The following is a 288,358-nucleotide window of genomic DNA, read 5'->3' on the forward strand; positions in this document are numbered from 1 at the left end:
AGAGCAAACAACAAAAGTATCAAACTATATGACCATTCTTCACATCTTGAGAAAGAAGAATCTTCATCAAAACATCAACTTGAAGAAAAGACCATTGAGCTCAAAGGCTCTTATCAAAAGGAGGAAATTATTTTATCTTAATAGACAAATCTTTGTCTCTCATAGAACCTTCTTACGTCACAAGCATCTATACCTTCAAGGGAAATCAAACGAATTTGATCCAGAGTCATTAAATCACAAAGCTTTTACTCAATATAGAGCTTTGAGTTATCATCAAAATAAGGGAGGCAAGATCAATCCTACCTTCTTTCCAGATATTTGTATCACATATAACTCGGCTAGGGAAGAACCAACAACCCCTTAACAAGAAGAGGAAGAGTTCATTCCTTTTGTAACACAAAGTTTCTATTAAAGTTAAACATCTCATCCATTATAACATTCATATCTCATCAAATCCATTCCAACTCTTGAAACATCAAAAGGTTTTTGTCCTAAGTTCTATTTCAAAATATTGCTTGAATCAAATGCAAACACATCACTTTTTAGAATGTCTCTACATCTAGGATAAACTAATCCTAAGAGATATTTCTACGCAGGTTAAAACTAGTCTACGAGTGCATCCTCTCATTACTAGGTAGTTGAGTCTATAACACATCTCAGATCTCTCTAAACCTTATCACATCAAAATTTGTCAATCAAACACAACAAGCAATTCAGGAAAGGACTTTGGCAACATTTACCTTTAGTGCTAGGGATATGTATGCAAAACACTTCACCAAACGTCAATCTTTCATTGCATCACCAACTCATCATCATTTTCATCAAACTTCAACAAAAACTTGTAAACAAAATGGCTCATACCAGGTCCAGGTCTAGACAACAAGAAATTGAAGAGGAAGAGGAGGAAAATCTTAATAAATTCCAAGAAGCCCTTGGAGGAAACACAAATGATGAAAATCCAAGTACTCCTACTCCTGTAGCAATAGAAAGGGAACAACACAACTCTCTCTTTAATAGACTTTTTGACGAAATACTTAGGAGCAATGCGGATGCTCACTTTTTAAGACTTGCTCAAGAGGGGGCTAAACTACCCTCTGACTTTGACGTTGCACAACTAAGACAAGCATCAGAACACCAAAGTCGTAATGAGGATGAAAGAGGTTGAGATCACATTAGATATAACCTTCATCAAGGTAATCCCCCACCTCCTCCTCCAAATGAAATAGACATGTTGCGGCAACAAGTCAAAAATCTCGCCCAACAACTTTATAGTGGTGTAAAAACTAGTCAATTTTCACTCAATGTCATTTGTCCCTGTCCCTTTGATAGGAATCTTCATATGCCACCTTTTCCGTGAGGGTTTGAAACACCCAAGTTTGAAAAATATAGAGGAAAAGGAGATCCTCATGATCATGTTAGAGAATTCCATTCAACTTGCCTCGAAGTGGCATACGAGGATACTTACCTAATGCAACTTTTTCCCCAAAGCTTGGGAGGAACAACCACATCATGGTTTTCCCAATTACCAGGTGACATTAGGACATTTTAAGAACTCATCCAGAAATTCTTGGCACATTACTCACACAACATTGAATGTGATATCACAATGGCTGATCTATGTAACACTAAACAAAAACCAGGTGAGCTATTTTCAGTCTTTCTTCAACGATGGCGTCAAATGTCTAGTTGATGTTCTCTTCAGTTACCTAAACAAGAACTAGTGGAAATATTTATTTCCAACTTAAATGACGAAATGGAATTTCACCTTGACATAAAAGACACAGACTCTTTCAACGACATGATCACAAAAGGCTTAAAATGTGAGCGAGCTCTCATAAAAAAAGGGCTTATCGAAATATATAATGAACCAAAAGATGGTCCACACCCACGCTTAAATAGTGATAAGCCTAACTTCTGGAACAAAAACAAAAACATCGTCAACGACGGGGTTGTGGATGCAAGAACTATCAAAAGTGCACAACCTGTGGTATGATTTGCAGGACAGAACCTCCCACCCAAGAATAACACAGTTGCTCCTCCAAATCAAGGATGCAACACATCTCAAGAGGAACCCAGACAATGTTAACAAAATTTTAAACCAAAACGAACATACACTCCCTTAGGGGAACCCATTGAAACAGTGTTACGTTAGTTGGTTTCTCAAAATCTGGTTACCTTACCCAAAACATCAAATTATGAACCTCAAGTCAAACCTTCATGGTGGAGGGATACTGAGTATTGTGACTTCCATCAAGGGAAAGGACATAAGACAAGCAATTTTCACAGATTGAAAGATCTTATTCAGGATCTTATTGACCGAGGTGAAATCAAAATCGAAGGACATGACCCAAAGACAACAAACAATGATCATCTCATGTTTAAAAATCCACTTCCATCACATGATCAAAGGGGTCCTTCCATTTCAGGGAGAAACACAGATACCACTGATTATACGCAAGCCGCATATAATTACACTACGAATCACCTATATGATGCCAATGAACAAATTGCAACTATTACCATAAAAAATCCCAGTTCCAACTGCAATGTTGTTACACGTCGCGACAAGATTACCATAAAAGAAGCTCCACAAGGCACCCCATCTATCCCAAAGTAGTATAACCTTGTGGAACAGTTAGACAAAACGCCTGCACTGATATCTATCTTAGAGCTATTACGCCTATCCCCATCCCATAAAACAATTTTGGATCAAGCTCTCCAAGAGGCTTCAATCCCTGCAAACCTAAATACAGATCAGTTCCAAGCCATGGTTGGAAATCTAAGGTCATCACCTTGTCTCACTTTTTCTGAAAGTGACAACTCATCCTTCCAGCAACCTCACAATGCCTCACTCCACATTGAAGGGTTTATCAACCAACATAGGATCAAGCGAGTCTTGATCGACAATGGAGCAGGCCTAAATATCTGTACACTATAATTGGTCATAGCATTGGGATATGCGATTGAATCAGGGGATCCCTGCAAGAAGATCACAATCAAAGCCTATGATGATGCATAGCGTTCATCCAAAGGAGCTATGGTGCTACCAATCCGAGTGGGCCCTTTGGTGAAACACATCATCTGTCAAGTTCTAGACCTTCCTCTGCCATACAATTTATTATTAGGAAGACCTTGGATACACGCCATGCAAGTCGTTCCTTCCACCTACCATCAATGTATCAAGTTCCCGCATAATGGTGTAGAAATTACAATCCTGGGTGATGCAAACCCCTTTGCATATTGTCATAATATAAGTCATCAACCAGAGATTACCATTCCCAACAATAGAGAATCCATCTCATCCACTTCATATGTAAGTCCAGCCTCTCTTTCCAGTTCAAACACCACTATACCCAAGCAAGAGAAGCTCAAGATGAAAATAGCAGAGGAAGGTCCTAGGGAATACAATTTGAGCCAACTCTTTTGTGTTGGACAAATGCCTACTTCTCCTAGAACTCATGGTAAACCTCAATGGTTACTTCAACAACCACTGATCAATCCAGCATGTACTTTGACGTTGTTCATCCTTGGAAAGAGTCAAGAAGAAGATACCAGAGATGAAGACTTAGCAGAATAGATCTATAAAGATCCTATCACCACATAAATCCCACAAGCTAAGCTTCCCACAGATCAGTATGGCAAAGGTCTTCTCATTATGCAAAGAATGGGTTATGATGGTCAGAGTGCTCTAGGACCTTGCAAGCAAGGACGACATGAACCAATGCAACCAGAATTAAAACCCAAAGATAACACTGGCCTAGGCTTTCAAAAGGAGATTCTTCTTAAGCTTAGATTCAAAGGAAAACCCAACAAACCACTATATCAACCTATTACAAAGAGGTCACCTTTGATTATAAAAGCAACATCAAGCACCATAGCAACTGCCCCATTGAGGCTAAAAATCCCTGCAAAACCATTTGCAACACGAATCATCCCACCAATCAAACTAGCAACCCCATCAACAACAACAATAACATCAATAGCACCATTAGCAGCAACAATTGTATCAACACCCACAACAGTATCTACGACACTACCGATACTCCTCGTACTGGATTCATTGATCCCCATAATCCAACCTGCAGCACCGATCATTTCATCTACAAAGGTACATCAACCGATCACACCTGCAATGTTTAACTCAACGGATATCCCAGTATGGTACAGTAATTGGTTACTGGAAAGTGACTCAAAAACTGACTCACATGAGTGGGAATTTGATTCCATACCGCTTAATACTTCAGATGAGGAAGACACATCACCACCTCCACCTTGCAAAGACATCCCTGTTTACGAAGAAGCATAGATAAAGACCTCTTGGGTTCCTAAAATGGAAACATCTTCCACAGACCCTACGTCACATCCTACGTCTGATTCTGATAGGGAGAGTACCATCAACAACCTTCACAACATCTTAACCCTCACTAACACCTCTAACGAACTTAACCTAATCGATGAGATAATGCCCATTATCCATCCTAAACTCATCGAATGGAACCAACCTAATCCCCCCTGCCTTGACCATTTCCAAAACGATGAGGCAATCATTGACTTTTTGGAACTACGAGATAACATACCAAGCGGGGATCACAAAGATGGATTCGCCATTGAACTTAATAGCGCAACATACTTTGGGGCAGATGCCAAACCTTTCAGCTGCAAAAATATAACAATAAAACATGGATCTTCTAGTGAAAACCACACCGTGGCGCTGTTTGATCCCACAAAAGTAAAAAGAAAGAGCATATCAAATGGTGAAAACCTCTCTGAGGCACCGGATGATGAAAGGTTTGACATTCTCCCTTCTAGTACACAACAGGAACGATCGACAATTCTCATTGAAGAGACAAAAGAATACAATGTGGGGAATCCTGAAACACCTCACCACATACATCTAGCATCTCTTTTAACTCCAGAGGAACAACCTAAGTTTGTAGAGTTCTTCCAGAAGTGTTAGATCAACTTTGCATGGTCCGATGTAGACATGCCTGGTCATGATCCTAATTTAGTCATGCATCACCTCACCATAGCAGAAGGAGCCAAACCTGTCAAGCAGAAACTTCGCAAGATGCATCCCTAGATTGTAGTTCTAGTCAAAGCAGAACTTAAGAAACTCCTAGATGTTGGTTTTATTAGACCAATTGATTATATAGATTGGATATCCAATATTGTGCCCATCGGAAAACCAAATGGGGGCATTCGTATTTGTACTGACTTCAGAGATCTGAACAAAGCATGTCCTAAAGATGACTTCCCCCTACCAAACATCGACATAATAGTGGACCTAACAGCAGGAAATGCCATGCTTTCACTCATGGATGGCTTTTCAGGATACAATCAGATAAAGATCACACCAGAGGAACAACATAAGATGGCCTTCACATGTCCATGGGGAACATACTATTGGAATGTAATGCCTTTTGGTCTAAAGAATGTAGGAGCAACCTATCAAAGAGCAATGACCACTATCTTTCATGACATGATGCATACCATAATGGAAGATTATGTTGATGACTTACTGGAAAAATACTAACAAGAGAAGGTCATTTGGAAATATTAGAGAAAATCTTTAACAAACTTGAACAATATCATGTTTGACTCAACCCAAAGAAATGTATCTTTGGAGTAACCTCAGGGAAGCTTCTATGATACATTGTCTCAAGCAAAGGCATTGAGGTTGACCCCACAAAGGTCAAAGCAATCATGGACATGCCACCTCCCGAGAATATTAGTCAGCTAAGGACATTGCAAGGACGACTTCAATCCATCCGAAGATTCATTGTACAACTGGCAGATAAGTGTCACCCATTTACACACCTATTACACAAGAACATCCGCTTTCAATGGGATGCTAGATGTCAGCAAGCATTCCAGATGCTAAAAGACTATCTCATGAATACACCATTGCTGATTCCACCAGATCCAAGTAGGCCTTTATTACTCTATATATCAGCAACAAGTACAACATTGGGTGTACTATTGGCACAACACAATGCAGAAGGGAAAGAGTGTGCTGTTTACTACATCTCTTGCACACTGGTTGGCTATGAACTCAATTACACACATATTGAGTGTGCTTGCCTAGCAGTAATCTTGGCAGCCACTAAACTGAGGCACTATCTGTTAACACATAAAGTACAACTAATTGCCAAGATTGATCCACTCAAATACTTACTCAATAAAGAAGCGCCGACAGACCGCTTGGCCAAATGGGTGATGATTCTAATTAAATTTGACATCGAGTATGTGGATCGTAAGGCTATCAAAGGCCAACTTATTGTAGATCAGTTGGCCGATGCTCCCCTCATAGGTGATCATCCCCTCATTTCCAATTTTCCAGATGAAGAGATATTCATGATCACATCAGCACAACCATGGAAACTATACTTTGATGGTTCATACACTAGGCATGGCTTGGGGGCAGGCATTCTATTTATCACACCTCAAGGTGACAACATCTTGAAGTCTTACAGGCTCACATTTCCATGTACAAACAACATAGCTGAATATGAGGCCTTGATCATAGGACTCAGGTTAGCCATACAATGGAAGTTACAAGAACTATAAGTATATGGCGACTCCCAACTGGTCATTCGACAAGCAACAGATGAATATCAGACCAAGGATGACAAACTCATGCCGTAAAAAAAAATGGTGGACAAATTAAAAACATCATTCACTACTATCACCTTTGAGAAGATACCCAGAGATCAGAATTGAGTAGTTGACGCTATGGCGACCATTGCATCTCTCCTAGATCTTCCATAGAATTCAACACGCTACGAGTTCTTGGTCGAACAGCTTTGGATTCCCATTTATGATATCCCCGAATCTGAGATGATATGTCACCTTATCGGTTCTGAATCCCCATGGTATGGTGAGTTCTATACCTACCTCCATGATCACACACTTCCTCCTAACCAATTGAATAACCAACGTAAAACCTTCATTCGCCAAACTGCTCGATATACCATCATTGCTGAAACCCTATACCAACGTAGTCTTGATGGTACTCTCCTTCGATGTCTAGAACATGATGAGATAACAAAGGCCTTGGAAGAGGTACATGAAGGAATTTGTGGAACTCATGCAAGCGGTCCGTCACTAGCCAAGAAACTCCTACACACTGGATACTATTGGCCATCCATGGAAAAATACTCCTACTACTTTGTGAGAAAGTGCAAGAAATGCCAAGTTCATGGAGACCTGATACATGCACCAGCACAATAATTGCAACCAATCACAACACCATGGCCTTTTTGTTAATGGGGCCTTGACCTTGTGGGTAAAATCCATCCATCTTCATCCAACAGTCACAAATTCATTATTACCGCCACCGAATACTTCACAAAGTGGATTGAAGCTGTTCCACTTACCCAAGTCACCGGCAAGCAGATCGCCTCATTCATCCTTAATTACATCATTTGCTGGTATGGTGTACCCATGTCCATCATCACAGATAACAATCTTCCATTCAAAAATCAGGATGTTCGTGAGCTTTGTGAGAAATTTCACATCCAACACCGCTTTTCCACTCCCTATTACCCACAAGGAAATGGTCAGGACGAAGCATCAAATAAAAACATATTAAGAATTCTTAAGAAGATAGTCAATGATGCCAACCATGATTGGCATGTTCAATTGAATCCAACACTATGGGTGTATCGAACGAGCATTTGAACCCCTACAGGCTCAACTCCCTACTCACTAGTCTATGGTGCAGAAGCTATCTTACCTATTGAGGTCGAGATACCATCTCTATGGGTTTCCTTGCACAATCTCATAGATGATAAGGCATACAGAGTATCCCGTCTCCAAGATTTAGAGCTACTTGATGAGAAGTGACAAGCTGCATACAATCACCTCAAAGCCTATCAACAGTGCATGAGCAAGAGCTATAATCATCGAGTTAGACCTCACACATTCGAGGTAGGCGATCTTGTTCTTCAAGAAAATCCTTGTAACCAACCCAACCAAGAACATCAGGGAAAGTTTGAATCAAATTAGCTGGGTCCATATGTTATTACTGCTATATTTGGGTCTGGGGCATACCAGTTGGCTACTTCCGAAGGAGAACTGCTAGCAGATCCAATCAACAACATGCACCTCAAACGGTTTTATACATAAGCTGCACAGAGCATTAGGCTCCCATACATATCGACAACAACATAAAAAACATTCAGATAAATGTCCTGAAGAAAATACAAAAACATCAAAATAGTAAAGAAAAATGATGCATCCAAATGGTGAACAACCACTCCGGTGGCACCTTGGGTAAGTGCGATGGTGAAAACCTGGCAAACAGGGGCCACTCATAAAGGCTATAGCTCCATTTTCTTTCAGACTTGTTGCGATCACATTCACTACATTCACTCATCCATCCATCCATCCAAACCATGACTTGTTATTAATATGCAATCAAGGATAGTACTGCATGCATCTCGCATCCTGCTTTTTCAAAGTCATGCCTAAACTGGGGGCAATACCCTGAACCTATTTGATGGAAGTGGATTATGCATTACTTGTAATTCATTGGTTCTTCATTCAAAACTATCTCACAAAATCCAAAAACATTCAAAACAATCATCACAAAATCCAAAAACACTCAAAATCCCAAAACATTATAAAACATCAAACAATCAATCAAAAACATGGCAACGCCTTGTACATACGTTTTTCAAAGCAGATAACAAGCAAACATTGTGAAATACTCCAAACGATGATCACTTATCCGATCAACCAAACAATCAACATCAACGCACCCAGTGTCTTAAACAAGGATGCATCCTTCCCTACCAAAAAAAAAGACAAAAATGACATTTTCTTTGACAAGAAAAATTTGTTTAAAGCTATCAAGTACTCGGTTGATTTGTAGGTTATTCATTCAGGTTCCTACAACATTGTTTGTGTATCTTCTGCGAGTTATTCCGATGAAGTACTGGGGCATGTACTAATGGTGTCTACATGGGAAGTTCACTAAGCTATGTGATCTTATGCGAAATACAATCATGGATCACTACGACTCGCTGACTACATCGTATACCTCGACCATATGAGCATGAACCATTATCGAGGATCCATATTCTTTATTCTTTATATATGCTGCTTGCTTGCAGGTACCATGCTCCATCTTTGGTTCCTACTACCTCATCCAAAATGGTTTATCTCTGATTACGATATGCACTTGTCTCAGGATATGATCGGCAAAAGATTAAGGAGGACGCTCCAAGTAATGCAGGAAAGGATATAATCCTTGTCTGTTTTGCAAGCAATACTCAGGTCAACTTGATCCATTATATCAAGTTGCTTGTATTAACTTGCTATATCAAAATTCATGTAAGAACTACTCAGGTCATCTTGAATCATTATGTCAAGTTGCTTATATTTTTCTTACAACATTTTAAAGCTCAATGATGAAAATAAATCACTATGGATTGTCATTCCATCTCATCTGTTTATATTGCATTCCGTTGCATATCGTTCATCCATTTACTCATTCATTATTCATATGCATAGTTTTGTGTGCAAGTGTGAACAAAGTTAATATGAGCAGTTATGTAAAAATTGAGTTGGTCTTGGATACAATCACGACATAGTACTCTGATACATCATCAATGCATCATACAAAATCTAAACAACCTTGAATTCATCTATCATGATCATATCATCATCATTACATCTAGTTGCATAAAATTACATATAGTTCATTATCATTTGTTGACATTAGTCTTATTATATCATTTCATCATCGCATAGTCATGACATTTCGATTCATTCATATGATACAAATGACCTTGATTGTATTAACCATTACTATGTATTCATTTAATATCATTTACAACTCATCATTTATTATCATTTAAACTTATTTACCATACATTTGTTTAGATTCCCATAGTTGCATACATTTATTTATCTATCCATTAGTTAAGTGAATTCATTTATCCATTTAGTATATTTTTATACTCATTCAATTCATTTCATTTAGGATTGATTACAAACATGCATTCATTCTACTTTTTAATTGCATTAAGGTGCGGTTATTCATGAATTGCATTATCATTTCACTTCATTATATTTTCCAACATTTAGAATCATCAAACAAAATCATTTTCCTCAACATTGATTCATACATTATCCATATGCATTCATTTAGAAATCATCATTTAAACATTTGTACTTTACATTTGTTTATCCATATTACATTCATCTAACAAACATATAGATGCATTTACATATATAAATCATTCATTCAACACATTACATTAGCATCATTGCATTGTCTCATCAAAACATATAAACCAAAGTACCATCAGAATCATCATTGCATTATGCACATATAAATCATCATCGCATTTCCATACATAAATCATTCATGCATATCAACCTGCATCCACATATTAGCATCACATTATAAAATATGCATATAGACATCATGTAAAAATAAATCATCATAAAAACATGCATATATGAATCATCTCATAAACACATACATATAGCAAGTACAACTATCCATCTGAGCATAAAATCATAAAATTATCATCCTGCAGAAGAATCCATACATGCCATCAAAATGCATATCAACATAAAATATGGGATCTCCTCATATATCATATCATATTGCCAAAAATATACAGATGAAGATTGGATTAAGGCAATGGAAGAGGAGCTGGACTAGATAGAAAAGAATGCAACAGGGTCTTTGGTACCCAGACCGGAACACAAGAATGTCATAGGTACCAAATGGGTCTTCAGGAATAAGCTGAATGAAGAAGGCACAGTTGTAAGGAACAAGGCAAGACTTGTATGCAAGGGATATGCTCAGGAAGAGGGAGAAGACTATGGAGAAACCTTTGCCCCAGTGGCTAGACTGAAAGGTGTTCGAATGCTACTTGCATTTGCAACATTTAAGGGATTCAAGGTATACCAGATGGATGTGAAGTCTGCATTCTTGAATGGAACCTTAGAAGAGGAAGTGTATATTGAGCAACCAGATGGGTTTACCTTATCAGAAGATAGTAACATGGTGTGTAGATTACACAAGGCCCTGTATGGATTGAAACAAGCACCAAGGGCATGGTATGAACGGTTACACTCTCATCTTGTGAAGATAGGATTTCAGAGAACAAGTGAGGACAACAACATCTACCTGAAATCTGAAGGTGATCAGAATTTGATCTGTGAAGTGTTTGTAGATGACATAATCTTCGGAGGAGATGATGAAATGAGTCATACATTTGCAAATGAAATGAAGAAAGAGTTTGAGATGTCTCTCATTGGAGAGATAAAGTTCTTCATTGGTCTACAAATTTAGTGGATGAAAGAAGGAATCTTCATTACCCAGTCCAAGTATATCAAAGAGGTATTGAAGACCTTTGGCATGGAGGAGAGAAAACCGGTTGGAACGCTGATGGTGACCGGCTACAAACTGACTAAGGAGGATGACTCAGCGTTGGTGAATGAGGAGTATCGGTCAATGATCGGTAAGATGCACTATGTGGTGCACAACAGACTAGATATTGCTCATGCAGTGGGCATAGTAGCCCATTTTCAGAAGAGTCCAAGAGAATCCCACTTGGTAGCGGTAAAGAGGATTCTTAGATACCTGAAAGGGACAGTTGATTATGGATTGTGGTATCCATATAATGGCGACTTTGATCTCAAAGTGTTTACCAATGCAGATTGGGCAGGTAATGTGGATGACCGGAAGAGCACAACCGGTGGAGCGTTCTTCCTTGGTGGAAGACTAGTCTCTTGGACAAGCAAGAAGCAGAGCTGTATTTCCCAGTCTACAGCGGAAGCAGAATATGTGGCAACATTTATGAACTGCACTCAGGCAATCTGGATGAAGCATGTACTAAATGGCTTCAAAGTGCCTATATCTGAACTGGTGAGTATTTTTTGTGATAATACTAGTGCAATCAATATTTCCAAAAATCCAGTATTGCATGCTAAGACAAAGCACATTGAACTCAAGTATCATTTCTTGAGAGAAAAGGTTTAGAATAAAGAGGTTGTATTAGAACATGTTTCCAGTAAGGAGCAACTAGCAGACATATTCACTAAGCCCTTACCGAAGACTACATTTACCTATTTGAGAGGTGAATTAGGGGTTCTGCCCATTCATGAAGTAAACTAAAGTTTTGTGCTCCACATCAGTCAGGTACTACAGTGTCAAATCTTTCAGGATTGATGTGTTGAAGGATGCTACTCCATAGGGGGAGCAACATAGTGGAGAATGGAAGCTTGTGCCTCCACTTTGGCATTGTTGTCAAAGGGGGAGAAGATATCTGATGTATGGGGGAGAAGATATCTGATGATGTATGATATGGGAAAAGATATATGTTATAGTTGCACTGGTCTATGTTGTTTATAGTTGCAATGCTACACTGAGTATTGCCATCAATGCCAAAGGGGGAGATTGTTAGCATATGATGAAGCGGTGACAATGTATGTTGTCATTGATGTCAATAAAATGCTCAAGCAGGTACATCGGTATGCACCGATATGAAGATTGGAAGCGGTTTTGGTCAACCGGGATGGAGTGAACCGGTGTTGGGCTTCACTAAGTGTGACTACTGGTTGGTAGTCTCTGTTCAGTTCTAGGGTTTCCGGTTTGGCCTATGCATTGCAACCGATGACATTCTGTGATGAGTTAGTTAAGAGATAAGGATCAGGATGCCACGTTAGTTGTGTGCACGTGAAGGATTTCCTTGAGGATTTTGCGCATGGAGATCGAATGCATTGAATACCTACCTCAGGAATGCACGATTTTCTGAGCGATGTATGAAGAGCGCATGATGGGTTACCGTTTTCCAGATGCAGTGAAGATCAGATGATGTAGAGTGACTTGAGTTCTGTTTAGATCATTTCATTCTATGTAAATGTGTTTGGATGGTCAGATTTGGACTGCTTGAAATTATAAACCTAAAATACTTAGGGTTTAGGGTTTATGTTACCGACCTAATTTTTGCCTATAAGGTCGATGAGTTTTGATATTGTAAGTGTTGACAAATGTTGTGTTTGTGTTTGCATGTTGAGATACTTGCCAAACCAGAGTGTGGAACCTGCAGAGTGTGATTGCAGAGGAGAGGAGCTGAAAAGGATCTGCCTTAGCAAGTAGTGTTGTTATCAGATCAAAGCTTTACCTGTTGACTTCTAACCATTTCAACAAAAGGAAAATCCCTTGACCGGGTAGTTTTAACAGGCTTGTTGTAAATCCTCTAACCAGGTGACTCAAGTTCATTGAGTTCTTTAAATCCTCTAGCGAGGTAACCTTTAATAGGGTTTCAACCTTTAATAGGGTTTATAGCCATCCCTTAACTGGGTGATCTTTAACAGGATTGGTTCCTAACAGAACCTTATTGTAAAGTCTTTAACCGGACTAGGCTCCTAATAGAGCGAGTTTCAAAAGAGTTCAAAAACAAGTTTGTGGGTATTCATCCCCACCGTGGTTTTTCCCATTTGGGTTTCCACATGAAAAATTTGTGTCATGAGTTGTGCATTTTTCATGTGATGATTGAGCAGTCTTTGTTTAGGTGAATATGCATGCAAAGCTAATGGTTATGGTATTACTGATACAACACATGCATGAGTATATTGGTGAAGTAGTTATCAAGTGTTGAATGTTATTTGAAGTATTCAGTTTTATTGGTTTAGTTGTCTGAAGTCTTATTGTGTTTAACCGATATTGCCATGGTTAAGTTCAGTGATGAAGACAACCGGTTAACATTGTTTTAACTTGATAAGTTGTTGAGAAGTTTTTGTATGTACTGATTCACCCCCCTCCTAGTACCGATTAGGGTATTTGTTGTTCATCATTATTCATCACAAATATCTATGCAACTATGTTGTCATTTAAGGAAAAGTTCCAATTAGCATTACATATGAAGGTAAAAGTTAAAATAAACATAGAAAATAGGCTTAGTCACACAAACCAAACGTAAATACTAAAAAAATAGAGATTGTTGGCACTTGGATGAGGGAGAAGGTCAAGGATAGGGTTAATGAGCCCAAAGCATCATGCTACATGAATGCAAACTAAGATGAGATCAATGTGCATATAGGGTACACAATTATGATCTTTATAGTTACTTATGATAGATTATGTGATGTAAGAGCTTGATTATGGAGGTTACATTGGAACCTTGACCATTATTACATGTCAAAAAGAACCTTTGAGTTGAGGAACACCACAAATTGGGACACCTAAGTTGGATTTGATTATGATATGTTATGATAAGTTATAATAATTATGTGAAATATTCAAAGTATAGTTTGGAATTCAACTTGGGATGGGATGTTGGAATGGGGCTTGGGCACCATAACTCTTGCTCATGGTTTTCTATTTATAAGGTGTTTAATTGGAATTTTCATTTTATTGAAGAGATGTCCTTATGCTATCAGATTACTCTAGAATTTAATGCCAATGACACTCCTACAAGGGCATGTAGTTATATGTAATTATATTGTTATTATAATACAATTGATTTGTTGCTTTGGAGTGCAGGGTTCTCCTTGCAAAATGGTTTTCCACATGTATACCTATATGTTATAATTGTATTAGTTTTATGACTTGCATATCTATAGACTACCAATGCATGTTTTTGATTAAAAGGTGGAGAGGCTTTACAAGAATTCTAAACCCAATTAAACCAAAATGTCAACCAAAGAAACAATTAACCATTAGCAAAACATCAACTAGTAAACCATAGTTCAAGTAAAACAAAAGAGAAAACAAACAAAGAAAACCATAGACATAGGAACCAACTACAACTTCCTCAAGGATTTTGTTGGTTCCCAAATCAACATATTGTCAAACCCTAAAAATATGCCAAGTTTGACAAAGGATTTGGCCAACGAACGAATTTGAACAAAGATGGTTACAATTCCATACTCTTTAGGCTTTGCCTAACCTTGGTGGGTAAACCAGCTTCACCATTAATGACTATTCTTCAAAATTATGTGGTGACTTTATACAAATAAAATCTCATGCAAATTGAGGGTTTCTTCTAATCACAACTTTAATACAACTGCCCTTTGTTGTCTATTTTATATTGGCATGAGGGTGAAAAATACAATTCAAGTTAACTAAATTAAATCCTACATCAAAAAATGAAAAATATATATTCGAATTATTGATGAATTCGAATGTTTTGGGAGCCAAACTGATTGGTGCCTTCTCCATAGGGCAGCAAAGTCAAATGATTAGATTGATATGTGTTCCTTTAATGGTTATACCTCTAATAATTAGGCACTTTGTTATTCATTCTTTGCATAAACATGCAAGCAACTCAACCACAAGATCCTTCGTTTTAATCCAATTTAATTTCTTCAAACTACTGTAATTTATCTAATAGAATTTAATCTCTACTTGGGAGAACCCATCAAATAAATCACACATAAGACATGAAAACTTCGACAAATTAAATGTAAGAAAGAAAATTGGAGATGGTGAAATGATCTATTTTTCATTAATTTCTTCAACCAACCCCCCCCCCCCCCCGGAAAAAAAATAAATACTGGTGAATCCCTACGACGGTCTTGGTTTCCTTTCTTATAGGTCAAGGAAGGAAGCTCAAGAATGTTTATAAAAGTCAGTTACATTTCAAGAAACCCTTTGAGCTACCCATTCAGACATATAGAGCAACATAATAACTTTGTATTACATTAACTACTTTTGCTTATCTTTAATTACATCGACCACAACATTACAAAGATACAATTGTCAAAGGAGAATAAACATGAAAATAAAAGACTAACATCACTAAGGATCTAGAATCCTTTTGAGGTAGGAATGAAACACATCTAGCTCCCGTTAATAACCAAGAAGTGCCCGTGATCATGGATCTGGCAAGGTCCCTTCTTCTGATGATTGAAATGTGTCTTTAACTTCCACTCTGAAATTGTTAGTGCTCGTATCTAAACAATACAAACTGAAAGAACTTGAAACCAAAATTTGGGATAAAAAGCAAAAACTTAACTACTCTGCAACACATTATGAAAAAACAAGGCTTAATCCTCAGAGGGAGTCAAATACTTTTGTTCCCATTGAAACACTGTATATTGGCCACTTATATTCTTGAGTTTGTGACATATTTGCCAAATGATCTTTTCCACTTTTTGTCCAATATTCCTCTAACCTCTGTGATGAATTAGGAGTAGTCTGCATCTAATGCAATCATCCAATCTAGGATAAAATTGAAATTTTGAACACTTATTTCTTGATCTTTCTGAAAAATGAGGGATTAGATTAGGGACTTTTTGAATGAATTCCTCCTCCCAATTGTCAAAATCCTTGAGCTGAGCATCTTCTCCAAGTATCTCTGGAATAGACCCGTGCTTGAATGTATGGAAAGGTTCAATTTTTGCTCTCATCTTATGTTGTTCCTCCCCTGACATTTATTGGATTTCATCAACAACCATATTCACCGTCTTCTCTATGGGCTTTAAAGCTGTTGGGGCATCAACACTTCTTTGTAGAACCTTATATAGGGTGACCAATGTATGTGGAATAGGTCGCCACTTCTTGAACAATGGATCTAGGATTAGGATGGGGTCATTTGCCTTCAACTGCTTCAATGCTTGTAACAAGGAATCATTGTGTGCATCTTCCATTTTGTCTATGACCAATTTCACCCTATGATCCAAAATCTTTTCAAATATAGCAAAGAATTGATTTCTAACCCCTTCTTTAATATCCTCATTGAGCTTTTTTAACTTTTCAAATTCCTTCTCCCAGCCCTATTACAATGTATTAATTTGTTCCACAGAAATTGTATCGACACCAGGCTCTTGAGCTGTGGGGACTAATAGATTACAATCTTTTTGCCTCGAGACGACACTGCTGCTCCTAATTGTTGTTTTAATTTTACATTTTCTATAAATAGCCGATTTATCTCTGCATTCATAACAATTTGGGCTCTCTCATATTCCACCAATTTAAGCTCCATATTCTTGACAACGACTTCAGTGAACATGGTCAAATGCATTGTCATGGTGGTTGCTTCCAATGCCGAAGTGTCCTTGAGTGTTTTGACCATAGCTATTCCTCTAATCTCTTGGACAACATCCAACAACTTCAGCTTTTCTATATTTTTGAGCTCTAACCACAAGGCCAAAATTTCAATTTTAGAATTGTAGCTTGTGCCACGCATCCCTTATCTTGAATCAAACTCTGAAATCAACATGGGGTCCTCTTGGTTTCTCACTTGGTCAAACAAAAATACTTTTTGTATTTCCATACCTAGAATAATCAACATATCACTCTTCAACACCATCCTTCTGGCTCAATCTTGAGTTCTTTGAAAGTTTGGGTAACTATCTCGTCATGTTGAGATTCATCTACCCCCATTTTGTTCATTTGCACTCTCTCCTCGAATTCTTTCATCTTCATTTTTATCCAAAAGTCTTTAAACTCAGGTATTGTTATAAACTCATAATCCCGTCACCTGAATCAAACAACACATCGAACATGGATTGTTGCAATGGCCTCTTCTTTTCTTTAAGGGTTGAAAACTCCCCTTTTGTTTTGCAGGTTCAATTGTTTAAGACTGTAAAAATTCTTCTTTCTCTACCAGTTTCAACCCAAACCCTCTTTACAGATCTAGTTGAATTCAACAATTGATAGTGCAAATAAACTCTATCAAACACAAGAGCAAGTCACTTTTATCAAAGAGTTTGGCCTAGTTCTGAATCTCTCCTTCAAACTGCACGGAGCTCCAATTTTAACCTTCTTCGAATGCAAGGTGACTAAAATGGGATCGAAATTCAAGTTTATTTACTCCTGCAACCTATCACTTCGCCATTAATATCTACTCGTGCCAAGGTGGTTTGGCTTTCTTGAGTTTAAACCTTCACTGTGGATTTCACCAAAAGGAACAGTCAAGATTTAATAACCCATGCAATTACTGAACCTACTCATGTTTCGAGGTTACCGCTAACCTGCAACATGCCCATAGACCAACTCTCCCAATCTAGTGAGCCAGTGGTAAACACACCTCCTTATCCCACCATTCCGCAATGATCTCTTTTGCTAGCTTCTTCCTCCTCATGGGATAGCGAGATCCCTTTGAACAACCATTCATCTCTTACCGCTACCTCGCAACAATATTTCATAGTGCCTTGTAACCGTTACGGGTCTGCAGGTTTACCACCTCCCCACAAAGTCATATATGACTTAAGATCTAGACCATGCGAGGTTGCGGTAAAGACTGTTTAGTAGAATTAAAACCCACTTATGACTCCTGCAGGACTATGCGAATTAACAATAAGGCATTATTTGGATGGGAATAGGGATTGAGAGCACCATAACAAAAGGATTTTTGACCCTAGAAAACAAATGACAAGACTAATCATGGCTATGCATTGACCAAATTGTGGTTTTAGGGTTTTTGAAACAGGTGATGCTAGACCAAATTGTGCAAATGTTGCAGGTCCTAACAGATTCTACAACCTCCATTAGGCTATTGCATGTGCCATTTTGTCATTGGAAATTTGTTAGATCTAAGATTTTTTTGCATTTTATCTCTTAGATTAGCATAGGAAGCATTTTCACATCTTTGCAATCTTTCTAATTCATTCTCATATATGTTTTATGACTCATTTGACATTTTTTTTGAGCCTTTACCTAGTAGTAGAGTTATTTACAACCATATCTAAGCCTTCTCCAACCCCTTAAACCTACCCCAAATGTTTTAAAAGTACTTATGATGAAAAATTTGATGATCGAAAATCTCACCTCTAGGTCAATCCTAGAAACTTCAAATTTCAAATGAAGCTCTAAAACTAAACCTAGAACCATCCTAGAACATTTTGCTAATAGATACTTATGCCCAAATGGTTTTCAAAAATAACCATATTAGATCATTTAAAACTTAATCAATGGATTTACCCTTCACTCATTGTGTTGTTGTATTAAGCTTTCTTCTCTTTGCAATTGCTACTAGGTCTCAAGGTCACCATACTAAAGAAATATATGGAAGAGTTCCTTGTTGCACACTCCTCCATTATTGAATTCTTCATATCATTAGTACATTCTTCCTTATTCCTCAGTTTGTCCATTTGTCACTATCCCGAACCCCATGCAATAGCCTTCTAAGTTTCCCCTTTCCTTTCAAATTCATCTCTCCCAAAAGTACGAATACAAACTTCTCAAGTTCCTTCCCAAATCAATCCTTTGTTTAGCATAATACAACAATATGTCCATCTCATTAACACACACCACAACAACTAGATGTCTCCAAGATTTTCATTCCTTAAGACCCAAATTTGCATCTTTAACCACGCTAGGGCATCACATGATCCAAACTTTCCTAAGGCTTTTATGGGTTGAAGGCACTAATAGAAGTAGTCTCCAAACTACTTAACCCATGTTTTGTTTCTCTATAGCTTCAAATTTGAATACCTTAAAATGAAATATACTTTTAAAAGAGTTATTAGTGGATTTGAGATCAAAGTACAAAGAAAATTCATTCACAAAAGTTGCTAAGCTCTCTAATAGACACATGCACTATAGTTTGAGAAGTAAAAATGTGTTTTGACACTAGCAATTTACAATAGTGGCAACATCAACACCCCTACAAAAGTGATTGTGACCAATAGAAACATGTGTCCAACAAAAATGCGCAAAACAAACGAGAAAAATAATAATCTTGTTGCCAAATCTATAAATAATTTCGACCAGATCATTCAAAGATGTACATTCTCATTTACTAATTTTCTATTCCCATCTCTAACATTTATTATGCTGAAAGCCCATTAACTCACATATTAATGCAAAAATGTCCATCAATAAAAACTATAAGCATTTAATTTGATATGTTTGTGACACTTAAATGCATGAAAAGCAAAAAGATATTTTATTATTAGTTTTATATAAGTTAATATTCATCATCTTTCTAAACATATATTTTTAAAAATTAAATAAAATCTTTATTCAATTTATTTTTTAGTCTTATGTACTCAACTAAATAATTTTTAATTATTTAATGCTTATTATATCTTCATTTCCACCTCTCAATTACCATCATATTTTTACTTTTACAAAGAATTTACTAAAAATAAAAAAATATATTAAAACAAAATAATATAATCATTTCTTAATAATAATTTAATATTAATTACCATATAATAACTTTTTAAAAGAGAATAATGAATAAATATGATATTTTGACATATTTTACTTATATTTTATATAAGGTTGATTGAAAATCTCAAACATCTGAAATATATCAATAGGTAGCTCAAATGTTTAAATTAGACTATGGAATAAAATATTTAGACGTGAGTTAAAGTTTAATACACAAAACTAACAACCTATTGTGCATGGATATGTGGCGGTGCCTATGTAGCCGACGGAATAGCTGATACATTTCATATTTCAACACTTTTTATAAAGAACAAATGATCTTGTCTGTGGACTGGATAGCCATTTGCACTACCTCCCGGAATCAGCAAACAATCGAACCAAGACACTCGCTTATACCGGGCCCGTCCATCTTTAACGTCTAAACTTTAGATAAACCAGATGGATGGTCACGATTAATGAGTCACCAACCCAAGTTGCACTCACCAGAACACGTTTCTTAAGAAAGAATTCAGACTTTGCAACCTCTTTTGTGTGCACATTCAAACTTAAGGCATATGAACTCCAGACCTCTTTAAAAAAACATTCAGAATTTTAGAATTGGTGATGGAAGAGCCAACCAATAACATGCCCAATTCCTTCGATCGCATATTCACTCCATCACTTGAGACCTTCCTTCAGCCCAAAGACTGCATGTACAATTTCCCACACAGACAATTCCTTCCTTTTCCACCTCACATACACAAGCCATCTTTGAGTAAATAAGACCCAATCACAAACCTAAAATTCTCAAAGGGTTTATATAATTTAGGGAATATTGAGTTAAATGACAAATTTTTCAATGGGTTATTTGAATCTTTGGGTAAATAAAATTGATTCAATTACAAATCTAAATTTCTTAAAGGGCTCATATGGTAAATTGTACGAATTTTTCGATGGGTTATTTGAGGTACCAATACTTTGGTAAGTATGATAAGATGCGGAAGGCATGATGAGAGCCTTTCTTTGTCAGATAAACTTTTTTGGCTCAAACAAATAATTTCAGACATGAAAAGGATAATTTTGAACTAGTGGCCATGTTTTTAATAATTCCAGTTGAATGCCCTTACCTTCCACGTAAGATGAATACGAAGATTTGTGTTGATTACATCTTTATGTTATTTTAAATATGAAATTATATTCCATTGAACATTCTATTTTAAATGCTAGCTAAATTCCTCTTTAAGCCAGCGATTTTTAACCTTAAATGGTTGTTAAAGACTAAAGTAATGCTGGAAATTATAGAAAATGGATTATTATTTTTTCCTGCCTCTTATAACCATATTCTCAGTAGAATGTATGATGTGTTCCGAAAATATTATGAAGATTATATAAAAAGTCCTTATTTGGCACCATTCTCCTTTAAGATACCATTTTCATCCCTCTCTGCCAAAGCTTTCCTGACTGCATTGGCAAGGTCTGTTACATGCTCATCTTTGCACCCTGCAAACACAAATTTGAAAATGAACAAAGAATGGTATAGAGATATCATGAATTTCTTTAGCATACAAAACAAAAGGAAAAACTAACCCATCTCAATTAGCACCGTCTCGAGCTTGAAAAGATACTCCATATTGGGTCCTGAAGGACCTCTAGCTTCAATAATTTGACTATAAAACCAAAGACTAGTTAGTTTTCATTCATAAGAAGTTGCAATTGTGTAAATGCATGGGATGAGAAGACGCACGTACTGAGCAATTGTTTCTAAAGGTGCAGGGCCCAAGTAATTTATATTCACATCCTTGTTAGTTGATGCAATATATCTGATAAGAATCAAGATACATCCATTTTAGTGGCCTCGCCTCTTTTTCTGACATGGGAATACAAATCTATCCGCATGACTGAACTTTCTAACTTCCAATTAAACTGTCATTCTGCAAATAAAAGAATAATCTCATCACTAAGAACTTGATATATAAGGGAACTTACACAAGGACGTTTTTTAAAGTTGGTTCTGTCGCGTCGTCATCCTACACAATAAAATTCGGCTAATGATCATGGAATGAACGTAAATGAAGGTGGTTACCACCAAGATTACTATTTAACAACCAATCACATGGCAATTGGCATCAAGTAAATTTCTCTGGACAATAATTATTCTTGGCAATCTATTATTTCTGAGGCAACATTAATTTTTGAAGTGTTAGAAGGTTACAAAAATTTTAACATGTCTATTAGCTACCATCAATTACCCATCTTATACTAGAGGCAATTAAAGGAGGTTGATTTATTCTATCAAGGAAGAATTGAAAGGATGCTAATGAAATAGATAATATATTTTTATAATAAAGTTAATAAAAATAAATAAATATATAATATAATATAATTAAAATTTAATTAAGTTTAGTGAATGGTCAAAAGACATGAAATGAAGAGTTGTGACTCCCTCAAACATAAGATCTAAGAGGGAGAAGAGTTCATTTGAAAGGTGATATGGAGGAAGGAAGAAAGAATGGAGCATGTGAATCAAGGAAAAGGAATTGGAAGAAATAAGGGAGAAATTAAGAAAGGTTGTACTCTTTCAAAGGACGTAATTGTGAAAGGTTATGACTTGCACTCAAATCATCACTCACCAATACATCAAATCAGCACTCAATCAATCATCACTCATCACTCTATGAATTCAACAATCACTCCCTCATCCATCAATCAACAATTAGGAACAAAGGAATCAAGCAAACAAATGAACAATCAATTCAATTAGTCCAATATCAATCAATCAAACGTCCATCATGCGAACATCTATCATTCAAAGATCAACTATTCAAGCATCAACCATTCTATCATCAAATCATTCAAACATAGATTCATTCAGTATCATTTAGGCATCCACTCATCAATCCTTCAAGAAATGATGATAAAGAGAAATCAAACAATCATCAGTACTCTAGAAAACTCCTTGAGCAATCAGTTTTGAATTTAAGGAAGTGAGTTGCAAATAGGAAGGATGACCAGCCTTCCTAGTTCACGAGAGGTGAAGGAAGACTGACCTTCATCCTCTTATCAAGTACGCCACCCCAAGTTGGAATGGACGGCCATTCCATGCTCGTGGGCCAGGAGGTGGAAAGGAAGACCAGCCTTCCATGCTCGTGGGCCGGGAGGTGGAAAGGAAGACCAGCCTTCCATGCTCTTGGGCCTCACCAAGAAGGACGACTAGCCTCTAAGGTGGACTGAGGGATGGAAGGGCGGCCCACCTTCGATGCTCTCGCAATAGAAGGACAACCAGCCTTGAGATTATTGTTTGCAAGCATTTCTAATGAATTCCTAATATGGTTGACTATAAGGAATATGCTATGATGGACTAATCCTAATATTATTGACGCTATGATTTATTGATCTGAAAGAAGATAGTTTGAAGGAGAGTTATTGTAGAAAATTAAAATAAGTTCTATCTTCTGAATTATTCTTAGAATTTTAAGTTCAATATCATAATGAAATGTCTTCAATTTTGATAAAATTATATTTATAAATATATTGCAATTCTCATCTTATCTTGGAATTGTTGTTTTAGTGCAAAAAATCAAGAATATCCTAAGAAGGGGCATTACAATTGATATCAGAATATTGATTTTACCAGCCCGTGGTATAAAGATAAAATAACAGATGTCAACTAACTTTACTTTACTTGCTTAAGGTTCAACTTGTTACTTCCTGCATATGAGATAAGATATTAGCAAGTTGAAACTAATTGCTATTGCTGCCAGCATTCATACGGGCAACAAAGCCAAGAAATCATAACCACAAAACATTACTGAAGTATACCATAAGGCGGCACGCATTTACATAAGATGGCAGGGAGGAGTTTGCTAGGCAATCCTACAAAGAAGCTAGATTCTATATGCATAGATCGAAAAACAGTACACGTTGCAAGTCAATCACAAGAACATATAGTGTTGCAAGAAATTGTATAACCTCTATGTTGATAAACCCCTCAAAAGTCCACATTTATAAATATGACGAGTTTGAAGCGTTGGGATTTGGGATGAGTGACTTGTCATTCCCTCAAGTTCATTAATGAACTTGGGATTAGCCACAAGACTCACACATTTGTGAGCCACCTTGTAAGAGGTATTGAAAAAAGTGTACAAGTACACCCCACACCTCCCAAGGTCTCACACATGTGAGAGCACTTGTGAGTGAAAGTGTTGGTTTTGAATTCTTATATACCTCGTGAAGAATTAGGATTTGTGCATTGCCCACTTCTCCTTTTGGAGAATGCTTATTTGTGTAAGAGAGAGGAGAAAGTTTGGAAAGAAGAAAGGGATCTTGAATATGGAGATGGAGAGAAAAATATGGAGCTTGTAAAGACATAAATTTCTTTTCCTTTTCTATGATTAATTTTTGGTAGAGTTGATTGTCTTATGTATTCATGTTACAAAATAGATCAGTTAGAAAGATAGAATGGTGTATATGCAAAATGAGTAGGATGTGTTAGATGAATAAGTCACTACCATTGAACTCAGTGGTGGCACAATGTTTCCTTTCTCGGGGATTTACTAGAGCCCATGAGGCTTCATGATGCCAATATAGTAAGGTGGGGAGAAAGCCCTTGTTAATTCTTTTTCATTGGTTATATCTAATGATGAGTACGTGATGTTTTGATTATGATAATTTAAGAGCAAGCTATGTAAGTTTCTATACTTGATGTTAAAAAGCTTAGCAAGCTATGCAAATTTTTATGCTTGTGTTAAAAGCAAGCTTACATTCCTTGGCATAATTCATTTAATTCATCTAGCTAGAGATTACTTAGACTTGCTCGCCTTGAAGGACTTTTGTTATAAATCAAAAAAATAAAAGGGAATTTTGGTCATACCTCGATAATAGGAGGATTTGTTTCTTCTTAAAGAGAAAAAACAATATAGAAATGAACACCTTTGTTTTATATTAGATAGGGAAAGTTAAGCATAAGTTCTTTATATTGACCCATTATTCATTGCATTCTTAATTCTATCTCTATAAAGGCATCATCATCGGCTACTTAGGTTCTTTGTGGTAGACGAACTTCTAACATTGAAGGTTAGTTGAAGAAATTTTTACCACCTCATATTTAAGTGCATGTATATATATATTTAAACGACCTTATGTTGACACAGATTCCTTCTTCATTTGCTTTGAGCAGAGAAGACTATTCTTCTAAGTGCATGTATATATATTTAAATGACCTTATGTTGACACAGGTCCCTTCTTCAATTGCTTTGAGAAGAGAAGACTATTCTTCTAGAGTATACGAATCAATCTACAATAAAGGAATGAATAACCCTTGATATATGCTCATGAGTATGACATTTAGATCATCATAGCTATTGCAGTACATAATATAACAAATAAACTATTAGAAGAAATAAATAAAATGATAGGAATAAATAAGAATAGGAGGCAACGATTCTATGTTTAAAATATCTAGAATATGTTCTCTGAAATAAAGATGCCTGCAAGAATTTACAGACAAGACAAGTTAAAACAACTATACCTTCTAACAAAAACATATGTATTGGAGACCATAAATCTAGGTACCTGCTGTGGTAATAAGACCGTCATAGCTATTTCCCCAAAATAAGTGTTTATATACACGTTTGGAAAGAGGAAGGGAATTTAAACAAACAATATTATTTAAAGAAATATAGACGATGGCAAAGGGCCACCGTTATCAAGGGGTTCTTCACTACACGGGAAGGGAAGAATGATATTGTAAGGATTTTTCAGCTAGTGCTAGGGCTGGTAAAATAATGACCTAGGCACTTAATGTCTAATTTATTATGATTTGATGTACTTGAGACTCAAATCTTCATCTTCCTAGCTATACACACCAGATTTCATAGGCATCTTTCCCAGCACCAGGTGTAGGAAAATCTCCCCTCATACCTGATTTCATTTACAAAACAATAAATGATACTTATCTAATTATAATACTCTGCATCTTGAAATAATTGAAATGAACCGATGTTGTTGTGGCAGCCAAGATTTCTTGGCACCCGCAACCCTTCTTATTGGTAATTATTCTCTACCTGATTCCCATGTACATCGTACCTTAGCCCTACTCCTACTTCGCACTACCTTGGATCAGCCTCGCCTCCATGCCTTGCGTTAGGGTCAAACTAGTTTGGGTCACCATCAACTAGGCATATCAGCCTTAAAAATCTTTAGTCAAGCGCTCTACATGGCTAATGATAGTACCTTTCCATTAATCAGTTCCACATAGTTGTTCATAACTGCCATTGCCTTCTCCTTGGTCCACATAGCTAAGTCAACATAGAAGAAGCAAAGTAAAGTCGTATTTGTAAGATATTGAAATGAGCAATAAAACTTGCCCTCACGTTATGTCCTTCTGAATATTCACGTCAAAACACTTACTCCACCTTGTTGCACTTTTGTCCTTCATCTTAACATTATTAAAGTCAGACGCTGACCCATACTAATTGCGGCCCTTGAAGTCTCCCTGGTCTAGGATAAAATACAATTTGCAACAACTGCAAGGTAATGCTTTAGGGGTAAACCTACATCATCTGCGTGCAGTATGCCTATAGAGGTTATATTTTGCCTGTGTAAGCTTATATACTTTTATATATTAACGATTAGCTCATGGTATAATTTATTCAGCAAGGAGCATATTGAGAAGTTGGGGTCACTCATCATCAGCTTGCATGGGAAAAGAATTGATTTGCAAAAGTTGGTTTGATTGGGCAGGCCGTCCCATAGACTATGTTTATCCTCGTGGATATTAAAATTGTCTTCTTCGTTCTTGAATCCCGTCTATTTATTCTTTCATGTTGGTGAAAAATTACATCCCTATGGTCTTTAATACTAGATAAATTAATTAATAGCTAGCTAGACATCAATTTGACCCCGGACAGGTCACGGGTTTTGTGTACAATTCTTGTTGTAGACAGTGCAGTTATTTCCCTTCGTACCTCAATCAGTGCATTAATGTTTAAGATCATTGGCACCCACATGAATTCCTTTCACGTTAAGGATTTAAAAAAATTGATGCTGATATCCAAATAACATAAACCAATTTCCTTACAGCCATGATTTCAAGCAAATAGATGCTGATTTGTATGAATGTTCAGAAGAGTGGCTACCAACTGCGTTAATTGTTATACCATATTGAACAGAGAACCAATTGAATTGCCGCCACTAGTTAGTTTCTAGACTGAAAGAAAGACTGCTCAACATAAAATAATGAAATAAACTGAAAACGTGTTTTTCTTTATTGGTGCTGATTGCGGATATGCCCGAGTGCTCCTGCACCATGATGTTGGTAGTGATACCAAAGAAATATGGAATTAAGAATAGCTATCCATGTATGAATTAAATAAACATGCTTTGGCGAAAGACATACAATCCTTTCAATCACAAAACCTGAGAAAGGTTGATCCCTTTCATGACACTTAGAAACCACAAAATCCGCAACAAGTCCACAAGATACAAAACAAATTGAACTCAACTTCAAAGCCCTTGAGCCCTAAGATTCAAAAGGAGTTTAGCGATACCTAGCACACACGCGATAAACTAAATCAAGGCTTCCAAGCCAATCACTCAAGCATCAAATTCAACTCAATGCAACAACACTCTAGAACCATGCAATTAAACAATCACAACGTTATCTACTCAACATGTGACAAGGCTTAATATTAATCTGCAACATCATCATTAGGTGTAACTGAATCACTCACAATTGTTAAACTTTGACATACACACAATAAGAATTTGCAAGAAGTGCAATGCAATCAATATGCAGCATCATTTGATCTACGACATCCCCCTTGAGAGAGGAAAGAGTAACAAATACTTTATGGAGCCCACCTAAATCGGAAGTCCCAAAACAAATATTTGAATGAGGTAATAATCATCATTGCAATAACTTGGTAATATCATTTAGATTTTCATCATCACAACTCTACAATTCAGATTGCCATACCATGGTAACATGGCTAATCTAACATAATATAGAATCTATCATTAATATAAATCATTTATCAGAGTACCCATTGTCAATCCAACTTATTCACTCAACACAATCCCCACTACAGATAAGGCAAGGATGTAACTTATGCCTTGGGAAATAGCCATGATACAATATTTTTCATCTTCTTGTTATAGTATATCCTTAGAAGGAACCTTGAATAATCATCCCACAAAACTCACACTAGTGCACATAAGTTCATACAAAATAAGGAAATTAGTTTATTAGATTCCTACCACCTATCCATGAAGAGATTCTATTGCAGAATAAAGATCTTTTATTGGAGAAGAGGAATTTATTTTACCAAGAAGATAGATCTTCATAAAAAGCAAAGTTAGAAGTTGCAAAGTCCAAAGCCATTTCATATTAGGAATTATCTTCAACACTCTTTCCATGATCATTGCTTGAGGACGAAGAATCTTGGGCAGGGCGGATTGTAATGTCCCCTTTTTGAAATAGGATTTAATAATAAATGATAATAATAAAAATAAATAAAAATTTAATATAATATAACATAATATAAATACAATTTAATTAAGTTTAGTGAATTGTCAAAAGGCATGAAATGAAGAGTTGTGACTCCCTCAAACATGAGATATAAAAGGGAGAAGAGTTCATCTGAGAGGGGATTTGGAGGAAGGAAGAAATAATGGAGCATGTGAATCAAGGAGGGATTAATAGAAAGGGATGGGAAGAAAATAAGAAAGTGACTATTTTCAAAGGGAAGAAATTATGAGAGGTTGTACTCTTTCAAAGGAGGTAATTGTGAAAAATTGTGATTCTTGCAAAGGGCAGATATGATGAAGAGGTGTGACTTCTCTTTCACATTGGAAGATATAAAGGGAACAATGTTTCATTTGAGGAAGGGATGCAAGAGAGATCATTTTGGAAAATAATGTATTATTCTCAAAAGGCATCAATGAAGGGTGGTGACTCAAGTCTTATGAAAGGTGGTGACCCTTTCACCAATGAAGTATAAAGGAGAAATCATTCCAAGCATTCAAGGATCACTTATTAATCATCACTCACCAATACATCAAATCAACACTCTCTCAGTCATCACTCATCACTCTATGAATTCAACAATCATTCAATCACCCATCAATCATCAATTGGGAATAAAAGAATCAAGCAAACAAATCAACAATCAACTCTTCCATCAATTCAATCAATCTAATATCAATCATTCAAACATCCATCATGCGAGCATCCATCATTCAAGCATCAACCATTCTTTCATCAAATCATTCAAATATCAATCGCTAAAGCATCAATCATTTAAGCATCCACTCATCAATCTTCCAAAAGATGATGACAAAGAGAAATCAAGCAATCGGCAATACTCTAGAAAAATCTTTGAGCAATCTGTTTTGAATTTAAGGAAATGTCTTGCCAATAGTGAGGACGACCAGCCTTTTGTGTTCACGAGAGGTGAAGGACAACCAACCTTCTCAGTTCATGAGATGAAGGAAGACCGTTTTTCATCCTCTTATCAAGTACGCCACCCCAAGTTGGAACGGATGGCCAGCCTTCCATGCTTGTGGGCCTGAAGGTGGAAAGGAAGACCAGCCTTCCATGCTCTTGGGCTTGACAAGGAGGATGACCGGCCTCCAAGATGGACTGGGGGATGGAATGGCAGCTCACTTTCCATGCTCTCACAATACAAGGATGACCAGATTTGAGATTGTTGTTCACAAGCATTTCCAATGAATTCCTAATATGGTTGACTATAAAGAATATGCAATGATGTATTGATCCTAATATTAATGATGCTATGATTTATTGATCTTCAACAAGATAGTTTGAAGGAGAGTGATAGGACCTAAAATTATGTCTTGCGAAATTTTGGTCGTTTTGGTTTTATTTTGCCCTCTGTCAAGTTTTCAGGGTTTAGGGCTTTAGGGGTTGTGACTCTTTTGATTAAGTATTGGTATAAGGGAAAATCTTCGGGCCTTTTTATATTCTGTCGTTACCTTTTTTCTCACTTAAGGCCGAGGGTTGTATTCTGTTGGCAGGGCCATTTTATTCCCTAAGTATTAAATCGTGTTAGACCGCTCTATGATATGATTTTCCTAAACTGCATAAATTTTTTTCCTATAGTTGGTCTCCTTTTAATATTTGTGCCCACGCCTATATTTTCCTAAGTCCGAAATTCCTAAATATTTCGGCCGGTCGTTAAAGACAGGACAGATTTGACGGTTTGCGTTTCCCTGTGGTCAAAAGTGCAAGGATGATAAAGACCGCGACATCACGAGATGATGCCACGTATGTTTGGCGGAAAAGGTTGAGCCGACAGTTTGACTTTTCAAAATGCTTGATGTTACCAGTTCCCAACGGTTAAAACCCGAGCAACTAAAAATGAATATTTCTGCACATGCTTATATCAAGCGGTAATGTTTTAATTGCGGTCTAAGAAGTGATCGAGAATTAGCGGCCTTTGTCAAGTGACCGGTTCAGTTAAGAGGTAAACAGAGAACAGATCTGACGGTTTCCGTGGTCCCGCGATCAAAAGATGCGAGGAAATTATGGACCGTGACATCACGAGATCATGCCACGTGTCCAAGGCGAGCCAGGAAAAGCCGATGGTGGGGTCACTAAAAGTGGTGAAGCAAGGCGATGAGTTGGATGTGTCATGTCATGCCAAGGGTGGACCTGCTTGCCACATTGGATAGTAACTGTCAGATTGAATGGTTTGATCAGTAAGATTTGCCAACTTGGAGGATGATCGACGATCAGGTTTTAAACCTTTTCAAATGCAAGTTAGGAGCCGTTGTTTCGCTCACGCGAGTAGTAATGGCGGATGAGACATTTGCGTTCTTTTCCAGGTAGTAATTAAAGACTCTTAAAAAGCTGTTCTTCATTAGTAAAAGATTTCATAAGCAATCCAGAAGATTTTCCTACTGCTGAAGAAGGTTGAAACGACTCTTTGCAACACAGAATTGCCATCTCTCTGGTGAAAATTGAAACAGTAAGTTTATCTGAGCCCTTTCATCTGTTCTTGAAACGAATTGATGTTATATATTGTGCATGAAGTTGTAAGAAAAGAATTCAATTTGTTCTAGGGTTAGGAGCTAGACAAAGAAGAGTGATATTTGTTTGAATTACTGTTGTAATTTAAAATCTCGTATTAGCCCTAGTCTTTTCTTCCTCAATTTGAAGTTATAGTGTAAAGTCCTAGTTACAAAAGATGGCTCCCTCACGAAAACATTCAAGACAAATGGATTATATGAAAAGAAATCTATATGATGATTTCTTGGATCAATTGAAGCCCTCAACAAATGATAGACAGCAGGGGCAGAGATTTGTGAGTGGAAAAACCCTAGGGGAAGGGTTAACCGATAAAGCATTCCGCTTGGCGGATGCTAATATATTGACGACTAGGCTAGAAATGTTCAAACTATGGTATGGACAAAGGAACTTGCATTCCCCATTATCCAGTCCTTGGCAGTATGATTTGGGTAAGTTGGTAGTGCTGGGTGTTTTCATGGACGTTGACCTACTAAAAGTTGTTGCAAACAGATATGACCCTATCTCAAGGGTTATTAGGGGAAATGAAGGAGAAATTTTATTGACTATCAGAAGGGAAGAGTTCCAGGAGGTTTTTGACCTGTATGAACCATCTCCGAGCTTGGTGCAAATAGATTTGAATGAGCCAAAGGCAGAGTACTACAAGATGAGGGAATTCATTAGAAACAATTTCCTTCCAATGCATTTGGCCAGAGCAGGCAATACAACATACCATATCGGCCCTAGCTCGGAGGAGCCATTCCCAATTGGCGCTTTTGCTCCCTACTTTCAGGATACTTTCTTCTCTTTGTGTCAGATATTGGATTTTAATCCAATTACAGTGATGCCGCTTGATTTTATGTACATGACTATGCAAATACAACATCCATATTATACAGTGGTCTTCGACTTTGCCCCTTAACTTGAAGAAAAGATTCATGAGGGGTTACTGGATATCAAGAATGAAGTAGATGATGCTAAATTCTTTTGGTATTCCTTACTCATGTATATGTTCCTATTCAGGAATGCAGATTACTTTGAGGGTACCATGAACCTCAAAAGGACAATTGATAACCAGGAGATTCCAGTGCAGCTCTGGAGCATAGATATGTCTTGGGATAGGCGGGAGGCCATCTTTATCAGATTTGATAATAGTTTTGCTTCTAGGTTGAGGCAAAAGTTAACAGTAAATCCGCCAAGGATTCCTAAAGAATTGCATGATTTTGTAAGACCTAAAGAAAGGTTACCACTTGTCAGGATTGAGCATAATTGGGGGGATTTTATCTCTTACTCTGTAAGTACTGTTATCAGAATCTACGGTTTCTCCGGACAACCACATGTATTACCTTTAAACGTTCCTCTAAGAATGGGTTTTGCTGAGGTAATGTGGCAAACAGGATGCATTCAAGATCAAGGATTTAAAAGGAACAATTTTCCCAGATTACACTATCATCCCTTATTTTGTAATTCTGAAGGGAGGATATGAGCATTTTGATAAAAATTTTGCTCCATATCATTTGGGGGTGAGTATAGCTAGACACAGTGATCCTGAGGGGTTCTACAATACTTGTAAAACAAGAATAAAAGGAAGTCTGTTACCCCATGAGCATAATTTTCCTGAGGATATAATCAGAAATGAATTTGATTCCATGACTCAGGAATGGAGGAAAGAAAAGTGGATAATCTTCAGAAAATTATGGGCTGCTATCCAAAAGATGGATCCAAAATATGACCCATTAAAGGATTTTTCCCCATTCTGTGCCAAGGTCGATTTTGTTATGAACAATTTCGATGAGTTAAAGATGATTTTAAAGGAGAAGATAGCCAAACTTGAAGAAGTTCATAGCCGACAACAATCAAGCTCACAACCTCTTTTGTCTTAGAGAGCAAGTGGCATGGTTGGAAGGAGGCCTATTCATGAATCTTCTCACAAGAGAGCAAGAGAAGAAACGAGTGATGAAGAGGATACTAGCAATGACAGTGGAAGGTTAATAAGGAGAAAGGGTAAGAAGATGATGAGTGCAGAGCCTTCCCCTAAAATACAAACCAACCCTCTTCAAGGAATCGGGATTATTGATCTTGAAGACTCGGATAGAAGTCCTTCGCCATCACATGTATCCTTTTCACCTGTAAGACAGAATGAAGAACAAATGGAGGAAGATATGTTCATAGCAACAAGTGCAGAAATGTAGTTTGGTGTTCCTCCTTTGCCTCCTAATTTGGAGTTGGATCTCACTCCTTTGGATATCCAGGGTAAAGCTTTTAAAGATGCAAGAAAGGAGGCATGTGATAAGTTCCTTGAGGATGATTCTTTTTTGAGAAGTCCAGCCTTTCTGCAACTAGTATGGAAGATGAAGATTGAGGAGTACAAAGGAAGAATTGTTGAGAAGAAAGCCCAAAGGCTAGACAAATCATATCAAGAGAACCAAGAAGAAGTAGAGAATGAGATGAGGGAAGAATTTAAGGAAATCACTGCTGATGAAGGCAAGAAGATTATAAGTCAAGCTGGAGTCTTGATCTTACCAGAATGGAACATAGCAAATGCAGTGGCATTTGATACAATCAGGAAGTCAAAGGGTCAACTTTTCAATTAAGAAGAAGAAGAAAGGTTAGCATTAAAAAGATCAGATTTTGTGGATGATTATGCAACCTTGGCAATATGGGCACTAGAGGAAGGACCTAGAAAGCCTAACATTAGTGATTTAAATCCCAATTTGAGGGGAAGCTTAATTATAAAAAGAGCATCTGACACATCAAGTGTAGAGGCTACGAAGTTAAATGTTGATGTTGCTATATTGGCACATGAGAGTGCAAAAAGAGAAGCTTTAGAAAAGGCGAAGCTGACAAGAAAGTTTGACAAGATTTTCAATGATTACAATGCATCTTAGAAAATGTGTGTGGAGTTGCAAACGAGAGTGCAACTCCTTGAGCAGGGACAAATAAAGGTTTCCTATCCTGCACTTACAGGGCCATCCGAGCCATCAACATCTAGGTCATCACCTATGGTCCAGGGAGGAGAAGCAGTTCAACTTGATACAAGTGTTGGTATCCCTAGTATGTCATTAGTCCCCTCTGATGATGATGATGATGAGCCTGAAGCTACAAGATCAACTAAACCAAATTAGTCTCAGCTTTTAGAAAAGATTGTTGAATTAGAGAATAAGCTGAAAGAATCAGAAAATCAATCAACCGAGAAACAAAAGGATATAGTTAGCTCAATGCTAACTCATTTGAATGAGAAAGTTGATAACAGGTTAAATAGTGTCCATGCCTTGTATTCTTTTCTTTTCAATGCTATTCAAAAATTTAATGATGATAAAGAAGTGGCAATTCCTCTGTTTACAAAATCGTTGCAAGGAGGAAATGAGCTCAGAATGATGTCCATGGCCTCTAAATATCATGCCGAGAGACCACATGCACTCCAACCAACATATTTTTTGGTAAAATCAATGCAGGAAGCCCAAATTTTGCCAGAGAATATAGAAAGAAAGGTAAGGGAATTGATGAAAAGTTTCAGTGAATTGGAACAAACTCTTTTGCCAAATATTGAAGATAAAGAAGGAGCAGTAAATCCTTTACAATTTTGGAAGGAAGACGCAGAAAGAGTCATCAGTACCCAGGTAGAAATGATATGTGAAGGGCTAAATATGGATATGTTGGAGGATAGCAAGGATAAAATAATTGCTACAGGATTATTTTTTGAAACTTTTGAAAGAGAGGCAAACCAAGTAGCCGTTAAATATATCCCTTACAGGAGAAAAGCTGATGAAGTCATGAGTTTTAATTGGCCATCTGATGAAGACTATAGTGCGTGGAGTAGTATGTATTTGAATGATGAATAAAGGTTGTAAAAGGTTTGCATAACTGTTTTTGTTTTCTAGTGGCAGATATTTTTTGCACTTGTATAACATAAATGATGGTAATTTTCATCATGAGTTTTAAAGAAGGCGACTGCATACTTTGATCCTGCATGAGCGAAATCAAGGATGAATGTTTGTGTAACAGAATGCAGTTGTATGTAATCATTCTAAGATGACAGGTGTCTCCTCTAGCCTGAAGCTTGTTTGCTCCCTTGTTTTTTATAAAAGGGAATTCAGGGGTATGAGACGGGGTTCGGATTTTTGGTCCCTTGAGTGTTCTGAATTTGTGTTTCCAAATAGCAAAGTCTAGGTGAAACAAAAGGTTGTAAAAGGTTATTTTACAGAGCAAAATAGAAAGAGTCTTGTGTCTGTAATTTTGCAGGTTCTTGAAGAAGTTATGTATGAATTGTATTCTTACAGAGACAGGCGAATTATTCAATAGATATATAATTCAAACCCATTTCTCTCCAGTGTATTGTTCTATCATGTTTTGAATGCATATTATCAAGGATTTTATCATTCATTGCACTGTTGTGGTGTATGGATTTTTTGTTCATGCTTTGGTCTAAGGGGCTAATTAAATGCTTGAATAAAATTGTAGAGTGGTAGGGATATTTGCAGGGATTTTGATAAGTAGTTCTGGGTTGGGATTGCAAATATGATGTATTGCAAGGCAATATTATCTTAGGTTATATGTCGTTAGATAAATTCTATCGGAAATGCAGTTTAATGCAGTATGAATTCATGTATCCAATGGAATAAGGCACTAATCATAGCTAAGTGAATGCCTTGGTATTGATTTTCTGTTCGGAATCACCACTGGTTTGCTATAACTTGTTGAATATCAGAATATTTTCATTTTACATGAATGTTGTCATGTGTTTTAATCATCTCATGCTCCAAACGGGTTGAAGATCATTGAGGAATTTGCCATTCCTGAGCATTCTCCCTTTCTGTTAAGTCTTTATATGAGATTATTTGCTTTGTTTCATGTATAATTTCTGAGTGTGGCGTAGAGATCACAAATTGGCATGGGGATCACCCTCCCTGGTTTTGCAGAACCTAAAGTGCAGAAGGATCTCGTATCCTTGTTATTGTTGGTCCAAGTCTGAAGAATATTAACAGTTGGAAGTGGCTTTCCATAGATATTTTAGAAGAAAACAACTTGGTCTCTGTCTTGTGTCAGTGTAAACCCGTTTTTGGGCACCAACAGAGAGTTCATGCATAAAATCAAGATAAGTTCTATCTTCTAATTTTTTTTTAGAATTTTAAGTTGAATATTATAATGAAATGTCTTCAATCTTGATAAAATTATATTTATAAATATATTGTGATTCTCATCTTAAGTTGCAATTGTTGTTCTAGGGAAAAAATCAGGAATATCCCAAGAAGGGACATTACATAGATAAGCAGTTTATGAATTAACACTTTTATATTGTTTAATTAGTCTTACAAAATTTTCACTCATTTTGATGTTAGACTTTTTATTATAGATTTCGATAAAAAATAGCTTGTTATTTTGTCTAATCTTATCTTTTTAAATAGAACAGTGAGATTGTCCACTTTCAAGTTGTCTTTATACTCAATATGCACATCATTATAGATTGCACACTATAATGTCCCTTATTGATGGCTTGTCATACAACTATATTAATGATATTTACAATCTAGTTAATGATGTAAAATTGGCTTCAAACAAGACTTAATTTGTAGGAATATGACATTCTTAATCAACAATCGATAGTATTACTTGAATTTCTAATCATAATATTCCAAGAGAAATGAACTGTGTAACTCCAATGTGCCCATATAACCAATGCAAATGCAGAATTATACTATTATTGCCTTGTTTACTCCCTTTAGAGTTGATACAAAGTGTACTCTTGTCTTCTAAGTGATAAGATCACAATATCTGAAGGCTATGCCTCAATGTGTCATTGTCTCCGATTTATTTCTTTATGTTCATGCAGTAAGTGTGGGCATTGTTCCTGTTTGTTTAGTCCCTCTTTGCATGCGTCAGTGAACTTATAGAATGGTGGATTTACCACCTTCACTAGCTGCCTGAGCACTCTACTATGAGTTAATAAAAAGTAATCAAATCCTCTTGAAACTTCACAAATTTCCCTTATATAAACATTGATGGGGTGCGAGCTAAAGAGTTGTGTCTTCATCATCATATCATTTGCAAATAATTAACCTGTAATTGACATCTGGCAACATCCTCTTCACTTGACCTGATTTGCAACAAAATAATTATTTTCTTCTTTCCCTCCTCTTTTAGCCTTCCATCTGACCTGCACTTTTTACTTTACTTGCACCAATAGGCTTTTGTCTTTATTCCCCTTTATCATGATCTTGCACTTCCATGAAGTCATTTTCTACTTAGTGAAAAATGTAACATTGCAAAATTTTGCCAATATTCCGATGCTAATGTGGGAGTACATAATCTTTTACCTGGGAGAAAAATCATTAACCTGCTGTAAAATAAATCCTCTTCTGTGTGAAAATATATTCACCCAATTACTCTTCACCTCCCATTCCACTTAACATCTTTTTGTAAAAGTACTTCACCCCTGGTGAAAATATTTTTCTTGCAACTGCACCTTTACTTTTGGCCTAAAAGCCATGTGAAAATATTTTCACTCCTTGATAAAACAATTAATTTGTAACGACTTTTCCCCTTTTGCTTGTAATTAAAATAATTTTCGTTTCCTTCTTATGTGCCCCATTCTCATGAAATCAATTATTTATACTGCATCTTACCCCTTTCACATTATTTGTTTTCATCAATTTACTCAAGCCTTTTCTGTGAAAATAATTTAATTGATGAAAAGTAAATTGTATTGCTGCATTCCTCCCTCTTTATTGACGAGAACAATACTTCCTTGGTAAACCACCACCACCACTTAATTAAAATTCCCACATGCTTGCACATCATTCTTATATTTTAAAATTCTCTATCATTAACACATCTCCCTGCAATATTGAATTTTCCTCATTTTGCCTATAAAATTATTTTTCCCATTTTTCGCTCACTGTACTATGACATTTCACAATTTGTGCATTATTCCACCTTCCCTTTACTCATGTGCATTATATTACTTCATTAACCAATCTGGAATAAAGGAAATCCTCTAGGTAAAGAAATTGCATTTACATTTTCCTTTTGGTATATGCATTTAAATTTTTCATCCATAGAATATTGTGCAATATTTATACTTTGTCTTTTCACATTTTATTATGAGCTATTTGCCTCTGTAATCATCAATTTGCAGCAAGCACTCTTGAAGAATTTATATTCCAAGGAACATGAATAGTATTGCTGCAAATTATTTGTGCCTTTTAGAATATCATTCTTCACTTTTGGCATTAAATTCCTTTATTCTGCAAGCTACGATAGCATTGATCTTTGCAATTACAACAAAATGATTCTCTGCAATAAACAACAACTATAATGATATTCTTGCAATTAATCAAACCCCAATACTATGAAATGGAAGCATTTGAAATACAAAAACATCCTTTCCTTGACCATGCTAACATTATTCTGTACTTTAAGATTGAAAATGATAACATTCTGATTGTTGAAGTCTTTGTTGATGACATAATTTTTGGTGGTGATGATTGTTGGTGTTGGAAATAAGCCAAACCCGGACCGACGATGGACTGGTCCAAGAGGGGCCAGTAGCTCAGTGGTAGACCACTCTAGCAACGTATGGAAGGTCCTAGGTTCGAGTCCTAGTTGGTCCATGTCTCAAAATGGTATCAGAGCCAGGTCCATGCTAGGAGCCCCAAGTACACGAGAGGTGTGGCTTAAGGGGGGGTGTTGGTGTTGGAAATAAGCCACACCCGGACCGACGATGGACTGGTCCAAGAGGGGCCAGTAGCTTAGTGGTAGAGCACTCCAGCAGTGTATGGAAGGTCCTAGGTTCGAGTCCTAGTTGGTCCATGTCTCAACAATGATGATATGAGTATGAAGTTTGCCGGTGATATGCAGAAAGAATTTGAGATGTCTATGATTGGTGAGATGAAGTTTTTTTTAGGTTTGCAGATTGCACAGACAGGAAAAAGGTATCTTTATATCTCAAACTAAGTATGTGAAGGAACTGTTGAAGAAGTTTGGACTAGATGATTTCGAACCGGTTGGAACTCCTATGGTGACTGGTTGTAAATTGTCTAAAAATGATGAATCTCCAAAAGCTAATCAGAGTTTGTACAGATCTATGGTTGGTGGACTGTTATATCTTACTCAGACTAGGCCTGACATTATGCATGTTGTGTGTATGGCTGCTAGATATCAAGCCGATCCGAAGGAGAGTCATGTCACTGTTGTTAAGAGGATATTCAAATATCTAAAGAGAACTGTGGATTATGGTTTATGGTATCCAAAGAATGATGATTTCATGTTGTGTGCATACACTGATGTAGATTGGGCTGGTGATATTGATGACTAGAAGAGTACTACCAGTGGAGCATTCTTTTTAGATAAGAAATTGGTTGAGAAGCATGGTCAAGGAAAGGATGTTTTTGTATTTCAAATGCTTCCATTTCATAGTATTGGGGTTTGATTAATTGCAAGAATATCATTATAGTTGTTGTTTATTGCAGAGAGTAATTTTTCCTTGGAGAACAAGCTCTAACCTTGAGAGGAATGCCAAGCAACTGATTTCTTCGTGCTTGGACCAAATTCCCGGGATGCAGCTATGCATTCAAATTTTCTTGGATTTGAGCAATATCCACGAGGAGACTATCTTGATAGCAAGAAATATGGAACGGATGCCCATCCATTGAGAAATCTCTTTTTTTTTCCAATTTTTAATTTATTTATTTTTTTCTAAATTTTCAGCTTTTCACTTTTTTTTTGGATTTTTTAACATAAAAGAGATCTAACATGTCTCTGATTTGGCATTTCAAAGTTGATACTGGTTCTATCTAGCTGAATTTCTCCACTTGTGATAATAAACAACCCAATGTTCAGCCCTCCTAGCACCAATTTTGTTGGTGTGCATTTTATTACCCACTGAACACAGAATAAAATATCCAAAGACACTCTATCCTTGAACAAAATCACCACATATGCTAAGATTGCGAGAAGATCATATGGCGATTCCAAGGTTTCTTTTGTCAGGTCTTGACGTGTGGATAAGCTCAATGGGCGTTGTGATATGCTGGTAGCACACAAAGGGACTTACGCTTGGCTCGTTCAATTCACAATGAAGGTATAGACAATGAAGCTCTACCGTTTGGGTCTTGGATCGTGGACTTCAAGAAGACTGAAAAGAAGATAAGGGTTTAGAAGTTATAATCTCTTCCTAAGAATTCAAGAGACGGTATTGACTAGGTGAAACCAATAACCACGCTTTGCTTTGCCACAGTGGAGAAAAATACACAAAGTGGGTGCAATCTTCAAGGGGTGTGCTTATGACTTTCACATCATGAATAACTACCATCAAATCGACCAATATTTATCCAGACAGAAGTCGAGCATCCACAAAGTAAGCTTAGTCTAACTTTACACAATGAACAAAAATCATTCGTTCATCAAAAGTATGAGCGGAAGATTCACCATAAATCAAAACTTATTAGATCTTGCATTCATCTAACATACATTAAATAAAATCTAAACTATGATGAGGGATAAGAACCATGCAAACTCCAAAATAAGGGAAGTAATCACCATCAATTTGAACAATGCATTACTTATTACTTTGGCATTCGTAAGCAACAATTTGCTTATCTCAACATGTTTTGCAACATGCTCCCATGTTTTACAAATGAGGGGTGAGCTCAATTTATAGGCTCTTCAATTACAATTCAATGGCCTAGATTGATTTGTCACAACTAACTACCTCTCGACCAATGAGAAAATTACATTTGTGGACACTTGCCCTTCTGATAGATATAAACCAATAAAAAAATAAAAAGTTGTTGCATTGTAGAGTGTGCCTTCTAGAAGCTTCTGTGGATAAGTCAAGTTCATTGAACTTGGACATGCTGACTTGGAACAATTTGATTGGTTGGAAGATGACGAGGAGCCACCTCAACGTGTTGGCTGTCTTCCTTGGTCACATTGTTCTTCTTCCATGTACTTGCCTTAGAATATCTTTCCTTGCCGAATACTCTGTCCTTTGCGCTTGCTTCTTCCTAGCTTCGATCTTGGATTCCTTTCGAGATTTTGATCTCTTCTTCTCACTTGCATTTGAATCTTTGAGGTCTGGAATTCTCCCCTTGGAGCAAATGTTTGGACTTGAAGTTATTAAAATTTTCTTTCCTAATTGCTGGATTGATGTTATTCTTCTGAATTCTCCAATTTGTGTCAAGAAATTGTCTAAGCATGGAAATTTGTTTGGAATACTCTTCTTGTCACCATCTGATTCTGATTGGGATCTTGTCTTTACTTCTTCAAGAGATGAAATCCTTCAAGAAGTTGCCTTAATTGCTTCAATAGGTTTGGGATTGCAGATGAAATCCCCCAAGAAGTCCAAATTTTTTTTTTATATTTTCACCAAGTCTGAGGCTTTTCTTTCTTGATGCGTTGAAATTTCATTTGTGTTTTCTTTGACGATCCCGCCTTTGCTGTCATCTACAATCTGCAAAAATCAAAACATTATGTTAGAATCAATACTTTGAGTGTAAATCCAAAGTTTTGATTGTATTTATGAGTTCTGATTTTGGTCCTTTTTACTCCAATTCCTCAACATTTAAGTTTTCAGCAGGCTACAAGCACTTAGGAATTTGGGAAACTTTTAGGAAAACTTAAAACACTCAATCTGATTTGAAGGTTTGGGACTGAAATTTGTCTTTGATTAATCTGAGAATGAATAACTTAGTCCCAAAATTTGTGAAATAAATGTTAGAATCAGACTTGAATATTGGAAAATGATGGGAAAATTTGACCAAGTTGTGAAAATCAGACTCATTTTCCTTGAAAACTCCATCCAAAACTTGAAAAAAGCAGATTGAAAACTCCACAAATATGCCTAAATATCCCTGTCACCTTCAGAATTTAGACAAAAACGAGGTGGAAAGAATGCTGCTTGGGTCTGAAAATATTCACTTTGTCTCTGTTGGAGTCTGTTTTATCATCTACCAAACATTAGAATAGGATACCCGAAGGTATTCTATCCTCTCCTGAAAAATCACTACTGATTCCAAGGTCTATATATGCGAACAAGTGACTTTAGTGAAATAGCTTCTTGGGTAGTGTATGCTGAAAATCTCAAGGGGGACTTACGTTAACAAATGTCTATTGAACTGCTAGACTTAGACGGATTTAGCAATTTTAGGCTCTTTTTTTAGATTTTCGAGGATTTAGACTTTCAAAAAAAGGGAAAAAGGGATAGGGTTTGAGAAAGCTAATCTAATCCAACGAACTTTGGAGACGGTATCAATTGGGTGCTCTCGGGAAACCAAACTTTGCTTCGCCACACTAGGGACAACTACACAAAGCCGGTGCAATCTTCAATGGATTGTGCTTATGATTAAGATGTTGGGATGCACAGAGGATGGGCTCAGACTAACTTTGCACGATGAAATGGAAATCATCCATTCACCAAAAGTATGAGCGTAGATACACCATCAATTAACACTTATCAAATCCTTCATTCAAATTAACAGCAATGAAAGCAAATCTAGATTAATTTTAACTAAGTGTTGAGGAAATTGAAACCATGCTAATCATTCAAACAATAGGGTTTACAAAGCCTTACAAGAAAGCGCACATGCAATATATTATTCGAAAATGACCTTCACGCAACAATATGTCAAAAACCTCACACTCTCCAAATGAGAGGAAGTAACCTTATATAGTTTTTCGAAAATCAATGAACGACCGAGATCAAACAGTGATCAGGGGCCCAGATTGAAAGCTACAAACCCTAATTAGGGTTCCCCAAAACTAACTACCCTTGACCAATGAGAAAATTACATTTGGGACACTTGTCCTTCTTGCTAAATATGAACCATTAATGAAAATAGAAGGTTGTTGCATTGTGAAGTGTGCCCTTCTAGAAGCTTCTGGATAAGTCAGGTTCATTGAACCTGGACATGTTGACTTGGAGCAATCTGATTGGTCAAAAGATGACGAGGCCCCACCGCAGGGTAAGTCACTCCTAATCTTGTTGAGGCGGTGTAGGAGTTGGCTCTTGCTCTCTTCTTATCTCAGCGTCAATACGTGCGGCAATTTCTAGCTTCTCGTCAAGGATAAAACACATGTGATGCCAATCGGGAGCGTTTCTTTTCACTTCCTACGCCAAGCTGTACAATTCTGTGATAACGTGTTCTTGTTCGTCACTGAAATCCAAGTCTGGCTAAAGCATTGGATGAGGTTCTATGCCTGGTTCAGGAGGAATAATTGGCAAGCCCATGAAGAAAATTGTTGAATTTCTTAGAATAATTTTCTTGTTGACGACTCTATGCTTGCTTCTTGTGGCTCCAATTTATGCTGCGCGAGAGGAGGGTTAAAAAGTTGTGGGTGATTTCTCGCAAATATGAAATGATAAGATCAAGTTGTTCAGACATTCGCTGTGATCATGCCCTCCTTCTTGATACCCTGACATTTGGAGAAGAATTTCTCCATGCCTTTATCATAATTGAGGAAATTGGAATTTTCTTTGTGAAACATTTCTCATACTTAACCAAATTTTGGCTATCTCCATGCTCGGATGAACTTGTCCTCAATCCTCCGTTTGCCTTGAAACTCCAGCTGCGATCTCTATGATGAAGGCGGACTTTGGAAACACCTCAACCAAGGCGGAGTTTTAGTCTATCACCAAGGATGGTGGACTTTTGTGCTCCCTCTTCAAGCATGGCGGAGTCTGGAAGCATGTCTGTATGGCGGACTTTGGAGACCACTCTACAATTTCATGGAGGGCGGACTTTGAAGGCATCTCAACCAAGGGGGAGTTTGGAGGCACCACCAAGGCGGACTTTGGAAGGTTTCCTTGAGGGTGGAGTTTGAAACTATCACCAAGGGGCGGACTTTTGGCTACCTTCTCAAGGCATGGTGGAGTTCTATACTCCCTCCAAATGGCGGAGTTTGAAGAGACAACCTCTAAGGCGGAGTTTAGAATGACCTCAACACATGGCGAAGTTTGGAAGGTGTTCTCCATGGGCGGACTTTGAAGCCCCTTCCTTAAGCATGGCAGAGTTTTAAGACTTCAACTTCAAATGGCGGAGTTTTGGAAGGACACCAAGGAGGGCGGAGTTTGTGCTCCCTCTTCATGGCCTCATCACCAAGGCGGACTTTAAAGGTATCTCCAAGGGCGGACTTTAAACACATCTCCAACATGGCGGACTTTTGAAGGCATCTCATCATAGGGCGGAGTTTGAAGCCTTCAACTTCAAATATGGTGGACTTTTGAAGGTGCCCTCCATCGCTAGCATCTTGGGCGGACTTTTCATCACTTGCCATAACACTCAACATCATCCATTAGTCAGACTTAGAAAAATTTCAGAAAATTTCAAAATTTCATAATTTTACCAATTTTAACCAGATTGACTTGAAATATGAAATCCACACTTAGGCAAACCATTTGAAGCATCATGACCCCTAAAATGTAGGAAACTGGCTTTTTAGGTCAAAACATGGAAATTTTGGATCACGGTCGAAGTAGGTCAGTGGTATCAATGCAAACCCTAGGTCCCCACTCCGAAAAAGCAAAAAGCAGGCATCCCTAAAAAATAGGGAAAACTTTCTAAAAATAGACATACCGGAGATTGGGCTAAAAATGCCAAAAACGAAACTTCCTAAAAAATAGGAAAAGCAAAAAAGCAAACTTTCTAAAAATGGAAAGTTGTCCAAATTTGTCCAAATCAATTGCGATCTTCATCCTTTGGCCTTTCTAGGCACTTTGACAGTGTCCTGACTCTAGAATCACTTGGCTTGCAAAAACTGACTTTCAATCTCTAGGACTTGAACCGTTCAAAACTGGGCAAAGGCTTGGCAAAACTGAAGCGGAAGGCCACGGGACACTAACAAAACCTTAGAAAGCAAGAAAAGAGAGGGTCCCCATTTGCAATGGGGCGATGTGTGAAAAAGGTCACAATAGTCTCTCTGTAAATGCCTTTGAAAATTTGACTTACTCTTCTCTTCAAGTGTTTTGCTCTGCCAAATACGAAATGTTTAAATGAGAGAGTGAATGTTTGATTCATTATAAGTAAAAACTCCTCAAGGAGTTCGAACTTTGCATTTAGAAACCCAATCCATCTTTCCAAATTCGAATTTGGTTTGTTTCTATTTTTCTCTCATTCATTGAACTTAGACATGTCTTGAATGATCTTGTTTTCATGTAGAATTCGGTCTTCAAGGTAAGTTTCTAGTTTTATTTCCAGTTGAGATTATGAATCGAATTCTCTTTTTTTTTTTCCAAAATCGAACTCAATCTTTCTAAAATCAGCTTAATGGAATCTTTTGCTTCCTCAAATTGGACTTCTCAAAAAATCTTTCCCAATGCGAATTTTGAAACTCTCCTTCCTTGTCCAAAATCGGACTTTACACAATCTTTTCCTCAGCATGGCGGACTTCATGAAAAACCCTCCTATCTTGGGCGGACTTTGGAGATTTTCTTCTTCATTCCAATCGAACTTTACAAAGATTGTTCCTTTCTAAGGTGGAGTTGAGGAATTACTTTCCTTTGCTGGGCGAACTTTGCTTAAAGCCTTCCTCATGGCGGACTTTGTGAAATGCTTTCCTTGCTGCCAGCGGACTTCATAATCTTCTTTCCTTGTCACATCGGACGTAGCAAAATTGTTTCCTATTTGTGGCGGACTTGGTGGATTTCTTTCCTCATGCCAATCGGAGTTTGACAAAAACATTCCTCATCAAGATCGGACTTGGCCAAAATATTTCCTTGCCAATTTAATCTCTCTAAGGCTAGGCGGAGTTTAGGAAAAGCATTCCTTGTTTGCAGATCGGACTTGATAACTTTCTTTCCTCATTTGAATTGGAGTTAACAAAAACCCTTTCCTCATCATGGCAGACTTTACAAAAGACATTCCTCCTTCAAATCAGACTTTGTGAAAACTTTTTCGCATTGTCATCAATCTTCACCAAAATTTAGCCTCATGATTTTGAATTTGAAAATCGTTTTCTTCATCATGCTTGCATATCCTTTCAACTGTCCACAAATTTAGGAGATTGATGCCCTTTGAATCAAATTTGAATTTTGGATGAGAATTTCTCATTATTTTCACCTCGGAGACACAAAACTTCATGATCCTGAGCGAGCCAACCAAACCCTAGATTCCACTTTCCAAAAATAGAAAAAGCAAAAATCCCTAAAAAATTGGAAAAACTTTCTAAAAATAGCCATTCCGGGATCGGTCCCAAAGTGCCAAAAACAAAACATCCTAAAAAATAGAAAAAAATAGATAAAGCAAACTTTCTAAAAATAGAAAGTTGTCCAATTTGACTCAAATCAATTGCATTCTTCGTCCCTCGGGCCTTCTAAGCACTTTGACGATGTCCAAACACTATTTTGACAATTGACTACCCTAATAGACTTTGATGACCACCTAAAAACTCTAACTCCTCATTGTAGAAAAGATTGGTGATTACCAGTTGTGACACCAAGGCAAAACCCTGAAAAGCAAAAATAGGGGGGGTCCCCATTCGCAATGGGGTGATGTGTGAAAAGGTCACAACACGACAGTTTTCAAGAGGAAATAAAAATGCCATGGCGAAGGATTACGTGCATATTAATTCTTTGGGAGATATTCATAGTGATGGTCTTCAAAGTTTTTTATTTTTATTTGAAACATATCGTGGGGCTGTGAAAATGTTTTGATATTTTTTGGCTCTATTTTAAAAAGTTTTTTTAAAGAACAAGAGGACTTTGAAGGGAGGAACGATTTTGAAGATATAATTATTGGGAGCAGCTTGAAGAGTGGCACAACTTTGCTGACTGGACTCTCACATATATAAATAATTATTGGGAGCAACATACATTTTTATTATTATGTATGAGGCCAGACATTAGGTGAATGAAGGAGTCGGCAATCAAATTTCAAAATAGTGGAGTTGGCAAATGATTGCTTCAGAAGAAGAAGTTATGAATGAAAGCAGTTTAAAAATACGTATTTTATAAAAAATGCATTTTTTGGGAATGAAAGTACTTTTTCTTTTAAACAGCATTGAAAGTTCTTTTATGTGAGTGGAGCGAACTCACCTATGTGTGTTGTTGCCTTGCTGGTGTATAAGGTAGCACCGTAGCATAGATGTTTTGGAGTTTTCTGAAATTGATACAAAAAGGATATGCGTGTTGGAGTGTGTGTAGTTCGATCTGAGCAGTATTTGCTTATCATTTTTTGTGAAAAACGGAGTCTGTTGTATGACTGGATGGAAGTAATCTTAAAGAAGAAATTTTTGAGTGCTAGAAAGATGAAAAGATTCGAAGGTCTATGTTGTTGCTATGGTTGAGATGTTGTTTTTGTGGAGTCTGTGTGAATCATATCAGTGGCTTATGTTTGTCCTTTAAGGAGGTTGTTCACTGCTTATTCTGGAATTCAAAATAAGTGCTTCAGTAGTAAGAAGTTGGTGTCATATCAATTCAAAATTGGTGCTCTTACAGAGGTCAGTGCTTTTGCTGTGAAGAGTTGGTGCTCTTGGAAAATGAATGCTATCAGTGAGTTGTAACTCACTTATGTAAGCTGGGTTGTAGCTCATTATTGTGAAGTGAATAGATTTTTTTTGATGCCATGGATTTTTACTCGAAAGGGTTTTTCACGAGAAACACTTGTGTTATCTTCTTGTTGGTTGTTCTTTGAATTTGTTTCGACTACATATTGATTTAAAGTTTTAAATTTCTTCAAATACTGATTCACCCCCTCCCCCCCTCTTAGTATTTATTGTGTGCTTCTCAATTGGCATCAGAGCAAGTGCCTTCTGTTAAAGCTTAAAAGCTTGAGGGTTGATCTTGTTTGTGCACTAAGATGAATGCTCTGGAAGGTCTTGCAACGAATAGAGCTCCTCTGTTTGATGGCTTTAACTACACTTTTTGGTGTGTCAGAATGCGAGAATACTTGATGTCTCTTGGATTTAATGTCTAGAACAGCGTGGTGTCAGGCTATACAACTCCTCAAAATCCTCCATCCACTACTAATGAAAAGAGAGCTTTTGAAAGCAACGCTAAGGCTATGAATGTTAGACTATGTGGATTGTTTGAATTTGAATTTGTTAAAGTCATGCACTGTGATACTGCTCAAGCCATGTGGGATAAACTCAAGAATGCCTATGAAGGAGATAACAAGTTAAAGAAAGCCAAGCTTCAAACTCACAAGATGTAGTTTGAAAGTCTGAAAATGAAAGAAGATGAAAATGTTGCAACCTATTTTCTAAGGGTAGATGAAGTAGTGAATTCTCTTAAGGGTCTTGGTGAGAAGGTTGAAGATAGTTTGATTATTCAAAAAATCTTAAGGTCTTTACCTTTAAGATTTGATGCAAAGATTTCAGTCATAGAGGAGATGGTTGACCTTGATAAATTGTCCATTGACAAGCTCCATGGCATATGAGATGAGGACAAACACAGCGTCTTCAAAAAGGGAGACTGCTTTCAAAGCTTCAAAGAAAGGAAAACAAAAGGAGCAAGCTTCAAGTGACAGTTCGGATGATGATTCAGACTCAGAAGAAGCTTTGTTTATGAAAAGGTTGAAGAAGGAATTCAACAAACAAAAGAAGAAGATGCATCTTAAATGTTTTAACTGTGGAAAGGCTAGACATTTTGTAGCCAAATGTCCATATGAGAATAATGAAGATAGCAGTAATGAATAGAAGCCTAAGTTTTAAAAAGAAAAGTACAAAGGAAAAGATAAGAAGACATGGAAATCCAAAAAGAGTTTATATTCAAAAGAGAAAGCGATTCATCTGAAGCAACTGAAGAAGAATCTCAGAGTAATGAGATTTTGTTTATAGCTCTAGAAGAAACTCACATTGAAAATCAAGAAGATGAAGATGTTTTTGATGAAGAATATGGAGAAGTGGAACTTGAACAAGAATTGTTAAGTGCTTTTAGTGAGATTAAAAGTCTTAAGAAGAAGAATCAAAATTTGAAGTTGTTGCTCAAAGAAGAAGGTGAAGAAAAAACCAAGAAATCACAAGCTCTTGATAATGCTAAGAAGCTCATAGATGACTTGAAAATCCAGATTGAAGAAGCTAAGAAGGTTCAAGAAGATCTAAAAAATTAGATTAAGTTGAAGGAAGAAAACTATGATAGATTGGAAGCTGAAATTATCTCTCTTAGGAAGTTAGGCAAATCATCAACACTGCTGAACCAAGAAAAGATAAATCAGAAAAGTTCACTATCATTGGATGATCTACTTGCTTCTCAAAAACAGTCTTTAGATAAAGGTGGAGTTGGCCTTTGCAATATTCCCCTTAATTTATTCCGATTTTTTTCCACAATTACATTCAACACAACACTTGTTATGGTTAGGAAATGAAAACCAAATGTTTCTGAAAGTAACCCTTCACTTTCTGATCATCGAGAGACTAATCTGGGAGGGTGAGAGCAAATAGTGTCGAGGGGATCGTTAGATGCCAATAACTGAAAATGATTACAATCTTCGGGCGGCAAGCCAGCCCCTTCCGCTTATACAGTGGGATAATGAAAACAATGCAATCTCTTGGCGGTAAACCAGCCAAGGACAAGCTAAAGAACTGAAGAATGCAATCACTCAACCGCTTGTTTAGCAGGAGGACTAGAAATGAAATTACAATCAACTCTACCGCTTATGCAACAGGAGGATAGTATTACAATATTCAAAAATAGGCAGCAAAGCCAACCTCTTCCACTTATGCAGCGGGACTAAGAGCAATAATCCAATTAGATAGTTGTTAGTACTACCAACCAACTTTACAATGCACAATATGGATTACAATTTAAGGGAAATCACTATTCCAAAGATAGGCGGCAAGGCCAGCCTCTTCCACTTATGCAGTAGGACAAGAAAGAACAATAGAAATTGTTGTTAGTACTACTACCAACATTACAATATGAATCATAGCATATAAGAGTGATGAATCAAGTGCAATAACATGACCAACAACTACAAATGAAACCAAGTCCTTTTTCTTCACACCAATGGACTCCCACACCCCAAAACCAACTCCAAACACCAAAAACTCTAATTCTGATATATTCCCAGCACGCTGAAAACACACAAACCACCAACACCAATTCCCATTAAAACACTCACAACTCACCCAATTCTTAACCAAATAACACGAAACTGAAAGCAAATGATCACTAGGTGGTAGGCGATAATTCCTGGGACAACAAAACATGGCAAAACGACCCCAATAATTATGCACGCATTCCAAAGCACTCAGCCACATGGTACGACTAGCTAAGGTACGATTTTGCAAAAATAAAATCCAAAACACCATTTTAAGCTCTATAAACTTGCAAAATGAATCGCCTAAACCATAAAGAAAGATAGATGAAAGACCCAGAACGAGGAGAATGACACACTGAGACCTGCTACCCAAAAACCACTTCAGCACACTCCGCGACTGGCAACAAGAACACACTACAACACTCCCAAAAATCAGAAATCTAATATATAAATCTGCAACATTATCTTCAATCCACTCCTCTGAATGAAGAGCAGTCTCTGGCTCGACTAGCTGTTGTATTGCAAGCAAGAAATCAAGCTATGGCTAGGAGGTAAGCGTTCCCCGAAGCTTTCACTCTACATTTCAACAACATTTCATTATAAAAATTCTTCGATATCAAAACAAGAGGCCAACACTCTTATTTATAACTTTTTGGAGCCCCAAATTCAAATTCAACTCCCTCCAAATTGCTATGAAATGAAATGAAATGGCATTACACTTGGGCGTCCAAACCAAAATGCACATTCACTTCACATTATTTTGAAATTACATTTCATTTCTCCTTTCTCCAAATCGACCTTCTCATAGGGGCAAATATACTTTATAAAAATGACAATAAAATCATAATGTGGCATCCAAGGTAGATAAGTGAAATATATTATAAAATTAACTTATTTCTCCATAAGGTGTCCATCTTGCCTTATTAATATTTCACTTTATGAAGTATTTTTCCTCAACAACAAATTGCCCAATATATTATTAAGGAAATGACTTAGATATCAATATAACTTAAGAAGCAATCCCTTTCAAATAAATCGTCCAACCTTTGCCTTAAGTTATAATTTAATTTAAAACACCATTTTCATCAAATACTGAACCTACCAAAACAAGCTCCAAGGATATGGGGAAACAAGTTGAGAGAATTGCCCTACCAGAAATAGTCACTGAACTGAGCTGAAGAACCCTTGCCAAGAATAGCACCAAAAAATGCTTGGAAGACCAACTGCTCAAACTGACCTATCGGAAATAGCCATCTGAATAGGCCTGCTGACATCCTGCTAAAAATAGAACTGCTAAAAATAGTACTTACTAAAAATAGCATATTGCTAAAAATAGTAAGTGTTTCCAAAGTGATTTTAACCACATTTTGAATAGCCGTTGCACTTACTAAATATAGTAAGTCCGGGAAAAGGCACCCAATGCAGATGCATGTTGAACCATCTTGAAGCTCTCTGAAAATCCAGAAGGAATCGAGAATCCAAATTGTCAAACTCCCACATACACCCCTTGAAAACACCAAAGAATCCTCCTAGAAAATAGGAAACCCTAATTTCTGCTCCCGACTAGCCTAATGGCCTCCAAAATAGGCTAACGGATAACTGAACTAAACACTGCGGAGAAGGGGACATTACAGACTTGAAGAAGGTCAAAGCTCTAAGTCTTCAAAAGAAGAACAACAGACTCTTAATGGTGATAGCTCAATGTTTTCTTCAACAAAAATCAGAAATAATAGTTTCAAGCAGCCTTCCAGTACTAGACAATCACTCTTAACCAGGTTTAATCATTCTTTCTTTAATGGTTACTGTTATGCTTGTAATTACTTTGGACACAAAGCAGTAAATTGTAGAATGTTTTTTAGAAATGATTTCAGATTTATGAATCAAAACTCCTTTGCCCTTTTGAGGAGCTATAATTTTGTTTGTTACAAATGTAATAATATTGGACATAGTGCAACGTTTTGTCAAAATGGCAGGGCAGATTTCTCAAAGAAAGATGTTAAGAAAAATGCTAACGAAATCAGAGTGTGGAAGGAAGAAAGAAAAAGAGGTTGAAACAAAGTCTCTGATTGTGCAAACAACTCTTCTTGCACAAAATGAGAGAGATATTTGGTTCTTGGATAGTGGCTGCTCCAGACACATGACAGGAGCTGAGAGTAAGTTCTTGACTCTCAAGAAATCCAATGGTGGCAAGATAAGGTTTGTGGAAATTCGTCTACAAGGGTAGCTCGAAAAGGTACTCTTATGTTGAATGATGGAAAAACTATAGTTGAGAATGTGTTGTTTGTAGAAGACTTAAAACACAATTTGCCCAGTGTTATTTAGTTGTGTGATTAGGGACATAGCTTAACTTTCAGTTTTGATTGTTGCAAAATTAGTAAAGATGGTGTTCATATTGTTGATGCAAGTAGGGCAGTGAACAATTTATATATTCTTGATGATATTAGAATGAAACTTGTTGTTTGAGTCCACTTGATGAATCTTGGTTGTGGCACAAAAGATTTGAACGTATAAATTTTGATAATCTTATTCAAATCAGCAAGAAGGGAGTTGTTAGAGATTTGCCTAAACTCACTAAACCATCTGACACTATGTGCAAGGATTGTCAATTGGGCAAAGAAACTCTTAGGAGTTTCAAATCAAAGGAGTACTCAAGCACGATGCCTTTAGAGCTAATACACACTGATTGGTGTGGTTCTACAAGAACAACAAGTATGCAAAGTGCGAGATACTTTATGCTTTTAATTGATGACTACTCATGTATGACTTAGGTGGCTTTTTTGAAGGAAAAATCAGAAGCATTAGAGAAGTTCAAAGCTTTTAAAACTTTGGTTGAAAATGAGAAAGATCTGAAAATTAAGTGTCTACGATCAAACAATGGAGGTGAGTTTACCTTAAATGATTTTGTGAGCTTTTGTGAAGTGTGGTATCAAAAGACAATATTCAGCTGCTAGGACCACCTCAACAAAATGGGGTGGTTGAAAGGAAGAACAAATCAGTTCAAGAGATGGCAAGAAGTATGATGAATGAATCGAAGGTAAGTGATTATTTTTGGAAGGAGGCAGTCCATACAGCTGTCTACATTCAGAATAGAGGTTTGATTAGAGCTAAGCACAACAAGTCACCATATGAATTGTGGAATGGTAAGACAACATCAATTAAGCATTTTAAAATCTTTGGCAGCCCTTGTTATATTAAGAGAGATGAGGATAACTTAGGCAAATTTGATCCTAGAGTTGGTGTGTAATGTCCCCTTTTCTTTGAGTGATAATTAATTAATTAAATGTCAAATAGTCCCAAGTCCTATGGGATTATTTAAATTTAATTAATTAGCAACTGGACATACTTTATTTTATAAAGTAACTTTATAATAATGTCAATGACAAATTATAAAGTAAAGTCACTTTTTGGGGAAAAGTAAATTGAAAGAAAAGTAAAATAAAGTATTACTTTCCAAAAGGAAAAGTACTATAAAAGGAGGAAAAAGTGCAATGAGGATTCATTCTTGAGTTGTCATTTTCAAAGAAACCTTTCCTTGAGAGCTAGAGAGCTTTAGCTATTTGGACGGAAATCAGCCCACTTGGTGAATTCATCTCAGAATTCATAGTTGTGCTTCATTATTCAATTTGGAGATATCTGTGGAGTTTTAGAGTTATATCTTTGCAGATTGAAATGTTACTGGAAAGGTTTTGAGCATCATTCTATTTCTTTCTGGTATGTACAAACCTATTGATAGGTCTGATGTGTAATGACAGATTTCTGAGTTGTATTTGTGCATGTTTGGCCTATGTATTTGGATGTAATTGCATGTTCAAAATTTCTGATTTGTAGCAATAGACTGAATAATCCTGAAATTTGTTCCATATACATGTTTGCATTTTTTATGCCATGTATGGTTGTATGAGTTCTTGATTGAAGATATTATCACAAGGGATCATTATTGGTATATGTGTTTGTTGTCCACATTTGCTGCAACCAAAAGTATAAATCAAAATTCTATGGTATGGAACAAAAAACCAAAATGCAGAGAATTACGGCAGAATTCAAGAAATTATTTTCAGAATTATAGTGCATATCCTGTTTGAGATATTACAGTGGTATCAGAGCTGGTGATCTTGCCAACCTGTTGGAGTTTCAGCGTTGCATGCCAATTTGGTGAATACCTAGATTAGTGCATGTCAATTTGGTGAACTTGCATGTCAGTTTGGAAACTACCCAAATCTTGCATGTCAATTTAGTGAACTTGCATGTCAGTTTGGAAACTACCCAAATCTTGCATGTCAATTTAGTGAACTTGCATGTTAATTTTGGCGACTACCCAGATCTTGCATGTCACTTTGGCAACTGCCTAGATAGTTGCATGTTGATTTTGATTGTTGCATGCTGCTTCTAATCAGTTGCATATCATAATTTATGGTTGCAAGTTGCTTTTAATCAGCTGCATGTCAAAGATTATGGTTGCATGTTGCTTCTAGTCAGTTGCATGTCAGTTTGAAATCAGTTGTTTCAGCCACATAAAACAAGTTTATAAAAGGTCACAACAATGGGTAGAATTATAGATGGAAGATTGCCACCTACTTTCCTTCTGAAATCAACGTCACATACAGTAGGTGTAAAAAAAGTTACAACAATGGATAAAGGCGGTACAAGTTCATCAAGGAAGGATAGAAGGGATAGTATAAGTCCACAAAGAAATGATCAACATATGGATGACCTTATGAATGGTATGAATGACTTCTTTCAAGAATTTCAAAAATATCAATCAAATATGTTATTATTGTTTGCGAAATTGCTTTTGGAGGAAGAAGCTAAGAAGATGGATAAGAGGCATAACAACGATGAACACATTGAAGTCACTAAAGATGAGCATATAGATCATTCCAATGCTGAGAATTCACTCGAAGAAGAGGCACATGAAACTTGTGAAAGTTATCGTAATGCTGCTGAAAGGGAGGAAGCAAATTCTGATTTAGTTATGCATAAAAGCAGCTTTACATTAATTTTCCAAGAACCGTTGCTTGAACATGCATTTACAAATGTGGATGTTGTGACTAATAAGGATGACAAACTAGTAGCCATGGGTACAAATTCAGATTTAAGCAATGTTGAAAGAGACATTGTTCATACATATGAAGGTTTTGTGGATCAAAAACTTCGAACACAACATGATTTGAATGATCAATCTATGGTTGAGGAAGAATATGTGGAAGAGTGTGTGGAAAAGAACATTATTTCAGATTGGAAAGACCTAACCCATCACGAAGAACTCAAGGAATCCACCTATGTTTCAGTGGTGCAGGAGCACCACCTATGAAGGAATGAACCAAAGACAAGATGATTTTCTGTTAGTCTAAAATGAATGTAATAAGACCCTATGGGTCCTTTTTGTCATTCAGTGTCTTAGGAGTGTGACAAGTTTTGTCCATGTATGGGTCAAATTGTCACATAGGGTCTTGTAGAGCAAATTGAGTCAATAAGGGTCACAATGGTCTAAATTGAGGGATCAAGTGGCCAAAGGTCTATTTGAGTCATTTTTTATGTTTTAGAATAGAATGTAATCATCTTGAGGGACAATGATAGTCAGGAGTCTAAGTTGGTTGAACAATGCAAAAAATGTCATATTGTCAATTTGTTGTAATGACAATTTTGCACTTTTGTGAGTTGTGATTCTCCAACGGTCAGTTCATTTGAAAAATGGGTGGAGGTGGTTGTGGTCGTTTGGGAGACACCTTTAAAGGCCCCAAACACCGAAGGATGTAAGGTTGTTGATTTAGAAGGAAATTGAAGCATCAAAACGGTTGGAAAACTAATAAAACTGTCTAATTTCTGTTGATTTCATATTGAAGGTGGATTGGCAAGAATGCTCATCACATAGATCCTGAAACTAGATTGTTTTACCTTTATTTTGCATTTGGTGTGAAGTCTTGAAGTGATCGCTGCCCCATTCTACAAGTAAATCCCTACCGGGTAGCCTAAAACCCTCAAACCCCTAGGGTTTGACTGTAATAATGTGTTTTGGCCTATCAATCCTTAATTGAACACTCTGCCATTATAGGAGATGATAGGCCACTGTATCATATGTCATTTTCAAAAGCCATTAAGAGGATACAATAGGGCAAAGAGGATGAAGAACTAACCCTAGGACTGGCATCTCTATGTGACAGGCCGGTTTTATGAGTGTAGTGCGTGAGAATTGAGTGGTAGAGCACTGGAAAGGGGTTTGAATGTGGTAGAAGAGTATTTTGGAGGTTGACATAACATTTCATGGTCAGTGGTAGTCATCAATTAGGAGAACCAAACAAGTTTGTGGAGAGTGTTTAGTCAAGTAGGCCTAATAACCCTATTAGGTTTGTTGGTGCAGTATAGGTTGGGATATCTGCAAGTTGGTCTAGAACCTGAAAGTGAGATATTGTTGAGAACTCCCAAAAGGGTGTCTAAAAATATAATTTGTTTGCCTAGATCCTCAGGATGCCAAAAGTTATCACCCGATTCCTTCAAATGGAGGCCTAATTGCAATTAGGTTTGTTTGTGGGCAAGTGAGTCAAAATTGATGATACAGAGAGTCTAGACCATGAAATCCTATTTCATTTGCATTACGATGTTGTGAGAACACCCCTCCAAGGGTTGTTGTATTTAATTGGTCAAGTGGGCCATTCAAACCCCTAAAGCCTAATAGTAGCCCACTCATGTATGCTAGGGTGTGTGTAGTCACACAAGACTAGTGAGTGTCTGTTGTTTGAGAAGGGGTATATTGGAGCCTTTGAGTCTCCCAAGGTGTTGTTAAGTGTCATTCAACCATTGTTTCACTTGGTGTTGTGTAGGACCCTTTGGTAGGAGGGTTTTGGTTAAATTTGTGAGCCTTAGAGGTTGATTGGTTCAAGGTTTTCCTTTCAATCTGTTTCCTCCTCATCATTCAACATCACACCATCATGAGTCTTGGGTGGGGCATAAGGCATGAAAAGAGGAATTTTGAGAAGAAGAGGTCAAGGAGGTAACTGATTTTGAGAAGCATGACTTTGAATGCAAATCAAGAAAACAATTCTCTAAGGCAGCCACACCTGTGGGGCAACTTTCACATGAAGATGCAAATTTCAGTCATCAGATAGGTGCTACAACTTTTGAATCAATCAACAATGAGGTACATAAGGAGCTCGTAGATCTAAGCTACTTGCAAGGTATGCAGCCTTTAGTAAGTTTGATATTCCTTGTTTTGTACACATCAAAGTTTTAATACTCGGACTCGCCACGGACTCGGCAAACCAAAAATTTGGACTCGGACTCGGACTCGTGAAAGACTCTGCAAAAAAAAAACCGTAGTTTTACAAAAAAAAAAAAGAAGAAATTAATGCATTTAGAGAACATAAGAGCCATAATTGAAACATTACACATGTCATATGATCTACAAACACGCAATATTTGAAATTTCATCATTCATACTCATAGTTTCAACTCTAAATGTATAATAGCAGCATAAGTTTATAAATGTTCACAAAATTACATATAATGATATCTCCAACTCCAAATGTGAAAAACAACAATGAACAAGCCAAAGAGAAGACTACATCTTCCTCTTTGTATTTCTCCTAATATAGCTCATTTTTTTAGGCCTTGAGCTAGAGTAGCAGTGGGTGTTGTGGTATCTAAATGGTGAGATGATTCTTCTTCAAAGTCAAAGTCCTCATCCTCGTCCTCATCTTCATCCTCCATTTCATCCAATCTTGCTCCTTCTGCATCTTTCGCTGCTCTATCTATTTCTGCAATTTCTTATTCGGTAAGGAGGACATTGTCACCATCATTTTGTTCATTCACGGTCCAATCACCATATGGATCAATTTCATCCAAGTCAATGGCCTCATGTGAAACACCCTCCCCACCTGTCTAACTTGAAGGCGAAGGTTGTACCGAACGAAGACTAGAGCATTGAGCCGTTTGTGTGTCAATCTATTTCTCTTCTTTGTGTGAATGCTCTCAAATACACTCCAGTTTCGTTCACACCTAGAAGAATTGCATGGTTGAGACAAAACACGAACGACTATCTTTTGAAGATTAGGTGTGCCAGCACCATAATTCTCCCACTATAAATCTACAAAAAACATTTAGAAATAATTGAATTGAGAAAAAAATGTAACAATCAAGTTTGTAGTTTTTTTCTTGCAGTATTGAACTAAGTTACTAAATTTTTTACCTGGTTGTTGTTTTCCTCTCCTATCAATTGCTAGTTGTGATGAGAAAAGTCTCCCCTTTGCACTCTTGTAGATCTTGAACAATGAACATTTCCAAATTCATAAATAGATAGTCTAAGTGTCAAACTCAAATTCAATAATGAACATTTCCGAATTCATAAATAAAGATAGAGCAATTGCAAATATCAAATCTCACCTCCAACTCATCAAGAACCTTGTCTCTCAACTCAGGATTAGGTGCCATGTTATCAATGCATGCAATAACACCTGCCATGACCTCCTCATCAGCCCTAAATGAATCAAAGAAGTAGAATTTCGGGTTCAAAAAGTAGGCGAAGGCATGTATCGGTCGGTGGAGTTGGTTTGTCCACCTACGATCAATGATGCGCCAAAGGATTTCACATTTTCTTGTATTTCCACGATAGTAATGTGAAATGGCCTCTTTGGCCCTATCCATGGCCTCATAAATGAAACCCCTTGGCATGCCCTCACCATCCACCATACGAAGAACCCTTACCAAAGGTTCTGTCACCTAAAAAAATGAAAACAAATTTTAAATTAGTACAAAATTAACCCCTAAAAAATAAAATCAGCAAATAGACAAGATTGTATAAAGTTTACTTTTGTGTTTGTTACTTACCATAGTCAACTCCTCTCCACTTTTGGTGAACCCTTCATCAAAAACAATGCTCACAATCTTCTCTGTTTCAGGTCTTTCGAAAAATGCAGACCCCAACCAAGCATCAGACACAAACATCTGCTTAAGATGAGGAATGGCACTAAGAATGCTTTGCAAAGTGATGAAGTGGCTAGCAAATCATGTCACTCCAGGTCGCACAAGGTCCTTGCCATTTGTGTGTTTTCTCATCAAAGCAAGCACCCAAGTATGGTTGTAGATGAATTTGGTGAAACTTTTTGAATCTTCAACCACCTTTTTCACCCATCCAATCTTCCCAATGTCCTTTAGCATCAAGTCCAAGCAATGTGCATCACAAGGACTCCATGTAATCATAGGATGCCTCTCCATAAGCATTCTACCTGCAGATACATATGCAGCTGCATTGTCCATGATAATTTGGACAACATTCTTGTTGTGACCTTTTTCACACATCGCCCCATTTGCAAATGGGGACCCTCTCTTTTCCTGCTTTCTAGGGTTTTTGTTAGTAGCTTGTGGCCTTCTACTTCAGTTTTGTCAAGCCTCGCTCAGTTTTGAACAGTTTGAGTCCTAAGGATTGAAAGTTAGTTTTTGCAAACCATGTGATTCCAAAGTATGAACACCACCAAAGTGCTTAGAAAGGCCAAAGGATGAAGATCGCAATTGATTTGGACAAATTTGGACAACTTTCTATTTTTTGAAAGTTTGCTTTTTTGCTTTTTCCTATTTTTCAGCAAGTTTCGTTTTTGGCATTTTTAGCCCGATCCCCGATATGGCTATTTTTAGAAAGTTTTTCCTATTTTTTTAGGGATATCTGCTTTTTGCTTTTTCGGGATGGGAATCTAGGGTTTGCACTAGCACCACTGACCTGCTTCGACCAGGACCCAAAATTTCCAATTTTTGACCTAAAAAAGCCAGTTCCCTACATTTTAGGGGTCATATTGCTTCAGAGGGTTTGCCTAAGTATGTATTTCAAATTTCAAGTTAATTTGGTTTAAATGTGAAAATTTGAAATTTTCCAAATTTTTTCTAAGTATGGCTAATGGATAGGGTTGAGGGTCATGACAGGTGTTCAGAAAGTCTGCCCAAGCAAAGGTCCGCTATGTTGGGGAGATGATCAAGATTCGCCATGATTGGAAGAAATCAAAAGTCCGCCATGATGAAGGGAAACCAAAAGTCCGCCATGTATCAGAGAAGCCAAGAAGAGGGAGCTTAAAACTCTGCCCTCCTTGATGTCCTTCCTAAACTCCGCTCAAGGAAATAGATGCAACGATGAAGACCTCCAAAAGTCCGCCATGTGGGAGCCTTCTTAAAACTCCGCCATGCCTTGTGGAGTGGGAAAAGTCCGCCATGTTGAACACTTAAAACTCCGCCCTATGGTTTAGGTAGGGCCCCCTTCAAAGTCCGCCATATAGAGAGATGCTTGAAGTTCGCCCAAGAAAAGAGGTCATAAAACTCCGCCCAAAATGGAGGGACCATCAAAGTCCGCCCCATGCCTTGAGGAGCTAATCCAAAACTCCACCCTTGGTGATAGACCAAAGTCCGCCCTCCATGATGCCTTAAAAAGTCCGCCTTGGTCGCCATAACTCCGCCCATGTTGAGTGTAGGAGGTGTTCAAAAGGTCCGCTCAACCATGACCAAGCTAGAGAGGTGTCCAAAGTCCGCCATATGTTGAGATCACTCCAAAGTCCGCCCTAGGAGATGCACCAAAAGTCCGCCCAAGGTGCTAAGCATGATGTTAAAGACCCTCTTAAAACTCCGCCCTATGCCTAGGAGATGCATCAAAAGTCAGCCCAAGTTTGATGGATAAGATGGTGGGGTCAAGAAAGTCCGCCCTCATGAGAAGTTGAAACCCAAGCAAAGTCCGCCCCCTTGGTGATAGATCAAAGTCCACCCTTGGAGATAGTTTCAAAAGTCCGCCATGTTTGATGAAGATAGCCATGTCATAGCACTAAACTCCGCCCTCAAAGGGGACCCTCCTAAAGTCCGCCTTTAAGAGGGAGTTGGAAAAAGTCCGCCTTGGTGGAGGTAACATTCAAGTCCGCCCTATGCCTTAGGAGGAAGGCCGCTCATGAAGAGAGCCATAAAAAGTCCACCCAAACATGAAGATGAGCCTCCAAATGTCCTCCCAAACATGAAAGTCAAACAAAGTCAATAAAATTTTGAGTGATGTCATCAACTCTTCCAAGAAAATCGAACTCTTAATCGAATTAGAAAGTTGAACAAAAAAAGAAATTTCAAAGATTATTAAATTAAAAAATCAAAATGGAAACTCAAAATTGAAATTGGAAAGAAGATATTTTGCAAAATCAAGAGGATTTTCGAACCGAGTTCTAAATTAGAAACTTTGGAAGACATTCTTTCATGAGCCTAGTTCGAATTAACCAACTGAAAACAAATTAGAAACTTGCATAATTGAAGGATTTTTGAACTAAAGAAGATGACAACACTTTCCCAAAATGCGAGTTAGATTTAGAAATATGAGTTGGAGGATTTTGCGTGTTTCTAATTGGGAATTCAACTTTATTTTACAAATACTTCATTTGTAACTTCATTTTTACACACCAAGAAGTTCGAAGTTCTTAAGGAGAGCATAGTAAAGGGTTGGCAGTTTGGAGTTCATCTGGAGGAAGTTTTGACATTGCTGGTAGTTGGACGAACTTCGTAACGAAGGATTCACAGATTTTTGAAGTGAAATCAGCTGGTATAAGAAAGAATAGCTAATCCTTCTAAGTGTTCTAAAGAGTTTTCCAGCCTTACTTCAATCTATTCGAAGGTGAAATTGAACTTATGATGCAGATTTGTGTATTTTCTGAGTATTTTCAGAGTTATGGAAAATGATTTTTAGTGGATTTATTCGAATTTCTAGTAGAGGAAAATCATTTTTTTGACTAAGTATAAGAAAGTTTTCGAAGTTATAACACTTGGTGTTGATTTATGATCACAATCATCCTTAGGATTGAAGAGTTGGCAAGTGAAAATCCAGTTTTTATGGCTAAGTATGAGAATAAAATGAAATTTTCAAACACTTCGCCACTCGCAGCCCCTATTTTCTTCAAATTCACGAATTAATTTATAACTTAAGCTTCATTGTTTACTTGCAGATTTTAGGCACTATGAAATTTCAAGTGGATAAAGACACTCCTCCTGAGTCAAGGATGACTTCGAAGTGGAAAAATGTTAGTAACACCAACCTCGGACACATCAATTTGAGGGAATTTAAGAAGCGGATGTTTGGTTTGGACAACCTTGTGCCTACCACAACCACACGAAAGATGATGAAGAGTGGCATCGTGCATGCTGCTGGTTTTCTCCCCACCATGCAATGCATTGAATTAGTAGTTGAATGTGCTAAGCATTACAACCCCACCAGTAAAGACATTGTTGCACCTGATGGAAGAGTGTTGGCGAACATTAGTGATGAGCCCATCAGAGAGGCCTTTAGGATCCCAAAATATCACAACACGGTGTATGTGACAAAGGACGAAGCTGATAGCATGTATCAAGACCACTTGGAGGAGTATGACGCCATCGTCAACCATTCCTGGCTGGACAAGCCAAGGAAAGGCGCCTCCAAACTTCAAAGGAAGAGCTTAGTGAGGGCATACTTCAAGGAAGACATTGGAGACATGATCGTTTTGCTGAACAGAATAATGGGAAATCCTCAAGGTGCTCCATTCGAACCCTGGATGTATTATTGCATTAATGAAATAATGAATGGAGTAAAGATGATCGACTGGGCCCGGATGATTAGCGACAACCTAGATAGCCAGCTGAGGAACGTAGAAGCGAATAGGACCTTCTTCATGATTTCGTACCTGTTTTATTCCTTGGCCAGAACTTACAGATACAGAGGTCTCACTTGCAGAGGAGAAGTAGGGAACAAAGAGAACTAGTTTCCAGTCTATGATTGCTATCCCTAGCTCCACATGGAGGAAAAGTTTCATTTTAAAAGAGTGAATGATACCTTCCTCATGCGCATCGCACGGACGTTTCAAGGTGGACTGCATCGGAGACTCTCTCAAGAGTCTATGGATTTCATCAGTCGATTCAGGTATTGGTATATCCAATACCCAAAATTCACTTACTTTAGAATTTAGGGATTCTCTAGGTCTCCCTACAAGCTTCCAGCTTACCCTACCCACCGAGTGGTGTTACTCGAGGTTGTGAGGCAATTGGAGGGGTATATGGCAATTCAAAGGGATAAACAGAAGAAGGCGGGAACTTCCTCTCTTACAATTGGTAATGGACTGGAAACATGTCGATCATCACAAGCTGTTGTGACTGTTGAGAAGGAGCTGGCCTAGTATCCCCTCTATCAGTACAAGGCAAGAAGGAATTTCGATCCATTCCACAGAATAAAGAAGGTTGAAGGAATGACATTTAAACACAGGGCTGATCTAGAAGATTATTGGGCTAACGCAGCTGATAGTTTCGAAATCAAAAGATTTTGGTCGAGAATTCCTTTGAGTATGGTAAGAGCAACAGAGGTATTCAGAGTTGCTAACCAAGTAGAGGATAGCCTTGAGCTTCAGTAGCCGGGCTTTGAAAAAATGAAGAATGAACCACTAGTTTTGATAGATTGGGCAGAGGGAGAGAAATCCGATTTAGCAGACCTCATGAGGACGGTGGTTGAGTATTCTAGGTGGTGGACATCTGAAAGGACAAGGCAATTAAAGTCTAAAGGTGTGGCCTTGACCTATGAATTGATGGGAATGGATGACTCTTTGTCCTCCAATCCTTCTACCTCTGCAGGTAATGCCCAGAATTCAGAAAGTGTTGGGTCTCGGAAGAGGATGGAGTTAATTGGAAGCTCCGTAAAGGTCACAAAAAAGAAGATTGTAGGGGAAAGAAGGGAGTCTAGCGAAGGCCAGTCCATCCTGAGTGCCGCTTCTATCGTACCTGATCAGAATGCAGTTGAGGAGCAGGAGATGGACATATGCATGGTTAATGATGAAGTAAGAGTGCCTTCTCCTTCGATTGAGGAAGTAATGAAGGAAGTTGTCCAAAGTCCGGACAGAGAGCAAATTGAAACGCCTAAAGTCTTCTTGGATGGTATAGCTACTGATCCAGGAAGGAGAGATGATCGGTTTGACCAGAATACCGTAGAGCAATCAACTATCCCTGATTGGCTAAGGGAAAGAATAAAGGCTAAGGTCCCCAAGGAGGCCTGTTCTGAAGAAATCACAACAGCATTTCTGGAGAAGGTAAATGAGCCAGCTATAGCTAAACCATCTAAGCCCGCCAGAAAGTTTTCTTTAATCCAAAGAGACAGTGCAGGATTCAGGATAGTCCAGATAACGGTGCCTAAAGAAGGAAAAACTAGGGACAACGTCGCCACAGATGATTACAAGAACACCACCATAGAGTTGGGTAAGCCCACCCAAGACCAAGAGGTTCAGTATTTCGATGACTCTTGTAACACTCTAAAGGCAAGTCTAGCTCAGGAGAAGGAGAAAAGAAATAAGGTTGAAGAAGAAAACCAGCAGTGGAGAAAGTATGTTCTCCATCTTACCAGGCCACTTAACCATGAGATCCCGGTTACACCTCCACAGCCTCTTCAACAGGAATCGATGAAGGATTATGAGGATATGAAGGGCACGTTCACACAGGCCAAGGAGTGGATTTCAGATGCTTCAGCACGTGCTGATATACTGGTAGAAAATTTAGTGTCAGCACATGAGTCGGCCTCTTCATTGGTCAGCCGTATCCAGGATCTAGCTACCAATTGGAAGGACGTGGAGGAAATTCAAGATGAAATACTTCCGCATCTGAAAGTTATCCGAGGCTTGTCGAAGAGAAGTGTAGGTGTCATACAGGCTAGAGATAGGTATGACTTCAACACCTAGTATTATGCCTTGGTCACCCGGATTGAAGTTTTGAAGAAATCCGAGACCAAGTGCTTCGAGACAAAGGACAGTGTCAAGGAGATCTTGAGCAAGGTGTTTCATGTAGTGTCTGATATCTGGAAGAAAGAGAGTATAAGGGAGAAGCATTTGCAGGCAGAGAACCTGAGAGCGAGGATTCAGTCAAGCTTCTTCAAGGATTCAGGGATGATTGACAAGGGCGATCTTTCAAAGATTGCAAACTTTCTCTTCATCGATGAAAACTTTCTTGCCCAAGCGATTGAGTGGGAAAGCACCCTCACCACATGTACCGATGATGTGGACATCATCGACTTCCAGATTAGCAGTTTGCCAAGTGTCCCTATGGAGGAGGTCAGGCTTATTGTGTCCAGGTACATCGAATATGCGAAAGAGGAAAGTGGATGCTCACCTCAGTGAGATTAGCAGCTGTGCCACATGTCACTTTCTTATTCATTCAAGCTGATAGTGTTTTGGGAAACCCTAATTAGGGCTTGTAGCTTTCAATCTAGGCCCTTGATCACTGTTTGATCTCAGCCATTCATTTATTTTTGAAAAACTATATAAGGCTACCTCCTCTCATTTGGAGAGGGTGAGGTTTTTGATGTATTGTTGCGTAAGGTCATTTCCAAATAATATATTACATGTGCGCTTTCTCTTAAGGCTTTGTAATCCCTATTGTTTGAATGATTTGCATGGTTTCAATTTCCTCAACACTTAGTTAAGATTAATTTAGATTTGCTTTCATTGTTGTTAATTTGAATGAAGGATTTGATAAGTGTTAATTGATGATGTATCTCCACTCATACTTTTGGTGAATGGATGATTTCTATTTCACCGTGCAAAGTTAGTCTGAGCCCATTCTCTGTGCATCCCAACATCTTAATCATAAGCACAATCCATTGAAGATTGCAACGGCTTTGTGTAGTTGTCCCTAGTGTGGCGAAGCAAAGTTTGGTTTCCCGAGAGCACCCAATTGATACCGTCTCCAGAGTTCGTAGGATTAGATTAGCTTTCCTAAACCCTATCCCCTTTTCCCTTTTTGAAAGTCTAAATCGCGAAAAATCTAAAAAAACAGAGAGCCTAAAATTGCTAAATCCGTCTAAGTCCAGCAGTTCAAAGACAGTTGTTAAACGTAAGTCCCCCTTGAGATTTTCAGCATACACTACCCAAGAAGCTATTTCACTAAAGTCGCTTGTTCGCGCATATAGACCTTGGAATCAGTAGTGATTTTTCAGGAGAGGATAGAATGCCTTCGGGTATCCTATTCTAATGTTTGGTAGATGATAAAATAGACACCAACAGTTCTCAACTCCAACTTCCTGAACCACCCCATCCAACAGATTACACAAAGTCTTTGCATTTTTTATTTCATTTGAGGCATCAATAGACTTTAGGAATACCATTGCACCATTTGAAGCCACCAAGAAGTTGAGAAGAGTCCTATTCCGTCCATTTGTCCATCTACCAGATAAAATGCTGCATCCTTTTCTCTTCTAATACCTTTTCTGATCATCAACCACAACTTGTGTATTTTTTACAGCTTTCTCTAGCAATGGCCCACTGAAGTCATGACCTGTTGGGGCCTTAAACCCCTTACCCGCAACTGTTAATGCATTAACAAAACCTTCCCAATATACATTGCTTGCTGCATTGAAAGATAGATTATTGTAAAACCAAAAGTTTGAAGCTGTTATCCGTGCTTGTTCATGCTTCTCTCTATTCCATCTTGTACCTTCAAGTGAAGGTTGTGCACCTAGAACATTGCGTGGTACAAAAAAATTAGGGTCTGATCTAACAGGAGTGCCACTAGCCTCACCCTCATTGTCACCAAAAGATGAAAGTGACTGACGACCACGAGTGTGACCAATGGGACCCGAAGTGGACAATGTGGGATTCATTGCAGCTGCCATGGCTTCTTTTGTTTTTTGTCTTTCTTCCTTTTGCATATCATTCTCAGCAAGAATGGCCTTCATCTCTCTAATAATCTCAGGAGTTGATTTGGGGCATGCCTCCACACCATATCCAGGTATTTGTGCAAGGTGGTATTTTAATCTATTGATTCCACCCGTCATCCATTTTGTACATTCGGTGCAAGTGACCTCCCCCTTTTGGCTTCCTAGAATCCCATATTTCCATGCTTTATCTCTTTGTCTTCCTGACCTTGGAGTTTGTTGTGCGTTGCACACACTCCCCGTCGTTGATAGGGTCCCCCTTGTTTCTTTTCCAATTTTCGTCTCACCCGGTGTAGGATTTTGATTTTTATCCGCCATTTTGAGATTCAACAGGTAGTAGTGAGGAAGTGGTCCTGCAGGAGATTGAGCCCGGTCGGTTCCTTAAGTCCTGAGGAGTTCGTAAGAGGTCAGGCATGATCCCGTCCGTGATGAGAGGATTGAATCATGAACTATGCAACCATTAAGTTTTGAGGCGCCTATTAATTTTTTTGCAAGGCCAAGCGGTGGATTTGCAGAGAGTCGCGCAATTTGAAATATCCAAAATCAGTCCAAGGGAGACTAATTTTTTGCATGAGTCTAAAATCGGCTAGGTGGGCAAGAATGTCAGTTGTCCACGGGTTTGCAAAATGACCTTTTAGGCCGAATTTGGGTTTAACATTAAAACTTTTCTAAAATGCCTTCAGGCCGAAACCCCAAAAATGATAAAAGGCGTCATTTTTAAGCGTTTGCATTTTGTCCTCCCAGCCCGAAAATGGGCAAGCAATTCAAAATTAAGCAAAATGTATAGAAGGGCGTTGATTTTTCAAAAACGTTGCAAAAGGTCCTTTTGGCCCGAAAATGGGAAAAGGCGTCTTTTTCATAAATTTTCAAAAGGGTCTTTTACCCCAAAAATCGCTAAAAAGGCGTTAGAGTTAAAACTTGAAAACATTTCAAAGGTGGTTTCACCCTGAAAATGATCAAGAAGAGAATCACGCAAGTAGAAAGGTGTTAAAAGTTAAACTTAAACACTTTTCAAAATCGCCTTCTAGCCCGAAAATGCCAGAAATAGTGAAAGGCGTTTTGATCATAAAACAAACTTTTCAAAAGGCCTCGCCAGGCCAAAAATCGCGAGTTAAGTGAAAATCGCGAAGTTTTCAAAAAGGTCATTCTACCCCGAAAATCGGCAAAAACTTGAATCACGAAACTTTAAAAAAGGCGTTTTACCAAGTTTGCAAATAGTCTCTCAAACCTGAAAATCGCCAAAAGGAGTTAAATCGCGAAACTTTAAAACATTTTTTCAAAAGGTCTCTAAACCTCGAAGTTGCGAAATAGGGGAAACGCGTTGATTCTTTTAAAAAACAAGTTTGCATTTAGTCTCTAAACCCCGAAAATCGCAGAGCATGGAAATCGCGAAAGTTTGCATTTCATCTTGTTTGGCCCGAAAATACCAAAGGAGTGGAAATCGTGAAGTGAGGGGAAGGAGGTATCTTTAAAGTTTTTGCGTTTTATGCTTCCAGCCCGAAAGGGCAAGTCAGTTGGAAAGGTGTTGATGTTTTAAGGAGAAAAACTTTCAAAAAACCTTGCATTCCAATATCGTGCAGTGCAAGAGAAAAGTTAAAATTTAAAACGCTTTTCACAAGGTCTCTTTACCCCGAAATTGGGAGAATCGTGCAATACATAAGGGCATCATTTCTTCAAGCTTGGCAAAAGGCCTCCCCAGCTCGACAACGCAAGTTAGGGGAAAATAGAAAGATGACATTTTACCTCAGCAACTTGCAAAAACCTTGCAGTCCAATATTGTGCAAAAACGGAAAGGTAGAAAGGTGCTACACTTTGCAAAACCGCCCAAGTCTCCGAAGTTCATTCTACGATTGGGCAATCCGCTAGGTAGGATTTGATTCCCTCCTTTAAATAGTTAATTTATGCAAAATTGGTCATGATTTTTGAAAGTATCAAGCATAGCACACAAAAGCAAAACCGGCTAGGAAAATTGATCGTTGAAATAAAATTCAAACTTAGAGAAATTTTCAATATTTTAAAAAACTGAACTTAGCCAAAACTCTTTTCCAAGTACGAAAAATTGGCAATCATTAAAACCTCCGAGCCCTGAGTTGGAAAATTGAACATTTGCTCGTATCGTCATAATTGGTCGGAAGTGGCACTTTTTGGAACCCGCTCCAAGTAGCAAATTTTAAGCAGAACCAACTTAATTTCCTATTTTAAATAGCATTTCATTTCCAATTAAGCTCTTTTTATTGAGGCGTCATGCTTTTTCAAATTCGATGTTCCCATTGATCATTGGTTTTATGCGCTAACATCATCCTCTATTATGGCTAACCTGTTCACTTCCTTTTAGTCGTCTTGTAATCTGTGTCTGGTTGTGCAGGATAGATGCCTAGATTGGTGGTTGAATCCTCATAGACTCCTGGTGCAACAGGACGTCTCGGGTTTCCAAGTCTGATATTCCCCGCAGAGGCGAAAAAATGAACTACCAATACCAAAGGGGAGGAGTTAGGGAGTCGAAGGTCCAAAGCATATGGGAGAACATAGGTGACACTGATTTGGGCCACATAGACATTCAGGATTTCAGGAACAGGGTATACTCTCCAAACGCCTATGGCAAGCCTAGGCGGATGATGGAGAGCGGTATTGCTCAGGCGGCAAGTTTCCCTCTGGCCGTGCAAAATTATGAACTAGTGGTCGAGGCTGCCAGACACTATCAGCCAGAAACCAGATTAGTGGTGCTAGAGGGGATGGTTCTAGCTGATTTCACACCTGAGGCCATTGGGGAGGCATTTGATATCCCATTTCCCAATAATCTTGTTGCTACAACTATTGATGAGGCGCAAGTCACTTATGACATGAATCCTACTAAATGCAAGACATTGATAAACGAAGAATGGTACAAAGAAAGAAGGCCCCCGAGCATTAGAATCAGTAAAAAAAAGCCCAGAAGTGATTTTTATAATGAGTATGGTGATATGGTCACCTTACTTAGCTAGGTTATGGGACTCCCTCAATCTAATTTTTTTGAGGAATGGATGTTCTACTTTACTAATCAGGTCTTTGCTGAGAAGTCCAAGTTCGACTGGGCTCAGATCATCAACGACAATATCCATACACAACTAGTCGAGCTTGAAGAAAAGAAGTACTTCACTATGACTTCCTACTTGATTTACATGTTTGCCCGACACCAGCTACTGATAGGGTTAATCAAGAAAGGTGAGATCGGGAATGGGCCGAATCAGGTAAAGGTGTATGAATGCTACCCTCAACTGCATTATTATGACATAGCTCAAAGAGAAAAGAATAACATTGCTTACACAATTGGTCAGTATGAGCATGTCAATGATGCCTTTATGATGCGCCTAGTCAGGTTGATGCAAGGAGGATTGCACATAAGGCTTTCAGAGCAGGCTACCATTTTGATACAGAAGTATGGTGCATGGTTTATCCAATTCCCTAGGTTCACTTACATCAGGATAGCAGGGTTTGAGGTAGCACCATTCTGACTTCCACACTATCCAACAAAGAAAATAGTCCTTATGGAAGTTGCAAAACAGGCACACCCAACAGACAGCCTACTCAGAGATAAGAAGCAGTCCGGACTCACCTTCCCCATGATCTTGGGTGCCCTCGATGTGCATTTCAAAAATTCGGTGCAAGCTGAGGAGTCGTTTGCTGAATTAGCGTCCTATGGCCTGCAAGAACATTTCCCTAGGGAGTGCTTCGATCATGATAAATTGGCAAAGAGGGCCTATGGCAGGTGCTACAGGGCGAAGGCATCAATTGAGGATTATTGGAGCAACTGTTCCGATGACTATGAGGTCCGACGGCGTGAGTATTCTAGGCTAAGTGTCCAGCAAATGCGGCTTTATGAGTACCTTCCTGTCCCAAATCAGGTGACTAATTATGGTAATTGCTTGCAAGTCCGAGAATTTGAGGTAGTTAAATACCTCTTGCCAGGCATTGATTGGACTCAAGATCCAATCACTGATTTTGAGGCGGTCATGGAAGCTCCAAGAAGGTATACCGATCATTGGTTATCCCAGCAAATCGAGAAACTGACCCATGAAGGGATTCAATTTACATAAAATCTGATGGGCAATCTCGATTCCCAGTCTTCGGAGGATGAAGGAACCTCTAGCGCATCAAAGGAAGAGGTTGAGAAACCCGGAAAGAAGAGGAAGAAGGCCAAAGCCAATGAAGGGGCTTGCACATCCAAAAGAACCAGAAGAGAAAAGATCCCTATCAGGAGGCCGGAAGTTAGTTCATCATCCAGAGACCACAGTTCGGAGGATGATGTGGTTGAACTTGACTACATACCTGCTCCGCCTTCACAAAGTGATGTTGATGCGTTTGAGGCAATTAATCCTCAGGCACAAGGTGAGCCACATGCAGAGGTAGGGGTCGTTGGCTCTAATAAACCTGGAAATCAAGTTGAGGAGGGGGAAATTGCACCTAATCAAGAGGTTGGTAAGCATGAGCTCACATAGGGAAGTCGGCATGAATTGCAATTGAATAATTGCAGCAAAGACGACACCACCGTTGAAGGAGAACAAAAGGAGGATGAGACCCAGGAGCCTGACAAAGCTGAAGAGCAACCATCACAAGAGGATACTCGAGAGTTGTTCAGCAAGGTAGGGGAGAACTCAGCTATGAGTAAGGGATTGGATACTGTATCCGTTCCTTCTATGACCAATCAATTGCAGATAGGCAGTGAGCTAGTTGAAGCCTCCAAGGGACAGAGTGGGAATTTGGCAATAACATCTGGACGGACCATCCCTCAGGACTGGCTAGTTGCTCGTGCACAGCGGAAAGCGGTCGTCAAGCCACCTATCAACCTGGAGGATATCTTCTTTCGCATAGGAGAGATAAAATCCAAAGGTAAGAAAAGGCCCAAGACCTACTCCAGAATCACTAAGGATGAGCAGAGGAACCACACCATTCATATCGCTACCCCGCCTGCAGATAAGCCAGCAGATTAGATTGCATTGGCCAATTTTAGTATTGCGACCATCCCAATAGGGCGAGCCACCAAAGAGCAGGAAAGGGAAGAGTTCAAGGATTCCGTGCAGAATATGCTCAGACAACTCGACAAAATGACCATTGAGAGAGACATGTACCGAGCTCGTGCTGAGCAAGCTGAGGGGTACATTTATCACCTGCTGAGGCCGCTGCAACATGCCACTGAATCCCATGATCCCCCATTGGCATTAACACAAAGGACCACAGCTGAATTTGACAGAGTGCGTGATACTACCAAGGCCGTCAGGGAATGGATTCAAGGCATTAAGGAAAAGGGAGAGCAAATCTTCAAAGATCTGCGAGAAATGGCTCTCCATAGGGAATCCACTCTCATCAAAATGTGTAAGCCGAGGAAAGAATGTTATAACGCTCATGAGGCGATTGCCAAGGCATTGCCCCTCATAAGCGCTCTATTTTGGACCTGCTCTCAAATCCCCACACTTGATATTATCCTAGATCCTTATAATGTCAATACCTTCAAGGAATGGTATTGGATTCTCAGCATGAAGAACGACATGAAGAATAATATCAACAAAATGCAAGATAAGTGTGATGACGCTTTGTCAAATGTGAAGGATCTTGGTGAAAAGATCCTCAGATAAATGGTTCCTGGTTGGAAAAGTAGTATGATAGACAATGAGGCGCAACCACAATGGGAGGACAGGCTTAAAACCAAGGTCACCTACTCCATGAAGAACTTGGATTTTGCTAGTGGGCTATAGGCAGATATATCGTGCTTTGAGAATCATAGATCATACTGGAGAGAAGAGCTGGAGAATGTAGATAGCCTCCTAGAGGGTATTCATTATAAAATATTTAATCCTCCTATGCCTCCAACAACCGAACTGTTCAAGTTGTGCCTAAGATTCCAGGACTACGTTTGGGTAGAGCGTGCAGCCGATCGGGATATCTGGGGAGAGTACTTGTGCGACGAGGTCGAATTTATTGAAAAGGAGTCCACAACAGGAAAGGAGAAAGTGCTTTCCTAAAATATAAGTTTCTTTTTAAATCTTAAAAAGCACTTTTCAGACATAAAGTTCATTCCTAACTACCAAAACAGTTGTAAATCTTGAGCTCCGTGCATGTGCACTTTTTGGAGCAGCTTTTTGGGTAGTTATTGATTACCTTTTTGGTAGTTATTGTTTTTCCTTTTGTTGTTGTTGATATTTTGCCTCCCATTTATGGGTATGAGCAGTTTTGATAGAGGATGAATCTGGCCCACTTGTTTAAGTTTAATCTTGGCCATTCATCCATTTTTGGGAACTCTATATAAAGGAGTTAGTTCCTCCTTTATTTCAGGCAGAAAACAAAGATTGTTGCAAAAACTCTGGCGAAATATATACAGAATTTAATGGATGTTAAAGTTGTGTCTGTTTTACTGTGAGGGCATGGTCCTCTTCTCCATTTATTTTATATTTTTGCAATTGTATTTACTTTCAGACAGTTATTTATGCATGTATTTGATGGAAAATCTTGGTTCATACCATTAGGAAATAGTTGATTATTGTTTCATCTACATGGTTAGCCTGAGCCCCTTTTGTGCTAAGTTTGGTTATTTGATTTGGATGAATGGGTGTAAGAGTCCATCATTTGTATTTAGTAACTTGAAAATTCAAAATCCTTAGACGATTGCACTATTTTTTACCTAGTTGTGCTAATTAGCTAACAAAGTAATTTCTAGTTATTTTAAGACTTTCATCTATGTGTTCAAATATGTCGTCTTAGTTATATTAGTTAGTTGTTCTTGTTCACTCTTTATCCTTATCCCTCCTTTTTTATTTTTTATTAAAGAAGCCCACCAGTCAAGCTGAAATAGCATTAGTTAGAAGCAAATCAGATGAGATAAGACTGTAAGATTTTAGGGAACCTATACGAAATCAATTCTGTCTAACCGTAAGTCCCCTTTGTGTTTCCAGCAAAACACATCAACTATTAAGCTATCCTGCAGTCAAAACCTGACAACCGAAACATTGAGGTCATCCCCATTGATCAAATTAAACACAACATTAGGGATTTCCTTATCTCAAGAGAGGATAGGATTCTTGGCATTTCTATTTTGCGTTGGCCGGATGAAGTCGTAGTTCCGCGACTTTAGACACGTCAACAGGGTTGCCCTTGGAGTTGAACTTGCCATTGCTGATTTAACATGAAAAAATAAAAAAATCAGCAGGGTTTTATGGAAGTCAACAAAAAAAATGACAATGAATCATTTGGGAAAAATAACAAGAAAAAATATGAGGAAATAACTTAGGAAAGGAAATAGAAATTTTTTTGGCAGCATATCCCCTTGTTTTCAAGATTTTTTGGATTTTCAAAACATGGAAATGATTCAAATGAAAAAACAAAAGAGAGAAAAAATCCTTACCTAGATCTCTTTTGCTGATTTTATCTTCTTCCCTCTCCTCCTTCAAACCCTACAAACCTACATAACCAATCAAAAATGCGAAATGCGTTGAAAAAATAAAAAAAACTGAGTTTTATTGGTTATATGGCGTGTCAACTGGGTTGCGCGAGTCCATATGAAAGACTCGCAAATCCGACCAAAAGACTCGCGCGAGTCCTTGCAAAAGACTCGCTAGTCTTTCATATGGACTCGCTAGGACTCCCCTTGCGAGTCCTTGGCGAGTCGACTCGTGGCTCCCATAGACTCGTGAGTCCACGAGTCTTAAAACCATGGTACACATGATTACATTGGAGAAATACTTGTTAAGATCATGTGAGGCATATTGTCTTAGAGAGCTAATTATAGAGACTAAGATATTGCCTAACAAGAAGATCCTACAATTTGATAATGTTTGGTTTGTGATGGATACTTCACCATGGAGTTCGTTGGAGGCAAAAAACATAAAAGCTAAGGAGGTGCATGCATGGATCAATTTTATGATAGCTAAGGCAGCTAGGAGAACATGTGACTTCTTCTTGAGGGGGTTGAATGGTAATGGATCCTTGTTTGTTGGTGATAGTGGAAGCACTCCCAAGATGATTCTAGGTCTAATTTTTCGTTCCAGCAATGTTGTTGCCTCTTGCACCAGCAATATTGAGAGGATATACATGTCTGATTTTGCACACATGATGGATACCTTTCAGATTTTCATGAGACCCATCAGTCCTAGAGTGATATTCTCTAATGGAGATTTGATGAGGGACATTTATCCCTTCCTTTGCAGCTTATATGATGATGTTCATTCACCCCACTCTTGGTATAAGGGTGAATGGAACAGCTGGTTTCTTTTGGACAGCAGTTTGTCACACAATGTTTTTCATGATTCACATGCTTTGTGGTGTCTAGAAAGAGTCTCTACAAAAAAAATTCAGTTTATATCAGAGTAGAGCAGTATAAACATGGTGGAGTAAGGCAAAACTTTGGTAAATTTTCTGATTACATGAAGAGGATCATTGTTCTTATGAGAATTAGGGTCTTCAAGATTTGCTTCACATCTATGTTGCAGCATTGTATACTTCATGTGAGACCATGCAAAGGTCCTAGGTTAATCTGGGATCCAGGTATTGGCTGGAAGATTTGAGCTTAATGCAGATCTGATACATGTGATTGCTTGAGGAGAAGCAATCTTGGGATGGGATGGGAGGACTGTAATGTCCCCTTTTCTTTGAGTGATCATTAATTAATTAAATGTCAAATAGTCCCAAGTCCTATGGGGTTATTTAAATTTAATTAATTAGCAACTGGACATACTATATTTTATAAAGTGACTTAATAATAATGTCAATGACAAATTATAAAGTAAAGTCACTTTTGAGGGGAAAAGTGAATTAAAAGAGAAATAAAATAAAGTATTACTTTCGAAAAGGAAAAGTATTATAAAAGGAGGAAAAACTAAAAAGTGCAATGAGGATTCATTCTTGAGTTGTCATTTTCAAAGCAACTTTTCCTTGAGAGCTAGAGAGCTTTAGCTATTTGGACGGAAACCCAAATCAACCTACTTGGTGAATTCATCTCAGAATTCATAGTTGTGCTTTATTATTCAATTTGGAGAGATTTGTGGAGTTTCACAGTTATATCTTTGCAGGTTGAAATGTTACTGGAAAGGTTTTGAGCATCATTCTATGTCTTTCTAGTATGTACAAACCTATTGATAGGTTTGATGTGTAGTGACAAATTTCTGAGTTGTATTTGGGCATGTTTGGCCTATGTATTTGGATGTAATTGCATGTTCAGAATTTCTAATTTGTAGCAACAAACTGAATAATCCTGAAATCAGATTTGTTCCATATATATGTTTGCATTTTTTATGCCATGTATGGTTGTATGAATTCTTGATTGAAGATATTATCACAAGGGATCATTATTGGCATATGTGTTAGTTGTCCACATTTGTTGTAACCAGAAATATAAACCAGAATTCTATGGTATGGAACAAAAAACTAAAATGCGGAGAATTACGACAAAATTCAGGAAATTATTTTCAGAATTATAGTGCATATCCTATTTGGGATATTTCATGGTGAGGGTATTTTTCTAGGATATTCTTCAAAAAGTAAAGCCTATAAATGTTTTAACAAGAGATTGCATAAGATAGTTGAGAGCACTTGGTGAAAATTCTTGAGATTGCTAACTCCTCTGAAAAATTGCAAAGTTGTGATGATGATTTACAGAATGGTGAGGCAGAAAATGCTGATCATTCAACTTCTTCTAGTGTCCAAGTTGGGACGGCAAGTAACAATGCTGGAAATAACCTTGAAAACAATTAAAATGGAGTTGGTACACATTTTGAGGGTGGAACAACAGGTAATCAGTTTGATACAGCAGAAACATCGGTTGGTCTTACACCTTCACATGATGGAAATAGATCTACAAGCAAAACTTCTCTTAAAAATTCATCAAGATTTGTTGACAAGAACCATCCTATCAATCAAATCTTGCAAGAGGACAAACCTAGAGCAACAAGGAGAAAAATAAACTATTATAAAGATGATGATATTTCTTTGTTGTCCACGATTGAACCTAAAACTTTTGAAGAGTCAACAAAAGACACATCTTGGGTAGCAGCTATGAAAGAGGAGTTAGAACAAATTCAAAAGAGTGAAAACTTGGGAACTTGTCCCAAGGCCTAAGGAAAAAAATGTGATTGGCACAAAGTGGGTCTTCAAGAATAAATTGAATGAGGATGGTCAAGTGGTGAGAAACAAGGCAAGGTTAGTATGTAAGGGATATGCCTAGGTTGAAGGTATAGATTTTGATGAAACCTTTGCACCTGTTGCTCATTTAGAGGCAATTAGAAGGTTCTTAGCCTTTTGCTTCCTTTAAAGGTTCTAAAGTCTTTCAAATGAATGTTAAATCTGCCTTCTTGATAGAAATTTGAATAAAGAAGTTTATGTAGAACAACCTGATGGATTTGTGTTATCAGCAAATCAAGATTATGTATGCCAGCTAAAGAAGATTCTTTATGGCCTCAAACAAAATGTGTCTACACTGGATTGATACCAATGATGAATAATAAAAAACTGGGCCGACCAGGTGACCTAAAAATAGGTGCTCTCTCCAAGAATCTTGGAGAACCCATCAAAAGCCAAAATTCACCTTAGAAAGTGTCATAGGAATCCTCTAGACCAACTGAGCTCATTGCCGACATCAAGCATCCCCTCTGACAAGGCTGATCATCACCGAGAAAGTCGGAGCTAACTATAATGTTGAAGTGACCGAAAATGGAGCTTATAAATTTAGCACAAAATATTTTGTTGTAGGTAGAAGGTGGAAGAAGAAATTGGAGATGTGTTTTGGATTTTTGAAGCCCATAGGAGAAGTTCAGAGTCATTGATCGGAGCTAGTGTTAGTATAGAGCTACCTAATTTTCACGTGAATGTTAAATTATGTTTCAAAGTTGATCATGTGTAATCTTGAAAATCTGTAGATCAGTTGGATATCTATTTTACGAGACAAGGTTCTATTCAAATTCTCCCATGAAATCAAATGTAATCTTGTGACATGTTATGTAATAAAAATAAGCGATTTTTCCCATGTCTAGTATCTCTATTTTAATGCTAAAATCAGCAAGGGTGAAGTGAATGTTTTGGTTTTGTTTCAGATCTCACACCAGTATCATAGGGTCTTGAAAATTGCCTTTGGAGCTGCTGTAAATTAGTAATATCAGTTTTTGAATACCCAATTATAACAGATCCAAATTTCAGCTTGACTGGTTTAAGTTTATGTAGCTAGTTTTCCGAAATTCCCAAGCTAAATATTGATCTTTTGATATTGTTTTTCATATCAATTGTATTCACATTTTAGACCCCATAATGAGTCCCTTGGAGAGGTGTAGCGATGTCTTGTTGCAAGGAAAAGGTCACCATTTAATTGGTTCCCTATACTTGACTGCATCAACTAGTGGGCAACTAGTTATTAAATTCAAGGTATTGCCAAAAAAAGCCTACCAAATCCTAGGGGATGTTACAACAAATAACATCAATGAGACTACAACTATGTTGAGCCAATGCTTTCAATCCTTGACACACTGATCTCTAGGATCCAACACAAACAAATTTTTAATAGGTTCATGCTCTATTTATTGCTGTAGCATTTCTGTTTTTATATTTAAGTATCAATTTCTAACTCAATGCCTAATATTTTTTTTGACACATTTCATAGACAAGTATTCACTTATTATAAACAGGCTCTTTTCAACATATAATGAGTTATTGTGCTAGTAATAGATTCTTAAACTCGGAAGTGGATATTGCCTTGTACATTACCTGTTAGTTTCAGTTAAACATACAAATACATTTTAGAAAAGATACCAAATGTCAACGTATAGTATAATTCTACTTAATAACACAAATATATTTACTTACAGAATAGAAATCAAGGTAGACCTTTTTGTCGTACTGCTTCTCTCTAACTTCTAGATACTGTTCATGAAAATTGAAAATGTCAATTATGAGTATTAGAACTTCACAAGCCCAAACTGCCTAGCCTAAAATTGTGTTTCACATATAAGCTAATACAATTTTTTGTCCAGAGAACCATCAATTACAACAAGATATCATTTCCACAAAGCATAACTTTCAGAAACACAAGATTTAGAATAAGAAAATTATATGTTTTAACTTTACAAATATGTTAATATTTTATGTATATTAAACATCTTTTCCTCTTCAATTTAAAAAAAAACAAAAAGGTAGTGGCCTACAAATTTATGCCAAGTGTGTGTAGTCTAATAGAATAGCCAATATAACAAAATTGATTCACATAGTTACACGACTTGTCTAGAATCACCTAGACTCGGTTAGTCTCAAGGTGCTTGCATATAAACAAGGTTAGCGAATTCATGACCCATGTGCTCAACAAATCTGTTCAAACCAACCAAGTCTGCCAAACTGGCCAAACCTCACAAGCCCTGATATTAACTTGATCATTAAGTCAGCACACAAATTAGAAAAATAAAGATAACAAATAAAAAAACTCAATCCTAACACTAATATGACCTCTTAATACTCTCAAAAGACATTCATTTCATTTGCAAGCACAAGAAAGAAAAGAAAAAGGGCATTGGAGCTAAAATCACAACCAATTGAAGCAAAAACCAGTGTGCAATTTGAGTAGCTAATTTCAATTGAATGCAACTTGAGTAGGTTTTTAGCAGCCCTCAATGCATCTGGAAGAGTTCATTGTTAATTTGGAGCAACCCACCATCAAGTTGGAGCTGATTTGAAGAGATGTTTTCTTGTTTTGAATCTTCATTTTTTTCAATTCACATGTCTTCTAAATTTGTTTAACTTTTTTAACTTTAGATTCATAAAACAAGAAATTAAAGAGGGAAATGAAGAGAACTCAGTTTTCCCTCTTTTCTTCTTGTTCCATAATGGATTTTTTCTTTTGATTTCTTTCTATGAACAAACCCTAACTGTTTTTTTAGAGCTAAAAACTATAATTGTTAATTAATTTTTCATTTATTTGTGATTGCAGCATACTTCAAATTTATAAATTGTTGTAATGCAGGACCCAATTTCAAAGGATCCTAATTGGACATCATCCCAAGGTCTAAGAAAGTCGAGCTGGTTTGCAAATTTTTCAAGATGAAAATTAGTGGGAGGAACATTGATAGACCGAAATATCATCTCGCACAAAACCATGCCAAGATGTTACTTTGTGTCTAGATGCATCTATTAACATTGTGTGTGAGGGACAAAGTCAATTAGAAACCTTTTATTGACAAAAAGAACCATAAAAAAACATTCACAAAGACTCCTGCTCTTCAATTCTTCAATTCCCTAGATCTTTGATTGCTAGTGGTAATGGCAATGGCAGTTCCAATGGTAGTGGAAAAGCTTTTGTTGAGCCTAGAGTTTGTGGATCCAAATTAGATTCATATATTGTACCACACACTATAGGGTCTCAACTGTCACTTGAGAAAATGGGTTGGAACAACAACCATGAGTCAACAAGGAGTGCAATTAGATAATTTTGGTTCTATTGTTTCATTCCATTTCATGCACCTAGGTAATTAATTATTAATTTGTTTCAAAATATACTTTTTAATTTCTTTGTCTCTTGAATTTTTAAGTTTATGGGCATTTAGAATTTAAATTCTAAATTTTAAAATACTTGTTTTGTTTGGTCTTCTTACTGACAAAACCTAGTAGATATTATTATTTTTGGGCACAATTTAAAGGTCTTAATGGTGAGGAGATAAAGGGCCTAATTTTGATTCAAAAGTTGGACAAAATGAATATCGAAATTGATATGCAACATCAGATATGGAGGAGGAAGGGTTGCACAATCATGATTGTGATTAAAATGATAGGAGGAACAAACATTGTTGAATTTATTTGTTTCCTCAAATGATGCATTTTTCCTAAAACATATTGAGTTAGTGATTAAGATTTCAAACTTCTACTTTAGTGATATAACATTAGCATTTCAGATTTTCTTGTCTCTTTCTCAACTATGCTTTAGGAAAAACAAAAAATATTGACTTACTGTGTGAGGGTTTAAAGAAAGTCTTAGCTAGCATGGGTGAGGATAATATTGTGCAAATAGATAATGCAACAAACCGTGTCGTTGTAAGTAGACTCTTGGATAGGAACCCATCCTTATTCTAGACTTCTTGTGTTGCTCATCACCTTGACCTTATATTCACAAAATCCCATAGATCGAAACATGTGTGAAGTGTGGTCAAAACATTTGCAAATATCTATAGAACCATGCTTGGGTCCTCAAGTTAGTGAGAAAATACACGGACAAGAGGAAGTTAGTTCATCTTGAAAAACTTTGCTTTACAATGAACTTTATTACATTGTAGTCCTTGTTTCAATCAAAGGCAATCTTAAGGAACATGTTTGTTAGTGAGAGATGATTTAAATCTTAATATGCTAAGAGACCAATGTAAGGTTGACATAGTCGATTGGGTTCACAATAAGAAAATATTTTGGATTATGACGAAAGAGATCGTAGTTATAAGTTCCTATTTCCATTTTGTGTTGTTTATTTTACTAATTTATCATCTATAATATTTTTTTTTGCTCAAGTTTTTATGTTTACTTCTTTGATCCATTTAACACTTTATCTTAATGTTTAATTTAATTGTAGTTCACAAACTTTTATTTATCCTCTTTCAAGTTGTTGAAGGGGAGAAGCCCACAATGGAACTTACATATGATTATAATAATAATGATATAACTTATTTAAGAGTTAAGTTAGCCACAAGACAACTACTCGTAACCCCATACACACTAAGATTAAGGAAGTAGCATTTCCCCCTCATTACAAATGGTATCAAAGCCTTAGTTGGCACCCAAGCCAACTTAGATAATTACTACTTATAGATAATTATAATAATGATTATATAACTTATTTAAGAGGTAAGGTAGTGTTGTGACGTATTCACACATCGCCCCATTGCAAATGGGGACCCCTACCTTTTTGCTTTCTAGGGTTAGTTTAGTTTGCTTTGTTGCCTGGTGTTGGCTATTAATCTTTGCATTGAAGGGTCGCCAGGGGGCTCATTAGGGTGGCAGGCTCTGTTTGAGTCAGGTGGATCTCCTCAAGAGGTCAGGTCAATTGAGTGATTAGGGGTAATTTAGATCATTCCTACGGTTTTTTTTGTGTACTATCTGGTCGCACTTCAAGTTGCTAAATCAAACCTTGGTTGAATGCATAATGTCCTCCTAGGTCCCATCCCTTACATCAAGGGCAGAGCGAATTCGCCTTGAGAAGTCTGGAATGTCATCTTGATCCTCAAATGTCCTGAAATTTGGCTAAGTCTGGAATGTCATCCTGATCCTGAAATTTGACTAAGTCTGGAAAATTGAAGAATCCTCCAAAAACAAGATTTTGCATTATAACTCCTGGAGGTTCGAAACCACTCTCAAACATCCTGATAGTATATATGGAATATAACTTAAAATATAAGAAAGAAAGAATTGTCACTTATACTTAAATGTTATATTCCATATATGAATCCTGATGGAGAGGCTAAAATGTCAAATTTCGCTCCCGACCCTTCCAAAGCGTCCAGAGCGAAATTTCACAAAGGACCTAAAGTTTCACCTAAGTCATTGGTTGGTTGGAGTGATTTGCAAGGATATGGAAGAAAATGCATCAAAAGGTTGAGTCTAAGGCGAAGTCAAGTCAATTTCAAGGTGAATTAAGCCTAGAATAGGAATTTTGCTCCTGACCCTTCCAAAGGGTCCAGAGCGAATTCCTCTATAAGACACTCTACATTGCCCAAAACTGTGAATTAATCCATGTCCCAGGCATTATTGAAGGCAAAACACTTGTTTTGAATGAAGAAATGTGGGGAATGAAGTCAAGATTTGAGCCCAAGGAGGAATTTTACTCCTGACCCTTCCAAAGGGTCCAGAGCGAAATTCCCATATCCTTTATTCTGCTCTTTGATATGACCAAATTTGTTGACTTCTAAGGCGTGATGGGAAGGCTTTGATGCATGTTTGCCTTTGAAAGGAGGTTTGAGGTGATGAAATGGTGAAAATCAACCTAGAATGAGAATTTCGCTCCTGACCCTTCCAAAGGGTCCAGAGCGAAATCCTTATTTTGACCCTCTATTTTGCCTTAAGCACTAGAAGGACCTTGTTTTGAGCTAATTTGGTTGTGGATTGCCTTGATTATGGTGAAAGGAGGTTGGATAAATCAAGTTTGAAGTGAATTGAGGAGAGAAGAGGTGTGAAATCAACCCAAAGTGTGAATTTCGCTCCTGACCCTTCCAAAGGGTCCAGAGCGAAATTCTCTATAAACACTATTTTCTTCCTTGTTTGGGACAACATCCTTGTTCCTTGGACATGGTGAGGGTAGATGGGCATGTTCTTTCCTTAGGAAGTGAATGAAAGCATTGAAAAGTGAGGATTTTGTCCAAGATTGTGAATTTCGCTCCTGACCCTTCCAAAGGGTCCAGAGCGAAATTCTCCATAAACCTCATTTTCTTCCTTGTTTAGACCAACATCTTAGTTCCTTGGGCATATTTGGAAGTGGATTGACATGTTTTTTCCTTAGGAAGTGATTAGAAGTGAAGGAGTGAAGGATTTTGTCCTAAATCATGAATTTCGCTCCTGACCCTTCCAAAGGGTCCAGAGCAAAATTCTTGAAAACACCTATTTTCTCTTTAGATGAGGTCCAAACCTTGGTTCCTATGGCATGGATGGAAGTGGAGTGATGTATTCTTGCTTTTTGAGGTAGATTGGAGTTGAAGAAATGAAGAATCAAGCCTAAATCTTGAATTTCGCTCCTGACCCTTCCAAAGGGTCCAGAGCGAAATTCTCAAAATCTCCTCTTTCTCTCAATTTTATGTTAAGACAAGTGTTAATCATGGTGAATTGAGCTTGAAGATGTCCCTAGGCATGCCTTTGAATACCTTGTGACCACCAAATGTGAAGGAATTGAGCTAAAACTTGAATTGAGCTCCTGACCCTTCCAAAGGGTCCAGAGCAAAATTCTCTAAAGGTCCTGTCCTTGGCCATAATTTGGAGCGAATTTCTCCTTTCGGGCCTTCTTAGGGGTCAAACAATGTAATGTCCCTACTAGTTAGAGATCATTAACCTGCAAAATAGATTGTTAGAACATAACAAACATATATATATATATATATATATATATATATATATATATATATATATATATATATATATATATATATATATATATATATATATATATATATATATATATATATAAGTAATCCAAATTGCAATCTAACTTCAATGCTCAATTAACATAATCATAATTCCTATCTAAAAAAAAAGGATACAATGCCATACGTAAGTATGTCCTTAGGTAACCCCTTGGTCCCAAGCCCTTCAGGAAATCGAAGATGAATTCGAATCCTGTCTTGGGTGTAACCTCTTACACCCAAGCCCTCCAAGGAAGACCCTTGCCTTTCCTTGCCTTGGGTGATGCCTTCATCATCCAAGTCCACAGAGGGGATTGGTCCGACCTTTGAGTCCTGTCTTGGGTATAACCTCTTACACCCAAGCCAGCCAAGGAAGACCCTTGCCTTTCCTTGTCTTGGATGATGCCTCCATCATCCAAGTCCTCAAAGGGGATTGACCCGATCCTTCTCTTCTTGGTTGAGTTTGAGTCAACCAAGCCATGTAATTGCATAACATTTTCAGTTCATAAACGATCCTTTATGTTAACATGAATTCTTAATGCATTCTTTAATTAATTTTTATATATATATCAACATGATTTTTCATCCTTCACATTTGCATTATGTTTCTTAAAATACCTTGTATTCATAATCCTTCTTGATATGCAACTTATGTATATAACATTTACAAGATTACATTTTATCCCTATTTTATGACTAGTGAATACTATACCTTACGATGTGTATAAATATTCACTAGACCACCATGAACATTTCCTATCAATGGACCTTACCCATTACCCATTGTTCATTAATTAATACTAACTAATATTAATGAGCCTTTACCCTTAATACTACCTATTAATATTAGTAATAATAAAAACCTTTCATATACTATACCTTTTATTTAATATAGGGCAGGATTCTTACCTTGCTGTCCGCTGACCTCCTTCCTTTTCCCTGCAGTCCGCTCTCCTACCTTCCCCTTTTTCCTTTCTCCTGCCCTCCTTCCTTCCCCTTTAAACCCCGTGAAGGGATGTGCCCCTCCATAGTCCCCTTTCGCATGAAGGGGTGCGAGGGTAACCGCAGCCCAGGCTGCATTTACCGTCGCATCCCTTTGTGCGGGGGTGATTGTGGGGGGGGGGGGACTTATTATATTTTAAATATTCGATGTTTTTTAATATACTAACTATTATATATTTAAATATTGTCATTGTAAATGTATTAAATATTAAATAATACTTTCTTAATATATTTTCTTTTTTATATTGACATTTAATAATATTTTTCTTTATTATTTTATATATTAAATACATTAATATTTTAATCATTTATTTATAATATTTAATGATTTATTTCTTCTTTAGGATATTAATCTTTTTTAAATAATTTGTATCAAGTGATATCATGGGGGTTATCACAGTCCCTCCGTCTCAATTTTGCTTGTCCTCAAGCATATTTAGGTCGGCCTCTTTTTATTTGTGGGGGTGCGGTAAGGAGTGGTGATGACAAATTTTGCTCCTTCTTCTAATTCAATGGAATGTCCAAATCCCCTTTTAGTGGGTAAACCCAGGGGAATGTCTTTGAAGATTTTTATTATTATTATTATTATTTTATTTTTTTTTGTCTCTCCTAAGGGTGGGTTGTATATCACTATGAATGATTTGACCTTCGGTCGGAGATTTATCCAAGACCATTCATTGGGCGACCCACTCTCCTTGATTATGCCTAAGAATTTCTTCCATTTTATTACACGATACTGTCTTTGGAGAGCCATCAAGAATTCCTTTTAATGTTAGCCTTCAAATCTGGCCCTTTTGTAGGGTCTGTCCTCATCCTGTATTTCTTCTGTGTTATTCAACTGTCCTCTTTTACATTCATGGCCTCTCACCCATGGGGCCTTGCATTTGAAGCATAACCCTTTCTCCATGAGCTCGCCTCTTTCTTTGCATTGGTGATTAAAGCTCCAACGTTTATTGCACAAGTGGCAAGGCTTTTCCCTGTGGTCCCTCTAGGGTCCCTCATTCCTATGTGGAGTTTTGGTTGAGGTATTCTTGGGGGCATTAAATTCGACCATCCTAGTTTTCTTAATGGCTTCTCCTAAGTTTTGTGGTTCTAGGGGTTTCACAAAATTCTTAATGGGGTCCTTCAGACCTTATAAGAACATGTAGGTAAGCCTTTTCTGGGATAGGTCAGGGACCATTACTGACAAGTTTTGGAATTGATCTATATAATCTTCAATGGTTCCTACTTGCTTAAGGTGTGTTAGCTCTTGGAAGTACCATTTTGAGTCTTTCTAGTCGAATCGGCTGATGAGCCTTTGGGTAAACTCATTGTAGGTGGAGACGTTTTTGTGTCCTAGGGTATTGAGACCGTTATGCTACCAATTATGGGCATTTCCGGTTAAACGTAGTATGGCAAATTTTATAGCATCTCCTTTGGTCATTGGACTGTATGAAAGGTAGGTGTCTAATTTTTGTACCCAAGCTTGGGCAACATCCTTCCCTGCCCCATCAAAACAGGGTAGGGACATTTTGTTGACTTTAGCTTTGAGGTCGTTACCCATAGGTTTCCTCCTCATATTCTTAGTAGTCTTGGATTCACAGAAGTCCGTGAAGGACACCACCCTCTGAACTTTTGGTTCCAATCTAGCATAAATTTGGGCGATTTCTTCCACCCCAAGTGTGACCGGTTCCTCCTCCTCCCTCACATGTTCTTCTCTAGGAAGAAATTCAGGAATTGTTTGCCTAGAACTCTAAGGAGATCGTTCGTTGTCAGCGTGATTAGAGTGTCTCTCTTCTAGGGTTTGACATATCTCTATTGTTGTTGTTGGTACTTTGGAGGATTAACTGGCTCATTCTTTCGAATTTCTCATCGGTTTGCTCCATGAAAGTCTGGAACTGTTTGGCTAATTGATCAGCCATTGCTTTTGCTCCTTTCCTCCTCTGATATGTGATCATAAACTAAGAACCTTTCCCACAGGATGGCAGGATTATGCTCTGATACCACTATAATGTCCCTACTAGTTATAGATCATTAACCTGCAAAACAGAATGTTAGAACATAACAAACATATATATATAAGTAATCCAAATTGCAATCTAACTTCAATGCTCAATTAACATAATCATAATTCCTATCTAAAAAAAAAGGATACAATGCCATACGTAAGTATGTCCTTAGGTGGCCGTGAGGTTCACCTTCTTGGAACCCCTTGGTCCCAAGCCCTCCAGGAAATCGAAGATGAATTCGAATCCTGTCTTGGGTGTAACCTCTTACACCCAAGCCCTCCAAGGAAGACCCTTGCCTTTCCTTGCCTTGGGTGATGCCTTCATCATCCAAGTCCACAGAGGGGATCGGTCCGACCTTTGAGTCCTGTCTTGGGTATAACCTCTTACACCCAAGCCAGCCAAGGAAGACCCTTGCCTTTCCTTGTCTTGGATGATGCCTCCATCATCCAAGTCCTCAAAGGGGATTGACCCGATCCTTCTCTTCTTGGTTGAGTTTGAGTCAACCAAGCCATGTAATTGCATAACATTTTCAATTCATAAACGATCCTTTATGTTAACATGAATTCTTAATGCATTCTTTAATTAATTTTTATATATATATCAACATGATTTTTCATTCTTCACATTTGCATTATGTTTCTTAAACTACCTTGTATTCATAATCCTTCTTGATATGCAACTTATGTATATAACATTTACAAGATTACATTTTATCCCTATTTTATGACTAGTGAATACTATACCTTACGATGTGTATAAATATTCACTAGACCACCATGAACATTTCCTATCAATGGACCTTACCCATTACCCATTGTTCATTAATTAATACTAACTAATATTAATGAGCCTTTACCCTTAATACTACCTATTAATATTAGTAATAATAAAAACCTTTCATATACTATACCTTTTATTTAATATAGGGCAGGATTCTTACCTTGCTGTCCGCTGACCTCCTTCCTTTTCCCTGCAGTCCGCTCTCCTACCTTCCCCTTTTTCCTTTCTCCCGCCCTCCTTCCTTCCCCTTTAAACCCCGTGAAGGGATGTGCCCCTCCACGGTCCCCTTCCGCATGAAGGGGTGCGAGGGTAACCGCAGCCCAGGCTGCGTTTACCGTCGCATCCCTTTGTGCGGGGGTGATCGTGGGGGGGGGTTAATATATGTTAATATTAATTTGTGCGGGTGGGGGGGAGGGGGGGGGGGAACTTATTATATTTTAAATATTCGATGTTTTTGAATATACTAACTATTATATATTTAAATATTGTCATTGTAAATGTATTAAATATTAAATAATACTTTCTTAATATATTTTCTTTTTTATATTGACATTTAATAATATATTTAATAATATTTTTCTTTATTATTTTATATATTAAATACATTAATATTTTAATCATTTATTTACAATATTTAATGATTTATTTCTTCTTTAGGATATTAATATTTTTTAAATAATTTGTATCAAGTGATATCATGGGGGTTATCACAAACAAATGTTGCTTTCATGAGAGGGGGATCAAAAGATGAGATTCCAGGTAAAAGAAAGTGAGAAGGATAGAACTAAGTGAGAGAAATCAAGCAAATCATAAATTTCACTCCTGACCCTTCCAAAGGGTCTAGAGCGAAATTCTCAAAATCACCTAATTCGCTCATGATGAAGGCTAAGATATGGATTCCTAGGCCTTGGTGGAGAGAAGGCTAGTATGTGCTTGTCTTGGGAGGCAATTTGGAGTAAGGAAATGATAGAATTTGAGCCTAAGGAAGAATTTCGCTCCTAACCCTTCCAAAGGGTTCAGAGCGAAATCCTTAAAACCTCTATTTTGCTCCCAATTTTGCATCAAACCTAGTGTTGATTGAGATTAAAAACATCCTTAGGCATGCATTTGATCAAGTTGTGGTCACAAAATGTGAATATTTTGTCCTAAAATGCAAATTTCACTCCTGACCCTTCCAAAGGGTCCAGAGCGAAATTCCTTATAGCAATTGTCCTTGGCCAAGGTCCAAAGCGAAATCCTCTTTTTTGGTCTTTTTTGGGGTCAAATAAATGATGTCTTCAGGAGAAAGCAATTCAAAGCTCAAGTGAAGTGCAAGGCTAAAGGAATGTGATTTGAGCCAAGAATGCAAATTTCGCTCCTGACCCTTCCAAAGGGTCCAGAGCGAAATTCCTAGGAGGTCTAATATTTTGCCTAGGTCTTTGAGCAAAACCTATTCCTTGGCAATTTTGGAAGCGAATGACTTGATCTTGGTAAGGTAATGTTGAAAATGAGGTCTGATTGAGCAACTCTGTCAAATTTCGCTCCTGACCCTTCCAAAGGGTCCTGAGCGAATTTTATTATAGGGCCTGTCCCTGGGGAGGATCCTAAAGCAAATTCCATTTTGATCCCTTTTTGTTAATGATTTAAGGTAAGAAATGCTATTTTGGGATAAATATATCATGTGTACTTAATCACCTTTTGGTTTGTTTTTGCAAATGGAAGAAAATCAGGCCGTGACAAGGACAACCTATTCCAAGCCCATCATCATCAAGGACATTCCAAAAGCATAAAGGAGGACTCAAGGTGTTTTGAAGCGTTGGAAGACTTCAAGTGTTCGAGGAGTTGCAAGCTAGCCTCAAGATCTCATTCTACCACACAAAGGAACCACTTAATGACAGAGAAGGAGGACCTTACAAGCTCTTCAAAGCAATATGAGCTACCAGAGGAGAAAGAAAACTTGAGCGTGAGGAGACCTCATCAAGTACATGGAAGTCAAAGAGGTACATCATTCTTCGCATCGACAGAGGAGGATCGACCAAGATACAAATGTCAAACAAGGTGGCATCCTAGTCACTTTTCCTCCAGTCGGATTGGTCCACCTCAGCATGTCTAGATTCAATGAACCTAATTTATCAGGGACGGCACAAACTTCGGTGTACCTACCCCTACTTCCTATTGGTCCTCACTCCTGGAATGTAATTTTCTCATTGGCTAAGGAAGTTTGTTATAACAAACCCTAATTAGGGTTTCTATCTTGTAATCCAAGCCATTGATTCTAAGCCAATCAGAGCCATCAATTTGCAAAGGGGTTCTCTATATAAATCCCTGGCTCTTCATTTGTAAAGGTTAATAGTCAGAGATTAGTTAATAATTAGGAATTAGCAAAAAGAGATAGAGATAGCATTTTAGAGTAGAGTAAAAAGAGAAGGCAAAGATTGTTGCCAAGACATTGCTGCAAAAGACATGTAAACTTCATTAAAGGAATGATGAATTCTATGTGTCAATTCTACAATTTGCATGGTCTCTATACTTCTCAAATTTAATTTCATGTTATTAGATGGATGGAAGAAATTTGTATGATCAATGGTGAGATCTGTATATCCATACTACTAGCGGTTTGTTGATTGCAAACTTACTCTGTGTAGTCAACTAGAATCATTCAACTTAAGCTTAACTTCAATTATCGCTTATTCATTGATATGCATCAACTCGATGGTGTCTATGCTTGTAGCGGTGATCTGAACATCATAAAGCTATCCTTAGAAGATCGCACTAGCCTTGTGGAGATGATCATAGCATGTCAAAGCAAGACTTAGTTAGAATTTCATCAAAGGTCATCCATTGCTCCTACATTCTTAGTGTTAGAATTAGATCCTTCTCCAACCCTTATCCTTTTTTCCTTTTTTTTAAAATCAAGGACCAGTAAAATCTCACATTCCAGTGATACCCAAAGTAAATCCGACGCTCAGGTCATCAAATGTAAGTCCCATTGTGATTCCAGCAAAATCACATCATACCGCAAGAGCTTATCCACACGTAGAGACCCTACATATCAGAACCTTGGAGTTGCTCTGATTGATCCTTCAGCGAGATCTTCAACAGTCGGGGAAACTTTGTTCAAGAGAGGATAAGATACCTTGGTATTTTATTCTATGTTTGCATGTGCATGAAAAACACATCAACAGGTAGCTGTAATGTCCCCAATTTTCAAGGTTCTCTCGTAGTGCAATTGGTGTTGGCTTTTGGGAGTTTTCTAATGCACCAATGAGTTCAGATGAATTAATGGAGATGAACGACACCTTCTGGAGTGCCACGGACTTTCTATTTTTAGCAATGGCCATTTTTAGCACTTACTATTTATGGTAAGTTTCAGTGCATCCCCGATTTAGCCTGTTTGGTGTTTGGACTCTAGTTTTAGTAGTTGCTATTTTTAGTAAGTGTCTATTTTTAGCAATGAGTCGACCTCTATTTTCCCAGCAGTTAAAAATGTCATTCTTGGACATTGGGTGAAGTTTAATTGTGTTAAAAGAAATATATTTTGATTTTTAGTTACTGAAGTCTATATATTGTCACTTTACGACTTAAGTGAACTGTACCCCTTGGCCTACTTGCACAACGTTGTTTTAAAAGGGGGCCCTTTTATGTCCTTATGTGAGGCTTATTTATGAAGAAATGTTTTATCCCACATGGATTGGTAAAGAGAGTGGGGCATCTTGAGAATGTTATAAAAGCAACTTAGTGGAGTTCATTTCTCATGCTTGGTTTATTATTTTCTCTTGGAAAATTTGGGAGCTTCTAGCTTTCAGTTTTGTGCACTAGGACGGAAACCCTTGGGTTCTTTTGGATTGGATGAAAACCCAATTCCATCTATAGGTGGATTTATTCCAGAATTCACATTGAGCTTATTGCAGGTATTTGGCATTGAGGAGGAGTTGGAAATATCATTTATTTGCAGGTCTACAGCTGCTAGGGTTTGGAGAACAAAAAAGGGAAAATTGTGGACAAATCTTATTATGAAAGAAGCATTTTTGAAGAATTATGAGGGAATAAATTTATGGTCATGAAGCTTCAGCTAATTACCCCCGTCATGGAGTTTGTTGGGAGGTAATGACTCTGTGTTGAACGCTACAGTGGTCGTGAACAGTCTTGTGGCTACAGTATTTGATTTTTAAATCTGAAACCATTCCCTTTCTGCTGTTTGGTTGTGGACAAGCTAATTTTGAAGTTTAAGGAGGCAACATGAAGGCTAATATTCAGCCCTTGCTAGGTGTGGTTTCATATATCTCCAATTTGAGTTATATAGTTGCTGATTCACAAAGCAAAGACTTCTGAATTTAAAAGGCTTCCAGTTTGCTGTTATGGTCTATGTGCAGATTTAAACAAGTATAAGAAGGTAAGAATTGAGTTTAGTTTCTCTTATTGCATTTATCAATTTTGTTGCGTATCATGTAATGATTGAAGAAAAGCATTTACAATTAAATTAGTACTGGAGATTCTGATCTTATTTATCAGCATTTGTGACATTGGAAACATTAAGTTCAACGCACTCCATAGCTGGTGGAAATTCAGCTGCTTGGAAAATGCCATTTCTCATCATCCGGCAAGCAATAGATGTTGGCAAAAGTCCATCTTTTGCATACATTTTCTTTTTGAAATCTTTGAAGTCCACGTGCCCGAGGTTGGTGTCTGTAACATTTTTCCATTTAGAATTAGTTTTTGACTCCGGCTGCAATGCTTTACTGGCGAACTTCATCTGAATTTTTCTTGAAGGTTCTCCTTTGGTGGACATCAATCTGCAATAAGTACGAAAAATTTGACATTACTTTTCAAGAAAATTTAATATTCTAACTTTGATTTTTGGACCTCTTGCTCGAAAATTTCACTTTCAGCCTGTCAAAAAGCTAAATTTTTGTGAAAAAATCACCTGAAAATGGAAGAATTTAGCCTAACACTTGGTAAATGTCGTGAGAATAAGTGATTAAGACAGGAGGAAAGAAATCAGTCAAATTTAGATTTTGAACCTTCGAAATTATACTTTTGACAAAAAATCTGCCTTCAATTCTGAAAATTTTGTCTTTAACTAAGAAAAATCACTTTATCTTCTAGAAATTATGTCCTTCAACTCAGAAATTTCACTTTATTCTTTTTAAATTATGTCCTTCAAATCAGAAATTTCACTTTATTCACTGTAAATTATGTCCTTCAACTCAGAAATTTCACTTTATTCACTGTCCTCCACTTAGAAATTTACTCTATCTTCAAAAATTCTCTTTCAAAAATCTATCTTTCGTAACCTTGAGAGAAAAAATCTTTCACGATCGAACTTGAAATAATGAATTGAAAATGACAAGTTAAACGTGATATAGTTGAAGATTTCGACCAATTTATTAACTTTTCATTTTACTTCAGATTTGTCGAACCCATAGATGAAAAACTCGGATTTTGCAATAACTCGGCAAGGCCAAAAAATTTTAAAAACTCGGGACTCGCCAAAACTCGGCAAAAAACTCGGCAAAACTCGGCAACTTTATCGAACATTTGAAAATACATTTTTTTTTTATATATAATTCAAAAACACACATTTACACCAAATTTGTATAACATATATGATTTCCATGATATATAAATCAAATTTTTTTGGTAATACATAGCAACAAATGCAAGTATCATAGCATAAACCAAAAACCAAGTGCAACATATGTATAAGAGTTCAATACATATCAACGTACCATAGTGACAGTCTCATAGAGTTATAGAGTCATAGACCACAAAACAAGAACCTCTGAAATTCTGATTACATATCAAGTTCAAAGTTTGGTATCAATGAAATTATGAAAATAAGAAATCATAAATTGCGTCTACGACTAAAGCTCAAAATAGATTGTGGCCGCTGGGTGGGCGGTGCTGAAGTAGTGGCAACATCCTCAACACTAACAGGTGCCTCTTCTGCATGATCAACCTCCTGCTCCTCCTCACGTGCTGCCACTTCCGCATCCCATTCCTCTCCTGCCCTCTCCAACTCACTCAGCTGCTCATTAGTAAGGAATGGATCCAAATCATTATCAACATCATCAGGAGAAGCAACCCATTCTGCTGCATATGGATCAATGTCATCCAAGTCAAGTGCTTCATGTGAATCTTGCCCTAGCACCTTCTTCTCATGTAATCGAATGTTGTACCGCACATAGACAAGATCATTCAAGCGTTGTTGAGTCAACCTATTGCGCTTTTTTGTGTGGATGTTCTCAAAAACACTCCAGTTGCGCTCACAACCAGAAGCACTACAAGGCTGTGATAATATGCGGATGGCAAGCTTTTGAAGATTAGGCGTTGTGGCACCATAATCTTCCCACCACAAATCTGCAAGGATACAAAATGTGATTTATAACTTGTAAAGATTTCAATAATCTTAAAGAGAGAAATAAATGGTAAAAATTAAACATATGTTTTTTTTTACCTGGTCGTAAGGTGGCTCTCCTACGTTTGCAATCAGGTGAAGAAAACAATTCCCCTAAGGCCTTCTTATAACTCTGCAACTCATCAAGTATCAGGTCTCGAAGGATCTCATCATCAACTAATCTCCGAATGCATGTGTCAAGGCCAATTCTAACCTCTGCATCTGCTTTGAAACTCGGAGAGTAAAAAAACTTGGGATTCAAGAAGTAGGCAGCAGCATGAATATGTTGGTGGAGTTGATGGTTCCACCTCCGATCAATTATGCGCCATATGGGTTCATACTTGGTCTTGTTTGACCCATACAAGTGTTGAATCGCCTCTTTGGCCTTATCCATGGCCTCATATAGATACCCCATGGAGTTATGATCCCCATCCACCATTCGTAGCACCCTCACCAACGGTTCCGACACCTAGATATAAAAAATCTAACAAAATCAGCAGATTGAAATATTAGAAAATTAAATAATAAATCATCAATTAAAGTTTCAAAACTTACATTGATGATCTCCTCCACCGTCTTGGCAAAATTAGTATCAAAAATGGCAATCACAACCTTCTCTGCTTCAGGCTTTGTAGCATAAGGACTCCCCAACCATCTTTCACTCACGAACATCCGCTTCAGGTTGGGCAATGTAGCAAGTATGCTCTGCAAGGTGAGGAAATTGGTAGCAAAGCATGTGACCCCCGACCGCACAAGATCCTTACCTTCAATGTGTTCTCTCATAAGATTCAGGACCCATGTGTGATTGTAGATGTATTTGGTGATATTCCTTCCATCTTCAACCACTTTCTTTACCCAACTTAGTTTCCCTATGTCCTCAAGGAGCAAGTCAAGACAATGGGCAGCACAAGGGCTCCAAAATAATGTCGGATGTCTAGCCATTAGAAGTTTGCCGGCTGCCACATATGCAGCTGCATTATCAGTCACAACTTGGATGACATTCTGCACTCCCACATCCATCACCACTTCATCCAACATGTTGCACAAGGTCTCCGCATTCTTCACTTCATTGGAGGCATCAATTGATTTTAAAAATACTAACTGTCCTCCTGAAGCAACTAGAAAGTTGATGAGTGTCCTGTTCCTACCATCTGTCCATCCATCAGAAAGAATGGTGCAGCCATTTTTTTCCCAAATAGTCCTTTGCTCTTCCACTAATGCATGAGTGTTTTGGACCTCATCCTGCAATAACGGTCCACTTACCTCGTAACGGCTTGGGGATTTGAACCCCTTACCTGCCACAGTCAACGCGGTGACCAATTGGTCCCAAGATGGACTAGAAATAGCATTGAACGGAACATCATTGTAGATAAAAAATCTAGCACACGCCACCTTGGCTTGTTGGTGAGCCTCTTTATTCCATGCAGTGCCAAGCAATCCAGGTTGTGCACCAGGAGTGTTACGTGGAATAAAGAAGTTTTCCATGTTGCTGTCCAAAGTTCCCTTTGCTCGTATCCGTGGCCCAAGGGAAGAACCAGATGTCCCCACATCTGTATGTGACCCCATGGAACTCAAATCTGCCCTTGGGGCTGCCATTGCCTCTGCTGTTCTCTTTTTTGTTGCCTTCCTTTGATCATATGCTTCAAGCGTTGCTATTGCATCTCTCGTAGCCTCTTCAGTACATTCCGTACAGCTTGTGGTATCTCGGCATTGAATTTTTGCAAGGTGATATTTGAACCTATTAATGCCACCTTTTACAATTTTTTTGCAATGGTTGCAAAAAACATCTCCTCGTTTTGGACCTGGTCTCCCATGTTTCCAACAAGGGTCTCTCTTTTTGCCACCAACTTTAACTGTAGAAGCTGAATCCATTTTCTTTCAAAAAGATGTGGAAAAGAACCTAGCAAAAGAGAGGCAACATTTAGAGATAAATAACATTGTTACCAAAAAAAATCACAAACATCCAAAAATTACAATGACTGTATAACTGTATTTTATTTACAGTCAAAATAGATGACTCTCTAAAATTAAAATTTTTAATTGGTTGTGTATTTTTTTAAGTTTTTAACTTCAAATTTAAATTTAAATGAAATACTTTAATACACATTGACATTACACAGTTGACAGTCATTTCAAATTTTCAAATGACTATGAGTATTTCACAATTGACTGTGTAATACACAGTCATTAATTACAATGTACATTAATGATTAATGTATTACACAGTCATCAGTCATTTGAAAATGACTATGTATTACACAGTCATTTCAAAATTTCAAATGACCGTGTATTACACAGTCATCAGTCATTTGAAATTTTGAAATGACTGTAATGACTGTGTATTACACAGTCATTTGAAAATGACTGTGTAATACACAGTCATTTCAAATGACTGATGACTGTGTAATACACAGTCATTTGAAAATGAATGTGTATTACACAGTCATTTGAAATGACTGTGACTGTGTAATGATGACTGTGTAATACACAGTCATTTGAAATGACTGTGACTGTGTAATGATGACTGTGTAATACACAGTCATTTGAAAATTTGAAATGACTGTGTATTACACAGTCATTTGAAAATTGAAATGACTGTGACTGTGTAATGATGACTGTGTAATACACAGTCATTTGAAAATTTGAAATGACTGTGTATTACACAGTCATTTGAAAATTGAAATGACTGTGATTGTGTAATGATGACTGTGTAATACACAGTCATTTGAAAATTTGAAATGACTGTGTATTACACAGTCACAGTCATTTCAATTTTCAAATGACTGTGTAATACACAGTCATTTTCAAATGACTGTGTATTACACAGTCATTTCAAATGACTGATGACTGTGTAATACACAGTCATTTGAAATGACTGTAAATTGTAATTACTAATTACTAATGATTGTGTATTACACAGTCATTTGAAATGACTGTGACTGTGTAATACACAGTCATTTGAAATGACTAAGACTGTGTAATACACAGTCATTTTCAAATGACTGTGTATTACACAGTCTTAGTCATTCGAAATAAAACAATACAAAAAGATACCTGGTCGTGCGTGCAAATGCAAACAATACAGTCATTTTGACTGTGTAATACACAGTCATTTCAAATGATTGTGTATTACACAGTCAAAATGACTGTGTATTCGAAATAAAACAATACAAAAAGATCCCTGGTCGTGCGTGCAAATGCAAACAATACAGTCATTTTGACTGTGTAATACACAGTCATTTCAAATGACTGTGTATTACACAGTCAAAATGACTGTGTATTCGAAATAAAACAATACAAAAAGATACCTGGTCGTGCGTGCAAATGCAAACAATACAGTCATTTTGACTGTGTAATACACAGTCATTTCAAATGATTGTGTATTACACAGTCAAAATGACTGTGTATTCGAAATGAAACAATACAAAAAGATACCTGGTCGTGCGTGCAAATGCAAACCCTATGCAAATCGCGTGGCGTTTTTTGCCTTCCGGAGTCGCGCGAGCCGCGAAATGGAATAAAGACTTCGGTTTTTTTTTTTGCCTGCGACTTAAGTCGCGTTTTTCTCGCATTTTGTGCCGCGTTTCGGGCGGGTTTTGGCCATTAACAGCGATTATTTGCCAAAAAAATCGCGGCGAGTATATAAAAAAATCGCCCCGAGTATTTCCGCGATTAACTCGCGCGGGATTATGGATCGCGATTACTCGCGAGTTTTTGAATTGCTCGCCGAGTTTTTCATCTATGGTCGAACCTAGTCATTTCCAAAATGGCAACTTAATCTTCATCCAAAATTTTGGGAGAAAGTTTCTATTTCTTGCCCATGGTGCCATCCTTAGCCAAAATATCCTCTCTTTGAATAAGTTGGCGAAGAACCTTTTAGATTCTTCTCTTGAATTCAAAAATTTTCGAAGTGTTGGGTTTTCAAAAATTTGCCTAAGTGTTGAACTTAGGATTATTTTAATAATCCTAAGTAATACTTAGGATTATTAAATTAATCCTAAGTATTTTTTAAAATAATCCTAAGTATTTTTGAAAATAATCCTGTGTTGGATTGATTTTTCAACCTCCAAACCTGGTCACCTTCCAATTATGGTGAGCTTATCCATGTGTTAAGATAAATTCTCATGTTTTTGGCAGACTTGGCACATCATTATGCCGATTTGATCTAGGCGAACCTCATAATTTTCAAGTCGTTTGCCATTTACTCAACTTCTTGCCAAGGATGGAGTTTACCTTTCTCAAGTCATTTGCCAACTTGGCATGGTAGAGTTCAAGATTGTTGGGCCACTTTCTTATTTAGCAAGGCGGACTTTGCATTATTCATACCATCGTATGGCGGACTTCACACCTTGTTGGACATTCATTTTCATCATGGGCGGACTTCATCTTTGCCTTGCATTTGACCTTTACTTTTTCTTGACGGACTTTACCCTCTTCATGGCTGACTTTAACATTGACATGCCATTGTGCAAAGTGGACTTCATGTTTGTTTTGCCACTCTCATATTTTGCAAGGTGGACTTCATGTCTCTTGTGCCACATTCTTGGGCGGACTTCGTCATCTTCGTGTCATACTAGCATTCGGCAGAGTTTAACTTTGTCTTGCCATTGTGCATGGCGGACTTCGTGACTTTCATGCCACTTTCATTTGTTCTTGGGTGGACTTTGTGGTTTGCTTGCCATTTTATGGCGGACTTGACACTTGCCTTGCAATGTTTGAGCGGACTTTGCACTTACCTTGCAATGTTTGGGCGGACTTTGCACCTACCTTGCAATGCTTGAGCGGACTTTGCACTCACCTTGCAATGTTTGAGCGGACTTTGCACCTTCCTTGCAATGTCCCTTGCATCTTTCATGCTTGATTGCCATGACACTTTGAATTTCTTCCATAACTATCTCCATTTGAACTTGTTTTTTTTGACATAGACACTTGATAGATTTTCTCGCTCAACCATGCACGCTCATCTGGAACATCTAGAACAATACCCTTATCTGGAGATATTACCTTGCTTTTTACACTTGGAGGCACAAAATTTTGATTTCGAAGATAGGAATGTTGTTGCCATGACCTGAGGGACCCAATCCTAGGTCAAGTTTCAAAAAGTTGGAAAAAGCAAAAAGCAAAAAGTAGGCCAAAAAAACTGCTTCCCGAATTGGTCCCAAAGTGCCAAAATAAAAAAATGCAGAAAAAGCAAAAAGCAAAATCCCACGAAAATAGGAAGGTGTCAGAATTGACCCTAAGCAATTGCCTTTTTTGTCCTTTGGGCATTCTAAGGGCTTTGATGGGGTCCAGACACTGTTTCAAGCATGACTTCCTAATTGACTTGGATGACCCCTGAAAAACTCAAACTCCAAAGTCTTGAAAATAAAGATTTATGAAATTGCAATGCTAAGACAAAAGCCCTAAAAGGTAAAAACATTGGGGGTCCCCATTTGCGATGGGGCGATGTGTGAAATAGGTCACAACACTTCCCTTGTGTGCGATACTCATTATATTCAGATTCCAATAGACTTTCGCATTTATTTCGCTGCTTGAAAGAAGAAACAAAACATGCGCTTCTTTCCTTTTACCATGCTAGGTCACCAAACATGGGAGTTTTTCTCGGCACTTTTAGGAGAAACAAAAAATGTAAATAACAAGCGTGAAATGAAAATGAGAAGAAATGCTGCCAGTACTACTGTTCAGCTTACAATATGATAGTAAATGCTTGCCAAGATCATAGGATTAAGACTATACAATGTTGTAACAATATAGAAGGCTCTCCTGGGCTTAACAAAAATGATAAGTCCAAGAAATTCTACTCAAGGATCAATCTTAATATTCTGATTTATGACAGACCTGCATGTGAAATGCTTAATCAGCAACACATGGAATCACTAAAATGCTCATTACTCTCTCAATACTAGTCCGAATGACCCAAAACCAAAAGCAATGGCTTCCTATGAAGGAGGCGACCCAACCAATACCAAGAAATCAGACATTAACCCAACAGATTATTTATCACGAACCCCAGGGCAATTCCCAGTAGTGACGCCAGGCAAGAATGGCGATTCTTCTCTATAAAATAAAACACTTCATATTAGAATCTGAAAATTTGCACAAAGGAGCGCCCAGCCAAAACAAGAGAAAATATGCAATACCCAGAATGAATATGTTTTTATTTTGAAATATATGAGTGAAACTACAAATCTGCCCTGCTAAACGCGACTCCCGAAAATGAAATGAAATGCAAATAACTGAACTTCAAGCACAACTCAAGCTACAATGCAATCCCCACTACAAACTCTCACAACTACACTAAATCACCACTAGTTGCTATCTTTCAAGCAAGAAGCAATGCCAAGGCTAGGAGGCATTCATTCCTCGAATCAACCCCAATACCATTCCGGTAGAGTAACATTACAATAGACATAAGATGCCAAATGAAGGGAAGAGGCCTCCATTTATAAGCTTAACAAGGGATCTCTAGAGGCTTCTCAAAAGTGCGCCCTAATTTCACATTTGAATTTTCCTCCAAGAGATGGCGCCACTTTTAAAAGCTTAATCAACCTTTATTTTAACTCACTTCTCTTCATAAAGTTAACACCCCTTTTCATAAGCAAGATTTTAGACCTTAGGAAATATTAAATCCCTTCCATGATGCGTCCACCCTTGAAGACCACCTTTTAAAACAACTTGAAGTGATGAAGCTAGGCCAAGGGGTCAACTTTAAAATATAACATTAAAACGTAACATTATTTAAATGAAATGAACTTATCTCTCCAAAAACATCCCAAGGCCAAAAGTGACAAAGCCAACTGAACCAACTGAAGAAGAGAACCAACTGTGTCGAAATAATCAGGACCATTGCCAAAAATAGAATTTACTAAAAATAGTAAATCCAAAAAGTGCTCGGAACGCAAAGCAGGACATACCACTGCGAAACCCTTTGAAAACCCAGAAAGAATCCGCGATCCAAGCTCTAATTCACGAGCAACAACAAACTCCAAAATTGGAAACCCTAATTTCACCCATTGAGTAGCCTACGGGTCTCCCAAATAGGCCATCGGTCAACTGAAACATTACGCCTGAGAAGGGGACATTACAGATGCCTTTCAGAAGCAGCAACTACACTTGGAATTCACCTTTGCTCTTTGTGCAGATGACTTAGAAGGATTGGAATTCAAGGTCAACCTATTGCCACTTGTCACAATGGAGGAAGTGCACCAAATTGTGTCCAAGTTCAATGAATATCAAAAGAAAGGGATACAATCCTAAAAAATAGCATCTTGCGACACTTGTCTCCTTTGTAATTGATCTTTGAGATTATTTTGGGAAACTCTATCTAGGGTTGGGTTGTTTAGATCTCAGTCGTTGATCTTAGATCGATCTCGGCCATTCATTTTCCTTTCAAAACTCTATATAGACCCCCATTCTCACATTTCATTGTGTTGTGGAGAGATTTATGAAATTGTTGCACTGAGCTATTTGAGTAATGAAATATTCATTATCATTATTGTTTTGAAATCTTTTTATTGCTAAATGGTTGCATGGCTACAAACTCCCTTCAACAATTAGATTAGATTTGCTTAAGTAATTTGTTTTCAAGTTATTAGATGAATGATAGATCAGATAGTATTGATTGGTGAAATCTTGCTCATAGTTTTGTTGGATGGACGATTTCCTTTCAATGTGCAACGTTAGTCTGAGCTGTTTTTAATATGGATGTTTAACTTCTACTTGGAATGATATTGTTCAATTGTTGGTATTCTTCCTAAGTATGAAAATCTTAAGCATAACCTTAGAAGATTGCACCCGCTTTGCGTAGTTGTCTGAGTGTGGCGAAATAGAGCGTCGTTACCGGTTTCATCCAGTCATTGTTGTCTCTTGAGTTCATAGGAATAGCTTAGAAGTAGTATAGAATCCCTAAACCTTCATCCTTTTATCTTTTTTGAAGTCCTAAACCAGAAAATCCAAAAACATAGAGCATAAGTTGTTAAATATGCCTAAGTTCAACCTGTGAATGATATTAGTTAACAAACGTAAGTCCCCCTTGAGATTCTCAGCAGACACTACCCAAGCAGCTATCCCACTAAAGTCGCTAGTTCACACATATAGACCTTGGAGTTGCCTTGTGGTTTTTCTCGCAATCTTAGCACAAGTAGTGATTTTGTTCAGGAGAGGATAAAGTATCCTTGTGGTATTTTATTCTAAGTGTTTGGTAGATGATAAAACGTTCGCCAACAGGACCATACACATAGACCTACAATCAGTAAGCCTCAAATGGTATGAACCTGCAATCACATCATATACCCTCACACTTCACCATTAAAATCATTGAACTCTAATTAACAAGATGAAGAGAAACCATACAAACAAATTAGGACAAACAACAAAACACCATGTTTCAATGTTCCATTCATTTGTTCTAACTACCATTACAACAATTTTGTCCAGCAGTCCTATATTACTTCTACTCCTAATCTCCTAGTTGTCTAACTCTAAAAATTCTAACTGCTATAACCCCTTACAATGAGAGAGGCATTGGCCTTTTATAGATTTTACATTTTGAATCAATGGCCAGGTCTGAATCCATCCAATGGCTCTAATCTGCATTCTAGAAGCCCTGACAACTTTAACCCATACCTAGTAATTCCCATAACTTCCCAACTAGCCCTTTTCAACCACTTTCAACTACCTCCACTACAAGACAAAATAGACAGCTTTGGGTAAATGGAGAAATAACTAACCTTTTGGCCCTTTTGTATTTCATTAAATTGAGCCAAAAGTAGTTATTTTACAATATAATAATTCCCTTTTACAATAAAGCATTTCTAGCTGTCAATCCTCTGAGTTCTCATACTTCCTATAGCATTCTATGTGTGCCACTACCCTCTAGGGACCTGAAATGGCATCATTTCGGCCCTTCTGCGTTGTGGTTGTATCTCCCTTCTGGTTGAATTGTTCCTCACCATCGCCGTGCCTTGCCTTTGGTCCTGTAGCATGTTCTTCGTCCGCAAATTTATGGACCCATCATCAGAGTCACTTTGCGAGTAGATCATTCACTCTCCTACAAACGATTCCTTTCCTTCTAGCTGCCTTGGTGATCAGTCATCCCTTATCATATCCGCGAGGATATCAATTTCCATTATCATAGTACATGTTAAGAATTTATCAAATCCTCCTCTAAAAATGAAAGATTGTTATAATCAACATTAATAATCTTCAAAATTACATAAACATTGATATTCAAAGATCCTAATCGATCAGAACAGATGGGTAATGCCAGAATCCTCGCGTGAAACCTTATCTAATACCTATAATTTTATGATAATTGGGTAGGAATTTTACTCCTCTTTTACTAAATTCCCAGTGCTGAGCTCCCTTTTTACCCAGTGATTTTCCCCTTGGTATAATTGGTGTGATTTCCCTTGGCCTCCTCCGCAACGATTCTACTTCTTAAAAAATGACCAAACCTTGAATGTGATAAAAGCTAGCTCTCTCTCTCTTCGGTGTTTTTGACGACATTAGTAAAGGGGGAGGACGCAACTTATACGAATTTTTCTTTGTAGCTTTTTAAACGTTAAGACTTAAAACCCACCTTTGTTATTCCTGACAGCTTTAGCAATGGGGAGGACAAACGATTTTACTATCAAAAAATTGAAGTTTGATCCAAAAGAAAAAAACTAAGCGCAAATTTATTTGGTGTTTTCACGAGGCTTCCCTTGTGTGTGATACTCAATATATCCTGGTTCCAATAGAGTTCCGCATTTATTTCGATGCTTGGAAGAAGAAACAAAACACACGCTTCTTTCCATTTACCAAGCCAAGTGACCAAACGTGGGAGTTTTTCTCGGCACTTTCAAGAGAAACATTTCATTATTTCTTTACAAAAGAAAGCCTAAGCTTGATTATTCTTTGTTTCGAATTTAGCATTTGACAATTGGGGGGGGAGGGGGTTTATCAGGTTTAGCAGGCGATGGCTAAGAACGATTCCTTCGAAATCATGCTTGAACTTCGTTTCCTTTTGTTTTGGTTTTCAAACACTCATCATTTCGGTGTTTACTTCCCTATCAAGAAAAAGACTTTCATTTAACTTCTAAAGCCTCACAACAACTATTGGTCCTTTCTTCGGTGTTTGAAAGAATTTCAGGAAAAACACTGAAATTGAGATTTATTCTGCCTCACACTTAGCCACCAAACAATTCGGTCAACAAAAACTCGACAGTTGGGACAAATGATTTCATCCTTGCTTGATCTGAGCCTAGCTCTCTCTCTCTTTCACGCAAGGGGTCCCTGTCTGAGACATGGAATGTGGAGCAGAGCATAAGAAGTCCCTATTCGCCAAATCTTCGAAGTACGAATTCATATTAACAAAGATTCTCTTTTGGGACATGTGATTGGTACAAATGGAGTCCAGTCCATGAAGAGAAGACTCAAGCAATTTTGGATTTGTCCCCTCCGAAGACACTTATGGAGTTTAGGGGATTCTACAGTCTGTGTAGCTATTACAAGCTATTTGTAAATGGGTTCTCCTAACTTGGTGCACTCTTAAAAATTTTACGAAGAAAGGAGCTTTCAAATGGTCAAATGAAATATAGAGCACCTTTGAAAAGCTTGAGGTGATTAGTACTTGTTTTTTTTCAACACTACTTGATTTCTCTCAACCAATTGTTTTGGAATGTGATGCTTTGGGTGAAGGAATCGGGCAATACTGATGTAGAATAGGCACCCCATTGCCTATGTGAGCAGGGAGCTCCATGATGATGTAAGGGTATATTCCATCTACAACAAAGAGTTGCTTTCCATCATGATTGGCAAAATTCAAACAATATTTGGTAGGTGGGAAATACACAGCTGGAATTGATTCTAGAAAATCAGTTTGTAAAAACTTAATTGCATTATTCTAAATAGTTACCTGTGGGCCCCATTAATGCAGTCAAAAAGGGGACACAGGTCGGTTACTCCTCAACTACTTGATTGACCAAATTGATGTCAAATAGTGGTCGATCGCTGAGAAGGTGGTCAGGAGGACAACTAAAAGTTAATGGGCATGGGTTAAAGCTGCCAAGTTCTAGAAGACAGATTGCAGCCTTTGGATGTAGTCAATCCTAGCCATTGATCTGAATTGTAAAATCTATAAAAGGCAAGTGCCTCTCTTTGTAAAGGGTTGGATTCTTAGTTGTTAGAATTTGTTAGGGTTTTAGGAGTTAGATTTTAGAATAATTAGATGCAATCTTCAGAAGGTTTTAGAATAATTAGATGCCGTCTGCAGATTAGGAGTAGAATACGACTGTTGGAAGAAATTGTTGTGATGGCAGTTGAAATCAATACATAAACATTGAAACATGGTGTTTATTATTTTATTTTTCTCCTGTTTGCATGGTTTCCCTTCAATTGGTTAGTTAGAGTTCAAGGATTCTGATAGTGAAATGTGGAGGGTATTTGATGTATTTCAGGTTCATATCATTGGGGACCTGCTGATTGTATTTCACTGTGCATGGTTAGTCTGAACCCAAAACTGTGCCTAGTTCAATTGTGAGTATTTGTCTCAGGTTGCGCCAGAATTGGGTGCCTAGATGAATCCCTATAATTTGAAAATCCATTTATCCTTTGGAGCTTGTACCGTTCTTGTCGAGTTGTGAGGGTGTCTCTGGTGAAACAAGAATTGGTTTATGGAAATCTGTCTACCCATTGCATTAACTGTTATTATCGCTGTCCTTAGGATCTCGAAACCCTATCTCTTTTGTTGTGTATTTTCGCAGTCTGAGATTCAAAGCATCGTCAGATGCAGGCCAACTTGTTGTAAACGTAAGCCCCCTTGTGTTACCAGCAAAATACATCATCGTTGAGTTGTTCCGCAGTCAAGACCTGACATTTGGAACCTTGAGGTTGTCCCCCTTGATCATCCAAAACAACATTAGGAACTTCCTTACGCAAGAGGGGATAAGATACTCGGCATTCTATTCTGAGTTGACCGGAAGGGGTTGAAATCCGACTTCAGCCACGTCAACAGGTACTTCCACTCACCTCTTCCTCAGATTCTCCTATTGATTCTTCCTCCTAACTTTTCTCTGTTTCAACTTGCTGGACTGAAATTTCTGATTCAAAACTATCACCTAAATATGCCTCCAATTGACAATTTTTCCCTTTCTCCAAACACTTATGACCTAGGGCCCATGGTTCCTTAGATGTAAAACAAAGATTTTTCTTTCTTAGCTCCTTTCTGAAGTCTTCTTCCACCGTCTTTGAAGAGTTTGGGTTGATTTGTTTCCTTGTTATCATGCTTTTTATGGTTATCCTGTTGGAAGATCTTGTTGTCACAAAAGTTTGCACCCTTACTGAGCTATCAACCCAGCAACCTTGTGAAACAATGGAAACAACCCCGAAGTGTGGGACCTTGTGCAAGAGGGTTGAATCTCCGAAGAAGGCCAGCTTCCTTCTCAATCCAAGTGTCGGTGTTGAACCGACTCAACACTCCAAATTCTACTTCTAAACCTATCCTAACAGCTTGCAGAAGGAAAAGGGAAGAAGGAAATGCTAAAAAAGAAAAGAGGTGATACATCAAGATAAGAGATGTCCCTCTCCCCACCCTGAAATGACACAAAGAACCAATCGAAATACCCTGGAGATGCTGTAGTACCCCTACCGTAATCGATCTCTAACCTTGGTTTAATCTTAATTAGTTAATCGTAATATGATGTTACAATCAGATGTTTGATTTAACGCATAGCTATTGATGTGGTTCTCACACTAGTTGTATGCAGGTTATTCAGTGTACCTATTTCGTGATGTTAGTATCGGACTAATGATTTCATTAGATTTTATAAATGTATGCATGTATGATCTTTTGTTGCAGGAGATTTCAGGTACGAAGTCGCACGAGTGCGAGGTTCGTCGTCACCTGGTTTTGCAGGTTTGAGTGTACCCTTGTTAATCCCTAGAGTCGGATTAGGTGGTCGTGAGACCCTAGTTGACCTTCGTCGTGCTCTAGTGAGCATCGCCAGTCGTCGTCGGTAATCCCTGTTGGTTTGGGTTTGCGAGTCGTCTGTTTGGTTGGCTTCCTCGGTTTGCGTGCCTGGTGTGTTTGGTTAATTGATGAATTAGTCCTTAGTAATTTCTTGATTAAATATATGCGTTTGTGCATTGAGGATTAATGGATTAAATTAATCTGGCTTTCGTTATGCGATTTTCGTTGTTAATGAATTGCCTGTTTTTAATTGGGAGTAGATTCGATTTAATGACTGTTTTGAATATTTAATGCATTTTATATATGCTGTTGAAAAGGAAGTTTTATATGTTATCGCCATAGAGTTAATTGTATTTCGTTAGATTGCTAATTTGAAAGGTTAAATTGATCTGATATGAGAAATCGAATTTTGAATTGTTAAAGCAATTTAAATTATTGTAATAGCTAGAAAAGTATTAATTTGAGTATTATTTTTAAATAAAAGTTTTTATTCCAAAAATGGAATTTTTGGGTCAACTCTTCCATATAACCCAAATTTGGGGAAATTGGAGAGAATGGACATTTTGGAAAGATTTTTGGTTGAAAAATAAGTTTGGACAAAATTGGGGGATTTTTGGAAGGATTTTGCTGGGAGCTTGCAGGTTGGGCCTCTCCTCTGATCTTGCCAGGATTGCTAAATCAGGTAGGCCTCTGGTTATTTCTTGGTTCCTTGCATACAGAAAATCATTTTGGTGATTATGAAATCTGGTTGAAGTTTTTAAAAAAAAGAAATTAGGGTTTAGATGAAAACTAAATTTGGGGGTGTTGCTGTTCTTCAATCTTGTTTTTGGGTGTTGAAAACCATTTTTGTTTGAAGCCCCTTTGCAATTGGGAAGGATGAATGCCATCAAGAAATGTCATACCAAATCATAGTTATTTTAAACCTAAATATATTTCATTGTAACCGGATCTTATTCATACCGAATTTTTAAACCAAATTTGAGATTGGGGTTTTTTTTTTGTTGTTCGTTTCATTACCGATCTGGGCGTGCTTTTTAATTAACGGAACCCTGCGGTTTGGGGTTGGAGGGCGGGGAGCGGAGCTCCACCCGCTCCTCCTCCCCTCCCCCGCTCGTTCCCCCCTTTTTCCTCCTCCCGCTCGCCAGTTACCAGTGGCCGCGGCTCACTGTGGTGGCCGCAAGGCGCTGCGGTGGCCGCGGGACCTGCGGGCACCACAGTGGCGCCGCCCGCACGGTCGCCCCAACCCTTCCGTAGGGAAAGGAAAGGAAGGAACCGCGTGGGAGAAGCCCACGTGGTTTGCTTGGAGTTTTTTTTTAAAATAGTTTGCATTTCATGTTTTTTTTTTATTATTATTTTTTTTTAAATGAAAAAAAATAAATAAATAAACAAATAAATGAGTTTGTTAAAATAGAAGTATTTTTTTTAAAAATAAGTTTTCAATTATTGATTAATGATTATTGTATATATGATTTATGGAAATTAATTTGTGTATATAATCTAATCGATATTTAATTCGAAATTTGTGCAAATGCATTAATTATTTAGTGAGATATATTTTATTAATAAAGAGTAATGATCATATGTTAACTAAGGATTAACTGGGTATTGTGCTCTATTAGTCGTTAATTGTGCATATTTTATTGATTGTGGAATAATAAATATACTCTTTAATTAACAGTTAAATTTGGTTTCTTCTATACGTGCGTAGGGAAGTAAGAATTGGATTTTGGAAATGATTATCTTCATTTGGATTCCCCTTTTATATTATATGTCTGTGGTCCGTATAGTGCATCTGGAATTGAAATTACGAAACTGTAGAAGTTGGTTTTAGACCAGTGTGTTAATGATGTTTTGTTGGAGATTAAATACCTTGTTTAATTGATTAATGATCGTTTGAATTTTAATAATACGAATTGGTTTAAAAACTCTTTACGGCTTTAAATTGCCTGTTCAATGCTTGAACCTTAGGAGTTAGAAAACCAGGAACGACTTATCCCTTGATAAGGTAGATAACTGTAAGATGTTTTAGATCTTGTAGAAAACTTGATCGTTGTTTAATGATTAAATCAAATTGAGGAAATATTGTCTTTTCTGATTATTGCATGGCGAGTTTAATTACTGTATTCGCTTTAATTTATGAAATGGCATGTTTTGCTTTGTTTAAAAGGACCCTGTCGTATGGATGATTTGGTGTTCCTGTTTTAGTCCTTGATTTTCGAGTTGACTGTTGTATTGTGATGTTGCCATAATTGGTCATATCCTCTTTGTGTGAGTCGAATAATGATTCGTGGTTAACCTTAGTTGTCAGGTCTCTAGTTAGAGTACCGTCAGTAAGTGATTACCCTTGAGTCGTGTTTGACCAGATGATTGTTCTCCTTCTTGAACTCCGTTCGTCTTACCATGTGTATTCCGTGGTTTGAGTTCGTCTGAGTTAGTCTAGTGTCGTATGGGAAAGTGGCTTTCGATTGGGGGCCGCGCCCAAAGTGGCTGCCGGGTAACCCGTCGAAAGTGAGTCTAATAAGTGATAACCTAAGTAGATTAGAAAATAATCTCTAAATAAGATAATGTGCCTCACACATGGGACGAATGCTATCATAGATTCGGCATGCTGTGAGAAGGCCTGAAATGGCAAACTACCTTCCTTGTCTTCACGAGAGGATGTGTGGGTCCACATGAGGCTTGGATGGGCCGGAAGTTCGGATTAGGTTGCCAGGGTTACCAGTGTATGGGCCGGGACCTATGAAGACTTGCCATGGTATCCATACCAGGTGGTGTGATGACACTTGTCCCTACGTTCGCTAGTGTGTTTCGTTTTGTCCTGTTTTGAGTACCTTTGTGAGTCGTCCTTCGTCGTTGCCCTCGTGAGTGTCGGTTTCATGTTAGACCCTTGGGTGGTGATGGTTCAGTTTTATGGATGCTCTCATGGACTCTCATGTTATTAGCTTGATTATGTTCAGCTGGATCCTGTTCCTTGTAAGGATCGTTTATGTATTTATTGACCGTTGTGGTCGTTGTATATTGCTTATGTATCGCCTTGATGGCTGGATTGTATAGTGTAACCTCTTGTACTCTTAACTTTATTATTTATCTGAGGGGGTCTTGCAGTTGAGCAGACCCGGAGATGTAGCCCTTAGGGGTGAACTCCGAGATCATTATGGTGTTATGTGGTGTATTCTCTTATGTCTCTTTACTCAGCTTTATCATGTATGTTTAATTTATGTTGTATGTTTAAGTGGATAATTGGAATTAATTCTAAATGCTTATATTCAATTCTATCTTGAATGACTTGTGGATCGAATGCGTAATTGGTTGAGATGCGAATTATCGTAATGCATGTGTGAAATCGTCCTTTAAATGCAATAAGTTGGAATATGGAATAATGTATCTTAGAGTAATGAATCTTACTCAGTTGTTGTTAAGAAATTTAGATGTGCTTGGAAAGATCTCTTATGCCATGATGAAATCCTAGTGTATTAGAAAAGGTAGATGTATGGTTTGTAATTTTAAAATGAAAAGATTGAATGAAGTTTATGAATGGATCTTAAATGATGAATCTTGCTTGTGATTTATATTTCCCTCTTTTGAAAGGAATTATCCTGAGTATGAATTATTTCGTTGTTAAGATAATTAGCTTATTGGATTAATCATGTGAGTAAGTGAATTGTGATATTTAAGTAATCTCGTTGGGAAACTCTTTAGGAGTTAGTTGAAGTCTTCCGCTATGTAATCTGAATCTTTGGTATCTTGTTGCATCTTATGTGTTGTAACTTTAAAAAAAAAATTATTGCACTCCATTCTTGTGTTATTTTGGCTTATTCCTTCGGGGTTTCCTGGCGGGGCATTACAGATGCACAAACTTCAATTGCATGAATGGCCCCAAACGCATGTATGGAGGTTAAATTTTGTTGAATGTCAAAGGGGAGAAGGTTTCCTACAAGTCACACTCAAAAACAAGTTAACACAACATATACATGAGAGAACGCTACAAAACATACCCTTATAACGAAGGTCAGGAAACATACACAACATGCATAAGTTGAAGAGAGGCAAGAATGGTGATTTCAATTCCTTCTCAGGCCAATGACCAAACTTACAATTGCAGAAATGCAAGAAAATATACAATCCTTCAAGAGAAGTGGAAGAGCATAAGGTAGCTCAAGCCAGCAAGGAGAGAACCCTTTACAATGAGGCTTAATAGCCTATATATAGAAAACTAATCACAGAGGAGAGACCAATGGTCAAGGAGAAGAAGCCTTGACCTTGGCGTGCACAAAGGAATGCCAATCAGAGAAGGCAGGGAGGTGCATAACCTAACATGGTGTGTATGCAAGCAACCTGGCCATACCTTGACAAAGCAATCCCAAGAAGAAAAGAACTTCTAGAAGGTGGATTGCCTAACATTCCAAAGTCAGAGCATGCAAACCTGACATGAAGGCCATCAAGTAACCATAAATAAGCATGGCCCTAGACTCCACTTGATGGAAACCCTACCAAAACATTAAATGCACCCCTGTAGCTCCATGAATGAAAGTAGACAAGTCGCAGGGGTTAGTGGAACATTAAGAGCCTTGAGTGTTGATCATATCATTTGGAAGTGTTGCAAGTCATCGAAAGTCGGGCATCGAGCACTGCTACAAGGGAAGAGGAGACGGGAACTCCGGAGTTCCAGGAATCTGGGTTCAAGAAGGGAAAGGCTTGGAAAATGGAAATTCTGGGATTCTGGGTTCAAGAAGGAAAAGGCTTGGAGCTGGGAATTCCGAGATTCTAGGTTCAAGAAGGAAAAGGCTTGAAGCTGGGAATTCCAGGATTTTGGGTTCAAGACAAAAAAGGCTTGGAACTGGGAATTCCAAGATTTTGGGATTAAGAAGGAAAAGGCTTGGAACTGGGAATTTCGAGATTCCAGGATTCCGGGTTCAAGAAGGAGAAGGCTTGGGAACTGGGAATTCTAGGATTCTGAGCTCTCAAGTTCAACAAGGAAAAGGCTTGGAATAGGGAATTTTGGGATTCTGGATTCAAGAAGGAAAAGGCTTGGAACTCGGAATTTCGGGATTCTGGGTTCAAGAAGGGAAGGAAAAGGCTTGGAACTAGGAATTCTGAGATTCTGAGTTCAAGAAGGAAAAGGCTTGGAACTCGGAATTTCGAGATTCCAGGATTAAGGAGGAAAAGGCTTGGGAACTCGCCTCCTGACAAGACAACACTAACATTTCATGATTCCATTGGTTCTGTCCTTGATCAACTAGGGCAGCGTTGGTCCATGGAATATATCTTTGATCAATTCTCACTGATGGACCAAGGATGTCAAAAAATGACAACATTTTGGCAACCTTTGAAGGATGCTTGCCTGCTAAGCATGAAATCCAGAAACCTGAAGCATCCATTGGGCACTAAGTCACTGGAAGGACCCAAAACATGTGTGTGCCAACACTTGGAGGGAAGCTGGAAACTAGAGCATGGAATGCAATAGGTGCAAAAGCACTTATGAAGGAAAAACAACTGTTGATCTAATATTTATTGTCATCAAGACCCTCCTTAGAAGCAAGGCTTGAGATAAATCCCATTCACTAGGATTGGGAGAACTTAATCGTCAAGCCTAGAGAGATGAAATGTGTTGGCCTCCTTGCAACTGGTGATGACATAGGGACCACTCCAGATAGCATCAAATTTGGAGTGTCGTCCAGTTTTGGCTTTCTCTGCATCCCACTTGAGAACTTCATCTCCCTCTTTGAAGACCCTATTAGTATCCTTTTTGTCAAAACTTCTTTTGACCTTCTCTTGATGAGCCTCAAGCGTATGCATAGCCTGACTTCTAAACTCTTTGAGCTCCATTAGCTCAACTAGCCTTACATCATGGCATCATTCTCTGTCAGTTCTAACTTATGTGCTAGTTCAAGAGAGGGTAACTCCAGGGAAGATGGGAGCCTCGTTTCCTTCCCATATACCAGCATGAAAGGGGAGTTACTAATCACCCGTTTGGGTCTGATCCTGTCAACCCAAAAGGCTATCCTCAACTTAGTATGCCAAGACCTCTGATTGTCTTCAATTGTCCTTTTGATTATCCTAATGAGGTTTTGTTGGAAGATTCAGCTAAGCCATTACCCTGAGGGTAATAATTGGATGATGTATTTAAGTATATACCATGCTTAACTACCGAAGAACTTATTTGGATTCCAACAAATGCCTTGGCATTATCTGATATGATGGTGGAGGGGACATCGAATCTTGTCACAATTCCTTTAAGGAATTCCAACACTAAGGCCTCAGTGGCATCCTTTAATGCAAGTGCCTCTATCCACCTAGTGAAGTAGTCTATTGCAGCCAAGATCAACTTGTGGCCAGCACTAGAAGGTGGATTTATCATGCCGGTGAAGTCTAAACCCCATTTTGCGAATGGCTGATCTGCTTGAATAGGGTGGAGAGGAAGGGAAGCTATCCTTTTCTTTCCAGAGAAGAAAGCACATTTCTTGCAATTCTTCACCCATCTATGTGAGTCACTGAATAAGGTTGGCCAATAATAACCAGCCCTCGTTATTTTGATAGCTATAGTCCTTGCAGAGAAGTGCCCCCCTGAAGATCCATCATGAAATTCTTCTAAACATTTGTTGACTTGATTTTCCTCAATACATCTTAACAAGACTCCATTAGAGTCTCTTCAGAAAAGGGTGCCATCCACTAAGACATAGGGGATGGACTGCAACTTGAAGTGTCTTCTTTTGGTCCTATCTAGACCTTAGGGATATCTATCTTCCATTGAGAAGGTGGTCATGTCACTCACCCAACTGATCTGAGTGTTGTTGCTAGTTGGTTGATCCTCTTATAACACAAGGGCGACCTCTGAAGGAGTCTCAAAAGATGAGACAAGCTGTTCACATAGGCACTTGCCTCTTACAAGCTTGGTGATCTTGATGATGTCATATTCCATGACCTTGTTTATCCACCCAGCCCTCTTCTCATTGATGTCCTTGTTTAGAAGTAAATCCTTGAAACTTGCATGTGGAACTAAGAGCCAGATCTTGCTGTTAAACAACATGTATCTAAACTTTTTCAATGCTCTTAGAACAGTGAGGACCTACTTTTGTACATAGTTATACCTAAGCTCATAATCCTATAATCCCTCACTAAAGAAAGCAATAGGTTGCTCCAAATTATCATTGTTCAGCTATGTTAGGACAGCTGAGATGCTGGATTCTCCTCCGAAGGTATAGAGGATAAAATCCTATTTCATAGTTAGGATTGACAAGAGTAGGGACCTGAGCAATTGCTTGCTTAATTTCTTCAAATCTAACCTTCCCTTCCTTGGTCCAACTGAAAGCCAACTTTTTCTTTAGCACGGAGGTGAGGGGTTTTACTATGGCAACAAGGTTGGGAATGAACCTCCTCACAAAGTTGATCCTACCAAGGAAACTCTATAATCCTTTCTTGTGACTAGGGAGTGGAAGGGAAAGAATAGACTCCACTCGCTACGGATCAATGGCTAAGCATTCTTTAGATACAATGTGTCCTAACAATCTTCCTTGATCAATAGCAAATACACATTGCTTGGGTTCAAGGACACTCCATATTCCCTACATTTCATGAGCACCTACTCAAGATGATCAAAATGATCAGCTTCATGCTTTGAATATACGGTTATATCATCAAGGTATATAAGCACAAACTTTGCTAATACACCCTTGTAAGCCATGTCCATTGCTCTTTGAAATGTGGAACCTGCATTGGTTAGCCCAAAAGACATCTTACAATAAGCATAGGTACCCCACTTAGTAGTAAATGCAGTCTTGTGCTGGTCTAACTCTTGGACTAAAATCTAAATGTAGCCTGAATACCCATCCAAGAATGAAAATCTTTCAAAGCCACTGACCTTTTGTAGAATTTGCTCCATACAGGGAAGAGGATAACGATCCTTAAGAAAGGCTAAAATTGAGGTCCCTAAAGTCTACACATAGTCTGATTTCCCCATTCTTCTTCCTTACAGGGACAAGATTAGCCTCCCAAGAGGAGTGTTTGATAGGGAAGATGATATTGGCTTCTATGAGTTTGGTTAACTCCTTCCTCATTAGTGACTCAATTTTGGGGTTTATTGGCCTTTCTTTTGTCTAACTAGTTTTGCATCTAGGTTTAGTTCTATAGTAGGTTGAGCTAAGCTAGGGTCAAAACCCTTCAAATCTTCATAGGTCTAAGCAACTATGTCATCATATCTTTGACAAAGCTTAAAAAAGGCTTCTTGTTCGGTTGAGGAACATACCTTTCCCAAATTTTGTGACCTACCCTCGGCAACAACAACTAGGTTATAATCACCCTTGTTTGCAGCCAGGTTCATCTTCTTCTTCAATTGATCACCCGAGTTGAAAATGCCTTCCAAGGTAACTAGACCTTTAGGCAACTTGTTGGAGTTGAGCTGCATGATCTGATCTCCATATTGGTCTTGCAGCATAGATTGATTTTTAGCAAAAAAATTATGCTTCATTTTGCAAGAAATTGACCATCTGCTGATCACTTTTGAAGACTTATCAATTTGCTTGATTGTCTAGGATGGCAAGTCTCATAACAAGCCTCATGTTTTGTTCCTTCTTGCTTACAACATGCGCTGGCATGTCAAACTAAGCACCAATTGTTGCAATCATATCAAAATGTTTATTTTGACTCCTAGGTACGCTCTAGATGTTGAAGGCCTCAAATTCTTCAATCAAATCCCAAACCTTGTGTTTGTATGATTTGAGTAGGTAGTTCTTTGTTATGTTTTAAGCTCTGCTATGATTAACAATCAACTCACTATCTCCAAATACTTGTAAAAATTTGATCTTTCTCTTTTGTGCAAGTTGGAGACCTTGAACTAGGGCTTCATACTAAGTCACATTGTTGGTGCAAACCAAAATGAATCCTAAAAGAGAAGAAATATTTCTCTTGCTCAAGAGAAACAAGCATCACACCAACACCCTCACCAATCTTGTTTCTTGAACCATCAATTAACATGCTTCATAACCCCTCTAGATCTTCATGTGTCTTGATGAGGTTAGGAATAGGAATATCCTCCTAATGAATACAATAGGTACCAAGCCAAGTCTCCTCAGTCTCAGTTAATCGGTCAAATTGAAAAGCATTGCGCCACTCATCTAGCAAGCAATCAGGAAGCAATCAGGAACCTCCCCTAGAAGAGTAGTACGCTCACGGACAATATACTCCTTCCCCTCTTCATGCAAGGTGCAATTCATGTTTATAAGGCTGGGGGTGTAGGGCTCAATGTGGTTTTGTGCAATGGGTTATGCCTTTATAGTAACCTTGGTACCATACCTTGTTCGAAATAGCATATGGAACCAATCAGAAGATGAGTATCCATCTATCTTGACAATGAAGTCTCTAGACAGACAGATGGCGAAGAAGGCAGGGAGGTCAATGACTGATATGTCTTGTACGGCAGTACAACCAGGGCATGCGTGCAAAGTTAACTTCATATTTTTAACAACCCCTACTATCTTAATAGAAGTGTCATCCAATTGGACAACACCCTTAGTCACAAGTTCATATTCTATACCAAGAAGGTCAGCTACCTTCTTAGGCATGACTGAGCTGCTAGCTCCTGAATCTATCATGCAATTGTTGACTAAGTAATCTCCTATGATTAAAGAGAGATAGAAGGGGGGAGGCTTACTGATCTTGCTTGAATCTTCTTCCTCCTTGGGTTGTACCAAACTGGTGGAGACTACCCTCCTGTTGACCGTTGCCTCATCACTTGATTGGTTGATGTCCTTCAATGCCTCCTCAAGCAAATCCTTTTGAGATGGAATGGAAAGGGCCTCCCACATAGTGACATTGAGATTGGCCTTCTTCATTTGGTTACCTATATTGAAAGGAACACTAGTTGATTTTGAAGGCCCCTTTGAAGATACAAGGTCTATCTTTGTTTTTGGGGTGACTTGGGCCTACTCTTGCCTCCTTCTCCCTTGAATGGTATTTTGACTTGTATCCTGGACAGCTACTTTGGGCGTTGGAGCTTGGGCTAATGTTGAAGGTGAGGCACCTTCTACTGCTTTCCTTTTTGACCTTGTGTATTGTAGAATAGTATCACCATTTGTCTGGTTTATACCACAAAATTCTACCTCTTGCCAATTGACGAAAGTAGAATCTCCTTGTATGTGAGCCTGATTGCCAACACTTGGCTGATTTGGATCATATTGCTGGCCAGAGGTGGTTGGCTCATTCTGCACTACTAGATTTTGGCACGCACCTTAGTTGTGTGGTTGATTGCATGGTTGACACCAATCTTGCTCGAGCGAGATTGTTTTGCATTGGAACTATTGCCTTTGAGTTATTTGCAGCTGTAGCATTCAAACTATGCAAGGGCCTGGCATTACTCCATTGGTTTTGCCCTTGACAAGGTGGCCTATTCTGCTGGTAATTCTGATTTTGTGCTTGATAAGGTCTGCAATGCTGAGCCCGTTGCCTCTTAAGTGTCACCAACTCATTGCCAAACTTTTGCAGTAGAGCCTTGACCTTGTGGAGCTCATTTGAGGATGAATTGGATGTGGATGGATGGTTTGTGGGCACCATAGGGATAGGAGCCAAGGTGGCTTGTTGAGTAGGAGCTTCTAGGAATAAAGGCCTTAGCGGCCTTGGTGCTATCTTCCTAGCCTATATCAAACAATTTTTTGCCTTTATGTCTATGTCATATGCATCTAGTAGAGAATTTTTGCCCATTGATTGTATCATGACAGCTACATCACTATTGAGAGATCTTAGATAATACAAGAAGGCATTATTGGGAGATGGCTTCACTAGAGTAGGGATTCTATCCCATATCTTTTGGAATCTGAAATTGAAGTCTCCCATGAATTCATGAGGTGCCCTCTTGATTGTAGTTAGTTGTTCAACTAGGGATAGGTGATCCCTTTTGTCATCAAAATGGTCACACAATTTTTTCCCTAATTCATCCCAATTATGAATGGAGTTAGGCGGTAACCCTCTATACCACTACAAAGCTTTTCCTTTCAAGGAACTGGCCAAGAGCCTAATAGAAACATCATCCTCGATGACATTGTGGACAGAGCAGATGTTTGCAATGTCCTAAATATGCTCTATGGGTGATTAGAAACAAATTTGAAATATTGAAAATAATATTTTCATTTTTTCTAGTTTTTCTATATGTTAGTATTTGGCGTTTTTGAAGGCCTTCGGGGCATTTTCAGCCCTTGAAACTTTGGTCTATCCCTTAGAATGTTGTCATATGCACATTCTTTCAGGACTTCGCCTTAAGCTCTTGGAGACCTTTCCAACGAGTTAAACGGCTCGTAATTTCGAGTCTAGAGTAGAAAGTTATGCCTAGTTAAAGTTAGGACAAAATTTCATATAGTTTTTTGAATTTTCGTAGTTTTAGATTTTATTATGTAAATAAACAGATGTGACTGTTGGGTTTCGATTCTCAAGGGGTTTTGGTGACCCTTGGAATCTCATGAACTGATATATGTTGGATTTTCGAATTGAATAGATTACTTTTTGGCTTGCTTCAATTTTGTGTTTACCTTGTTCATGTAAATAAATCCACAATACCGCAGGTTCTCACTCAGGTGTTGTCATCTGAATCCATAATTCGGATCAGTGGTATCAGAGAAAGTTCGCTCCTGTATGTCATACCACACATGATCAACATATCAAAGATTGGGGTTGGAAACAAGGAATCCTTCAGACTACCTTCCTTTGAGACGCACACGATAACAGATGGCTAAGTTGCAGACCGACGATGACATTAAAGCGTTGGTTGCAGATGCATTAACAAAACAACGTGAAGAAATGATGGAGTAGTTTAAGCAAATGCTGGAAAGTCGTGGGTCGCAAGCAAACCCACCATTCACAAGGTATACACCATTCGGTACAAGTGAATTTCGATATACCCACATTTCAAGGAAAGATTGATGCGGATGTTGTTGATGATTGGGTTTCAAAACTGGAAAGGTATTTCTTTGTCAACCAGTTCTCAGATGAAGAGAAAATAACTTTCGCTCTTCTCAAAGCTGAAAATCAAGTGAAAGATTCATGGGAAGCGAAGTTAGCATCCAAGGCAGCAGAAACTGGCAGTACTTTTATTTTTGATCAAAAACCCACATGGGGAGAATTCATGGAGTACATAAAGGAAGAATACTTTCTTGTAGATACATGTGAACAGAAATATATGCAGTGGCAATTGCTTCGACAGAAAAAGGACCAAATTGTTCAAGAATATACTAATATGTTTCATGCTTTAGCAGCAAAGCTTGGCATCAAAGATTATGAGAAGCATCGAGTTTTGAAATATCAGAGTGGACTTCATAGGTATATCCAAACCGAAATGGAATTCCTGAACATAGAGACTCTACCTAGTGCATATAAATTTGCTACAAAAATTGAGAAGAAATTCAAACAGAAAGGAAGGACGGATAACTTCGCAAACAACAGATGGAAGGGTAAAGGTGGCAAAACTACATGGAAACAAACCTCCAAGGAATCTTCTCCCAATTCACCAACGAAAAAGGCATGGGGTATGAAGAAGACACAAGAGAATGGTATGTGGTGTGAATTCCATAAGAGTCCCTCTCATAACACAAAAGATTGAAAAACCATAAAAAGTTTCATGATGGAGACGAATGAGGACAAGGCAGAACCTAAGGTGGCAGAATCTTGCAAAGAAGAAAGTCATGAACGGGTCACTAAGGCTGATCCATATGCAACGGTAGCTACTACAAAGATATTGCCCCGAGAGGATGAGGAGAGATTGTTCCACTCACAAATGTGGGTCGGAGGAAAAGCCCTGCACTTTATTGTTGATAGTGGAAGTCAAAAGAACCTAATATCAGCAGAGACTGTGAAGAGATTGAATCTGAAAACAACAGCACACCCGCAACCCTATTCAATGGGATGGGTAAGTCAAGGGAGAGATATCCAAGTGCACCAGCAGTGTCGCCTTTCATACTCTATAAAGCCTTTCAAAGATGAGGTAATCTGTGATGTGGTTCCTTTAGATGTTTGTGATGTTCTGTTGGGACAACCATATATGTACCAGCGCCATGGTGTTTATGAGTCCAGACCTCGCAGCGTGACAATCAGATTAGGTGAGCAAAAATACCGAATACCAGAGGTAAGCCCTGCATACTCTACCTCTTTGATTAGTGCTAAGCAATGTAGGAGGTTGGTTGCCAAAACGGGAACATTCATATTATTGATGATTCGTTCTGAAGAAGAGAGAAAGTCAATATATAATTCCCATGCCATCACAAACACCACAACCCTGCAAAAAAGATCAATGGATCAAATTTTGATAAAATATGAGAATTTGTTTAAGTTACCAACTGAGGTACCTACACACTACCAAGTGAGACACACTATTGATTTGATATCAGGAACTCCATTGCCTAATGAACCAGTCTACCGTAGATCAGTATTAGAAAATAATGAAATTAAGAGGCAAATACAAGAATTGATTGAGAAGGGACATATTCGTCCAAGTGCATCACCCTGTGACAGTCCCATTGTTCTGGCAAAGAAAAAGGATGGAACTTGGAGACTTTGTATTGACTATAGGGCCTGTTATCACTGTTCAAAATTGGATATTCTTGTTCCATAATTGGCTAGAAGTCTACAAAAAATGTGTCTAGTATGGCCTTGTTGCCTCTGATTGTCTTGGGTCAGAAGAGCGTTTAAGGTTTTTGAGTTTTAACCCTTCCTATGTTTGAAAAAAACCCTTATGTTCTATTTCTGCGTTACTTTTACCACTTAAAGAAGGGTTGGTTTATCATGAAAAGTGTCCCCCCATTATTTATTTCCCTAGGCGGTCCCTTAATATTTTCAAAATTTATGCCTTCGCCTATGTCTTGTTATAATATTTGTCGGGCTCCTTAATTATTGTGCTACTCATTGTTAATCCGACGGTTGTCGTTGATTCGCTAGCCCTAGATGCACGTGATGTAAGTTTTGCGAAACAGCGAAAGACTTGGCGGGTCCCAAAGGCGAGCGGCTTCTTTGGTTAGAGGATGATCAGTTTAGAAAAGATCAACGACTCGCGTTGATTCGCGGCCAGAAGATGCATGTGTTCTACCTTTCGCGAAGTAGCGAAAAGGTGGTGGGCCCGGGCAGGGTGGTCATAGCAAGGGTAACTGATGAGCAAGTTCCCGTGATCCCGCGATTGTCGTTGTTTCGCAAAGATAAGTAACCTAAGTTTTAAGCTCTGCGAAGTAGCGAAAAGGTGGTGGGCCCAAAGGACAGGCAGGTCATAAAGTTAAAGGCCAATTAAGTATGATTTGATCGGACGGTTGTCGTGGTTTCGCAGCCGCAAGTCAAACGGAGATTAGTGATCCTGAAATGGCGAAAGATAGGTGGCGGGTCCGATGGCACTCAGGTGGCGATCCGTGGTGGGCCTGACAGTTTCGATGAAAGTGCCTATTCGATGAGACCTATAGACCGCTCGTCGAAGAAGAAATTCCACCGAAAGACTGAGACCAGACTGCTGAGGTGGCGGACACATGGCAAGACAGAAGGTTTGTTCCGTGGAGTGTAATGGTGACCTGTCCAGTGCACGTGGCTCTGAAGGGTAATTGAGGGCCCGCCTTGGTTCAACCGGCAATCATGTGGGGAATAGTAAAGTAAAGCATGTGGCGGTTTCAAAATGGAACCCGATGGAATTTCTTGAGCAAATGGCCGACTGCCACGTGGCGTTTGTTAACCAGTGACGAGATAAAGCAAGTGATCTCCAAGATAAAGGGCCCACTTGAAAGGTCTAAAGCATGTTAAAAGGTGTTCATCTCGTGATTGATCTAACAGCTCGCGTTGTTTTGCAGCCCGAAGATGCCTGCGGTTTAACCTTTGCGAAGTGGCGAAAACCGTTAGCTGTCAAGGTGGTGCGCGGTTAGTTAATAAGACTGACGGTCGTTGTATGAGATAAAGACCAGGCAGGTAGATTATGATCTAATGGTCGGCGTTGCTTCACGAAAGAAAATTGCACAAGTTTTAAGGCCCGCGAAATAGTGAAAAGAAGGTAGGGCCCGTCACTAACACAAAAAGACCGGATGGAATAAAAGGAGTGCAAGTTCCCGTGATCCAACAGTTGTCGTTGTTTCGCGAAAGAAAAGTGCGGATGTTTTAAGCTTCGCGAAATAGCGAAACAACGAAACAGAGGAAATACTCAGAGAATTTATGGTCCGTTGGAGCCCGTTTTTGAATTTGATTTGTGAATTCAATTCTGAGGTGATGGAAGAAGCATGCGGGATTAATTTCTAAAATTCAAGGCCAACTTGCCGTATTAGAGTCCACATCAACTTGAATGTTGGCATCATTTCAACAAAGTCTGTTGCAGAGCAATTGGTGCAGAGCGGTTTTTCTTCAAGCGAATAACAAGTTTTTGTGCTTTCTCTTGCTAATTCTGGTCTGAATTCAGTGATTGCTGTGTGAATTGTTTCATTAGAGGTTTGTGCAAGTCTCAATTGATATAGTTGCATTATCAAGATGGCACCAAGAAGGGAGGTGACAGGAAAAGTGAATTATCGGGATAGGAACATTTGTGATGATTTTTTGGAACAGTTAACTATGTCAACCAATGCCGGGGCTAAAGCTAAAGAATTAGTACCAAAGAACCCTCGTCTGAGAATTGGGGATGGCTTATATGATAAAGGTAATTGGTTAAGGGATCCTCAAATAGGGCTGTCAGGTTTAGGATTGTTCAAAGTTGGTTTTGGTTAGAGACATTCCCTCACCCCTTTAAATAGCATATGGGAATTGGATGTGGGGAAGCTTATTGTTCCTAGTGTGTTCATGGATGTAGATTTGTTGACTCTGATTGCGCAAAATTATGACCCTATAGCTAGATCTATCAGGAATGTGAAGGGATCAGCCTTAGTTGAAATAAATGATGATGACTTCAGAAATGTATTTAAGCTCAATGAAGCTTCAAACCTGTTAGAACCTATTGATTTTGAGTCATTAGCCCAGGTCTATAATGCACAAAGGGATCACCTTAGGAGTGGCCCACTGAAAGAATTTTTTGTCAAGATAGGAGGGTTAACAGTTGTAGGCCCCAGTACAATGGAACCCTTCTCCTTGAATCTGTTTACTCTAAGAGCTAAGGGTATGTATTGGGCACTGTGTCAGATTTTTGGAGAAGATGCTGAGAAAAACATGCCAACCCATTACATGCTGATGATTGCACAAATTCTAAACCCCTCTCTGGTCATAACATTTGATTATGCGCCATACCTTACTGATGCAATTCATGCAAGGCTAGTAGGGATAAAAAATGGTAAGGTGGACAAACCGTTTGGATGGTATTCCCTTTTAATGCACATGTTTTTGTTCAAAAGTGCTGATTATTTTGCAAAGGAAATGGATTTGGTTAAGGTGAAAGATAAGGAAGAGATGCCTGTTCAACTTTGGAGCACTGTTTTATCCTGGGATAGAGAGGATGCTAGTTATTTGAAGTTTGATAGATGCTTTGCATCTAAGATTAGATTTCTTTTGTGCACAGAAAACCCTAGGATTCCTAAGGCTCTCTTGGAATTCCTCAGGCCTAAAGAGTTTGCTGAGGGTATTAAGATTGTTCACAATTGGGGAGATATGTATTTGTACCCTGTTTCTACCTTTTTCAAAGTGTATGGTTTCAGAGGTACTCCCTATCTATTGCCCCATCAAGTCCCATTGAAGATAGGGATTGCAGAAGTCTTGAGGCAAATTGGAGGTGTACAAGAGGCAAAGCTGACAAATCGGGGTAAAGGGACCATTTTCCCAACCATTACCATGGCCCATCATTTTGTGATCACTAAAGGTGGCTGGAAATATTTTGAAGAATTCTTTAAGCCATATAGGTTGTCAACTGCAGTTTCAAGATGTGCAAACCTTGAGGACTTTTTCAACGGCATGTTTAGAAAGAGGGCAGTGTGTAAAGGTAGGCTTCACCAATTTCAGTTCCCTGAAGATTTAATTAGAAATGAATTCAGTTTGGATGAGCAAGAACTGAGGAAAGAGAAGTGGGTTGCATATAAGAGGTCTCTTGATTTCATTCATCAATTTGATAGCAGTTATAACCCTCTCTCTAGTTTCAATCCCTTTGAGGAGAAAATCAAATTCTTGATTCTTTATTTTGAAGACCTCATGCAAACCTTGAAAGAAAAAAGGGAGGCTATAATGCAAAATGATCCTGACAAGATTAAATTGGTTTTAGCTAATCTTGCCTTTGCTAAGGCTATCCCACCTGGTGATTATGTGATGCATAGGAAATCAAAGTACAGTGTGATGATGCCCGTGACAGGTGAGCCTTCCACTTCAAGAGGGAAAAGAGCAATTGAGGATGTCATTGACATCCAAGACTCCCCTAAAAGGCAAAGGGTAGGAAAGGAAGTGCAAACCAATGAGCCTTTGTATTCTCCATCTCAGTCCCCTATCCACATAGGAGATGAGCAGGCGGTGGCCGAGCAGTTGCTACAGTTAGGGAGTCTTGGGGAGATTGCCTACACATGAGGAGACCCAAGAGGGGATGCCAGAAGAGCCACCTAGTGCTGAAATGAACTTGACTGATGGTGAGCTAAAGGGCAAAGAATTAGACCTTACTGTTAAGCAAACCAGTGAGGAGTTCCTGGCTGACAGTAATTTTGTTACAACAGGGGCTTTCATGCAATTTGTGTGGAAGCAAAATATGGAACAATTCAAAGCCAGATGTGAGCAAAGGAAGAGTGAACAGCCTCACAGAGACGTAACTCAGGTGGAAGAAGAAGTGAAGCAAGAAATGATTGAAGAGTTTAAGACTATTACTCCTGAGAAGGGAAGAGAGATGGTGGCCAAGGCTGGTGTTTTAATCCTCCCTGAATGGGATATAGCTGATGCTCTGGTTCTTGAAGCAGTGAGAAAGGAAACCAAACCCATGGAAGGAGTGGCCTTCAGCAAGGATAATGCTGCTCTAGTCATGTGGTCACTGAAGAAAGATGAGAAAAAAGGAGGAAAGGAGTATCAGATTCCAGTCTCTTAGGAGGCATGATTGTAAAAAGAGTCCAAGATACAGGAGTGGTGGAAGCTGCAAGCACAGTCTTGGAAACTGCAAAGTTCAATGTAGCAGTAGCAGAAAAAGAGGCAAAAGAGAAGGCTAATCTCCAATTAAAATTGGAAACCATCTTAAAGGTTTACAATGAGGCCAAAGAAGGAGTAGCCAACAGAGACAGTATTATTGCTAGACTTCAGAGTCAGTTGGCAGGTCAGCACCATCCAGGTGAATCCTCTACTCACATGATAGCCTCCTCTCCAGCAAGACCTCCACCTACCAGTCCCATTATAGAATATCCCCCTTCTCCTATGCCTTCTGGTTTCCAGTCAGCTAAAACTGTCCAACATGAGTTGGAAAGGTTGAAACAAGCTCAAACATTGTTTGCAAGCAAGTATGAAGAAAAGGTAAAAGCCACAATTTTGAAGTTTGCTGATTCGGTCAAGGCCTCTGCTGTACATATTTCTATGAAAAGGATCTTGAATATTCTGATTGAATTAAGAGAGGATGTAGCCACCTTAGAACTAACTCTTAATAAGTGGATGCCTAGAGTTAAGGAGTTAGAGCTCATGTGTTCATCCCATGCAGATGCAGAGGCAAATGACAATCTTAGGTCCACTAGTGAGTTTATAAAAGAAATGACTATATTCTCAGAGGAAAGGGCAGGTGTAAAAAGAAAAGCCCAACTATATAGAAAAGAGTATTCAGATCACAAATATGAATTGTTTCCAGGGGGTTTTGTTGGTCCCATTCAGTTGAAAGAGGAGAAGGCATGGCTAGAAGAGCTGGACCACAAATTGTCCCAAAGGGTTAATGAAATCATTAACACTGATGACACATCCTTATTTGTCCAAACAATTGAAGAGATTGAAAAGGTGAAATCACATTATGGTTTCATAGAAACAGAAATTGGGTAGTTAAGGGTCACTTGGAAAAGGCTAGAAAGGATGAAACAGAAGACTATTAGCTTTGCTTGGCCAAGTGATGACGTGTTCCAGGAGTGGAAGGACAAATATATCGGACAACAAGAAGATACTCCAGAGCAGATAGAAAAGGTTGCAGCAGAATAACAAACGGAAGAGGTCGCTGATATTGAAAAAGACTTGTAACTGTTTCTTGGAGAGTATCGCGGTTTGTAACAAACCTTTTTAGGAATGTCCGAAGCTTGTATGCATCCATAATGTTATAAATGGATACCAGGACTAGTGTGAAAAGGATCACAAGAATTTAGTAAGGAACCTCTAGCAAAATATATTTAGGACCTTTTCTGGTTTTAAAGAGATTGCTCTGAGTTATGTAATATTTTTCAGGAATGAATATGAATATACAGATCAAAGTTTTAGGCCTAAAATTCCTTTGTCTTCTGGTATGCATTCTTCAGTTTGCTGGTTTCATTTGGATAATCTAGGGTTGTTCGAATGAACATGGATTGTAAGGCAATCTTGTAGATGTTATTTCTAGCTTTTCTCTTCAGGAGAGGGATTAAATGTGCATGAAATACTTCTGTCAGCAAGTCTATTGTTTGTTGCTATGAATCTGATGAATTGTTTTAGTTGAATGGGAGAGGATCTATATATATGTTAGGCATGTATGGGATTCATAAAAGCCAAAATGATGAGATGTGTATGAGTGTTCCGTTTTGAGAATTATTGTTTGATTTAGGTGACTCTATAGCCCAGATAAGGCACTGGTATCATATTGTAGGATTTCTTTCTATCTTTTCTTGAAGATCAATACTGAAATGAATACAAGTTTTTCTTTTAGTGTTTCAGTTTCATTGAGGTGATGAAGTCCACAGGTGCACTGTTTTACTGTGGATCTCAATTTTAAAGTGTGAAAGTATTCACAGAAGGTATACCCACCTGAACTTTGGATAAGTTCAAAGTGTAGAAGGTCTCAAAACCTTGTTATATGTTACTCTTGAGTTCCATTTCCCTGATCTTTTCATATGCAGACAGAGTTGATTTATTTCTTACAGAAAGGATAGAAAGGAAATCAAAATTTGAGACTAACAGGGCCTTGAACAAAATTTCAGTCAAAAATAGGTATCCACTTCCCCGGATAGATGACCTCTTGGACTAGCTTAGAGGGGCCCGATTCTTCACAAAAATTGATTTCAAATCGGGATACCATCAAGTACCAATTGACTCAGCTGATGTGTGGAAGATAGCTTTCAAATCTAAAGAAGGATTGTTTGAATGGCTAGTGATGCCTTTCGGTCTAACAAATGCCCCAGCAACATTCATGAGAATGATGAACGATATACTCAGACCATTCACTGATTCCTTCGTGGTGGTATATCTGGATGACATACTCATCTTCAGCAAAACTTGGGAGGAACATTTACAACATGTGGAAAGAATTCTCTCAACTTCACAAGATCATGGGCTTTATGCAAACAAAGAAAAGTGCTCCTTTGGTATGCAAAGTATCAGATACTTAGGATATGTTATTGACAGTGAGGGTGTTCATGTTGGTCCAAAGAAGATACAAGTGATTAAGGACTGGCCATCTCCTAGAAATCTCACAGAGTTACGAAGTTTCCTCGGGTTGGCAAACTTTTATCGCATATTTGTGTTGGGGTTTTCCCATTTGTCTTGGCCTCTCAATCAGTCATTGCGGGGGGGAACACAAGCAAAGTTTAAATGGACAGGTGCTCAACAAGAAGCATTCAAGGAGTTAAAACGAAGGTTATGTTCTGCACCAGTTTTATCTCTTCCTAACCTGCAATAGTCATTTGAAATACAAACCGATGCATCAGAATATGCCCTAGGAGAAGTCCTCATGCAACATGGTCACCCAATTGCATATCATAGTCAGACTTTTTCTGATACAGTGAGTTGGTATGCCACTTACGACAAGGAACTGTATGCTATTGTTCAAGCCTGTAAGCAGCGGAAACATTATTTTTTGGGTAAGGAGACTGTCATCCACACAGACCACAAACCTCTTCAATTTTTGCAAACACAAGGGAAGTTGCAAAATGATCGACATCAACGATGGTGAGCCTATCTTCAACAATTTCATCTCAATATTCGCCACAAGAAGGGAAGCACTAACAAAGTAGCAGACTATTTGAGCAAGCCTCTGATTGCAACTATAAGTATGGTATTGGACTCATGTGGCCATCAAACTGAAGCCTGGGCTTGCTTGTATGAGAATGATGTTGAATTTGCAGATGTTTATAATCAATTTGTGAAGGGACATCAAGTGAATGACTTCTATTTGCAAGATGGAATGCTTTGTCACCTTGGCCAAATCTATGTGCCCAATGCAGAATGCAAAAAGTTGATATGGGAAGCTCACTATAGTAAGGTTGTTGGTCATTTTGGCATAGGTAAGACTACTGCTATACTTTAGAGGTATTTTTATTGGCCAAAGTTGAGAAATGATGTCATTTCATATATTCAAGATTGTACCGCATGTGCTATTGCTAAGCCTGCCAATCGTAAACTTGGACTATATTCACCTCTTCCCGTTCCTGAAAAAACCTTGGCATTCAGTTTCTATGGACTTTATGTCTGGTCTTCCTACCACCAAAAGAGGCCACGATTGTGTGTATGTTGTGGTAGATAGGTTCTTAAAACTGGTAGTAATAGTGGCTTGTAAAAAAACAATTTCTGCAGAGGACACTACAAAGCTTTTCTTTGCACACATTTGGGTTCATTTTGGTCTACCGAATACCATTATCTCAGATAGGGACAGCAGGTTTCTTAGTAAGTTCTGATCTACATTATGGGAAAAGATGGACACAAAATTAACAAAGTCTACTGCTTTCCATCCTCAAACAGATGGCCAAACAGAGGTAGTGAATCGGATGATCATTCACATCCTACGCATGTATCACTCAAAACATCCCCGCACATGGGATGAAAGTCTTCCATATGTTCAGCATAGCTACAACAAGGCAATTCACAGTTCGACTAGTCATAGCCCATTTGAGGTTTGTCTTGGTTATCAGCCACTTGCACCCATGGATGTTGTCATACCACTTATTCAACCCGATATGGTTCCACGTGTTGGTAAGGAGGAAGATAAGGCAGCCCAGTTCATTGATAGAATTCATCATCTGCAACAACAAGTTCATGAAATCTTGGAGCATACCAGTAAGAAATATAAGGAGAGACATGATGAGCATCGTACTCCTCATAATTTTCAAGTTGGGGACAAGGTGTGGTTGCATATCCAGAAGGAAAGATTGAAGGGTCCCAATAGGAAGCTTCGTCCTCTGCATTATGGGCCATACACAATCATCAAGCAAGTTTGTGATAATGCTTTTGAGCTTAATTTACCCCCATTTCTGGGTCTTCATCCAGTCTTCAATGTGGAACTCTTGAAGCCATATTTTCCTCCACTATTAGATGTTGCAGATGTGGCAGAAACAATTTCCGCTACATAATTGAATCCAGATGCAACGTCTCCATTCCAATGTGATCAGATTGTGGACACCATGGTGAAAACACTCAAACAGCAGCAGATCTATATGTAAAAAGTGGTTCGAGCAAGGCAGATTGCTCAACAAGGAAAGTGGTTTACCAGGGAGCAGCTTCAGCTACGTTTTCCTCATCTCATTCAGAGTGTTGATGCAATGGGGCCCATTGCTTTCAAGGGGGAAGTAATGATCAGAAACAAATTTGAAATATTGAAAATAATATTTTCATATTTTTTTCTAGTTTTTCTATATGTTAGTATTTGGCGTTTTTGAAGGCCTTCGGGGCATTTTCACCCCTTGAAACTTTGGCCTATCCCTTAGAACGTTGCCATAGGCACGTTTTTTCAGGACTTCGCCTTAATCTCTTGGAGACCTTTCCAACGAGTTAAACGGCTCATAATTTCGAGTCCGGAGTAGAAAGTTATGCCTAGTTAAAGTTAGGACAAAATTTCATATAGTTTTTTTAAATTTTCGTAGTTTTAGATTTTATTATGTAAATAAACAGATGTGACTGTTGGGTTTCGATTCTCAAGGGATTTTGGTGACCCTTGGAATCTCATGAACTGATATATGTTGGATTTTCGAATTGAATAGACTACTTTTTGGCTTGCTTCAATTCTGTGTTTACCTTGTTCAAGTAAACAAATCCACAATACCGCAGGTTCTCGCTCAAGTGTTGTCATCCGAATCCATAATTCGGATCAATGGGAGTAGTAGTTGTTTCACCAATGAAATAGGGCATACTCTTTAATGCAGCCACTAGTATATCATTTCTTTTGGCTAAAATGAGAGGACTTCCCCCATTGAAAGTAACAAAACCTAATTTCTAGCCATTTGAAACAATGGTCTATTAATATGGGTGGTGGGAGCCCTAGAATGTAATGGTCTTGTAAATGTAGGGGTAGGACGAGACCTAGGTGATGGATTGCTTACAACCTTAACACCCCTAACTAGTGACAATGAAGGTCTACCTCTCCGTCTTCTAGAACTTGAAAATGAGAGTTCTAAAAATTGGAAATTACCTCTAGAAGACGACCTTGTATGAGTTTTGGGCATGAATCAGCAACAAGTCATGAACAAGAGATTAGATCTGTGAGCAGAGTCGCCAAGTGCTTGAATAATGACTACCTCCAAAGGCTGAGATACTAAGAACAACACTGAATCCTTAGCATTTAAGTTGAAAGTCTATTCCACCGAGTGCCAGAAACAGTTGTCACAAAAGTTTTCACCCTTACTGAGCTATCAACCCAGCAACCTTGTGAAACATGGAAACAACCCCAAAGTGTGGGACTTGTGCAAGGGGGTTGAATCTCCGGAGAAGGCCGGCTTCCTTCTCAATCCAAGTGTCGGTGTTGAACCAACTCAACACTCCAAATTCTACTTTTAAACCTATCCTAACAACTTGCAGAAGGAAAAGGGAAGAAGGAAATGCTAAAATGAAAAGACGTCATGCACAAAGATAAGAGATGTCCCTCTCCCCACCCTGAAATGACACAAAGAACCAATCAAGATACCCTAGAGATGCACAGACTTCAATTGCATGAATGACCCGAAACGCATGTATGGAGGTTAAAATTTGATGAATGTCAAAGGGGGGGAGGTTTCCTAAAAGCCATACTCAAAAACAAGTTAACACAGCATATACATGAGAGAAAGCTACAAAACATACACTTATAATGAAGGCAAGGAAACATACACAACATGCATAAGTTGAAGAGGCAAGAATGGTGATTTCAATTCATTCTCAGGCCGATGGCCAAACTTACAATTACAAAAATACAAGAAAATATACAATCCTTCAAGAGAAGTGAACAACCATAAGGTAGCTCAAGCCAGAAAGGAGAGAACCCTATACAATGACGCTTAACAGCCTATATATAGCAAATTAGTCGCAGAGGAGACCAATGGTCAAGGAGAAGAAGCCTTGACCTTGGCGTGCACAAAGGAATGCCAATCAAGGAAGGCAGGGAGGTGCACGACCTGACATGGTGTCTATACAAGCAACCTAGCCATACCCTAACAAAGTAATCCCAAGAAGAAAAGTACTTCTAGAAGGTGGATTGCCTAACATTCCAAAGTTAGAGCATGCAGACCTAACATGAACTCTTTTTTTTTAATAAACTTTTTTAATCAAAATTTTTCAATAATTTTTTTTTTAAATGTTAAAAATCAAAAAACAAAAAAAATCTTTATTGTTTAAATAGAGTTTTTCAAATCAATAATTTAAAAAAAGTGTTTTTTTAACCTTATTTTTTAATACAGTGTTCTTTTTCAAAAATAAAAAATATAAATTTAATTTTTCTTTATTAATTTTTTAATAAAACTTTTTATGCTTTTAAATAATGTTTTTATTAAACTTTTAACTAAGTTTTTTTAAAAACATTTTTTTCATAAATAAGCAAAATTGGGAACACATTTTTCTTGTCTACCTACATACCTGTATTGCAACATCCTCCAACTGACAACCAGGGGGGCTAGTTGCTCCTACATTTTTCTGGCGACATACCAATCGGAGGCATCTTTATCTACAGTCTTCTACAAGGCATCTTTTTGGTGGCATGATCTTCATGTTTCCACATTTGCACCATGGTCATGTTGTATTCTCTTGCATGAGCTATGTTGTACACGCACTAATATAAAGTGCCATTCTTCTTTGTACCTTGTCATTGATAACATATTGGATACAGTCTTCCTTTATGTTGTGCGTATTGCACACCCATCCCTGTCTTGGATAGGGGCCCCCCAGTTTGTGTCTATCTGTCCCGATGGAAGAGAGAGGACGTTTGAAAGTCCAAGTCAAGTGTTGCTAAACCAAACTCGGCCTCTAGGACCAAATTGCAAACTCCAACCCCAAAAATCGCGGTTTACAGAAAATAAACTTGAGAGACTAAATCAAGCAATTCCTCTAGAAAGCCCGAATTTAGTGAAGGGCGATTGTCATGCATTTTGGCCAAGTAGCCCGAAAACTTCAAACTCACAAAACGGCCGAAAATGATAGGGGATTCACATTCGCACATTTTCCAGCAGTAGGCCGAAATTTGGAATTCGCAAAATGTTCCAAAATGCCGAAATTTGGAATTCGCAAAATGTTCCAAAATGCCGAAATTCCAAAAGTTCACAAATTGGTAAAGAGGCCCGAAATTTGGAGGCTTAAAACCAAGCAAAGTCTTCAAAACCGAAACCGTGAGTCATCTGCAAGTCTGAAGTTTGGAATGGGCGTGGGGAAAAAGAACAAGTCGGAAATCGCGCATAAAGCCCAGCAAGCAAAACTTCCTCACAGGCTGAAAATGCTTAAAGAGCCGAAAGTTAGTGAGGGAGGTGCCTGAGACTAAGTCACACATTATGGTTTCATACCCTAATAACACTCAAACTCTCAAAATCGGCCTGCATGCCGAAATGCGAAGTTCAAAAACTTGAAAACTGTCTTTAAGCCCGAAATGCAAGGATAAGTCTCAAAATCGGCCTTATAGCCCGAAATGCAAGATACAAGTCTCAAATTTGCCCTCATTTGGCCGAAAAACATCAAGGAATCCCCAAAACTCGCGAAATAGGTTTTCTGAGCTCAAATTCCCAAACTCACAAAGTCAACTAAGTACCCGAAACCTTAGTCACACGACCATATACTAAGCTCGCTAAGTTCGCCAAAAATGTCTTTCAAGCCGAAAATGCACGAAATACTCATTCAAACCGAAATCGCTAAGAAGGGCACCCAATATGAGTCAAATCGTGCATAAATCCTAATAAGCCGAAAACTCCTTAAGTCAACATCACGTCAAACCACCCATCTGGGCCGAAAAACTTGGGGAAGTTTGAAAATCACGAAGTCTTGCAAAAGGGGCTAAAAAGCCGAAAATGAAAAATAAGTGTTAGAGTCACGTAATATAATCTTGGAGGCCGAAATCATTCAAAACTCACAAATCGGCTAAGTTTCCCCGAAATGCAAGCAAAGGAATCGATAAAGAAAATCGCAAGGAAGAGGTCTCAAAGCCGAAAAACTTAGGAAAATGCAAAATCGCACAATTCCTCATTTCAGCCCAAAAAACACAAGTAAAACCAAAATCGTGCAGATGGTTAAAAGGGCCCGAAGTTTTGATGACTTAGGGATAAGGAAAATACAACCCAAAATTCACGAAATTGGTGGTAAGAGGCCGAAAACTTCTACAAGCTCAGATCGCGCCATTTTCTTCAAAAGGCCGAAAAAGTTAATAAGGACTAAATCTCACAAACTCGTGAACTGAGCCGAAAAATGAGAAAGGGGATTTAAACTCGTGAAGTCCCTCTCACAAGCCCGAAAATGATAAAGTGAAAGACTAGATGAAGAACAAATTCGCGCAATTTGATGTAAATAGCCAATTTTCCTCCAAAGCGTTAGGCAAAATGTGGAATAAAGGGGGTGTTTTAAAATTCGGTGATTTCACTAAAATTGCAAAAACAAAATCCCGAATTTCATCTAGGGGAACGTTTAAATGACCAAGTTCGACGTTTCATATTGCTTTGCAGGATAAAATAAAGTTCGCTTAACTCTCATTTTGGTTCAAAGGGCCGAACTTTGTCACGTAAGAGGCGAAAACATTTAAAAGATACATCTCACAAAGAGCTTCTCAAGCTCGAACTCCACCGAGACGAAGCCAGTCGTTAAACAAGATTTAATATGCCAAATTAATTTAATTAATTTTTCAAATTGATTGATTAAAGGTGAAATTGATTGTTCGCAGGAAAACGATGTCGAGGAAGAGCTAAAGTGTCAGCCTGAAACACAAACCGAAGAGGGACCGCTTGATCGGAACCAAGCATTGGGAAGCATGTTGCTGAACCACCTGGACAACGAATTGAAGTCCACTACCGAGACCAAAGACCGAAGAACATTCAGAATGTTACAAGTCTATGCAATACACAGCTGGATTTAATTCCAGAAATTCAATTTTGGAAACTGAAACTGTTTTATTGTAAAACTGCCTATGGGCCCCACTCAAGATATTTTGAAATAGAGGGGAAACAGGTCAGTTGTGGACAGTTATGTTAAACTACCGGATAGACCCAAATTGAAGCCAAATAGTGATAGGTAGTTGAAAAGGTGGTTGGGTAGATAACTGAAAATTGAGTGGGCATGGGTTAAAGCTGCCAACTTCTGGAAGGCAGATTGCAGCCCTTGGATGCAGTCAATCCTGGTCACCAGTTCGACATGTAAAATCTATAAAAGGCAGGATGCCTCTCATTGTAAAGTGTTATTTGTAGTTAGATTTTAGAGTTAGAATAGGTTAGATTTTAGGAATAGCATAGAGATGCTGCAGAAATTGTTGTAATGGCAGCTGAACCAAATATATGAACATTGAATATGGTGTTTATTGTCTTTGTTAACATTATGTTTGCATGGTTTCTTTCAGCTAGTTAATTTTAGAGTGCAGGGATTTTAATGGTGAAGTGTAGAGGGGTATTTGATGCATTTCTGGTTCATACCATTGGGGGTCTGTTGATTGTAGGTCACCATGCATGGTTAGTCTGAACCCAAACTGTGCTTAGTTCAACTACAGGTGTTCGTCTTAGGTTGCGCCAGAATTGGGTGCCTAAAACGAGTGTCTCCGGTCTGAAAATCCTTCATCCCTTGGAGCTGCATTGTTTTTGTCTAGTTGTGAGGGTATCTCTGGCAAAACAAGAGCTGGTTTATCGAAATCTGTCTACCCGCTGCATCAACTGTTATCATCCTTGTCCTTAGGCTTCCTAAACCCCCCTTCCCTTTTAATTTTATTTCACAGTCTGAGAATCGCAGTAGACCATCTTGTTGCAAACCGTAAATCCCCTTGTGTTTCCAGCAAAACACATCAACCGTTGAGCTATCCCGCAATCAAGAACTGACATTTGAAACCTTGAGGTCGTCCCCATTGATCAATTAAAAACAGCATTAGGGATTCCTTATACAAGAGAGGATAGGATACTCGGCGAGATCATTCTATTCTGCGTTGGTCGGATAGAGTTGCAGCGATGCGACTTTAGCCACATGGCCCATGGCTCCATTTGAGACTTAGATTGTACGAATCTGCCATTGACAAGCATCCAATTGATGCTCAAGCGTCTCCAAGCCTGATCTTCGTCATATTGCAATGAAAATTCATCATCATTTCTTCATCGACTATGGTACCTAGTTTTGGCACACTTTGACATTCTTTGTGCAACATTGGCTCTATTTCTTCCTAATGGGTAGCAATGTTGGTTGACATATTGGACCATCTTTGAAGGAGATTCTACATGAGGGGGGGCTTCATGGTCTTTCCTATTCTCTCTTATGGCGGGGACTTTTTCCTCACAAGAGGTTTTGTTCTTCTCATACATCATTGAGAACATTGTGTGTTTGTATCTCTCTTTTAGGGGGGAGTTTCTTCCCATTAGGTTTTTCTCTCTTTCTCCGTTTGTAAGAGATTGCATTGCATTTGTACATGGGTACCTATCATGGCCTAGTAGCTGAGACCCATCTTGCATTGTTAGCTTGAGTCTACATTCCCCTAAGTTGCACTTAAGGGGGGGTGTTGGTGTAATTTATGTCTCATGTAATTACACTTTATTTAAGTTGACTTAGGTTAATGCATGTCATAGTAATTTGCATATGAGACACTTAGGGAATTGCATAACTAGGGAATATGGTTGTAGGAGAAATTCCACCTTTGGTGGGTGATCCACCTTTAGTGGAATTATCTATTATTTCTCCTACCTACCCTTGCATCTCATTGAGCCACATGTAATGATTGTGTGCTCTCATTTCCCTATAGCCTTGTCTTTATAAGCAGGCTCATGTACATTGTATTTAGTTGGGTACTTTGCATCTTGATAAGAATACAGTTTGTTCTTGTCTATTTTGTTCTCTCTTGCTTTTGCGCTATTCATTGGCCTCTAGATCTAGAGTTGTGTTGATGTGTCTTTTGTACATGACCAAACACAGAATAAAATAGCTAAAGGTACCTTATCCTCTCTTGAATAAAGCTTCCTCGAATGCTAAAGATCTCGCAGAAGGATCAATCGGAGTAGCTCCAAGGTTCTGATTGTAGGTTCTCTACATGTGGATAAGCTCTTGTGGTATGATGTGATTTTGCTGGAATCACAAGGGGACTTACATTCGATGACCTGAGCGTCTGATTTGCTTTGGATATCACTCGAACGTGGGTCTTTACTGATCCTTGATTTTTTTAAAAGGGAAAAAGATAAGGGTTGGAGAAGGATCTAATTCTAACACTAAGAATGTAGGAGCGATGGATGACCTTTGATGAAACTTTAACTAAGTCTTGCTTTGACATGCTAGGATCATCTCCACAAGGTTAGTGCGATCTTCTAAGGATAGCTTTATGATGTTCAAATCACCACTACAAGCATAGACACCGTCAGGTTGATGCATATCAATCAAGAAGTGATAATTGAAGTTAAGCTTAAGCATGAATGATTCTAGTTGACTACGCAAGGCAAGTTTGCAATCAACAAACCGCTAGTAGTATGGATATACAAATTCACCATTGATCATACAAATTTCTTCCATTCATCTAATAACATGAAATTAAATTTGAGAAGTATAGAGACCATGCAAATTGTTGAATCAACACATAGAATTCACCATTTCTCCAATGAAGTTTACATGTCTTTTGCAACAATGTCTTGACAACAATCTTTGCCTTCTCTTTCTACTCTACCCTAAAAACTAATTGCTCTTGAACTACCACTACTGACTATTGACTATCTCTAACTATTCCCCGACTATTAACCCTTACAAATGAAGAGCCAGGGCTTTATATAAAGAGTCCTTTACAAATTGACGGCTCTGATTGACTTAGAATCAATGGCTAGGATTAAAGGATAGAAACCCTAATTAGGGTTTGTTACAACAAACTTCCTTAGCCAATGAGGAAATTACATTCCAGGAGTGAGGACCAATAGGAAGCAAGGGTAGGTACACCGGAGTTGTGTCGTCCCCGATGAGTCAGTTACATTGAATCTGGACATGCTGAGGTGGACCAATCTGACTGGAGGAGCAGTGACTGGGATGCCACCTTGCCTGACGTCTGTGTCTTGGTTGATCCTCCTTTGTCTTTGACGTGATGAATGATGTACCTCCTTGACTCCCATGTGCTTGATGAGGCTTCCTTACTGTCAAGTCTTCTTTCTCCGGCAGCATACCTCGCCCTAAAGTGTTGGTAACATCATTTTTCTCCGTCATCATGTGGTTTCTTCATGTGGTAGAATGAGGTCTTGAAGCTAGCTTGCAACTCCTCAAACACTTGAAGTCTTCCAATGCTTCAAAACACCTTGAGTCCTCCTTTATGCATCTGGAACGTCCTTGATGGTGATGGGCTTAGAATAGGTCGTCCTTGTCCTGGCCTGATTTTCTTCCACCTACAAAACAAAACAAAAGATGATTAAGTACACATGATATATTTATCTCACATAGCATTTTCTACCTTAAATCATCAACAAAAAGGCGTTAGAATGAAATTCGCTCAAGATCCTCCCCAGGGACAGGACCTATAGAGAATTTTCCTCTGGACCTAGGCCAAGGACAGGACCTATTTAGAATTTCGCTCTGGATCCTTTGGAAGGGTTAGGAGCGAAATCCATGTTTTAGCTCAAAATCTTCATTTTTGGTGGCCACAATCCATTCAAGGGCATGCCTAGGGGTATTTCCAAGCTCATTTCACCTTGATCAAGGTTTGTCTTGACACAAAAAATGGAAGAAAGAGGTATTTTGGGAATTTCGCTCTGGACCCTTTGGAAGGGTCAAGAGCGAAATTCTTGTTTTGAGCTCATTTCTTCAATTTTTCAACCCCAATCCACCTCAAAAGGCAAGGACACATCACTCCACTCCCATCCACGCCATAAAAACTAAGGATTTGACCTTCTCCAAGGAAAAATAGGTGTTCTTCAAGAATTTCGCTCTGGACCCTTTGGAAGGGTCAGGAGTGAAATTCTAGTTTTAGCTCAATTCCTTCACATTTGGTGATCACAAACAACTCAAAGCCATGCTTAAGGACATCTTCAATCTTGATCCACACTTGGCTTGACACAAAATTGAGAGAAGAAGGTAGATTTTGGGAATTTCGCTCTAGACCCTTTGGAAGGGTCAGGAGCGAAATTCTAGTTTTAGACTAAAATCCTTCACTTCTTCACATTCCATCACTTCAAAAGGCAAAGACATGTTAATCTACTTCCAAATACGCCCAAGGAACAAGGTTGGTAGTCTAAGCAAGGAAGCAAATGAGGCTTATGAAGAATTTCTCTTTGGACCCTTTGGAAGGGTCAGGAGCAAAATTCACAATCTTGGTTGATTTCACACCTCTTTCATCCAATCCATCTTAAAACTTGATCAAACTCACCCTCCTCTCACCACATTCAAGTGAATTTTCCACCTACTTAGTTCAAAACAAGGTCTTTCCAATGTCCTAGGCAAGATATAGGGTCAAATGAGAATTTCGCTCTAGACCCTTTGGAAGGGTCAGGAGCGAAATTCTCATTTGGAGCTAATTTCTCACTTATTTTCTCCTTTTCATGCCTTGGACATACTTTGTTAGGCCTCCTTCAATCATCATCAAGTGAATTTGCTCATCAAATTGGCATTTAGTTCAAGATTGTGAAAAAAATAGGGTCATACAAGAATTTCGCTCTGGACCTTTTAGAAGGGTCAAGAGCGAAATTCACTTTTAGGCTCAAATCTTGACTTCATCTCTCACATTTCTTCATCCAAACAAGTGAATTGCCTTCAATGATTCCTGGGAATGAGCTAGTTCCTAGTTTGGGTCAAGGTGGAAAGTCTTATAGAGGAACTCGCTTTGGACCCTCTGGAAGGGTCAGGAGCGAAATTGAAATTCGCTTTGGACCCTTTGGAAGGGTCAGAAGCGAAATTTGACATTTTAACCTCTCCATCAGGATTCATATATGGAATATAACATTTAAGTATAAGTGACATCTTATACTTTAAGTTATATTCCATTTATATTGTCAGGATGTTTGAGAGTGGTTTCGGACCTCCAAGAGTTATAATGCAAAATCTAGTTTTTGGAGGATTCTTCAATTTTCCAGACAGTCAAATTTCAGGATCAGGATGACATTCCAAACAGCCAAATTTCAGGACATTTGAGGATCAGGATGACATTCCAAACTTCTCAAGGCGATTTCGCTCTGCCCTTGATGCATTTCCTTCCCTATCTTTGCCAATTCTCTCAACCACTCACTGACTTAGGTCAAATTTTAGGTCCCTTATGAAATTTCGCTCTGGACCCTTTGGAAGGGTCAGGAGCGAAATTCAAGTTTTGCTCAAATTCCTTGACCTTTTCATCAAATCATCATGTCTACATTTGTCCAAGGCGTCTCCAAAGGACAGATGAGTCAACTATTCATCAATCAATGCTCAAGACTTCATCACTCACCAATTTGACCTAACTCAGACCTTCAAAGATGATATTCACTCACCAAGCTTCATTGACCTCCTCAAACTCAAACAAGATACAATTAGCAATAAGAGAAAAACTTTGTCCTAAGGAAGACTTTCAAAGATGATCCTAACCCGGAGCATCCACTGACTCACCTTGGCTCAAGCAGAGCCTGCCATCTAAGTGATCTCCCTGGCAACACTCAGCATGCAAAGGCTAATAGACAAAACCCTAAAAGACCTAGAATTTGCAATGGGGCGATGTGTGAATACGTCACAACAGGTTGCTATAGGCAAATTCTTACAGAAGACATGCAGTCAATGCTATTAACAAAAGACACAAAGGAAGCAAAATTGAGATTCTTTATATAGATAAGGTACCGTGAAAAAATCCCTTGATCCTATAATGGAAGCTTCATAGGCCATATAGCTTTTATGCCTAGGCTTGGACCTAAACATTCACTCTTATATCTAATATCAACAATGCTGGAAATCTCTAACACAGTCATTTGTATTTCATATTTCATTGCAGCTACAAAGGCTATTCATTTAATGAAGCTAAGAAAATATTATAGTAATGAATATGGAGCATTAATTTTGGTCTTATCTAGAGCGAAGAAAGGAGTTCTAATTGATAAGCTTTACAAACTCTCATGCACCAGGTTCTGCTGATAAAAAGTCAACAACCAGATTTCATTCAGCCTGGGTACGGGTGGTCTTTTTGGGCATGGTACAAAACAAAAACCTACTATAGAACTCTCTTCTAACAAAGTTAATAGAAGCCAGCACTAAGTACAGCCCATTAAGATGTATGGTTAAAGGGATACTGTTTTGCAGATATAATTGGACTAAGCAGCCAGGAACCTCATGCTTTTTCCTTAAATAAAGCATGTGGATGCTCATTATAACTAATACAAAAGAAGATAGATAGCAGTCAGATGGAACTGCAATATCTTCCAACATACAGACCGGTTGCATTCTCCCCAAAACACTTCATCCAAAAATGTACATAGAACTTAGTGGTTAGCTTAAAGTTATCTCCAATATGATCACAAAAAGAGGGCATATTAATACACATTAAAAACTATATCGCAGTTGCATATAGTATATGCTAATGCTTGGCATTGAAAGTCAGGTAGTCATTAATGTGTAATGAGATAGTAATCACATTTAATTGTTTCAAGATAGTTATGGGGAACTTACTGTGTCTCTTTTTGAAATGCTAATATGATTTCATTGTAGATTATTAAATATGCAGTATTTGAAGTTTTCTGTTTCTCAAAACCACCAATTCTCATAAAAAGGAAAGAGAAAATTACCACCTTCCCTGCAGCCCCTATGAAGAATAAGATCCAATCTGTGAGTAATATTTATGTAGCATGACATAAAACCAAATAAAGTGCACCCGTTTTGCTGCTGCTTGGAGAGATGTATGTACTTAATTCCATAACTATAGGACTATGCAATGCTGTTTCCTTGTTTTTCACTGAAAGATTACATTCTTTTGGTTTTCAAGAAACAAAATGCAGCAGACAAAAAAATGGCAAAGGAAATACAATCAAACGATTAAAAAACCAAAAAAGTATGAGGAGGAATATTCATCCATCAAAAATGTTTTAGAACCACTTACATTGAATCAATCATCACAAATTTGTCATTGTACTCCTGAATGTTTTGAAATGAGTACACACAAAAAGATAATCAATGCAACCTTATATTTCCCATTGACGTTATTATAGCAAGAATTTGAATGACCTAAATAGTAATTCTAACAATACAAGGGAAACTATTTGCTTTGTTTTCAAATTCCTATTTGTGGTCCCCATTGTAGTTAGTTCATAGCTTTTACTGTCCATGGAAGCTCAAGAAAAATGAGAAATATCATTTGATGTTCAATAACTATAATACAGTAAAACTTTCCTTCCAGGCTCATACAATCAATGGCTTCCAAGATGTGTGACATAGGATCGCCTTCGAGCTAAGTGTTGTTAGTTAAATAATATGTTGACATATAATAGAGAACGTGTATTTACACAAGACAGGTGCATACAAAACATTCTATATGGAGCAAGAAACAGGTCCAGCATCCTCCAATGGATGGAAAATACGCATAGCAGAAAAAGGAAAAAATTTCTCTTACAGAAAATGCAATCTGTTCAGCCTGATGTCCAGAAACCTTGTAAGCAACTCCCCACTAGAATAGAAAACAAAAACAAAAATTAGATAACTAAAATATAATAATGTATAATTTCATGTTAGAAAAAATGTAAATGAAATATTAACAAATTCAAAAAATACCATAATAATAAAGTAAAGGAAGAAAACTGTTCAGTTCAACATCAAACCCACATAGGTATAGAATTTTGATTTCCTTAAGTTTTCTGAAGCAGTGAACTCAATAGATTTAACCAGTTTAGGAAGTATAAAAAACATCCCCCCAAAGTGGTACTTTTATGATTTTGATCCTTGGAAAACAATACTTGTAAAGGGTTTTGTGCTCAATTTTATATGGAGAATGTTTTGGGAGAAAGAACTTAAGTTTTCAATACACCGATAAAATTTATTTGAATATTCAAGTTGGTCTATGTCACAAGAAACAACAAAAAATCATTTGTTAATCATTCCATGAAATCTAAGCAATATATATGCTGCACATATCTGATAAAACACATTCAAGGTGTTCTGATTCCCTTATGATAAGAATGCATGATACTTCTTAATTCATAAGAATGTTAAAAAAAAAAATTATTTTGTAATGTTGATCTTGTGTGTACTAATATATTATTATTAAGCTAGGTGTCGTAATTATAAATTCAATAGGAAGGAGCTTCAAGAAAAACTAGATTACAAGATGTTTTTATCAGCATTTCAGTCACACATTGTGGCCCACCGAAAATGAATGATTAGAATTACAATTGGAGTTCCAGTTAACTCTGTTACACATCAAAACATAATGGGCACTTCCAATATTATTACAAATAAATGCTATAAGGCAATCTCCTGGCAAAATATTTAATACTACAGCAAAATTTATTATATAATAGCAAACATAATATATTTCTAGAATACGGATCACTAATGTCCCTATGCTTATTAACATCAGCTTTCCAAGGACCTATTAGCTCAAAACATTCATGCCAATTTAAATTATTTGAATGCTTTCCAATTTCTGGTGTTCCCTTGATTTCCTTTCCAATAAAATAGTCTTCTTTCACCAGTACCTCTATATCTTCCATAGAAATCACATGTGTCATGTTTTGAGAATGTCTTGCTACTGCTGAACTTTCTACACAACCATAACTAATGTCTGCAGAGAGTTCCTTCACCCTTTTATAAATCATCCTCCTTATCACTCCTATGTATCGAAGCCCACACAAACATTCATTTGATCCAATGGGTCTATATGACTTTTAAATATTCCAGATGTGCATTTGAGCTAAAAATATGAGTTTAATGTTTCTTCTCAAAATTCTTGCCATCTCATTGGAAATTCCTTCACTGCAAGAGAAAAGCCCTATAAACACCATTAGCATCAACTGATCTGGCCATTAGAAAATCTCCTTCAATAAAATATTGCAAAAAGTGATATTTCCAAATAGGAATTTTGGACATTAAAAGAGTTCAAGGAAAACGAAGATCTAGTTAACATGAAGGTGGACAATAGAAATGCAACTACGGTGATGGATAAGGTATATTGCCTAGCAAAATGGAACACCACCCCACATATTTGAGGGAGCTAGGAATTCGGAATAAAATTCTCTTGTCAAGGTGATTAGAAAGCTCAGAAAAGCTATTATGAACTCATCCTTGAATGCAGACATGAAAGAAAAGCTTTTGCCAAGCAAAGAATTCTCTCCAAGGTTTAATGTGAGTCTAAAGATTCACGATGAGGGTGCTCCATTTAGACCAATTGTAGATTACCAAGTTCTCTCTGACCTATCATCTAGTAGTGTAGCAAGCATAAAAAAGTAAAACTGAAGCAGCTCTTTGGAAGAGAATTTTCATTTGCAAAAAAAAACATCAGTTTGCAGAATCTGTAATAGATAAGAGGATGGGAGACAATAATAGCTTGATTAGATTTGATGGGGCCTCTTTATTCAAAAGGATTACTAAATAAAGGCATTATTGATCATAATGGATACTATAGATGAGTACATAGAAAAGTTTACATTATCGTGCTTCTATGGACAAACAAAAGGAGTTGTCTTTGGTTAGCATTTATCACCAATGGTGAGCAACTTGTTTATGAAGAGATCTGAAGAACAATCTCTAAACACATTTCAGCTGAAGAAAAAATGGTGGGAGAGATATGTTGAAGATACGAAAGTGATATTGTAACATAGTAAATATAGCCTTGAGGAATTCCATGTTCACATCCATGACTTATTTGACAGCATTAAATTCACTAGGGAGTTTGAGAAAGATAGTCCACTGTCAACTTTATATGTCCCAATCACAAGAAAAGGGCTCACTACCTAGAGAAGAATTAAAAAAGCATTACACACACACACACCTCTCAAAAGTCAAGGATCATAAAAACAATTGATAAGGATTGCAAACATAGATCACATAGAAGATCTTCAATATTTGACAAAATTCTTCATGAAAAATGACTACACAAGGACATAATTAGCGAGGACTTGAAGACCTTTGAGATGAAAAAGCCTAACCAAAATTTCATTTGACTCTAATGGTGTCTCCAAGGATTTTCTTCCCTATGATGAACTTCCCTCAAGTTGGCAAGAATATTCATAAGACAAACCTCAAGCCAATTACTTTACCTCAGATGAAAATTGGAAACATGCTCAAGAAAAAGACCCATTAGATCCAAACCAATGTAACGAGTCTATTGGTAGTGCTCTAATTTGTCACTTTTGTGGCAAATGCAAAAATCCTCTCTTCAAATTCACAAGGGGAGCTCCATAATTTAATTTACTCTAAAATCAAAATAGACTAAAATAAGCCTACTATTACGAACAATATATCATTTTTTTTGGAGTTTTGCATAAAGATAAAATAAAAGCAAACTTGACCTGTCTATTTTGACCTCAAAGATTAAAGCACAAGACTTTGAATAACTTTTATATCACCAGTGAATTTTCAAAATTTATCGCAGCTAGAATGTAAACAATAAAACTATCCAAAGATTAAAGCAGAGATCCTTTGGAATCATATCAACAATTTGAAAGAAAACATGACATGGAATAGCAACAATATGAAGAACAAAGATAAAGTTATTCAATTTTTACTTAGACATTCAAAGCTGCTTCATAAGAAGGAACACAGTTACACAAATTTAACATAAATCTTCCTTATTGATTGACTTCTTTTAACAATTACAACATGCAGTTTTTTAAATTTGAATAGAAATATTGGAAATATAAGAAAGTTTCAGTTTCTCATTTTCTGCACATAAACACAAACAATTAGATCTAACTTCAAACTTGAATGACAATTTCTGTAGCATAAGTCTGGCATCAAGTTTCATTGCAATTTATATATAAATGACACACATATCTATAGCCTTTAGCTGCATCTTCTTTAAGTTTCAAAAATAATAAAATAAGTACTTTCAATACAATTATATCCTCATCATCTGAAAATAATATAATGCTACATTCTTTCCCTTCAGTTTCTCACCTTGAGTGTCCATCTGAATCAAGGGCTCTGATCCCTAAATTTTGTCTTTAGTTTACTTTAACTGATCATCATCACCTCTGAAAAATAATAAAATATTGATATGCTTCATCTTGGGTGTCACTTTGAATGGAGGCTCAAATTTATCACTTAAACCCCTTTATTTCACTTTATTTTCTTTGTAATCTTCACTTGACTGCAGGTAATAACTCGGGCACCACTTTTCCTTTGTTTCTATTTTCATTTTGGCAATAAAAACATACTATTTTGGTGTCCAGAAGAACTTAGGCACCCAATTTTTTTAAAACTTGATGTTAACTCTATAAAATATTCTACTATAATTCTCATTGGAGATTTTTTTCTGTGGACAACAGTTTTAAGTTACTTTGATTTTGCCACTCATCAAGGATTTTCCCCAATGGACATTAAATTGGTGAATTTGACCACTTAACACCAAATTGGCGCTCATCAAGGAATTCCTCAATGGACACCAAATCAGGAATTCCATGCCTTGAATACCAAAAACAAAGGTTGGTTCTCATCAAGATTTTTCCCTAATGGATGCCCAAATTGAAGATTTTAAAATGTGATGCCAAAAATGAACAAGGCATGGGCACTTGAAGTGCTTTTTAATAAGTTTTTGAATGATTTCGAACAAACTTTTTTATCTTTCATTATAATTGCTCCATTTACCCATACTTGAACATTGTGCCATATACCTCTAACTTCAACAAGTTTTCCATCATTTTACTACCTCTTGAAACCATTTTTACTCAATAATACTCAAATATTGATGACCTTCTGCCATTTCCATGTACCCCTTTTCACTAAAAAGCAATAAGAGCAACCTTTTTTAAATATCATAATGAACTCACTCAGATACCCAATGGAAACCCCCAGCTCAAATGAAATATTTTAATTTCAAACATTAGTCACTCTTTAACAAAACAAACTTATTAAATCACAAGGTATAATCGCCAAGGCAACCAAAAAACTCAATATGTCCAATATCTTACTCCAAACGACTCAATAATGAAGCAGAAACCAAGAATATCATCCACGATGCACCAACGAGATACATACAAAAGGACCAGTAAAGAATTTGATGATTAAATATTTTGCCCCAATACTCAACACCCAAATATTTCAATATTGGACTTTACACAATGTAATATTAATTTTTGGCATTGTTCCAATACGCAAATACACAACCCCATAAAATATATTTTATACTTTAAAAAATCAATTCCTCCGAAAAAATATTAGTTATCTACAAATTTGAGATTGAACTGCCAATTGTATCTCTAGCTTCCAAAGGTTTCCATAAAAATCCCTATTGTTGATGTGTTTCTTATGCACTATGCAACACAAAATAAATACTAAGTTTTCTATATCCGCTTTTGAAAACAGCCTTTGGTGTGACCATTTCACACATCGCCCCATCATAAATGGGGACCCCCTCTTTTGCATTTGGTCTTAGGTTTTGTTAGGTTAGTTTGTTCGGAGCGATCCTTTTTGAGTGATTGAGTTTGGAATTGATGCCACATCCAGCGATTTGAGGGTTAGCAATTCACATCCTTTGATAGGAATCATAGGAATCAAGTGTGAATCTCACTAAGACATGGTGATTGCTTGGATCCGATTTCCTTTGATTGCCTAGAAGAGCGACTTTGGGCATTTCCATCATTTCCTTTGATTGACTAGGACACCAAATTAAGATATTTCATTTCCTTTGAAGGTTTAGAGGTGTGATTTAACTATATTGGACAATTTCCTTGCTCAGGTACCTAAGGCATTTCCTTCCCTTGGCAATGGAAATCAGCGACCTAAGCCTTAGCAGACTTCCCTTGGCAATGGAAATCAGCAACTTTAGCTTCAACGTCCATCTTAGGCAATGACTGGAGCCGTCCTAGGCAATGACATTGTGCAAATTAAGGAATTTTTGTCTTAGGCAATGACAATCAGCGAGTTCAGGATTTAGGACCACCCTTGGTGTAGTACCCCTACTAGTTTGAACTCATTAGACTCATATTTTATTATTGGTTGTTTTTCAGTGGGTACATTACCATGACATATTATTCAGATTTTTATGACATTATGCTTTATTTGGAGATGAGATGTATAATTTATTTGCAGTATTTCAGTACTTGTGATTTATGGCATTTTATGTATTATTGCTATGTACTGACATTTTACTTTAATTATGCAATGTGGAATTATATGTTGTGTGTTTGCGAGTGTATTGGATGCAAGGGGACGATTTTCCTTCACTCATTTCGGTGAGACAGGGAACGTCGCGATTCTCCTTCATCGATGTGTATGCCGTGTTTTCTATATATATATATATATATATGCATGTGTGGTTCGGTGATGCAGGATATTGCAGGTACAAGTACCGGGTAGGTACGGGGTATCGTCTCCACCTGGCTTCACAGGTCTGAGCGTGCCTTATATTTTCCGATGGAAGTGGAGGAGATAGTAATTGACCCTATTTTACTTAGTTACACTCGTATGAGTGTCGTCAGTTAATCGTTTTGTCAGTTAGTTCGGTCTTCGTATTTTGTCATTTTATCTTTAATGGGTAATTGCTTGAGATTTGTTTAATTTGAGTGTTTTAGTGGAGTTAAATAATTAATTAACTAAGTTTATGAAATTATCTCATTATTGTATCGTTTATGCATTGAGATTATAGATTTAGTTAATTAAAGAAATTATTAAATTAAGCTGCATGGTATTAAAAATATATTTTTATTTTAAAAATAAATTAGATTAATTGTATTTATTATTTTCTAAAGTTATAATTAAATAAATGAATAAAAGGATTAATTAGAATTAAAATAATGTTTTAAATCTTTATTTAGAAAAAAAGAATTAATTGGAATTAAAGTATTGTTTTAATTCTTTATTTAGAAAATTAATTAAAATATTGTATTAATTCCTTATTTAGAAAATTAATTAATGTGCATGAGAAAAGTAATGAAGGAATAATGTTTTTTAAATATTGCATGTGATAAATTTAGAAAATAAAATAAAATAAATTACTATTATTCTAAATTTAGGTTTTTTGTGAAAAAGCTATTGAACCTAGAATTTTTGTTTAAATAGGGGTTAGGTCTTTATTTTAGAAACACAGACAGGAACACACAGGAACAGGGCAAGAATTTAGGTGAAGAAAGTTTATTGGAAGTTATTGAAGGGATTAGGGCTCTTCTATAGAATTCTTCCAGGAAAGCTTTACTAGGTTGGATGATTTCTTAGTTTTGTGTTTTATTAAAAATATTTCTATTTTTCTCTGTTTGATGTGTGTGTAAAATAATTGCCAAATTCAAAACCCTCTTCTGGTGAATTCGAGTTTTATTTGAAAATTCATCCCTGATGTGTATTTCTTGTTTGTGGAAAGAACGTAATTTTGTGAAAATTAGGAAAATTATTATAGAAAGTTTGCCGAGTTTTTATGGTGCATGGAAATTGCACAGTTTAGGAGAAAGGGTATTTACCTGAGAAATGGTTTTAATTACCTTAAGAAAATAAATTTAATCATACATTAAATTTATTTAGGTTAATTAAAATTTTTTTTAAAAATGAAGAAGGATTGAAATTTTGTTAAAATGGAATTATGGGAAAAATATTGTTTTTGTCATTATTGTTGTTAAAATTTTATTAAAATGAAATTATTAAAAAAAAAAATATTGATTAATTATTTTTCTGTTTAAAAATATATAAAAAAAATATATATATAAAATAATTATAAAAAAAAATATATAAATAAAAAAAAAAATGTATTACCTACGGTAGCATCCGCTATCGGCAGTAGTACACAGTGCTACCGGCGGTAGCAGCTACCTGCAGTAGTAGTGCTATCGGACGGTAGTACTAGCTACCGGCGGTAGCAGTGCTACCAGACAGTAGTACTAGCTACCAGCGGTAGCATGGGCTACCGTGACAGACCTTTTTGCAATGATTAAAGTGGTTTTTATAATTTTAATTAATTTTTAAACCTTGTCCACTGTTTTGGGTTTCGTACCCAGGGAATTAAATAAATTAGATATTATTATATGTATGTATATAAATAAATATATGTATATTCATATATGTGTTTATATATATATATATATATATATATATTTCTTTTGGTAGTTATTATAATATTTTAAATGTTATTTGAAATATTATTTAATTACAGTTTGGAATGTTAATTTAAATAAATATGTTGAAAATACTTTAGGAGAATTATTTGTATTTTTAAATCTTTTTGGACAAATGACAAAGTGAATGTTTTTGGTATTAAAAAGTTGTAAATTCTTGTTATCTGGAAATTTGTAAATTGCATATTATTTATGCTTTGGCTGTTTTTAAGGAAAGATTGTCTGTAATAGGATCTTGCGTATATTGTGTTCTCAGTCAAGTGTTATTTCATTGCAATTTTGGTTAAATTGTCATTGTGTCCTATGTTATTATTTCTCCTAGACCAGGTGTTGTTGTATAACCTATTTGATATGAGCCATTGTGTGTCTTTGTCCAAATGGTCATTCTTGGGTTGGTATTGTGTATCCATCACCTGTGTTTGTCAGGATTGTTTATGGTTGCCTGTTTCACCATAGAGTTCTCGTAGAGAGAAACATTTCTTGTTAGTGTCCTAAGAGAGAGAGTGGCTTTCGAGCGGGGGCCGTGCCCAAAGTGGATGACAGGATAACCCGTCGAAAGTTAGTTAAAAAGTGATAACTTAATAATTGATTAGGGGGTGGGTGGATTTAATATTAATTAAGATAAATGTGCCTAGTGCATAGATGAGTGCTTGTACAGGGCTCATGATGTTACGAGAAGGCCTGGAATGGCAAACTTACCACCTTGTCTTCACGAAAGGATTGGTAGGGTCCGCATGAGACTTAGTTGGAACCGGAGGCTCGGGAGAGGTTACCAGGAGAAACCCAAGTATGGGGGCCGAGACCTATGGAGGCTATACCATGGTAACCATCAAGCTATGCGATGACACTCTCTTCTTAGAGTCACTAGTGTTTTTGTGAGTTGTGTTACATGGATGGTTGCAGAGTCTTGTAGTCCTTTTGTACTTGTCTTACTTTGCTTGCTTGAGGGTTTCTACTATCTCCTAGCACGATGGGGTGGTTCCATTTCGGGATCACATGGTCGGGTGGTAGTGCCACTTCCCATCGGATGTTCTGGATTGTATCTTCAGGCGAGGAAAGGCTTCGCTGGTGTTTCTTGGTTCGTGGTTTATGTACCAGCTCTTGTTCGAGATCATTGTTCAGTTGAGACCTTGTGATCATTGTATCAGACCTTTATGTAACCTTGATATTGTATCTTTGTAACCAGTGGTATTATTGGAAGCCATGTAATTATGGATATTGTAATATTATTATGTCAGTGAAGTAAATGTTATTGTTTTGATCTTATATTTAAATGGTTTATGTAAATTGGATACATTGGAATACTTTTATTTCTTTATTATGAAATTTGGATGTATGTGTAGTTTTAAACTTAAGTATTCAATTTATCTAACTAAATGGATTAACTGTGGTGTTAATATAATCTATGAAATTAATCTTCATTGGTTACCCTTAGGAAAACTTATGATAGACTTCCGCTATGTTGATAAACGTACAATGATTATAGTTAGTACACTTAGTCTTTAACAAAAAAAAAAAAATTATTTCACCCTTTAGTTGCCTAGTTGTGTTGTTTTCCTTTAGGGTTCCTGGCGGGGCATTACACTTGGCAATGACAAGATACGTCCTAGGTAATGCTACCTCCAATGCTATCCCAAAGAGTGTGATTTGATGAATATGATTTGCAAAGGATATATTTTAATGTAGGGGCCACCGCGATTGGACCCCACCACAATGCATGATAGATGTTTTATTCAAATTTTGAATTAAGGTTTCAAGTCGGCTATGAATTAATTTGCAAAACATTTAATGATGGTTACAAAGTCGGCTTTGTGAAAGGGTACGATTCTCCTCCCAAGCAACTATAAAGTGTGTTTGATCATTTCATTTGATCAAACACAAAATCAATATTGCATTTATCAAGCTTCAGTAATTCCAATCAGATCTATTAGAAGGCGAAAATGAAATCATTGAAGGAGGCAAAGTTGATCATTATCTATAGTGAATTGAGCCTTTACACAGCGAATGTGTCCCCGAGGGCAGCGATTCTAATTTTGATCAGATATCGTCAAATTTGTCATTGCAGATTACAGCGAATTCCCTTATTGTAAAAAACGATTTTGACTTGGGAGCATAGCAAATTCACTAATCCAAACAGCGAATTGGAGAAGGATTATCGAATCTACATCCACAGTTTGACAAAATCTAGTAATTGATCAAGGGCACATTCATTTAGAAAGACAATTTTGTCAAAGGAGCAATTGAATTGATATAACCAGTTTGTTTTGAAACAATTTGCAGGTCTGAAATAGGTTGATTTGATCATTTTTACAGAAAATCAGACTTTGTTTAAGTGCTGGTTCAGCTTATTGCTTATCATTTTTTATGTGATCTTGATCATTGGATGTCTTGTCCATTACATTTTAATCATCTACGAGCATTTTCAAGGCATAGTTAATTAGCATAGATGATTATGTTCAAATAGAATCTACTTTTGCAAGCTAGGATTTTGACCAAGACACCTAGAGAATTAAGCAATATCGAAGATTTTGATGAAATATTTGCTCTAGGGCAGAGATTCTTAATCTAGGTGATTGAATTCTACAAGCAAGCATTAATATCATATCATAAGACTAACTTGAACAATTCTCACAAGTAGAACATGGCAGGAGTACGGCAGGCCCTCATCAAGGAGGACTCAAAGGGAGATATGATGGAGTCTAAGATTACATCATTTTGGGGCAATATAGGAGATGCCAACCTTGGCCAAATCAACATGAAGAAGTTTAAAGGGCCACTATACACCACCAAGCCTTCCGGATACTCCAAGATGATGATCAAGAGTGGTATAGTAAAAGCAGCAAGCTTCCCTCCAATTGTGTAGTGCAATGAGTTGATCATTGAGTGTGCTAAACACTATGATACAAGCAAGAGGATGATAGTGGCACCTGATGGTAGAGAGCTAGCCTACCTTTCTGAGGATGCTATTAGTGAAGCCTTCCGTATACCTAAATTCAACAATATGATCTACAAGAGCAAGGAAGCGACGCAAGTTGTCTATGATGATGACCCCAACAAATGACTCGGCATAATCAACAAAAATTGGCTATTAAGGAGAAAGCCTGGCGTTTCAAAGATACCCGCCAAGCTCCATAGGATTGACTTCAAAGAAGAACTTGATGATTTGATCACACTGCTCAACCAAGTTATGGGAGCTCATGCTTATCAGTTCGAGAACTGGATGTTCTAGATTATGGAGATTATATCGACTGGAAAGGAGAGAACCAACTGGGAAAGGATTATTAGCGATAACATTGATATACTACTCAAGAGACTTGTGCGAACTAGGACCTTCTACATGAGTTCATACATCATAAGTTCAATTGTCAGAGCTCATGAATATGCAAGATTAATCTATAGGGATCCAGTTGGTACAAGAGTTGGAAAATTGAGAGCATTGAGTCATACACACAGTTGCATAACCCTAGCAAGACACATTATAGAAGAGTCAAAGATGCCTTCACTATGCACATAACAAGGACTTTACAAGGTGGCATTCATTAAAGACTATCCCCACAGGCAAAAGAGCTAGTAGAGAAGTTCAGTGCTTGCTTTATCTAGTTTCCCAAGTTCACCTACATAAGAGTGCAAGGATGCTCTTACCTGCCTTACATGCTACCGACATATCCTACCAATAAGCTAGTATTGCTTGAGTTGGTGAAGCAATTGCTGGCATACAACAAAGTACAAAAGAATAAACACAAGTCAATGATTCCATTTCCCATCTCAGTTGGACAATCATTGGAAGTGTGCCCATCCTTGCAAGTGGGGGAGAAGGTGGATGAAGAATTGAAGTCTCTCCTAATTCCATACTTTTCCAGAGACAGCTTCGATCCCTGCGGCAACATCAAAAGATCAAGTGGAAGAAGACACAAGCATAAGTTACAATTAGAAGATCATTTCATGAATACTAAGGATGATCCTGATATAAGGAAGAGAATGTGTTCAAGGCTACCTATTTGTTGGCATTGTGTTGTCATTGATGTCAATCAATATGGGATGACTACTGGTATGAGAAATGTATGTGCAACACTATCATGGAGGAGTACAGGTTGAGATATCTTTGATATCACTTTGTGTTGCAAGACACCGGTAAGGTAAGGATGTAGGACACCGGTAAGGTAAGGAAGAGAATGCCATTCAGATGGATGACCACTGGTGTTACCGGTATACAAGTTAGTGCCTGACTTGTGTGGATCGGATGGATAGGCTACCGATACAGTGTATCACCAGTAAGGAAAGGATGTCAACTGGTAAGTGATGTGTTGACATGGAGAAGTTAGATCAACCAAGTGAGTGGTTGTCAACCGGCAAGATTGTGACCAGTGAACAAGCAGGATGGGCAAGGTGCTTGAGCTGTTGTTTGTGATGAAGAGGCGGAATGCTACCTAAATCACATCAACGCAAGAGAAGGATGAATAGGTCATCAGTATACTGTGAGGTTGTAGAACAGCAATACTCCCACCGGATGAAGATGCAGTCATCATGAGAAGAAATGACTGACAGTGAATGTGCTCACATCGAATCACATGTGCTTGTTTGAAGATGTGTTGCACAAACAGGGAAGCCACACGAGTGCACTGCAGGATGTAGATGACAAGGACTCACTCTCACCGGTAAGTGGAACTTATCTCCCATTATGCATAGTGTGCATCATAGTCATGTGAGATAAGGAAGATGAGGCAAAGGTGGGTGTTTTGAAGGCTCACACCAGATCTACCGGTGAATCAAAGGAATGCCTCAAGTGCATGAAATCAGGAATATGCACCGGACTGACTAAGAAGGCATGTTGAGATGCCGGTACAGATGAAGAGTGGTGAGTTTGTCACTTTGACAAACAGGTTGAGATATGGTTCGAGCTAATCAGGGAGAAGGCAAGGCTGAGCAGATGCAGACAGAGGAAAATGGCCTGATTGCAGATAGAGTTTGCTGAGGGTTGATGACATGGTGTCATCAAGAGGTTTTACCGGTATGAATGTTCACTAGTAATATGGACAAGGTGCAGATGAAGAAGATTCCCCATCTGATGAAGATGTGCATAAGGCAGGTTAGCAAGAGTGCTAACCGATTGAGTAGTCCATCGGAAGAGAAATAGAGTGCAAGGTTGATGACAGACCGGTTTGAGGGTTTAACCGGCAGGGTTAGTATACCGGTAGAAGAACTCGGTAATGGAGTTGGTCGGTGATTCAATCCATACCGACACAAAAAACCTAGCAGATGTGGATGTCAACGTGGATGCCACGTGGAGATGAAGCGGCAAGCATGCAGAGGTCGGTGGAGTGCCGTATAGAGATAGGTGTCTCTACTGTTTTTCATTTAATATGGATCCCATGATTTGTGGATCAAATCAGAAGAGTGCGGCTTGAGGAAGAATGAGCGACAGAGACAAATCAGGGAGTTGTTGGCGCTTGGATCTAAGCAAGAAGATCAGATTGTGAGAAGACCTCTAGAAGGAAACAGCAGAAACATTAATGGCGTTTTGACAGAGGCAGGTTGAGAGACGAGGTCGTGGTTGCTAAGATTAGAAGACGTGTATTGGAAGGCGCGTTAATGGCGGAGATGTACAGTTGGCTGTTTGGGAGATCAGATCGAACAAAATCTGATTGGATTTGGTTTGCCTCGAGGATGATGAGGAAACCCTAACCGCCTGAGATTTGAATTGGCTTTTGGCGGGAAAACCAGGCTATATATGTGCAAGCCAAAGATATTAACAGGGTTGTTGAATAGAAGAAGATTGTGCTGCTACGAAGTGATTAAGTGTTACTTCTGCATGTGAGAGCAAATCAGTCAAGTACTCAACGAGTATCTGAGAAGAGACTGAGTGTGAGGGAGAACCAGGTTGAAGTGTTCAACCGGTAGCAGTGCAGAACCGGTAGTGTCCATACCGGCAGAGCAGAAGTGAAGGAAGCTGCAGAGAAGGTAGACATAGAATCAACAGAGTATAGTACCGGTAAAGAGTAGAGCAGTGAGGAGGAGATCCAATAGAGAAGAACAGAAGAGAGGTGAACAGGTAGAGTTTACTGGCAAGCAAAGCAGTAGATGAAAGCAGCACAAGAGTGAGTCGATGCAGTAGAGAAGGTGTCTCATCGGCAGAGTGAGGTATATGAAATGGTTGCAAGATTCACTTGTAACAGAATGATTAATTTTGTATGTGAAGATATTTGAGATTACTGAGTTGTAGCTCAGTGTAGGGGTTGTAGCTCCTTTGGGTTGTAGCCCATTAACAAGTTAGGGGTTGGTGCTCCTTGGATTGGTGCCCTAAATCAGGGGTTGGTGCTCCTTGGGTTGGTGCCCTAAAACAAGGGTTGTAGCCCTAAACATTGTAACAGAGATTCATTGTGAGGCTGGATTGGAGCAGTAGACTTCAGCAGCATTGCTCACCGAGGTTTTTCCCATCTTGGGTTTTCCTCGTACATATTGGTGTTATGTGTTGTCCCTCTGAATGTGTTTGCATTTGAGTTGGTCTCCCCACTAACCGGTAAGTATGTTCTGAGTTAGATCTAATAACTGGTATGCTCACATAGGATAGTTAATGGGAAAAGTTTGAGAACAACTGATTCACCCCCCTCTCAGTGGTGCATTGTGTCTAACACTATTGGCATTGTTAGAGCCGCAAGATCCTCAATATTCGCGATCAAGCACAAGACAGTGGAAGGTGTCTCCTACCAGTATATGAGCAAGAGAAAGATAAAGAAGTGAAGGTCAAATGGATTGAGGTGGAGAGCACTGACTTGAGGAACTTAACGAAGCCAGTCTTATCATGTACAAGGTGATAGGTAGATGCTCAAACCCCTGTATTGAAGAGCCAAGGCACTCAGCTGACATTTGAATTGATGGGAGAGGTAGAATCTTCTGATGATGAGACAGAAAGTGAGAGTTAGAGTGGAAGTACCACCCAGTCAACTCATTCTAAAGGATCCAAGAGGAAAGAAATCAACAAAAAGGAGCCTCCAAAGAAGAAGCATAAGTCAAATTCAAGACATCTCCCTTCTACTAATACTTTCGTGCATGAAATGGAAATTAATCAAGCAGTTGTCCATGAAGATCACCCACCTAAAGAGAGCATTGATCATTGGATGAATGAGTGTGGAATCTACAATTCCGGATCACAAGACGGAAAAGGGAAAGCAACCATTGGGCCAAGATAAGGCAGTTCCACCTAAGCCAGTCATTGATAAGGCAGACAGTGATGCACATGTGAGCATTGAAGATGAAGATCAAGAAGTTACATGTCCACCCCGACAAGATCAGCAATTGAATGAAGTGTAAGTCAGAGAAGAGAGATCGGCTATCCTTGCATGGCTTAGGGAAAGATTGACAAAGTGATAATAGAAGAAGCGGATCCTATTGATCTAGGTAGCTACCTTGATAGAACTCAAGAGATTGAAAAGAAGAATGCAACCAGGATGTCAAAGATGACAAGAGATGGTGAAGTAGATAAGCCTAAAGACAAGATTATGGCAGAGGAGTATGACATGGAGACTATTGATTTAGGTCCCCCTACCACTGATCAAGCATTGGAAGACATGAATGACACAATGAAGACAGTTCACGACATGCTTAAGCTGGAAGTAGAGAAGAATAAGAAGTTAGACAAAGAAAACAATATATTGAGAAGCCATCGTGTTGGTTGAAAATTTTGTACACCTAAGGGATGTGCAAAATTGTGGTTTCAGCCACAGTGTGTGAGTATGATACTCTCCTAATTTAGGGAAGGCTCCCCCTATCTACAAACAAAACTAATCTAATATGGGTGGGACAACAGTCTTTCTTCTTCTTTCAAGAAAAACTATACTCTTTTCTCTTCACAAAAAAGTAATAGCAATTGGAAGTAAATAACAGCAAATACAAAAATGAGACTTTTTGTAGGATTTTTGGGACATAAAGGAACACAAAGTTTCTATGAAAGCACAAAGACCTCCGTCACTTCCCTGGGATGAGAAAACAGAAATGAAAGCACAAAGTCTTCAATAGTTCTACTGTCCTATCAACCTTTGTAGATGATTTTCTGGTAACTAAGCACAATATGTAGCAACTCAAAGTCTAACCACATGATGCACCTCTTACGCACAAACATAGAAAATAAAAGCAGCACAAAGTCTGCAAGTTACCCCTTTGCTTGAGTGTCCTACAATAGTTTCAAACGTGACAAGCAGCTCAAAATCTGCAATATCAAATCTTAAAACCAATCTAAAATTCCAAACACAATAAGCAGCTCAAAGTCTGCAAGATTGAGCTTGAATCCCTCTTGTATAACACCTCAAAACTCACAATCAATCACTAGAAAATGTCGTCACATAACACCTTGAATCAACACAAAGTTTGAAAGCAATTTGCCTCTTTTAATTGACTGCAATCTGATTTACAACTAAGCTCAAAGACTTAGAGTGTACATACAAACTGGCAGAGTTTTGTTGCATTGCCAAAAGATAAAAATTACAATAGATCCCCTCCAGTATTTATAGGAGAGGACCCTTGAGAAAAAGGTGGGAGGATCCCAACTAACTTGAGAAATTCTCTCAACCACCATGACTTATTCCAACTACTAACTATGACTTATTCAAAATTACAAGTCCTATTCTAAATTGTAATCAGCTTACTTGTAATTAAAAAAGTGCAAGTGATAAACTTGCAATTACAAAATTGTTTTTTTACAGGTAAACTTGTCAAAACAAAATTACAAATACACAATTGAAACTATTCTATGTGTCCGAAGACACGAATCTAACTACATCATCCTTTGTTTCGAAAATCTTCATGCTGCTACAAGATGTTAGAACTTTAAGTATTCTGGATCGGTGAAGACATCTCGAATCGGAACAAGAACTTGCACCCTTGATAGTCTTTGTCTTTCGCCAACGAACTTCAATCCTATTTTCTTGCTTGGGGTAGTACCATTCATTCAGGAGGGAAAGGGCTGCCTTCCTCTTTTCATGTCATGACCATCTCTGTCTTGAAAGCATTCTATAATTTGCATCCATGAATTGTTGTTGTATCTCTTCTTTGTATCATTCTCCAATCTTGAAATCTGCTTGCAAAATAAGGCCCATGCCTTAATTTACTGATTTGGTAGGTCATGTGTGCAAACAAGACTGACATGGGAAGGGATAAATTGATGCAAAAATGGGCTCACAAGTGAATTTCGGGTTCTGGCAACTGTATTACATGTGCGGAAAAACAAGAGCAATTACAAGTAGTGCGGAAAAACAAGAGCATTAACTTGTAATTGCGGAGAACAAACATGAAACTTCATGTGTGTATTGGGTAACCACAAGTTTGCACTTGTAATTGGACCTTTAAGACTCATTTTCAAGTGTTTTTGAGTGCATTTTGGACCAATTTCGGGTTTTGGAAGGCTAACTGCGAGTGAAGACACAACTGCAATCGGGTTTTAAAATTCTAACTGCAAGTAGACTTTAAATGGGAAAAATGGATGAAATGGGGTTTTGACATGAGGGGAAAATGGAAAGAATGATACCAACCGGTAATGGCAAACTTGGAAAATGGGAAAAACTCTTGTTTGCAATCAGATTTGTAAAATCTGAAATCAAATGAATGACTTGAAGACTCAACATTTATTACTTTGTAAAAAGAATGATTTACTCCTTCTACCAAAGGGGAAGAACAATGATACCACCACGTTGCATTTCTTGTTGCAGAAAAACAGCTTGAAAGAAGAGTCCCACAAGGCGTCAAACACTTCACATTGAATGTTAGATGCAAAACCGATCACACATGGCGGAATACGTGGCAGAATTTGAGGGTAAAACGCCACAAAATGCAGAGCTAAGACAGCGAATGGAGAAGCAAAAGACCCCCACATTACTATGCATTCAAAGCCCCACTCCCATAAGAATCGGATTCAACTTGCAAAGCACCAAAAGTTCACTGCTTCTTAGGGAAAAACATGGTAATAACCAGCAAAGGGCGTATTCCAAAAACGTCTTCAAAAACGTTTTCAAAAATACCTTCAAAAATGCTTCACGTGTTCATCCAATCCGTTTTTGGTGAAAAACGTGGCAAGCAACATTGATTCCCAACGATTTTACAGGAATGTGGAACAGATTTAGGGGAAGAATGCCACCAAAATCAGATTCATGGGAAGAAAAGTGCAGGTCGGGTTCTTCATCTCCAACTACAAGCAAAATGTGCCCTCCAAAGATGCAATCGGGTTTTAAAAACCCCTTTGCAAGTTTTAAATTGCATCACTTTTTCCTTCACTTGGGCGAATTCGGGTTTTAGGGAAGAAAGAACAAAAAGACATCAAATATGGATCGAAGAATAATGACAGCGATTCTGGAAGACTGATTGCCGTGAGTTATTGATCGTCTCCATCATTGAATCCGGTTTAAATACAAGAGGAAAGGTTGCCTACGTAGGGACATGTCCATACGTGGCAGTTGCCACGTATGGACATGCCCCTACGGAGGCAACCGTTCATAACAATTAGTTTGTTTATGTTTAATTTCCGAACTGCATGCTCCATTAATATAATGCGATCAAGAATCACATGGGCACAATAACTATCGTGCCCACTGTGATTATCATCGCAGTGTATACAAAGTTTATGTCCATCTGCATATCGGGACTGTGTGTTAATAGCACTCTCCAGAATGACTTTCAGGCATCGATCATATATATATAATAACCGATTTAGCATCAGTTAGATTCATGAGGGCTATATCTTAACACTCCCTCTTAGCAGGAGTGGATCTAAGTAATTTTCTTGGGAGCATATTCTTTCATGACTTCCGACACAATTCGGGACAACATTTAATATAGTCTTGTCATGACAATAGACTCACTATCATGATATCTAGCTCAGTCCGGGACAATCACTTAAGAAGTCAATCATGAGATGATCACATACTTTAGGATCAAGATATCCGACACAGTCCGGGACAACAACTTAATGTAGTCAATCTTGACACTTGGTCAACTATTGTCAAGATCGTCACCTTGAAATAGTAACCTTAAACATAAGAAGATCATCATCTTCTTGAACACAGTTAGAATATTGCAATATACATTTTATTTATTTATTCATGAACAAATTACACATGGTAGGAATTTCATTATAATAATCTCAATTATAATCTAGTCATAACAAGTTTACTTCTGAAGTATTCTATCTTCAATCTTGCAAGTGGCTTGGTGAAGATATCAGCATTTTGTTCTTCAGTACTGATGTACACTAGTTTTATGACATTTCGATCTACCATATCTCTTATGTAGTGATAAGGGATCTCAATATGTTTGGATCGATTGTGAAAAAATGGACTTACTGAGAGCTTGATACAGCTCTGATCATCACAGTGAATTATTGTTGAATTCAGAGTTTTTCCAAATAATCCAAATAATAACTTTCTCAGCCATACCGCTTCATGAGCTCCCATGGAGGCTGCCATATATTCTGCTTCAGTGGAGCTTTGTGCAACTGCTGACTGTTTTCTGCTGAACCAAGATATCATAGCAGAACCTAGATTGAAGCAACACCCTGTAATACTTTTACGATCAGTGGTACTTCCGACCCAATCAGAATCAGAATATCCTTCAAGTTTAATCTCAACATTTTCATACTTTAAGCCAAGTCCGATTGTGCCTCATAAATATCTTAGAATGTGTTTAGCAGCCATTAGATGTATCTTCTTAGGTTCACACATGAAGTGACTTAATACATTTGTAGCATAGCAGATATCAGGACGAGTATTTACCAAATACATGAGTGAACCGACGATTTGTTTGTAGAGTGTGAGATCTGTAGATTTTGAATCTTCTGCCTCAATTTTTAGCTTGTGCAAATTAGTTTCCATTGGTGTAGCTAATGGCTTACACTCCATCATCCCAAATCTAGTTAGAATATCTGTGGTGTACTTTCCTTGATTTAGGAAGATGTAGTTTTTCTTCTGCCATACTTCTAATCCCAGAAAATAATGTAGAATCCCTAGATCCTTCATATCGAATTCTACTGCCAGATCTTGCTTACATTTCACAATGAGATTATCCTTTCCTGTTATCAAAAGATCATCCACATAAAGGACCAATATAATCATAGTGCCATTTGAAGCCTTGAAGTAGATGTTGGGATCTGCTAGGTTCTTGGAATACCCTAGTTTGGAGAGATAGTTGTCTATCCTTGCATACCAAGCCCTAGGTGCTTGTTTTAGCCCATAGAGAGCTTTCTTTAGTTTACAAACATAGCAATTTTTATCACGTATGGTGAATCCTTCTAGTTGTTCTATATATACTTCTTCTTCAATTGAACCATTTAGGAAGGTAGTCTTTACGTCCATTTGGTGAATTTTCCATCCTTTGGATGCTGCAATTGCAATGATTGTTCTTACTGACGTATACCAGGCAACTGGGGCAAATGTCTCTTCATAATCAATTCCTTCTTTCTGAGAGAATCCCCTGGCCACAAAGCGAGCTTTATGTTTTTCAATGCTGCCATCAGATGCATATTTGATCTTGAATAACCACTTGGATGAGACAACTGATTTGTCTTTTGGTCTAGGCACTATATCCCAAACATCATTCTTTAGTATAGATTGATATTCTTCAACCATAGCATCTTTCCAAGCCTGTTTTGATAAAGCTTCTCTGACATTTGTTGGTTCAGAATTTGTGAGTTCGGTTAGAAGTGCAGCATAACATTTTAGAGTTCTTGTTCTCTTATTTTCTTTGGAAATTTCATTTGGTTCTACATTATTCTCTTCAATCATTTTCCTTGCCCACAGAGGTTTTTTCTTGTTATTGAGTGTTTCAATATTTTCATCAACAAGAGGTTCAGAAGCTCTTATGATGTCCTCCCTCTCAGTGTCTGAAGGTTCGGAATTTTCTATGATATTCTCCCTCTCAATGTCTGAAGGTTTGGAATTTTCTATGATATTCTCCCTCTCAATCTCAGTTATGTGATCTTCTCTTCTTTAGTAATGTTATCATCCTCAGGTTCTTTGAGTGTAGTGTTTTCTTCAAACTTTACATCTCTACTTATCTCAACAGATTTTTTCCCTGGAATGTAAATCCGATATCCTTTAGTATTTTCACTATAGCCAATGAAGATACCTCTTTTTCCAGATGGTTCTAGTTTTGTCCTCTTTTCTTTAGGAACATGTATATATACAGGACAGCCAAATATCCTTAAATAACTTAAGGCTGGTTTGTTCCCTGTAAAAGCTTCTTTACGAGTTATGTTTTCTAGAACTGAGTGCGGACATCTGTTTTGAATGTAGACTTTTGTATTTGAAGCTTCTGCCCAGAATGAAGTGTATAAGTTTTGGTCATGCATCATGGCTTTTGCTGCTTCAATTATGGTTCTATTATTTCTTTCTACTACTCCATTCTGTTGTGGATTATATGGTACAGTATACTCCCTCTTAATCCCAATAGAATTACAAAAGTCTTTGAAGTTGCAAGATGTATATTCTCCCCCATTGTAGGATCTTAACACCTTAATTTTCTTCCCTGACTGGTTTTCTACTAGTGCCTTGAATTCTTTGAACTTAGATAGTACTTCATTTGAGTCTTTGCACTTTATAAAATATATCCATGTTTTTCGAGAGTAGTCGTCAACAAAGATTATGTGATATAAGGATCCAGTTAGGGATGGTGTTGACATGGGACCGCATAGGTCTAAGTGAATTAGTTCTAAAATAGATTTTGATTTGTGCTCGCTTGAGGGAAAAGAAACTTTCACATTCTTTCCCAAGGCACATCCTTTGCAAATGCCCGTGTGTTCAGATTTTAGTTGGGGTAGTCCTGAAGTAATCTTCTTTATGTTGGATAGAGCACTATATCTTAGGTGTCCTAATCTTTTGTGCCATAATTCATTATTATTTGAAAATTCAAGATTTAGTGCTTCCTTTTGATCACTGCATAGTTGGTATAGGCTACCATCTCTTGAACCTATTGTTATGGCATTTTTGATATTTGTATTTTTAGGCTAGAGTAGAACTTTATCTTCATTGAAGGTAACCCGATATCCTTGATCAGCTAGGCCTGAGATTGAGACTAGATTTCTTTTTATTCCAGGTACAAACAGAACATCCTTTAATTGTAGAGATACTCCATTTCTTAGTTTGATAGTACAGGTCCCAATTCCTTTCACAGGATATGTGGAGTTATCTCTAATAGTAACCTCTTCACTTGAGTGCCCGTTAAGTGTTTCAAACTGATTTCTAAATCCAGTTATATGCCTTGATGCTCCACTGTCTACGATCCAAGTGTTTTTATTTGTATTTATTTCGCTTGATAGGGCTAAGAAGAAAAGTGAGTTTTCTCCTTGGACTTCGGCTAGAGTAGCTTGTGTTTTCTTCCTTTCTGGACAATTCCTGTGAGTGTGCCCATATTTGTCGCATTTGTAACACTGAATTTTAGACATATCTCTTTTCTGATGGTTTTTATTTCCTCTCTTCCGTTTGGAGAACTTTTTCTTTTTGTTGAAGGTATTTGTATTAAGTGCTTGGATTTCTCCTTCTTTATTTGGCCCTAATCCTCTTGAGATTAGTCGAGATTCCTCTTGAATGCACTCGTTCTTAAGTTGTTCAAATTTGGGTAAGGGGGTTGTTCTGCTAATACATTGAATGTAGGATTCCCATGAAATTGGTAATCCTCTTAGGGCTATGAGAGAGATTTCTTGATCATCTACCTCATTTCCAATAGTTTGTAATTGGTCTTTTACTTCAAATATCCTTGAAAAGTATGTAGATATTGTATCATCTTTATTCATCTTTATGTTTAAAAGTTGTTGTTTCAAGGTTAACATTCTATGTATTTTTAATGGTTTTAAATACTTCATATGCTTTAGGCAGTCTAGCTATAGATGGAAGAATATGATCTTTGACTGAGTCAATAATTATTTTCTTTGCTTTATTATTACACCTTTTCTAGGTAGATTTCTCTAGATCATCATTTGGCATGTCTAGATTTTCTTCTATGTAAGACTCTAATTCTAGTTCTTCAAGAATGGCAATGATTCGTATCTTCCAGGAAACGAAGTTGGAGGATCCTTCGAGTCTATCTTCCACTCTCATATTACTTGACATTTTGAATATTTTCTTAGTCGGATATATCCTCTGCGTATATAGCCTCTGCGTCGATTTGTTATTTACTTCCGATAAATGCTTATGAGTAATATGGCTGTCTAATTTATTCTCTCAATAACTTGGCTCTGATACCATGTTGTGAAATATGGATCGAAGAATAATGACAGCGATGCTGGAAGACTGATTGCCGTGAGTTATTGATCGTCTCCATCATTGAATCCGGTTTAAATACAAGAGGAAAGGTTGCCTACGTAGGGACATGTCCATACGTGGCAGTTGCCACGTATGGATATGCCCCTACGGAGGCAACCGTTCATAACAATTAGTTTGTTTATGTTTAATTTCCGAACTGCATGCTCCGTTAATATAATGCGATCGAGAATCACATGTGCACGATAACTATTGTGCCCACTGTGATTATCATCGCAGTGTATACAAAGTTTATGTCCATCTGCATATCGGGACTATGTGTTAATAGCACTCTCCAAAATGACTTTCAGGCATCGATCATATATATATAATAACCGCTTTACCATCAGTTAGATTCACGAGGGCTATATCTTAACAAAAATAACTTGTAATAGGGAAATAAAATCCCCTTTACAAGTTTAAAATGACTTTGACAAAAAGAATAGGGAAATAAAATCCCTTTTACAAGTTTTAGAATTAAAACAGCTTAAAGGACATAAAACAAGTAATAGGGAAATAAAATCTGTATTACATCTAAAATCACTTAAGTAGGAACTTTTAAAAGAAATTACAAGTTCTTTTTAAACTTGTAATTTGTCCAAAAAGTTCCTACAATGACTTAAAAGACATAAAAAGCAAGGGGGAAATAAAAAGTAAGTTACAAGTGACAAGTTTTAAATAATTGTTTAAAAATTTCCGTACAACACTAAAACAAGAGAAAATTAAAACTTGCAATCAAAGGAAAATTTTCCACTTGCAGTCAAGAAGAAAAAACCCGAAATTGAAGAAAAACATAGCAAACGAACTCGAAACGCGATGAAATTTGAAACGTGAATCGAAGATGGACAGAAGATCCATCCAGACCAACAAGAAGCAAAAATTTTGCCTCAAGAAGCATGCTTTAAGAGTAAAATCTCAACCTGCAGTGACTACTCTAAAACCCGAATTTGCAAAAAAAGCTAGGAAAAAGAAGACCAAAACTCACCAAAATTTGGACAATGATGGCAAAGACACTTCCCAATGATTTGACACTAACAAATGTGAGTTTTGCACCTCTTAAAACATGCCTTGGAGACAAAAATGACACATTTTAAGCAAAAATTTGTAGGGGTTGTCACATTTTTGAAAATTCAAAAATGAGGACAACACGTCTCCAACAACTCAAGCAACTGTTGAGGCAACATGATCCTTTGGCTACGCCACCGCCATTGCCTCCTCCAGACGTAGTTGATGATTTTGAAAGGATGAAAGCTTCGGCGCAGCTGATGGATACTTGGATTAATAAGACTTTTGAAAGGGCGAATGCATTCATAGAAGAACTAGTAAAGATATTTGATAGAGCTAAGGTGATCCTTGAAAGAACTCAAGCACTCATGACAGTATATGACACCTTTGTCTACACCAGAGACTTCACCATACGCATATTGCAAGTAATGAAGAATACGCCAAGACAGACTTTGGTGAGTGAAGGGATATTGAAAGATGGACAATCACTTGATTTCCAACAGTGGTGTAATTTGCTTTGCATGAGGAAAGTCATATTTGAAGATATCAACGGTGGATGCATCAAGCAATTAACTTGATAGATGATAAGATCTTGGAAGTAGCCGTGATCATTCTCAAGAAGCAAAAGAATGAAGGAATTGATATTGATGCTGAGCAACTAGCTGAGTGAGTGAAGACTATCTTCTTTGGAGCAGATGAATCACCTTCCGAGAGGCAGCTGGATGATATTCACTCATTCACAGTGCTTACCAGCAAAACAAGAGATTACGGGCCAGGATGGGAGGCGACCTTTGCCTCAAGCTTGGATGAAGTCAGTTACTTAGAAGAGCAATTGAAGAACCTACCTACACATCCAATAACTGAAATTGAATCAATGACGTCTAGATTCGTTGAATTTGCAAAAAGAGAAAAGGATAATGGCAACAAGATTCTAGAAGATAGTTTGTTATGATCCTATGTGGCATCAATTTTTCCTCTTAGAGGATTTTTCCTCATATTTTCTGCCAAATGGATGTCACATTCCCATTGACTAATATTAAATAACTTGCAATAATTAGGTATTTTGGTAGTAACAAACCCTAAGTAGGGTTTAGGTGGAAAAATATGAGCCCTCAATTCTGATTTAATCTTGGCCATTCATTGTAATTGAGAGCTCTATATAAGCTCAACTCATTTCATTTGTAAAGGATTGATTAGAAAAGTTTTGAAGAATTGTTGCTTGATGCTACAGAAATTAATAAAATCATTGAACTGTTGGTGACTTATTGAGGTTTGAAGCATTTACTTCTTTCTTCATCCTTTTATGAGAGGTTAATATCGAAAAGACAAAAAAAATTAGAATAGAATTTGATTTAAGTGTTTTCCATGAGTGAAAGATACATGTGGATGATTGAAAGTGAAGCTCGTTTTTCATACTACTATCCATCAATGGTGAGGTATATTGCGTAGTCAATTGAACCCACCTTAACCAAAGCTTAACTTCAATTTCTATTTCATCATTGATAAGCTTCACCTTGAAGGTATCCATGTTCGTGGTAGTGATTTGAATATCACCAAGCTATCCCTAGAAGATTGCACTAGCATTGTCGAGATGTTTAAAGCATGTCAAAGAAAAGCTTAGTTGAGCTCACTTGAAATTGTCCATTGTCTTGCATTCTTAGGATTAGCATAGCATTCCTAAACCCTACTCTTTTTTCATTTTTTTATCAAAGATCAGTAGTAGTAGTAGTAGTAGAAGAGAGCGATATTGCAACATCATTTGAAGAATGTCATTCCATTGAACTTGAATTGAATCTAGCAAAGAACAATTATGTAAATCCCCTCGTAGGTACAGCAAATACATCACACCATTGAAGCTATCCAACAAGTCAAGACTTGACATCGAGAACCTTGGAGTCATCTCAAGTGATCCTTTTGGCTAGATTTTAGTAGTTGAGAAGTCTTTGTTCAAGAGAGGATAGAGTATTCAATACTTTATTCTATGTTTAATTGTGCATAAAAGCACCATCAACAAAATTGGCGCTAAGAGGGCCTTGATTAGAGAGAATACCATTCAAGTCATATGGTTTTGATAGAAGAAGAATTAACCTTGGGCGAACAAGAAGATATCATTTCACAATTCAACACTCTTGCTTGGAGAAACAAGAGCAGTGCGGCCGAATTTAGACAAGTGAGGAGTGTCATTGACAAAGAAGAAGAATTAGGAAAACAACCTCCAATTGTCATTAGGAGAGCAGCTCCTCCCGCTCGTCAGCAATAAGGAAATTGAAATATCAAGAATCAAAGATTGCTTCCAAGAAACGATTTAGCATGAACCGCAATGGTGCTACCACATAGAGGCCTATTCCCAATACTACAGCCTAATCTAGGATTTGACAACAATCGGAAGGATATTCTTTCAGGGTTGAATGATCTTGCTTGGAAGGAAAGGAGAAGTGGCGACGAGTATATAGTAGTGCATTTTGTCCTCAACAAAGAAGAAAAAGATATAGAGATTGGCATTGCTATTAAAAGAGCACTCCTTGATCAAAGGTTCCCACCACTTCTTGCATATCCTTGAAGAGACTCGGAGCTACATGTTGGATCACAATACCTCATTCTCACTAGAAAGGTTTCAAAGAATTCTAAGGTCTACTCTGAGAGAAAGAGAATATCAGGAATTAAGATACACACCCAAGACTAGGTGAGGGAAGATGGATACTTCATCCAATCGAGACACACCTAGCGGGGAAGACATATTTGGCCTATTTGCATCTCCACCACATCAGTATCAAGATCAAGACTAATGACTAGATCAAGATCAACAAGCCAGTTAGGCTAACATAAGTCAGCCAATTGTGCAAGCAGCTACTTAGTCAAGTACCCAATCGAGTTCTTAACCAAGTGGAAGCACAATGGCTCACAACAATCCTCCTCCGCTGCAATTTGCTAATTATAATGATATGCCAAGAATTTTAGGAGCTTCTGCTCAAATTACCATGTCAATGATCCAAACCATACAGCAAAAGATCACATCAAATTATTTGAAGATCACTTGAGAAATAGACCAATCCGATATGGAGATGTAGCATGCAGGCTCTTTCCCTATTATTTAGGAGAAGAGGCACTTTCCTTGTTCATCCATTTACCTACAGGCTCCATCACCTCACGGGAACTACTAAAGGATTCATTTCTTGGCAAATATGGCCCCCCAATTACACCTACAGAGTTGTATAGATAGTTTATTGAATGCAGGAGGGCGGAACATGAACCAATCAACTCATTCAACAAGAAGTTTCATAAGGCATATACTAAGTTGAAGGCTCCTTACCTCATAGAGGATGCAAAAGAAATGCACTATCATGCTTTGGATCCTCTCACGGCAATGTTTGTGAAATCCCACGTGGCTCTGGCAAAATTTAACACAGCAGACACAAAGGTCGTCAAAGTAAGCAAAGGCTTAGGCCAAAACATAGAAGGACCTTTACTTCATATGGGATCATCAACCATGACAAACCAAATTCAAGGAACAAACCAAGCCTTGATCCATCAGACACCAATGTTGAATCCAATTCCGTTATCAGCATATCCCGTCGCACAACCATGCAATCAACTAGTGCTACACACAGGCGATTGAGCTCCCTAAGCTTCCCAGACGCATCCAGTGTACTTGCAAAATGCATCGACATCCACAAGGATGCCAGAAGAAAAGGAGTTAATGAAAGAATTAATTGAACAAGTAAAGAAGTTATCATCCGATGTCATGCATTTGTGGAACCAAAATAATCAATTGCAAAACTTGCAAAGGAAATTCCAAAAATATCAAGGGAATTATCAGAATTATCAAAGAAACAATCAAAATTTCTAAGGAAACAACTAGAACTATCAAGGGAATAATCAAGGGTTTTGTGATAACAATCAGGGATTTTAGAAGAGAACGTGGAACACCGCGCCCTAACAACGGAAACATTCCTTCACCTTTAAACAACACGGCCGCAATTGAAAACCGACCAGCCAACAAGGTCTTCCTTGCCAAAGCAGCCCTATCAAATTGATGTAGATTGCATAACACAAGCCAGCATTCTGAATTACAATGTCCTAAATTCAAAGTTGCAATTGATATATTTCAACAGGAGGTGCGCAACAATCAAACGGTAGAGAACCCTCCAACAACGGGATATGAGATAGTCCCTACAATTAGATATGATCAAGCTTTAATCATTGAGGATTTCCATTTTCCTCCCGTAATGGACGAAGAACTGCGAGATCAAAATGGTAGATTTCCACCCGCATCAGCGAGCGCTCCTATGGTACCACCAGATCCCAGTTCTCGCCTTTGTCTGCCAATGGACCAATTGAAGAATCGCATTATGATTCTTGATAAGTTTCATAGGAAGGTTTCCCATTGGACCAATAGGTGACTCTCTATTGTTGGGAGAGTGACTCTTCTTAAGTCAGTGATCCAGGCTCTCCCTATTTATAGGTGTTTTATTCAGGTGGCTCCCTCAGGTTTCATTCAAGAGTTTGATGCTCTTTCACGTCAATTCTCGCGAGCAGGTAGTTTGCACGCAAAAAAGTGTAATCTAGTGAAGTGGGGCATTGTTTGTAGGACAAAACAGGAAGGGGGCCTTGGTCTTCGGCAGGCTAGTCTTAATAGCCAAGTTTTGGCAGCTAAGCTTTATTGGAGATGGTGTTGTCATCAGGACCAAGATTGAGCTAAAATTCTCACTTCTAAGTACTTAGGAGGAGTGGAGGATATAGGTGTACCCCGGTGTAGTCTTGAGGGAAAAAGCTCTTTGATCTGGAATACTCTCAAACGAGGTGCCAATTTAATTAAGCGAGGGCTCTTTTGGATTTACAATAGAGGTGTTGAGGCTTTGTTTTGGTTTGATTCCTAGGATAGGACTCCTATCATAACAAAGTTTCTACACTTAAGATCCTTGTGCAACAATTTTTTCTTGAGGTAGGTTGGAGTAAGGTGGAGGATTATAAGACTCCTTAGGCTTGGGGCAAGCTGAAGTGTTTAGGTGGAAAGAACCTCATAGTGGCCTCCCAAGGGCTCTGAGGAGGATTGACAGGAGCTTGGAAAGCTATTAGCTGGTAGAGCCTATCATTCTTTGGAAGGGAGAGACTCTCTTGCTTGGGGCCCATATTCGAAGGAAAATTCACAGTGGCTTTGGGTTATCAAGAGCTAGACAGGATGACTCGCGAAAGAACAAGGGTTCCCTAGTGGAAGCACGCATGGAACAAATTCTATTGGCCTAAATGAAATTTCTTCATGTGAATGGTTGTGCAGGGTAGATGTCTCAATTGGGAGAACTTGAAAAACAGAGGCTTCCAGGGTCCTTCTAGGTGTGTCTTGTGCAATCTCAATGAAGAATGCTATTCACATACCTTGTTCTTGTTAGAATTATGTTATATGTTGTCATTGATGTCAACTCTTGTGGTCTGGATGTGGTATGTTGAGCAGTAGTGTTTGTATGAGACGGTATTGGGCGTTTGGAGGTTTCCCGGATGTCTTGACTTTTTGGAATGTGTTGCTAATATTATTCAATGCTATACTTGGGTCTAGATTGATTCAGAAGTCAAGATCTTGGTCCGGAAGTCGAGATTGTGATATGGAGGTTGTATGGCGTGTGAATAATGTTTTAGGTTCAACTTTGGCGATGTTCGTAGCGTGTTGATGTGTTCAATGAGGAACGTTGTGGTGTGGTCTACTTCTCATTCCTTCCCACCACCAAAATGTTTAGTGGAGACCTATTTTAAATCTTTGTCTTGACCGACATTGAGGATTATGTTTTCCCGGAGATAGTATATGTAGGAGTTTGATCTAGATGAGTTGGAGGGTGGCTTTTTGTGTTGAAAATAAGCGATATAGAAAGAATCTACTCGATGTGTTGAGTTGTGTTGTTGATTGTTACTAGAAGTAGTTCTGGCTATGTAGACTGTGTTTCAGTGGTGGATTCTCTTTATCTCTCTCTTGGGCAGTGAGCTTCTTTCTAAGCAATGAACCTTTCTGGGCAGTGAGCCCTCCCGCATTGAGCATCTTGGCAGTGAGCCATCCATTGTAAAAATCACCTTAACCGGTGTTTATATATTGAGAATTAGCATTCTCCGTAGTTTTTCCCTTCTTGAGTTTTCCACGCAAATTCTAGTGTTTCTTGTGTCTGATCTATTATGTGCATATGCTTGGATATGTATCTATCTTTTATTAATTTTGCTAGTTGTTCCGGATCTGTGAATAAAGTTTAAAAAGAATTTTTTATTGACAACTGATTCACCCTCCCTCTCAGTTGCCCGATTATTCAACAATTGGTATCAGAGCTTTGGTTCCTTGAAATAGAGCTTAACTGCTTGAGGTAGATCCTGATCCAATGGCACACAAATTATCTATTCCTATCTTTGAAGGATCCAATTACAATTTCTGGAAAGTAAAGATGAGAGATTATCTGGTTTCTCTAGGTTACAACACTTGGAAGGCTGTGGAGACTAAGTATGTTCAATCAGCGAATGGTGTTACTACTCCAGAAGAAGTTCAAGCCTATCAAGAAAATGAAAAGGCAAGGTATGCTATCTTTAGTGCATAATCAAAAACTGAATTAACAAAAGTTATCTCTTTGAATACTGCTTATGAGGTTTGGCAGAAGCTGAAACATATCTATGAAGGAAATGAGAGAGTTAAGTTGACAAAAAGGCTAACAGCTAAGCGAAGATATGAGAACCTGAAGATGGAAGAAGGAGAAGACATTGTGAGCTATTTTGAGAAGGTTGACAACACTGTGAATAAAATCAGAGAGCTTGGAGGCACTCTGAATGATAAAGATGTTATTGACAAAATCTTGATGACTTTACCGGTGAGTTACAATGATAAGATCTCAGCTATTGAAGAAACATATGATCCGAAGAAGTTCACTAGAGAGCAGCTATTTGGTACCCTGATTGCATTTGAAGTAAGAAAGTTTGGAAAGGACAAAGACAAATCGGAGACAGCATTCAAAGCATTTGAAGATGGTCCGGATGATGATGAGAGCCCAGATGAGATGGAAGCAAACTTTGTGAGGAAACTTAAGAAAGACACCGGCAAGTACAAAGGTATGTTACCCTTTAAATGTTTCAAATGTGGAAAGATTGGTCATATAGCTACTAAATGTCTAGAAAAGGGAACAAGACAAAAGTTTAGGGAAAACAAGGGAAAGTTCAATAATAAAGCATATTATGTTAAAGATGATGCTAGCATTTCAGATGATGAATCAGACTATGAAGAAGGTAACTGTTTTCTTCTGGTAAAAAAGGGTGTTCCTAGATTTGACATTTCAAGACTATTGCTATTGCATTTCATGCTAGAAGAGATAAGAATGAATGGTTGATTGATAATGTTCAAATCCTATGACTGGTGATAAAAGTAAGTTCATAAAGCTTGAACACTATGATGGAGGTTCTGTTAGGTTCGGAGATGATCAGACAACACAAATTGTTGGAATTGGTTCAATTACTTTTGATGGAAAACATAACACTGACAATGTTTACTATGTGAAAAGTTTGCATCATAATCTTTAGAGTGTTGGACAGATGTGCAAAAATGGATATAATGTTGTTTTCCAGGATAATGGATGTGAGGTCCGGAAAGAGTCCGGAACGGTTATTGCAGTTAGAAGACGGACAAATGGAAATATGTATCAGTTGGAAGGAGCTACAAGACACTGTTTAATATCACAACTTGATGACAACTGGCTATGGCACCAGAGGATGTGTCATATCAATTTTGACACCCTGGTGCAGATAAGTTCACGAAGTGTAGTGAGAAATCTACCGAGATTGACTAAACTGGATAACAACATCTACAAGGAATGTCAAGTGGGAAAACACACAAAGAGCACATTCAAAGGAAAAGAGTACTCGTCCACCAGAGTACTGGATTTGGCTCACACAGATCTATGTGGTCCGACCAGAACAAGGAGCTTGCAAGGTGAGAGGTATTTCATGCTACTAATTGATGATTATTCTAGGATGATTTGGGTTGCATTTTTAAGAGAGAAGTCTAAAGCATTAGATAAGTTCAAGATATTCAAGGCAAAGGTTGAGAATGAGGTTGATAGAAAAATCAAGTGTTTAAGATCTGACAGAGGTGGAGAATTATTTCAGATGAGTTTAATGACTACTATGAGAAAAATGGAATTAGAAGACAGTTATCTATCCCCCGGACACCATAATAGAATGGTGTAGTGGCAAGAATGAACTGAACTATACAAGAGGCAGCTAGGACTATGATGAAAGGAGCAGACTTATCGAAAGTTTACTGGAGAGAAACAGTTCATACAACAGCATACACTCTTAATAGAATTTTGTATTGGAGGAAATATGGAAAGACATCTTATGAACTTTGGCATGGTAGAACTCCGACAATGAAATATTTCAAAGTATTTGGAAGCAAGTGCTATATCCGGAGAGATGAGGATAATCTTGGAAAGTTCGACAGCAAAGCGGATGAAGGTATATTCTTAGGTTACTCAACAAAGAGCAAGGCATATCGGTGTTACAACAAAAGGCTGAATAAGATTGTTGAAAGTGCAAATGTGAGAGTTGATGAAAACACTTCAAAAAACTCAAAAATAGCAACAGGAGATGAATCTAACGAGTTCGAAGAAAAGAAAAAGGAAGAAGAAAACTGAAGAGAGAAAACTGAAGAGAAGAAAAGAATGATCAAGATGATCCGGCATATACATCCAAAAATCCAAGGTATGTTCAGAAGAATCATTCAAAAGATCAAATTATTGGAGATAAGAGCAAAGGTATCATCACAAGAAGCAAAGCAACTCAAGAACAAGTTCTATTATGTTAACTATCTAAAACTAAGCCAAAGACAGTAGAAGAAGCTTGTAATGATCAAAATTGGATGAAGACAATGAAAGAGGAACTAGACCAAATTGAGAAAAATCAGACATAAGAATTAGTCAACAAACTGAAAGACAAGAATGTAATTGGAACTAAATGGGTATTCTGGAACAAGCTGGATGGAGATAGAAAGGTTGTGAGAAACAAGGCAAGGTTGTGTTGCAAAGCATATACTCAGATTGAAGGCATTGACTTTGATGAAACTTATGCCCCGGTTGCCTGGATGGAGGCAATAAGGATGTTCTTGCCATTTATAGCATTCAAGGACTTCAAGGTCTATCAGATGGATGTAAAATTAGCATTCTTGAATGGAGAATTGAAAGACGCGGTTTACATTGAACAACCAAAAGGTTTCAGGTTGAGAGATGATCCAAACATTGTTTGTAGATTGAAAAAGGCTTTGTATGGACTGAAACAAGCCCCTAGAGCTTGGCATGGAAGATTAGACAAGTACCTAACTGATCAAGGATTTCAGAAGGGTTCGCCTAATAGCAATTTATACTTCAGGATAGATTCAGGTAAAATTGTAATTGTTGTAATGTATGTTGTGATATAATCTTTGGAGGAAATGAAGGTATGTGCAGAAGAATTGCTAATGAGATGCAAAAAGAATTTGAGATGTCCATGATTGGTGAGTTAAATTTCTTGTTTTGCAAGTTAATCAAAATGATAAAGGAATTTTCATTTCTCAGTCTAAGTACATCAAGGAGTTGTTGAAGAAGTTTGGGTTGGAGAACTCCAAACCGGTGTGTACACCTATGACCACCAGATGTAAGTTAACCAAAGATGACAAATCTCTTAAGGCAGATGCAAGTCGATACATGTCAATTATTGGAGAACTATTATATTTGACTGCCACTAGACCAGATATCATGTATGCAATATGTTTGGCAGCCGAATTTTAGCAAGAACCAAAAGAATCACATGTTGTGGAAGTAAAAAGGATTTTTAGATATCTAAAGGGCATAGAATAGTTTGGTTTGTGGTATCCCAGGAGCTCAGATTTTACCTTGTCAGCTTATACAAATGCAGACTGGGCCGGAAGTGTTTATGACAGATAAAGTACAAGTGGAGGAGCATTCTTTCTTGGCTCCCAGTTCATTGCTTGGTCAAGTAAGAAATAAGACTTCGTGTCTCTATCTACAACTGAAGCAAAGTACATTGCAGTATCCTCATGTTGCACACAGATCTTATGGATGAAGCAGACTTTGAAGGACATCAGTGTAAAGTTTGATGACCCTATCTCAATCATGTGTGACAATACCAGTGCCATAATATTTCAAAGAATTCAGTACAACATTCCAGAACAAAGCATGTATCTATTAGGTATCATTTCTTGAGGGAAGAAGTGTTAGACAATGAAGTCGGACTTGAGTATGTACCCACAAAGGAACAGATTGCAGATATATTCTATAAAGCGTTGTGCAAAGATAATTTTGAGTATCTTCGGCACAAGTTAGGGGTATTACCCCTTTCCAGTTTGAACTAACATGCATTTTGATGTGCATTGGTCCGGTGAGCAGCTTGCATATTCTTATCTGGACTGATGCTTGGGGACTTCCTCTTTGGGGGGGCAAGAGTGAGTTTCATAGGGGGGGTGTTACCCACCTTTTGTCATTGTTGTCAAAGGGGGAGAGAGTATGTTGATATCATGATTTTTGTCTTGATAGATGTTGCCATCAATGACAAAGGGGGAGATTGTTAACATTATGTTATATGTTGACATTGATGTCAAATCCTGTGGTCCAGATTAAGTTTGGATGTGGTATGTTGAGCAGTAGTGTATGTATGAGATGGTATTGAGTGTTTGGAGGTTTCTCAAATTTCCTGATGTCCTGGCTTTTCGGAAGATGTGTCGCTAATATTATTCAATGCTATTATTGGACCAGATTGATCCGGAAGTCGAGATTGTGATATGGCGGTTGTATGTGGATAATGTTTTAGGTTCGGCTTTGGCGATGTTTGTAGCACGTTGATGTGTTCAATGAGGAACGTTGTGATGTGGTCTACTTCTCTTTCCTTCCCACCACTGGAATGTTTAGTGGAGACCTATTTTAGATCTTTGTCTTGGCCGACATTGAGGATTATGTTTCTCCAAAGACAGTATATGTAGGAGTTTGATCTGGATGAGTTGGAGGGTGGCTTTTGTGTTGAAGATAAGAGAGATTGAAAGAATCTAGTTGATGTGTTGAGTTGTGTTGTTGATTGTTACCGGAAGCAGTTATAGTTGTGCAGACTGTGTTTCAATGGTGGATTCTCTTTATCTTTTTATCTTCAGCAGTGAGCTTCTTTCTGGGCAATGAGCCCTCCCGCAGTGAGCATCTTGGTAGTGAGCCATCCTTTGTAAAAATCACCTTAACCGGTGTCACCTTAACAGGTGTTTATATATTGAGAATTAGCATTCTTCGTGGTTTTTCCCTTCTTGGGTTTTCCACATAAATTCTGGTGTTTCTTGTGTTTGATCTGTTATGTGCATATGCTTGGATATTTATCTGTCTTTTATTAATTCTATTAGTTGTTTTGGATCTGTGAATAAAGTTTTTAAAAAAATTATTGACAACTAATTCACCCCCCCTCTCAATTGCCCGAACATTCAACAGTTCTTGTGTCTCTTCTCTAGGGAAATTTGGCATTGCTGGTGGGGAGTTTGGAATAAGGCATGTATCCATGCTTCTTCTTTGGTTGAGTTCTGGGGTCTTTTGGGAAACTCCCCTTCCAAGACTCCCTTTCTCCATATTGCCTAGGATATAGGTCCTTCCTTTATTCTATGGCAGATCTAACTGGAGAGGAACAAGAGGCTTTTCCAGGATAAGAAAATGATGAGTCATCAAGTCAAGATGAGAATTATAAGTACTCTTCAAAAGACCTTATCTGCAAAATGTGGTTTGTTCATTCCTATGGATCTTGATGATGGTGCTACCATTCAAAGGTTGGTTTTGGTTGGTAATAGTGGAAGGCCACCCTCTTCCAAGGCTCGTCGGCAGGGCAAGAGAAAGATCCAGTGTGACGGATGTTGGTTGCCTCCACCTTTGAGTGTCCTAAAGATAAATATTGATGGCGCTTTTAGAGGTAATCCAGGACATGCTGGGATCAATAGGGTTGGTAGGGATAGCTCGGGAGTTGTAATCTTTTTCTTTTCTATTTACAAAGGGCAACATACTAACAACTTATGGAAGCTCTAGCTGTCCTTTATGCATTGGAGAAGAGTTGTGCTCTCGGCTAGAGAAAGGTTATCTATGAATCTGATTCACAAATTGTGGTTGATATGTTGTATAGGAGGCAAGTGGCGAGAGTGAGCTGGCAGTTGGCCTTGGTGGTAAAGCAGATTGCACATCTTTGTAGTTCTATGGATTCAATTACCTTTTGTCAAATTCCTCAAGAATGGAATAAGGAAGCGGATTGTTTGGCGAAATGGGCCTCTAATCAGATGGGGATATGGAATGTGGAAGAGTGGGAACATTTAGCCACGAAGCATTCTAGAATTTTAGAATGTCTAGTTTTGGATGATAGGAGAGACTGCGAGAGGGTCTCAAGAGTTTCTTGATTTGTGGTTTTTATTTGTATTGTGGGCCTTGCCAGTGAACTTGTTGGCTCTTGTTGCTTTCTAATGATCTTCTTTGGTTAATAAATTTTTACCCCCTTTTTAAAAATTAAAAAAACTCCTCCAATAAAATATTATTTCTCTGCGAATTTGAGATTGAACTATCAATTGTATCTCTAGCCTCTAAAGGTTTTCATAAAAATCCCTCTATTCTACAATCTAACTTTAAATCCAACTATGTAATCTAAATGATCACTTCAAGGCCATCTAGAGAAAGTCTTTCACTGCTGAAAATGGATTCTCAAGCACATCTTGAGAAGATAAATTTGAGAAAAATCTCAAATCAACGGAAGAAATTATAAAATCATTCCATATCTTTTCCAATCTCCAGAGCCTTCTTTATAATATATATATTCAGTTACTAGTTTCCCAAACAGTTGCATTATAAAGTGACTTTAATTTAATTAAACTAAGCCTAAAGTCACTTTAATTAATTATTATTAATGTTATCTTTTAATTTAATTTTTATGTAATAATATTAAATAATTGATTTTAATTCTTTTTGCTCCACTTTAGTCTTCAAAAATAAAACGGGACATTACACTTTCTCATAAGAGAACTAATAACAATTTTAACTTTATACAAAGAAAAAAGCTCATCCAAGTTTAAAGCAACATTGATTTTCTTAGTAACACTCTTTCCAGTGGTGTCTCTATTCTTTACAATATTAGAGTCTAAGATAGCATAAGTAAAAAGATCCTCATAAAAACTCTTAAAACTTAAAAGTATTATTGATCTGGTCCTCATCCTCAAAAACACGATTATTCAATCTTATACCAGAGATCTTGGAGAGGAACTATGGCAGCAGGTTGTGGCACAATTCCTCATGGACCAATGGCAGTAAATTAATTGAGAATTTTGTTAGAATGTGTTTCATATGCTGTCCAGATTTGATAATTTTCATACACACTTCAACTCCCTTTAGGAGGTTAATGACTTGGAGGACATGCGGACATCCAGGATCAATAACATTTCGTTTATTTTGTGCTTAAGATCTGCAACTTTAACCTGAATGAGACTATTACAGGGATGACTTTGAGTCTTTTTCTCAGCATCAAACAAACTCCTGCACCTTCCTAAACCACACAGCCCTCTTCCTTGCCAACTTCTTCCCATAGAACCTAAAAATATCTTAATAGCCTCCACAACCCCAAACCAGATTAAAATATTAGACTTGCCTCTTCCTTCAGCCTGGTATATATTTCACAAACTTTGCATACTATTACAACAACACTATCCTCCAGCAGGAACATAGTTAACTTAAACTGTTGAAAAGAAGACTTAACCTGAACAGGAGAAAACTGAGCTCAATAAAACACTCCATAGGATGATAGTCAGGCGATGGAAAAGGCACCACATTTACCAGATTCTTACCATTTACAAGCATAACACTAAAAAATGATTTGTTAAAATAAAATCTATCCAATCTGCGGAAAACTCTCTTATTCTTTTAGCATATTAAACCAAATAAACCAAATGCATTTACCACATTTTTTACTGCACTCAATCACAAGGGTCGCACGAATTAAAACCTTCTCTTCAAATCAGACTAGAAAAAAAACTTATCATCTTTCCCGGCAAATTTCAAAACTCCCAATTTGTCATCTTTGTTCTCAATCATATTGAAGTCCCCACCAAAAACCCAAGGGGCCCTAGGCAAATTAGAGCACACCCACATCCAAAGGCCCAATCTCTTCTTACAGTCATTTGATGCATACAAAAACATAAACCAAACTCCTTCACATTAATAGACATTTTAATTCAAATAATCCTTGAGCAGGGAGAGAATACTTTACCCACAATTATGACAACTTATTTTTCACCAAGATGACAAAACCCTTTCTCCCCTTAGCATGCCCAGAAGCAACAACAATAGAGTTTGGCTGAACAAGATTTAAAGCATTTAACAAGGAAAACTCCACAGATTTAACTTCTGTAAGAAAAAGGATATCCAAGTCATTATTTGACCTACAAAAAGATCTAACAGCATATCTTCTTTCAGATGCTTCCAATCCTCTAACATTCCAGCTTAAAACTCACATGAAAACACTAAAGAAAGAAAAGCAATCTAGTTAGGGATACAACCCTTTTCCCTACACAAGTTTTCAAATGTGGGGTATTTGACACCCTTTTTATTGCCTTCATTTAGGCCTGCAAGTGACAGAGAGGCAACTTGAACATTATTTTCACAAGCCATAGGTCTAGGGCCTTCAACACCTTAAGGATCAATATTATGGTTGGGTCTCTTAGTACAGGACCTTTAAGAACCCTTAACAACCATACTAGTGGAGCTTTGGCCTAGGCAAATCAAAGAATGTTCCAGACAAGCCATTCTTTTAAGGGATTCATCAGTCACCATACTCTTAATATCAATACCAGGATTAGTAGTCATTAGGATGTCATCACAAATACTAGCCATTAGGATGCCATCAAGATTACAATTTGACTCATATGGTACAACAGCATAACCAACTTGTATTCAAATTCAAAATTATCCCATTCAGCAACCTTATTGCTAACTGGGATGCTATCAGTTTGGGAAATATCATTTTCGTAAAAAATAACATCTTTTTCAATGTTACCTCTATCTTTTGATGTATTCTTCTTGTTTTTAAAGACTAAGACAGTCCATTCTCACAAGACAATCCTCTCTGCAAAAGTAAACATAGCCAAGACCACCTAAACCATTGAATTTGCATGAAACCTCTTTCTATGCAGTAAAAATACAATTCAATGAAGGCATTGGTTTGCCAGGTCTAAAGAAATTAAAACTCTTGCATTCATATATGAGGTAAAGAGGCCTTAGTGACCTCAATTTTTATAAACTCCCACAATGGCTTAAGCAACTAACGCAAAAGAAAGCATGCGTGAGGGAGCAAGCTACAAACTTCTATCCATCTAGGAGAAGAATTGAAATTACCATCCTCTATTTGAACCAGCAAATCCCATGGAAAAGCCCTAAGAGCATTCCAACAAACATTTGTAGCCTCTCTTTTGCATCCATTACTCTGAAAGCAAATAAAAGCAACCCTTTCTCAATCAGCCTACACATATTCACATATTAAACTAGTTTTTTTCCCCAAACCAAAATGACCCAATCATCAAAAACTTGCCGAAGGACATAAAGTCTTTACTCAAACAGACAAGGAGTATCTCCACATTTTTAAACATATTTTCTTCATTCTCGATAGCCTTTAGCATTTCATCGTTAGGGAATACTTTCAAAGTGCAAACAAGGGTATTACCCTGTTCAAAACCTCCTTGCTCTAGCCTTCCATCTTCAACGAACACCACTCCTTCAGGCACTACTCTCATCAAACACCAGGGCAGACTTATAGGATTTGCCACCACTTTCAACTTTCTTTTGAGCAGTTGCACCTTCTCCAACCCCTTCTGTAAGATATGACATACCTGCAGCAAAGGACCCTGCCCTTGTTCTCACCTCCCCTCTCAAGGAACTGACCCAAAAGGCCTACAAACAGCTAGGCTCAAAGTAATACCACTGGGACACAAAATAAGATAATATACACTAACTAAAGAACTCTACTAAAGCCCACAAAACAAAACATAACCAAAAACAGGAAACACAACAGGTACCCCCAATAGTCCAAGGACACCAAGGAAAACCAAGCAAGGAAGAACACACGACTATGGAGGGTGACCCTTCATCTCCCCTAGCACCAACTTTCTCCCTCCCCTTCACCAACTTTCTCCCTCCCCTTCGCCAAACCTACATGCTTAAATATCAGCAGTCTAAATATTATATTATTACATTATAAAATATAACATAAAATAAATTATATTTATATATTATATATTAAAAAACTACATATTATATTATAAAATTTATATCTATACTAAATATATTATATTTATATATTTTTAATATTTTAATATTTTATGTATATATACAACCATACCCAAACCAGAACTTGGGAAAAATAATCCATCGTATTGCGAACCTGAACCCCCAGACCCCCAAACCAGCAACTTAGTTTTGTCTTGATCAGACCCAACATATGGTCTTGGGGCATAAACCTGCTTTGTCTTTTTTCTTGTTCTATAACCTCATCCAGGGACCTAGGATTGAATGAAATAACTCCATGTTGGAGTCTAAAGTGGGCATTTATAAAGTTAAAGTACAAGACTTCCTTGTTGAAGATGTGTTGTGCTTTGAACCTTTGAGACTTGCAGATCTCCACCTTATAATGAAAGTGTGAGCAATTTCATCATCGTATTGCTTGACATGCGCAAAAACTCAAAGTGATGTCTTGGGAATGATTCAATTTGGAATTCAATGTATGGAAATTGTTGAGTGTTGGATATACCATTCTTAGGCTTCATTGATAAAGATCTTTGTGAAAAATTTGCATTTTGCTCAAGAATTTGAATGTAAGCACTCTTTTTTCAAAAAAGTTAAGTCTTTAATATGTGCTATGGGATCATCATTGTTGTCAAATGCGATAAGAGGAACTATGGAGCCTATCTCTACTTGGCCTATGGGCTTATTCTGAAATGGGGTCCCAATGGGGTCTCATTTATGTGACCCATTTTGTGATGGGACATGGGGTGTGGAGGCATAGGTATTGGTTGGTTCCCTAATTAGCTGTATGGTTTTGGCAATTCAATTGTGGAGTGATGTTGGTTTAGCTTGTGCATCATATGATCTGTGAATGTCCTGACTGTTTCTGTTTCTGGTGACGGACTGTAAAGGTTTGTCATTTAAATTGTTCATAAAATCCTTTTTGATGTCATGAAGTAGTTTTTAACTTTTTCTAATTTTCACATGGATGATGTTGGAAACTCAAGATGGATGGATAAGAGCACATGATTGAAGTATTTGATTGGGGAGGCAGGGGCATAGTGATTGACAAAATCATCGTGAGCTTCTAAATCATCCTCCCTAGCCCAATCATGTTGTAGAATTTTTTTAGTGACTAAACTGACATGTTGCATATGGGAATTTGAGTTGTCATGAAAATAGCCATAAAGAAAATCAAGTTGCAGATCTGACATGTCAATGAGCGATAGAGAGGAATTATAATCCTGGAAAGGTGGAATGAAAGAATCTATATTTGAAAATCACCAATGAAAGATTCACTTTGAATTCACCAAATGTATGCAATTAACCTGAAAGTTCCCCTAATCTGTTATTAGAATAAGGAATAATACGGTGATGGGGAGGATTAAACCTTGTAAAGGTGGAACAAAAAAAATCTATATTTGAAAATCACCAATAGAGGGGTCATTTTGGGTTCACCAAAACATAGGCAATTAAGCTAAAAGTTCAACTAATCTGTTATTAAAATAAGGAACAATACAAGTCTAGTTGCACCAAATAAACCTATGTAGCAAGAATGTGGACAAAGGATAGAGTTGTGTGCAACTATTACAGTGGGAATCCGTGGAGTGTAGCTCCTTTCTAATGTGCTAGGTGGCTTTGATCTCTGCAAAGGCTAGTCCAAGACATCAAAATAAATAAATGGCAGCAAATATAAAATCTCACAAGCAAAAACTAAGGATATGGTCCCATGGAAGATCTGCAGGAACTTTTTTTATGGGACTCATACAAGATTAATTAGAATCTTTTCCTTATAAATAGGTAATAGCTCTAACATACATCACTTTTTCAGGCTTGTGTATGTTGAATTTTAATGGCAAATGAACTGGTACAGCATATAGGCAAAGGTGAAATTCATATTCAACAATTGTACATTGGCATATCCAACTCAATAACACATGAAAGGTCGCCATTGATTATGTATTGAACAAGAAAAGGTAGTCGAAAAGAAAATAGTACGAAGATTGAGTACTATAGATAAATGACTGACGCAAATGTGAGCAGGGTCGCGGTGAGGCTCGAGAGTGACAGTTCTGCCGGGGAAGGCGGGAGTACCCCTGTGATCGGTGCTGCCTTGATAGAAGACACGGCGATATCCTCGTATGTACCCCACCAGGCGCTGCTCGTACTCGAATCCCGCATACCATATCAATGACCCATACCCGAACACCCACATCACCATCTCCCCTGCTCTACACTGCCTAGTCTCTTAGGATGTCGTTAAAAAAATATTTCATTGCATTTTCTTTTATCCATCCTCGTAATCACACTTGTCGCATCTAACTTCTAATTCGGTAAAGATTCGTGATCATTTAAAAAGCAAATAACTTAAGTTTTAAATTCCATTGTCATAAGCTATGGACTTAAAAAGCGAACTCACAATAATATTAGGGGAAAGGACCCAGTAGTTGAGCATGTTCCAATTGTTGTGAGGGTTGTTGATACTTTTTGTTCCAAAAATTGAACAAATAAAACCTATTGTTTGAAACAAAAAATATCAATTTTTGTTAGGAAATGTACCAACAGTTGTTAGGAAATGTACCAATAGTTGTTAAGAAATGTACTAATATTGTAAAAAGTAACCAATTAGGTGATGCCACATCGGCTGCACAACTATTGGGGTCTCTAATGCACGCCTGTTGGTCTCACTTTTTTTTGGGGCTGTTTTGGACACCTTGGCAAAAAGCATGCTGATGTGGCATCATATTTGATGATGTGGCCCTGAAACCTTAGTTATAAGCAGGGGACTTGCCAAGTAAGCTGCTGTAAAAAAATCGGAGTGATTCGAAATTTCCAAGTAGGATTTTGAGAAGCGTGAAGTTAGGGTGCACGACTACTGGGTCCTTTCCCCTATATGTACTTATGTACATCTATATTATGCATCAAGTCATAAAGTATTTTTTCCATGTTATATGTTATTATTAAATATTTATTTATTTATAAATATTAAAGACATCCATCTAAAAATGTTAATAGATATTATTTTTTTATTTATTTTTAGATAAGTGTTATCTTATGGGGATAGGGTTGTAGCTATTTTGATTCCAAAACGGCGCTATCGTACACTGATAACTTTTGTGTTATACAATAATGGGGGACAACGGTCCTAGCTATTCTTTTGAGCTATGCAGCCATTTTGTGCCTATTCTACAGTTATTCTATTTGTATAACACAAAAGTTACCGGTCGTATGACACTGCGGTTTTGGAGCCAGAATAGGCGCATCCATGGGGATAGATCCCTATATTAAACTCGAAAATATTACATAACATATTCTTCATATCTTGAGGATACTGAATAGACCAACACACTAACCATATTACATAGCAATTACATGGCTCCCAATAGATAGTGATGAAGGAAAAAGCCAATCCCCTACCCCTTATCTAAAATTATTTTGCCATCAGTTTTAGAGAACAAAGTAGAGCTATTGCCCATAATCTTAATCAAACGCGAAAAATCCTCCTGGTTGACTCTCTCTTGGAAAGACGCTGAGGCAACCTTCATAGTATCTTCCTTCCCATGTGCTGAAATATCCCCTATGGATGTTTGCTCCATATTTTACCAAATGTTTCAAAGTAATTTAAATAAACAGTTTGCATAAAAATTGATATATATTCATTCAACAGATTATATTGAAAATCATATTATATCAGACTGAAATAGAGGTCTAAAATTAAATATGAATATTATTGTCAAAATAGATAAATCATTACAACCTTTAGTAGAATAACAACAATATTATCTTCCCAATCGTAGCCACAGAACGATTGGATGCACAAGAAACCTCCCAATCACAATTACAAGATGTATAGAAGGATTGGAAATCCACATACCAACAGCAGATCAATCTATTATCTTCAACACTAGCGAGAGTAGATCTTTCACCACCGTAGCTAGTCTTCTTCAAGAGGTATTTTGTCCTCAAGAAGGTTAATATGGACCAAGTCCAATCTCCAGAACCTCACAAGGTTACAACCAAGAAATAAATCAACCCAACTTCCTCAAACAAACATCTTAATCCTCTTTCATAACTTTTGAATGTCCCTTGGCCTTCCATTACCTCTTGCCTCTTCATTTATTTTTTTCTTTTATTTCACTTTTGAACTAAATGTGACTTAATTTGATGTCACACTTAATTGAGTAACTTAAGTAATTATATAATATTATCCTTATGATGTACTTTTTTAAAGAAATAATATTAAATAATTGTATTAATGGCTTATTAAATAATCAAACATACTTTTAATTATTTAATTATATCTTAAGCCAAAAGAGGACATTACAAGTCCTCCCACCCAAAATTTGCTTGTCCTCAAGGAATTAGCACCAGAATCTCATACCAATCTTTGAGGTTGTCATGATCTTATACTGAACTCATCATCTAGTATTGTCATCTCTTGATTCCTTCTTAAAATCATTTGAATGATCATCTAAAAGAATTCAACATAAATATTCACAACCACCATTGAATTCCCTATGATTTCAGAATTCCAAGTCAATCTCGGGGAAAAACCACCATGTTAAGGTTGTGCCACTCTGATTGTAACAAACTGACTTGTGTCATCAATTTATATCCTCAACTCCCAGGACTCCAAGAAGTGTCCATCATCATAACTGTTGATGGTGTTTTGATGCACCATCGAACACAGAATAAAGTATTGAATACTCTATCCTCTCTTGAGTAAAGACTCTCAAATATTGAAGATTGGCATAAGGATCACTTGAGATGACTTCAAGGTTCTTTTATGTCAGGTCTTGACTTGTTGGATAGCTTCAATGGTATTGATGTGATTTGTTGTACCTATGAGTGGACTTGCGTTGAATACCTAAATGCTCAAATGATGTTGGAACGTGGGATTCACTTGATTTGATTAAAAAAGGAAAAAAGATGAGGGTTGAGGAAACTAATCTAACTCTAGGAATGCAAGAGAAATGGATGATCTATGATGAAACTCAACAAGTCTTGCTTCGACATGCAGTCAACATCTCCACAGGACTAGTGCAATCTTCTAAGTATAGCTTTAGGATTTTCAAATCATCACCACAAGAATAGACACCATCAAGTTGATGCATATCAATAAAGGAATGATAATTGAAGTTAAGCTTTACTGAATGATTCCAGTTGACTATGCAAGGAAAGTCTACAATCACCAAACTGCTAGTAGTATGGACATAAGAATTTCACCATTGATCATGTACATAGTTCGTCCATTCATCTAAACAACATAAAATTAAAATGAGAAGTAGAGATCATACAAATTGTTGAATCAACATATCAATTTCACCATATCTTCAATGAAGTTTACATGCTTCTTACAACAATATCTTGGCAACAATCTTTGCCTTCTCCTAATCTACTCTACTCTAACTACTAAATATTCTTGAACTAGTAATTATCCCCTTAAAAATGAAGAAGTAAGGCCTTTTATAGTGCTCTCATTACATTTCAGTGGCTCAGATCGATTTGAGATCAATGGCCAAGATTACAAGATATAAACCTTATTGCAAAGCATTTAATGCTTGACCAATGATACAATTACATTTATTGAGACACATGCCCTTCTTAGAAAATTCAACCAATAGGTGGCGGTGGTAGGTACATCGAACTTTGTGCCCATGTAGTAGTTATCTTCTTTGATGAATTGGCTAGATGCATTGAATCCGGACGCCTTATCACAAAATGATGTGATTGGATGTAATGATAACTAGGCGCCACCTTAGCTTATTCTCGTAACTCATCACATTTGTGCAATTGAACGTGGCATATCTCTTGGTACTCAACATTTGTGAGCACTTGATGTGATGATGACTCTGTTCATGTTGATCTTCTAACTTTGATTAGCTCTTCTGAAACTATCTTTTGTCTTGATCTTGTGCATTCTTGAGCTTTCATCTAGCTATACTGGCAATGATTCTTCGATTTCCGAAGGAAATTCAAAATTGTAAAAATTTCATCCTGAGTGTGTGATGTCGATGCTTATCTTGTGCCTTGATGTTGTATTCGATGCAGACCTTGTCTCGCCTACACTAGATCCTCATCGTGCCTCGAAGTGCATCAATCCCACTTCTCTTTTTGTATTCTTGTGACTTGACAATGCAATGTCAGTGCCTTATACAAATTGTGCCATTGTATTCGACACCTTGTTTGAGCTTGAGACATGATGTGAAGCACTATCTTCCTTCTTAATGAGAGCTTGCCTTGCTCTTGCCATTGTACACCTGCGAAGATTGTTCAAATTAGTGTCATGATGTTGACATTCACTTGCAAATAAATAATCGATTACTTAAGATAAACTAAAATCCTTAAGTTATAAACCTGACCCATAGTGAGCAATGATCACCATAATATAATAAAATGAACAAAAACCCTCATAAAGAAAACAAAATCAGTCACATCATGAAGCCTGATTCCTTACAAAATGGAAAACTTGTCTTAGATTTGTCATGTAGTTCCAAAGTAAACTCATATATCAAAATTTATTTATTGTGACCACATACATACATCTAAATGGTTGATTGCTTGATCATATGAAAATCTTCAAAATAAGGTGACTTCGACCTTGGATATCACAGTGACAACTTTACTTGCAGAAATGCACAAAACCACTTCAGTTCACACAAACAAATGATAGCGCTACCTCTACTATGCCCTTAGTTTCAAATGAATTTGCTATCTTGATACTGATCAATGGCATATGAATGAGGACACAAATCGTCAATCAATGAATTTGGTCGAAATTGTAATACCCTAAAAATGGTCACCTAAACCATGGGCCCCTAATTTCGACAACATCACCAAGGTCCTAACCAAAGGCAATTAAATCAATTTTGAGCACACAATTAATTAATCCTTCAATCATCAAATGTCACATGGCAAGTCAATTACTCTATATTCATTAAATATTTATTTAATTAATTAAATCATTCCAAGAAAATCATTTTGATCAATTATCCTATTTAATTTATTTATTTTTTGATCGGTATTTGGCCAAAGCCTGAATAGCTTTTGACTGGAGCTATGAACCAGTGGGGACACAGTAGGGGCCCCATCCCCATTACATATCTTTGAATTATTATTATTATTATTATTATTATTATTATTATTATTATTATTATTATGTTTGATTAGATTGACCCCAAGACCTTGTCCATCCTATGGAAGGCCAAGAGTCACAACTTAGAATTCCACTTCAGATGTCCCTATTGGGAATTGAACTTGGGTCTCCACAGTGAGAACATAGTGTTTTAACCAGTTAAGCTCAACCCCTTGGACATCCTATTTAATTTATTAAATAGCATATTTAATTAATTAATAAATTTGCCATTAATCATAAAAAAGAAATTAATTTACTACAAAAGAGGAATTAATCACAAAGCAAGAGTTAAATTGAAAATAAAAGAAAAGAATTGAATTGAGAGAAATCAAACTTGAGATATTCTTCTAAATTGAGATTAACCTGAAATCAGAAAAAGCAATTAAATGAATTTAATCATTCTCTAAAATTGGAACTCAAAGCTTTTGAGAAAAGAACTTCGGTTGCATTGAAAAGACTCTTTTCTTGAATAAATCAAAGAATTACCTATTTTTATCTCAAGTGCATGGAATTAATTAATTCTTATTTCTAATGCAAACTCAAACTTCTTTTCTGATTGCATTTCAATTAAAATATAATTGGAATCTATCTCAAGGTTAACTGAATCTGATTTCTCAATTATTTCAATTAATCCTAATTGTGCTTTTTCTTTATCTCTCTTGTGATTCTCTATAAATCCGGCCTTCAACTCTCATTCAAAACACCCTGGAGATTTATTATTATACACTTTTTGCTCTGGAGTCATTGAAGATTATTGTGCTTGCTTTTTTAAGATTATTGCATCTTAGTTTAATTTCTTTTTGCATATTTTCATGATTGTTTGAATTCATGATTGCTTGAATCCATATTGCTTGAATCCATATTGCTTGAAATCTATATTGCTTGAATCTTTCATTCATCTTGCATCCATTTAGCTTAATATCATGCTCATATAGATTAAATCATTTGTCTTGGTGTAGTCTAGTCACTGGTATTGCTTATACAAATCTGAGAGAAATCTTATACTTGTTAGGTCCCGGAGACAACTGAGAGGGGGGGGTGAATCAATTGTCAAATAAATTCAAACCAAAAAAAAATTAACCAACTTAATGCTTGATACTGGTAAACTAGTTTAATATGTCGGTAGACAGATTTAATAGTTAATTGCTATACCGGTAAGGATTAGTGCATGAAACATAAAGACAAAGTCATCCACAACACATAACACCAATATTTGTACGTGGAAACCCTGTAAGGGGAAAAGCCACGGTGGGAAACCTTACCCACAATCAGATGATACTACTGCAGATAGTAAGTGTACATAAATGGGGTATGCACATGCAGAAAGGCCAAGCGCCTAGAGCTCACTGCTCAATCACAAAATGGGAGTCACACTGACTACAGTTGGATGGTTAAATCCAATAAGAATGTACTGCACAAAATAGCATCTTCATATGCTGGATTCAGTATCGGTGTAGTTCTAATTGTCTTCACAAAAACCCTTCCTTCAATCTTCAAATGATGTCTGCGTGTATAGCTCTGCTTATTCTCGCATATACCTTCACACAATCCTTTTTTGTATTTTACATCTGATCTTACAAAAAAGATCTTACATTTATACCATAACCTAAGACCAATTTTAGTAGGTCGACTCTACAAGATATTACAATAAAAACATTTTACAAACAATACAATATCCGATGCAATAACCGATTGAACATGTCGGCTTAATGCATTTACAACAATAATTAATCATCTCCATAGCGTGCCATGCTGATCTGGAAAAGATAAACCTGCCGGTGTAACCCTGGACCTATTTGTCAGTAACAACAAATATGCAAATATGAATATACCAATGAACAAAACTCCAGGACAAGATGTTCAAACGATGTCTTCGACATAACCATGTGTTTTCCATATCATTCCAAGTGTCGGTGATCATTATATCTTGCCGGTGTACCAGATACCAATGACTGTGCATGAGTCACTTGCTTGCCGGTGAATGTTGTTGATTCTCCAAAGTGCCAGAGTTGATAAGTGTTTAGTAGGTGTTGACATCAATGACAAAACCATACCAACAATACCAACAATACTCACATCTTTTAGAAGGCAATTAGTCGATTTGTTATGGTTTTCATATTCATGCTTATATCTGTCTAACCATACATGTAATGACATAATTGAAGTGTTATGTCTTGCAGCTTACAGAGACTTATTCCACTTTTCACACACACATTTCTGGCGCCCACCGTGGGACTGAAGACTACATTTTTTCGGCCTTGGAAACTAATTTTTTATTTTATTTTTCAAATTCTTATTTTTTTGGATTTTCATCCGTACAGTTGCAACAAAATATCGTATGACATATCCCACATGCCAGAATGACAAACTGCAATTATCATACGATCTAGTACAGATTATCATACGAATCTGTATTTTTTGGGTAAAAAAAGCAAATTTCATTCTTTAGGCTCTCTATTCAATTTTGATTATACTGACGCTAACCCTGGCTTGTTATCTGTCTATCTGAGATATTTTTACAGCTTAATCAGTTTTTGCAGAACGCATGTCAAAGAATATGCTTCTCGCACAAAGACAATATGACTACTGATTCGTTGTCTTTGCAGGTTGCCTGAGGAGAATCGACCAAACATCGTGTATCCTTTAAATTCATTTTTAGGCACCTAAATTGCTATCTGGTTAAAGAAAAAATATGTATTTTGTGTTTTAAGAAAATTCTGAGAGGTAGGAGAGTATGCTCTTGTCTTTATAGACAATCAGAAATCCAGACCCTTGGGGCGTTTTCTTTAAGTATGAGATTTGTATATCTTTAGCGGGCCTGCCCTCCTAAGGAGCTAATAACTCTATAGCCATTACGGTCGGTGAGAGGGGAACTACCCAAGTGGGAACGGCTAAACACCAAGTACTCCAACCCACTATAAAATAAATGTGATTTGATGAAAATCAAGTCAACGACAGTGCTCGAGAATAACTCTCCTTTGTACCCTCGAGTATATTAAACCTTGGTTTTCAAGGCTGGGAGACCTCTTAATTGAGTTTATACCTCGACGCGCCGAACGGATCCCTTACTAGTTCTAATTAAAATTAGAAGCCTCGGTTCACCTCTGAAAGGGGGAATAATCCTTGTGCAAGAGAGATAGTAACTCTCCCAAGATACTTGTCATTTCGTGCCCCCATTAGTGTTTGGAGTCGACTAATATGGTGTATAGAATCCATTGCGTGAGACTCAACAGTCGTATTCTGATTAGCTATTGGGTGTGTACCCGAGTCTACAAGCAAAGGTTTTCTTCTCTCACCAATTTCCATAGGGTTTGCATGTTGTGATTGAAGTTATTATTCATATTACGTGTTTTCTGTGTTTTCATCCCTGAAACTAAAATTGAAATACCAAAACTGGAGAAAACAATAAACAACTCAATGATCAGAACTTTGTCCGTGTCAAAACTAGTATATCCTAGTCAAAACTCTATCTGTGTCAAAAACTAGTCTATCCTAGTTGAAACTCTGTGTGTGTCAAAACTAGTCTATCCTAGTCGAAACTTTGTCTGTGTCACAAACTAGTCTATCTTAGCTGTCAAAAACTCAATCCACCTCTAAACTGGTCATTGTCAGTAAGTGAAAACTCAGTCCGCCTCAAAACTGGCCATACTCAGTCATTGAAAACTCAAAATTTAGCTTATGTCCAGTAAACAGTCGTACAAGTCTTCTAATTTATCGTCCTGCTACATACATATTTTCGTATGAGATTCCATCAATCCTAGTAGTCTGTCGTTTGAGCCTGCATTTTGTGTCATACGATACTTGATTATCTGTCATCCTGTTTAGGGAACTGTTGTTTGAGCCTGCATCATGTGTTGTACGATAAACCATTGCATTGATCAGTTTTTCATTTCATACATACCCATCTGTTGTACGGTCTTAGACAACAACTCGAATGAAATACTGCTAATATCATCCTGGAGCTATTAAACTCTCGTCTGGTCCTGTAAAACCTGTCGTATGAATCTCTGATTTTATCAGTTCAGAACAGTCAACCTTGCCTAAAACAGTCTACAACGAGCATAAAACTAGTTATCATCATTCTGAGCATAAACAGATCAAAACAATGTACCTCTGCCATTTGTGTTGCACAGTTTTGTCGATCATTTTTCAGCTAGTTCAATCAACCATTTATCAAACTTAAGTCACTTAGATAACATCGTACATAGGATAGATCGTTCCTAAAACCAAACCGAGTCTTAGTCACTTCTCTCGAATCAGCTTAGATAAATGTCTTACACATGATAGATCTTTTGTGAAACCAGACTAAATCTTAGTTGCTTCTCTCAATCAATACGTTAACCGAACAAGTAGCTCCACATTTGATCTTGACTTATGCATCACAAACAACTTTAGGTCACATCAGTCAATAAAAATGCATATTCAAACCAGACGTTCTCGTAAGAAGGTTGCCAAAGGCAAAGGGGAATCCTTTTCATATCAAAATAATCCATTTTACATAAGGGATCCTCTCACCGATAAACCTTCAACATCAGATGTCCCAATTTATGATCAGTCCTTGTCTCCCACTATATTTGGAACAAAACAAGAAAGACAATCTGCTAAACATAAAACTTATGACGATGTCAATATCCATGATACCAACAGCGATTCCACATCAAGTGAATCTGAAGCCTCTGAACCTCCAGAAATCGATATACATAAATTTCAAACGAATAAAGATTTCCAAAAAATAATGAAGGTTATCATGGCTAGAGAAAAAGAAGACTATTTTCTAGAGCTAACAAAACAAGGAGCTAAACTTGCTACTGGTTATGACGTTGCGACTCTCATCACTAAAGAGGAAGAAACACCCTTAGCAATGGTAAACAAACAGTTACAAACCTTACGGACTGAGATCACAGAACTGAAAAAACAAGGATAAATCCCCAAAACAATATTCTTTGGATACAATATGCCCATTTCTATTTGACAAAAACATTTACATGCCTCCATTTCCTTCATGAGTGGAGATCCCAAAATTTGGCAAATATGATGGTAACACAAATCCCCAAGATCATATCAGAGAATTTTGTGCTTTATGTATGGAGTTCATGGACGACCAAACATATCTCATGCGCCTTTTCCCGAGAAGTTTAGGGGGACAAGCTGTAATGCCCCGCCAGGAACCCCGAAGGAAAAACTCACAACAAGGGTGAAACATTTTTTATTTTTTTTAAGTATAAATAATATAAGTGCATTTACACACCATGCACGATAACACAAGCAGAAGACTTACACCAGAATTCCTTAAGGGTAACCAACGAAGAATTAACTTCCAGAATAAATTCCACAAAACCATAAATCCACATATGCATCATTAACTCAATGATCACAAGAAGCCATAAGTACATAAAGATTTAGCACTGAAAGATTGAAAGGATACAATATAATTCCACTTCAAGAATTTACAAACATCATAAAGGAAATTGATAAAAAACATCCCAACATAGGGTTACATAAGATCAATATTATAATGACCACATAGGTCTCCAAATAACAATAATCTCCAAACATGAGATGAAGCATGAGCCACGAACCACAGGAACACCTACGAAGCCAATCCTCACATTAAGGTACAAATCCAAACATCTGGTGGGGAGTGGCACTACCACCCGACCATGTAATTCCCAAAATGGAATCACTCCACCGTAGCTGAGGACCCTCACACAAGCATAAACATGACATGGTTGACAAAACAATACGACTCCATGACAACACAATATGACTCCACAAACTCCAGGTGACTCAACATCACAAATACACAAGTGAACCAAATGAGAGAGTGCCATCGCATAGCTTAAGATGGATACCATGGTACAACCTCCATAGGTCCCGACTCACTATCCTGGTACCTCTCCTGAACCTCCAGTTCCAACTAAGTCTCATGCGGACCCTACCAGCCTTTCGTGAAGACAAGGTGGTCGGTTTGCCATTCCAGGCCTTCTTGCAACATTATGAGCCATGTACTAGCACTCACCTATGCACGAGGTACAATTATCTTTATTAATGTTATGATACTACCCACCGAATCAATTCATTAGATTACCAGTTATTATCTGGCTTTCACTGGGTCGTAATGCCTACCACTTTGGGCGCAACCCCCAAGTGAAAGCCACTCTCTCAAAGGACACTAAACAGACATGGTCACTCCCCGAGGACCCTATGGCGAAGTAGACCGCCATAATACCACTATCAGAAACAAGTGGTCAAACAAAGACATACTGAATCTTGGCTAACCATAAGGAAAAGACACTACATGGTTAAGACAATGAAGCCAACATATATCTCTTGGTCAAAGGTACCAAATACGCCACCATGGGACAACTGAACCACAAACCAAAATAACACATAATACACTTGCAACATCATTCATTGAAAAATGAAATAAAACACTCTTTCCAGTAGTCACATTATTCAATTTCCAAATCAACATTCCATTAGAAATGAAATCCATATTAAACATTCAACTTGATAAAAATTGATGAATACTAAGAGGGGGGGTGAATTAGTATACCGAAAAACATTGTATTTAAACACTTAAACAGTCTAGTAATAAACCGGTAAAACAGTTTAATAAACAAACCGGTTAATACACATGCGAACCAAATAGCAAATAAGACATTCACCCACAGGAGCAATAACACCATAACACAAGATATTTGATGTGGAAACCCAAATGGGAAAAACTACAGTGAGATGAAACTCACAAGTAACTATCTGCAGAATAGGAACCAGACCGGTTAAGGTCATACAGTGTTCTTTGCCAAAACAGATCCTGTTAGGAATCTCAATCTCTGTTAGGAGATAAGCCCGATCAAAGACTACCTTGCTAGAGGATTTTAGATCCACAGATGTGAACCACCTTGTTAGAGGATTTTACAAAGGCTTCTCTGAGCCTACCCGGTTAAGGGCTTCAAACTTGTCAAAGATGTGAGTAATCAACAAGTGAATGATCTAGAAAACGGCACAGGTTGCTTGATTAGATCCACTATGGCTCATAGTTAATGCATTTCAGCATTACTTCAGTCTTCAGTAACTCTCACTCTATTACAGCTCACAAACTTGATCTTCTCAATTAAGATCTTACTTACAAAAACTCATCAACCACCTTAAAACCCTAGCAACAACCTAAAACCCCAGACATGATGTCCTTATAAAGGAATCTGATTTTATGTCGGTCCAATAGGTTTACAATCCAGTTTCCTAGGTTCAATGAATCTAGACATACTTGGTAACACGACACAAAAAGCACCGCCAGAGTGTCGGCACCATCAAACAATCGGTGGATGGTAACTCATCACAAAATGTCAGTTGGTAACTCATCACAGAGTATTACCGGTTCATACAAAATACCGGTTGTCGGTTTGACAAAAATGAAGACTGGGAAATATGTGTTCTGCCGCTTTGATCCTTCATATCACTTGAGATCCTCGAACCGCTTGGGGTCAACATACCACTTCAGACCAGTAAACACATTCTGCAAAACACCGATAGTCTAAAGACTATAATGCATCATACCGGCTGGGAACAATTGCCGGTTGAGCATAACTCATACATATAAAAGTGATCTCAATGCAAGTGTGTGTCCATAAATGACAATCACAACATAATCATCAAAAATGCCAACAATCTCACCCTTTGGCATTGATGGCAACACTTAGGAAAAAAAAATTGACCTCTAAGTGTTTTACAACAAAAATCATGCCATAAGCAAAATTACTCCCCCTAAGCATATACACTATCCCTTTTGCAAACAAAACAATGTATAACTTTTTGCGTACAGAGATAGACATGAAGATATACATAGCTTACATCAAAATTTTAAATACCAGAATACTTCTCCCCCTTTGCCAACAATGACAAAGTACAACTGAACAACCCCTATTTCCATTTGGTATTAAAATAATAAGAGTTTATGACAATAAAGAGTAAAACTTGTCAAAAACAGATTTAAAGTCCTGCAAAAATTATTTCATAGATAAGGACCAGGACTCAAGTAGGGAGGTAGCCACTTCTTTCTCTGTCTGCATTTGAGAGACCCATTCTTCCATGGCGTCTATTGTGCTCATCTCTTGAGTCACCGTTAAGGCATCCATATTGAGATAACATTTCTGAAGTATTTGCAAGTGTGGGAGTATAACTAGTTGTAGTTCCTGCAAATCTCGAGTCCAGTTGCTGATTTCCAACTCTACTTTGGCAGACTTGATATGAAACCGGTGAACGGTTTGCCCATAAGCTGTAAAAGAGTCATATGGCGGCTTGAAGGTGCTCATGTATAACTGCAAGTCAGATTATAGCTTTTGCTTATGTACAAGCACATCATCACAGAAGAGATGGGGTTGGCAAATCTTACTCAGTAGTAGATTCCCCTCATCTAGAGCATCCCTTATATCTTTTTGAGCTTTTTGCAGATCAGACCGGAGCTCATTTAGCTTCTTCACCAGGGCAATGTTGAGAGCCTTTTGATGCTCTTTCTTGGCATTTTCCTCTGCTACCTCTTCTAGGCTCTGCACTTGATCATCCACTACGGTGCATAGGAGCTTCAATTGTGCCAGTGATGAATCAATATTGGGGAGGTTTGTGCTGGGTAACAAACAGGTAAGAGTGTCCACTGCAGCTTGGATCACATCTTGCTCCTTCTTCCTCCTTATCACTTCAAGGCATTCTTGAGCAACCTTAATGCTCTGTAGCAGCTCCATTTCATTTATAGACTGGAGGTCAATAGGACTGGTGAGGTTAGCCCATTTGGCTTGACTACCGGTTGCCTTTGGAGTCTCCATCTGAGTGCTTTTTGCTGCTTCTTCTTTCTCTTCTTCCTTCTTTTTCTTCTTCGCTTCTTTTTGCCGCTCCTCTTCCTTTTCCTCTTCTGATTTCTTCTTCTCTACTTCCTTTCTCTTCTCCTCTTCCTTATCCTCCTTTTCTTTCTTCTTATACGCTTCCTTTCTCTTCTCCTCTTCCTTAACCTCCTCTGCTTTCTTCTTCTCCACTTCCTTTCTCTTCTCCTCTTCTTTATCCTCTTCTTCATTCTTCTTCTTCGCATCTTCTTGTTTCTTTTTCTCTTCTTCCTCTTTTCTCATTTCCTCCTCTTTCTTTTTCTTCTCATCCTCTTTTCTCTTTTCCTCCTCTTTCCTTTTCTTCTCATCCTCTTTTCTCTTTTCCTGCTCTTTCCTTTTCTCCTCATCTTCTTCCTTTTTCTTCTCCTCTGCTTGCTTCTTTGCTTCCTCCTTTTTGTCCTATGCTTCCTTTTACTTTTCTACCTGTTCTGCCTGCTTCTCCTGTCTTGTTGCTTCTGATGGTGTGCCCTGAGCAACATCCTCTACATCTAGAGCATCAACATCAATAGTGTTTATAGGTTTAGTAATCGAGTTTCCTTCATTATCAAACACTTCATCTGGTTTTGTTATTGCTAGTTCTTGCTCAGCCTTCTTGTTGGCTTGAAGCACTTTGTGCGTATGTACAATAGTTGTCATATGCAGATGAGTGTCCTTTTCTACATCATCAATTCTCCCTTCTCATAACCAAAGTCTTCTCCTTCTAGTGAAGAAGAGTCCTTTATTTTGATTGATGACTTCAAATAGCTCAGAATTGGACAGGTCAGGAAAGTGTTGGGCAAAAACTTTCTCCCTTATTTCTTGTTCCTTCTCTATGGCAATGCGTCATTTATTGTCTAAAGACTTATACAGAGAATCCAGTGTCTCAGATCTAATTTCTGAAGGCGACCGGTCATTAGCACACAAATACTTAATAATTTCCTGCTCAACTTCTTCCCTTTCTTCATCATTGAAATCATCAAAATGATCTAATAAATCATTCAATAACTTTCTCCTAATATTTTAAATAGTTCTTTGACAACGTGTCAAAGGTTTGTAGGAAGAAATGTCAATATTTACCGGTGCAGATGATGTCGGTTCATTCTTTGTCTTTTTCCTTGTTTGTCTTGTCTTCTTGGGTTTTTCTTCAGACACAGTTTCTTCTGAGTCCGGTGAATTATTCTTTGTCTTCCTCTTCCTCTTGAAGACTTTGGCAAGTGCCGCTTTAGGTTTCTTCTTTGCAAGTGACCGCTTGGTCACTTTGGGACTTGATGGAGTAACCGGTGTCGATGCTGAAGGCACTGCCTTCCCTTTCTTTGTTGAGGGTTCTTTAACCAATGTCACCCTTTCTAGATAGGTGTCGGTTCTCTTTGCCTTCGGATCAAGAGGCGAGGCAAGTAGGGTAGAGGCATACCCATCTAGCATATCATACATCACCTCATAACCCATAGGCTCCACTTCTTCATGTTTGGGCTCAACAGCCTCCATTATACATTCATCCACTTTGATGATAAAGCAGATGTCCTCTTCATATTTCTTGACAATGTCACTGGATATCCTCATCCTTAGGCTCATCTTGCTTTTGAACTCATCAAAGTACTTGTTTAGAACTTTAGGGTAACCATTTCCAACTGCTTGCAGGCTCTCTTTGATCTGCTTGGTAACTGGTTGGTCAGCAGACCACTGAATATCTCCAACTCCTGGGAAATAACCTTGGAAGTAGAAGAATAACCCTACCAGTAGTTTCAATGCATTATCCTGTTTGATTGATTTGAGATTTAACAGAAGTTGTCTTTGCATGTAGGTGCACAGATCAAACGATGCATCTTCCTTGATCATCCTATAAGCGGCATTTACCGCTGTAGCAGATACAGAGTTAATTCTGCTGGCATGAAACGTCTGGTATCCTATCACCATACACGCATATTTCACCAGATCATCCTTGATGGAATTGACAGTCATTCCTCATGAGTCGCTCACTGAACCAGTGAGCTTGGTCATTTCGATCTTGATGACCTTCCTTAGGGCTGACACTTCGCCGACATTGCAGAAACTGGTGACGACATTAATAGCTTGTGGTGTGATATCATGTGTTCTCTCAAGATACATCTTGTCACCATGAACTCTGCTCAGAATGATTCGAATGTGGTCATCTGTGAAATCGTCTAGGAAGTAAACCGCATTGTGAAGCTTCTTCTTCTCCAAGATGCTATACTCTGGTTTGATCTTTTTATCCTTCCCACAGAATAGACCTAGCTGAGAATGGATTGCAAGAGACCCTAGGTCTTCAATTTTACAATCTATATAATCAGAAATGCCTTCTTCCACTATTACACGAGTAGGTACTTGTGACAGGGCATTGTATTTGGACTTGTGTTGAATGAAGTTCATATAATCAACAGGTGCATTAGAGCTAGCATATGACGTGGAAGCCATGATAAAACAGAAAACTCGAGAAATACCTTTCGGAAATCAAGAATTTAGGGCTTGCTATTTCCACTTCGCCTCACACTTCGTCGGTTGCTGAATCACCGCTTTGAGTGCTTCTGATGGTGTGCCCTGAGCAACATCCTCTACATCTAGAGCATCGACATCAATAGTGTCTATAGGTTTAGTAACCGAGTTTCCTTCATTATCAAACACTTCATCTGGTTTTGTTATTGCTAGTTCTTGCTCAGCCTTCTTGTTGGCTTGAAGCACTTTGTGCGTATGTACAATAGTTGTCATATGCAGATGAGTGTCCTTTTCTACATCATCAATTCTCCCTTCTCATAACCAAAGTCTTCTCCTTCTAGTGAAGAAGAGTCCTTTATTTTGATTGATGACTTCAAATAGCTCAGAATTGGACAGGTCAGGAAAGTGTTGGGCAAAAACTTTCTCCCTTATTTCTTGTTCCTTCTCTATGGCAATGCGTCATTTATTGTCTAAAGACTTATACAAAGAATCCAGTGTCTCAGATCTAATTTCTGAAGGCGACCGGTCATTAGCACACAAATACTTAATAATTTCCTGCTCAACTTCTTCCCTTTCTTCATCATTGAAATCATCAAAATGATCTAATAAATCATTCAATAACTTTCTCCTAATATTTTAAATAGTTCTTTGACAACGTGTCAAAGGTTTGTAGGAAGAAATGTCAATATTTACCGGTGCAGATGATGTCGGTTCATTCTTTGTCTTTTTCCTTGTTTGTCTTGTCTTCTTGGGTTTTTCTTCAGACACAGTTTCTTCTGAGTCCGGTGAATTATTCTTTGTCTTCCTCTTCCTCTCGAAGACTTTGGCAAGTGCCGCTTTAGGTTTCTTCTTTGCAAGTGACCGCTTGGTCACTTTGGGACTTGATGGAGTAACTGGTGTCGATGTTGAAGGCACTGCCTTCCCTTTCTTTGTTGAGGGTTCTTTAACCAATGTCACCCTTTCTAGATAGGTGTCGGTTCTCTTTGCCTTCGGATCAAGAGGCGAGGCAAGTAGGGTAGAGGCATACCCATCCAGCATATCATACATCACCTCATAACCCATAGGCTCCACTTCTTCATGTTTGGGCTCAACAGCCTCCATTATACATTCATCCACTTTGATGATAAAGCAGATGTCCTCTTCATATTTCTTGACAATGTCACTGGATATCCTCATCCTTAGGCTCATCTTGCTTTTGAACTCATCAAAGTACTTGTTCAAAAATTCAGGGTAACCATTTCCAACTGCTTGCAGGCTCTCTTTGATCTGCTTGGTAACTGGTTGGTCGGCAGACCACTGAATATCTCCAACTCCTGGGAAATAACCTTGGAAGTAGAAGAATAACCCTACCAGTAGTTTCAATGCATTATCCTGTTTGATTGATTTGAGATTTAACAGAAGTTGTCTTTGCATGTAGGTGCACAGATCAAACGATGCATCTTCCTTGATCATCCTATAAGCGGCATTTACCGCTGTAGCAGATACAGAGTTAATTCTGTTGGCATGAAACGTCTGGTATCCTATCACCATACACGCATATTTCACCAGATCATCCTTGATGGAATTGACAGTCATTCCTCATGAGTCGCTCACTGAACCAGTGAGCTTGGTCATTTCGATCTTGATGACCTTCCTTAGGGCTGACACTTCGTCGACGTTGCAGAAACTGGTGACGACATGAATAGCTTGTGGTGTGATATCATGTGTTCTCTCAAGATACATCTTGTCACCATGAACTCTGCTCAGAATGATTCGAATGTGGTCATCTGTGAAATCGTCTAGGAAGTAAACCGCATTGTGAAGCTTCTTCTTCTCCAAGATGCTATACTCTGGTTTGATCTTTTTATCCTTCCCACAGAATAGACTTAGCTGAGAATGGATTGCGAGAGACCCTAGGTCTTCAATTTTACAATCTATATAATCAGAAATGCCTTCTTCCACTATTACACGAGTAGGTACTTGTGACAGGGCATTGTATTTGGACTTGTGTTGAATGAAGTTCATATAATCAACAGGTGCATTAGAGCTAGCATGTGATGCGGAAGCCATGATAAAACAGAAAACTCGAGAAATACCTTTCGGAAATCGAGAATTTAGGGCTTGCTATTTCCACTTCGCCTCACACTTCGTCGGTTGCTAAATCACCGCTTTGAGTTCTTCTCTTGACCGTTTGATATTTGCTTCTGAATCTTCTTCAGGGTTTTGAAATTTCTTTGAATCTCAACACAAATCACTTTTTCTTCACTCTGCACTTGAAAAACTTCTTCGCTCGAAAAATGATAGTGAGAAATGATTTGAAAATTCCTTTTAAACATATTCCTCACCTACCGTAATAAATGCTCCACCATTAGGGCGTAAACCCTAATTTGCCTGTTACCATTTCTGGTCTTCTGCCAAATGACAGGTATCACATACTGGTATAAACCGGGGGTTCGAAACATTTCACCGTTTGCTCCCCCTAAGCTTTTCTAATGCTTAGTTTGTCGATTCCGTGATTTCCACACTAGGTGCAGAAACTGATTCTTCTTGCAACATTGCTGGTTTCTTCTTCCAGGTTTTGTTCATATTCGCTTGAATGGTTTCAACATCAATTTTTCCTTCCTCAGTGACCGGTATATCATCCGATATACTCTTTCTACTTCTGCAAAATCTTGCTGAATGACCCGGTTTGTTGCAATGATAGCAAACCATTCCAGGTGCTCTCCAAGGTCCATTATTCATGTTTCCATTCTTCCTTCTGCATGTTGCAGCTGTGTGACCATGACCATGACAAATCCAACAGTTTTCTCTCCATCCGGTTGCTGCTTGATAGCCGCCGCTACCTGACTGATGATTATAGGTATTAAACCGGTTGGGGTTCCGGTTCACAAAAGTTTCCGAACCAGCTCCTTGAGTCCTCTGAGGATATCTTCCAGTGTGTTTCATAACAGACCTGCATTCAGATGCTCTATGCCTAAACTTGTTGCATGCATAACAACTACCATTGAACTTGTTGGATCTAGGTACATTGTTTATAAAGTAAGGAAAATTATTATAGGCTTTGCTCCTACATACATTGTTAGTATGTCCTTCTTTAAGACATTTAAAGCAAACAAGTTTGAATTTTTTCTTACCTTTACCTTTGAATGTCGGTTGCTTCTTTGATGCTTCAGCATTTGCACCTGAGGTCTCACCTTCCTCATGACCAGAGAAACCAAGTCCATTGGTATTCTTTACTGGTTTAGTTGATTCAAGCTTTTGCTCTAGCTTAACAATACTCTTGTTGAACTTAGCAAGTATTTCCTTTGACTCAGAGAGTTCTTTGGAAATAACAACATTTGTATCCCTCAAGTTTGCATTCTTAGAGATGGCTATGTTCAGTTCACCTTGTACTTCTTATTTTTCCATTCTGCTCTCATGAAGGTGAGTAGTAAGTGCACTGATCTATTGCTTCAACTTGGAGATATCATGATCTTTGTCCTTGACCAGATCTTCAGCCTTCCTCTGGTACTCAAGCTCTTGACACATTCGGATAGTCAGTCCTTCCAACTCCTTTCTCAGGTTGGAATTGGATTCATTCAGTTTTTCTACTTCTTGGATTAGGGCTTCCATGTCCACTTCATCAGAAGAACTATTTTCATATAGCTCCATCAGTTTTTCAGCATGTTCTCTCCTTTTTGCCTGAGAGGCCTTATATTTTACCATAAGTTCATCATAGGCTTGCTCAGACTGAGTGAGCCGGTGAGTAAGTTCCCTCACTGTGTATTCCCTCATATCTCTTTCCAAGTGATTAGACTTATAGAAAGATTGGCTCCGATACCAATTGATAAATACTAAGAGGGGGGGGGTGAATTAGTACACCAAAAAACACTATATTTAAACACTTAAACAATCTAGTAATAAACCGATAAAACAATTTAATAAACAAAGTGGTTAATACACATGCAAACTAAATAGCAAATAAGACATTCACCCACAAGAGCAATAACACCATAACACAAGAAATTTGATGTGGAAACCCAAATGGGAAAAACTAGGGTGAGATGAAACTCACAAGTAACTATCTGCAGAATAGGAACCAGACTAGTTAAGATCAGACTGGTTAAGATCATACAGTGTTCTTTACCAGAACAGATCTTGTTAGGAATCTCAATCTTTGTTAGGAGATAAGTCCGATCAAAGATTACCTTGCTAGAGGATTTTAGATCCACAGATGTGAATCACCTTGTTAGAGGATTTTACAAAGGTTTCTCTGAGCCTACCCGGTTAAGGGCTTCAAACTTGTCAAAGATGTGAGTAATCAACAAGTGAATGATCTAGCAAATGGCACAGGTTGCTTGATTAGATCCACTATGGCTCATAGTTAATGCATTTCAACATTACTTCAGTCTTTAGTAACTCTCACTCTATTATAGCTCACAAACTTGATCTTCTCAGTTAAGATCATACTTACAAAAACTCATCAACCACCTTAAAACCCTAGCAACAACCTAAAACCCCAGGCATGATCTCCTTATAAAGGAATCTGATTTTATGTTGGTCTAATAGGTTTACAATCCAGTTTCCTAGGTTCAATGAATCTAGACATACTTGGTAACATGACACAAAAAGCATCGCCAGAGTGTCCACACCGTCAAACAATCGGTGGATGGTAACTCATCACAAAATGTCGGTTGGTAACTCATCACAGAGTATTACCGGTTCATACAAAATACCGGTTGCTGGTTTGACAAAAATGAAGACTGGGAAATATGTGTTTTGCCACTTTGATCCTTCGTACCGCTTGAGATCCTCGAACCGCTTGGGGTCAACATACCACTTCAGACCAGTAAACACATTCTACAAAACACTGATAGTCTAAAGACTATAATGCATCATATCGGTTGAGAACAATTGTCGGTTGAGCATAACTCATACATATAAAAGTGATCTCAATGCAAGTGTGTGTCCATCAATGACAATCACAACATAATCATCAAAAATACCAACAAAAATATGAATTCCAACTAGGCATTTTGATTCATTTCCAGAATATACCCAAATTAACCAATTTGAATTCTTAATTCATGCCTTGATTCTCATTGATAAATTTATTGACCATATAATAAATATTACAATAAAATCACCTTTATTTTATTCAACACAAAATCCATTCTAAGAAAATATATTTCATTTATTAAAAATTAACTTAAAGCATTGACCAGTTTGAACCGGTAAAGTACATGGTAACGCGGGGGTTAAACCAACCCACAGTTGTGCCACTGTCGGGGGCCATAGGTACTACCTGCCAGTAGTATTGTTGCCAACCAGTAGCAGGCACTACCTGCCGGTAGTACTACTGCCGACTGGTAGCAGGCACTACCGACTGGTAGGAGACACTGTCATCCGGTAGCACTGCTACCAACCGGTAGCGGTGACTACCATCCGATAGCGCTGCTACCGTCGGTAGCAGTAGCTACTAACTGGTAGTACTACTACCGCGTAGCAGTACTGCCGACCGGTAGTACTGCTACCATGCGGGCAGCAGGGACTACCGTCCCGCATGGTGGGACTAGCCCGCCACGCGGTAGGGAAGGGTAAGGAAATAAAACAATAAAATACATGCCTCCCAAGGCATAAAAACCCAAACACCCAATCGTTTAAGCATGAAAATGATTCTTTTCCGAAACATTTCACGACACATACATACAAAATGCCAAATCCAATTTTCTTAAATGGATATTTACCAGCAAGGTAAAAGATGAAATTTAGTCCCACAAGAAACCCAAATCTATGCAACATGAAACAAGAAAGCACACAGCAAGACAAATCTAGTTCATTCTTTCCAAATAGAAGAGGTAAACAAGAAATTGATTTTCAAGATCAAACACACAACAAAAAGAGAAATGAACCATTTCCTTCCTAAAAGCAAACATGTGATATAGATTTCATAAAACCAACAATAATAAACCCTATTTCTTCCATTCAAATCATTCCACAAATATCTACAAGAAGATTGCATAAATTTCCACACACATAAAACAAACTGAAAATTTCAAATAACAAATTCAAAACAAGAAGAGAACCTCCAACCTTGAAGCAACAACAAGCAAAGAGATGAAGAATTTCCAATCTTGCAAACCAGGTCGAATTTCCAGTTCCTCCGGGAAGTTTTCTAGAATTTGTCTCCAAAATTCCCCTCTTCCTTCTTCCCATGAATTTTAGGAATATCATGAAATTTCCCTTTTAACCTAAACTTTCTAGGTTAAAAATTTATTCCAACAAATTAGATTTAAATATTTAAAAAGTAAAAACAATCAGATTTACTCCTCTTTCCAAAATAATTCTTTTCCAACAATTAAAATGAAAAGTCAAATGGAAAAGTAAAAAAATAAAAGCCTTTTCATTTATTTCTATTTCCAAAAATACTTTCTTTCCACATAATCATTTAACATTTAAATGGCTAGGCAATTATTTATTTCCTTCTAAAATATATCAATGCACTTTACAAAATAAATAAGCCCTTTGACCATTTAGTCTAGCAAATCATTAGTTTAATTGAATCAATAATCACAGAGCATAATAATCAACTAATTATGCCAACATAAGATAACATCATCCATTTAAATAAACGGAAACACGCAAAACCAAGAATGATCAAATGACGACTCTCAAAATGACCAAACTAAGGCACCATGACTCGCATACCAGCCAGATGGGATAAAACAATCGACTGACAACACTTACATGAGTGTAACTATGGGTCAAGCTAGGGTACAACAACTATCTCCTCCACTCCCATCGAATATATAAGGCATGCTCATATCTGTGAAACCAGGTGGAGTCAATACCCCTTACCTACTCAGTACTAGTACCTACAATATCTTGCACCAAAGAACCACACGTGTATATAGACCAATATATATATACAAACACGACACGCACACCGATGAAGGATAATCGTGACGTTCCCTATCTCACTGGAGTGAGTGAAGGAAAATCATCCCCTCGCATCCCAATACACTTGCAAACACGCAACATATAAATAACACATCGCAATATAAGGGAAAAGTGTCAGTCCATGATAATGATCCATAACATAATATTAATCGTAAGCACTGAGATACTGCATAAAAACATACACCATAAATCTAGATAAAGCATGAAATAACATCGCATGACATTCAAATCAATATACAAAAATGTTCCACTGAACAGTCATCGAAGTAACTCAAAACATACAAAAGAGGCTGATCGAGGAGGGGTACTACACAAGCTATGGAATGGTTCTCAAGCCTACCTATGGGAATGAAGAATTTTGAGGAATTAATCCAACTATTTCTACAACAATACTCTTATAACATTCGTCACCCAGTCACTATGATAGAGCTTTGCAACACCAAACAGAAAATAGGAGAGCCCTTTCTCACTTTTCTCCAATGATGGAGAAAGTTGTTCTCTAGATATTCACGACCTATTCCAGATATTGAGAAGATGGATATCTTTATCAACAACTTAATCCCTGAATTGAAATACAGTATCCAAATGCAAGTTCACCCTTCATTTAACAAAATGGTAGATAATGCCCTCAGGATGGAAGATGTGCTTATAAAGAAAGGAGATATCTCACTTTGGAAAGAAACACAACAAGCTTCTAGCTCCAAAGAAAAGAACAAGTATTGGAAATATGGCAAAGACAACAACAAATTGTTGTTAATGATGGACTGATAGACACTATTAAAGCAAAATCAAAATCCACGATATTTAACTTGGCTAGTGGCATGCAAGCACTCAAAGCAACTGAAACCGCAGCAGAAAATCCTCCGAAGAAAGTAAAAGAGTGGTTCAAAGAGAAACCTTGGCTTTCAAAACCTAAACGTGACTTCACTCCTCTAGAAGAATCATATGAATCCGCTTTCAAAACTTTATTGGCAAATGATCTGATAACCTTACCAAACAATTCTAGGCCATATGATCCAGAAGTTAAACCAAAATGGTGGAGAGAAAATGAATATTGCGAATACGATTGAAACAAAGATCATAACACAAACATCTGCATGAAGCTCAAGCATTAGATTCAAATCTCATAGACGCTGGTAAAATTGTTGTCGGTAATCACTCGACAAATGATGATCACAAAGCATTTAAAGATCTTTTACCTGTTTACGAACAAGGTGATTCCTCAAAAACAAAAGGAGGTGCCAAAGTAAATTACACTTATACCAACAATGACAACATCATCAACATGATTAAGTCTTCCCAACCTGAATATTGCAATGTGATTATAATCAAAGACAAACAATATGAATCATGACATGCAAATGCTATGACCCGTTCTCAAAAGAAAGTCACTCTCCAAGGAGCTAGTTCTTCAACTCCTTCTCAAACAACATCAAACCTACCAACCTTGTCAAACAAACAAAAAGAATCAACATTTGATAAATTTAAATAGCTAACTTCATCATCATCCTCTAGATATAGCATTGTTGACCAACTGAAAAGAATGAATGCTCAAATCTCCATCTTTGAATTGCTCAAAATCTCTTCTGCTCATAAAGAGATCTTGGACAAAGCGTTGCTGACAACTAATGTTCCAAAAGATTTAGATATTGATCGGTTTCAATCTAGGGTGGGTCATCTGACTTCACCTCACCATCTAACCCTCTCTAAAGAAGATGACAACTTGCTAAATCATCCACATAACCAACCATTGCATATTGAAGCCATGATCCATAAACACAGAGTTAAATGTGTTTTGATAGATGGAGGCGTGAGGTTGAATATTTGTACTTACAGTCTGCTTACACAACTAGGATTTTCTGAAAATTTCATTGATCCGGCCAAGAAAATAACAATTAAAGCCTATGATGAAGAAAAAAGGACCTCTAAAGGTCTGATATTATTACCAATAAGGGTGGGACCTGTAGAAAGAGATGTCATTTTCTAGGTAATACAATATCTTACTAGGCAGGCCATGGATTCATGAAATGAAGGCAGTTCCATCTACATATCATCAATGCTTAAAATTTCCTTATAACGAAGTTGAAATCAATATCGCTACTAATACAAATCTCCCCTGTAATGCATTGATAAAAGGTTTTGATACCTTTGTGCCTCATAATAGGGCAGCCTCTACAAATGAAAGTCCAAAAGCTTTGACGAAGGACTTAGAAAAGAAATTGAAGATTACAAATACTGGCATGGATGGATACAAGATAGAACTAGTACTTTCATTAGTCTCTCTCTCCCTCCATCAGCGAAATAGTTGGGCAAACCATCAGAGGCTATGAGAACGTAGACTTTAACTCTGAATATCATATATGATGGTCTTTTTGTACAGTCTTCTACTTCCTTGGCAGATGAAATAGAAGAGGATGTTGTTCTTAAGTGGCTTTTCAAGGAAGATAGTCAAAATGAGGAAGTAGTACATTGTGAGATTTCCCCAACCCAATATGGTCCCAGCTACAAAATGATCCAACACATGGGATATTCAAGTACTGGTCCCCTGGGCAAACATCAAGAGGGTATTATTGAACCGATTCAGCTACAAACAAAATCTACAAATGATAAGGTTGGACTGGGATACAATCCCAAAAAGACATCAGACCAAAAACATGCTTCTAAGTCTAAGTGGAAGAAAAGGATATCACCTTCAACATCACAGGAAGTCGATGCTCAAAAAACTCAAGCAGAGTGTGGAAAAAAACAAGAGGAACTACCAATCAAGAGAGAAGAAACAGTCAGTACTCAAGTTCTGATGGTGTCAGCTACAACAATACAAGGAGTTGAAGTTCCAGAAGATATGAGAGATGAAGTAGAAAGAATCAGAGAATTGTTTGCACCCCTGAAAGTTCCAGTCACATACAATGGTAGGCAACAAGTAGAAGATTCAAAGACTGACTCAAACGAGTATGAATGGGGTCCAGACCACCTCTCTGATATATCCATTACAGAAACTCCAGAAGAGTCTAGTGATATCACATATGACACTCAAGAGCTGATGCGCTTAAAGATATAAAAGGAGATACAGGAAATCAGACTAAAAAGACAACAAGACTATGAACAAGGGCTGAAAGAAGGAAGAATACCAGAAATTTTTTCATCTATTATATACCCCTCTAATAAGACAGAACAAATTAGGCATGGGACTACACAAGAAGAATTGGAAGCTACAGAAGCATAACCAGTCATTAGTCCAGAGGAAGTTGAATGGAGTAGACAACAGGGAGTCACAAAACCATCAAGGTTATGTTAATAGGTATGTCAAATACAAATGATAAATGAGCCAAATCTTGAAGGAACTTGCAACATTAAAGATGTAGGTGTTGATACCATACATACATTCACTCAATCACTTGAAGAAGACTTAGAAACTTCATCCAATGACTTTGATGACTATGACAACAGTCCTATTTATGACAATATCTACTCAACATCAAACTTTGAATCATCCGATGTAAATGATGAGAATTTGTCTATTGATCTTGTTACTATCGAACCACGATATGAAGTCTAGTTTGGTGTAGAGAATGATGCTATAAGTAGGTCTATTGGATTAGGTCAACTAAATATTAACATGCACTTTAATAATCATGTTTTGACTCTTCCCGGTCTCGAGACATTTATGCAAGGTATCCTTCTGGAACTTGACTTTTCGGTCCACAGTTGTGATGGCAATACCGTGAACTCCCTCGAACCTATCCAAACTCTATCTTTGGTACATCGTGAATTAATTAACTATAGTCTACAAGACCAACCTATGAATGTACCTATTTTTGCCAATGACTATATGCTAGCCTATTACCTCAACGTAGTTGAACTTGTGGACTCTCCCACCAGCGAACAAAGTGCAAACATGATTGAAACAGATATCAAGTATCTTAGTCGCAAAAAATAGAAAAATAAAAATAAAAGATCTGATGGCGAAAACCACATTGTGGCGGCGTCATAATCTAAAAAAGATAAAATTAAGGATGTACCTAAGGGTGAAAACCTCTCTAAGGCGCCTGAAGGTGAGATACTTGATATACTGCCAAGTCATTTCCAGGAGAGGTCTTCTATATTGATCGAGCCAACTCAGCCAATGAACATTGGGAGTCAAGAGACACCACACATCATTCACTTAGCTCAATCATTATCAACAGAAGAATTGAAAGATTTCACTCATCTCTTTTCAGAAAAGAAGATCAATTTTGCATGGATGTACTCTGATATGCCTGGCCTGGATCCTGATCTTATCATGCACCATATTTCTATCACACTAGGAGTTAAACCAGTCAAGCAAAAAATTTGTAAGATGTACCCTCACGTGGCACTACTAGTCAAGGCTGAGCTATAAAAACTGCTAAGAGATGGATTTATCAGATCTATAGACTATGCAGAATGTATTTCAAACATAGTACCTGTGTCAAAGGTAGACAAATCTATTAGGGTTTGCACGGACTTCAGAGATCTCAACAAAGCTTGTCCGAAGGATGACTTTCCATTGCCAAACATTGATATGATAGTTGATATGACTGATGGGTATGAGATGTACTCACTAATGGATGGATTCTCTGGCTATAATTAGATCAAAATAGCTCCTGGGGATCAAGAAAAGACAACTTTCACCTGTGCATGGGGAACCTTTTGCTGGAATGTCATGCCATTTGGGCTAAAGAACACAGGAGCAACTTACCAAAGAGCAGTAACTACTATCTTTCTTGATATGATGCATAAGAATATGGAAGACTGTGTTGATGACACTTTAGTGAAGACTATGAAGAGATCCATGCATATCCAAGAGCTAGGCCCTATACTAGATAGAATGGAAAAATTCAAACTCCGGCTAAATCCAAAAAAGTGTGCATTTGGAGTGACATCTGGTAAACTACTTGGCTACATCATTTCAAAGAAGGGAATCAAGGTTGATCCTGAGAAAGTCCAAACTATAATGGAAATGTCACCTTCAAATAATATCAGTCAAATGAGAAGTCTACAAGGACATCTCCAATCAATCAAACGCTTTAACTCTTAGCTAGCAGACAAAGCTCAACCTTTCACAAAAGTATTGAGGAAAGGAGTAATATACAACTGGGATCAGGAATGTGAACAACACCTTCAACAAATCAAAGAGTACCTCTCCAATCCACCAATATTGATGCCACCAATTCAGGGTAAACCATTGATCTTATACATATCAGGTATTGATTCATCATTGGGGGCACTTCTGGCACAATAGGATGAAAATAAAAAAGAGAGAGCTATATATTACATCAGCAGAACATTGGTGTCTTGTGAAATGAACTACACTATAATAGAAAAAGCATGCTTGGTATTGGTCTTTGCATCACAAAAATTGAGACACTACATGTTAGCGCATTCCTTCAAGCTAGTAGCTAAGATTGACCCGCTCAAATATCTTCTCAACAAAGCAACACTTACAGGAAGATTGGCTAAATGGGTCATGGTTCTTACAAAGTTTGATATTGAATATGTAGATTGCAAAGCCATCAAAGGAAAGGTGATTGCAGATCAACTTGTTGATTCTCCATTTGAAGACACTCAACCGCTGCATATAGAATTTCCAAATGAATCAATAATGCACTGTACTCAATAATCATGGAAGATGTTCTTTGATGGGTCTTTCACTCAAAATGGTTCCGGTGTTAGAATACTTTTTATTACTCCTCAAAAGTATTCAATCCCGAAGGCTTATAAAATTCTTTTCCCTTGTACAAACAACATTGCAAAGTATGAAGCTCTGGTAAACGAGATCAAGTTGGCTATTGAATGGAAGGTTATGGAATTACACATGTATGGAGATTCTCAGCTAATCATCAATCAAATCAATGATACATATCAGACTCAAGATGAGAAACAGATACCTTATAAGAGAATGGTGGATTTCCACATTCAGTAGGTGATCCACCTCATGTGGAATATTATATTGTTTTTCCTACCTACCCACACCTATTTCCTACCTACCCTTGTTTCTTATTGAGCCACATGTCATGTTTGTGTGCTCACATATCCATTAGCCTTGCCTATATAAGAAGGCTCATATTCATTGCATGTAACGATTGATGATCCAGTTGATCAGTATTTTCATCTTGATAGAATACAATTTATTCCTATCATTATTTTGTCTCTCTTCTTTGTGCTTTCCATTGCCTCTAGATCTTGGCAAAATCTCACAATACTGCCAAGGTTTTCCCAACAAGACATGACAAGCACTCATAGATACAACATCACACAAAACTTCATTGCTAAAAGGCCCAATGTTGAAATTCACCAAACATTGTTCCTTTATCTCTATCTTTTGATCATCTTGTAACCAACTTACCTCATAAGGACAAGGATGCTCAAGCATCTTCAATACAAGCTTCACAACCATCTCCTCGGATACCAAATTGTCAATTTTCCACTATCTACAATAACCTTGTGACACTTACCGCCTGATTTACAGATAGTCCAGAAAAGATTCTTCCTTTGAGTAGATTTGGTATCCTTTCTTCTTAACATAAGGAATTCTCCTTACTAAATGGGTTTTTAGGAATAAACCAAATGAGGATGGTCAAGTTGTAAGAAACAAGGCTAGATTGGTTTGTAAAGGATATTCTCAAATTGAAGGAATTGATTATGGTGAGACATTTGCACTTGTAGCTAGAATTGAAGCTGTTAGACTATTTCTTGCCTATGCAACTTATAAGAACTATAAGGTTTATCAAATGGATGTTAAATGTGTATTTTTGAATGGTGAACTTGAAGAAGAAGTATAGATTGAGCAACTTGATGGATTTTCACTACAGATGATAAAGATATGGTTTGCAGATTGAAGAATTATATGGGTTGAAACAAGCTCCTAGAGCTTGGTATGCAAGGTTGGATAAATATCTTTTGAAGCTTGCTTTTACTAAAGGCAGTGCTGATAGTAATTTATATTATAAGATAACTGATGATGATATTCTAATTATTGAAGTATTTTTTGATGATATCATTTTTGGAGGAGAAGATACTTTGTGCATGGAATTCTCTAATAATATGAAGAATGAATTTGAAATGTCCATGATTGGTGAAATGAGATTTTTCTTAGGTTTGTAGATTACTTAAACTAACAAAGGCATTTTTATCTGTCAAACTAAGTATCTGAGGGAATTGTTGAAAAATTTTGGTATGGGTAATTCCAAACCGGTAAGTACTCTTATGGTGACAAGTGAGAAATTATCTATCAAGGATACTTCTACACTGGTAAATCCGACAAGGTATAAGTCTATGATTGGTGGTTTGTTATATCTAACTCAGACTAGACCGAACATTATGAATGTAGTAAGTATTGTTTCAATATATCAAAGTAATCCTAAAGAAAATCATGAATGTGCAGTAAAGAGGATATTTTGGTATTTGCAAGGAACAACATAATATGGATTATGGTATTCTAAAAATAATGATTTTACTTTATGTACATATACTGATTCAGATTGGATAGGAGATATTGATGATAGGAAGAGCACTTCTGGTGGAGCTTTCTTTCTTGGAAAGAAACTGGTTTCATAGATCAGCAAAAAATAGTCATGTGTTTCTTTATCTACTATAGAAGCTAAGTATGTTGCAACAGCAACTAATTGCACTCAAGTCTTGTGGATGAAGCAAATGTTGAAGGATATCAAGGTAAATTATAGTGAACTGGTACTTATATAATGTGATAACTTTGCATCTATTGACATGTCTAAGAATCCGATATCACTCTAAGACTAAGCATATATCAATAAAGTATAACTTTCTGAAGGACAAGGTAGAAGGAAAGGAAGTCAAATTGGTTTATGTGAACACTAAAGAACAAATTACAGATATATTCACTAAATCGTTGTCTAAGGAATCATTTGAGCATTTGAGAGACAGGTTAGGGGTTTCGGCCCCTTCCGACAGAGACTTGATTGATGCAGTTTGTCATCAGTCTGGTATGCATTATTATTCATTCTGACACTGATGAGTGGTGCTACTACTCAGGGGGAGTAGTCAGCTTTGAGATTCAGAGGTTTATATTCTTGCTTTGATATTTTTGTCAGATTTATGGCATTGATGTCAAAGGGGGAGAGATAGTGATGTGAAAAATAAATTCAAAGATATCATTCATAGGGAGAGAGTTATTGATATTCAGGAGATTGTTGGTCGTCTTCCATAGGGGGAGACTTGTTTGGCATTTCTTGGTACTTAGATGTTTTTTCACATCTACTGTTGCCATCGATGCCAAAGGGGGAGATTGTTGGCATTATGGATGAATTGATTATGTGTTGCATTGATGTCAACACTAGCTATTATGGTTGGTTACCGAGAGACAGGTTTTGGTTACCAGCAGACAGGTTTTGGTTACCGACAGACAGGTTTTGGTTACCACTAGAAGATCTAGTGTTACTGGCAGAAGAGACTATTTGTTGGATACTTCTAGCATGTTTGGATCAATGGAGTATGTTTGATTTTAGGTGTTACATGCTTTTGGAGCATGTTTTGGTCAGTTGGTATTGAATTGGTAATCAGATGCTATCATACACTCTTGTAAACCCATACCAACACTGGTTTAAGGTTTAACTGGTAGAGATTTCATTAAGAAATCTTGAGAGGATTCATAAGTGGTGTTGGTGCGGCTTCTAGATGAATTTCAGGATGCTAAAGGTGTTCTTTGATCGTGCCTCAACCGAGTGAAGACATTGCTTTGGTGTGGTGGACCCAGATTAGGTTTTGTGTCTATCTGAGTTATGGACCAGTATCATGTTAACGTGTTCTCTACACGTTACCAGGATGATTTATGGATTGGTTATTGTTTTTTTGGTCTTAAGCCGACATGGCATATCATTGTAAAATGAATGTATGTAATGATCTTATTGTAATATCTTTTAGTTGGCTGACCTAATTGGTTTAGGCCTTAGGGTTGGTATAAAATGATGTAAGATCTCATTATAGATAGTGTGTCGTGGTATTGGAATGAAATTCTCATATGCGAAGGAGATTTGGTCGATCATAGGTGATCTAATTGGGATTAAGGAAGAGGTCAAAGGCCTTTGGTATTAAGCTTAACCAGGACTATAATCAGGCATGGTAGATGTTATCTTTGGCAGTTCATTATTCTGAATTATTGTCCATTTATCTTGAGGTGGTTATAATCTCTTTGTAGTCAGTGACTCTTTTGTAATGAGCAGTATGCTCTAGGTAGTGTGCCTTCCTGCATGTGGAGGCCCCTCATTGTATCACATACTTTCTGCAGAAGTATCATATGACTATGGGTAGGATTCCCACTGTGGTTTTTTGCTTTTCAGGTTTTCCACATACTAATCATGGTGTTATGTGGTATGGTTTCATTGTGTTTATTATCTATTTCATCGTTAAGTTTTATTGCTTATTGATATCTATTTCTATTATTCTGGTACTTAATGTTTATGTGATCCGATTAAAGGTTATTAAGTGGATTAATTGATATAATCTGTCAACAACTGATTCACCCCCCCTCTCAGTTGTTCATGGGTTATCCTAACAATTCCTTCACAGTCATGTTTCTCTGTTTTAGGTTCTACAACTTCTTGAACAATTCCAGTTCATAGTCTCCTGGTATGAACTTGGCATTCAATCTTGCAACCATTTGTCTCCACTGGGTGATCTTCAATTCACCATTCTCCACTCTGTCTTTCTGCAATTCTTTCCACCACAAGGTAGCATGCCCTTTCAACTTAGTCTATGCCAACCAAACTCTTTACGGATCTTTGACACCCTCAAACTTGAAGTAATCCTCCATCTCTCTGATCCAATCGATCAGATCCTTCGGGTTCAACATTTCGAAAAAGTTAGAAACTTCAACTTAATTGACTTTACTCGCTTGTGCCACTGCTCTTAGGAATATTTCCTCTCTTTCATCTCCTAGTCCTTCAACTTCCTCAAGCTCTTCACTAGCTTCCTCACATTTATCCTCAAAATCAGGGTTCCTCTGCAAACCTGCCAAAGCACTTCAGATTTTGTTCCTCACCTCATTCTTAAGTCTTCCATCATCTGCTCTACCCTCCAGGGGTTTGTCCTTCTCGGAGGCATCTCCTCTTCCACTTCGTCGAACTGCCTCAACTCGGTGATCTGACTACCGGTTTCAATTGCCTCTCCTCTGCAATCTATTGAACACACGTGTATCCTAACTCCAATAGGCAATCTGTCCACCAAAGAAATGCCTCAATGTTTGCAAACAATTCTTCCACCAGCTAGTCCATAACCAGCTCTGATACCACTTGATGCAGTCAAGATAGGGAGATCCAATGAAGGACAACCCATCCTTGCAGCCTAACACAAAAACTATGTAAGATATATTAGTAAATAGTAACGGGTAAGAAAACACCAGAAATGGCAGAAAGAACAACCGGTAACAACACATAATAGATAACCGGTAAACAATATGAATAAATCTTACTATAGTCTGAAGAATTACACATGACACATGTCAGATCACAGTCCAAGATACAAACAATGCTTACAACACAGTTACAAGATCCACAGGTCATCCACATATCAGATTGGCCTCCAGAAATAGTCTGTCGGTTCTAACCTAATTTGGACCTTAGCCTTTTGACCTCAATCCACCAGATCAGAATCTTGTCAGATCTACATCTTCACTCAATCTCTAAACTTCGTCTTCAATGTTCTAACTTCTTCCCCCTCAAATGATTTGTAAACTTCCATTTATATCGTCTCCAAATAATTACAACTTGATCAAGTCGACCCAAAGACCAACCGGTTCATGAAACGTGTAACGGTAACACGTCAGCTCAAATCACTAAGAACAAATTCCAAAATACATAAGACAATGCATGGTGCTCCAAGAACATTGGACACGACACAAGAAACATAAATCAATGATCCACAAGTCACGGGGATTAACCGCAAGTCGATCCAACTTCGCTCAACACACTGCCAGAATAACTGGTAAGAACATATCAACCGGGCCAATACCGGAATCGATAACTTACCAAGATTAAATCCAAATGCCATGAAAATTGAACGTGACAAAGACAAAGAACACAAGGGAATAAACCCAAAATCACAATGCTAAACTCTCAAACACAAAGAAATGCTACGATCTCAAGCAATTCCACTGAAAACCACTCAACTGATAAGAACTAGATCGGTGCTCCTACATCAGATGGTCATGTAAGTGATGCAAATTTTCTTGAGAAATGATCAAATATCTTAGTCTTGTTTTGATTTAAACAAAGCCAAATAGGTGGGAAGATGTAACCCTATTGATAAGGCAATGCAGATGTGATTACAAACTCCAAGTCTAGGTTCAGATGAGGAACGATATATCTTGATGGCGAACCTTGTTGGAATAAATAATCGGATGTGATAAAAGACTAATCTTTGATTGTGTGATATAAAATTTATTTCACTTGCTAAACTAGTGTTTCTAGCCCACTTTTGCTTACTATGAAGATTAAACTAGGCACTAGACCAAAATAGGTATCTGAAAAGGTGTTCAATTTTTTTTTAAATGTCAGGAAGTGCCCTCTGTTTTAAATGCGCGGATTTAGACACGCTCAAGAAAGTTCTATATGTGCTAAACTATGAGTCAAATGCGTGACTGCGAACAACAAATACGCAACTCTAGACTTTATATGTGCTACTATAGTTTTTCCTTAGTCAAATGTGATTCTTTCAATATTAGATGGGCTAATATGTTGGTTAAATGGGCAATTCTAAGGGTTAGGTGCACAATTTTGTTTATCAAATGTGCAAAATTGCACTATGTATGCACTAAACTGCTTTGATTTTTACCGTTTTAACTATTTTTGACTATTTTGACAAAGTTTTAAGATCTGATAATTGGATTTCTGCAATGATTTGATGTTTTCCTTGTGTGGTATGATCATAAACACAACAAACACTTGATAAATCACTTGTTTTTCCCTAGTCTTCTAAACATGAAGTGTATGTTCTAGGCTTTAAAGAAAACCCAAGTTTTTCACAGGTATTGCACATACAAGACAAAATACAAGCAAGCTACCTAAAGGAGATTGGCTTCACAAACTATTTCTCAGCCCACAACGTGGTATCCTGTTAGCTCACACAACCTTGTCAACCCCCAAAGGGTGCTGGTGTTTTTGCCACTACTATATTTGACTACAAATTGTGAAGAATGTTTGGTGACATATTGACAAAATATTGTCAACTTACCGACGAAACCTTGGCTTAAATTTCGTCATTGTAATGACCAATTCATATACGTCGAAACCATGACCCAGAATCATGAGTCAGCGCCAAGGAAAAAAAAATTAGTGTTCATCGCAAAATCGCCCCAAGTTATGTCATGCAAGTGACATAATTATGTTGCCCAACTTTGTCCATCTATCGATGAAAAAAACCGCAGAATGTTTCAAAATGCTCGTTTGAAATCATCAAAAAAACATCGAACTATCATCCATTTTTCTGACAAGGTGGAGAAAACCTTCGTTGTCATTACGATGAAAACAACGTTGCGTGTACACCAACCTCGTCGCAAAATTTTGTGGTTCGTCGGGCTATGTTCATCGAAATTTTGACGAAACCCTCTAGTTTTTTTTTTTAAAAGGAAAGTGTGCCTCAATATTATTGGCTTGAACCTCCTAAATGGGAAAATCAGTGTAACCCCCAAGAATATCATACTGATGATCACTTTTATCTTCTAAGTTCATTTTGTGATCGTATCGAGATAACTCGGCTGATGAGCAGCTAGGAATAACTGATCGGAATAACTTTGAGAATCAGTGTACCCCTTTCAAGTTATCCTAACGGTATTAGCTTGGCTGATGAGTTGTTGTTCGGGATAGCTATTCTGAAGAAGTGTTTTTGAAATGACTTGTGTTGTTAGGATGGTCTCTAAATGTTATACCGACTGTGTTACCTATTCTGATAGAACTATCCTTTTGATGATCGGTATAGCTATGCTGAAAAGGTCATCTATGTGGAAGTTTGTTTATCGATATAACATATGTCGATAAGTTGAAGGACTTTGGAGTTGTGGTTTCAAAATAACTATGCTGATGCATGTTCATGTTGGATCATTGGAATAGTTTGTACTGACAAGATAGTTTCCAGAAGTTAATCTGAGTGTTGTTTGTTCCAATGGGTTTGCATTTTGGGATACCTATGACAATAAGGGAAGGTTGATAATATGTCATCAAAATGACTTGTACTGTTGTTCTGGCATGTTTTTCTTATGCTGATAGTTATGATGATTCTGATGAGTGGTCATTTGGCTTGGAGGTTTTCCATTCGGGGTAACTTCTGTTGATGAAGTTTGTCACCGTGGAGATTGAGTTTTGGGATGCTTATTTTGATACGATTAGTGATGGATGTAACATAAGGCTACATGAAAATATTAAAGGCATTTACATGAGCTGAAGGAAAAGATACAAAAACTATTCAATAAACTAGTTTTATCTTATGAGTTTTTATCTTGACAGAGGTATTACATTGATAGTTCTAAGTTTACTTTGAGAGATTGATTTTTGAGATTGGTGAAGTTTGTAACAGTTTTTCTATCTACTGATTCACCCCCCCTCTCAATAGTTGACCAGATACTTATTCTTTCATCATACCATCAATTGGTATTAGAGCTTATCAGGTCATCTAAGGTCTAAGCCTATCATTTGCATGAAGATTGCATTAATGATATGTTATGTTGTCATTGATGTCAATTAACCGCTAATGAGAATGTTGATATTGTTGTAATATTATTATTGTAACTGGTAGGAAGAATTTGTGGAGTGAATCGGTAACTAGTGTAAACCCTATCTATTGATATAACCGGTAAACCCTACCTATTTTGATTAAGTAAAAGTAGGTATTTGAAAGGTACCCGAACCTTGTATAATCCAGGAGAACAGAGCTACGAGAAAAAAAAGTGCCTAGTCACTTCAAAAAGACAAAAAGATCCCACCGGAAAGGATCAACTTACATAACATAACCTATAAAAACTAGAAACAGACAACAAAAGGAAAGCACATCGACAACAAAAAGACAAGACAAGGACCCCTGCAGAAACAGAAATAGAGAGCTAAATGCTTTTCATGATTTCCTTAGCATGAACAACCATTTGTTTCATGTTGTTCGCCAAGGTCTTTAATTCCTCCAGCTCACAACCTTTGATATCTCCCTTGATCTTTGTGTTAGCTCTAGTCCTCATATCATGACTCTTCTTGTCCGGCTGCTCTTTATCACCATCCTTCTCAGCCTTTTTCTCAAACCTGTTGATAAGGATTTTCATGTTATCCACTGAAGCTTTGAGTATCTAAAAATTTTGGTCAGCAATCTTCTTAACATTGACTTCCAGCCTGTCGATTCTACTGCTCAAATTGTTCATTTTATTTTCCATTTCCTTGGTGTCTCCCATCTTATTAACCTTATTTTTTGTTGCTATAATTTTGCTCACCATACATTCAATAGCTTCTGCATTGTGCAAAACAACAACCAATTCTTTAACATGTTCCGCCAGGGGCTTGTCACCAATTGTAACTCTAGCTATAGCTTTCGTATCAGTATTCAGACTGTTGATATCCTTCACCATGGTAGCAATGGTCTCACATAAGGCTTTTATGGTATCCTTGTCACCAATATCACTTTTATCCCCTTTATCCTCCTTCTACATACTTGTGGTATTCAATACCTCAATATTACCCATTACTGGGTTAACCTCCCCTTCTTTATCCTTATCCTCAGCCTTCTTGTTATCATCAACATCCTCTTCAGAATCAACCAGAATATGGCTGATGTCTTTGTTGTTACCCTTTTTAGTGTTCTTCTTCCGAGTTTGCTTTCTAGTGGCTTTCCCTTTCTTTGTTTTAACAATTTTTTTCTCTAAAGATTCAGTTTCAGACTTCGACATGTCTGAGTCCACCACAATCCTTTTCCTCTTAGCCTTATTCCTCCCTTTTTTGCCAGTCCCTTCCGATTCTCCGTCAGTCTCCGATTCAAAGTTGAATCTGCTAGCTTCACTCTCCATAGTCTCATATCTTGCATTTTTTCCTTTGATAGGATTTTCAATGCACTTCCCCTTAAGCATTTTATAAACCAGGACCATAAGCACCTGGTGGAGGGTATGGTCGCCTTTAGGATCCTTCTAAACCTCCTTGATGGTGTGGTCCATAGAGCATGCCAGGTAATAAGGCAAGCTCACCTTTTCTCCATGGCGGAAATGGTTAATTAAAACAAAGTGATGCCCGTAGGCTTTGGTAAACCTTCCGTCTAAAGTAATGTAGGCAACAGAAGCAAATAAGACAAACCTCCAAGGCCTGTAAATCCTCTTTGGAGCATGGTAGGAATTGTCAATTTTAATCATTTTTCTCCTCTCTTCATCCATGACTGGAAACTTATCCGCTGCTTTATTTGATATACTGCGATCCCTGTAAAATTTCATTCCCTCAGTAGTCCTCCCCGTAGCCTCCGCATTGACCTCCTCATCAACATTCATCATCTGGGACCCGACCAAGATTTTACCATTTTTCCAGTTCTTGATGAAATAGCTGGTAATTGTGGGATCTTTCCCACTTAGCCATTCCATGAAAACATTCAAACCCCCTTGCTGAAGGATATCCCAGACATCGTTGTTCTTTTTCGAGTTAGAGCAAGAGGTGGGTTCAAATCTTTTCTTATTACATCCCATTTTTTCAGCACTTTTCTTGAAGTTCCTTATCTCAGCTTGATATCCTCTCCTCTGGTTTCCGTGGTTGCCTTGTAAGAATGCCTAGAATCCATGCAAGATAATTATGATAAGACACCTATATAAATGCTCCTTATCTTTGAAGTTACACTGCATCAAAAAAGGCGGATGATGCATTAGAAATAATGATTAAAAGGACCACATTGCCTAGCTTGGCTCTGGTCCAGATTAAGTAGGGATTTCATTTCATTTGCAATCTCACTTTCACCATTACTAGTAATGATGTCTTCCGATTGGCAAGTTAGGTTGGCAGCCCAATCAGCACAGGAATTGGCCTCCCTATACACGTGTAAAAACACACATTTCAAATTCTTCGCTGATTTTCCTAGTTGCTTTAATAGCATTACTAATAGACCATGAAGGTAGGAATTTAATATTTAAACAATTGATTATGTTCAAAGAGTCTCCTTCACACCAAACTTTAGTACATTTAGCTTCCTTAGCAAGGATCATCCCATGGTAAGCCGCCATCACTTCGGCAACATGATTTTTTTGATTTCCTATGGGAATACTTTTTATGATTTTGCAGTTCCCCCATTCATCCCTAAGTACCACACCACATCCTGTAACACCCGGGTTACCCTTTGAGGCACCGTCAAAATTAATTTTCATCCATCCTTTGGGTGGACTGCTCCATATCACACCCTCTCTAGGGTTGTTCTGAGAGTTTTCATGACCCTTTAATCTCCACTTTTTGTAGATAAATTGATCATCCTTATCTTGGGGATTATCAATGCCTCCTATGATATTCATATTTTCCACTATATTTCTTTTTATCTGCTCAAACACAATTTTTGCCTTAGAAACCTTTTCTCTGAAAATTCTATCATTTCTCTCTTTCCATATACCCCAACACATATGAGGAAGGCTATTTTCCATAATAAAATTGTGTTTTTATTCCTTGAAGGATGATTCAAAGAGTTAAACACCTCCTGAATCGACTCAGGGAAACCCCAACTGATTTTGAAGTGTTCCAAACAAATTCCCTAGACATCAGCAGAGAAAGGGAAATGAAAGAGCATATGATTAATGGTCTCCTCCTTCTGCTTACATAGAATACAAACACTATGCATACTAATACCTCTTTTCCTGATATTCTTAGTAGTTAGAATTTTATCTTGTAGGGCTGTCCAGAAAAAAAAAAAATCTTAGGGGTGAGGCCTTTCACCCATGCCTTAGCCCATGTTGGAGAGCTGTTGATGATACAAAGAAGCCACAGTGAAAGTACCACTAGCCGTGAGTTTCCAAATTAATTGGTCTTCCTCTTCTACCCTTACCATAGAGTTTATAAATTTGTTCAATCTGCTCAGGGACTTATCCACCTGAGATAAATCCTTCCACTTTCCATCTTCCCAGTAATCATCCACCTTAGATCCAAATATTTCCTTACATTGGTTCTGAAATCTGCTCCACTCAGGGTATTCATTCAAAGTGCAATCCAACAGCCAAGAGTCATCCCAGAATTGGATAAGATTCCCTTTCCTCATTTTCCATTTTGCACCTTTGACAATTAAGTTTCTAGTTCTAGAAACGTTTTTCCAGATATTGGACCCAATAGGTACATTATCTGCTTTAAGGAAACTTTGAAGGGTCGTGTTGAGCATCAAATCTGAATTAAGTAAAATATCTTGATTTGAGAAATTAAATCATAAAATCCCCCTATTGTTAGAAGAAATCATCATTTTCATTAATACCATGATAGCCCACAAGTCATCAAGCGGGTTTAATAGTGTCCTATAAAGATATCCGGATTCAAATAGTATCGATGAGACCCAACGATGTCTCATTGATATAGAAGGGCCATCGAAGAAAGGAAACATCGATGAACTTCAGAAAGGACTCACCGAATACAGTAATTCCATTGACAAAAGATATCAAGGAAAGCAGAGATGCTTTTCATCGATGGGAAAAGGTCTTCGAGGAGATAATACCATCGATGCAAAAGGACTCACCAAAAGAAACATTCTCATTGAAAGAATAAGATCAATCAGACAAAAAGAAGTTACATCGATAAAAGATATCGATGAGGAAATAGGTTTCGAGGAGGCTAAAAGGCATGTCTCCGATGCACGTGGTTTCGCGGATACAACTTTATTGGTGGAAGATGACAAGAGAGGATAAAGAAAGGCTTCAGTGAGACAATAGATCCATTCATCGATGGGGCATAGTGATATTGATGGAAGAAGTATTTCGGTGGAAAAACAAAGGAGGTCACCGAAGCCCAAGGTTTCTTCGACATAAAAACCCGATGGATATCAGATAGGTATCGGTGAGGAGACAGACAATAATGACCGAATGCAGCAGTTTGATGAAGGGAGAAAATACCTAGTCGAAGTAATGTTCGAAACAAAAGTGTTAGTTAATGATTATATGTTGAAAAGCCACAACGCTTGGTGATAATGTATACTCTCATATAAAGGAGGGAGCTTTTGTAATATGGATAACAATTAGAACAAGAAGTAGATTATAGCCTTAGGCTTACCATTGTACTATTTTGGTGAATATATATAATATAATCAGTTGTTTTTCCTTTGCATATGTGTTGTGGATTACTACATTTTTCTATAGGAAGTTGCTTATGATATTATCTAAAGGAGATAAGGTTATTTGTGTTCTTCCAATAAAATTATGTGTTTCATATTGTAGATTTGGATCAAAAATATTTACTTGCGAATTGTAATTGTTCCTTGTATTTCTTCCTTGGATGGTCTCTTAAGGTTAGAGTTAAATTCATTCAGGTGGTTTACAATATAGACATTGAAGTAGAGCTCATAAGAAATAGTAACTGATAAACTCATCGAGAGGGGGTGGGTTTAAAAACTATCTCATAAGTTTACACAATAAGTCCTAAAGAGATATAAAGACTCTGTAGCCCAAACAATAAAGAAAGGCACTGATCATCTATAAAATGCAACTCATCAATTCATACTTTCACATTAAAAGTAATAGGAGTAGCTGAGTAGGAATTTTAGAATAAATTAGAAATAGTGTATATATATATTTCAAGCACAAAGATCAAATAGCTTTTACAATAACAATATTGAACTCATCTGCTATATCTCCATCCTAGGAGCTTATGCCATTCTGAGATAGGAGGATGTCAGATCAAGACACTAAATCTTCTATAAAAAGCATTAGTTGAAGGAACAACTAGTGAGTAGGTACACCCGCCTAGGTCCTGCAGAGCCTAAAGTGAGAGAGTTGGTAACCAAATAGGCTCACTCTATAAGTTGGCCAAGTCAATTGGAGGGTTTGAGCATAGGAGTTGGCATTTCCTTAGAACCTATCCAATCTGTTGATTTGAGACCCAACAGGTCAGACATTGACTTTTACATTTTTTGTCCCATATCAGTTTCCATTCTCCTTGATTTTTATACCCTCTCCATATCTGTTTGGCCATATGGAACTCATTTATGTCTCTTATTCTTCTAAGACCCAGTCCTCCCTTTCTTATAGGCTTGCAAACCTTCTCTCATGCAATCAAATTAATTCTCTTCTTCTCTTCAACCCCAGTCCATAAAAAAGTTCTTTGAATCTTTTCAATGGCCTCCGCATACTTGGCAGGAATTCTAAAGAGACTAATGGCATAGAGAGGGATACTTTGTAGAGTAGATTTCAGCAGTTGAACCTTACCAGCTTGGCTAAGAAGAGCCCCCTTCCAACCAACCAACTTTTTATGGAATTTGTCCACCGAGGCTCCCCAAAAAGAATCAGGTGGGTCATGGCATAAGGGTAGCCCTAAGTAAGAGGCTGGAAGATTTCCAACTTGACAACCCAGGATATTACTAATTTTAATCCTCCTTCTCTCTGGGGTATTGATAAAATACACAAATCTTTTAGACAAGTTAATAAGTTGTCCCGTAGCAGCTCCATAGCTATCCAGAGCCTTCTTTAAACTTCTATAATCCTTCACTGTAGCTTTCCCCATTATTATAGAGTCATCAAAAAACTACTGATGGGAACATATTTGATCTGCAGAAGATGGATTCAAACCACAAAACTCCCTTTTCTCAACCAGCTTCCCAATACATCTCCCCAGACACTCTACCAAAATAATAAAGATAATCGGGGATAGAGGATCCCCCTGCCTAAGACCTCTAGAAGCTTTAAAGAAAGGAGAAGGAGAACCATTCATTAAAATAGAGAAAGAAACCAAAGAGACTAATTGCCTAATAAGACTAATACATCTTGAGCTGATGCCAAAAGTAGAGAGAACATCCATCATAAAATCCCAATCCACTCTGTCATAGGCTTTAGAAAGGTCTAGCTTCAGAAAAAAACTTTCTTTTTTAGAGAAAGATAAAGAGTGGATATTTTCATGGACAGTGATGATCGAATCCAAAATTTGTCTGCCTAGGACAAAACCACTTTGTTGAGGTGAAATAATAGAAGGAAGCAACTTTAGGATTCTAGAGGTTAGAATCTTGGAAAATATCTTATAAAGAGAGTTGCAAAGACTTATAGGTGTAAAGAGATCCATGGTGTTAGCCCCCATCTTCTTGGGGATAAGAGCAATAAAAGTACCATTGACTTCTTTCAACATTTTTCTAGTACCACCAAAAAGCTCTTTCACAGCTCTGGACACATCATCTCCAATAATATGCCAATACTTTTGAAAGAAAAACATGGGAAAACCATCCGGACCTGGGGCCTTGTTGCCTTCAAAGGAGTTGACAACTATCAAAATTTCATCATGGGAAGGGATAACAGTCAAGTAAGCATTCTGGTCATCCCCTAAAATGGTAGGTATACTGTCTAGGAGATTCCTTTGGGCTTGCATATCCAAAGTTTGATCCTTAGCAAGTAAATTGGAAAAAAAGTCCATAGCAGCCCTGCTCATGGGTTCATCTTCTTCAACACATTTTCCATTCACTTTAATCTGAGCTATTCTATTAATGGCCTTATGTCTTAGGGTGGACATATGGAAGTATTTAGTGTTCCTGTCCCCTTCCTTCAACCAAACATTTCTTGATCTTTGTTTCCAGTATGTTTCCTCTTTAGCAATAATATCATGGTATCTCATAAGAATAGAATCCTCAGCATCTCTAGATGTATTCATATGACCATTATTTTGTATTTTATCCTGGATTTCCTTAAGCTCTAAGAGAATAGTGGATTTCGAGGCAAAGATATTCCTAAAGCATTCCTTATTCCACTCCTTAACATTATCTTTAATAATCTTAAGCTTTTTAACCACTCTATACATGACATTTCCTTCAATACTGACCTGCCACCAATCCTTAATCTTACTCTCCAGATCTGGGTGCCTTGTCCACATTCTTTTAAATCTGTAAGGGAAATGCCTCCTTCTATTCTTAGCTTCAGCCGTAAAGGTTATTGGATAATGGTCAGATCTTGCTCTTATGAGAAGATAAAGAGCAATCATGAAGGTTAAACCAATCTAAGGATAGAAGAGCCTAACCTGAATCAAATCCTCCCCACTACTTCTATTGGTCCAAGTGAATTTAACTCCTTGCAACTCCAGGTCATGGATGGCATTATTGTTAATAAAATTCATCAAGTCCAATGTACTGTCCATATTAGCTTGACTCCCTCCCTTTTTCTCATTTTCCTTCAAGGGGGTGTTGAAGTCTCCCATGATTATCTAGCTATCCTCAGCAAACCTACTTCTTAATCTAGTAAGATATCTCCACAACTCACTTCTACCAGTCTTAGTGTTAGGAGCATATAAATTGGTTAGGATCCAAGTAATGCAATTTTTAAGATGCTTAAATCTAATACAAGCCAGATTGTTGTCTTGGATCAGCACCTCACCTTCTACATTATTTTTGTTCCAGAAGGTAACAATTCCTCCTGAAGCACCTTCAGAACTCCCTCCACTAACTCCTCCATTTTTTAACATCTTCAAGCTTTATACTTTATCTTTCCCCATCTTAGTTTCTTGAATCAAAAAAATATCAGGGTTTTTATCTCTGATCATATTTTTAACTAAATCATGTTTGTGAGGACTATTCAATCCTCGAATATTCCAAGAAATGATCTTCATGGATTTTTAGAAATACCTGCCTCAAAGATGGTTCTTTGAGTACCATCTGCTATATTCCTGCTTGTTTCCATTGATCTTTTTTTTGCATTTGAATGTCTTCCTGGAGAAGTGTGTTGTGCCCCCACATCCCCAAGCCTGCTTCTGGTGTTTCTAGTCATCGAACTATTGATAAGGTTATTGTTATTCTTTTTTTTTTGCTTGTTCTTTTTGTTGTCCTCTGCTACTCTTTCTTCCTCTTACTTTCTTTCACTCTTCCCCAATGCCTTTCTGATGTCTTCCTCATCTCCCCATTTTGGACCATTTTCCTTCGGAAAGGTCAGCTTTACTTTTGTTGGGGAAACTAATGAAATTTCTGACAGCCCTTGATCCAGAATGTTATTAGGTTGGGCCTCCTGGAACCAATATGTATCTTTGTCCAGATCCTGAGAATTTGATACAAGGTTGAAATTATCTCCTTCCTCTTTGTTATCTATGGGATTTTTATCTCCTTTACTTTCGATCTTATTTGAGACTAACTCTATCTTATCCTCTTTCGATTCCTTATTCTGTTTATTGACTTTTTTTCCATCCTCTGACTCCTTACCATTCTGCTCCATCTCTCAAGGATCATTTTTTTTGCTATCTACTTTCTTTAGATCATTTCCCATTTCACTGATGAGTTCTACCTCCATCCTTCCAACCTAAGACTATTTCTCCTGATCTGGTTCATTGGACTCCACTACTTTTAGAGAACTATCAACTTTTTTCCAAACCTTAGCTTGGGGATAAGATTTACCCTCGTTATTGGGGCATTTTTTAGCCTAGTGTCCTCCTTTTTTTACACTGAAAGCAGGCAAAAGGGATTGATTCATAAACAATATTCTACCTCCACTTTCCCAGTTTAGATTCTATCTCTATTTCCTCTGGCATGCTTGAATCAGGACCAACTCCAACACAAATTCTAGCGTAAATAAGCCTTCTTATGGATGTCGTGACTTGGTCAATAACGATAAGCTCCCCAAAGGTATTGGATATTCCTGCTAGCACATCTTCCTCCCAGAATTCCATTGGTAGCCTAGGGAGTTTAATCTAGATTGGAACTTGAACCATAATTTTTTTTTCTTTCCCCGCATTAGGGTACCACTTTTGGATGTACATGATATATTTGCCTATTGCCCATGAACCACTACAAAGAATGTTTCTTCTATCCTCATCATAAGAAAAAGAGAAGGATAAACAACCTTTGTTCATTGCAACCACATCAACCTGGCCTTTTAGGTTCCACTTTCTTTTGACAAACCTGCGAACAATCTCTATGTTCGGTCTCGACCCAAAAAAATTACCAATCAAAGTATTTTCCATTCTAGCAATGTTTTGGTCTATGATTTGGTCTAGAACAAAGATAGAAAACTTGTCGTGAGACACATTCAAGGTATTTTTAACTAGGGGCAAAGAGGACTTACCTTTAGGTTTGACTCCGAACAGAGAGGACCACTTACGTGTATGTCCATTCAAACTGGGTCCCCCCTTAAGATCCTCTGGGGTCGACGAAAGATCCTTTTTAGGAGATACTTTACCTTCCACCATGTTCTCTGAACCGCTAGCCGCTTGCTATCCTAGGGCTCCTTCCAAGTTGCCATCTCCTGATTTTGAAGTTTGAGTTTGTCCTTTCCCACTAACACCTATTGTTTTTGATAAACCCTAACTGATTAAGTTTGGTGAATTGGTTATATTGGTTTATGATCCGATGATGAGCGATAATGATTATGACACGTATGATTATTGTATGAAGACAGTTTGAAGAAATTTTGGTGAGTTGTTGTAATGATTTTTGTTTAGGGAATGAGCAAATGTATTGCATCTAATGTAAAGCACGTAATGAGTTACTAAGTTCGATGAAGCGGTGATCAAGGAGCGATCAAGGTTTTCTTGATTGATGTGCAGAGATTGCTATGTAATTCAACGGTCATACTTGAACCGATTTGTTTGTAATCTCTATGAGAATTAGGTTTTTATTGTGTTACTGACCTGATTGATTTGTTTATAAGGTCGATGAAGTTGTTTAGTTTAATGAGTTAGCAAAAAGTTATCAAAGATCAGTTGAGTGTGTGGTTGCCGACTCGAATGATGTATCTGCAGTTTGAGTAAAGGTAGATAGGAGAATGAAATGGATCTGATCAAGCAAGTGTAGTGCTATTCAGACAGATCAGTAAACTCCTATTGTTTTCTAACAATTACAGTAGAGTTGAAATCCCCTAACAGACTAAGCTCAAACAAGCTTAGTGTTATTCAAATCCTCTAACAAGGTGATCCATTAGCTTGGATTTTCAAATCCTCTACCGAGGTTACTCCTTATAGGGTATTTCTTCTAACAAGGCATTGTAGTCAATCCCTTAACTGGATGATTCCTAATAGGATTTTTGTAAAGCTTTAACATGCTAGGCTCCTAACAAGGCGAACTTCAAAAGAGTTCAGATAGTTATCTTGTGAGTCTCATCTCACCATGGTTTTTACCTATTTGGGTTTCCACGTCAAAAATATTTGTGTCAAGTGGTGAATGTTTGTGTGGTTATGTTTCTTATGGTTGATTTACTTAACTACCTTGATAAGTCATGATAACCAGAAGCATTGAGAAATGAAGAATTTGTTTATTGTTAATTTGTTGTAGCAGTCAATCGGTTTATCTGATGAGTTTTTATCTTGATAGAGTTATTAAATTGATAGTTCTAAGTTTACTTTGAGAGATTGATTTTTGAGATTGGTGAAATTTGTATCAGTTTTTCTATCTACTGATTCACCCCCCCTCTCAGTAGTTGATCGAATACTTATTCTTTCATCATACCATCAATTTGTATCAAGAGTCTGGGAAGTCAGTATTGGGAATATATCGATACTAAATATGTTGCACCTACTGGGATGTTGACTGATGATCAGAAGAAAGAGAAACAAGAAAATCATCAAGCATTAGAGGCTATTATTAGCTCTTTGTTTGATGCAAAGTATGTAGATGTTCATGGTCTTGAAACTGCATATGAGGTATGGAAAAAACTTGAAGAGATTTATAGCAATGATGAACATGTTAAGATTGCTAAAGAAGAGACTCTAAGAGGAAACTTTGATGACATGCGGATGGCTGAAGGTGAGAATATCCAACAATATGGTCAAAGGATAAAGGAGATAGTTGGTGAAATTAAGAGTGCAGGAGGTAAAGTAGAAGATTCCACAGTGATCAGTAAAGGTACTGAGAACCCTGCTACTAGTCTACGCTATCTGAGTTGCAACTATTAGAGAGATGAATTCCATTGACAAAACTAAGGTAACTCTTGACTCCATCATTGGCAAGCTTACTGCTTTTGAATTAAATGGTTATGGTGGTAGTGAACATAAAATTGAGTCTGTATTTAGAGCTTCTGTTTCTAACCCATCTATGAGAAAAAGTAGGGATGCCAGTCATAGTTATGAATCCAGATCCAACAGAGAAGTTGATGATGAAGATAGTTTAGTTGAGCTTGAAGCATTTTTGGCCAAGTGGTTGCCTAGAGGTACAGGTAAATATAGAGATAAGTTACCTTTGAAATGTTTTGCATGCAACAAGATTGGGCACATTGCTGCTATCTGTCCTAATGGTGATAATGAGCACTATTGGCATTTTTGATGTTTATGATGTGATTGTCATTGATGGACACACACTTGCATTGAGATCACTTTTGTATGTATTTGTTAAACCTCAACCGGTACATGTTCCAACCGGTATGAAGCATTATAGTCCTTAGACTATTGGTGTTTTGCAGAAAGTGTTTATCGATTTGAAGCGGTATGTTAACCCCAAGCAGTTCGAGGATCTCAAGCGCTATGAAGGATCAAAGCGGCAGAACACATATTTCCCAGTCTTCATTTTGTCAAACCAGCAACCGACATTTTGCTTGAACCGATATTTTGTATAAACCGGTAACACTCTGTGATGAGTTACCAACCGACATTTTGTGATGAGTTACCATCCACCGATTGTTTGACGGTGCCGACACTTTAACGATGCTTTTTGTGTTGTGTTACCAAATATGTCTAGATGCATTAAACCTAGGAAATTGTATTGTAATCTTATTGGATCGACATGAAATCAGATTCCTTTATAAGGACATCATGTCTAGGGTTTTAGGTTGTTGTTGTTGGTGAAGTTGATATTGTTGCTAGGGTTTAAGGTGGTTGAGGAGTCAGAGAGAGTATGAATGTGTAGAAGACTGAAGTAATGCTAGAATGCATTAGGAACAAGCTATCAAGGATCTAATCAAGCAATCTGTGCTATTTGCTAGATCATTCACTTGTTGATTACTCACATCATCGACAAGTCTGTAGCCCTTAACTGGGTAGGCCCTAAAGCCTTTTGCAAATCCTCTAACAAGGTGGTTCACATCTGTGGATCTAAAATCCTCTAGCAAGGTAGTCTTTAATCGGACTTATCTCCTAACAGAGATTGAGATTCCTAACAGGATCTATTCTGGTAAAGAACATTATAAGACCTTAACCAGTCTGACCTTAACCGGTCTGGTTCCTATTCTACAGATAGTTACTTGTGAGTTCCATCTCATCGTGGTTTTTCCCATTTGGGTTTCCACGTCAAAATCCCTTGTGTTATGGTGCTTGTGCTTTTATGGGTGAATGCATTATTTGCTATTTGGTTTGCATGTGTGCTAACCAGTTTGTCTGCTAAACTATTTTACCGGTTTACTGTTAGCCTTGCAAAGTGTTTAAGTGTAGAGATTTTTGGCATACTAATTCACCCCCCCTCTTAGTATTCATCAATTGGTATCAGAGCCTACCTTTCTATAAGTTTAACCACTTGGAAAGAGATATGGGGGAATACACATTGAGGGAACTTACTCATTGGCTCACTCAGTTTGAGCAAGCCTATGATGATCTTATGGTCACATACAAGGCATCTCAAGAAAAAAGGAGAGAATATGCAGAAAAGCTGATGGAGCTGTCTAAAAATAGTTCCTCTGATGAAGCGAACATGGAAGCCCTGATTTAAGAAGTAGAAAAGCTGAATGAATCCAATTCCAACCCGAGAAAAGAATTGGAAGGATTGACTATTCGAATGTGCCAAGAGCTTGAGAACTAGAGGAAAGCTGAAGATCTGGTCAAAGACAAGGATCATGAAATCTCCAAGCTGAAGCAAGAGATCAGTGCCCTAACTGCTCAACTCCATGCGAGCAAAGTGGAAAAGGAAGACATGCAAGGAGAACTGAACATTGCCATCTCTGAGAATAAAAACCTGATGGAAACAAATGCTGCTATTTCCAAAGAACTCTCTAAGTCAAAGGAAATACTTGCTAAGTTCAACAAGAGTATTGTCAAGCTAGAGCAAAAGCTTGTATCTGCCAAACCGGTTAAGAATACCAATGGACTTGGTTATTTCGGTCATGAGGAAGGTGAGACCTCTGGTACAAATGCTGGAACATCAAAGAAACAACCGACATCAAAGGATAAAGGTAAGCAAAAGTTTAAACCTGTTTGCTTTAACTGTCTTAAAGAAGGACATACTGCAAATGTGTGTAGGAGTAAGGCTTACAACAATTTTCCTTATTTCCTAAATGATAAGCCTAGATCCTATAGATTCAATGGTAACTGTTATGCATGTAACAAGTTTGGGCATAGAGCATCTGAGTGCAGATCTGCTATGAATAACACTGGAAGATATCCTTAGAGGACCCAAGGAGTTGGTCCTGAACCTTTTGTGAACCGGAATCACAACCGGTTTAATGCCTTCAATCATTAGCCAAGAAGCTGTGGCTATCAAGAGGCAACCGGATGGAGAGAAAACTATTGGATTTGTCATGGCCATGGTCACACTGCTGCAACATGCAGAAGGAAGAATGGAAACACGAACAATGGACCCTGGAGAGCACCTGGATTGGTCTGCTATCACTACAACAAACCGGGACACATTGCCAGATTCTGCAGAAGTAGAAAGAGTATATCAGATGATATATCGGTCACTCCAGAAGGAAACATTGATGTTGACACTATTCAAGCGGATATGAACAAAGCCTGGAAGAAGAAACCAGTGGTGTTGCAAGAGGAACCAGTTTCTGCACCTAGTGTGGAAATCACGGAACTGACAAACTAAGCTTCAGAAAAGCTTAGGGGGAGCAAACGGCGAAATGTTTCCAACCCCCGGTTTACACCGGTAAAAGACCTTAACCGGTATGCGATACCTGTCAATAGGCGGAAGACCAGAAATGGTAAAAGGCAAATTAGGGTTTATGCCCTAATGGTGGAGCATTAATTGCAGTAGGTGAGGAATATGTTTAAAAGGATTTTTCAAATCATTTCTCACTATCAGTTTTCGAAGCGAAGGAGGTTTTCAAGTGCAGAGCGACGACAAAGCGATTTGTGCTATGATTCTGAGAATTTAAGGAACCTTGAAGGAGGTTCAAATTCAAATTGCAAACGGTCAAGTGAAGAACGCAAAGCGGTGATTTTGCAACCGATAGAATGTGAGGTGGAGAAGAATCTGAAAGTCCTAAATTCATGATTTTCGAAAGGTTATTTTCGAGTTTTTAGTTTCTATCATGGCTTCTGCATCCCATACTAGCTTTAGTACATCTATAGATTCAACAAGCTTTATTCAACGCAAGTCTAGATATAATGCCCTATCACAAGTTCTAGCTAGTGTGATAGTAGAAGAGGGAATCTCAGATTACATAGATTGTAAAACCGAAGACTTGGGGTCTCTAGCAATTCACTCACAGCTAGGTTTATTTTGTGGACAAGATAAAAAGATCAAACTGGAGTATAGTATCTTGGAGAAGAAGAAGCTCCACAATGCTATTTATTTCCTAGAGGATTTCACAGATGATCACATTAGGATCATTCTGAGCAGAGTTCATGGTGACAAGACGTACCTGGAAGAACGCATGATATAACACCACAAGTAATTCATGTCGTCACCAATTTCTGCAATACAGGGGAAGTGCCAGCCCTAAGGACGGTAAGAAAAACTGAAATATCCAAGCTCACCGATTCAGTGAGTGACTCACGAGGTATGATCGTCAATTCTATCAAGGATAATCTAGTGAAATATGCATGTATGGTGATTGGATACTAGATGTTCTCAGCCAACAGAATTAACTCTGTATCTGCTGCAGTGGTAAATACCGCTTACTGGATGATCATGGAGGATGTATCATTTGACCTATGCACCGGTATGCAAAGGCAGCTCCTATTGAATCTGAAATCAATCAAACAAGATAATGCATTGAGGTTCAAGTTTCGACAACTACTGGTTGGGTTATTCTTTTACTTCCAAGGCTACTTTCTAGGAGTAGGTGATGTCCAGTGGTCTGCTGAACCACCGGTAACCAAGAAAATCAAGGAAAGCATTCAAGTAGTTGGAACCGGTTACCCTGAAGTTCTGAACAAGTACTTTGATGAGTTCAGATGCAAAATGAGTCAGAGGGTGAGAATATCAGGTGATATTGTCAAGAAATATGAAGATGATATCTGTTTTACCATTAAAGTGGATCAATGCATAATGGAGGCTGTTGAGCCCAGACAGGAGGAAGTGGAGCCTATGGGCTATGAGGTAATGATTGATATGCTGGAAGGATATGCCTCTACCCTTATTGCCTCATTGCTTGATCCAAAGGCAAAAAGAACTGGCACCTACTTAGAAAGGATAACACTAGTTGAGGACCCTTAACAAAGAAAGGAAAAGAACCTTCAGTGAAGAAGACAAAAATAGTGCCTTCAGCATCGACACCGGCTACTACAGCCAGTCCTACAGTGACCAAGTGGTCACCGGCTAAAAAGAAACCTGAAGCGGCACCTGCTAAAGTGTTTAAGAGAAAGGGGAAGACAAGGAATACCTCTCCAGACTTAGAAGAAACTGTGTCTGAGGAAAAACCAAAGAAGACATGTTAAGCAAAGAAAAAGACAAAGAATGAATCGACATCATCGACACTGGTAAACATTGACATCTCCTCCTACAAACCTTTGACACATTGTCAAAGAACTATCAAAAACATTAGGAGAAAAGTGTTGAATGATTTGATTGATTGTTTTGATGACTTTAATGATGATGAAAAGGAAGCGGTTGAAAAAGAAATAATTTAGTATTTATGTGTTAATGACCGACTGCCTTCAAAAATTAGATCTGAGACACTGGATTCTTTGTATAAGTCCTTAGAAAATAAATGGCGCATTTCCATAGAGCAGGAATAGGAAATGAGAGAAAAAAATTTTGCTGAACATTTTCCTGTTGTATCAAATTCGGAACTGTTCGAAGTAATGAACAAATACAAAGGCCTCTTCTTCATGAGAGGAAGAAGACTCCTATTACTTGAAGGGAAGGGAAAAGAAGTGCTCAAGAATACACACACCCTTGCTCTAGAAGCTCTGAAGATGCATAGAGTGGCTGAAGCCAATAGGAAGGTTGAACAAGTACCGACAATAGCAAAACCGAATGAAGTGTTTGATGATGAAGGAAACTCGGTCGTTGAACCTATTGACACTATTGATGTCGATGCTTTGGATGGAGAAGATGCTACTCAAGGTACACCATCAGAAGTTATAGGATAGGAGAAGCAGGTAGAAAAGGAAGTAAAGCTAAAGGAAACATAGGACAAAAAGGAGGAAGCAAAGAAGCAAGCGGAGGAGAAGAAGAAAGATGAAGAGGAGAAGAAGAAGAAAGATGAAACAGAGAAGAAGAAAAAGGAAGAAGATGAGGAGAAACGAAAACAAGAAGAAAAGAGAAAAGAAGAAGAAAATAAAAGAAAAGAAGAGGAAGAAGAGAAAAAGAAACAAGAAGATGCAAGGAAGAAGAAAGAGGAAGAGGATGAGAAAAAGAGAAAGGAAGAGGAGAAGCGAAAGGAAGCAGAAGAGAAGAAGGAAGAGGAAGATAAGGAAGAGGAGAAGTGAAAGGAAATAGAGAAAAGGAAGAAGGAAGAGGAAGAGAAGGAAGAGGAAAAGAGAAGAGAAGTGGCAAGGAAGAAAATAGAGGAGGACAAGGCAGGAGAAGCGGCAAAGAGCACACAGATGGAGACACCTAAGGCAACCTGTAGTCAAGCCAAACTGGATGACCTCACCAGTCCCATTGACCTCCAGTCTACAAGTGAAATGGAGCTACTACAGAGCATCAAGGTTGCTCAAGAACGCCTTGAGGTGTTAAGGAGGAAGAAGGAGGAAGATGTGATCCAAGCTGCAGTGGACACTCTTACCGGTTTATTACCCGGTACAAACCTCCCTAGTACCGACTCATCATTGGCACAACTAAAGCTCCTATGCATAGTAGTAGATGATCAAGTGCAGAGCTTAGAAGAGGTAGCTGAGGCAAATGCTAAGAAAGAGAATCAAAAGGCTCTAAATATTTCTCTGGTGAAGAAGTTAAATGAGCTCCAGACTGAACTCCAAAAAGCACAAAAGAATATAAGGGACGCTCTGGATGAGGGAAATCTTCTACTTAGCAATATTTTCCAACCCCATCTATTCTATGATGATGTGCTTGCATAGAAGCAAAAGATTCAATTTGACTTGCAATCCTACATGAGCACATTCAAGCCGCCTTATGACTCCTTTACAGCCTATGGGAAAACCGTTCACCGGTTTCACATCCAGACAACAAAAATGGAGCATGAGATTAACACTCGATCTCGAGATTTGCAGGAGCTACAACTGGTTCTACTCCCATGTCTGCAAATTCTTCAGAAGTGCTATCTAAATCTGGATGCCTTAACAGTGACACAGGAGATGAGCACAATTGACGCCATGGAAGAACAGGTCTCCCAGATGCAGATAGAGAAAGAAGTAGCCATCTCCCTACTTGAGTCTTGGTCTTTATCTATGAAACAATTCTTGCAGGACTTTACATCTATTTTTGACAAGTTTTATTCCTTATTGTCATAACCTTTTATTATTTTAATACCACATGAAAACAGGGGTTGTTCAGCTGTACTTTGTCATTGTTGGCAAAGGGGGAGAAGTATTCTACGGAGGAGAAGTATTTGGTATTTAAAATTTTGATGTATGCTCTGATATCTCTATGTGCAAAATAGTTATACATTGTATTGTTAAAGGGATAGTGTATATGCTTAGGGGGAGCAATTTTGCTAATGGCATGATTTTGTTGTAAAACACTTAGATGTCAAAATTTTATTTTCCTAAGTGTTGCCATCAATGCCAAAGGGGGAGATTGTTGGCATTTTTGATGTTTATGATGTGATTGTCATTGATGGACACACACTTGCATTGAGATCACTTTTGTATGTATTTGTTAAAGCTCAACTGGTACATGTTCCAACCGGTATGAAGCATTATAGTCCTTAGACTATTGGTGTTTTGCAGAAAGTGTTTACTGATATGAAGTAGTATGTTAACCCCAAGCGGTACGAAGGATCAAAGCGGCAAAACACATATTTCCCAATCTTCATTTTGTCAAACCGACAACCAACATTTTGCTTGAACCAGTATTTTGTATAAACTGGTAACACTCTGTGATGAGTTACCAACCGAAATTTTGTGATGAGTTACCATCCACCGATTGTTTGAAGGTGCCAACACTTTAACGGTGCTTTTTGTGTCGTGTTACCAAATATGTCTAGATGCATTGAACCTAGGAAATTGTATTGTAATCCTATTGGATCGACATGAAATCAGATTCCTTTATAAGGAAATCATGTCTAGGGTTTTAGGTTGTTGCTGTTGGTGAAGTTGATATTATTGCTAGGGTTTAAGGTGGTTGAGGAGTCAGAGAGAGTATGAATGTGTAGAAGACTGAAGTAATGCTGGAATGCATTAGGAACGAGCTATCAAGGATCTAATCAAGCAATCTGTGCTATTTGCTAGATCATTCACTTGTTGATTACTCACATCATCGACAAGTCTTTAGCCCTTAACCGGGTAGGCCCTAAAGCCCTTTGCAAATCCTCTAACAAGGTGGTTCACATCTATGGATCTAAAATCCTCTAGCAAGGTAGTCTTTAATCAGACTTATCTCCTAACAGAGATTGAGATTCCTAATAGGATCTGTTCTGGTAAAGAACATTGTAAGACCTTAACTGGTCTGGTTCCTATTCTACAGATAGTTACTTGTGAGTTCCATCTCACCGGGGTTTTTCCCATTTGGGTTTCCATGTTAAAATCCCTTGTGTTATGGTGCTTGTTCTTTTGTGGGTGAATGCATTATTTGCTATTTGGTTTGCATGTGTGCTAACCAGTTTGTCTGCTAAACTGTTTTACCGGTTTACTGTTAGCCTTGCAAAGTGTTTAAGTGCAGTGATTTTTGGCATACTAATTCACCCCCCCTCTTAGTATTCATGAAGCACAAACAAGATAAATTCAAGAAGTACAAGGGTAAAGGCAAAAGATATTGTCTTATTATTGTTGATGGTGGTATCACTGATGAAGAATCTAATGGTGATGCTAATGAAGACATTGTGTTTGTAGCTATTAAAGAAGAGATATCAGACCAGAAGGCATTAGTATCCAGGATGGATAACTTTGATGATTGGATCATTGATAGTGGTTGTTCACATCACATGATCGGTGATCAGAGCAAATTTATGTCTCTAAAGGAATTTGATGGCGGAGTTGTAAGATTTGGTAATGACTCACCCTGCATGGTTAAAGGCAAGGGAACTATTTCTCTCAATGGAAAGAGTAGTGCAGATGATGTCTACTGGGTTGAAGGCCTAAAACACAATCTTTTGAGTGTGGCAAAACTCAATGATAGAGCATACCCATTGTAGTTTAAAAATGGTATGTGCAAAATATAAGGCAGTAAAGGTGAATTGATTGCAACCAGGAAGAAAATTAAAGGTAACTTGTTTCACCTTAATCCTAAAGTCAGCAACTATTTAATTGCAAAGATAAATGATAGTTGGCTTTGACATAGGAGATTTTGACATATAAACTTTGATAACATTGTTAAAGTGAGTAAGTCCAAGATAGTGAGAGGTTTGCCTTAGTTGAACAAACTAGTTAATGCTTTATGCAAAGAATGTCAGTTGGGAAAGATGACATCCTCAACTTTCAAGAGAAAATATTTTTCAGCAAAACATTTGTTAGATTTGGTTCATACAAATCTTTGTGGACCAATAAGAACAAAAAGTATTCAAGGTGACAGATATTTTATTATCTTCACTGATGATTGCTCAAGGATGATGTGGGTCACATTCTTGAAGGATAAGACTGAAGCTTTTGGTAAGTTTAAGGCATTCAGGGCCTTAGCTGAGAAGGAGAGCGGTAAGAAGATAAAGTGTCTGAGGATAATTCAAGGCGGTGAATTTACTTCTGAGGAATTCACTAGGTATTGTGAAGAAAATGGTATCAAACGACAACTTTCTGCACTGAGGACACCACAACAGAATGGTATTGCAGATAGAAACAATCGGTCATTTGTTGAAGCTGCTAGGACGATGTTGATGCAGGGAGGTGTAGCGAAACAAATTTCTGGAGAGAAGCTGTCAGCACAAATGTCTACAATATGAACCAGATTATGATAAAGAGAGGTAAGGTAAAGACTCCTTATGAATATTGGTCTGGAAGATCACCCGATGTTAGTTATTTCAAAATATTTAGAAGCAAATATTTTATTAAGAGACGTGATTATATTAGAAAATTTGAGGCTAAAAGTGATGAAGGTATATTTCTTGGCTATTCCACCAAGAGTAAGGCCTACAAGTGTTTTAACAATCGGACACAAAGAATTGTTGAGAGTGTTGATGTTTGAGTGGATGAAAATCCTAAAGTCTCAGAGGAAACCAGTTTGGAGAAAAATGATGAAGATCCTTGCATTTTGTTTTTGGAACCAGAAACTGTGAAATCTGAAACCAACAAAGCAAATACTGATGTACCAGTTCAACCGAAATAGATAAATTCAAAAGAAGATGATGATAATGAAGAAGTTGAACCTAAAGATAATGATCATATGAGATTGAATCACAATCCTGAACAGATTATTGGGGATAAGGATGCTGGAGTACTTACCAGAAGAAGAATCAGAGAGAATTCTTGCATGATCTCCACTATTGAACCAAGAACTACTAAGGAAGCATTTGGTGATGATCATTGGATTGAAGCTATGGAGGAGGAATTAGATCAAATTGAGAAGAACAACACATGGACCCTAGTACCTTGACCAGTAAATAAAAATGTGATAGGTACTAAGTGGGTATTCAGGATCAAGTTGAATGAAGATGGTCTTGTAGTTCACAAAAAAGCTAGGTTGGTTTGCAAAGGTTATGCACAAGAGGAAGGAGAAGAATATGGTGAGATTTTTGCTCTAGTGGCAAGACTGGAAAGTGTCATAACTTTACTTTCATTTGCAACACACAAGAAATTCAAGGTATACCAGATGGATGTTAAGTCAACATTTTTGAATGGGATACTAGAAGAAGAAGTATACATTGAGCAACCAGATGGTTATACTTTGACTGATAAGAAAGACATGGTATGCAGATTGCATAAAGCTTTATATGGATTAAAGAAGGCACCGAGAGAATGGTATGAAAGGCTTCATACACATCTGATGAAGATAGGATTTCTGAGAACCAGTGATGACAATAACATATATCTCAAATTTGAAGGAGATAAAATACTATCCAGCGAAGTATTTGTTGATGATATCATATCTGGAGGTAATGATGACATGAGCAACATTTTTACAGATGAAATGAAAAATGAGTTTGAAATGTCTTTAGTGGGAGAAATAAAAAATTTCATAGGCTTACAAATACAACAAATGAAGAATGGTATTTTCATCACACAGTCTAAGTATGTGAAAGAGGTCTTGAAGACATTTGGCATGAGTGACTGTAAACCAATTGGGACACCAATGGTTATAGGTTATAAGTTGTCTAAGGAAGATGAGTCCAAATCTATTGATGAGAAGGAATATAGGTCAATGATTGGAAAATTGTACTATGTAGTTCACAATAGACCAGACATAGCTCATGTAGTTGGCATAGTTGCTAGATTCCAGAAGAATCCTAAGGAAACACATCTGTTAGCAACCAAAAGAATTTTTAGATATCTGAAAGGTACTGTTGATTATGGGTTATGGTATCCATATGGAGGAAATTTTGACTTGAAGGTATACACAGATGCAGATTGGGCAGGAAATGTTGATGACTGGAAAAGCACAATTGGTGGAGCATTTTTTCTTGGAGGAAGACTTGTTTCATGGAGTAGTAAGAAGCAGAGTTGTACTTCACAATATACTACTCAAGCTGAGTATGTTGCAGCTTACATGAATTGTGCATAGGCTATATGGATGAGGCACATTTTGGAAGGTTTTAAGATGAATATTTCAAAACCTATAAAGATTTTATGTTATTATACAAGTGCCAAAAATATTTCCAAGAACCATGTTTTGCACGCACGAACCAAGCATATTGAATTGAATTATCATTTCTTGAGGGAAAAAGTACAAAGTAAAGATGTGATCTTAGAGAACGTTTCTACCAAGGAGCAACTTGCAAATATTTTTACTAAACCTTTGCCTAAGAGTACTTTTGAGTATCTTAGAAGTCAGTTAGGGGTTGTCCCTCTTCATGAAGTCAGTTAAGTATGATGTAGATTACATCAGTCCCAGAGCTACTTGCAAAATTTTACAGAAGGATTGGTGTAGAAGTGGATTTATTCCACAGGGGGAGCATCAAGTTGCAAATTGTTGATGTTGCAAAGTGAAATTTGACATTATATATTTTACTTTCAATTTGGCATTGTTGTCAAAGGGGGAGAAGAATTATGTGATTATGGGAAGAAGAACCAACGACAAGCTGAAGACATGGAGAGCATGGTGAATACTTGGTAATGTAAACCAAGATTCCTATTCACAATCATGCAACAATCAATGGTATTGATATTTGTATTGCCTTCAATGCTAAAGGGGGATATTGTTGGCATTTTCATGAAGATTGCATTAATGATATGTTATGTTGTCATTGGTGTCAAATAACTAGTAATGAGAATGTTGATATTTTTATAATATTGTTACTGTAACTGGTAGGAAGAATTTGTAGAGTGAACCGGTAACTGGTGTAACCGATAAACCCTACCTGTTGTTTTTGATAAACCCTAACCGATTAAGTTTGGTGAATTGGTTATATTGGTTTATGATCTGATGATGAGCGGTAATGATTATGACACGTATCATTATTGTATGAAGATAATTTGAAGAGATTTTGGCGAGTTGTTGTAACGGTTTTTGTCTAGGGAATGAGAAAATGTATTGCATCTAATGCAAAGCATGTGATGAGTTACTAATTTCGATGAAGCGGTGATCAAGGAGTGATCAAGGTTTTCATGATTGATGTGCAGAGATTGCTATATAATCCAATGGTCATACTTGAACCGATTTATTTACAATATCTATGAGAATTACGTTTTTGTTGTGTTACCAACCTGATTTATTTGTTTATGAGGTCGATGAATTTGTTTAGTTTAATGAGTTGGCAAAGAGTTAGCAAAGATCGGTTGAGTGTGTGGTTGTCAAACCGGATGATGTATCTCCAGTTTGAGTAAAGGAAGATAGGAGCATGAAATGGATCCGATCAAGCAAGTGTAGTGCTATTCAGACAGATCAGAAAACTCTTGTTGTTTTCTAACAATTATAGCAAAATTGAAATCCCCTAACCGAGTAAGCTCTAACAAGCTTGGTGTTATTCAAATCCTCTAACAAGGTGATCAATTAGCTTGGATTTTCAAATCCTCTACCGAGGTTACTCCGTACATGGTATTGCTTCTAACAAGGCATTGTAGTCAATCCCTTAATTGGGTGATTCCTAACAGGATCTTAACAGGACTTTTGTAAAGCTTTAACAAGCTAGGCTCCTAACATGGCGAACTTCAGAAGAGTTTAGATAATTGTCTTGTGAGTCTCATCTCACCATGGTTTTTACCTATTTAAGTTTCCATGTCAAAAATATTTGTGTCAAGTGGTGAATGTAGATAAAAAAATTAATAGAAACTTCACCAATCTCAAAAATCAAGCTCTCAAAGTAAACTTAGAACTATCAATATAATACCTCTGTCAAGATAAAACCTCATAAGATAAACCAGTTGACTATTACAACAAATTAATAGTAAACAACTTCTTCATTTCTCAATGCTTCTGGTTATCATGACTTATCAAAGTAGTTAATTAAATCAACCATAAGAAACATTACCACAAAAACATTCACCACTTGACACAAATATTTTTGACGTGGAAACCCAAATAGGAAAAAACTGTGGTGAGATGAGACTCACAAGATAGCTATCTGAATTCTTCTGAAGTTCGCCCTGTTAGGAGCCTAGCCTGTTAAAGCTTTACAAAAGTCCTGTTAAGAACTGATCCTATTAGGAATCACCTGGTTAAGGGATTGATTATAATGCCTTGTTAGAAGAAATACCCTATAAGGAGTAACCTCGGTAGAGGATTTGAAAATCCAAGCTAATGGATCACCTTGTTAGAGGATTTGAATAACACCAAGCTTGTTAGAGCTTACTCGGTTAGGGGATTTCAATTCTGCAGTAATTGTTAGAAAATAATAGGAGTTTGTTGATCTGTCTAAATAGCACTACACTTGCTTGATCAGATCCATTTCATGCTCCTACCCGCCTTTACTCAAACTGCAGATACATCATCTAGTTCGGTAACCACACACTCAACTGATCTTTGCTAACTCTTTGCCAACTCATTAAACTAAACAACTTCATTGACCTTATAAAAAAATCAATCAGGTTGGTAACACAACAAAAGCCTAATTCTCATAGAGATTACAAACAAATTGGTTCAAGTATGTACATTGGATTACATAGCAATCTCTGCACATCAATCAATAAAACCATGATCGCTCCTTGATCACCGCTTCATCGAACTTAGTAACTCATCACGTGCTTTGCATTAGATGCAATACATTTGTTCATTCCCTAGACAAAAACCGTTACAACTCGCCAAAATCTCTTCAAATTGTCTTCATACAATAATCATACGTTTCATAATCATTACCGCTCATCATCAAATCATAAACCAATATAACCAATTTACCAAACTTAATGAGTTAGGGTTTATAAAAAACAACAGGTAGACTTTACCGGTTATATCAATAGATAGGGTTTACACCGGTTACCGGTTCACTCCACAAATTCTTCCTACCAGTCATAGTAACAATATTACAATAATATTAACATTCTCATTACTGGTTAATTGACATCAATGACAACATAACATATGATTAATGCAATCTTCATATAAATGCCAACCGTTCTGATGGGTTTGCATTTTGGGATACCTATGTCGATAAGGGAAGGTTGACAATATGTCATCATAATGACTTGTATTGTTGTTCTGGCATGTTTTTCTTATGCTGATAGTTATGGTGATTCTGATGAGTGGTCATTTGGCTTGGAGGTTTTCCATTCGGGGTAACATTTGTTGATGAAGTCTGTCACCGTGGAGATTGAGTTTTGGGATGCTTATTTTGATACGATCAGTTATGGACGTAACATAAGGCTACATGAAAATATTAAAGGAATTTACATGAGTTGAAGGAAAAGATACAACAACTATTCAATACATTAATGCATGATCATCAGGTACAATGAAAAGAGTAAACACCATAATGAGGATCATCATGTACATCAGAGATATAACATTAGAAAGATAACTTCATGATGTAATGCTATAAGGCAAGGTATAGAGTACAAAAGAGTTTCTTAAAGATAAGTATGTTGCCACATGATGGAAGCTACATGAAACATAATTAATTTTTAGTAATAGGATAATGTAATGAAAGCAACAACAACTTAGTTCTCAACATTTAAGATTCTTTCCTTTTAAGAAGGAGATAAATTATGAATAGTTTTGTTGATACAATGCCCTCAAGGTTATAGCGTTGAACACAAGAAAATTTCTATTTTAAGCAGAGAATCAAAAGTATCAGAGCATTTATATGCACATCAAGACAACATGAATAATGAACATTGATCACTAATACATCAAGGTATGATCAACAAAACATTGGTGCAGTAAGCTAGTCACTGAGTACATTAGCTATAGATAGGAAAAAATAGAAAATGGATTTGGAAAACAATTAACTTAATCATTCTTGCTTCTACATAAAGAGTCATTGTTTAAACAGTGATATAAAGAGGAATGACAAAGATTCATTGGTTGTTCTATGTATACATTAAATGCAAGAGCACTTAGAAACATAGTCATGTTTGAAGTTACATAAGTAAACATATTATCAAAAATATGGTTGTCAAATATCAGTTTTTAACATTCATTAACATATTATCAAAAATATGGTTGTAAAAAATATGATTACAATCACTTTTTTTTGTTTCTTTTTAGCAGCTAAATAAAGAAGTGGAGTATCATTTTCTAAATCATCATTCCCCCCTTTAGTTCTTTTGCCCTTTGCTTGTGATATTAATGTATGCCTAGTTATGTACTCACGACGTGGAGGTTTCTGCAAGGAGGGGTTTGCTGCAATAACAAAGAAATGCTAAATTGATATGTTTTATTATTATTATTACAAGTATTTCATTAATTAAAAGAACATTAGAGTGGTGCTCTTTACCTGATGGGGCCACATCATTTTGCTAATCTTGTCTTATAGCCTCATGTTCAATATGTTGAACACCCTCTAAATCCTCTGGAGTTGAAACATGAAAGGTTACATTAATTAATACACCAATTACAATTAAATATGTTTAAAAGAACATTAGAGTGGTTCTCTTTACCTGATGGGGCCACATCATGTTCCTAATCTTATCTATCCTAATCATGCTCAACATGTTGATCACGCTCTACATGCTCTAAAGTTGAAACACAAAAGCTTGCATTAATTAATACACCAATTGCAATTAAATATGTTTAAAATAACATTAGAGTGGTCCTCTTTACCTGATGGGGCCACATCATGTTCCTGATCTTGTCTAGCCTAATCATGCTCAACATGTTGATCACGCTCTACATGCTCTAAACTTGAAACACTAAAGGTTACATTAATTAATACACCAATTGAAATTAAAGATGTTTAAATATATTAATCCATAATGCATTTTACATAGCACATGAATACATCCAGTACCGGGATGCACACCATGACCTTCATTTGCAGGTTGTGCTCCACCCTCACTAGGTGTCATTCCAATGTCATGTGCAGTATTATCATTTCTTGCCTATTTAAAACAAATAGGTACATAACTAATTTATGGTGGAAATTAATATTAAATAGATTGCACAAGTATTCAACTTTAATAAACTTCATTGAGTTTATTTACATGTGTCAGATGCAGTGGAAGCTTGTGTTTGCCCATTCAAGAGTCTTAGGAGTTCAGCCACAGCTCCATAGCCTTGTTGGAAGGCAATCTTTAGTTCCTCTTCTATGGGAGCTCTATTGAATTCAGAGCCCTGCATTTTTTCGTAAAATCATGAATTTTGCTTCTATGGTGTGATAAAACCAAAATTGTTTGCAATTTATTATTTGGATGCAATATTTCATTTATTGATACTCACAATTTGTGCGACTAATTTTATATAACCACTAGAGCCAAGTTTGTGTTGCCCATGTTTTTCTAGTCTTGCCTTTGTTTCCTTTGATGTGCAAGATAGCCTATGAAAAGTTTGAAATATGTTAGATTATGTAAAAATAAAGAGTAATCAGTCTATAATTACATTGTTGATAGTATCACATACCTTCCTTGGCCCGGTGGTGTCTTTACTTTTTTTCCTTTTCTACCTTCTCCTTTCCATCTGACACCAGGTCCTTCCACTCCCTCTCTGAAATCATGGGGGGACGCTCATACTTTTTGTTCTTCTCTAAATGTGACCTATATTGGTCCCTCACATACTTTAGATAAGTACCAACTTTCTTAAGGACCTTGGTTCGGTCGAATGTAATATTACCGAACAACACAACTAAATGGTTAATGAGCTCATCTTTTAAATTTTGATTTTAGGAATTCCACTGTGTACGTATGGTGTGCCCAAAGATCTCCACTGTAGTATCATTTAGATGTTTATAAAAAATATCATTACCTACAAAAAGATTGTGGGATCGTTAGTCTAAAAAGAGTGATGAATAAGTAAATTTCAATTGGATTATATATAATAATAATAAAAACATTTTAAAGTACCTGGGACCTTCTCTATCTTTATGGGAATGAAATCCTTGGTCACCAAAAATGTGACCGACAATGTTCTCATACTAGTAATACGGGAAGATCCAAAAAATGTTGCTAAAACATCACTAGTTTTAGTGGCCTCTGCATGCTATGTGTTGTCAACATTTCAGTCAACAATATAGGCACAGATGATGGGGTCAGATGATGTGATGTATGCACAGGAAGATCAAGATAGACACTTGTACCAACCCCTACTCCCTCGACATTACCTGCAGTACCCTGATCATCGCCAGCAACATCACGAGGATGCAAAAAATCCTGTAAAAACAACACATATTTTAGTTCGTGACATAAAATAGTACAAAATATAGAACCATGAAGAACTTATGTTATAACTAAATATCTCATGACAACTTACTTGCAAGTTTCGTGCTCTCACAGTCAATATTTTAACCTTTTCTCTTATCCCATCTATTTGAGGCACTATGAATAACAACTGAGGGATTTATTTATTGTATTTTTTTTGGGTCTTCCTTATCATAGCAAGAAAAAATTCCACGCATTTATGGAATTTTCTTCTAATTTTTTGCCCTCTAGTCGATCTCCCTCTTTTATCCCTACAACATGTCTCTCTTTCCTCTACTCCTCCTGAATTTCCCTCACTCAAGGAAGACAGATCTGAAAAATACCTATTTTGTGGTACCTACACTCCATCAAATGAGACAAGGCAAACAAGTACTCAGCACTTTCTCTTGTGATAAGAGAATCTTCTTGGGGGGTGTATGGTGCAGGAGCACCAAGAGCCCTTTGACGCCACCATGACCATTTTGGGTCAATATTTTTAATAAGGTTGTTAAGAGGCCATTTTGTTTTTGTTCATGAGTAAATAAGGTCATTCCATTTATTGGATCAAAGTTGTAAGGCCATTGTGCCATTTTTTGTCATCTCTAGGCCAACTAGGTCCTGAATAGGTTAACACTGGTCAATGCTTCCAGAGGTGGCAAAAAGTGATTAAATTGATTTAATTCATGGTTTTATGTCATATTTAGCATGTTTGAGGAGTCCTAGGTTGATAGGAGATCATTTGGTTCAAAATTACAAAAGTTATCAAAATTGCTCAATAGTTGCTATGAGCAACTTTGCAATTTTGGTGCAAACAGTTGTATTTTGTTTCCGAAATGACCAACTAATTTAAAATTTGGTTAAAACAGTCGGTGAGGGTCTATAATGACTATATAAATCCTCTTTGGGTCGAGGATGGAGGCTGTTGTTGAATTTTGAAGGAAAAATCAATAAAGAGCATCTATCCTATTCTTTTGGAGGTTTGGTTGAGTCAGTACAATATTCGGAAGTTTTTAATGGCTACTTGTCTTTTTTTCATCTCTTTTACTTCTATATGCTCTCTTATGGACAAGAAATAGGCATTTTTCATTGCACTGATGGACCATGTATTGTTTTTAGTCCCTTTGATCATTTGTGGACCTCAATATGTAAATTTATTTCATCGAAGTTTAGAAATTTGAACCCTAGTGAAGTGGACATATTATGGAAGCGGACATGTTATCTAAATGAGATTTAATATTTAATAACATAGGGGAAATAAGAGTAGAGGAAATGCAACATCTAAACCTGGAGGATTGAAATCCTGGACAATTTGGAGATGTCAGTGAAGAATGTTGTGATGTTATTCTTCCGAGTATTTGATGAGTACGACTACGACAATTGTGAGGCTTTGGATGGTGGTGGGCATTTATGTTGAGAAAGGTAATTAAGAGGGAGTGAGATCCAAGGTGAAGTATAATTTCCATCTACCTCAATTTGTTGAAGTGAAGGCAGAGTAGGAAGCAGTTGAGTGGGGTTGCAGTGTTTTCTGTGTGTTGCGGTGGTGAAGTGGAGGGGTGATGGTGGTAGTAAAGAGCAGGGAAGCATCATGGAAGAAAATTTCATTCTTCAGACGTAGAAACAATCGTGCCCCTTTCATGGGGAATTGAATTCATGGAGGGTGCAAATTTTCTTCAAATTCTGGGATGAACATTTGGCACCATGTGTATTTCTAATTGTGGGTAGAGCATTTGAAGGGATCAAACATCGTTACAAAACAAGAATGGATGTGTATTCCCTAGTAATGGCATGGGGAATGGAGAGTGGGGATGATACAGGAATGATGAGGAGAATTATAAAGGTGTTGGTCCCATTGGATTACCTGGGAGAATTGGATTCACTATTAGAATGGGCAGTACTAGGAGTGGGGTTTGACATTGGGGAAGGAGTGAAACATTATGGTGAAGGAATCAAAGAGGTAATAATTCCTTTTCTGAGATGGTCGTTCGGGCAGTGTAAATTCCACCATAGAATGGAGGTTCGATGGGGTTGGGAAGCATTAAAGCTACTGGTCTAGATCAAAGAATTGGATGAGGTGATTGAAAGAGAAAAGGCAGAGGTGGAGGGAGCTAGAACTGTAGTACCCCTACCTTAATCAATTTCTAATCTCGGTTTAATCTTGGTTAGTTTATCTTAATAAAATGTTATAGTCAGATGTTTGATTTAACGCATAGCTATTGATGTGGTTTTCACACTAGTTGTATGCAAGTTGTTTAGTGTTCCTCTTTCGTGGTATTAATATCGGGCTAACGCTTTCATTAAATTTTATATATGTATGCATGTATGACTCTTGGTTGCAGGATATTTCAGGTACAACGCCGCATGAGTGCGAGGTTCATCTTCACCTGGATGTACAGGTTTGAGTGTACCTCTTTTATCCTTAGAGTTGGATTAGGTGGTCGTAAGACCCTAGTTGACCATAGTCGTGCTCAGGTGAGCATCGTTAGTCGTCATCGGTGTCCCTTTTTGTTTGGGTTTGCGAGTCGTCTGTTTGGTTGACCTTCTCGGTTTGCGTGCTTGGTGTGTATGGTTAAATTGATTAATTAGTCCTTAGTAATTATTTTGATTAAATATGTATTTGTGCATTAGAGTTTAATGGGCTAAATTAATCGGGATACGTTATGCAATTTTCGTTGATATTGGATTGCTTGTTTTAAATTGGGAGTAAGTTCGATTAAATGACTAATTTTGAATATTAAATGCATTTTGTATATGTTGTTGAAAAGAAAGTTTTGTATTTTATCGCAATAGATTTAATAGTATTCTATTGGCTTTTGAAATTAGAAAGGTTAAAATCGAAATTAAAGGAAGAAATCGATTTTGGAATTGAAAAGCAAGTCAATTTGTTGTTATAGTTAGAAAAGAATTAATTTCGAGAATTTTTTTTAAATAAAAATTTTAATTCCAAAAATGGAATTTTGGTCAACTCTTCCATATAACCTAATTTTTTGGGAAATTTTGGGGGATGAATATTTTGGTTGGAAAATATATTTTTGTGATGAAAATTTGGGGGGTTTTGGAGGAGGAGAAACCTCTTGAGCCTGCAGGTTGGGCTCCCTATTAAATCTTTTCCAGGATTGCTATAAGAGGTAAGATTCTGGTTTATATTTTGGTTCTTTGCTTATCAAAAATTGTTTTGGATTTTAAAAAAAATCTGTTTGTGGAGATTAAAAGTAAACAAAAATCTCATCTATTGGGGAAAAATGATGCAGTTGTGATTGTAATTCCAATCCAATCTCTTCTTGTTCTATTTCCATTTCAATTCTGGATTATGGTTGCTCTGGTTGTTTTTTTATTAAAATTCAAAGATAAACTTGAGATTGGCTGTTCTTCAATGAAATTTGTTAAAATTCTAAGTCAATGCTTTCACATTCAAGTTTTTATCAGAGATATCTGCCTGTTGATTGATATATGAATGTTATTCAATCTCATTTGGCCAATATGTTGTTGGTATTGGAGAAATTTTCTCCCTTCCTGATCTGGGTATTTTGAATTTGCAAATGAAGAATAAAATAAAAATTTAATTATTTTTGTCTCTGCTGAGACTGGCTGGAACTGTGTTTTTTTTTGTTAAACAGTGAGTTTTTTTAAAATTTAAATGAAAAAAAATAAAAAAAAAATAAATAATTTACTTGTTGGGAGCTGCGTATCCCCTTTGGGATAGCAGCGCACCCCAAGGGGTGCTGCGTGCTTCCCTTTGGGAACAACAACGCTCCCTTAAGGGAACGCTGTGTGCTCCCTTGGGGAAGCAGCGCATTCCCTTGGGGCTGCGTGAGCTTCCTTGGGGGCTTCGTGAGCTTCCTTGGGGGACGACGTGGAAACCCCCTTCCCCCTTTTTATTTGGTAATTTTTTAATTTTTTTTTTTAGTAAAAAATAAATAAATAAATAAATTTAGTAGTTTTAAAAGTTTTTTTTTTATATATATAAAGTGTTTAATGAATTATTAATTAATATTGATATATATTTATCAATGGAAATAATGTATATATATTGATTAATACGTAATTGGTTTGTTATGCAGTATTAAATATTAATTATGTATATTTCATTAACCGTAGGGTTATAAATATTTATGAATTAATATTTAATCCTTTTTGGACCTATAATATTAGGGGAGCGTCTTTCGAAAAAGATGAAATATTGTTTTTATTGGAAAAATTTTCGAGGTAAAACATACTTTATTCAAGAATATATATCGTTTGAAGAATTTAATGATATAGGCCATCTGGGAATATTAGAGATGAATATTTAACCCTTGGACGTTATGAATTTAACGATGTGCCTTTGGAAATTTAATTATCACTTGGGAAAATTGTTTAGTAACTGATATTCTCATTTAGTAAAATGAATGATTAATTTATAATTTTCCTCTGTTTGAGAAATAGACGACGGTACGATTGCAATTTGTGGTATTATACTCACCTGGTAACGGTGATTTTCCGTCATGCATTTTTGAGAACTTAGATCAATCAGAGAATTGGATCAACTTTTATGCTTAAACCAATTTGAGGAAATATTGTCTTTTCTGATTATTGCCTTTGCAAGTTTAATTTCTGTATTCGCTTTTGATTATGAAATGGCAAATCATGCTTTGTTTGATAGGACCCTATCGTATGGTTTGTTTTGGGGTACCTGTATCAGTCCTCGGTTCCGAGTTGACTGTTGTTTTGTGGTAGTGTCGTATTTGGTCATATCCTCTATGTGGGAGTCGAATGATGATTCGTGGTTGACCTTAGTTTGTCAGGTCTCTAGTTAGAGTATCGTCTGTAAGTGTTCATCTTTGAGTCGTGTTTGACCTGATGGTTGTTTCTCCCTTCTTGTTCTCCATTCGTCTGACCATGTGTACACCTTGGTTTTGAGTTCGTCTGAGTATAATCTAGTGTCGTATGGGAAAGTGGCTTTCGATTGGGGGCCACGCCCAAAGTGGCTGCTGGGTAACCCGTCGAAAGTGAGTCTAATAAGTGATAACCTTTAAGTAGATTAGAATGTAATTTCTTAGTAAGATAATTGTGCCTCACACATGGGACGAGTGCTATCATAGATTCGACATGCTGTGAGAAGGCCTGAAATGGCAAACCACCATCCTTGTCTTCACGAGAGGATGTGTGGGCCCACATGAGGCTTGGATGGGCCAGAAGCTCGGATTAGGTTGCCAGGGTAACCCAGTGTATGGGGCCGGGACCTATGAAGACTTGCCATGGTAACCATACCAGGTTGTGTGATGACACTTGTCCCTACGTTCGCTAGTGTGTTGTCGTTTTGTCCTGTTAGGAGTACCTTTGTGGGTCGTCCTTTTGTCTCTGCCCTTGTGAGTATCGGTTTCATGTTAGACCTTGGATGGTGATGACTCAGTTTTATGGATGCTCTTCTGGACCTTTGTTTTAGCTTGGATTATGTTCAGCTGGATCCTGTTCTTTTCAGGGATCGTTTATGTATTTATTGACCGGTGCGGTCGCTTGTATATTGTTTGTATTTCGCCTTGACGGCCGGATTGTAATGGTGTAACCTCTTGTATTCTTAACTTTATTATTATTCAGAGGGGTCTTGCAGTTGAGCAGACCCGGAGATGTAGCCCTTTAGGGGTGAACTCCGAGATCATTATGGTGTTATGTGATGTATTCTCTTATGTTTCCCTTATTCAGCTTTATCATGTATGAATAGCTTATGTTAGTATGGTTAAGTGGATAAATGGAATTAACTTTAAATGCTTTTATTCAGTCCTTTCTTGAATGCCATGTTGATTGAATGCATAAGTGGTTTAGATGAGATTTATCGTAGATGCATGTATGCAATCGTATTTTAAATGCAATAAGTTGGAATATGAAAGAATGTAACTTAGAGTAATGGAATATATTCAGTTGTTATTAAGGAAATTAAGTATGCTTGAAAAGATCTCTTATGTTTATGATGGGATTCTAGTGTGTTAAGATATTAGATGTATGGCTTGTAATTTTAAATGAAAAGCTTGAATGAAGATTATGAATAGATCTTAATGGATGAATCTTTGCTTGTGATTTATATTTCCATCTTCTGAAAGAAATTATCCTGATTAAGAATTATCTCGTTGTTAAGATAATCAGCTTATTGGATTAATTGTGTGAGTTAAGTGAATTGTGAAATTTAAGTAATCTCGTTGGGAAACTCTTTAGGTGTTAGTTGAAGTCTTCCGCTATGTAATTCTGAATCTTTGATATCTTGTTGTATCTTAATGTGGTGTAACTTAAAAAAAATAAAAATTATTACACTCTATTCTTGTATTTTGGCTTATCCCTTCGGGGTTTCCTGGCGGGGCATTACAAGAACCGCAGAAGGTGAATGCAGGCTCTAGGACGAGTGGTGAGGCAGGCACATCTCAAAGGCAATAAAGTAGTATAAAATAGTTGCCTTTATATTATTTTCAATTTGTTTTGGACATCGCAATGTTAAATCTATTTTTTTAGTAAAACATTTATTTTGGTCATTGCGGTGTTAAAATCTTCTTTTTTGTAATTCTGTTAAGTTAGCTTCTTTATAGTTGGGGTTGTGGTTTTTGAATATGGACAATTTTGTAGTGTTGTATTTATCATGTTTGCATAGGGGGTTGGCTGGGTTAATGTCATGAAGATAATTTTGTTGTGGTAGAAAGGGTTTTTTAGATTGATGTCTTATGTATTTTTTTTATTATCTTAATGAAAATAACATTATTACCGAGAAAAAAAAAGTGCTAAGACAAATACAAAAGCTGCATTTCATAGGCCAAAAATGGCCACCCAACTAATTGAACATCTCAAAGCTTGGTTGTTCAAACTAACCAGACACCAGTACTAGGTAGTGCTTGGGTTTGTCAATGGGACATTGGCTCAAATTGACCAAGATATAGCATGAAACACCTCAATGGGAACAAAGAGAGTCTAAATCACTGTACTTGCAACAAGATTTCTAAATGGGGGGAAAAATCACTTATAGTCATTGTCCCTTGGTCAATTTTCCCTTTCCGAGTTCCCTCACCTCTTGCTCCGGCTTTCCTCCTGCCAAATGGTTTCTATTCTTCCTCCTCGACTCAATGGCCTTGCAACACTCGTCCAGTGAAGTCTTGCAACTCTCCACTCAGGGGCTGAATGTAGTGGTTCTCGATGCAACTCTCCAGTTAGGGTCTCGGTGTAGTATGCTATGTCGTGCTCTTATGTGCGTGCGTGAAAATTTGAAAATATATAGTTTATATATATGCTAGTTCAACATATAGTTTATATACAAAATATATATGTTATGACAACATATAGTTTATTTTATTTTCTATAAAATATAATTTTTGTATGGTGGCTTGCGGAGCTTATATAGTTGGTTTTCTCTTTCTTTATAATTTTTGATGATTTATTTCCTATGACATGATTGAATATTATCTACAGCCCTAGTGATTGTTAAAAAAGGCTTATGATATGTGATGTTTAATCATTATGTATTTCTAAGAACCAGGGATTGAAATACTACTTTAGTAAAGATTGAGCTATCTGATATTTTGTCATTTAAACATCATGGAAGAAATGATTGCAATCAATGTCTTATTAATGTTACCTGCAAGGTTTCTTTTCCTATTTGTTTTGGTCCTAGTTTTTACATTGGTCTATTACAGTAATGGGGAGCATATCTAGTGAATCATTTCTTCCAGTCTCTTTGATTCTTGTCCTTGTGCATAACGAGTTTTCTTCTATCATATGATTAATTGATTGTTGGTTTAAAACACTCATTGCAACTAACATGGATATGAATTATGATGTGGGTGTGAGAAGGGATTGTTGAATATTCAGGAATAGTTTAGGAAAGTACTCCTTAATCCAAATGAGTCATTTTTTATCATGGAATGTGCTAAGAGACTTTAAAAACATATTCATTCTAGTTAATATTAACACATCTAAAGCATACCAAAGGCACTTCGGAGATATGCTATGAAATAAAGAATATTGTTTAGGTGATGTCAAGTCTTGATCCATGAGGGTAGGAAAATATAGATGCATTGGTACAAAAGGTTCCATTCAACCTGGAGGAAATGGATAATTACCTAAGGCGATAATGTGAGATTGGACCAAGTTTATATTATGATACAAATAGCTTGGGAAAAGGGATGATGAAATGGTTAAGTATGGGAAATTGTAGAGATAGATATAACACCAAGGGAAGAACACTAGAACTAATTTAGCACTATGGATTAATCCAAGACTCAAAATTCCACTAAGAGGCATCTCTTACCTGTTAAATTAATTACATAGGTGGTTTTATCCTCCAATATAGTGCCATTGGTTAGCTTATCATGTGAACTTCTGCTATAAGTGTGATTACCATACACTTTCATAGCATGCATGTGTGGTTTCAAAAGGTTTATATGTTCTTGTGAATTTGAAATAAAGGCATGTTTTGACTTTTCCAATAGGTTTTAGGGGTTAATTTGACTTGTTTTTAGTATTAGAGTGACAAACCTTGTGGTTTAGGTTCCATAAACAAAATATACTCATTTTTTAGCTTCCTATTATCATCTTTATATCAATGATATTTTTTAAAGATCATCTAAATATTCATTTCTAATGAAAATGCACAAACTAATGTGTAATAGATCAAAGGTGAGGCTCAGAGAGCCTCGTCTTTTGAAACCATTAACTAAAGAAATGCTAAGAACAATATATGAAAGAGATGAAGATTAAAGAAACTTGTATTATTAGGAAGGATGAGATGCCTTTATATAGCATGACCTCATGTTTGAGTCTCAAAACCCTACCATATCATCAACGCATGCGTCTAGGCTAACCATGTCAATTTTCACTCCATACAAGCACGTATTGAAAAAAAACCAACGTTGGCCCCATTCACATGTCATTATGTGGGGTCAACATGAGGAAATACTATTTTTTTGGGAATGACATAACCAAAGATATGATCAAATAATATCTAATCATAAATAGTCATAGAGTAATAAGGATTTGATCATATGGAAATTTCTAGGAGAACTACAATAGTTGTAACATCATGAATTAACATTAAAAAGTACATAATGAATTAATTATGTAATGGAATAAAAATTAAAAACGTCATTAATTAATTATGTAATCATATAAGTAAAATATAATTCTATCAAGAAATCAATATCAAATAGATAATATAACCACATAGCTCATACATTTCAGTGTCATTGATATTCTTCTTCATCCAACTCCTTGTTTGTATCATCCAATCCAAATTTAAAGGACTTAAAAGTCACACTCAAGTATATCATCCAAAATCTCATAGTATCGATTTTCTGAGACTTTTGGATGTATGTCGCTTCTAGATGAAACATTAGTCACCTGAAAGGCTGCAGTTATCCCAGCATCACAAGTATTCTTTGTGTCATCCAAATTATTTATTCAAAATTTTACAACCATTGCACCACATAGCCTTGTGGTGTTTCACCTGCAATATGTCAAACATGTAAAAATTATTGCATCGTTAGTTGATAAACATATTTATTCTTCATCAAATGTATGCAAAGAAAAAAAACTCAGCATATATATACATCAATATAATTGAAAATAGTTAAATAATATGGGTGATCAATATTATTGTTAGAAGTTCATTAATAAAAGACATAATAGCAAGACTGTCAAAATCACTAAGAGTCTTATACGCATATTAATCATAGGAGATAACTCTTCAAATACTCATGAACACTATATGTGGTGTAAATGTGGCTCCCATAAGGATTGAGACCAACATAGAGTTTCAAATTAAAGTCAGAATAGGTCATATGAAACATAAATAATTTATTTAAGAGAGCCAATTTTGACTAAACACTTCTAAAACAGTATATCAATAGAACCCTATATGAATCACATCGATCACGGGAGGGTCTTTCAGACTTGAGCAATATGGGATTTGATCAGTGTGAAATGTTTATATTAGGTCAATGTGAAATCCCACCAAGAAAGCAGATTTGCACTTCTATCAGGGAAGGTCATACCAACAAAAGAGTGGACATAAAGAAAAACTAACAATCGGTAGGACTAGATACTATCGGGAAGACATGATAGAGAACATACCGAACAGATAAGTCAGCCCAACAACAGAAATCATAGAATAGATCATCTTTATCCCCCTGAAAAGGTGATAGTGAAGTTTTGTCCCATCAATGAGACTTGTCCAGACCGAGATGAGGCATGAAGAGACAACCCAATTTCAAAGGTCATGTTGACAAGATAAGAAGCAATTAATAGGTATATGCAATACCGATATGCATTGACAGGAAAGCGACTACTAGCTGAACAATTTTATTACAAACCCGACATCAATTGTCCAACTGATGAGATGTGATCATTGTGACTCCCAACAATATATCACAGGTGAAGGAAAATCTAAGGACTGCAGGAGATCGGATGGAGTCTCCCTGACGAACAAATATAACAAAGTGGAGATTATTAAAACAGAACGATGAGGTTAATAGATGTTGAACCGAACCAAACGAAGGTAACCTGTCGATGTCTCCCATAGGCAACACACTACTTAAGTCCTGGTAATGTATAAATATATGAAGTCACACTGATAAAGGAACCTATCACATCAGTTAGGTCATTCAAAATTCAAAATTTATTAAACATCAAGATCTAATGGAAGACATTAATTCTACACAGTCGAAGTTCTATGAGAAGAGTATTTGTAGATGGAGCAAGGCATTGGAGAAAGTAAGAATAGGGGAACATGACAGAGAATCCAGTCAATACCAAGTAAGCAACTAAGGTTTCCTTTTTCTATGCAATTCAATTTGAATTACATTCTGCCATTTAGAAATGGATAGCCCTACATCCTCTAAAGGGAAAAAATGAAAAGGGGAAACAAGTGGGATGAAGGAAAAAAATAGAAAACACAGAAAGGGAAAACTCCAAAGAAACCAGAGGAGATTGAGATAGACGAGATAGTTGAAGAAAGGAAACTAAATTAGAATCTGGTTTACTAATTACCCGGTTTGGCAGATAGGGCCAAAAGAACAGTCCAGTTGAACCCTAGTGCTAGTAAACTCAAGGAAAAATACCAGCATGTGGGGTACATATGGACTAATATTCAAGGATTTGAATTATTACTTTTCCATTATTTGAGAAGAGTCAGACATGAACCCATCTGCAACCTGTGGAGAACGAATTTGGGAAAGATAGTTGTCCCAAATGTATTTGTAAATGTAGATTTGGTCAAGCTTTTGGCCAAATACTATAATTCAAATATTAAGGTTATTTTTGATTTGCAAGGACAACCATTTGTATATGTCTCCAAAGGTGCAATTGAGGAAGCCTTTGGTTTTGAAGATGTCTTTGATTATCCAATTCTATATGAACAATTTAACATGGAATACAAAAGGATGGATACTACCTACAAGGGTTGGAGGTTGCCTTTGTATAGACAAAAAGTAGATGGGAAATCAGTGCCATTAATGAATGATGATGGGCCACCATTTAGTGTGGAACTATTTAAAAAATATTTTAAGTATACTAATTACATTGCAGGACAAGTATTGGGAGTTGAAGTCCCAAAATTGATGACAATTGAGCCTATGGTGGTGGCTTCAGATGTTCAAAGCCTCAACCCTAGGAATTTTGGCTATGCAACATTGATTCATTAGAGGATTCATCAAGCCCTCACAGCAACCAAGAAGGATCTATCCAAAACTTCTTTGATTCACTATTTTGTTCTCATGCATATGGTCTTGTACTATGGATATGAAAAGGGCATATGGCCAGAAGAGTTGAAAGTAAATCAGCTTGATCAGGAGGGTAAGCCACAACCAATTCAATTATGGACCTCCATTTGGGACAACAGGTTTCCTAGGTCTAGTTATGTCTACTTTGAAGAATACTTTGTAAAAACTATTTTTAGCATGTTCATTCATCCATGCGATTACTTTTTAACAGAGGAAATCAAGAAATTTTTAAGGCCAAAAGACTATGGTGGCCTCAAGATGGTCACACACAATCAGGGAAACTGGTACTGCTACTCTGATGCTACAATAATCAAAGTCTATGGTTTTGAAGATACACCATTTATATTACCAAGAATCATGCCAAACATAATAGAATACATGGAAATAGTAAGGCAATTGCATTACTCAAACGCCATACATTTAAGGTCTTATGAAAAACAATTCTTCATGTCAGCCACCATGTGTTTTGGAGATTTCATTGTGCTCACTAAGGTGGGATATGACCTGATATTCGGTAGGTTAATCCATTACAATATGAATAAGGCACTACCTAGGAAATATTTTGACCTAGAGGGCTTCATAGATACTGTCAAGAGGGCACAAAAGCTAAGTGGGTATACCCACAAGCCCTACCCTAAATAAGATATAATAAGGAACTTAGTTGAGAATGATACCATAAGGGCTATTGAAAGGTATAACATGGACATAGAAGCTAAGATGAGAGCGATGCAAAGTGTCCAATTCATTTCCTCTGCCAGTGAAGAATCATCTGATGATGAAGGCCCACCCCCATAGCCAAATAAGATTCCAACTTCTAGAGTTGAATCTTATCAACCAGTAAACAAAGAAGAAGAATTTGGGGACTTTGCTCAGGAAGACTCTAGATAGCTGGCATGCAACCTTTTTATTTGTGGTGACTAGTTCATCTATACATAAGAATTCAAATCCTTTTTGTATAAGTTAAATGGAAAGGCTATGAGAGAAACTGTTGATAAAACTACTAATAGTAATGAAGGACATCTCTTGGAAACTTTGAGGATGGATATATAATAGGAGATGAGCACCATGATCCTCGAGAAGGGAAGAAATCTCTTAGAAGATGCGGGTGTATTGATATTTCCAGGATGGGATTTGAAGTCAGCTTTGGTGTTTGATAGTTTTCTACATGATAGTGGTGCTAAGCACAAATTGATTCCTATAGGTATAACTGAAGTTTTTATTTGATCTGGGTTAATCCAGATGAACATTCACTCAAGATTTGGGCATTGTATCCACCACACAAAAAGATAATGATTGTTGATACAAAGAAAGAATTTGGGCCCATAATGAATTTTAAGGTTGGTGAAATAGACCCCATAGTCACTGCTGACTTGGGAATTAACATAACCAAAATGAATAAAGCCCAAATGCAATTAATCATGAAAGAAAGGGATGCTTATAGGTTTGGGAATGTGAGACTAGTGAAAGAAAATGAAACCTTTAAAGACATGTTGAGCTTTAGAGGTCAAAATGCCCATGATCACCCAAGGAGAGAGCTCATAGCCTAAAGATAAATATAGTAAGCTTAATAAGGAAGAAAACCAACAATTAAAAGGCCAATTGACCACTATTAATAATGATGTCATGACAGTGTTTATTCAGAAAAGGTTTAAGAACATGGTGGCATGGATGGACAAGTATTGGACCACTTTTTCACAGATTACTCTTTCTATTTCAGAACATAAGAGGTTGAAGGGAAGGCTGTAAGAAAAACTTGATGCAATCCAAGAGAGAAGTAGCCCAGATCCAGTCACAATAAAAGAAGTTGAAAGCTTGTTGGAGAATCACAACAAATATGTATATCAGTTAATGGATGAGTTAGGGTATTTTGTCTTTGATGATGAAAAGGGGATACCTCCTCTAATGATTGAAGATGGAATGATAAAGGGTTAGATAAAGTGGGTCCAAGAATTCTAGTGGTTCCTACATAATGCGCTCAAAGCAGCTCAAAAGGGAGATCCAGAAGCTATTAACAACCATATAGAAAATATTTTTACTACAAAGATCATGGCCAAGGGAACTACTAAGGAATGTGACACCTATCTCAGTCAAAATAACGTGATCACTTGTCTAAAGTGCACATGTGTTTACTTAGATATTAAGATATTTGTTACTTTGTAACCTTCATAATTAGTTTAGTATTAAGAGACTCTTAGAAGGGGTGTGATATGTAAATCATTTTCAAAAGAGGAATCAATACAAGATAGTCTTTTTACTCTGCAAGTTTAAATTTCAGTGTATGATCCAGTGTGTTAAATTAATTTGTGCTAAAGAAGATATTTTATACTAGATATCAGTTCCCCTATGATTATTAATTCAAGTGATTGTTGTCTTAAATTTCCTCATGAATAAACTATTCATTGTTATAGCATTTTGACAAATAAGATTCATTTTGAACGTTAAAAAGTAACATCATGAATTAACAACATTAAAAATGCATCATGAATTAATTATGTAATGGCATAAAAATTTAAAATATCATGAATTAATTATGTAACCATAGAAGTCAAATATAATTCTATCAAGAAATGAATATCAAATAGATAATATAATCACATAACTCATACATTTCAATGTCATTGATCTTCTTCTTCATCCAACTCTTTGTCTGTATCATCCAATCCAGATTCAAAATTGTAAGGATTGGTCATATCATCATCGTCCTCATTGATATCAATTTTGATAATTTCATCATCCACACAGATATCATCTTCATGAACATTAACTCCTACATCATCATGATCTAGTTCCTCTTCTTCAACATCTTTGTCGGGCACATCATCAACTAACGGTTGATCCTGATCATCATCTACATCATCTTCTAGTTCTTCGGTATCTTCTTCTTCCATAACATTATACTTTACTGGTCTTCCTCTTGGATCATGTCTAAAAACAAATGACCAACCCGATTTAATTGGAACCGCTGAGTAAAATACCTGCTCACATTGGCTTGGAAGAACATAGGGCTCATTTCTAGCTTGCTCGATCGACCTTGTATTAACCATGGTATCATGTTCAATAAAAGTTCTCTTAGGGATCATTTTCATTCAATCATAGCTTGTACCATTGGACGATGAACATAACTAATTTGAAGGACTTAAAGTCACACTCAAGTATATCATCCAAAATCCCATAGCATCAATTTTGTGAGACTTTTGGATGAAACATTAGTCACCTGAAAGGCTATAGTTATCCCAGAATCACAAGTATTCTTCATGTCATCCAACTTTTTTATTCAAAATTTATGACCATTGCACCGCATAGCCTTGTGGTGTTTCACCTACAATATGTCAAACATGTAAAAATTATTGCATCGTCAATTGATAAACATATTTTTTCTTGGCCGAATGTATGCAAAGAAAGAAAACTCAACATATATATACATCAATATAATTAAAAATAATTAAATAATATGGGTGATTAATATATTTATACGTACCTGTTTATCTCTTAAACCATATGCTAAATCAATTTCCCTTGGTGTAACATTGGAATCTCCATTATGATGAGCTTCTTTAACCAATGAAGCCACACCTTCCCATGTTAATGCACAACTAGATTGTTGACATCATTAAATTCATATCGTCATCAAATCAAGATTTTTTGTGACGTACAAATGTAGTGCATCCCACTCTCGACCAACTCTATAAAAAAAATTGAAATTCACAAACGACATATAATTATTTAATTACCACGGTATACGACCTTAATTTATAATTGATGTACCTGAAAAACCTAACATCCCACTACCAATGATCTTATAATTATTTTCCAAAAGACAATCTGAAGAGACACCTTTGCTGGGTCTTCTTCTTATATATATATGAAATGTTGTGATAAGTCTTCCCGGAGAACTAATTCAACATGCAGCCCTATTAGAACTCCTTGTTCAATCAAATCATATCTAAAATCACATCTATCGCAATTAAAAACCATTTGTCAGAACCTTGACGAACACTAACAATATACCCATCGGCCCATAAATTAAGGTGGCGCTAACCATATACCCGTCGGTCCACAAATTAGAGTGTATGTCAAAATAGAGACGAAAATCAAGGAGCGTCACAATTTATACAAACATCGGGCATAAATTTAAAAAACAATGAAATTCTCATGTTAAATACATAGGTACCCGATGATACATTTGATTATTGGACTTTTGTCGAAAAGTTTCATCGGATTTTACAATCAAATGAGTTAGTGTGCCTTTACGAGAGCTAGAGGAGACCCGTTATGATCCTAGCAATAAGGACTCAAAAGGGAAGTTCACACATAAGCTCAAGAGAAACATATGGTGAGTGTCTTTGAGAGAGATTCTTCCCCCTCCTTGCACTGAGAGAATAGTAGTGTTTAGAGATGAACCAGATAGAGTTCTATTTTAAATTGGTGCTAGTAAGGGTACCGTTTGAGTGGTCATAATCACCAACATTTTCCACTCCATTAAAGGAGGTCTCCCATCTTGTAGAGGTTACGCTCTAGAAGTTTTCATGCACCATATAGGTACTAAGGAAGACATGATGTCATTATGACAGCATGTAACACTCGTCGCTTGCAACTTTCATCATAAAAACATTTATTTATAGTGGCTTGGATTAATTGGCTTTATTCGTTGCCACTTAGGTCATTCCCTCTCACTTGGCTTTATAAGCTACTCAAGAGGTAGGCCCTCTAAAGTTATGCACTACTTGAAATAAAATAAAAAGACTACGGGGGTTTGGCTTTTTGATCACCCAATTAAGGGGAGAGCATATACCTACCACTTTTTACCTTAAGACACAAAAGAAAGAATTAATTGTCCCCTAGATTAAAAACTAGATGCCTATTTTAAGAAAAAACAAGCACAAAGTTTTGTTGATTGAGTTTTCAGCACGCGAATATGCAATAAAGCTATTAGTAGTTTGTAGGTTGAGATCTTTGACCTGTGGAACAATAACCTGCAAACAACAATTAAACACTCAGTTGCAGAAAAAATAATTTTTAATAGAAGAAATCATATGCGCTATTATGAGAATTGAATGAACTGAACTACTAACTATATGCGCTACTCTGAAATGCAAATGCACAGAAGTGAAAACAAAATGTGCGGAAATTGAATGCGTGACTGTAAATATTAAATGTTTTGAAATAAAGGTCATATGTGCTAAAATAAGTTACATATTCATTGTTCTGAGTGTTAAAAGCGCTATTCTGGAATCTTTGTGTTGTCCTAATCGATGAGCTAAATCAGGTGTTGTATGTGCAAAAATGTGTTCTCTGTTCATCGAAATACCTGCAAATGAAAGTTCAAATTATGTGAATTCCATGCTCATAGTACATAATTCCCTTATATGATCTTGTGGATCCGAGTCACCCATGTACTTTTCATACTTGGGTATTTCACTATTTGGAGGGAATGGAATCATGTTGAGCCTCCTATCAAAGGGGCAAGGACATAAGTCCTCCAATGAGTACCTTCGTGTGGTAATTCCATGTTGCATGTCTTGGATTTGTTGTTGTAACACTTGCATTTGTTCTGTGAGTGCAGTAAGTGGGTTACTCTCATTGTTTTTATCATGATCATTGGTATTATTGTTATGTGTTCTTGGCTCTTCTCTTGTCTCGTGGTGTTGTTGTGTTAACTGGTCCATATCAAAATCTGCAGGAATTTTAACACCTTTTCTTGATAGCATGAGGAAGTATTTTTCCTTGTCGGATTCTATGAGTTTTTCCACAAGTTTTTGGAAACTGGTATTTTGTTGGGCCTCTTGAATTAGGTCTTTAGTGATTTCATCCTCGCTAGTATCTAGATGCGTGTAAAAGGGGTTGGTTCCTCTGCATCTCATATTTTGGTTGTGATTGTAGTTCTTGTTCCCTATGCTTTTGAGCTCAAGTTGTAACCGACATACAAATCATTTGTTGAAAGACTCAATAGATTATTAGTTCTTGAGGTAAATATACCAATTTGATTTTCCCACCTTGATTGAGAGATTGGGATAACCCTGATCTTTAGTCCAAAGTGTGTAATCTCAAAGGTTCTTCATCAAACTCATTTCTATGATCGCGTAGATAATTGCAATAGTTGTGTAGGAATGTGCTATGTTTTAGCAAGAGTGCGGTTAATGTAAAGAAACTTCCTTTTCTTCAAGATTTGTTTTTGACTAGGCCTTTTCCTCTTCAAGTCTCTCTTTTGACTGAGCTTCTTCCTCTTCAAGTGACGAGGGATGGTCATGTAAGTGATGCAATTTTTTATGAGAAATGATCAAATATCTTAGTCTTATTTTGATTTAAACAAAGCCAAATAGGGGGGAAGATGCAACCCTATTGATAAGGCTATGTATATGTGATTACAAACTCCAAGTCTAGATTCAGATGAGGAATGATATATCCTGATGGTGAACCTTGTTGGAATATATAATCAGATGTGATAAAAGACCAATCTTTGATTGTGTGATAGAAAATTTGTTTCACTTTCTCAACCAGTGTTTCTAGCCTAGTTTTGCTTACTGTGAAGACTGAACTAGGCACTAGACGAAAATGGGTATCTGAAAAGGTGTTCAATTTTTTTTGAAAATGCCTGGAAGTGCCCTCTGCTTTAAATGTGCAGCTTTAGATGTGTGTGTGAAAAAGTGAACTTGTAGCTGCAAGCACAACACTTCAATTAAGTCATTATATACATGGTTAGTAATCAATAATCAATAAGTAATAAACCATAGCAAAGCGACCAATTGCCTTCTAAAAGATGCGAGTATAAGATTGCTCTCAGATTTTTATAAGCAATACCGGTGACTAGACTACACCAAGACGAAGGATTTAATCTATATGATATTAACTATATGGATGCAAGATGGATGAATAATTCAAGTAATAATCAATTCAAGCAACAATGGATGCAAGCAATAATGAATGGAAAATGGATGCAAACAATCTGAAAAGCACAATAAACTTCAATGAATCCAGAGCGAAATTAGCGTGATAATAACCTCCAAGCGTTTTCTCAAAAATCTTTGGGGTAAATTGGAATGAGAGCCGAAGACTGAATTTATAGAGAATCACAAGAGAGATGATGAAAAAGCTTAATTTTGGATTAATTGAAATAATTGAGAAATCATGTTCAGTTAACCTTGAGATAGATTCCAATTATAGTTTAATTGAAATGCATTCAAATTAGAAGTCCAAGTTGCATTGGGAAATAATAATAAATTAATTCCATGCATATCTAATAAAAATAGATAATTCTTTAATTTATTCAAGAAAAAGGTCTTTTCAATGCAACTGAACTTCTTTTTCTGAAAAGCTTTGAGTTCCAATTTTAGAGAATAATTCAATAATTCAATTAAATTGCTTTTCTGATTTCAAGTTCTAAATTTAGAAAAAGAAATAATATCTCAAGTTTGATTTCTCTCTCAATTCAATTCTTTTTTTTTAATTTTCAATTCAACTCTTGTAATAAATTAATCCTTTTGTAACAAATTAATCCTTTTTGCATGATTGAATGGCAAATTTATTAATTAATTAAATATGCAAGGATATTTAATAAATTAAAATGGGATAATTGATCAAAATGATATTATTGGAAATGATTTGATTAATTAAATAAATATTTAATTAATATTGAGTAGTTGATTTGCCATGTGATATTTGATGATTAAAGAATTAATAATGTGCTCAAGATTGATTTAATTGCCTTTGGTTAGGACCTTTGTGATGTTGTCGAGATTAGGGGCCCATGATTTAGATGACCATTTTTAGGGTATTACATCAGACACGCTATAAAAATTTGTGTATGCGCTAAACTGTGAGTCAAATGCGCGACTGCACACAACAAATGCACAACTTTGGACTTTATATGTTCTACTATAGTTTTACCTTAGTCAAATGTGATGCTTTCAATATTAGATGCGCTAATTTGTTGGTTAAATGGGAAATTCTGAGGGTCAGGTGCATAATTATGTTTATCAAATGTGCAAAACTGCACTATGTATGTGCTAAACTGCTCTGATTTTGACTGTTTTAACTATTTTTGACTATTTTGATAAAGTTTTGAGAACTGATAGTTGGATTTTTGTAATAATTGGATGTTTTCCTTGTGTGGTATGATCATAAACACAACAAACACTTGTTAAATCACTTTTTTCCCCTATTCTTCTAAACATGAAGTGTGTGTTCTAGGCTTTAAAGAAAGCCCAAGTTTTTCACAAGTATTGCACATAGAAGACAAAATACAAGCAAGTTACCTAAACTAGATTGGCTTCACAAACTATTTATCAACCCACAACATGGTATCCTGTCAGCTCACATAGTCTTGTCAGCCCCCAAAGGGTGCTCGTGTTTTTGCCTTTGCGAGAGCTAGTGGAGTCCCATTATGAGCCTAGCAATAAGGACTTAAAAGGGGAGTTTGCACATAAGCTCAAGAGGAACATATGGTGAGTGTCTTTGGGAGATATTCTTCCCCCTCCTTGCATTGAGAGAATAGTAGTGTTCAGAGGTGAACCGGGTAGACTTATATTTTAAATTGGTGCTAGTAAAGGTACCATTTGAGTGGTCATAATCATCAACATTTTCCACTCCGTTAAAGGAGGTCTCCTAGCTTGTAGAGTTTATGCTCTACAAGTTTTCACACACCATATAGATACTAAGGAAGACATGATGTTGTTATGACAACATGTAACACTCGTCGCTTGCAACTTTCATCACAAACACATTTATTTATTTATAGTGGCTTGGATTAATTGGATTTAGTTGTTGCCACTTGGGTTGTTCCCTCTCACCTGGCCTTATAGGCTACTTGGGAAGCATGCACTCTAAAGATATGCACTACTTGAAAGAAAAAAAAAAGTCTAGGTGGGTTTGGCTTTTTTATCACCCAATTAAGGGGAGAGAATATTCCTACCAATTTTGACCTTAAGACACAAAAGCAAGAATTAATTGTCCCCTAGATTAAAAACTAGATGCCTATTTTAAGAAAAAACAAGCACAAAGTTTTGTTGATTGATTCTTTGGCACGCGAATCTTTGACATGCGAATCTGCAATAAACATGTTAGTAGCTTGCAAGTTGAGATCTTTGACCTGCAGAACAACAACTTGCAGACAACAATTGAACACTTATTCTTAGAAAAATTAACTTTTAATAGCAGAAATCATATGCATTATTTTGAGAATTGAATGTGTTAAATTGTTAATTATATGTGTTATTTTGCAACTTAAATGCTCTATTATGAAATGCAAATGCGTAGAATTGAAAAAAAATGTGCAGAAATTGAATGTGTGACTGTAAAATTAAATGCATTGAAATCAAGGTCATATGTGCTAAAACAAGTTTCATATGCGTTGTTATGAGTGTTAAATGCGCTATTCTAGAATCTTCTTGTGTTTTCCTAATTAGATGCGCTAAACTAGGTGTTGTATGCGCGAAAACATGTTCTTTGTTCATTGAAATACCTGCAAATGAAAGTTCAAATTCTGCAAGAAAAGGTCAAATCTGAGCAATGAGCCCCATGGTGGGTGCCAAAAATGTACACAAGAAAAGGGGGTTAGTACCTAGGTGTACCAATGAGACATTAGTATGATAAATTGAAATAAAATCATATAACTAAATGAAAATGCAAGATCTCTCATGAGCATCCCATTGTCCTTTATCTCCAAGGACTTAGTGAATCTACAATGTTAGTGTTGTCATATTATGCACATGATTCAACTAAATGACAACTTAGAAAATGAAATATCTATAATGATGTGCAATTATGATAGGGTGAAAGATAAATACAAGATATACAAGCTAAGATTGAGCTAAAATGAGGATATAAACATGATATAAACAAGATCTTAAGTTAGAAGCATGCTAAATAAGCTAAACTAGACTAAATGGATGCATAAGCTAGATGAAATTGAGCATTAATTTGATGCAAAAACAAAAGATGATTTACATGTTGGAAATGGTTCTATTTATACTTTACAAGGCCAAGAGTGAGGTGGAATAGAATCAAGGGTTGACATTCAATCTGGATAATTGGATGGTGAAGATGCAAAGATCATTTATGATAGAAGGACAAGTAGATGGAGGTTGAGAATTTATTGCCTTTAAGTCATGGGTCAAGGAGACAACCTAGATTAAATGAGCATGGGAACAAGCAAGGTCCAAGTACCCAAATGTAAGGTTCAAGTACCTATGATGTCAAGTCCAAGTACCTATATGATGTGAGTATTTTTGACCAATTTTATTTGCAAAATAGCTATTTTCACTTGTCACATGCTGATGTGTTTGATGAGGTGGAAAAGGGGGTGAGGATGTATATTTGTAGGAAAATTCAAGTGGGTGAGGATGAGGGAATTTTGCAAATTTTTAGAAGAATTAGCGGCCATATGCCATTTCATTGGTCCCAAATTAGACCAAAAGAAAATTCAAGGAAAAATGGAGAATGTAGGAAATCACAAAGTTTCTCCTGTAAGGATTATTCATTGTTATTTAAAAAAAAGAAGAGGAGATAGATAAGATTCTCCAAGGCAAATTATAGTCAATGGGCAATTATCTGTTGTATATTGAAAGGTGGTGCCCTAATTTTAACCCTCTAATTCTGGAACCCATTGACAAACCAATTTGGATTCATCTTTATAATCTCCCCAACGAATAGTGGTTGGAGGATTTCTTATAGAAAATTGACAGATGTTAGGGTTCCCTAATGGACATTAATGTTGACCTTGTAAATAACGATTCATATTTGCTTGCAAGGGTTCAAATTGTAGTGACTAGGAAGATCAAATTGGACTTTGCGTACACGGGGACCATTGGATTCAACAATTAAAATCAAAAGAGGATAAGTAATTTTGTCTATGATGAAAGAAGTGAGATCATTATGAGCGCTAATGCTAGATCCCATCAAGAATAGTAGAGAAATGGATTCCAAAAGGTAAAAGATAGTCCCCCACGAGGACAATGGTGAAGGAGAATAAAGGTGATGGAAGTAAGGATAATATGAAACAAATAAATTTAGAACTAAGGGAATTTGAAGAAAAATAGAAGAATACAGAGGTAGGGCATGAAGCAAGGAAGGAAACAATGGTATCTAATGGGGTCTCTCAAAACACAATGAAGGAAATTGATTTGGCTACTGCATATGTATCTAACTAAACGAATATTGGAAATTATATTTTGGTTTTGCTAGATGATCAATCTGGTGGTAAATGGGTTTTTGATGAGGATTTATCTGAAGAAGATGAATTAGGAATTATAGACCCTCATTTCTTTAGTCAGAGTACGAAAAAATACTTGGTAAAGATAAAAAGGGCAGGGGAAGGAAAACAAACAAATAGAAAGAGAGAGGATGAAGCAACAAAAAAAAAACAAGGCTTATTATTGTAAAAAAATTTCTTAAAATAGCTTGGGGGACAATGAAGGTCCTCATGTGGAATGTCAAGGGCCTCTTAGCCCTTGACAAGTGAAGCTTGGTTAAGCTCCATCTAGAGAAAGGGTTGGTTGACATCATCCTATTTCAAGTTACAAAAATCAATCACTAGGAAGGAAGTAAATTCTTGAAATTTTGCAGGAGATGTGATTGATTTTTCTAAGATGTGTGTGGTTATTCGGTTGGGCTAGGAGTACTATGAAATCCTATTGTCATTGATGCAATGATGGTTTAATTTGATAATTGGTGGATGCTTTGCAATATCAGATGTCATATCACAAATCTAGAATTTTGAATATTTAATATCTATAGGCCAACTCAAAAAAAGGATAAGGATTCATCGTGGTCAACTTTGAATAAAAGAATTAGTAGGATGTGAATGAATAACTGCATTTTAGGAGGTGATTTCAATGCAACCCTTCACCTTAAAGATAAAATTGGTGGAATTACAAAAAATAATATAGTCATGATTGATTTCAAGAAAATTCATGGAAGATACTATTATATTTGATGTTGTCCCCAAAAATAGACGTATACATGGACCAATAGGAAGATCAAATTCACTAACATATCAGAAAGATTGGATCTTTTTTTCCTAGAGCAATTGTGGATGAACAACAATATGCTACTCTCTTGATCTATCTTTCCGATCTCCATCTCTAATCACTTTTCCAGTGCTATTGAAGTTTTGAAGAAGGTACAAACCTATAAACAAATACTTTAACTTTGAAATCATGTGTGGAGAGATGATTTGTTGATTGGAAGACTAGAATTCTCATGGAAGGAAAACAATATCTACAAAGGAATGATAAGCTATTGGTTTATGAAAAGAATGAACTTCATTCAAAACAAATTAAGGATATGGGACAAGGAATCATTTTTAAAAAAAAATATTGAAAAAGAATTAGTGGAGAACAAATTAAGCAATTTGAATGAAAAGATAATTAGGCATGACATATTCAAGAAATATTGTTTGAAACAAAAAGAGATTAGAGAAAATTTGTCAGAATTACTAGCAAGAGAGGAATTGTACTAGAAAGATAAAGCCAAGGAAACAAGGATAAAGTTTGGAGACTCAAACACAAAGTTATTTCATGCATTTGTCAAGGCAAAAATAACGTTGAATAGGATTGAGGGACTTATGTTGGTAGATGGAAATTGGTGTCATGACAAAGATGGTATAGGGGAGGTCACATTCATTTTTCAATCACTTTTGGGTGGTGGATCGAGCTTGGATAGGGAGGAGATATTATATAACATTCCAAGCATAGTAACATCAGAAGATAACATAATGTTGTTGGAACCTTTTTCACTAGAAGAGATGTGTTTAGCTACCTTTGAGTCACACACAGATAAATCTCTAGGTTCAGGTGTTTTTCCAACAAAGTTTTATCAAGTATGTTGGATCTTTATTGGCCAGCATATTCTTTATTTGGTAGAAGATATTAGGAGTGGGCATAGATTCATCAAGGACATGAATAACACAATCATTATGTTAATTCCAAAGAAGACAATGTGAAACAAATGGAAAACTATAGACCTATATCATTTTGCAACTCCATTTACAAAATAATATCCAAAGCATTTGCAAAGAGGCTAAAGAAGATATTGGGGAGGATAATCTCTAAAGAAAAAAATGGTTTTACACCTAGGTGCAACATTGCCAATAACATTATCTTCACGTTAGAAACTATTCATTTGATTAAAGCAAAGAAAACAAGAGGTATGCTTATCAAACTCGATGTTAGTAAGGCCAATGATAAAATCAACTAGGATTTTTTTTGGAAATAATGGGAAGATTTTGTTTCGATGGGAGATGAATTGAAGTAATTAGATCCTACATTTCTACTCCAATATTTTTTGTTCTTGTGAATGGCTCTTTGCATTGTTTCTTTGAGGCAACAAATGGGATGAACCAGGGCGATCCTATATCACCCTTTCTCTTTGTTCTCATGGCAAAGGTCTTGGGTAGAAAAATTAGATTATGAAGGGAGATGAGGTTGTGAAAGGGTATTTTGATAGATGAAGAGCTTGAACCAGTCACCCACTCTTAGTTTATGGATGACAGGAATCTATCTAAGGAAGCTACAACGAAGGAGGTAGAGTCTATCAAAATCAATCTTGATGATTACTCCAATGCCTCAAGGTAGGTGTTAAATAAAGAAGTCTGAATTTTTTTCTTTAATACTAATAAGATAATAAAAAGAAATTGTGAAAATCTTAGGTTTCCAGAATTCACAGCTACCATCTTAGTATTTGGGAGATCCTTTATTTGTGTATCCTTGTAGATCTACACATTAGAAATAAGTGATAAATAGATTTTTATTTAAGGAAACTTCATTGAAGATCAATTGGCTCTCATACGCTGGAACAATTTTAATAATAAAATCTATCCTTTCAACAATACCAATATATGCCATGTCTTGCTTAAAACTCACTTATACGACTAGCTCGACATTGGAGAGCTATTTGAAGAGATTTCTATGGGAAGGTGCAAAGGAAGAAAAGAAAATTATTGTCATCAATTGGGAGACTATGTGCCTAGCTAAGGTTGAGGGTGGTGTTGGACTCACAAAAATAAAATTACAAAATATAGCAATGGGGGCAAAGTTAACTTGGAAAATATTTAGAGATTCGAGTAAATTGTGGTGTAGGATTATGAGGAATAAATATTTAGATTCAGATGGTCCCTATATAATTATTACAATAGAAAATACCACTAGAGGCTTAACTATCTAGAGGTTCATATGAAAAACTAGAGGTCTTATTACAAGTCATCTATCTTGGAAAACTGGAAATGGTTGAAAGGCTAAATTCTAGAGAGACTCATGGAATAGGGAGGTGGCCATTGCAAACATAATTGGGAATCAGACGTGGGTAGACAAAATAGAAAAAGAAGTACAGTGAATACATGGCCAACTATGCAGCTTTGTCAGAAGGTGGAAGCCATTGCTTTGAGTGGCAACCAATTGCTGATTTTTTCCCTTCCGATGATGTGCGGCTGGTCCTAACAATTATATCAAGAAGGAGAAAAATTATGTTGTCATTAGAGGAGGAAAAAATAATCTAGTGTGCCTCCAAGTTGGGGGATTATTGTGTCAAGATTGGGTATGATCTCGAACATAAAATTCTTTACCAATTGGATTGGATTACAAGACTATGTTGGCATAAGAGTGTTGCTCTATGGGTTGGGGATTTCCTATGGATTGTTCTCCATAGGCGAATTCTAACAGGTGACAGGCTCAAAGTAATTAGAATTGAAGGCCCCAATGCATGTCCATTATCTAATTCAAATGAGGAGTCATATAATCAATTATTATATTGGTGTCCTATGACATCACTATGTTCGAGTGGCCAATGGAATCAATTGGATGGTGTACAGCTAGTAATGAATCACTATATGACTTCTTGTGTGGATGACCGACTATGGGAAAAAAGTCAATATGGGGGGACATTTATTTTGTTGGGTCATCCATGGTGGTGTGGCGAACTAAATTGTAGGATATTCTATGACAAGTCCTTGCCTATAGAATCTATTATTTTCAATATTGAGATAAGATATGTGAGGCAATGAACACAAAGGTAAAAAACAAATTTAATGATTATTTCTCAAAATGAGACAATGAAATACAAATGTAGTGGACTCAAATTAAGCTCCCTTTTGTCTACATCACTTGGAAATAAAATAAGAGGGAGGATTCTTGTTAGACACCCCCAAAAGGAGGTAGGTACAAGTTGAATTTTGATCATGCTGCTAAGGGAACATGGATGAGGTTGGAATTAGTTGTACCATACATGACGTCGAGGGCAAGTGTGTATGGATATTCCATAGATATATTGGTTTGGATATTAACAATGAGGCATAAATGGAGGCATTGACTAGGGATCTATGGACATGCATAGAGAAAGGCATACTTAGATTGGATATCAAAGGTGATTCACCAATTTGTGTAAATGCAATCTTAAAGGGACAAATCAGAAATTGGAAACTCAAACCATGGGTATCTAGAATAAAAAATTGCCTCAAACAACTATTTGATTATAGCATTACCCACATCTATAGAGAATCAAACGAGGTGGCTAATTTTATTTCCAACATTGGAGTGGACAATGGGAGTGCAAAAGCTATATTAAGTTCCCCGCTTATGTGGCTGCATTTGACAAACATTATCGAATAAAGTAAGACTATACTTTTGATTCCCCCTCGTATTGGGATTGGTTGACATTGCCCACATACTTACCATTGCCGATCGAGTGTTTATCTTGTTATAGATTCTCATGATATGCTTGGATTTGGTTAGTTCACACTTTAGTAAAAGAATACAATATGGTCAATTGGAAGTGATTGTTGAACTTATAATATCCATTTGATGAAGCCTTGACAAATGAGGATGATGCCTTAGGCAATGATATTTGATGATCTTTTCTCTAGATATTTCTTCATCAGAGTCATCAATGTCAGGGTGAAGGACTGAATATGGTTTTATATTTAGATGGTATGGTGAAGGAAAAATTACTTTGAATTGATTGGTGTTGGGCGGTTTGAAGGAGAGGTCTGTAATTCAAGTTTTAACTAGTGATTTCTTGAAGTGGTATACAATGGTATGATGAGAATGTAATACTTTACGGTCTAGTGCAAATGAGTTGAGGAGTCTTGTTACCAGCATCCCAAGCATAGTTTGGTACCACAGGTCTAGAGAAGGATTTGTAGGTGGTAAGCTCACAGTATTGGGTATTTTTGGAGGGTAGTGGTCTAGTATTCCAAAAAATGGCGTAGCTAGCTATAAGTGTCTAGTGGAGTCAAAGGACAAGCAATGTCATTGTATTTTTAAGTGTGAAGCGGGCGGAGTTAGGAAGACCATCTAAATGGTGGTGGGGACCTGCGTACCGGATCTAATGCACTATACAAAATAGAAGTGGGTTGTAATCTATGACATACTATTTGGCTACTTTGATTTGGAGGCACATGTAATGTCCCCTTTTGGCTTAAGATATAATTAAATAATTAACAGGATGCTTGATTATTTAATTAGCCATTAATGTTGATCGATAAAATTTCTTCTATGAAAATAGCCTAATGGAAAACTTAGTGATGGGGGACCTACACGTGTTCATTGAGTGACCTCTAATATTTTAGAAGTCGATTCTTCATACATGGGGGAAGAAAAGGTAAATAAGGATAACTTAAAGCAAACCTATTTTATAGAGATGCACTGAGATGATTTTACAATACTACAAGCACACAGAAAACTTCACATACGTGCAGTCCTAAGGCCTATTCAACTATCTACATGCCAAGAAATTCAAGATTAGAATACTAACAACTACCCATTCAACATAATGCAATAAATGTTATTCATCTATTAGATAACAAGCACAAAAGACATAGTTTAACCCGTATAGTCTCACAGAGTATATTCCAGAAGTTATGTAGAATTACAAAATACACAGAAAGATATTCTTGCACACTGAAATGTAGTGATCACAAAGTCCAAAGGCACAATTTGATTATCACAATCTCAGAAGCACAATTAATAATTAAAGGCATAATTCTGCTAGCAATTGTATATATTTTTCTTCTCAAAATTATAAACTCTTACAAGAGAAAAAAGCATTACTTAAATAAAAAGGAACCAACGGCTTGGCAAAGAAAACACAGAGAAACCAAAACCAAAAGCACCATTGCTAGTGCCCTTAGTAACCGCAAAAAAGCCTGATCAAAAGTTGGATTAAGACATCTTCAGCCTCTAGAACAACTTCCACCAAATATCCTAACGACAGATCAAAATGGAAGAACCTGCAACCGTTACTCAACTGCATGTTGTTGGTGATAGGCGCCCCATTATTTCAAAAAACATACTAAGGTCTCCTAGCGGTTGCTTCAAATGCAATGTGGCAGTAAGAGGGAGCATCTTGGAGATGAAAACAAACTGCATAAGACACCTCGAGAGGATCTACCATGCGACATGAATGCAAAAACCTTTTAGAGACACGGGCCCACCAACAAAGACACCAATAGAGAGCAAAAAGGCAACTTTCCACACATCAGCATCTCTCGGCTTCCTAATATTATCACAAAAGTTTCTACCGTTGATGACCCAAGAAACCTTGGTCATCAACCTTGTGAAACATTGAATCGGCCTCTCAAGTGTGGGACCTTGTGTTGTTATGAGGTTGAATCTCTGGAGAAGGCTGACTTCCTCTTCAATCTGAAATGTAGAGTGTTGGACCAACCTAACACTTGGTAAAACTAATCTATTGATTCTCAGGAAAAGGGAGAGAGAGAGAGAAGGGAATGCATGAAATAAGGGAAAAAGGGTTTGCATCCAAACTAAAATGATGATATCCCCTGCCCATGATTGCACAGAACATCAATAAAAATACCCCAGGTATGCATTGATTTCTATCCTAATTGTCACCTAAATGTGAGTGAAGGTTGGAATTTGGAAAATACAAAGAGGAACTAAAACCAGTTCACAAGTGCCACCCAAAAAGGAATCAACACTACACCTACAGCTCAAGAAAACCAACCAAAATGTATCTATACAAAGAGGTAAGGCATTACATAAATTGAGTCAAATGAAATGAGGAAAATAGACTAATTTTATTCATGAGAAGGAAAGACAATTTTTTATAGGCGCAAAGAAACATGAAGAGTTTTGCAGAAGAAAAAGAAGGAGAAGATTTGATCAAAATGTTACAAAATTGCTTTTATAGTTTAAGCATAACTCAAATTATTTCATTTGACACAACCCTAACCCCACCTAGGTTAGATTACAAATTATCTGAGAGAGGAGAGGAGAGGATTGATAGATCTGATAGCGTGTTGCATCTGGTCTTTGAAGGCATCCTCTACCTCTAGAAGAGAAAATATCCTCACAAATTAGGGAAAACCTTATATCTGAATGCGTCTCTATGTACCTCCAAAACCAAAAATTCTCTGAATTGCATTGAAGAGGGCATGGGTGGTTTCTGAAATTGGCTGCAAGTGTCATCTCTGGAGTTATGGCATTGAAATCTAGCAGCTGGAGTGAGATCGGGTCCAAAATTAGGCACCGACTGAGCAAAGAACATCCTCAACCATTGGGTTGACAACCACCCTGCACAAAGAATTCAAAACTCAACATCCACCATCGATCTGAGAGTTTTGTGCGAAGATGGATGTGTGAGATCTCTCCACATAAGCATCTGACAGGTCCAATAGAAGATTAAAACATGGTCATCGGATCGGGCCTTTATGAAGATCCAACGACCATAAATGTCCGACATGGCACCCTGGGTCCACGTGTCACTTATTGTGTTTGACTATTGATTTTCCCTGAGTTCTTATCTCACTGCATCATTATGGATCTATTTTTACCTCATGGGATAAGCTTTTGATTTTTTTGCATTGCTTTCTTATATCGCGGGACTTGTTGATCCTTCATTCCACTCCACAGGATAAGGGTTTCTTTATCTTTGCTTTTATTTTCTTATCTCGTGGGCTATAGTTGTTGCCTTTGTAACTTCATGAGATAAGCCATGCATGCTTTTTCTTATCTTGCTTATCCCGCGACATCTTTTGTCACTCGACTTCACCTCGCGATATAAGTGTTCCTTTTTCTTCCTTGTTTGCTTATCCCATGGCATCTCCTTTGTCCTTATTTTCCTCTGCGAGATATGGGTCTCTTTGATTTACCCTTATTTTCTTATCCTGCAGCATCATTTGTGCCCTTACTTTACCCCACAGGATAAGGGAGGCTTACCCTCTTCTTACTTGGATCTTATCTCGCAGGGCCTCCTTGTTGACCTTTTATATACTGGAAGTTTGAATGTTATCCCTATGCGGGATAACCTTTCTCGCTTATCTCTTTCTATCCTCCTTATCTCGTGTGACCTTCCTGATGACCTTTTCACCTTGAGGGATAAGAGAAAACACACATCTCCCTTTATGTTTCTTATCTCGCGGTGGCATTTCTATCCTTGTTGTCTAAAGATGTCGATTGGGACCCGCCTCGCCTTTTCTCCATGCGGGATAAGCATTTGTCCCTTTTAATTCAATCGCTTTTTATCCTGCGGCATCACATTGTGTCCCTTTTAACCTCGCGGGATAAGGTTTTCCTCTTTGCTTTGGATAATTACTTATCCTGTGCGCCACCATTGTTGTCTTTTTAACTTCGCAAGATAAGGGGAAAGCCTATACTTTTCCCTTGAAAATGTTATCCCGCGCGACCTCCTTTGTCTCCATTTTACCTCACGGGATAAGGGAAAACACACATCATCTCATCACAAACTCTTATCCTGTGAGATTTCATTGTTGCCTTTCTAACCCCACCAAACACTTAGCCGACTGGGCCCCGCCACGGCTTAGTTATTTTCTTAGCACGCAGGTCACCTCTGATGTTTGATTTACTCTATAGGATAAGGGAAAAGTCCATCCACCTTTGACTTTTCTTATCTCGTGACATCATTTGTGCCCTTACTTTACCCCATAGGATAAGAGAAAAGCATGCTGCCCTTGTAAATTCTTATCCCGCGTGAACTTATCCCAGTAGACCCTTTCTGCTATTATTTTCCTTAGCGGCGTAGCAGGGACCTTCGTAGCTAAAGGAAAACTACCATCGATCGATAAGAGGAAAAGGGAAAAACTGGCCCGCTAACGACTAGGAGCCCTCTAGCCAATAGAACTTAAGTGAGTTGACCGACTGACTCGATCAACTCAGAAATAGAATTGGAGCCCAAAAGGATGCAAGGGAAAAAAGAGACCCCTTTGCTTTTGTCAACAAGGAAATGTCCATAACATGCAGGTTATGCAACATAGCATCTCTCAGACTGGATCCTAGGTTAATAGAAAAAGGGTCAATACCTAACAATGGGAAAAAGAAAGCTTGAACAACGCGAGTTGTGCCGCCATGTGGAAGATGTGAGGAAGCAAAAAATAGAACTTCAGCTGGTGGTAAAATTAAAACCAACTCCCCAAAAGGGGCATGGTAGATGAAAGTCTAAATTTAATATTATTCTTTTAAAAAATACATCATAAGGATAATATTCTGTAATTACTTAAGTGACTCAATTAAGTGGGAAATCAAATTTAATCACCTTTAGTTCAAAAGTGGATAAAAAAGAAAAGAAAATGAAGAGGCAAGAGGTAATGGAAGGCCAAGGGACATTAAGAAGTTATGAAACAAGATTAAGATGATTGTTTGAGGAGGTTGGGTTGATTCATTTCATGGTTGTAATCCTCTGAGGTTCTGAAGATTGGACTTAGTCCATATCATCCTTCTTGAGGATGAAATCCCTCTTGAAGAAGACTAGCTATGATGGTGAAAGATCTACTCTAGCTGGTGTTGAAGATATTAATGGATTGATCTATTATTGGTATATGGATTTCCAATCCTTTTCTACATCATGTAACAATTATTGGGAGGTTTCTTGTGCATCCAATCGTATTGTAAGTTTTGTGGCTACGATTGGGAAGATAATATTATTTTTATTCTACTGAAGGTTGTAATGATTTATCTATTTTGATGATAATATTCAGATTTAATTTCAGACCTCTATTTCAATCTGATATAATATGATTTTCAATGTAATTTGTTGAATGAATAAAAAATAGTTTTCATGCAAACTATTTATTTAAATTACTTTGAAACATTTGGTAAAATCTGGAGAAAATATCCATAGGGGATATTTTAGTGGTATCAGAGCTGATTTTCCTGCCAGCCTGAGAGGTTTTTTGAGTAATAGAGAAGTGCATGCTATGATTTGATAATTTTTTATGCTTTTTGAAGACACATTTATAACATTGAGGATATTGGTAGATTAGAGGTAATTTATATCTGTTTGGAAAATTAATATTCTATTCACTAAGTATCTGACATACTTTTGGTGTAAGCATTGTTGGAGAAATATTATTATAAATAATCAAATCTTAATATGGATTCCTTTTAATTGGGAATAGCAAGGCTCATCTTCATTATATGATCTTGGCAAAATGTTAGTCTATATAAATAAGAGATAACTATCGAGCTTATTCTTTCCTACAATTGGGCGGAAGAAATCTTTGTGTACAATACCCCGTTAATATATGTTTGAAGCTAATCATCACCCAAGTTCATGAGAAAATAAAGATAAGTGGTGACTCGCCTTGTTGGGTTGATGAAGCTAAATCATGGCTGATTGTTTGGGTTGACAACACTAATACTATGGAAGCCAATAGCCTGCTGCAAATATTCATTGGGTCTACAAGTTTCGTATTAACTGGTGTGGTAAAATTCTATTGGAGAACTATATTATGCCTCACAAATCATTTCATATTATTGCCAGACTTGTGGAGCCATTTCATCTTCTTTGCAGGACTCAACTATAGACACCTAACAGTGTCTTATCAATCATGTACTAATTTATCGTCTTATTAGTTAAATAATTTTTTAATTATTTAATTAAGGTAATTTGTTCTTCTAAACTAATTTAATCATTAGTTTCATCATTACCAATTATCCAATTTCCATTCCTTACTTAATTCATCACTAACCCCCTTCTCAAATATTAATAAAATATTAATTATTTAACCAATTGCGATTTATTTCTTGATTAAATAATCTTTATTATTTAATTAATCCTATTCCCAATGATTAAATAATATCATTTAAATTATTTAATTAATTGATTTATTCCTCCAAATCCCCGAATTCAAATTTCAACTCATTCCATCTAATTTCATTTTTCTCAAATTCACATTTCACCAAATCTGAATTTCAATAAATTTGAGTTAATCTCATGTACATATCAGCAATTCAAAAATTTAAATTCAAATCCAAATAAAATGAAAATGGATTTCAAATTCAAAGTCCTACAACACATGTTGAAAATCTTAACCGTTTCATCAAATCAGTTAACTCAGTTAACTCTTCAATCCCCCCTTTTCACTCCAAATCACCTTTTCTGACTAATCAATCAATTCAGTCATCTTCCTAATCAATTTAGTCAACCGGCTAATCAATGAGTCATCTATCCAATCAATCTTGTTAACAGATCAATCAAAAGAGTTAACAAATCAATCTATCTTGTTAACAGATCAATCAATCCACTTAACTGATCAATCAAAATCAGTTGAACTATCAATCAACACTTCAGTTCCAAATCTCACCCCATCTCACCTGAAAATCTATAAAAGAAAGCCTCATTTCCCAATTTCAATCTAGAATCACTATAATTGAAATAATTGTGTCAATCATATGCAGGAATCCCAGTGCAACACCTGAGAGCCACCTACCACACGATTTGGAGAAGAGCAATGGAAGCCACGATGCAGAATCAGGAGTTTGATTAAGCTTTCTTCATTCAATTCTTGCATCTTTATTTCCATTGTCATTTAGGAGTTAAATGATAATTGGATTTAGAGTTGTGATTCACTCTTTCATATTTGATTGTCTTTTATGATTAATTTTAACCCTGGAAACAATGGTGAACTTGACGTGAACTAACCTTTTGATGTATTTTTCATGATTTGCAAATTTTGTACAAACTCAGGAAACAACTGTTACACATTTGTCCAGGCATAAATTCACATTTGTTCATAATAATGCACATTTGTTCATACAATGATTCACATTTGTCTAATCTAATTTGCATTTGCAGGGATGATTCAAAATTGAAGTTTTAATTGTCGCTTTTGTTTTTAACTCAATTGCACTGACAACCCATAAATATTTTTTAATTATTGAAAATTTCCTTTTTATGCATAAGATGTGTCTAAACCTATGGCAGGAAGAGTGACCTTCAAAATTTCAGGTTCTAGAGAGAGAAAATAACACAAAAGACAAAGAAGAGCTCATTGACAGTTGATAAGAGCAGAAAAGAGATTCCAAGATCTCAAAGAATTGGCTGCCCTATCTTGATATTATCATATTGTGCAGAAATACCTGGAAATTTTTGACATGTTTGATGATATTGAGATCATGGCCAACATGATAATGGATCCATCTTATGTCTTAATTAATTAATTCTATCTTGTGTCTTTTATTTTTGTATACTTAATTCGCATTTGTGTAGACAACAGTTCGCATTTGTATGGATGGGAGTTCGCATTTGTGTAGACAAAAATTCACATTTGTCTACACATGAATTCACAATTGTGCAGATCCTGATTTACATTTGTTAGAGGCTAACAAAGGATTTATTTTTTGTCTGTTCTCAATTCTTTTTCATTATAATGATCTATTCCAACAGACTGTGAAGTCAATTCTGTAACCGAAAAAGAAGAATTAGGCTTGTGAGCCCACAATGTGCTAACACTTTCATGAGTTTTTGTAGGCATAGATGGACCTAGTTTAGCTAAAATTTACTTTGGTACTATTTAAAAAGAACAAAAACAAACCTTCTTTTATTTATCTTATCATTGCTTTGTTGGCTAAAAAGAACACCATTCTTTTTTGGGGCAACATCTCCAAATAGTTTAGAAAATTTTGCAGTGAAGGGATAAAAAGAGCTCTTGTTTTCCATGTTTTCAAGGTGATAGGAAAATTCTCTCCCCTTAACTGGGTGACCAAAAATCCAGACCCACCTTTCATGATTTCTGTCATTTTTTTTGCAATAGGATAAAACCCTTAGAAGGCCCACCTCCCAAGTAGCCCATAAGGCCAAGTGAGAGGGAATGACCTAAGTGGCAACAAGTAATGCCAAGTAATCCAAGCCACTATAAATAAATGTGTTTGCAATGAAATTGTAAGTAACAAGTGTTACATGATGTCATAACAACATCATGCCTCCCTCAGTGCCTATATGGTATGAGAAAATTTGTAGAGCGTAACCTCTATAGATTGGGAGACCTCCTTAATAGAGTGGAAAACACTGCTGATTATGACCACTCAAATGGAACCTTAATTAATATCTTTAGAAAATTAGAGGCCAATCCGAGTTAGTATCTAGATACTTATAGTATCACAGAGTAAGGGGGAGGAAGAATCTTCTCCCAAGACACTCACCATATATCTCCAAGGGTAACGAGCCAATTGAGGTGCGATCCTCTTTGGTTTAATTTCCGGAAAAAGGAAAAAAAATAGTTGCACCTTAGGGTGTGGAAGGGTTGTTTGAGCTAACGAAGTATCAAAATGTGGGTTGTGGTATTATTCATGACCTTTTGACCTTAGTAGAGTTTGATTGTTGTATGATTGAATGACCAAAATTTATCAAAAACAAAATGGGGTCTTCAAAAAGATTCCAACATTCATAGGGTTTTGAAAAAAAAACCACTTTAAATAGTGCTCTCTTTATATCAGATTGGTTTTCTTGCTTTGCTACTATGTCTTTGCTACAAGATTAAACTTTTTTCAAAACATTACCAAAAACAAAGTGGAATATCAACCAAGTTTTGTCAAACCCTCAACAAAATTCTCAAGTTCAAAGTAAACTCTATGTATCCATAATCAACAAGACCAACAAAGTTGCCACATTCAAAGAGATGGAGAAAATGATACCCTTTGTGATCATAGATTTCATGTATTTAGGTCATGCATAGTCTAGTTTTGCATCCTCATTTTGCACAAGTCCTCACCACATACTTAGGAATTAAGGTAAATTATTCACATCCAAATAGTCTTTGCAAAATCATCTTTTACGTCCCTCCTAGGATAGAACTAGTCTTGCATACTTCAATAGGTTGCCACCAAGTTCATCATCTTAAATCTTGCATAGTCATCATTTGCATCAGTTATAGTTTATCACCCTTAGAAGTCTTAAGAGCATTTCATTTTCATGGGTCTACTAGGGGGTGAAGAATTTCCATTTGAGCAACCAAACCTTGGACCAGATGATGATCAATTAGAAATAATTGATGTCTTAGACAATATTGCTTGGGAATTAAGAATTGATCTCCCACAGTATGAAGATATTGAGGTTGTCTTAGATAGAGAAGTTCGTAAGTCAATTCGAATCCAAAGGCAAGCTGGGCAAAAAATCAAGAAACAAAGAGAGCAAGAAGTTATTCGACAACTTGCCAGACTTACCATCAAAGATCAAACTCCTCAATAGTAGAGAGTCCTTATAATAGTTTAAGTTTGCATACATAATCTCATAGTACTTAGATCAAAGTCTTAGATATCAATTGTCCAAGTCCTTCATTCTCCTTTTAAGTGCATTATAGAGAGTCAAGATCACTTTGAGGTTACATTCATGCCATTAACACGATCTCAAAAGGCAAAACACCAAATGGATCCAAATAGTGACCCTGCAAAAATGGATCCAAATAGTGACCCCTATTACAATCCGACTTGGAATATGAGCCCACCTACAAGCTCAAGTTTGTAACCAAGAAGGAGAGCTACTTTACCCACAAACACAAATCAACTACCCACAATTGAGGAGTTACGAACCAGATTAACACAAGAAGAAATTGAGGCTACTCAACAAAACCCTCAAGTACTAATAGTCCTTAATGCTCTTATCAATAGTGACAGAGATTGGTATCTCTCTCATTTGATCTAAAATGGAACAAAGTTACCCCTGAATGTTGACATTTCTGCAATCTTTCCACCCGGGGTAACTCTAAACCAAAATTCAACTTAGATACTAACAACGACAAAAAACTCAATTCAAAGTGTTGCTCAGACTAATTTAACATAATCAAATGCAATACAAGCCACCATAGCTTCAACACAAATCTTAGGAGCCACATCTACTACATTCTAAACAACACCTATGGTCAGTTCACAATTGTCAAATACTTCACAAGTGGCAACAACAATATCTGTAGGATATACTCTTAGTGGTCAAGGGACGCCACAAGGATCTACCAATCCCTTTGGGTCTACTCAATCCAAAACAAGTTCACAATTTGCCTACTTTACAACAACTCGTGGAGGTTTCAACTCACAACTCCACAATCAATCAATGTTTTCAATAGTACCTGTCTATACAACAACTCCACCATAAGTGTCTAATACATACACATCTAGTGTACCCTTGACACAAATAGAGTTTTTGGCTTAGTAAGTTCCTACAAAGGAAAATGGTGACAATGTAATCAAGCGAAGAGAAAAAGAATTACACTATGGAAGATCTCAGAACTTATCCTTTTGATAGGTCATTATGCATGTCACCCTTTCCTTCTCATTTTGAAACACCAAAGTTTGATAAGTATAGAGGAAAGGGTTATCCAAGAGATAACATCATAGAGTTATTTATATCATACATTGAAGTGGCCCATGAGGATACATACCTTTTATGACTTTTTCCCAAACATCTTGGAGGATCTACACTAGAGTGGTTTTCACATCTACCACCAAGGATTACCTCATGAGGAGATGAAGCAGTCACCACTTAGGAGGGACCTCAAAGAGATCAATATGGACTAGTCAGAAAGAGTAACACAACTAAAACACAAAGATATGATGGAGGAAATGTAGAATAGATTGTAATATAACATGAAAATTGATTACAATCAACCAATAACAACTAGGTTACAACATAACCGGCTCACATACCTACTAGAACATGCACAAAGTACAGAATAGGTCACAACTGAGACCTTCAATCTTAAGATCTATCTTCTATGCTCATTCTAGCTACTTGATTCTTTAATTGTTCCATTTTAATGCACAATTACAATTATATATATGATCCAACGGGATCTGGTCGGCCC

General features: G+C 37.3%; 1 protein-coding gene across 2 annotated transcripts; it reads right to left on the minus strand.

Moving 5' to 3' along the window:
* Positions 1-21,355: 21,355 nt before the first annotated feature.
* LOC131049232 (gamma-glutamylcyclotransferase 2-3) lies at positions 21,356-184,325 on the minus strand. Of its 2 annotated transcripts, none has more exons than XM_057983276.2 (7): positions 184,057-184,325; positions 141,853-141,906; positions 78,537-78,593; positions 22,055-22,095; positions 21,817-21,888; positions 21,656-21,735; positions 21,356-21,568 (listed from the first exon to the last, which is right to left on the minus strand). In XM_057983276.2, exons 1-7 carry the CDS (start codon positions 184,264-184,266, stop codon positions 21,468-21,470), a joined length of 615 nt encoding a protein of 204 aa, XP_057839259.2. In that variant the 5' UTR covers positions 184,267-184,325; the 3' UTR covers positions 21,356-21,467. The 2 variants fall into 2 exon arrangements, with proteins under 2 accessions (XP_057839259.2, XP_057839260.2); XM_057983277.2 differs by having other exon boundaries at positions 184,075-184,321.
* Positions 184,326-288,358: the final 104,033 nt, after the last annotated feature.

Source organism: Cryptomeria japonica, chromosome 11 (genome assembly GCF_030272615.1).
Source record: "Cryptomeria japonica chromosome 11, Sugi_1.0, whole genome shotgun sequence".
NCBI classification, from domain to species: domain Eukaryota; kingdom Viridiplantae; phylum Streptophyta; class Pinopsida; order Cupressales; family Cupressaceae; genus Cryptomeria; species Cryptomeria japonica.

What these genes read in the sequence shown, in the direction of transcription:
- LOC131049232 (XM_057983276.2), bottom strand. Translation starts at nt 184,266, where the DNA reads ATGGTGATGTGGGTGTTCGGGTATGGGTCATTGATATGGTATGCGGGA. An exon ending in TCTACCTTGATTTCTATTCT is followed by an intron (nt 22,096 to 78,536) that starts GTAAGTAAATAT and finishes TTTATTGTGTAG; the next exon opens with GATGACGACGCGACAGAACC. An exon ending in GACGGTGCTAATTGAGATGG is followed by an intron (nt 21,569 to 21,655) that starts GTTAGTTTTTCC and finishes TTGTGTTTGCAG; the next exon opens with GGTGCAAAGATGAGCATGTA.